This window comes from Trachypithecus francoisi, unplaced genomic scaffold (genome assembly GCF_009764315.1).
Source record: "Trachypithecus francoisi isolate TF-2019V2 unplaced genomic scaffold, Tfra_2.0 Lachesis_group14, whole genome shotgun sequence".
Taxonomy (NCBI): Eukaryota; Metazoa; Chordata; class Mammalia; order Primates; family Cercopithecidae; genus Trachypithecus; species Trachypithecus francoisi.
In genome coordinates, this window is record NW_022681459.1 from 39590243 (window position 1) to 39830570 (window position 240328).

At 48.3% G+C, this 240328-nt stretch overlaps 6 protein-coding genes and 1 long non-coding RNA gene across 15 annotated transcripts; 4 read left to right on the top strand and 3 right to left on the bottom strand.

The window, feature by feature from the left end:
* Window positions 1-8380: 8380 nt before the first annotated feature.
* Window positions 8381-8912, bottom strand: LOC117096655 (NADH dehydrogenase [ubiquinone] 1 alpha subcomplex subunit 2-like). Its single transcript, XM_033234106.1, has one exon. The coding sequence runs from the start codon at window positions 8905-8907 to the stop codon at window positions 8608-8610; it is 300 nt and encodes a 99-aa protein (XP_033089997.1). The 5' UTR covers window positions 8908-8912; the 3' UTR covers window positions 8381-8607.
* A 1815-nt stretch (window positions 8913-10727) lies between these two features.
* TMEM191C (transmembrane protein 191C) lies at window positions 10728-13428 on the top strand. 4 transcript variants are annotated; one of them, XM_033234079.1, is made up of 10 exons: window positions 10730-11123; window positions 11404-11527; window positions 11662-11712; window positions 11863-11940; window positions 12284-12340; window positions 12438-12521; window positions 12624-12688; window positions 12768-12840; window positions 12987-13027; window positions 13110-13428. In XM_033234079.1, exons 1-10 carry the CDS (start codon window positions 10828-10830, stop codon window positions 13312-13314), a joined length of 1074 nt encoding a protein of 357 aa, XP_033089970.1. In that variant the 5' UTR covers window positions 10730-10827; the 3' UTR covers window positions 13315-13428. The 4 variants fall into 4 exon arrangements, with proteins under 4 accessions (XP_033089967.1, XP_033089970.1, XP_033089971.1 ...); XM_033234080.1 differs by having other exon boundaries at window positions 10732-11123; window positions 12438-12497; XM_033234075.1 differs by having other exon boundaries at window positions 10733-11123; window positions 12438-12688.
* A 2522-nt stretch (window positions 13429-15950) lies between these two features.
* On the bottom strand, window positions 15951-16973 carry LOC117096634 (40S ribosomal protein SA-like). The gene has a single exon (XM_033234094.1). It carries the CDS (start codon window positions 16900-16902, stop codon window positions 16024-16026), a length of 879 nt encoding a protein of 292 aa, XP_033089985.1. The 5' UTR covers window positions 16903-16973; the 3' UTR covers window positions 15951-16023.
* A 1158-nt stretch (window positions 16974-18131) lies between these two features.
* PI4KA (phosphatidylinositol 4-kinase alpha) lies at window positions 18132-168508 on the bottom strand. Of its 5 annotated transcripts, XM_033234040.1 has the most exons (55): window positions 168248-168505; window positions 146843-146959; window positions 142459-142552; window positions 138557-138645; window positions 134470-134542; window positions 133561-133820; window positions 132392-132458; window positions 126725-126873; window positions 124309-124374; window positions 120672-120768; window positions 118249-118440; window positions 117590-117690; window positions 116167-116296; window positions 114224-114356; window positions 111900-111995; window positions 111325-111508; window positions 110827-110930; window positions 108412-108580; window positions 105469-105519; window positions 76920-77028; window positions 76436-76572; window positions 76153-76286; window positions 72295-72377; window positions 67229-67299; window positions 67024-67148; window positions 65775-65856; window positions 65395-65478; window positions 64018-64107; window positions 61675-61794; window positions 58361-58453; window positions 55312-55468; window positions 54612-54739; window positions 46709-46867; window positions 46310-46461; window positions 46003-46110; window positions 45241-45368; window positions 42775-42894; window positions 42515-42594; window positions 42196-42389; window positions 39713-39803; window positions 39141-39308; window positions 38405-38458; window positions 32590-32710; window positions 30089-30218; window positions 29121-29191; window positions 26348-26420; window positions 26180-26250; window positions 23399-23508; window positions 22821-22925; window positions 22614-22739; window positions 21786-21906; window positions 21139-21298; window positions 20354-20443; window positions 19748-19831; window positions 18132-18545 (listed from the first exon to the last, which is right to left on the bottom strand). In XM_033234040.1, exons 1-55 carry the CDS (start codon window positions 168491-168493, stop codon window positions 18494-18496), a joined length of 6399 nt encoding a protein of 2132 aa, XP_033089931.1. In that variant the 5' UTR covers window positions 168494-168505; the 3' UTR covers window positions 18132-18493. The 5 variants fall into 5 exon arrangements, 1 of the variants encoding a protein (XP_033089931.1); XR_004442559.1 differs by lacking the exon at window positions 21786-21906 and having other exon boundaries at window positions 168248-168506; XR_004442558.1 differs by lacking the exons at window positions 18132-18545; window positions 19748-19831; window positions 20354-20443 and adding an exon at window positions 20450-20987 and having other exon boundaries at window positions 21031-21298; window positions 168248-168506.
* SERPIND1 (serpin family D member 1) lies at window positions 84806-100160 on the top strand. 2 transcript variants are annotated; one of them, XM_033234064.1, is made up of 5 exons: window positions 84806-85072; window positions 90502-91406; window positions 95783-96056; window positions 98463-98607; window positions 99319-100160. In XM_033234064.1, exons 2-5 carry the CDS (start codon window positions 90518-90520, stop codon window positions 99508-99510), a joined length of 1500 nt encoding a protein of 499 aa, XP_033089955.1. In that variant the 5' UTR covers window positions 84806-85072; window positions 90502-90517; the 3' UTR covers window positions 99511-100160. The 2 variants fall into 2 exon arrangements, with proteins under 2 accessions (XP_033089955.1, XP_033089957.1); XM_033234066.1 differs by lacking the exon at window positions 84806-85072 and adding an exon at window positions 90106-90236 and having other exon boundaries at window positions 99319-100142.
* Window positions 168509-168673: 165 nt separating the features above from the next.
* On the top strand, window positions 168674-199191 carry SNAP29 (synaptosome associated protein 29). Its single transcript, XM_033234096.1, has 5 exons — window positions 168674-169036; window positions 181095-181291; window positions 192250-192335; window positions 194625-194723; window positions 198894-199191. Exons 1-5 carry the CDS (start codon window positions 168800-168802, stop codon window positions 199049-199051), a joined length of 777 nt encoding a protein of 258 aa, XP_033089987.1. The 5' UTR covers window positions 168674-168799; the 3' UTR covers window positions 199052-199191.
* LOC117096660 lies at window positions 181298-190763 on the top strand. The gene is made up of 3 exons (XR_004442572.1): window positions 181298-181540; window positions 183964-183967; window positions 190714-190763. It is a non-coding gene; the product is annotated as an uncharacterized LOC117096660 (long non-coding RNA).
* Window positions 199192-240328: the final 41137 nt, after the last annotated feature.

Here is a 240328-nt window from a genome sequence, read left to right on the forward strand (position 1 = left end):
CAAGCCACCTCAGATGGGTTCAGAGGCTATTCAACCTCTGAGTAGACTGGGTGCAGTGGGTCACGCCTGTAATTCCAGCACTTTGGGAGGCTGAGGAGAGCAGATCACCTGAGGTCTGGCCAACATGGTGAAAACTCGTCTCTACTAAAAATATAAAAATTAGCCGGGCTTGGTGGTAGGCACCGGTAGTCCCAGCTACTCGGGAGGCTGAGGCAGGAGAATGACTTGAACCCAGGAGTCGGAGGTTGCAGTGAGCCTAGATTGCACTATTGCATTTCAGCCTGGGTGACAAGAGTGAAACTTCATCTCAAAAAAAAAAACACAAAAATTTTTAGTAAAGACAGGGTTTCACTGTGTTGCCTAAGCTGGTCTCAGACTAAGTTTTGCCGTGTTGCCCAGACTGGTCTTGAACTCCTGAGCTCAAGAGATGCACTCGCCTCAGCCTCCCAAAGTGCTGGGATTACAGGTGTGAGCCACCGTGCCGGCCACCAAATGACATTTTCAAAAAGGCCTTTTCATAATAGTAACAGGAAACAAGTGACATAGGCATGGCCTTGATAAATGTGCCAAAAGCCCATTTGAAAACAACACATTTGTAGGAGACCTGAGGCAAGACTTGTGGGATTGGACGGGAATGCTCTGTTCCTGGGACCAGTACCTGATGATGGAGGGTGTTCATTCTTTCCTTTTAAATTTTTATTTTAATATTTTATTTTTGAAGATGGGGTCTTGTTATGTTGCCCCAGCTGGTCTGGAACTCCTGGGCTCAAGTGAGCCTCCCACTTTGACCTCCCAAAGTGCTGGGATTACAGGTGTGAGCCATTGTTCCCAGCCCATTCTTCCCTTTTAATATATACGCTTCATATACAGGCTCTTTTTTGCAACTCCTATCACATCCCAACAATGTATTTGGGAGAATTTGGCAAGACAGTTCTATAGTTTATCTGAAAGAGAAGCAGCAGATCCTAAATGACCTTCCCCAGGCCCAGCACTGGTGGATAGCACCTTCCTAACCTTCAGTGTGAATCCAAGGCTGGTGGTGGAGCTTCAGGACACCTGCACCCTTGTGTCCCTCCTCTATGTAAATGGAAGGCTTCAGTGCCAGCTTCTTTGGGTTGTAGGGATTGAACACACAGAAGTTGTGTGCACAGTAAGGTGGGGGCTGAAATGCAGCAGCTCCTCTCCCCATGTTCTGTCCCCACCCCACCTCTCCCCCACCTCACCTTTGACAGCTAGGGGACCTATTATAACACGAGATGTCAAGAATAGCTCATGTAAAGCCACCCCACCCCAGTCACCTGGTTGCTGCATAGTGTCACATTCATAGGAGTACAATTTAGTCACTAGTAATCCTTTGTGAGTAATATGAACGTCCAGTAATTCTTTGCTGCATAACAGGCCTTGTGCTCGAAAGTCTGCAGACCTTGCCTGGGTGCTCTTGCCCAGCTGTGGTCATCCCAGGGCTGGCTGGTGGCTGGGGGTTTGCCGGCATGCCTGCTGGTTGGTGCTGCTGCCAGTCCCAGCTATTCGGGAGGCTGAGGTACGGGGACTGCTTGGTCCCAGGAGGTTAAGGCTGCAGTGAGCCATGATTGTGCTACTGCACTCTGGCCTGGGCAACCAAGCAAGACTCTGTCTCAGGGGAAAGAAAAAAAAAAAAAAATGTAAGAGGGGCTAGAAAGACTCTGAGGTCCAGGCTCTGGAGGCACACAAAGTATTTTCTGCATCATCCTGTTTGTCAGAGCAATTTGACCCAAGGTTGAGCCTAGATTCCTGAGCTGGGGAAACAGGCTCCACCTACTGGTGGTGAAAACTGCAGACAATCTGTGGTCATTTTGAGTCCACTATAAGTAACCAAAATACCTTCAGTCTTGCTTGCATTTCTCAACATTAGTGAAAGGGGACCCAGTGCTTGGTTATAGCAGGCTTCCGAAACTCTCCTTCTGACCTGCAGTGTTTGTTTGCAGAACGTCCTCTCCTGGTGCACAGCATTCATGTCCCTTGTCCTCATTCCTGGTGGGTGCTCCCGCCGCCTCCTTTCTGATCCCATCCTCCTCCTTGTCCTACCAACCCCCTGTACTCACCCTGTGTATTTAGTTTATATAAATGTTAATGCCTGGCCAGGGATGGTGGCTCACACCTGTAATCCTAGCACTTTGGGAGACTGAGGCGGGCGGATCACCTGACGTCAGGAGTTCGAGACCAGCCTGGCCAACATGGTGAAACCCCGTTTCTACTAAAAATACAAAAAAAATAGCTGGGCGTGGTGGCGAGCACCTGTAATTCCAACTACTTGGGAGACTGAGGCAGGAGAATTGCTTGAACCCTGGAGGTGGAGGTTGCGGTGAGCTGAGATAGTGCCATTGCACTCCAGCCTGGGCGACAAGAGTGAAACTGTCCCAAAAAATATATATAAATAGGCTGGGCACGGTGGCTCAAGCCTGTAATCCCAGCACTTTGGGAGGCCGAGATGGGTGGATCTCGAGGTCAGGAGATCGAGACCATTCTGGCTAACACGGTGAAACCCTGTCTCTAATAAAAAATACAAAAAACTAGCTGGGCGAGTTGGCGGGCGCCTGTCGTCCCAGCTACTCGGCAGGCTGAGGCAGGAGAATGGTGGGAACCTGGGAGGCGGAGCTTGCAGTGAGCTGAGATCCGGCCACTGCACTCTAGCCTGGGCGACTGAGCGAGACGCCATCTCAAAAAAATATATATACACACACACACACACACACACACACACACATATATAAAATAAATGTTAACATCTGTAGTCCCAGTGCTTTGGGAGGTTAAGGCAGGAGGATTGTGCTGAGCACAGGAGGTCAAGGCTGCAGTGAGCTTGGATGGCGCCACTGCTCCCCAACCTGGCAACAGAGTGAGACTTGATCTCAAAAAAAAAAAAAAAAAAAAAACAACAACAACAAAAAAAACGCGGGCACGGTGGCTTATGCCTGTAATTCCAACTCTTTGCGAGATCAAAGCAGGTGGATCACCTGAGGTCGGGAGATTGAGACCAGCCTGGCCAACATGGTAAAACCCTCTCTCTACTAAAAATACAAAATTAGCTGGGTGTGGTGGTGGGCGCCTGTAGTCCCAGGTACTTGGGAGGCTGAGGCAGGAGAATCGCTTGAACCCAGGAGGTGGAGGTTACAGTGAGCCAAGATCACGCAACTGCACTCCAGCCTGGGCAACAGAGCGAGACTCTGAAAAAAAAAAAAAAACATGGAGTAAACCTCATTTTCTATTTCTCACTGTCAACATTATTTTTAGGGCTTGCTGTTGATTTTAGGAGATCCCAGCTTATTTTAAGTGGTCTACGGGACTCCTTGGTTTTCATCTGTCTCATTTCTTTTTTTTTTTCCCTGCCACATTTCACTTCTCAATTCCCTAGGAATGAGTGAGGTGTTTAGGCTTCACTCACGGAGCCTAAACTATCCACTTGGGATGAAACATGGGTGACAGAATAAGAAAAGATCTTAGCAATCTTTAGAATCAGTTGATTATTAATTAGAATACACAGGTACCAGGTGTGGTGGCACATGCCTGTAATCCCAGCATTTTGGGAGGCCAAGGTGGGTGGATCACTTGAGCCCAGGAGTTCGAGACCAGCCTGGTCAACATAATGAGACCTCATTTCTACAAAAAAAAAATCAGCCATGCTGTAGTCCCAGCTACTGGGGGAGCTGAGTGGGAGGATTCCTTGGGCCCAGGATTTCAAGACCGCAGTGAGCTAGGTCAGCCTGGGTGACATAGCAAGATCCCGTCTAACAAAAAATTAAAATTGAAAAATACGGGCCAGGTGATTTGTAATCCCAGTACTTTGGGAGGCTGAGGCAGGTGGATCATTTGAAGTCAGGAGTTTGAGACCAGCCTGACCAACATAATGAAACCCTATCTCTACTGAAAATACAAAAATTAGCCAGAAGTGGTGGCGGGCATCTGTAGTCCCAACTACTTGGGAGGCTGAGGCTGAGGCAGGAGAATCGCTTGAACCACCATGCCCGGTCTAATTTTTTTGTTTGTTTGCTTTTTTTTTTTTTTTTTTTTTTGAGACGGAGTCTTGCTCTGTCGCCCGGTCTGGAGTGCAGTGGCCGGATCTCAGCTCACTGCAAGCTCCGCCTCCCGGGTTCACGCCATTCTCCTGCCTCAGCCTCCCGAGTAGCTGGGACCACAGGCGCCCGCCACCTCGCCCGGCTAGTTTTTTGTATTTTTAGTAGAGACGGGGTTTCACCGTGTTAGCCAGGATGGTCTCGATCTCCTGACCTCGTGATCCGCCCGTCTCGGCCTCCCAAAGTGCTGGGATTACAGGCTTGAGCCACCGCGCCCGGCCTGTTTGCTTTTTTAAGCAGAGACAGTGTTTCGCCATGTTGGCCAGGCTGATCTTGAACACCTGACCTCAAGTGATCCACCCGTCTCAGCCTCCCAAAGTGCTGGGATTATAGGCATGAGTCACCGCGCCCGATCTGAAGACATTTTTTAGTGGTTGATTGAGTTGGGGTCTCACTGTTGCCCAGGCTGGAGTGTAGTGGCATTATAGCTCACTGCAGCCTTAAACTCCTGGGCCCAAGAGATCCTCCCAGCTCAGTCTTCTGAGTATCTAGGACTACAGGTACACACTGCCACACCCAACTCATTTTAAATTTTTTTTTTTTTTTTTTTTGAGATGGAGTCTTGCTCTGTCACCCAGGCTGGAGTGCAGTGGTGTGATCTCGGCTCATTGCAAGCTCCACCTCCTGGATTCACGCCATTCTCCAACCCACCACCACGCCTGGCTAATTTTTTCTATTTTTAGTAGAGACCAGGTTTCACCGTGTTAGCCAGGATGGTCTCGATCTTCTGACTGCGTGATCCACCCGCCTCGGCCTCCCAAATTGCTGGGATTACAGGTGTGAGCCACCACGCCCAGCCTAAATTTTTTTTGTAGAGACAGGGTCTTGCTATATTGCCCAGGCTGGTCTGGAACGCCTGGCTTCAAACAGTCCTGCTGCCTCAGCTTCCTAAAGCGCTTGGGATTACAGGCGTGAGCCACTGCACCCTGCCTGAGTGAAGACCTTTGATGCCCAATCACAGTAAGCGTCCATTACCTCTGCCAGAGCAGCCAAAAGCTAGATGTTGGTTGACATCACATACAAGCAATGATCCAGATTCAGGGCCCCCGGCACACTGCTAATGGCACTGTTTTTTTTTTTGAGACGGAGTCTCGCTCTGTCACCCAGGCTGGAGTGCAGTGGCCAGATCTCAGCTCACTGCAAGCTCTGCCTCCCGGGTTTATGCCATTCTCCTGCCGCAGCCTCCCGAGTAGCTGGGACTACAGGCGCCCGCCACCTTGCCTGGCTAGGTTTTTGTATTTTTTTTAGTAGAGACGGGGTTTTACCATGTTAGCCAGGATGGTCTCGATCTCCTGACCTCGTGATCCACCCGTCTCGGCCTCCCAAAGTGCTGGGATTACAGGCTTGAGCCACCGCGCCCGGCCTAATGGCACTGTTAATGGGCCATCTGGGGGAGCACTTGGTGCAAATGGTGACCAAGTATGGTCACCTCCATGACCTGCAATCCACTGTGGGGTAAGTGCCATGGTAAAGTTTCTTACATGTTCACAGAGACAAACTTACAAGAGCAAAGCATTGGCTGGGCGCGGTGGCTCAAGCCTATAATCCCAGCACTTTGGGAGGCCGAGATGGGCGGATCACGAGGTCAGGAGTTCGAGACCATCCTGGCTAACATGGTGAAACCCCGTCTCTACTAAAAAATACAAAAAGCTAGCCAGGCGAGGTGGCTGGCGCCTGTAGTCCCAGCTACTCGGGAGGCTGAGGCAGGAGAATGGCGTAAACCCGGGAGGCGGAGCTTGCAGTGAGCTGAGATCCGGCCACTGCACTCCAGCCTGGGCGACAGAGCAAGACTCTGTCTCCAAAAAAAAAAAAAAAAAAGAGCAAAGCATTAAGAAGTTTAAGAGGCCAATGCAGGAGGATCACTTGAATTTTGAGACCATCCTGTGCAACAAATGAGACTCTATCCCTATAAAAAAAAAATAATTTTTTGTTTTGTGTTTTTGAGATGGAATCTCGCTCTGTCTCCCAGGCTGGAGTGCAATGGCGTGATCTCGGCTCACTGCAACCTCCGCCACCTCCTTGAATTCCTGACCTTGTTCAAGTGATTCTTCTGCCTCAGCCTCCCTAGTAGCTGGGATTACAGGCACCCACCACCCCACCCGGCTAATTTTTGTATTTTTAGTAGAGACGGGGTTTTGCCATGTTGGCCAGGCTGGTCTCAAACTCCTGACCTCAGGTGATCCACCCGCCTTGGCCTCCCAAAGTGCTGGGATTACAGGTGTGTGCCACCACACCTGGCCAATTTTTAAAAATTTTATTATTTTAGAAATGGGGTCTTACTATATTTCTCAGGCTGGACTTGAACTCTGGACCTCAAAAGATCCTTCTGCTTTAACCTCCTGAGTCGCTAGGACTTAAGGCATGCACCACTGCACTCGGCAACATCTAATTTTATTTCTCCTCTTATCACGAGCCAGTTTTTTCAGCACAAGTTGTCATGTGGTCATGGGGGTGGCTACCTCAAATCCTCCTTGCCCCGTAGTTTAGTCTTGGTTCTGTTCCCATGTGCTGTAGGTTGCCTTAGGAACCAGCATAAGTCCTAGTTCTTGCCCAATAGAGGTGGGGGTTCCCAGCTCTCTAAAGAGACACACAAGATATAGCATACTGACTTGCTCTTTTAGGTCCCTCATGGTTACAAGGTGGCTAGAGCAGTTCCAGCCAGTAGGCAAGAAAGACAATGTTGCTCCCATGTGTCCTTTTGCAGAAACTCAAACCTCTCAGAAGCCCGCAGCCAACTTTCCCTAGTGTTTCAGAGGCAGAATTCTCCAAGGGAAGTGAGACATCCATGGTTGGTTTAGACCAGTCTTGCTTTACACCTGGGGAGAGGATGGGCCTGGCTCCCCAGGAGAACAAATTTAGGGGCTTGTATCAGCAAGAAGGGAGAGAGAGAGAGCAGTTTTAAGAGGTTGCTAGGTGGCCAGGTGCGGTGGCTTCTGCCTGTAATGGGAGGCTGAGGCGAGTGGATCACTTGAGGTCAGGAGTTCAAGACCAGCCTGACCAAGGTGAAACCCCATCTGTACTAAAAATACAAAAGTTAGCTGGGCGTGGTGGCGGGTGCCTGTAATCCCAGCTACTCGGGAGGCTGAGACAGGAGAATCGCTTGAACCTGGGAGGTGGAGGTTGCAGTGAGTCAAGATCATGTCACTGCACTCCAGTCTGGGTGACACAGCAAGACTGCATTAAAAATAATAATAATAAGGTTGGTAGGCAACCTACTGTGTGTGCAGATTCTTTAAGCTTTCCTACTAGATTTTTTTTGAGACGGAGTTTTGCTCTGTTGCCCAGGCTGGAATGCGATGGCGCGATCTTGGCTCACTGCAACCTCCGCCTCCCCGGTTCAAGTGATTCTCCTGCCTCAGCCTCCAGAGTAGCTGGGATTACAGGCACTTGCCACCATGCCCAGGTAATCTTGTATTTTTAGTAGAGATGGGGTTTCATCATGTTGGTCAGGCTGGTCTTGAATTCCTGACCTTGTGATCCACCCCCCTTGGCCTCCCAAAGTGCTGAGATTACAGGCATGAGCCACCGTGCCCAGCCTCTTCTACTACTTATTTTTATTTTTATTTTTTTGAGATGGAGGCTCACCCTGTTGCCCAGGCTGGAGTGCAGTGGCGCAATAGCTCACTGCAACCTCCACCTCCTGGTTTTATGTGATTCTCCTGCCTCCTCCCAAGTAGCTGGGATTACAGGCCACCATGCCCAGCTAATTTTTTGTATTTTTAGTAGAGATGGGGTTTCACCATGTTGGCCAGGCTGGTCTCGAACTCCAGATCTCAGGTGATCCACCCACCTTGGCCTCCCAAAGTGCTGGGATTACAGACGTGAGCCACAGCGCTCGGCCTCTACTACTACTATTTTTTTGTTTTTGAGACAGAGCCTCGCTCTGTCACCAGGCTGGAGTGCAGTGGTGCAATCTCAGCTCACTGTAACCTCTGCCTCCCAAGTAGCTGGGACTACAGGCATGCACCACCATATCCGGCTAAATTTTTTTTTTTTGTATTTTAGTAGAGGTGGGGTTTCACCATGTAGGCCAGGATGGTCTTGATCTCTTGACCTCGTGATCCACCCGCCTCGCCTCCCAAAGTACTGGGATTACAGGCGTGAGCCACCATGCCCAGCCGTTTACTACTACTTCTTAAAGGGTGAGATGCGGGAAGATCGCTTGAGCTCTGAAGTTTGCGGCTGCGGTAAGCTTTTGATGGTGCCACTGCACTCCAACCAGGGTTACAACAGGACCCTGATTCTAAAAAGAAAAAAAAAAGCATACACTATTTTTTTTTTTTTGAGACAGAATAAAGTTTTATTTTTATATTAAGCTACTTTGCCTCAGTGGTTACATAGTAAGGGGTAGAGGGGTAGATGAGGACAAGAACACCCTGAGAAAGTATTTTACAGCACAAGCTTTATGAGGAATAGGAGAACACATTTTTTTCACATTATACTAAGTCCAGCAGAGCCCAGGCTCTGGGGCTGTTGCTCTTAATCCTCATTGGAGGCTTCAGGCTTTACCACTTAGCACGTTCTCCAGGGCTCTGGTTACCTGATCAGCACTGAAGTTGTTCAAAGGGACATTCTTCTCTTGGCCAAATGCGTAGCGGGCCCAGAGCTTGGGCTGCACATCGGAGAATTCGCGGATTAGGATGGGTAGGTCGGGATTCGCCTTCTTTAGCTCCACGTAGCGTTTCTCAATGAAGTCCCTGACGCCCTGGCTGCCGGGCGAGCGCTGACATAAGTGGATGCGAATCTCACGCAGGCCCAGCTTTGCCCGGATTCCTCGACTCGCTGCGGCCGCCGCCATCTTGGCCGCATACACTATTAATACTTCCTCCTTACTATAATGTTTACTGTGACCTTTATCAGACTAGAGAGTCCTTTTATCTCTCCCTTTTTTTTTGAGACGGAGTCTCGCTTTGTCGCCCAGGCTGGAGTGCAGTGGCCAGATCTCGGCTCACTGCAAGCTCCGCCTCTCGGGTTTACACCATTCTCCTGCGTCAGCCTCCCGAGTAGCTGGGACTACAGGCGCCCGCCACCTCGCCCGGCTAGTTTTTTGTATTTTTTAGTAGAGACCGTGTTAGCCAGGATGGTCTCGATTTCCTGACCTCGTGATCCGCCCGTCTCGGCCTCCCAAAGTGCTGGGATTACAGGATTGAGGCACCGCGCCCGGCCTATCTCTCCCTTTTGTAAGAGCTTTTAGAATTATCAAGATGGTTGGGTGAGGTGGCTCAGGCCTGTAATCCCAGCACTATGGGAGGTGGGTGGATCATGAGGTCAGGAGTTCAAGACCAGCCTGGCCAAGGTGGTGAAACCCTGTCTCGACTAAAAATACAAAAAAATTAGCCGGGCGTGGTGGTGAGTGCCTGTAATCCCAGCTACTCTGGAGGCTTGGGCAGAGAATTGCTTGAACCCGGGAGGCAGAGGTTGCAGTGAGCTGAGATTGTGTCACTGCACCCCAGCCTGGGTGACAGAGTGAGACTCCGTCTCAGAAAAAAAAAAAAAAAATTATCAATAGACGGTGCCCCTCATCTTCATGTTTCTGCATCTATTGAAGTGCACCATTGAGATCGTGGAGTTCTTCCCTGTTTGTCCAAATGGTGAACAACACTGATTTTCTGATGTTGAACAATCCCTGGAATAAACTCTGCTTGGTTTCCATGGATTTCTGTTTCCCTTTAGATTTTGTTAGTAATTTATTTTGGATTTTTGCATCCAAGTTCATAATTGTACTCGACAAATAAAGGCAGATTTTAAAAGGACAAGTTGGGAGGCTAAGGCGGAAGGATCACTTGGGCCTGGGAGATTGAGGCTGCAGTGAGCCTTGATTGTGCCACTGTACTCCAGCCTGGTGACAGCAAGACCTTGTCTCTAAAATAATAATAAATAAAAGGACGAATTTACTTACAGTCTCACCAAGCAATGAAAGAGCTTATCTTCCTCTTGTTTCCTTTGCGGATCTTGCTCATGTATTTTATCTTAGTTACTTTAGCATAAATGCTAAATCAAATTCTTTTTCACTAGACATCATCATAGCTCTAGGCATGCCACATAATAAATACCGAAACGTATGAATCATTAAAATTGTTTCCTTTTTTTTGTGGCTACTGTAACCACTTCAGCGAACCATTTAATCCATAGTGGGTTTAAATTATTTTTTCTCGGCTGGGGGCGGTGGCTCATGCCTGTAGCCCTTTGGGAGGCCGAGGCGGGTGGATCAGGAGGTCAGGAGATCGAGACCATCCTGGCTAACACAGTGAAACCCCATCCCTACTAAAAAATACAAAAAAAGTAGCCGGGCAAGGTGGCGGGCGCCTGTAGTCCCAGCTACTCGGGAGGCTGAGGCAGGAGAATGGCGTGAATCCGGGAGGCAGAGCTTGCAGTGAGCCGAGATCGCGCCACTGCACTCCAGCCTGGGAGACAGAGCGAGACTCTGTCTCAAAACAAGAAAAAATATTTTTTCTCCTTCCTGGGATAAATTTCCCAGGAAAGGGATAATTGGGTCAAAAGATAGGAACATATTTATGGGTTCTTTTCTACAAGAGATCGATCAGTTTCCGAGTGCCATCTGCAATGTGGGGGAACCAATCTTCAACTTGCCTGCATTTGGTCTTAGTATTTTATTAATTTTTTATTGATCCAATTACGGCTCTTTGACACAATTTTTATCAGTGATGGACTAAGTGTGATCCGGCCTGACCTGTCTCCCGCCGGTGTGAGAAGAGGCATGTGTCAGGTTGCGCTCGGGCTCCCCCTGCCGCCCGTTGTGATCCAGCCCGCTAGGCGCTCCCTGCCGCTCATTGTGACGCCCGCCAGTCGCAGGCTGGGTCCCCTAGGCGGGCGGCGTTTAGGTACGGTCTCCACAGCCATGGCCGCGACGCAGGAGCTGCTGCTGCAGTTGCAGAAGGATAACCGAGATGGTCGCCAGCGGAAGCAGGAGCTAGAGAAGCTGATGCGCGGGCTCGAGGCCGAGAGCGAGAGCCTCAACCGGCGCCTGCAGGACCTGAGCGAGCGGGAGCGAAGGTGCGCGGGGAACGCCGCTCTACCTGGCGGGCGCGCGAGGGTCCGTCCCGCAGGCAGCGCCGCGAGGGGCTTCGCATAATACCAGGCCGATCCGCCCGGGCCCGCACCTCTGCTCTAGGCCCTTGGGTAACGGGCGATCCACCCAGGGGACCTAGGTGGGGGACTCGGTCAGGACTTCCCCGTCCCCAATCATGAGCCTGTGGCTGGTCCTTCCCGGTGACTGCGGGATCCTGAGCGACCCAGTCAGCCTTGTAGCGCCAACCTCAGTTTCCCTCTGCAGCCTGCTGCGGAGGCGAAGCCAGGCAGCACAGCCTCTGCAAGGGGAGGCGCGCGAGGAGGCGCGGGAGCGCGCGGAGCGGGTGCGCAGAAGGCTGGAGGAGGCGGAGCGCCACAAGGAGGACTTGGTGAGGAAGAGTCCTGGAATGGGGCTGGATCCACGGTGGAGTGGGGCAGGGCGGGCGGAAGGGGGCGGGATCCGGGGGTGGGGTGAGGCAGGACCGGCGGGGAGGCCGGCACCGCCCCAGGACCCTGTCCGCAGGAGCAGTACAACAGGCAGCTGCAGGAGCAGTGGGAGGAGCTGTCGAGTCAGGTACGTGCCGGAGATGGGAGGGCCTGTCTCTTGGTTCCTCTCGGAAGTCCTGCTCTGGTCCCCGCCCTTGTTGCCTCTCCGTCCCTGTCACCCTTGACACCCGTTCCTCCAGAAGTCGGTAAACCCCGCCCTTACAAGCCCCGCCCCTAGCTCTTCTACTACGGAGGGGAACAGCAGAGCCAGAAGAGCGCGGAGCAGCAACTCGCAGCCCAATTGGTGACGCTGCAGGTGCTTGAGCGGGACCCTGAGGTCTTTGGTAGAGGCGGAGCAGCAGCATGAGCCGGGCCATGACCACCTGGGGTGTGGCTTACGGCAGGCCCTGACGGCGTGGTCTGGGCGGGGATGTGGGCGGAGCATAACCGCATGGGGGCGGGGCCCTGAGGGCTACAATGGGCGGAGCGCGGAGGGGGCGGGGCCATTACTCACTGGGGCATTGCTTACGACGGGTCTTGAGGACGTGGGCAGGGTCATGGTCGCCTGGGGGTGGGCGCTGAGGGCCACGGGCGGGGCCCGGAGGGGCAGCGGGGTGTCGGCCTGCGGACCTCCTGACATTCCCTGGGTCCTTCTCAAGAATGAACTGGAGCTGGCGGAGACCAAGTGCGCCTTGCAGGAAGAGAAACTGCAGCAGGTGAGGGCAGAAGTGGATTCTGTTGGAGGGTCGGCTTTCGAGTGTGGGTGGGGAAGGGCGTGTCTCCCCGGAGTCTAACCCAGGTGTCCACACCCAGGGCGCGCTGCAGACAGCTGAGACCTGGGCCATATTCCAGGAGCAGACCGTAGTCCTGCAGGTGCGGCCCCACCCGGACGCCAAGGTGCCTCCCGCCTCTCCTCCCCCAGACCTGGGGCGGCAGGTCTCCCAAGCCGCCGCCAGGACGCCTCCCCGAGGCCTCAGTCTGCACTCTCACCCGCTCCAGGAGGTGCAGGTGAAGGTGATGGAGGCTGCGGAGGAGTTGGACGCCTGGCAGAGTGGCCAGGAACCGTAAGGGAGTTGGGCCTGCGGGCGCGGCGGGGCACTGTGGGGCGGGGCCAGGCTCCCACCTGCATGCCTGTCCCCGTAGGTGTGACGGACAGCTTCGCGGAGTGCAGTACAGCACCGAGTCGCTCATGGAGGAGATGGCCAGGGCGGACCGAGTGAGCGCCTGCACGGGTCCGGGCGGGGCGGGCTGGAGCGGGACACCCCTCCCCATCCCGGCGCCGGGCCGCCTCCCCCTCCTCCTGGAAACCCGGCCGGCGCCGCGGGCGTGGAGGTAGCTGGATGAGGCCCCCTCTCTCCGCAGGAGATGAGGCTGTTCGGCGGCCGGTGCGCGCTGGCCATCAGGTGAGCAGGGCGATGGGCGCGACCGCGGTCCCCCAGGTGCCCGCCCGAGTCGCCGCCCACCTGTCTGCCTTTCGCCCCGCAGGCGGTGCGTGCTGGGCGCGCTGCAGGTGCTGCTGACGCTGCCGCTCCTCTTCCTGGGGCTGTCGCTGCTCTGGACGGTGCTGTTGGACCCCGGCACCATCTCCGCGTGGCTCCGGAGCCTCACCTCGGAGACCACGCTGCGCCGCCTGCGCTACACACTCTCCCCTTTGCTGGAGCTGCGCGCTAATGGGCTGCTGCCCACCTAAGTACAGCGTCCCGCGCCTGGCTCCAGGTGGACTCCAGGGCACCTGGCTTTATTTCTGGTGCACTCCTCTCCTGAGAGTGTAGACCAAGGTCGCCTAATAAACTCAAGGGATGAAGCTCGTGGGTTCGTCATCTGTCTCCCATGTCCTGTAGGAGCTTGGTTTTTTAGCCTCCAAAGATGCCTTCCTTTCTTACAGCTCATGGATTTAGATCCACTCCCCAGTATTATAAACAGCATTTTTAGTTTTTCAGGATATATAATTTGCCATATTGCCAGAAACTTCTACATAGCATTTGACACTTTTTTGCCAATTTGACAAGCTGCCTTTTTCAAGTATTGTGATTTGAAATTATTTCTACTATATTTGAATTTATTTCTACCATTTGTAACATGTTGATCCTGGGTTTTTTTTGTTTTGTTTTGTTTTTTTTTTTTTTGAGGCAGAGTCTCGCTCTGTCGCCCGGACTGGAGTGCAGTGGCCGGATCTCAGCTCACTGCAAGCTCCGCCTCCCGGGTTTACGCCATTCTCCTGCCTCAGCCTCCCGAGTAGCTGGGACTACAGGCGCCCGCCACCTCACCCGGCTAGTTTTTGTATTTTTAGTAGAGACGGGGTTCACCGTGTTAGCCAGGATGGTCTCGATCTCCTGACCTCGTGATCCGCCCGTCTCGGCCTCCCAAAGTGCTGGGATTACAGGCTTGAGCCACCGCGCCCGGCTTTTTTTTTTTTTTTTTTTGAGACGGAGTCTGGCTCTGTCGCCTAGGCTGGAGTGCAGTGGCCGGATCTCAGCTCACTGCAATCTCCGCCTCCCAGATTTACGCCATTCTCCTGCCTCAGCCTCCCGAGTAGCTGGGACTACAGGCGCCTGCCACCTCGCCCGGCTAGTTTTGTTTTTGTATTTTTTAGTAGAGACGGGGTTTCACCGTGTTAGCCAGGATGGTCTTGATCTCCTTACCTTGTGATCCCCCCGTCTCGGCCTCCCAAAGTGCTGGGATTACAGGCTTGAGCCACCGCGCCCGGCCAATCCTGGTTTTTCAATGCTCCCCTTTCCTTCTGTTTATTTGGGAAGTCACACTCTGTATTGTGGTATTCTTACTACTTGAGCTCTCAGCTCATCGCTGTCATCTTCCCCTAAACTGCCTTAAAGCATCTTAATGCTGGTCTTTTCCCTCTGATCACATGTGCTACTTTTTTTTTTTTCTTTTGAGACAAAAGTCTCGCTCTGTTGCCTAGGCTGGAGTGCAGTGGCACCATCTCGGCTCACTGCAAGCTCTGCTTCCTGGGTTCACACCATTCTCCTGTCTCAGCCTCCCAAGTAGCTGGGACTACAGGCGCCCGCCACCACACCCAGCTAATTTTTTGTATTTTTAGTAAAGACGGAGTTTCACTGTGTTAGCCAAGATGGTCTCGATCTCCTGACCTCGTGATCCACCCACCTCGGCCTCCACAAAGTGCTGGATTACAGGCATAAGCCACCGTGCCTGGCCAACATTTTTTCCAGATACCTTACTGTTATTGATTCCTAATTTCCACTGTGGCCAGATAACACACTTTGCGTGATTTTAATTCTGTCTTATTTACTGAGACTTTTGTGGCCCAGCACAAAGCTTGTAATGAACATTGAGAAGAAAGCACTGTTGCTGTTGACAGTGATTTTTTTTTTTTGAGACGGAGGCTTGCTCTGTCGCCAGACTGGAGTACAGTGGTGTGCAATCTCAGCTCACTCCAACCTCCGCCTCCTGGGTTCAAGTGATTCTCCTGCCTCAGCCTCCCAAGTAGCTGGGACTACAGGTGCATGCTGCCATGCCCAGCTAATTTTTGCTTTTACCATGTTGGCCAGGATGGTCTCAACCTCTTGACTTCATGATCCACCCAGCTTGGCCTCCCACAATGTTGGGATTATAGGCGTTAGCCACTGCGCCAGGCTGACAGTGTTTTACAAATACTCAGCAGGTCCAGGTGGGTGACAGGCTTGTTCAGGGCTCCTGTGTTTACTTCCTTGTTGGTAGCTCATCAATTGCTTATTGTGAAATGCTCCATAAACACCCATACACATGATGATTATGGATGGCCAGTCTTTTTTCCATAGATCTATGTCTTCATATGTAAAGTGCTTTGGTTATAATCAGCACATAACTGGGTCTCACTTCTTCATGTTTATAATCTCTTGACTTTTAAATTGGGGTGGTAAGTCTATTATGTTCTCCTTTCCTGCCTTCTTTTGGATTAATATCTTTTAAAAGTCCTTTTAACTTATACATTGACTCATATTTTTTATTGAGATAGTCTCACTCTGTCACCCAGACTGGAGTGCAATGGCGTGATCTTGGCTCACTGCAACCTTCACCTCCCGGGCTCAAGAGATCCTCCCTCCTCAGCTTCCTTAGTAGCTGGGACCTGGGACTACAGGCCTGTGCCACCATGCCAGGATAACTGTTGTATTTTTTGTAGAGATGGGGTCTTGCCATGTTGCTCAGGCTGGTCTCAAACTGCTGGATTCCAGCAGTCCACTCACCTCAGCCTCCCAAAGTGCTGGGATTACACGTGAGCCACTGTGCCCAGCCTATATTTTTATTTGTACAGCTCGGGACTCAACTGTGCTTCCTAAAGCTGAATATTTGTGTTTTTCTTTTCTTTTCTTTTTTTAGAAACTGATGTTTATTTTCCATCAACCATTTTTCCATGTTGCTTAAGAGCCCGTGCAAGAACAGCTTAAGACCATTCAGTGGTTGCTCCTACCCATTCAGTGGCCTGAGCAGTGGGAGCTGCAGACCAGTCTTCCGTGGCAGGCTGAGCACTCCAGTCTTCAGTAGGGAACTGCTGAATAGGCACAGAGGGCACCTGTACACCTTCAGACCAGTCTGCAACCTCAGGCTGAGTAGCAGTGAACTCAGGAGCTGGAGCAGTTCTTTCACCCTGAAATTCCTCCTTGGTCACTGCCTTTTCAGCAGCAGCCTGCTCTTCTTTTTCAATCTCTTCAGGATCTCTGTAGAAGTAGAGATCAGGCATGACCTCCCACGGGTGTTCACGGGAAATAGTGCCACGCATGCGCAGAACTTCCCGAGCCAGCATCCACCACATCAGACCCACTGAGTGAGCTCCCTTGTTGTTGCATGGGATGGCAATGTCCACATAGTGCAGAGGAGAATCTGTGTTACACAGGGCAATGGTAGGGAGGTTAACATAAGATGCCTCCGTAAGAGGCTGGTGGTCAGCCCTGGGGTCAGTAACCACAAGAAGCCGTGGCTCCCGGAAGGCTGCCTGGATCTGGTTAGTGAAGGTCCCAGGAGTGAAGCGGCCAGCAATTGGAGTGGCTCCAGTGGCAGCAGCAAACTTCAGCACGGCCCTCTGGCCAGTATTCCTGGAGGATATAACACTGACATCAGCAGGGTTTTCAATGGCACGGGCTGCCAGCAGAAGCTTCTCCCAGGTCCTCTTCAGATTTATGATGTAGATGCCATCACTTTTCCTTTTATAGATGTACTGTTCCATCTGGAAGTCAAGATTGGTGCCACCTAAGTGGGTTCCTGCTGCAAGGAACTTAAGGACATCTTCCTCCTTCATTTGCAGGACATCAAGGGCTCCGGACATTGTTAAAAGTTTCCCTTTAAGTTACGACAGGAATCCAGAACGCCGTATGGACCCCTCTGTAGGTAGCGCGGAAAAGCATATTTGTGTTTTTCAACTCTGGAAATCCCATTAGAAGTTGACTGGAGCCGGGCACGGTGGCTCCAATCCCAGCACTTTGGGAGGCCGAGTCGGGCAGATCACCTGAAGCCAGTTCAAGATCAGCCTGGCCAACATGACGAAACCCCTTCTCCACTAAAAGTATAAAAATTAGCTGGGTGTGGTGGTGTGCAGCTGAAATCCCAGCTACTTAGGAGGCTGAGGTAGGAGACTTGCTTGAACCTGGGAGACAGATTGCAGTGAGCAGAGATCGCACCATGCACTCCACCTGGGCGACAGTGAGACTCTTGTCTTAAAAAAAAAAAAAAAAAAAGTTGATTGGAGCTTTCATTCAACTCTTTTTTTTTGAACCTGTTACCCAGGCTGGAGTGCAGTGGTACGATCACAGCTCACTGGAGTCTTGCTCTTGGGCTCAAGTGATCTCACCCTCCTGAGTAGCTGGGACTACAGGCATTCACCACCACGTGGCTAATTAAAAATTTTTTTTTTGTAGAGACAGGGTCTTGCCATGTTGCTTATGCTGGTCTTGAACTCCTGGGCTCAAGCAATCCTCCCGCTTTGGCCTGCCGAAATGCTGGGATTAGGAGCCACCCCACTTGGCTTTCCTTTCCTTTCCTTCACACTCCATTTTTGGTCATTTCACTGTTCTGATCACTGATTTTCTCTCTTACCTGCTGTTGAGCTGATCTTTTGGAGCTTCTCATTTGTTTCAGGTCTTCAGAAAGACCTATCTGCTTCAGATGTAGGGCCTTGGTAGGTGGGAGTAGATGCTTGTTGGGTCTAGTCACACAAAGATTTTGGAGTTCCAGAGCACAGCACTTGAAAATGAGTAAGAGGGAAAGACTAGAGCAGTGGGAGGGTGATGCGGAGAGCCACAGACAGGCCCCCATGGCAGCCCTGAGGGAGACAGCTTTGGAGCGGGCAGAGAGCACTCAGGAAAAACACAGCGCGCGCTTTGGTGCACCTACGCCGTGGTGAGATTGTGGGACTCTCATGCTTGTTAAGCCACAACCCGTGCTCCTGGGCCCCAGCCTATGAGTGCAGGCAACCCTGGGCCCCCCTCTCTAGGGGCATATCCAGGAACTGCCCCTTGGCTGAAGGTGGACTTAGGACTTGACACAAAACCTCACAGATTCCAACACAGCACTATTTTGGGTTTTTATTTTGTTGATGTTGGTTAAATCTTGTATCTTTTTTTTATACACAAGAAAATACTTCATGTACCTATGAAATAAGACAGGTAGGGAATATGTCCAGTGCAAACAGAGGACTCACACCTGTGCATAGACAGCACCATCCAATGATTGTCACTGCAGTCCATCGCGTTACCAAGGCTGCGCCACCCACGTGCTGCCCCAGGAGGTGCTGCCAGGCTCTTCCGGCCACAGGTCTGTCCTCCACTGCATGTGGCGGCAGGGTGGGGAGGTCACAGGGCTCCATGATTGTGGGGCAGCTTCAAGGGCCCATGGGGTGGAGGGCCTTGGAGGTCCCCTCCTCAGTAGGGGATGTCATTCTGATAGTACTGGATCATGTCGTAGGTCCGGCTCCTGAAAGGCCAAGGAAGAGTGAAGGGAGATGTGAGGAGCCAGCAGGGTCTGGGGGTCCCTCCCCAGCAGGGAGCCCTCACTGTCCAATCAGCCCCTCATGGCTGCCCAGCACCTGAAGGCACAAATGTCTCAGGTGTGCCCTCCCCCACCCAGTGACCACATCTCCTGCTCCAAGCCGGGGGCCTCCAAGGCCACCTCGTGCTCCTCAGCCAAACCGCTTCCATCTGTGGGAGCCACTGCTCTGCCACCTGGGCCTCGGGCCCCTTGGCTCGTCCTGGCCAGATGCCGCCAAGGGGTCGGTATGCTCTCCCCGCACCTCTGGAGGCCCTTCCCGCCCCGCCCCAGCCCTCTTGAAGTCCTGGCCGCCCGGTCTCTCTGCTTCCTCTCAGCAAGAGCTCCTTCCGTGCCGTCTCCACACTGCCCTTGTTAGGGCGCTGGACCCGGGCGCCACCTGGAGGCAGGTCTCAGCTTCCTCTCACACTCCTCCGGCAGGCAGTTCCCCACGCAGATGGCCACGCTTGGGCCCCTCCTTCTAGTCTGGATGTGGCCTGTCCCATGGCATAGCCTTGGGCCCCCCCATGCCCCTCAGGGCCTTACTAACCCCACATGTGTAAGTGCTGCCCCCTTCGGGGATGGCTCACCTGCTGGAATCGCCATCCTCCCTTTGTTCAGGCTGGACCCCTCAAAGCCGCCTCTGATTCCCACAGCAGGGAACCTGTCAGCCCGGTGCTCCGCCTTTGGACCCTGAGCCAGCCCTCTCCAGGGCCCTCTGCACCCATCTCCTCCCACCACAGTAGTGACCAGCAGCCCGGCTTGCACCTCCAGTCACTGCCCACAAAGCAGCCTGAGGCAGGCACAGGGAAGGAGTGGGGTCTGACTCCTCAGCCCTCCTGGGAGGAGCGAGGCCTGACACCACATTCAGTTCTACTACTCCTGGCCTTGTGCCTCCACTGCTCCCTTGGCCTCACAAGCCCTGGCCAGGTGGGCCCAGCCTCTGGCCTCTGCCAAGTGTTCCCCTCAGCACACCACAGCCCCCTAAACCAGTGCCCCACTGCTCCTCAAGAGCTCCTGTCAAGGCTTGGGTCTTCACGAGAGTATGGCTCGGGGACAGCAGAATCCTCATCTCCTGGTGCAGGAAACGCCCTGCAGGTGCCCAGGGGCCACTGAGGTAGGGGATGAAGGCAGGAGGGTGGGGGACTCACCTGTTGCTGAGGAAGCAGCTCTGGATGACCTTCATGATGAAATTTGCAGCCTCGCGCTCGGTCATGTTGGGGCTAAACCTGTGCCTGGGGGAGAGGCTGTGTCAGGGCTGCCATGGGTAGGGCCGTGCTGGCTCCCTGGCCCAGAGGGTCTTCCATGGGGAGGGACTTCAGCTGAGAGGCATGCCCTGGAAATGTACCTCTGGGGCCCACATGTTGGAAGATGGGGTGCTGTGAAGGCCATGCCTGGCTTACTGTGGGTCCTGTCCTCTTCCCAGCATAACCTGAGTGCTCCCATGGCATTAAGGGACTAAGCATTGGGGAGCTAAGCTACTGCAGCCCTAGACCTTAGAGTCAAGGTGGGGTGGGCTTAGCATCCGTGACATAATAGAGGCCCCTGGGTGGGTCCTTGGTGTGGCTGGCACAAGCAGGGGCCTCTCACAGGCGTGGTCTAGGGACAGAGCGTCACCCAGGAACCCTGTCTGCTCTGAGGTTCCAAGGAGATGACAACCACACTGACAATTACACAAAAGGTTCCTATCTTGGATGGAGCCTCAGCTAATGGACAACTGTCCCCCAGATGGCCTGTGTGTCCACCAAGGAACCTACTTCAAGAGCTTGATCGTCTGGCCGCGAAAACAGGGCAGGCCCGTGTCCAACATGAGAGTGACCAGGGAGACGACCGCATCCATGTAGGGCCTAGGGAGAGATAGGAGGGAGCGGTGGGCGGAGGCCAGCCTAGGTGGTGGCCCTTCCTGTAGTCCTGCGGCCTGGCTGATGCCAACAGCCTCAGGTGTGGGCTCCTGCCACCCACCTCCCCTGCCACATCTCCATCTCCAAGGCAACTTTCAATCTGCTGCACTTGGTAACCCGCACCGCCCAGGCAAGGACTACCCACGCGCACTCTGGACAGGCTGAGTGTCCTGCCCTGTCCCCCACATCAGGCTGCCCGCCATGGCTTCTGCACCTGGGTGGGACGCAGACACTCTGACCTGACTTTCCCTGCAGGGCAATGCGGACGAACCCAGGTTGGATTGTGGCCTTGGCCAAGTGACCTTTATATGAAACTGGGACGAAGCCCATCTCTGGCATGTAGCCTGTGAGGTGGCAGGTGCTCAGGCTTTGGTGACAGGGTGGATGGGATGCCCAGAAAGGGGGAGCCCATGGCTGAAGGCGTGGGCAGGATCCTGGGGAAGGTGGCTGGAATGAGATGCCCAGAGCAAGAATTTACTGGCACAGGTGGGCAGACAGAGGTGACCAAAGGACAGGCATAGGTCAGCAGGTGGCTGCTAGCAACTACCTCACTCTCTGGAACCTGATTCCCTTCTAAAGGGGACCTCAGAATGTTCCACACACCCCCTCTGCCTCCACCCTGGCCCCTCACCCAGGCTCACCGCACAGCCAGATAGCCACGGACACACATCTCCATGAACCACTTGAAGGGCGTGGCCTCCATCTTGCCTCCCATGATCATCACCATCTCATCCGTCAGCTTAATGTCGGGTTCCCAGCCAAGATTGCCACCGGGCGAGCTTTCAAACATGAAGCCAAAGTCTGCAAAACCCCAAAGAGCTGCCTGTGACGGGGCTAGGAGCCAGGGCGGGCAGGGACAAGTGGTCTGTTTTGAGGAGGAGAAAAGGACTGCAACAGCAGCATCCCCTCCACCCCCAAGAGGCAGGTTGTGTTTTCTTGGGGACAGTGATGGGGTGGGTGGTGGAGCAGCAGGCAGAGGAAGAGAAGGGAGAAAGTGGAGGCAGGAGTGAGCCAGGCTGGGACACTGAACTTGGATAAGCCCCACTCCGCCTAGCTCCAGCTTCTGACTCAGAGCAATGGCTGCTCTCGCCCCAGCTCCTTGGAGCCGGGGCCAGGCACCCTCCACAGCAGAACAGCTTGGTGGCTGACAGTTCAGACCTCAGAACTGGACCCTGACACTCCTGGCAGGGTGGTCCTGGGCATGCTTCCCTCTGTGGGGTGGGGATCCCTAGCCTCTCCTGGGTGCCAGGGGTGAAGGGAGAGGAGGGTGGCACTGTGGCTGGCTGACCAATGTGGATGATATGGCCCTTCTTGTCCAGCATAATGTTGCCGTTGTGTCTGTCCTTGATCTGCAGCAGGAACAGCAGGAGGCTGTAGGCGGCCATGCTTCGGATGAAGTTGTAGCGGGCCTGTGCAGAGAGCGCCCTGGGCTCACAGAGGCCCTGGGGCCTGTGGGCACTCTCCCTTGTCCCACACCCAGGATCCCTGGGCCTGTGGGCACTCTCCCTGGCTCTGTGACCCCACTGTGGAGGCAGAGCCCGAATCGGCAAGCCAGTCTTCGGCAGCAGGAGTGACAGGGGCTGTCTGTGGATGTGGGGGTGTAGGTGCTTCCTCCCACACCCAGAACTTAACTTTCTTCTGAGGAGTCCAGCCCAGCTCTACATTCTTTTGACTCCCAAAGTGGCTTACAGATGCTCTGGTGTTTTTTTTTTTTTAAATGGAGTCTCGCTCTGTCACCAGGCTGGAGTGCAGTGGGGCAATCTTGGCTCACTGTAATCTCTGCCTCCTGGGTTCAAGCGATTCTCCTGCTTCAGCCTCCCAAGTAGCTGGGACTACAGGTGCCCACCACCATGCCCAGCTAATTTTTTTAGTTTTTAGTAGAGATGGGGTTTCACCATCTTGGCCAGGATAGTTTTGATCTCTTGACCTCATGATCCGCCTGCCTTGGCCTCCCAAAGTACTGGGATTACAGGCATGAGCCACCACACACGGCCCAGGTGCCCACGTTTTAACCCTTAACAAAGGATGACTGAGGAGAGCACGGTGTGAGTGGAGGCTGGGATGGAGTGGAGCGCACACGCACCCGCCCACCCCAGGCTGTGGCTGCCCTGGCTACCTGCTGGAAGGCCAGGGTGGATTCGTCCCCGTACTGGCGTGTGAAGTAGTCGTACATGCCGAAGTCTGTCTGGCGGCCCAGCTGGTCCCGGGAGGTGCAGTCAGGGATGCACTCAATCACCCCGCACTAGGGAGGAAAGGCCAGTTTTGAGCCCGCCGGGTGCGAGCTGCCCAGGGCTGTCCTACTGGCTCCACTCAGGGAACTTACCCCAGGGGCAGTGGCCACCACGCGGTAGGGAAAAACAAAGAGGTCCAGGCCGACCAGCTGGAAGATGTTCTTGAAGAGGTCGATGATCTGCAGGGCCAGCATGTCCTGGGAAGCCGGGACGTGCGGGATGCGATCAGCTGGCCACGCACCCCAGCAGCTCTTCTGGCTCATGCAGGGCAGAAGCCAAGCACCCAGAGATGGAGTGAGGTGGGGAGGCCACAGCTGAGCAAGTCTGGAAGGCCTTGCTTTCTGACCATCAGGGGCTGGACTCAGGCTGCTGGGACCACCAGGTCCTGGGCTGAGCATGAGGCTGAGCTGTCTGGTGGGGTGTGTGAGATAGGGCACCCAACCCCTGGGCAGTTCCCTCAGGTGGGCACTGGGGGAGACAGTGGGAGAAGGGCTGGAAGGAGAGGCCTCTGGGTTTTGCAGAAGCCCTAATTTACCCCATGGCACCTGAACCATATAAGAGGTGGCAAAGATTCACATTGCTGCATATGAGATTGGACTCTGGTGGGCCTGGAGCCTTGGAGAGCAGCAAGCCCAGCCCCTAAGCCTAACCCAGGCCTGACCCTGCTTACCTGCCGGCAGTCGTCCCCTACTTTGAAGATGGCTGCCTGCCAGGAGATCTTTTGGCCGTCAGCCTCCTGTGCGCTGCACTCATCCTCGGAGTCTGAGCGGCACCGCAGACCTGCCCACAGGGAGAGAGGCCGTTGTTAGTCTGTAGGCAGTGAGAAGCCCTCTGAGGGGGCCAGGGGTAAGTCCTCTCCCATGCCTGAAAGAAACCCCAGCAATCTTGGGGATCACTTCTTCAAAGCTCCAGGGAGGCCAAGAAGGAGCCCAACAGTGTAGGTGGCAAGCCACCCAGGTGCCGAAGCAAGAGACTGAGGGCACGAGCTGTTCCAGTATATTATATAAAATAAGTTATATAGATATAAATCATAGATACAATTATATATATCATTAATCATTAATTTGTAGCAATTACTCTTTATTCCAGTATTATAATAATCTTTGCTCTACAATTATAACCTCGGAGAAACCAGGCCATACAGTGATAGGAGCTGAAGGGGCACGGTGAGAAGTGACCAGAAGACAAGAGTATGAGCCTTCTGCTATGCCCGACAGGGCCACTAGAGGGCTCCTTGGTCTAGTGGTAACGTCAGCATCTGGGAAGGCGCCCGTTACCTAGCAGACCGTGGTCTAGCAGTAGAAAAAGCACCCCTTACTTAGCAGACCGGGAATGGGAGTCTCCCTTTCCCCAGGGGAGTTAGAGAAGACTCTGCTGCACCACCTCTTGTGGAGGGCCCGACATCAGTCAGGCTCACCCACAGTTATCCGGAGGCCTAACCGTCTCCCTGTGATGCTGTGCTTCAGCGGTCACGCTCCTGGTCCGCCTTCATGTTCCACCCTGTACACCTGGCTCCGCCCTCTAGATAGCAGTAGGAAAATTAGTGAAAGTATGTTTTTTTTTTTTTGAGACGGAGTCTCGCTCTGTCGCCCAGGCTGGAGTGCAGTGGCCGGATCTCAGCTCACTGCAAGCTCCGCCTCCCGGGTTTACGCCATTCTCCTGCCTCAGGATCCCGAGTAGCTGGGACTACAGGCGCCCGCCACCTCGCCCGGCTAGGTTTTGTATTTTTTTAGTAGAGACGGGGTTTCACCATTTTGGCCAGGATGGTCTCGATCTCCTGACCTCGTGATCCGCCTGTCTCGGCCTCCCAAAGTGCTGGGATTACAGGCTTGAGCCACCGCGCCCGGCCAGTGAAAGTATTAAAGTCTTTTATCTTTCTGAAAAGAGCATAGAAGAAATAATGACGTAAGCTGTCCTCTCTGTCTCCACCTCGGTTACCTAACAGGGAAGGGCCCCCTGTCTGGTGGGCACGTGACTCATGCGACCTTATCAATCATTGGAGATGACTCACAATTTTTTTTTTTTTTTTTGAGACGGAGTCTTGCTCTGTCGCCCGGGCTGGAGTGCAGTGGCCAGATCTCAGCTCACTGCAAGCTCCGCCTCCCGGGTTTACGCCATTCTCCTGCCTCAGCCTCCCGAGTAGCTGGGACTGCAGGCGCCAGCCACCTCGCCCGGCTAGCTTTTTGTATTTTTTAGTAGAGATGGGGTTTCACCGTGTTAGCCAGGATGGTCTCGAACTCCTGACCTCATGATCCACCCGTCTCAGCCTCCCAAAGTGCTGGGATTACAGGCTTGAGCCACCGCGCCCGGCCGACTCACACTCTTTACCCTGCCCCTTTTGCCTTGTATACAATAAATAACAACGCAGCCTGGCGCGCCACTACCGGTCTCCACGTCTTGGTAGTAGTGGTCCCCCGGGTCCAGCTGTCTTTTATCTTTGTCTTATGTCTTTATTTCTATGATCTCTCGTTTCCGCACATGGGGAGAAAAACCCACCGACCCTGTGGGGTTGGTCCCTACACAACAGGGCTCAAGGAAAGCCTTGGAATAGCAAGTGGAATCCAGTGTCGGAGTCTAAGAACATTTAGGCTTAAATGGAACTAAAAACAGAGCCCCATTTCATCTGCAGTGAAGACCCAGGTATGCCTGGGTCAGTGTTGGGTGCTGTGAGCTCGGGGGCAGGAGGAATGTGTCTGTACACTGGGGTTCTGGGAGGGCTCAGGGCCAGTGTGCGGACATGGCCATGGGAGGCAGGTCCCTGCAAGGGGTGGTGGCCCCCTCTGCACAGCTGGCCACACTGTCTGTACTGGATTGAAGAGTGTCTCCCTAAAATTCATGTTCACCCCAAACCTTAGAATGTGTCCTTATTTGGAAACAGGGTCTTTGCAGATGTAATTAGGTTAAGACAAGGTCACAGTGGATTAGGATGGGCCCTAACCCAATGACTGACGTCCTTCAAGGGAGATCATCATGTGAAGAGGGAGGCAGAGATGGAAGTGGAGCATCTGCAGGCCAAAGTGTGCCCAGGACTGCCAGCACCACCACCAGAAACCGAGGAGGCAAGGCGGGACCTGCCCAGAGCCTTCAGAGGGGGCACGGCCCTGATGACACTGCGATGGTGGACTCCAGCCTCCAGAACTGATTGTCTGCACAGCAGCCCTCAGAAACTAACACCCCACAATGGCCCTGGGCCCCTCAGCCTCAGGCAGGAGCCTGCTGGAGTATGCCAGCTGACTCACGGCAGACAGACCTCTAGGGGTGGCACACCTGTCACTGCACTTGAGCTCCATGCCATCCCCCAATGAGGGGTCTGACTTGAGTGAGGGCAGACAGATGGACAGACATCATCTTTTATGGAGAGCTGGTACTAAATTAAACACATGCTGAAAGAAACTGGCATTAGCAAGGAAAAGCACTGAGCTCCCAAACAAAACCAGGGATCTTTACTGACCTTCTTTTTCAAGTTCGCTAACTCCACATCGCTTCACCTTGAACTTGGCCAGATATGGGGCTTTTGCAGCACTGAAAACAAAAAGAATGTGGCACCCATGACGTAGCTGAGAAAAACTGCATACGAGGATGTTGTGGAAGCGGGGGATGGGCAGGGCGAGGCACCCACCTCTGCATCGGGGTCCCAGACTTGTAGTCGATGTCCAGCACGATGGCCTCGGGGTTGCTGGGCAGGTAGCAGCCTGTGCAGGGACAGAGGCAGTCACAGGGAGTGCATGAGTCACCAAGGTAAGGCCAGTGTCAGTTTCCAACACGGATGTTAGGTGCGAGTCCACCCTGCAGGCACACCCCACCCCTGTGGAGGGGCCTCTGGTCCTTGTCCAGGGCACCACTAACTTATTATTCTGCGGCCGCTAAGGGTCTGTCCTCCCTGACTCTTCGACTCTTCCAGCCATTGACCAAAGGAGTCTGCACCTCCCGGGACACGCTCTTGCTGGAGGAGCACTGAGCCCCATCCTCACGGATGCAGCTCTACTGCTTCTGGGGGTGCGTGTGAAGCCTGTCCTGCCTCCACCTGCCTGAGCAACCCTCCGAACAGCCCTCCATTCTTGGAGTCCCCCTTTTTTTTTGGATAGTCTTGCTCTGTCACCCAGGCTGGAGTGCAGTGGTATGATCTTGGCTCACTGCAACCTCTGCCTCCTGGGTTCAAGCGATTCTCCTGCCTCAGCCTTCCGAGTAGCTGGGATTACAGGCGCCCACCACCGTGTCCAGCTAATTTTTGTACTTTTTTTTTTTTTGAGACGGAGTCTTGCTCTGCCACCCAGGCTGGAGTGCAGTGGCCGGATCTCAGCTCACTGCAAGCTCCGCCTCCCGGGTTTATGCCATTCTCCTGCCTCAGCCTCCCGAGTAGCTGGGACTACAGGCGCCCGCCACCTCGCCCGGCTAGTTTTTTGTATTTTTAAGTAGAGACAGGGTTTCACCGTATTAGCCAGGATGGTCTCGATCTCCTGACCTCGTGATCCGCCCGTCTCGGCCTCCCAAAGTGCTGGGATTACAGGCTTGAGCCACCGCGCCCGGCCGAACATTGTTTCTTTATGCTTATTTTGTATCTTTGTGAGTTCAAGCTTCTTCAGCTCAGGGTCCATGCCTTACTCATCTTTTTAACAGCCACAATACCTAATGTCATGCCTTTTCTTTTCTTGTTTTTGTTTTTTTGAGACAGAGTCTCATTCTGTCACCCAGGCTGGAGTGCAGTGGCGCAATCTTGGCTCACTGCAAGCTCCCAGGTTCACACCATTCTCCTGCCTCAGCCTCCCAAGTAGCGGGGACTACAGGTGCCCATCACCACGCCCCGCTAGTTTTTTGTATTATTAGTAGAGATGGGTTTCACCGTGTTAGCCAGGATGGTCTCAATCTCCTGACCTCATGATCCACCTGCCTTGGCCTCCCAAAGTGTTAGGATTACAGGCGTGAGCCACCGCGCCCAGCCCAGGTTCCCCTTTCTCAGTGAGTGCTCAGTAAATGTGTGAAGTAAGAGGACAAAGGAAAGGCCGTTTCTGGCCAAGGAACTGGCAGTCCCTAAAGGGAACATGTGCTCCTTGAGCCCTGAGAGGTGGGCTTTGAGGGGAGCCAAGCTTGGCCTTGCTGTGGGGTACAGGGAGAGGGGGGCACGCCATCTCCTCCTCTTCCTCACCCGCCCTTCTGCCTGCTCCAGGCCGTGGCTCACACTCAGGCCCCTCTGTGCTCTCCTGCTAGAGCCCGGCTGGCTTCCCTGACCTCTGGGGCAAGACTCAGCCAACACAATCTAGAGCCAGGGGCTGGGGACTTCTGTGTATGCCCCTTGCAGTACGATGCTTCCAGCTCTTTTTGCCCCTCCCCAGCAGTTGTGGCCTTCCCGGTGCGGGAACAGAGGCCCTGCACGCAAGTCCTGCCCTCTCTGAGAAGCCGAGCTGTCGTGTGAGCTCAACACAATGTGTTGGGAAGAAATGGTTAAACTGGGGCCCTGCAGGGCACTCCACAGCTGAGACCAGCCGCTGTGAACCTCTGTACAGGGTCCTGGCCAGAGTTTGGAAGACAAGTTTGTGCCAATAGTTAGAAATGGAGAGAGAGACAGGGCGCAGTGGCTCATGCCTGTAATCCCAGCACTTTGAGAGGCCGAGTCGGGCAGATCACAAGGTCAGGAGATCGAGACCATCCTGACTTAACATGGTGAAACCCCGTCTCTTCTAGAAATACAAAAAAATTAGCTGGGCGTGGTGGCACATGCCTGTAGTCTCCGCTACTCGGGAGGCTGAGGCAGGAGAATGGCGTGAACCCGGGAGGCGGAGCTTGCAGTGAGCCGAGACCTCACCACTCTGCACTCCAGTCTGGGCGAGACTCAGACTGGAGCGAGACTCCATCTCAAAAATAAATAAATAAATAAGTAAAAATAAAATGGAGAGAGAGCTGCCCAGTGAAGTCTGGATTTCCATCTTCTCTTGAAAAGCTCAGCCTTAACCACACTGGGCTTGAATTCCCACGTGGCCACGGCTACAGACACCCAGGAGCGGTTTCCTATGGGAGGCGGGGGGGTGCTGATGGGTCCCAGCACACGAGCTGTCCCACACTGGCCCCGCCTGTGTGACCTGCTCCTGTAATGCTGGGGCCCAGGAACCCTCTTCTAGAGTAACAGCTACTGAGGTCAGTGTCAGCCTCCAGAAAAACAGCAGGCAGCAAGGAAGATGAAGGGCACCCACGGACGAGCAGCTCCCGCTCACTAAGGGCTGATTCTGGGGAGCGGCTGGGGTCTTGGGGCACCAGGCACCGTGGGCCCAAGCAGGTGTGGGGCTGGCCAAGCTGCTGTGTCCACACCCTGCAGTGCCTGGAGAGGGCAGCAGCCTTCACGCCCCGTGGCCCACCCGCAGGAAGAGGTTGAGCCGAGCCTCCAGAAGCCACCTGCTCACCCGGCTGCACCTTCACTTCAGACAGGGCCGACAGACAAGCCTTCTTTCTCTCGTCGCCTTTAGGGTAGGGCCTGAGAAACAGGAAAGAAATGCTTGCTTTGTCTCCTGGAGGAACTGGCTGCTGGGGGACAGCCCAGGGCCCCTCCTGCCTGGATTACCCTCTCTGTCCCTCTCTTCCCAGCTCTAGCTGCTCCCAGGGCAGCCAGGCACCACTGGCAGCGATTCTTGCCTTGCATTCCTCGTGGAGAATCCCCACCAGCCCCCAAGGGGCGGTTTTCTGGCAGGCTCTGCCCCTGCTGTGTAGGGGTGTGTATGGCTGGGGGTGGTGGGGGTAACGCCTGCCACCTGCTGCCACCCAGGAAACGCTAGATCCGGTCCTTTATCTTGTGGGTTAGAAGCTGCCAGCATTTGCTCTTCTTAGCACCCAGCCCAGAAAAGGGTCTCAAACTGACCAAGGTCAGAGCAGTGTAAGCACTGGAGACAGCCCGGCTAGCATGCCCAGCATTGATGACTCCAGGGCAAAGCCAACAACATCCAAGGATGGTGTCAGGTCCACACGAATGGAAGGTCCAGGAAAACGATGACAGGAGCTGCAAAGGCAGTCTGGTGTTCCTGACACCATGAGGATCGATCCTTCAGAGTGTGAAGAGGGCAAGGTGGCCTCAAATTGTGGAGCTATGTGCTAAATTCTACAAACCTTAGGAACGAAACTAAGCTGTATTTCCTGAAACTGGCATGGCCATGCATTCTGCCATGCCTTCAAGAGCCTTGACTCACCCCAAGCAGTGCTTCCCCACCCACTCTGGCTGTCCATCAGAACCAGCAGTGGCCCTGTTGCTAGAGACTACTCTCATTCATCTGGTTGGGGCCAGGCATGGGCATTTTTAAAGCTTCCCAGGCATTTCTGTTAAGCTGCAGGGACTGGAACAAGACATCCCAGAAGGCGGTTTCTGAAGCACTGCACTTACTTGATGATAGCCGACACATTGGTGATCTTGTTAAAGAAATCAAACTCCCGCTGGTAAAAGTCCTTCGCTGGGCCCGACAAGGAGCCTGTGATCTCCTCTACTAACTGCTCTAGGAGGTCGCCGATGTCAGCTGCCAAGGAAACAGAGGCTGAGTCTCTGTGGCTGCAGAAGAGGCCCCTCAGGAATATCAGCGCTGTTTCCCAGCCCCCAGACTGGCAGTGCCCACTGTGTGCTCTGCAGGCGTGGTGAGACCATAACACCTGCCATGCGCCCCTTCTGCTGTGTTGACACAGCTGATGCTGGTGGGAAAAGCTGCTGGTGCCTAAGCAGAGCTCAAGGCAGGGGCCAAGCGCACAAGTGGGCGTGGAATCCTCACTGCTACACATGCAGTAAGAAAAAAGCCCGTATCATTTATGAATGTCACAGGTGAAGCAATGAGAATTAATTTTTATTAAACTCTACCCTGAATACATGTTTTTTTTTTGTTATTGTTAAACAGAGGCACACACTGGGCGGGGCTCTATTAAATAGTGCCTCTCACTACTCAAATCCCAGGCTGAATTTAAATTCCTGGGCTCAAGAGATCTTCCTGTCTCAGCCACATGAGTTGCTGGGACTACAGCTAGTAGGTGGGACTACAGGTACACATCACCACACCTGGCTTTTAAAGCATCCTTTGTGATGAAATGGGATGTGCATCTAAGGCAGGCGCTGTCCTAAGAAGCACTTGCAGCTTGTCTGATTTTGGAGCCTGGACTAACTTTTTTCACAGACCTTGGTTTTTACTTGAAAAAATGACTGACAGAAAACATATAGTTATTCAGACTGAGGGATGTGGCAGGTGTTTTCCTGAAAATGAACAAAAAACGAATCTTCCACTCAAAGGAACTGAAACATTTTTTGGAAAACTTGGACCTGCCACTGTGAGCTCAACAGCTTCCCTTAAAAACCCTTTCTGATAAGAGTGGCAGCATGTGAACAAATGATTTTTCCACATTGTATAAAGAAATACATCAACCTTTGAAAGATATGCATAACTCACTGGCTTATATTTTATAAATGCCCACTGTTTGATGTCATAAAAGCTTTCATGGGTCCAGGTGCGAGGCAGACCAATGGACTTGAACAAAACACAGCATGAGAAGTTTACTGCCAAATTTAAGATGCCACACTGCAATTAACCTTTTTTTTTTGGCGATCCTCCTGCCTTGGCCCAAAAGTGTTGGGATCCCCAAAGTGTTGGGATTACAAGCATGAGCCACTGTGCCCAACCTGCAATTGGCTGAGCTACAAAAAATTAAAAATTAGCCAGTCGTGGTGGCATGCACCTATAGTCTCAGCTACTTGGGAGGATGAGGCAGGAGGATCGCTTAAGTCCCGGTGGTTAAGGCTGCAGTGAGCCGTGATTACACCAGTGCACTCCTGCCTGGGAGAGGGAGCCTGCCTCTAAAAAAAGAAAACAAAAACTACCACTTGTCAAGTGTGGTGCAGTATCAAAAAGGATCTCCACAATGACCTGAAAGATTACTAACATACAACTTCCTTTTTCAAGTACATTCACTTCAACTGAAACAACGCTGCAGTAGATCAACTGCAGAAGTGGAATGAAAATGAGAATCCAGCCATCTCCTACAAGGCAATGCCACTCTTTTGGCTCATTTTTGAGTTTTTTGGGGAAAAGTTATTTTCCCAAAAAGATGTTATTTATGTTAACATGTAATGAATGAGCTTACATTTTCTGAAATTCTGTGTTAATTTTTTTTTTGAGACGGAGTCTTGCTCTGTCGCCCGGGCTGGAGTGCAGTGGCCGGTTCTCAGCTCACTGCAAGCTCTGCCTCCCGGGTTTATGCCATTCTCCTGCCTCAGCCTCTGAGTAGCTGGGACTACAGGCGCCCGCCACCTCGCCCGGCTAGTTTTTTGTATTTTTCAGTAGAGACGGGGGTTTCACCGTGTTAGCCAGGATGGTCTCGATCTCCTGACCTCGTGATCCGCCCGTCTCGGCCTCCCAAAGTGCTGGGATTACAGGCTTGAGCCACCGCGCCCGGCCTTTCTGTGTTAATTTCTAATCCTCGTTAACACTGACAGCTAATGCTCACATGAACCAGTGCTCTTTGAGGACCTCAATACTCATTTCTGATAGTGCAAGGGTCCCGAGGGTGTGCTATTTGGGAACCGCTGCCCTGGGCTGGTGGCCCCTTCCTCACACAGTCACAGTTGTGTTGATCATGGAGACTCTGCAGAAGCAGCCATTGGAGCAGAAGGGTCTCACTCGCACTTGGGAGTGCAGGCTGGCATTGGACAGAAGGTTAGCAAAGGCGACATGAAGGAAGGGTCCTGCTCCCATGTGTGCTGAAAGGTGAGAAGTGCCCTAGCAAAGGGTAGGAGTGGAGGGGTCGGTGAGCTGTGGCAGTGCAGGTTGGGGAGAGGCCTGTGGGCTGTAGAAGGTGCTTGGCAGTGCACTCAAGACAGAAGTGATGCCCATTGGAGGACAAAATACTCACGGTCTTTCTGGTGGCCTTCTTCGTCCAGATAAATGTTAGTCTTCATGTTCCAGATGAACTGGTGCGCCAGAAGCTGGGATTTAGATGCTGCCCACAGAATATACTCCCGCACATAGCCCATCTGCAGGAGAGCAAGGTCCCTGTCAGCCAGGCTCGGAGGGCCCTCTCCACGAGGAAGGCCTTGTCAGTAGCTGCTGACTCCCGGCATTTGGGAGGCCAGGCAAGAGTGAGGCCCAGTGGTTCTAGTGGTGTGGCCAAGCTCTCCAGGATTGGTGGTGAGTCCAGCCAGTGGCCAGGTCAAGTTCCAGCCAGCTGGTGGCTGGGACCTGAGGGGCATGGGTGCAAAACGGGCTTCAGTCAACCTTTGTCTCCTCTGTGTCTTCCCATGGGTTTGAGAAGCACAACTCTCAAACCAATTTCTGGGGTTGTCAAGTACGAGAAAAAGCAGGCTGGGTACTAAAAACTCACTTGTCAGCTGGTTGTTTAGAACAATGTTCCAAAGTGACAGACAGGTTCCAGAAACATGCAGATACACCTCCTTCACAAGTTGACACATTGATATGATTAGGCTTTGTGTCCCCACCCAAATCTCATCTTGAATTGTAATCCTCAGGTGTTGAGGAAGAGACCTGGTGGGAGGTGATTGGATCAGGGGGGCGGTTCCCCCATGCTGATCTCATGACAGTGAGTGAGTTCTCAGAAGATCTGATGGTCTTATAAATGTTTGACAGTTCCTCCTACATACACACTTTCTTTTGCTTGCTGCCAGGTAAGATGGACCTCTTCCCTTTCTACCATGATTCTGTTTCCTGAGGCCTCCCTAGCCATGTGGAACTGTGAGTCAATTAAGCCTCCTTTCTTTATAAATAAACCAGTCTCGGGAAGTTCTTTTTTTTTTTTTTTTTTTTTTTTTGAGACGGAGTCTCGCTCTGTCGCCCAGGCTGGAGTGCAGTGGCCGGATCTCAGCTCACTGCAAGCTCCGCCTCCCGGGTTTACGCCATTCTCCTGCCTCAGCCCCCCGAGTAGCTGGGACTACAGGCGCCCGCCTCGTCGCCCGGCTAGTTTTTTGTATTTTTAAGTAGAGACAGGGTTTCACCGTATTAGCCAGGATGGTCTCGATCTCCTGACCTCGTGATCCGCCCGTCTCAGCCTCCCAAAGTGCTGGGATTACAGGCTTGAGCCACCGCGGCCGGCCGGGAAGTTCTTTTTATTGAGACATAGTCTCACTCTGTCACCCAGGCTGGAGTGCAGTGGCGCCATCTCAGCTCACTGCAACCTCTATCTCCCAGGTTCAAGCGATTCTCCTGCCTCAGCCTCCTGAGTAGCTGGGATTACATACGCACGCCACCATGTCTGGCTAATTTTTGTATTTTTAGTAGAGACAGGGCTTCGCCATGTTGGTCAGGCTGGTCTTGAACTCCTCACTTCAAGTGATCACCCACCTTGGCCTCCCAAAGTGCGGGAATTACAGGCGTGAGCCACTGCACTCGGCCAGGAAGTTCTTTATAGCAGTGTGAAAATGGACTAATATACACATCTATGGTCACCAACCTAAGGATCTCTCCTCCTCTTCCTTCTTGGTCATTTTCCGCCACTCACAGTAGTAACTCCAGTTTTTCTTTCTTTTTTTGAGACGGAGTCTCGTTCTGTCGCCCTGGAGTGCAGTGGCACGATCTTAGCTCACTGCAAGCTCCACCTCCCGGGTTCACGCCATTCTCCTGCCTCAGCCTCCCCAGTAGCTGGGGCTACAGGCGCCCGCCACCACGCCCGGCTAATTTTTTTGTTTTTTTAGTAGAGACGGGGTTTCACCATGTTCGCCAGGATGGTCTCGAACTCCTGACCTCATGATCTGCCCGCCTTGGCCTCCCAAAGTGCTGGGATTACAGGCGTGAGCCACCGCGCCCGGTCCAGTTTTTCTTTTTAATTAAAAATTTGTTTTTGTTTGTTCCTAGAGCCGTAAGTTTCAAAACTCCAGTTTTAATTCCATGCCCTAGGTTTAAAAAGGTGAGCTGGCCTTTCTGGGTAGCCTCCTAGAGTCTATGGACACTGATCTGGTGAAGTATCCCTTGGATGGACATTTGTGATCTGGGTGAGGGGAGGTGGTCTTACCACAGAGGCAGAAGTCCTCGCTTTGGGTTTCCCAATTCTAACCCAGAAAATAGATCTAAAGATAAACTATGAATGTTCAATGTGTAGTGCTTTTTAAATATGTTTGTTTTATGATTATGTAAACAATGACAGAGTTCCAAAGTCAAAATTATTAAATAGGGTACATATCTGTTACTTCCATCCTGATCTCTCCCTCTTTGGCCATTTTTATTAACTTTTGATTTACTGTTCCCTTTTTTTTGTTTGTTTTTGTTTTTTTTTTGAGACGGAGTTTTTTTTTTTTTTTTGTGAGATGGAGTCTCTCTCTGTTGCCCAGGCTAGAGTGCAGTGGCGCATCTCAGGTCGCTGCAAGCTCTGCCTCCTGGGTTCACGCCATTCTCCTGCCTCAGTCTCCCGAGCAGCTGGGACTACAGGCGCCTGCCACCACACCCGGCTAATTTTTTTTTTTTGTATTTTTAGTAGAGATGGGGTTTCACCACGTTAGCCAGGATGGTCTCCATATCCTGACCTCGTGATCCTCCCGCCTCGGCCTCCCAAAGTGCTGGGATTACAGGCGTGAGCCACGGCGCCTGGCCTACTGCTCTTTTTCAAAAAAAGTATAAACAAATATGTATATACATTTGTATTGCCACAAGTGATATAAATTTTTTTAAACTTAAAAAAACCTCCAGGCCAGGCATGGTGGCGCACACCTGTAATCCCAGCACTTTGGGAGGCCGAGGTAGGTGGATCACCTGAGGTCAGGAGTTTGAGACCAGCCTGACCAACATGGTAAAACCTCATGTCTACTAAATACAGAAAACAGGCTGGGTGTGGGGGCTCATGCCCGTAATCCCAGCACTTTGGAAGGCCAAGGCAGGTGGATCACCTGAGGTTAGGAGTTCAAGACCAGCCTGGCAAACATGGTGAAACCCTGTCTCTAATAAAAATACAAAAATTAGCCAGGTGTGGTAATGCACGCCTGTAATCCCAGCTACTTGGGAGGCTAGGGCAGAAAAATCACTTGAACCTGGGAGGTGGGGGTTGCAGTGAGCCGAGATTGTGCCATTGCACTCCAGACTAGGCAACAGACTCTGTCTCAATAAATAAATAAATAATAACAATTATTACTATTTTGAGACCGAGTGTCACTCTGTAGCCCAGGCTGGAGAGCAGTGGCGCAATCTTGGCTTACTGCAAGCTCCACCTCCCAGGTTCATGCCATTCTCCTGCCTTAGCCTTCTTTGATAGCTAGGACTACAGGCACTCACCATCATGCCCAGCTAATATTTTCTATTTTTAGTAGAGACGGGGTTTCACCCTGTTAGCTAGGATGGTCTCGATCTCCTGACCTCATGATCCACCCGCCTCAGCCTCCTAAAGTGCTGGGATTACAGGAGTGAGCCACCGTGCCTATTAATTAAAAAAATTAACCGGGTGTGGTGGCACATGCCTGTAATCCCAGCTACTTGGGAGGCTGAGGTGGGAGAATTGCTTGAACCCAGGAGGTGGAGGTTACAGTGAGCTGAGATCACGCCATTGCACTCCAGCCTGGGCAACAAGAGTGAAACTCTGTCTAAAAAAAATATATACATATATATATACCGGCTGAGTGTAGTGGCTCATGCCTGTAATCCCAGCACTATAGGAGGCCACGGCGGGTGAATTACCTGAGGTCAGGAGTTTGAGACCAGCATGGCCAACATGGTGAAACGCCATCTCTACTAAAAATACAAAAAATAAGCCAGGCATGGTGGCATGCACCTTCAATCCCAGCTACTTGGGAGGCTAAGGCAGGAGAACTGCTTGAATCTGGAAGGCAGAGGCTGCAATGAGCCGAGAGTGCCACTGCACTCCAACCTGGGCAACAGAGCGAGACTGTCTCAAAAAAAAAAAAATTCCCTAAAAACGGATAGCAAGAAAGAAACCAGGGAAACTCGCTGAGTCCTGAGTTGGTACAACCACACACAGAAGAATTGTTTCAGGCAGCCTTTCTCTGGTAGCCACCACCAAGAGTTCACATGGAGGCCCTGGGCACTGGCTTATGCTAGGCCTGTATGGAAGCAGAAAGCCAAGCAGTCAAGGGAAAATAATGTGGGAAGGGAGCCAGGGGGAAGGAAACAGGTCCCTGAAGAGAAGGTGCCTCATGACAATCCTGTAAGTTGCCACCAGTGTGAAGGCTCCAGCTTGGTGAGTGTGGCTCCACACATATCACCGCTCAGAGGTGCAGAGAGCATGGCACCACCTAGTGAGGGCAGCGAATGATTTCACAGGACTCAGTCTTTCAACAGAGGCTGGCTGCTGTTCTAGAAGCACTTTGGTCTATAGACTCTAGGGCTAGCCCCTGGGACACCCAGTCATGGCACTCAGCCAGCCCACAGGTGGGCCACAGTGGTGAGGGCTCAGCCAGGACACATGGAGTCTGCTGCCCAATTCAGTCAGGGAAACAAGGCCAGTTCTGGGGTTGGGGAAGAGGGCAGACAAGTTGCACTCAGACACAGAGTGCAGTGGGCGGGCTGGCACTAGGGCACAGGAGGCTCAGGCTCCTGGCTGTGGTCACTCTCATGGATATTTTCTGTGCCACGACCTGTGCTGAGTACTTTATGTCCACAGACACTGTTATGGGCTGAATTGTGTCCCTTCAAATTCATATGTTATAAGAGCTCAGAATGGTACTGTATTTGGAGATAGGTACTTTATAGAGGTGATTAAGGTAACATGAGGTCAACAGGGTGGGTCCTAATCTAGTATGATGGGTGTTCTTATAAGGGGAGATTAGGACACAGACACACAAAAGGATGACCCTGTAAGGATTCAGAGAGAAGACGGCTATCAATAAGCCAGGGAGATGGGCATGGTGGCTCAGACCTATAATGGTGGCTCAGACACTTTTGGAGGTGGAGGTGGGCAGATTGCCTGAGCTCAGGAGTTTGAGACCAGCCTGGGAAAACAGCGAAACTCCATCTCTACAAAAAATACAAAAATTAGCTGGGTATGGTGGCGCACACCTGACATCCCAGTTACTTGGGAGGGGTAGCAGGTGAGGTGCTGAGGTGGGAGGATGGCTAGAGCCCGGGAGGTTGAAGCTGCAGTGAGCTGAGATCATGCCACTGCACTCTAGTCTGAGTGACACAGCGAGACCCTGTCTCTTAAAAAAAAAAAAAAAAAGCCAGGGAGACAGGCCTCAGAAGGAAGCAACCCTGCTCACACCTTGACCTCGGACTTCTGGCCTCCAGAATTCATAGTTTGTTTGTTTGTTTGTTTTCTTTTTGGCCTCCACAATGCTGAGAATAGACATTTCTGTCATTTAAGCTGCCAAGTCTGTGGTGTTTCACTACGCAGCCCTGGTAGACTAATGCATACGTCACCTCGTTAATCTTCCTCACCACTTCCGGCTGAAGAGAGCAGGATTCAGGGATTTGAGGTGACCCCACCAACAACAGGGAAGCCTGGCCAGGCTGGCAACAGCCCCAGAACCGGCTCACTCCGCAGAGCATGCTTGGGCCTCAGGGTGAGGCAGTGGGTGAACATGGCTTCCCCTGGCACGGCACTGGGTATCAAAGGACAATCACAGAGGCTCAGGTAGGGGGAGCAAGGGGACTGCTGGGGAGCCCTGTCCCTGGGGAGGCTCTGAGGAGCCTGTGAGGGCCGGGGATAGACCGCGCACAGGCTGGGTGTAGAGCACACTCTGCAAGTGAAGAGGACGGCCATGCAGGTGCAAGCTTACCTTGTCGTACCTGAGGGCCTGCACGATCTGGGGGATGTAGAAGAGGATGGCGTCCTGTGGAGGAGGAGCAGAGTTGGCCATGACTTCTGAGAGCAGAGCCACCCAACCCTATGGCCCAGGTCCTGCCTCTGCTTCTGCTCTGCCCACAGCAGGGCTGAGAACTGGGGAAAGCCCAGAGGATGGTGGGCAAAATGACTGATGGCTCAGAACACAGGAATGGAGGAAACAGGTAAAAGGAGCAAGGTTCCTGCTCTACAGTGGGTGGGAGGGCCTCACGCTCCTCACTGGGGAGCCTGCCTCAGGGAAAAGGTCTGCTGTGGGTCAGACTCTAGAATATTCCAGAGGCCTTTCTCCACCATCATCATAGCTATCTCGTGGGCTCCCTGGGCTCCCATAAGGAGTGAGGGACCCTCCATGGGCGAGGTCACTGTGGGGTTCCAAGACAAAACTGCACTGCCATGTGGGTTGTGTACAGCTGCCGTGCCACCTCATAATCAAACTCAACTGTGTGTCTTTAACTCAAACACCTCACTCAGGTTAAAAAACAAATGTAACTAGAGAACACGTGTGAATTAGAACTAAATCCATCTTCTACAACTACTTGAACAAAAACAGGGAAAGGAACAGTACGTAATGGGGCAACCTCATGGCCAGTGGTGGGGCCTGTGCCTCTCTCCAGGTAAGACCCCAACCAACAGTCCCACCAGAGGCCAGCTCAGCAGGGTCCTGGGCTCACCGGAGGGAAGGACCGCAGGACTTTCACCCCGTACTGCGCTGTGAGAGGGTGCGGCGGGTACATGCTGGAGAAGTAGGAGAGGCCTGTGGGTGGGTCCGTGGGTGCCCAGCACAGCACATGGCTGAGCTCCGGAGCGTCGGCGTCGATGGTATGCCAGGTGACCAGGAACTGCAGAGGCGGCAGGGAGATGCTGTGGCTTGGGCAGTCCCGGGACCTCTCGAGATACCTGACCCACTAGCCACACCACAAGGATGGTCATGAGAAGTGATGTTTCTAAGCATCTGTAACCATGTGGAAGATGCTTCTGATGTGTTATGGAAAACAGCGTAACTGCAATTAGGGTGAAGTGCATTACATTTTTTTCTACTGTAAACAAATAAATGCTACAGACAAGGAATAGACAACACAGGAAATCAGAAAAATCATGAATAGTACTGAAGTTGCCACGTGGCTATTTTTGTCTCATTTCCAGTTTCAGGCATTTTTGTCTCATTTCTGGTTTTGTCTCATTTCTAATTTCAGTGCTGTTTTGTGCAGTTTGAACTCAGGCCCTGGCACATGGGCTACACTACCTTGATTGCTTCAGGCACGTCACTAACGGCTCCTGGGTCCAACCGAACGAGACGGGTCACTTCGTTCCCGATGGCTTCTGTGTTCTTAAACCTACAGGGCACAGAGGGTATGGGTGGTGCTGCCTCGCCAGGGAACCCGCACTCTCCCACACACTGGAGGGAGGGAAGCCAGAGGGAAACGCTGAACTGGAGGGATTCATATCAATACCAAGTGACGGCTTGGGTACAAACAAATAGAAAGAATGAAGACCTGCTATTTGATAGCACAACTGGAAGACTACAGCCAATAATAACTGTACATTGAAAAATAACTTTAAAAGAGTGTAGGCCAGGTGCCGTGGCTCATGGCTGTAATCCCAGCACTTTGGGAGTCCGAGGCGGGCGAATCACAAGGTCAGGAGATCGAGACCATCCTGGCTAACACAGTGAAACCCCACCTCTACTAAAAATACAAAAAATTAGCCGGGTGTGGTGGAGGGCGCCTATAGTCTCAGCTACTCGGGCTGAGGCAGGAGAATGGTGTGAACCCGGGAGGCGGAGCTTGCAGTGAGCTGAGATCACACCACTGCACTCCAGCCTGGGCGACACAGCGAGACTCCGTCTCAAAAAAATAAAAAGGAGTGTAACTGGATTGTTTGTAACTCCAAGGATAAATGCTTGAGGGGATGGATACCCCGTTCTCCGAGATGTGCTTATTTCACATTGCGTGCCTGCATGAAAACATCCCATGCACCTCATAAATACAGACATCTACTACATTTGCACAGAAATTTTTAAAAAAGTTCAAATAAAAAAATGGTTAGCCAGGTGACGGCTAAATGTTCTATTATGCCACTAACTAGTAGGTCTGAACATTAGTGTTTTTTTTGAGATGGAGTCTCGCTCTGTCGCCCAGGCTGGAGTGCAGTGGCGCAATCTCGGCTCACTGCAAGCTCTGCCTCCCAGGTTCACACCATTCTCCCGCCTCAGCCTCCCGAGTAACTGGGACCACAGGCGCCCGCCACCGTGCCCGGCTAATTTTTTGTATTTTTAGTAGAGACGGGGTTTCACCGTGTTAGTCAGGATGGTCTCGATCTCCTGACCTTGTGATCCACCCACCTCGGCCTCCCAAAGTGCTGGGATTACAAGCGTGAGCCACCGCGCCCGGCCAGTGTTTTTTTTTTTTTTTTTTTTTTTTTTTTTTTTTTTTAAAGCATTATTATCCGCTGTGATGAAATGCTGGAACTTTCTTAAAGAAACACGAATTTTCCTACACTTACTGTTCAAAAGGCTTCCTTTCACCATCCCTGTCCTAAAACTCCTGCCTCTTATTCCTTTTCCTACCATATCTTCCCCTGACTCTCCACAGCTACCCATCCAGCGAGTCAGTGTCTCAGTCCACAGTCCAGGGGCCACAAGGCACCTGGCCCATGAAGGGGCAGCTACTAGTTTCCAGGTGTTCCCACCTCGGGCTAATGCAAGGCAGATGCCCCACGAGCACTGTGCTTTGAGGCAATGCAGAGCTGCTCTGCGATCCTACTCCAGGGGATCAAAGTAGGGCTGGAGGGAGGATGCAGTACATTGGCAGGTCTGGGCTCACAACAGAGAATCACCCACCCTGGATACATTCATGGGAGGCTGTGGACCATCTGGTGGAATTCTCTCTTTTTTTTTTTTGAGACAGAGTCTCGCTCTGTTACCCAGGCTGGAGTGCAGTGGCGCGATCTCAGCTCACTGCAAGCTCCACCTCCTGGGTTCACACCATTCTCCTGCCTCTGCCTCTGCCTCTGGAGTAGCTGGGACTACAGGTGACCGCCACCGCGCCTGGCTAATTTGTTTTGTATTTTTAGTAGAGACGGGGTTTCACCGTGTTAGCCAGGATGGTCTTCATCTCCTGACCTCGTGATCCACCTGCCTCAGCCTCCCAAAGTGCTGGGATTACAGGCTTGAGCCACTGTGCCCGGCCCCATCTGGTGGGATTCTAAACAGGGACTCTGCAGTCCCTCTCAGCCACCATCGGTCTGAGGTTCTGTCCCCGTAAGAGCTGCCACAGGCAGTTCACAGGAATGTGGCTGCTGTCTGCAGCATGTGCCTCCTCCGAGTACTCTGCCACTGAAAGGTAACATCCAGGAACAAACCCAAACCCTCCCCAAGGCGGTTCCGGCAGCCGCCTGTCAGGAGTGACAGCTTCCACATGCTTCCTATCCAGCATGAATCAGATCTTGGCTCTGAATTCACCCTGCTGCTACCTCCCTAGGCTCCAGGTGCAGCAGCACCCCAGGCAGGCGTCGGAAAAGATCACAAGGGTTGCTGGGTTATTTCTGCACAGAAGAGCTGGGGGAGTGTCCTGGCACTCGAGGATCAAAGTAGCCTGCTAGACTACTTCCTGACTGTCCTTGAGAGGGGCTGCAGAGTGCTCCCCAGCATTCATGACCCAGCTGGCAGGCGCCCTATACTGGGCCTCTGGTGAGGCCTGTGTCAGGCCGTGGTGCCTGGGGGCCCACCTGGCAGGCAGCTGCACAGCCAGGTAGGGAGAGATGCTCCAGGCCAGGTTCACGTTGTCCTTCCACTGCTTCTCACTCAGGCTGATGTACTTAGATCTCCAGTTGGCCACGCTGTTCTCTCCGGCCTGGTCTAGCTCCAGTTCTGGGGCTGACAGTGGGTTGTACCATGTGATGAGCCGCTCGATCTCAGTGGCCTGGCAAGATAAAATATAAGGCCTGACATGCAAGCCTTCTGTGAGTGACCACACACTGCCCCGGCCACCAGGTGTTGTACGGGCAGGTGGTGGGCAGCAGGCACAGCTGCACCTGTGGGCCTCACCAGCAGGGACAGCAGCAGCGTCCTTCGCTTCATGTAGTATTTGTGTAGCTGGGAGCCCCGGTTGGTTTTCTTAGACATGCCTAGGAGGAAAGACAAAGCACAGGTGTAGTCCTCAGATGCCACCTGCCTGCCCTGAGTTTCTAAACCTAGAGGAAGCTTGCAGTGCTCTGTTCTGTTGTCTGAGCAAGTATCCATCAAGTAGCTCGCAACCAGAATGGTAACTTGTATGTGATGGCCCCAGGAGCATGCCTCCCACTGACCTGACTTCTTGGAGATGGTGGACATGCCACTGGACAGGGGGTAGGTATTGATCCAGCCTTGGGTGGCTTGTTGCCGAGAGCCAACAGTTATGTCCAGGTTGCTCCGGGTGTCCTGATTATCTGAGGGCAAACATATTGTTGATTCTACAGTGAGGTGGCTCAAGAAAAGGTATCACAAAAAGTAAACTAAGATTCACCAGAGATAAGGCAATCAGTGGTACAGTGGGCAGGAGTCCTGGAATCGACTGCAGGAACAAATCTGTATGGATGGTGAGTTTTCCAAAAGCGTGAGTAATTCTTTAACTATTCTAGATGGAATGTTTAAACATTTTAATTGTATTTCTTCTATCCTTTTCAAATACTTTTTATTTAATTAGTTAATTAATTAATTTTTGAGATAGAGTTTTGCTCCTGTCACCCAGGGTGGAGTGCAAGACACAATCTCAGCTCCCTGCAACCTCTGCCTCCTGGGTTTAAGCGATTCTCCTGCCTCAGTCTCTCGAGTAGCTGGGATTACAGGTGCCTGCCACCACACCCAGCCAATTTTTGTATCTTTAATAGAGACGTGGTTTCGCCAAGTTGGCCAGCTGGTCTTGAACTCCTGACCTCAGGTGATCCACCCGCTTCAGCCTCCCAAAGTGTGGGATTACAGGCATGAGCCACCGTGCCCGGTCTATTTTTCATTTTTGAGAGGGAGTCTTGCTTTGTTGTAGTGCAATGGCGTAATCTCGGCTCACTGCTACCTCTACCTCCTGGGTTCAAGCTATTCTCCTGCCTCAGCCTCCCGAGTAGCTGGGACTACAAGCGCCCACCACCAGGCCTGGCTAATTTTTGTATTTTTAGTAGAGATGGGGTTTCACCATATTGGCCAGGCTGGTCTCAAACTCCTGACCTCAGGTGATTCACCTGCCTTGGCCTCCCAAAGTGCTGGGATTACAGGCGTGAGCCACCGTGCCTGGCCTTCTTCTATCCTTTAAAATATTATAGGCTGGGCACAGTGGCTCATGTCTGTAATCCCAGCACTTTGGGAGGCTAAGGCAGGTGGATCGCTAGAGGCCAGGAGATCGAGACCAGTCTGGACAACAAGGCAAGACTCCTATCTGAACAACAACAACAATAATAAAAATTAGCTGGGGGAGCTGGCGTGTATCTGTAGTCCTAGCTGCTTGTGAAGCTGAGGTGGGAGAATCACTTGCACCCAGGAGTCTGAGGCTGCAGTGAGCTATGATTACACTATTGCATTCCAGCCCGGGTGACAGAATAAGACTCCATTTCTAAAAAAAGTAGAAAATAGAATAAAACAAGTATAATTTTCTTGATAAAGGATGGCAATTACCTGATCACCGGTAATGTACAGTTCTTTAGTACGGTGATAAGTTGAGGGCCTGTGGGGGCAGACTGTAAGGACTGTTTGCCCTCTTCTAAGTGGAGCCAGACAGCTGCCTTAGAAGATCACTGCATCTGCTTCTTTCCTTCCTTTTCCTGCTAGTCAGGTTGTCAGCTGTGGGTATGCTAAAGAAAACCCTATTGGCCAGGCACGGTGGCTCACACCTGTAATCCCAGCACTTTGGGAGGCTGAGGTGGGTGGATCATGAGGTCAGGAGTTTGAGACCAGCCTGGCCAATATGGTGAAACATCGTCTCTACTAAAAAATAAAAAAATTAGCCAGGCATGGTGGTGCGCACCCGTAGTTCCAGCTACTCAGGAGGCTGAAGCAGAAGAATCGCTTGAACCCAGGAGGCAGAGGTTGCAGTGAGCCGAGATCGCGCTACTGCACTCCAGCCTGGGCGACAGAGTAAGACTCTGTCTCTCAAAAAAAAAAAAAGAAAAAAGAAAACCCTCTCTCTTGTCTCTCAGTCTGTGCTTAGTAATCAGCTAGGTACTGAGAGAACAAGGGCATGGCCTCCTTGGAGCTGTTTGCTGCTTGTTTGTGTGGCATGTTTCCCTTAAGCATTCCCTTCCCTGGAATACTGTGCCCCGTCCACCCTGCATGCCTGTGCAGCCTTTCAGACTGAGATCAACTGTCATCTCTTCCAGAAAACCATCTCTGACTCCCCACTCTGGAGGGGCCAAGTGTCTATCCCAAGGAGTGCTCCCACAGTCCCCCCATATTGAAATCACCTGTCCATTTGACTGCCTCCTACCAGACGACAACAGACCACACCCCAGTCATGTGGGTGCACTAGCCTCAGCCCAATCCTGGGCCGTCAGCTGCCCAGAGGGGTATGTGAACGCAGCCGACTGCTCAGAGGGGTGTGTGAATGCAGCTGGTGCCAGCGCAGGAAAGTGCAGAGAGTGGAGTCTGCTCAGGGGCCTTGGGCCTCCAATGACCATGCAACACAGCCAAGGCCAGGGCTCAGGGGGCTCTAACTGCTCCGTCCCTACCTCTGGGACCCTCAGGGCTGCCCACGTTGCACCCCTGTCCTGCCTGCCTCCACCATGAGCGGCTGCACTGCTGAGGGTTACCTGGGGGAACAAGCTGGCTGGCGGTCAGGTACTTCTTATCTGAGAACATGGCGGTCCAAAATTTAATCATGATGCTTATGTCTTCACGCAGCCGCTTCTCTCCTTGAGTAGGGAACTTTGGGGGACAGCTTCAAACAATCATAAGAGGACAAGGGCTGAGTGTCTGGAGTCGGGGACTAGAGGCCAGTCACACAAAGCAGTGAGAGGTGATGTACACAGTTTCTTAATGACAAAGAGTCAGCCCAAAGCCCATCATTAGCAAGGATGATCTGGCCCATTCCCATGGGAAGGTGTGGTGGCTCGGGAGCCCTCTTATGCCCTCCTCCCTCACTGCCCACAGCAGCCCCTACAGCTTTCCACTGAAGCTGCGCTTGTGGCAGATCAGGGCAACGAAGCTGCACTCATACAACAGCACAGTCTATGCGTGCAGAGCACCAGGCAGTGGGTGTTTGCAATTCTTTCTGCACAAGCCTTCACATTAACAGGGAAATCAAATGGACGCACTTAATCTCCTAAATCAGTAGAACTGAGGGAAAATTTGCCTACATCTCGCTGGGAGGCTAACTCTCAGTACACGGGACACATGCACAGGGCTGAGGGTATTTAAAACCAGGGAGCCAGGGCTACTGAAGGAGGAGGTTGGTGAGCACAACTGGGCAACTGTGTACTCCTGTGAGTGACTTCCTGGGGGTCTGGGGCAGTAGAGCACTTCCAGGGGCTGGGCCATCCCTGGACGCTGCACAGCACATCTTGAGGGAGTACCTGAAGTAGTCAAAGGCGGTGGAGTAGATCTTCTCGCGAAGCACATTGCGGATGGTTGCATTTGGAACCACGTCAGCATGCAGGAGGGACAGCCCCAGGGTCAGCAGCCTGTGAGGGAGTCCAGCACCCAGTCAGAGCAGGAGCCTGGCCTGCGGCCAAGTTCACCCTCTGGACTCTCTTCCCTGCCCTTCCAGGAGCAGCTCACTGAAATGTGTTCCCTGTCTACGGAAGTACCGTGACACACAGATGCCCCACAACACACTGTACACACCAGGGGCCCTGTGCTCCCCAGGAAGAGGGCTCTCACTTGAAGCGGGGCCCGATGGCCGCCACATGCCGGTTCATGCTCCCCTTGGCCCCGCCGATGTTCAGGGACATGGAGCGCTGCAGCAGGCTGGAGAAGATCTCCACTTGGTCAGAGCTGCAGTACTTGGCGATCTCAAACCGCTGCACCAGGAACTGAGTGAGAAGAGGAAGACACTGTGGTGGTGGGGCTGTGCTGGGCTAACCCTGGGACCGGCAGAGACAGCTGAGGAAGGGCTCTGGGCTGACTGGCCGGGCTTGCCAGAGGCTGGAACAGTCAGCCCCTGAGGTCCCAGCGTCTGAAAACCTGCAGGCCTCGGGTTCGGCTACCCCCACCCCAAGACCAGTCCTGGCCCCCCCAGGTGGAGCACCCCAGAGCCTTGGTGGGGGAACAGGCACGTACGTCGATCCAGATGTAGTGGGGGGTCACTTCGGGAGGACAGGGTTTGGGCTGACTCGCTTCCGAGGCGGCCAGGGGATCTGCTTCCTTTATCTCAGCAGAAAACAGGCCAAACTTCTGCTCCACCGTCATGTGCCAGGCCCCTGCCATCTCCCGCATGAACTACAGGTACAGAAGGAATATTAGCTCCTCTGTGAAACACAAAAAGGGGCTACTGTCATGTTTTCTCTAATTTAAAAAAACGAACATATGCTCACTGAGTAAGATTTAGAAACTGAGAAAAGTATGAAGAAAAAAACGGAGATCGTCTATAGTCCCACATCCCAGGGTCATCCGTGTCAGTGCTTGGTTTATTTTCTCCAGCCTCTTGAGGCTGCATTCTGTTCAACCCAGTTCACGGTGTGGACGTTGCAGGGTGTGAGATGGCAGCACCCAGGATGTGCCTGATGCCCTGACAGGCACTGGGTAGCTGACTTTTCTCGATAACCCCGAGAACCCTCTGTAGCTGTGAGTGGGAAGACCCCTGTATGGGCTGCTGAGCTGGCAAGGGCAGAGGGTTCTGGATCCAGAGCCTGGCTCCTCCTCTCCACCCCACACAGACCCTACCCGATGCCTTCATCCCACTAACCAGATCAGGAACAGCCCATGGAGCTGAGGAGAGCCTGCAGCCACCATGGCCAGGCCTGGGAGCCCAAGCTCAGGCTGCTCCCACGGCCCAGTCATGCTCAGCCAGGTCCCCATTCCTTGGGGAGGCATGAGGGGTGCCCAGAGGAAGCAGCATAGTGCCAGGGAGACACCTAGGTGCTGGAGAGAGTAAGACGTGCGGCTCACATGTGGAAAGCCCCCACAATTTCTGGATGTTTTCATAAGGAGACCAAGAAACAGCATTTGGCGTCTGGCCATAGAGGATTTCTATCCCTCTGTTGTCCAGCAACACCAACTCCTGCAAGGGCTCCAGGCACCTGTGCAGAGGTGGCAACAAGGCCCAGTGAGCAGAACACACACCGCAGCTCCTCTCCAGTACCCATCCCCTCCCTTCTTCCTCATGAGGTGGATCAGGGTGGCCACGTGGCCAGTCACGGAGCTCTCAGCCAGGCTCCCTGCTGGCTGGGGCGGCCACTGTTCTCCCCGGCCACTCTAACGAGCCAGGGAGAGCGAACTGGGCGGGGCCCTGGGAATGCATGCCAGGATGAGCTTCATAAGGTCAAGGCAGCTGGCCTCTGCCTTTTGCACTCTGCTCTTGTCTCCCTTCCTGCTGGGAGGCACAGAAGCCATCTGGAGGCCTTGAGGGTAGAGACAAAGGCCATATAAGCCCAGGACGGCCAGGAGCCGACAGGAGCCTGGGGCGGGGCTGCACTACTCTGTCTGCTGCATCCCTCTAAGCTGCCCGTGGCATGAGGACTCCTGGGGGACGAGACACTAGAACCACTAGAACCTGCTTTCTGTTTCCTGCAGACCGATGTAGTGTTATGGAAGCAGACAAGGGAGCAAAAAATGTATTTGTATTTGGGGGGAACCCCAGAACTGCCAGGGACAAGAAGCCATGGCAGAGCCACACTCCCAGTTATTTGTTAAACAACTACATCCTGGTGGCCGCCTCTGTGCCAGGGCCTCGTGGGCTCTGGGCGTGGTGCCGCAAATGAAGACAAACATGACCACACAGTCTATGGTGGGGACCACAGACAATAAGAAATAAGCTACACACACTGAGAATCACTAAGAAACAGCAGTGCGAGTCAGCGTGTGACAGACCCGGTGGCCAGGGAGAGCCCTGGCAAGGAGGGGACATCTGAGATGAGCCCTGGAGGAGATGCAGGAGTGAGGCACAAGGCACGGCTGTCTGAGAAGAGGGCATGTATGACACGGCCTATGGTGGGAGCAGCACAGGAGGGCAGCTTCAAAAGTGAAGCTGATGGGATGTGTGGAGAATCATCCGTGGGAAGTGCAGGCAGGACCCCAGCATGGCCACAGCACAGCAAGCGAGGGGAGGAGAGGGGATGGAAGTTGGGTGGGAAGGGGGCTTGCAGGTCACAGAAACAAGCCTGCCTTTGAGTCTGTAGGGGGGCTCTGATTCCCCCCTGGCTTGCGCCAGCTGCATGTGGAGAAGGGGAAGATGCCTGGGGGTGGGGAGCAGGAGGCCAGGCCAGGGGGAAGCAGCTGGGATGCTGGGACTTGTCAGATCCTGGATAAATCTCAAAAGGTGAAACTGATGGGATGTGCTGAGAGTCATCTGTGGGATGTGCACAAGAGGAAGTCAAAGATGTCTGAGCAGAGGGAAGGATCTCGCTGGCATCTACAGTGAAGGGAAGGACCATGCTGGCATCTACAGCGAAGGAAGGACCATGCTGGCATCTACAGCGAAGGAAGGGGCCATGCTGGCATCTACAGTGAAGGGAGGGACCTCGCTGGCATCTACAGTGAAGGGAAGGGCCATGCTGGCATCTACAGCAAAGGGAGGGACCTCGCTGGCATCTACAGTGAAGAGAAGAACCACTCTGGCATCTACAGTGATGGCAGATGGGCGACCAGTGCAGGGGTGTCTGGAGCTGAGGTTGGACCCATTAGTTGGGGCTGCTAATCAGTTCACCACGTGGGCTGTGGGCCAAGCCACTGAAGGGATGCCCCTGGACTAGGGGAGACTGGGCTGGGTAAGTAGTGGAGCTGGCCAGACTGCCCAGGCAGGGAGGAGGAGCCTTGGGGCATGCCAGTGCTGAGAAGGCCTGAGCTCAAGAAGGTCCCTTTATTCTGGAGGATGACAGGGCTACAAAAATTACAAAGGCCTTAAGTCCCTGGGAAGGACTGTTAGGCTCCCACAACAGTTGCTTTCAAGTCCCAGTGCTCTGAAGGAGGCTGTGAGCAGCTTTCCCTGAGCTGATCTGTCCTCCTGCCACCTGGGACCTGCTAGTGATATCTGTACTCCATCTGCCCTGCCGCAGGGGTCCCTGGAGGCTCATTCAACCCACTGCTATCTGAGGACCAGACAGGGAGGCCAGAGGTTCAAGGGCACCTAGACTAAGGAAGTGGAGAGGAGAGGAACGGATCCGGGCTCCAGAGCCCCAGGCACAATGTGAGGGCTGACACGTGATCAGGAGCACCCCCACTGCCCTGTGAAATGGGAACAGCTGCAGCCCCTACTCTCTGAGACAGAGTCTCGCTCTGTCGACCAGGCTGGAGTGCAGTGGTGCAATCTCAGCTCATTGCAAGCTCCACCTCCCGGGTTCACACCATTCTCCTGCCTCAGCCTCCCAAGTAGCTGGGACTACAGGCGCCCACCACCTCCCCAGCTAATTTTTTGTATTTTTAGTAGAGACGGGGTTTCACCATGTTAGCCAAGATGGTCTGGATCTCCTGACCTCGTGATCTGCCTGCCTTGGCCTCCCAAAGTTCTGAGATTACAGGCGTGAGCCACTGCACCCAGCCTAATTTTATAGTTTTTAGTAGACATGGGTTTCTCCATTTTGGTCAGGCTGATCTCGAACTCCCGACCTCAGGTGATCGACTTGCCTCGGCCTCCCAAAGTGCTGGGATTACAGGCGTGAGCCATCGCGCCGGGCCAAGCAGCCTCTACTCTTAAGGCCCGGCAAGATCTCAGGCTGAAGCAGCATGTGTAAAGGAATCCTGACCACAGCAGCACTGTGTCCTGACAGTCACAATTTGTGGTGAAACCAAGGCTTCCAGAAGACCCTGAGAGGAGGGCACACATGTCCTCTCCTGGGAAGTGGAGAGTCCCACCAAGAGATAGTGTGTAGGCAGGTGTGTGCAGGCAGGTGGGTGCCCTGGGCCCACACAAGAGTGAGTGTGGCTAAGACTTCCCAGGATCAGGCCCCTCCTGAGCCCAGAGGAGGACAGTCACAGGGTGTGGGGGAAACTGTACCGTAAGCACAGACCCCAAGGCCTGGGCTAGATGGACAAGAGAGTGATATACATATAATGTCCTGCTCAAGCTCGGCACATGGCAGGACCAGAACACGTTATCAGTTACTACCTAGTGCAGCCCACATCCATTTATTTTGGGTCACGAATTTTAAGTACCATACAAGAATCACGAACCTTTCCCCTCTCAGTGAAATTAAGATCCCAGACCCCTGTAAGGAGGTCAGGCTCCCCACTGTCCCCACACTGAGATGCAAACAGCAAGTGTGACATCTCTTTATCTCTTTGGGAATGTAAGAAAAGACATCAATGATTCAGTGATTGCCTCTGAAGTTGGGCGATTCTAATTTCCCTCATTACACTCAAACCTTTCACCTTTTCCATGATGAGTGGACATTGCTTTTATAGTAGAAAAAAAATTTAAAAAGCCCCCACCCTGGGCACTATGGGGACTGGACAGGTCAGGTCCTTGTGGTGGCAGAGACAGGGACTGAGGACCTGAATGGCCAGTGCCAGGTGTGAGTGTGAGTGGGTGGAGAAACCTGACACAGGCGAAGGGACCTGAGGCCAGCTGAGCCACTGGAGATGGCAGGGGCAGGAAGTGAAAGCTGGACTCCAAAAGACCCCAAACGAAACAGTAATTTGGTTTGTATAAAAATCCCTTTAAGACACCTTTCCCAATTTTGCTTAAATTGAAAAAAAAAAAAAAAGGAAGTGGGGTAAAAAGCAGGAAGAATCCACACTTCCTGTCAAGACCAGCTACTGAGTGGGAGGAGGAGCCACCAGACATAAGAAAGACACTTCAGCTAGGCCTGTTGGAACACACCTCTAGTCCCAGCTACTGGGTCGGGAGGCTGAGGCAGGAGGATCACTTGAGCTCAGGAATTTGAGGTCAGCCTAGGCAACATAGTGAGACTATGTCTTCAAAAAAAAAAAGAAAGAAAGAAAGAAAAAATAAAAAAATAAAAAAAAAATAAAGACCTCCTTCTCTATGGGAAAATATACAGCAGTCTTCCTCAACTGTCAGCTTTATTTAAATGTACAACATCCAGTATAGAAACAAAAACTTTCAAACAGTGAAGAAAAAAGATCAAAAGAAACGGACCCATAGATGATTCAAATACAAGAACAGACCAGATAAGGATACAAAAATAATTACAATAAATATGCTCAAAGATTTATAAGAAATAATGGAAAGAATGGGTGAAGGTAAGAGAATCTCAGCAGAAAATGCAAACTATAAAAAATAATTAAATGACTGGGCGTTGTGGCTCATGCCTGTAATCCCAGCACTTTGGGAGGCTGGGGCAGGTGGATCACCTGAGATCACAAGTCCAAGACCAGCCTGGCCAACATGGTGAAACCCTGTCTCTACAAAAACACAAAAATTAGCCAGGCATGATGGCGGGTGCCTGTAACCCCAGCTACTAAGAAGGCTGAGGTGGAAGAATCGTTTGAACCCAGGAGGCGGAGGTTGCAGTGAGCTGAGATTGCGCCACTGTACTCCAGCCTGGGAGACAGAGTGAGACCCCATCTCAAAAAAAAAAAAAAAAAAAAAAAGAATTAACTAGAAATCCTAGATCTGGAATGTTTCCTTTTCTTATTTTTAAATTAAATTAATATTTATTTATTTTTTGTTGTTTTCTAGATCTGAGAATTGTATCTGAAATAAAAATACACAAGATGGCTTTATAGCAGAATGAATAAAGCAGAAGAAAAGAATAGTGAACTGGTATATAGGTAAAAAAAAAAACAAACAAACCAAATGAAAGAGAAAAATCCTGAAAAACTGAAAAAGACTACAGAGAACATCAATGACCTATGGGACAATACCAAGTCACTAATATATGTGTACCTGGAATCCCAAAAGGAGAAGAGAGAGAGAATGAGGTAAAAAAAAAAATTAAAAAAATATTGACCTTAGGAGCCTAGGAAGTAAATAGGAAGTTTAAAAAAAACAAAAAAAAAAAGGCCGGGCGCAGTGGCTCACGCCTGTAATCCCAGCACTCTGGGAGGCCGAGGTGGGTGGATCACAAGGTCAGGAGATCGAGACCATCCTGGCTAACACGGTGAAACCCCGTCTCTACTAAAAACATAAAAAATTAGCCAGGCGTGGTGGCGGGCACCTGTAGTCCCAGCTACTCGAGAGGCTGAGGCAGGAGAATGGCGTGAATCCGGGAGGTGGAGCTTGCAGCAAGGTGAGCCGAGATAGCGCCACTGTACTCCAGCCTGGGCGAAAGAGCGAGACTCCATCTCAAAAAAAAAAAAAGAAAAAAGGAAAAGAAAAAGAAATGACAAATAAATATTGACCTAAAGACTTCCAAGTTTGATGAAAATCCTAAATCCCTAAAATTAAGAAGCTCAATGAATTCCAACAGGATAAATACAATGAAAATCACACATAGTCAAACTACTAAAAATGAAAGATAAAGAGAAACATCCAACAAGTAGCCAAAAGAAAAACTATAACATATACAGTCATCCCTTGGTATCCTCAGGGGAACTGGTTCCAAGATGTGGAACCCACGGATAAGGAGGGCTGGCTGTACTGAGAAACAAAAAGACTGTTGACTTCTCTCCAGAAACAATGCAAGACAATAGAAAGGTATATCTGAAATGCTAAAAACAATAAAATAAAAAACTATCAACCTAGAATCCTGGGCCTAGAAAAAATAATACACATGCATCAAAAATGAAGGTGAACTAAGATGAGAGAATTTATTTCCAGCAGACCTGCATTACTGGAAATGTTAAAGAAAATTACTTGTGCAGAGGAGATCACAGGAAGACTGGAAAAGTGTGAGTGATGAAAAACATTTGGATAAATTTATAAAGTTGTAACGAAACCTCTTCTTAATTTCTTTGAAAGACTTTTGACTTTTTTTGAACAAAAACAACATTGTAAGGTCTAATGCATATGGCAGTAAAATATGAAAACAGGACGCAGGGAATTGGAGGGAGAAATTGGGTGTCATAATGGCAGTGGGTGTCTACAGTGGCAATGGTATACAGCTGTCTCTGCAGAATCCTCTCCCCGGCAAGAACTATAACTGCTGTGGCTGCTCCAGCTGTCATTTACCGACAGCTCACTAGGATGCAGGTGTTCTTGTTATGATGCCCACCACGTAGGTGAGGAGCCCTGCCCAGGAGTCAGAGCCCTACAGGCTGAAGTGTGACTTCCACAGGCCCTTCTGCACATATTTGATGGGAGCAGGCTGATCAGGCTGAGAACCCAGCACCCCCCTGACTTCACAGGTGTCCCCTGACTAGATAACCTCCCCCAGGTGCCCACTGGACCAAAATGTTTCCTAAGAACGCTGAATGATGTGATGGACACAAACCCCACGAGGTTATAAAATATCAGGCAAATGTGAGGTATTATCATTACTGCCACCGCCACCAGCCTGGAAAAATTTTAATTCCGTTTTTGGAAATAGTCCAACTTTCCTGAGGAAACAAGAAAATCAAAATCCCCCTTTCTGACCACTCATTTCAACTGATCCCAAGAAACACAGAAAGAAAACATGTAAATTCCCTGTTACCCTGACAGTTAATAGGATCTTTGAAAAATAAAATTGTTCTTAAGCATTTATCTAATCAGCTGAAAGGTAAGTATAAACTTCCTTGTGGGCCCCCTGCAGTAGCAACTCCAGAAGTACAGATGCAGGGAAAAGGGGCTGATCCCGATTAGGTCAAGAAAAACGTTCCTGTGGACAAACACAACTGCTCCCAATCAGATTCAAAGTTAACAGGTGTTCAAGAAGCTGGCTCTTCCAATTTCAGTAGGGAAATGGCTCCCCCTACCGAGGTTTTGGGAGATAACGGCTTCTAGGCACCAATGGGATGCTGTTAACATAAGTTCTATTTTCCGTGACTGTCACATATAATAATAGAATCTATAAGGAGACTGAGGCTTGAGAAGATGAGGGGCTTGCCCAGTGTCTCCATGCTTGGTGGTGGCGGCACCAGGGAAGGCTCTTCCCATCTCTTATCCCATCCCATCCTCAGTGCCACCCCAAGGTCAGGGTCCTACCGGCACTTCTACTCCATCCTTGCCGGCCAGCAGCCATTCCCAGCAGGCCAGGGCTGTCTCCATGCCATGCTCGTTGAACATCCGGAGGGGACCCCAGCACAGATGATGAAGGAGCTGCGGGTCACAATCTGGAACCGAACACACCTCAGTCAGAGGCCTCCAACAATGGCTGAACCCCAAAACAGCTTCCATAGGCCAACAAGAGTTGACCAGCTGGGGCCAACGATGGCCTTTTATTGACTTTCCACTCATGAGAGATAACTCCTCTACTGAGGGAGCTCCTGCTCTTTCTCCTGCCAGGACTCCAGCTGACTATGGGTCATGAAGGCCAGCATTCATTTAGAAATGAGCCCAGAGGCCAGGCGTGGTGGCTCAAGCCTGTAATCCCAGCACTTTGGGAGGCCGAGATGGGCGGATCACGAGGTCAGGAGATCGAGACCATCCTGGCTAACACGGTGAAACCCCGTCTCTACTAAAAAAAAAATACAAAAAAACTAGTTGAGGGAGGTGGCGGGCGCCTGTAGTCCCAGCTACTCGGGAGGCTGAGGCAGGAGAATGGCGTAAACCCGGGAGGCGGAGCTTGCAGTGAGCTGAGATCCGGCCACTGCACTCCAGCCTGGGCAACAGAGTGAGACTCCATCTCAAAAAAAAAAAAAAAAAAGAAATGAGCCCAGAATTCCATGGTGCTTCCATGAGTTACCTTTGCTGCTAATGAGCATTGCGGTCAGCTTGAACATGGCCTGCGTGTAGTGCTGAGGATGACTGCGGTCTAACGCTGAATGTAGATCCTGGACCATCATTTTGTTCAGGTCAGACATCTGGCCTGTGGTGCCTGAGAACCGAATCATTCCATACACCTGCAAAAACATTCTCATCAGCAACTAAGCATATAAGCCAGGCAACGTGGGTGAGGTCCTGGAAGCCACCAGATCACACTTGTGGTGGCAATGGTGGGTGCCTCACTGCCCCAAAGTGGAGCTCATGCATGCAGACAGACAGGCTCATTCCAATGATGCTACTACTGATCACAGCTTTCTTCTGAAAGAATAGCTCCTCTAGAAATGCAAGTTGGCAGTGCCACCACTGCAGATGTTCCCCGGGGGTGGGAACCTCGTCCCTCATCTTTGTACCCAGCAGTGAGCCCGGGGTCTGACCCACGGTGGGACTGCATGAATGTGAACTGGATAAATACATTTCCTCAGACTCATTAATGACTCAAACAACAAGATCAGCCTCCTTGTTAATATTATTATTTTTTGAGAGAGGGAGCCTCGCTCTGATGCCCAGGCTAGAGTGCAGTGGCATGGTCTCGACTCACTGCAACCTCCGCCTCCTGGGTTCAAGTGATCCTCTCACCTCAGCCTCCCAAGCAGCTGGATTATAGGCATGCACCATCATGCCTGGCTAATTTTTGTATTTTAGTAGAGACACGGTTTCACCATGTTGGCCAGGCTGGTCTCGAACTCCTGACCTCAAGTAATCCGCCCGCCTTGGCCTCCCAAAGTGCTGGGATTACAGGCGTGAACAGCCATGCCCAGCCCTTCTTACTATTATTAATAATTTTTTCTTTGAGACAGAGTCTTGCTCTGTTGCCCAGGCTGGAGTACAGTGGTACGATCATAGTTCACTGCATCCTCGAACTCCTGGGCATAGGTGATCCTCCTGTCTCGGCTTCCCAAAGTGCTAGGATTACTGGCGTGAGGCACTGTGCTTGGCTAATCTACCTATTTTTAAAGTCAAATATAACTTTTTTTTCCAGAGAAAAGAACATACAAGTGACAAAGTGCTCAGAGGGAGTGAACCCCCACTCAGACCAGGCCACTGATGGACTTTCAGAGTCGCCAGGGAGCTTAGAAATGGTATAGACTAGGCCAGGTGCTGTGGCTCATGCCTGCAATCCCAGCAGTTTGGGAGGCTGAGGCGGGCAGACCACGAGGTCAGGAGATTGAGACTAGCCTGGCTAACACATTGAAACCTCATCTCCACTAAATATACAAAAATTTAGCCAGGCATGGTGGTGGGTGCCTATAGTCCCAGCTACTTGGGAGGCTGAGGCAGGAGAATGACATGAACCTGGGAGGCGGAGCTTGCAGTGAGCTGAGATCACACCACTGCACTCCAGCCTGGGCGACAGTGTGAGACTCCATCTCAAAAACAAAAACAAAAACAAAAACAAAAACAAACAAACAAACGAAAAAGAAATGGTGTAGACTAGCTTCTGAGTTTATGGAGCAGGAAATGGAGGACCAGAGATGTGATGCCACTGGTCACGCTGGAATAAACTGTGGCATGGTGGGTGAAAGCCCATGATGTGGAGTTGGAAGATGTGGTTCCAGACCACACTCCACTTGTGTGACTCTGGCAAGTTACTTAATCTTGGGAACCTCCGTTTATTTATAAAACTGGAATAATAACACATACATCTTACCAAGTACCCAAGAGCCTATGGCATGTAAATGTTTGTTACTGCTTTAAAAAAAAGCCAGAAAAATTAAAAAGCTTCATTCAGTGTAGCCAGAGTGTACACAGAGTTACCCTTTTGTGGAAAAAATAAGTAACTGTCATAATCACTCTGGAATGTGCCAAGGATTGTAGGTGGCAAGCCACCCAGGTGCCGAGGCAAGAGACCGAGGGCACGAGCTGTTCCAGTATAATAAAATATGTAAAATAAGAATAGTTATACTAAATATAGATCATAGATATGATTATATATGAATATCATTAATCATTACTTTGTAGCAATTACTCTTTATTCCAATATTATAATAATCCTCACTCTACAATTGTAACCTAGGAGAAACCAGGCCATACAGTGATAGGAGCTGAAGGGACACAGTGAGAAGTGACCAGAAGAGAAGAGTGTGAGCCTTCTGCTATGCCCGACAGGGCCACTAGAGGGCTCCTTGGTCTGGGGTAACGCCAACGCCTGTTGCCAAGCAGACCGTGGTCTAGCGGTAGCGTCAGTGCCTAGAAAAACACCCGCTACTTAGCAGACCCAGAAAGGGAGTCCCCCCTTCCCCGGGGGAGTTTAGAGAAGACTCTACTCCTCCACCTCTTGTGGAAGGCCTGACATCAGTCAGGCCCAACCACAGTCATCTGGAGGTCTAACCGTTTCCCTGTGATGCTGTGCTTCAGCGGTCATGCTCCTAGTCTGCCTTCATGTTCCATCCCGTACACCTGGCTCTGCCTTCTAGACAGCAGTAGCAAAATTAGCGAAAGTACTAAAAGTCTCAGATATGCAGAAATAATGGCATAAGCTGTCTCTCTCTTTCTCCCTCTCTCTCTCTGCCTTGGTTGTCAGGCAGGGAAGGGCCTCCTGTCCAATGGACATGTGACCCACGTGACCTTACCTATCACTGGAGATGGCACACACTCCTTACCGTGCCCCTTTGTCTTGTATCCAATAAATAACAGCACAGCCTGGCATTCGGGCCACTACCGGTCTCTGTGTGTTGGTGGTAGTGGTCCCCTGGGCCCAGCTGCCTTTTCTTTTATTTGTTTGTCTTGTGTCTTTATTGCTACAATTTCTTGTCTCCACACATGGGGAGAAAAACCCACTGACCCTGTGGGGCTGGACCCTGCAAAGGATCCTCCTAAAATGTAAAATGTACCCTTTAATCCTCCTAAAATGTGTGAATTCCACATCACCCAGACCCTCTGTTCATTTTCCACTAGAAAGCAGTCAACAGCATCAAAACAAGAGGACACTTTAAAGGACCTAGGATGGAAGGACAAGAGAAGAGAAGTACCTCGCCTGCGTAGCGGTTACGCAAATTCAGGGACGCCATGAAGTTGGAGTAGTCTTTCTTCACACAGGCCGGGCGCTCGGTTAGCTGAGTTGCCTACAGACAAATAACAATTATTTTAGACTATGGTAACATTATCCTTTTCTCATGTTTACCATGGCTAAGCCTAAACCCAATTAAGAAGTCACATTCGGATCTGGGGGTTACTATTAATAAAAATCTTCACTGCTGGCAAGTTAATAAAGCAAAATATTTTAGAATACCTAACAGTTTGATATGTTCCATAAGAAATTTAAAAAAAATTTTACAGAAGAAATGTCTCTGAAAGGCAGTTTCTGCTACTGGTAGGCCTTTGCAAGAGAAAGAATCACTAGACTGTGAGAGTAATTGTCACCTGCAATGGAAACGCCATGAAAGCATTCACAGCCGTCTCCTTGAGAGTTGTGTGGGCAGCTTACAAATGTCACTTACAGACTATAAAGGGCTGAAGGGGAGAGCAAAGGCCAGCAGGCTCTTAAACATCTGCTGGCTGCTCCTCAGTCTAATGGGAAGAGACAGAACAGGGTACACCTTGAATACAAAGGCAACCCACAGAATGGGAGAAAAATATTTGAAAACTACCACCCACCCCCTCCACCCCTCCAGCCACTCTCTGCTTCAGCCTCAGCCTCCTAGCCCCAGGGCCTCAGTGACCCAGCTTCCTAACCCACACCTTTCAGTTCCTGTTCATCCACGGTCACTGCAGAGTACAGCGTGCATTGAAAAGGACCTCCTTTTGCATTTCCCTTTAGCATTAGTACTAATGGGGAAAGTGAGCTTCTCAAATGTTTTGAGTTTAGAGGGATTTTTTTTGAGGGGATATGGTGTGGAGAAAGAGGACCAGGAGAAGAAAATATAGATGTTGGGGAACATCAAAATGCAAACAAGGACAAAAATACGTGATTTTTCTCATGAAATTATTAAACTGGTTTATTTAAAAAAAAAAAATAGATCATGTAAAACTGCTTTACATTTTCTGGAAACAATGTGGTCTTTGGCACCAAGCCGGACTGAGTTAGAACTTGGCTCTGATACTGATCAGCTGTGAGACCCTGGGAAGTCAATGACTCTGAGCCTCAATGTGCTCATCTGTAAAGTGGGCGTAAGAGTGGCCCTCTCACAATGTTGATAGAGGTTCGACGTAATGACACACACAACATCCTGGCATGGCAAACAGCACCTGGTGAGCATTGCAGGCCAGCTCCCTCCCTTCCACCATCACTCCTCACTGCCCAATGAACCAGGCAAGAGAACAGCAGGTGATTGCCAAGAGCTGCTGCAGGAGTGCCCTGCCCTGCAGAGGAGTGCTGACTCAGTTCTTTGGTCCTAACGGCCTGAAATCATACTTCTGAAACTGCCCTCCAGAGATCACTCTTCCCCCCCGAATGCTGTGTGAGGGGCGATGTCAGTCAGGGGTGGTGGAAGCTGCCCTCTCCCTGTGCTTTCCAGGGGCAGGGTACCCTAGGATTTCGAGCACAACCCTTTCCTGTTTAGCAACAGGAAGGGAAAACCTGACAGAGCAGTAGGGTGATTCCAGTTAACAGTCATCGTTTGTACATTTCAAAATAGCCAGTAGGGGCCCAGGCACAGTGGTTGACGCCTGTAATCCCAGCACTTTGGGAGGCTGAGGCAGGCCGATCACTCGAGGTCAGAAGTTCAAGACCAGCCTGGCCAACATGGTGAGACCCCATCTCTACTAAAAACACAAAAATTAGCTGGACATGGTGGTGCACACCTGTAGTCCCAGCTACTCGGGAGGCTGAGGCAGGAGAATTGCTTGAATCAGGGAGGTGGAGGTTGCAGTGAGCTGAGATGGTGCCACCTGCACTCCAGCCTGGGCGACAGAGCGAGACTCTGTCTTGGAAAAAAATAAAAATAAAATAAAATAAATGCACACCATTCTCCTGCCCAGCTGGGACTACAGGTGCCCGCCACCACGCCCAGCTAATTTTTTATATTTTTAGTAAAGATGAGGTTTCACCGTGTTGGCCAGGCTGGTCTCGATCTCCTGACCTCGTGATCTGCCTGCCTTGGGATTACAGGCATGAGCCACCGTGCCCGGCCCCAGAATTAATGTTTAAAAATTTAAAAAAATAAGTTAGAGAAAACCTAACATATCGAATTTTCTGGGGAAAAAGAACAAAATCCTTTAGGCAAAACAGATTTTTCACAAATCAGCTGGTTAGAGTCTAGAAGAGGCTTACAAATGGGAACACATATTCTATTTTATGTAATAAAGTTTTGCCCCTACTACTCCCAAAAAGGAAAAGGCTTATGACTGTCATAAACACTTACAGTCAATGAGTTCCACCTCTGGCCTCTGTGGTCACCCAGTGGCAGAGACACCCAGGTCAGCGCACTGATAACTGGTGCCCCATCAGAGTAGGAGGCCTGGGGCGGGTGACCCTGCAGGTGCAGGCTGGACCCAGCTCAACCATGTTTGCTAGGCTGGTGTCTTTAGAGATAGTGCAGTGACCTCGAGGGAAGTGTCCTGACAGCAAAATGAGGCGAGAAGACACCAGCCTTCTCTGGCACAGCCTCAGGCCCCAGAAAGGCCAGAGGGTACTCAGGCCCCTCTCTCCTGCTGGTATCCTAGGGGACGCCTGTCACCCTTCCTCCTGGGTGCTCAGCCTCTGCACCTCCACATATCCCATCCCACACTCCATTCGGAGACAGCTGGGAAGAATACAAGGCCAGGCTCTAGATTCAGATTAACCAACAGAATCTCTGTGACCAGCCCCAGTCACATGGCCAGGTGGAACTGCCTGCTCTAATCCTATTTAACTCTAAGTTCTAATTTAACTCAGAAAGTATTGCTGCGTGAACCCTTTGTCCTCTAATCTCTAGCAGAACAAGAAGCTGAAGGTATTCATGTGCAGTTCAGCACCTGCAGAAAACAGAACTGTTCAGGAGTCCAGTACATGCTCCAGATAAGCGCAACTGTGGCATCGCACTGCCGGTGTCCAGCAGAGCTCTGTTTCCATCCTCTCGGATGGGGACATTCAAATCAAAAACTGATCATTGACATATCAAGCACTGATCCCCATAAACCCATAAATTAAAAAAAAAAAGCACAATAAGGAAACACTCATTTCAATGGCCACCTCTTCTTTGGGCTAGGGTGAGGCTTGCACGACTACCATTGTCAACAGACATCCACAGCACCCTGCATGTACTCGGTGCATGTCATGAAAAGTGACAGCTGAGCTCTAGGCCTTCCCCTGCACTGTGGCTCCTATGGTCTAAGGGTCACCGCTCTCCAGAAGGCTTGCACATACCCCAAGAGTTGTGTTCTGCTTGTTGTAGCCAGCAAAGTGAAGGATGCTCTCAGTGGCCATGGCCAGTCCCGTGTGCTGGGACAGTCCCGACACCCAGTTCTGATGTTTGTTCAGATATTCCTGAAATAGGAAAAACACACGAGGTTTCAGTTATTTTTTAGAGGCAGGGTCTTCTCGCTCTGTCACCCAGGCTGGAGTGTGGTGGCATGATCATGGCTCATGGTAGCCTCGACCTCTTAGGCTCAAGCTATCCTCCCACCTCAGCTTCCCAAGTAGCTGGGACACACCAACAAGCTTGGCTAATTTTGTAATTTTTTGTGGAGACGATGTCTCACTATATTGCTCAGGGTGGTCTTGAATTCCTGGGCTCAAGCGATCCTCCCGTCTAAGCATCCCAAAACGTCAGGATTACCAGTATGAGCCACTGTGCCTGGCCTTGCTATTTCATTTAAAGGGGAAAACAAAACTTTATAAATTAAGGTGTGGGCTAATGGACCAAACACTGGGTTTCTGTCCTGGGTCTGCCCCTCCCTAACTAAATGTGGGACTGTCAGTAAGTCAAAGCCCCTCTCTGATCAGCTATTGCTCATCTGATGGAGGACAAGGCCAATTCCCCAAGTGGCAGTCATGCAGTCACTGCGGTGTTGCACCATCAATGGGGGAGGGCCATTTATTCTTTCAGCACATCCTTGCTGAGCATCTGCTGTGGTAAATAAGGCAAATAAGCCACAAAGCCTTGGCCTTGTAGTCAACAGACAGGTAGTGTGGTGTGGAGCCTCGGTTCTCCTACTGCAGTATCCTGGCAGCCTGGCCTGGGTGAGCTGGACAGCAGGAACGAAGAACAACACCTGTGTCCACCTGGCCACCCAGTGGGAGAAGGGTGCTGGGCAATGGGATACCTGGCAGAGCCCAGAGGTGTGAGGGAGGCTGCCTGCTCTAGGGACCACAGGGGGCTCAGCACTGCAGGAGTACCAAGGACAAGGGTCTTGAGGGTGGGGGCAAGCCTGAGCCAGATGCAGGCCAGGCGGGAAAGGCCTCCAGGACCACGCAAAGGTGTTTATAGGTGTGAACCAACTAATTCCCTTAAGAAGAATGTACAGGAGCATGTACATGCAGAATTGTCTCAATGGTTTTGGGGGACTCCTGGAGCCCCAGAAACCCATCCTTGGACACCATGGTGATGAAGAGTGACTAATGATCAAGTTTAAAAGGGAAGCACACTGATCAGCTATCCTATTAAAAGTAGACTACTTTGGTGGGTGGAGGAAAGAGCAGATTTGGGGAAGGCTGAGGCTGGGCATGGAGGGTGGGGAGTAAGCGCACTGCAAGGGACATGAAAGGGCAGGCCAGGGGCACACCAAGGGCACACCTGGTGGAAAAATCAAGACCGCTTCAAGCCTTTTCATTTTCCATTCCCTTCTTAGGCCAGACCTGCCTGAGACAGTAAAAAACCTCTATCAGCTGCTTTTTTTGTACACTTAAACTTTCTAGGCGTCAGAGGGGGCCTCCCCTTTTCAGATGACAGACAGCCTTGCGACCTGAGGCCCTTTTGCTGTAAATGAACAAAGGGAAATCATTTCTTGCCACTGCGCTTCCACACAGCTCCCAGGGCTCTTGGAGCTGGCTGCTCTATCCTTCCTGGATTTCACAACCAGAAACACTTTTGAACTCGTTTCATCTTTAAAGTGCTGCCAAGGTCAACCTCATGAGCAGCACCTCTCAGCACAACCACTCTCTGCTAACACAGATTCCTTCTAGAGGTATTTTTCTCATCTTTGATCCCTTTTAAGGCAATTATTTCCTCTCACACCCTGTGGCATTACATGGTTTACCTCGTGGTCATCTGAGTTTCCAAGCCAGTGTTTTTGTCTGAAAGACTCCCATGCACCTCCATATGCAGCTTATGTGGAGCTTTACTGGGACACAAGTACCAAACTCTGCCTCTGCTCCACCAGCCTTGGTCAGGCCCCCGTGCCTTTAGGCATAGGTGCCGGCAATGCACTTGGCCCTTAGAGATGCTGCCATCTGGCAGCCTCCCACATCCACCACACAAGCCCGTGCTCTCTTGTGAGCAGCTCCCAAGTCCTGCCACAGTCCTGCCACCTCACCTGGTATGAGCCGTCAGATGCCCTCCTTGTGCCCTGGCCAGCACTCACCCCACAGGCGCTCCTAACACAGAGCAGCCTCTGAGGCATCTATTATTCTCAGGCCCTAGACTGATGTTTTCGGTCTCCGTTCACACTAGTGTTATTTGGATTTTGAGTTATCCATGTCTCTGAAAAGCTTTTTGGGGAGCTTGAAGGAGCTTATGGAGATTGCAGTTTGATGGTTTCAAGAAAGTACCTGCAGGTGGGACTTGGTGACGGTAGGTGCCCACTTCATGGCCTCCTGCAGGATCATCCCACAGCGTGCAGCGAAGTCCTTCACAATGCTCTGGAAGAGGGTGAAGTTGCTTCTCAACAACCCAAAGTCGTTTCATCTGAGCTGCTGTAGTGACTGTCATGGGCTGAACTGTGTCTCTCCAAATCCCTATGCTGCGCCTTAACTGGTACCAGTACCTCAGAGCAGAACTCATTTGGAGACAGGGCTTTAAAGAGGTGATTCAATTAAAAGGCCAATAGGGTAGGTCCTGATCCAATCTGGACAGTATCCTTCCTTACATGTGTGGAGGGGAAATCTGGACCCACAGAAATACTGGAGCAGCGAGAAGGGTGTGCACAGAGGGAAGAACACGTAAGGACATAGGGAGAAGCCTGCCATTCACAAGCTAAGGAGAGGTCTCTGCAGAAACCAGTTCTGCTGACACGTTGATTTTACACTTCGGCCCTCAGAACTGTAAGACAATAAATGTCTGTCCTTTAAAGCTGCCCAGTCCATTGTCTTTTGCTACAGCAACCCAAGAGACTAGCACAGTCACTAAGTTTGAACCTCAGGGCGCCTGGGGCCAGGAAGCCCACACACACTGTGGTGTGTAATTACGGCACAAGGTTTGTGGCAGAATCTACATGAGTAACATGTCACAGAGCCACTGTGCAACTTGTGTCCTGGGTCTGGGACTGGACGGAAAGGCAGGCTCTGGGTGGCAAAATTCTCTTCGGTGCCACACCACTCTGTGGGAAACTCGCCATTGACAGCTGGTCTGGAAGGGAGGTCCAGAGGTAGGATATGACTCAGCCCAGGCTGAAGGAGCTGTGAGCTGAGTTTCAGTCTTGCCACAGTAAGGGCTCTGAGACCAAGTTGGGGAGAGGAGAGACCCAGTACATCCTCCTCTTTTGGAGTGATTTATTCTGCCAGTTTCCCCATGGGATAGCACAAGTCAAAGGCATATTCCCCTATTACCACAATAATAAAATGTCAGTGCACCTCAGAGAAGTGAAGTCCACCTGAAAATCATGCTTGTGCGATGCAGACTTGAGGCTATAAACTGGCTGGTAGCTGAAGACCTCTTTGGCAGCTAAACCGAGAACACAGCTGAGTCAACGTGGTTGAGGTGGGAGAGCTGGACTTGGAAGACAGAGCAACCTGGGGGCAGCCAGCTCCCCTTGCACACGATGGGGCCTGGCAATGGCTTGGTCTCCTCACTGGGGGATGGGGCCAGTACCACCCACACCTCAAATTGCTGGGGACTGGGTGAGCTCAGGCAGGATGACCACCTCGTGGACATATTCAGGGAACTGTGGTAAAGATGCCCCTTAATGCAGGGGATCGTGTCAGGCCTACCTCACGGGCTTCGTATGTGTCAGGAACCGTGATCCGGTAGGGGGCGTCAGGGATGTCATAGTAAGGCTGGTCCTTGTGAATATCCTGCAAGTACAGCGAGACTCCGTCTTGCAAACTGCCTTCCCCAAGTTGCCACTAGCAAGCACATGGGCCACCCCTTCCCATCAACTGTCTGTCTGTGACAGGCCTCCATACTTGATGCAACTTACTGCAAAACACCAGGTGGATTTGGGCCCCCTCACCCCCAACTCGACACCTGTAGCATTAATTAGGTTCAGGCTTATTGTCAGAGAAGCAAGCCACACACAGGGCGGACAGGGCCGGCGGGGTGGTGGTAGTGCTGGTAGTGTTTGGGCCCTAGGTTTCCTGGGGACACTCACAGCGCTCAGGGATAGTGACAGGGTCTGCAGGATGTCCAGCATGGTCTTCAGCACAGTCCCGCTCCAGAGCAAGTGGGGAAACCTGCACCAAGAGCCCGCTCTCAGGACCAAGAGCCAAACCTCCAAGGAAGGTCTGCTTCTAGGAACTCCCTCAGCTGCCAGTCAGAGCCCATACCTGCTGCAGGCCAGCTGAAGTGGGAGGTCGGGAGGCCTTTGCAGCAGGATGCCTTGCCTCCTCAGGCTCACTGCAGCAAGGTGAGCAGTGCCTGGTCAGAAAGGTTCCCCAGGCCGCTGCCAGACCCACTTCTTAAGGCCAGACATGTCCCAAGTGACCTGCTATAAACCTGACACCAACTGCCTTGGTTATGCACTGGCCAGGACACCCCTCACTTCCCAAAGCAATCCTCTTAGTTTCTGACCAGGGTTCTCCATTATTTCTCACATAATGGAGAAAACAGCAGTATCTATCTGACACCCTGGGGTAAGACAGGCCATGGGCTCTGATGGCCCCAGGGCTGAAGGAGAGGTGTCTCTGCACAGCTGTGACCCACCAGTGGCCCACTGCTCAGGAGGCGCAGCTCAGACACACACCACGTGTGTGCTGGACTCATTCTCGTGACCCCTGGCTGGTTCCTGACTACCCTTGATGGTGCCGCTGCCTGGACCAGGCACACAGCATCTGCAACAGGCTCCAGAACCGCTGGACACCTCTGGGGAGCCGCAGGCAGCCTCCGTGTGGGTGTTTTGCTGCCTCTGGCCTTCTCACCTTGGAGAAGCTGGCCCAGCCCACCTCTGAGAGTTCTCATCAGTGTGGGGACATGTCCCAAGAGGGTCTGTTTTGGCTCCCAGCACAAAGAGTGTATAGCAGAGAAGGGTCTGTGTGGGCTTTTGTTCCTGAGAAGCCCAAAGATACTGATTCTACCAGGGGACCTCAGGCTGGGCCCTAGGCTAGAAGATGGTGCACCAGGTCTTACCAGGGTGGGTGGGATTGAGAGACACAGTGATGTGGCACCCAGCAAACGTGCTGTAAGTAACATTAATAGCTCAGAATGAACAGAAGTTTCTGGACCAAAATTCAGACACTGCAGCAAACTCACTGACATTGGAGGGAGGCTGCATCGCCTTAAGAGTTTTCATTCTGACTCCATTTTTTCCTAGGCTAACAATACAAGGATGATTTTTCCCGGCATTTGAAATCACAGAAGTATATAAACATACACACAAAACATTAGCAGGAAAATGAGCTTACTTATCCACCAGACCAGACAGATACTTGTCTGCCACCCTCCTTATCCTCTTGTGAATGTGGTTAAAGTTCACCAACAGGAACTGAGCGTGCCGCTCCAGCTCCTCCTCGTTCTCCTTGGTCTTGGCCTAGAGATGCAAAAGAAACAGGTACAGCAGTGCCCCAGGTGCCTCCAGCAGACAGACGCATTCCTGCAGGAGAGGCTTACTTTATCTGCCATCATGTTCAGGAAGGCATCGAATACTTTGTCTGCAACTGCAATCACACACTGCATCATCCCTGAAACAAGAAGGTTTCCACGGATAAGGTGCAGCAACAGAGAGAGAATACTAGCAACTTTCAATCATTTTCTTTTGAAATGATTTCAGACTTAAAGAGTGGCGAAGACAGCACAGAGCTCCCATATACCCTTCACCCAGCTTCCCTGGATTTTAACATTTGTAGTAACCAGGCTGATGTGTCAAAACTGAGTCAGATATTGATATAATCCTATTACCTAAACTTCAGACTTCGTCTGGATTTTCCAAGCCTCCCACACATGCCCCTCTTCTGTTTCAGCATCCAACCCAGGACACCAGATGGCATTTAATCTCTGTGTCTCCTACTCCCCTCCAATATGTGGTGACTCCTCAGTCTGTCAATGTCTTTTGTGACTCTGACACTTTTGAAGAACAGTTATTTTGTTGAAAGTCCCCTAATTTAGGTTTGTCTGATGCTTGCCCACCATTAGACTAGGATTACAGGATTTGGGGGAGAACTCCATAGAGTGGATGTGCTCTTTTTTTTTTGAGATCGAGTCTCACTGTGTTGCCCAGGCTGGAGTGTGGTGGCACGATTTTGGCTCACTGCAAGCTCCACCTCCTGGGTTCACACCATTCTCCTGCCTCAGTCTCCCGAGTAGCTGGGACTACAGGCGCCTGTCACCATGCCTGGCTAATTTTTTGTATTTTTAGTAGAGACAGAGTTTCACCATGTTGGCCAAGATGGTCTTGATCTTCTGACCTCGTGATCCGCCCGCCTTGGCCTCTCCAAGTGCTGAGATTACAGGCGTGAGCCACCGCACCTAGCCCGGATGTGCTCTTTCTGCATCACGTAAGGGGTATGTGGTAACAGTATCTCTTATTACTGGTGAAGCTAACCTTGACCACTTGGTTTGAGTTACCATTTTTCTCTTTTTCTATTTTTTTTGAGACACAGTCTCACTTTGTTGCTCAGGCTGGAGTGCAATGGTAAGATCATAGCTCAGCTACAACCTTGAACTCCCAGGCTCAAGGGATCCTCCCACCTCAGCCTCCTTGGTAGCTGGGATTATAGATCTACAACACCATGCCCAGCTAATTTTTAAATTTTTGTAGAGACTGGGGGTCTCACTGTAGCCCAGGCTGGTCTCGAACTCCTGGGTCAAGCAATCCTTCCACCTCAGCCTCCCAAGGTGCTAGGATTACAGGTGTGAGCCACCATGCCCGGTCCCCTTTCTCCATTCTTTAGAAGCAAGTCACTAAGGACAGCCCACACTCAGAGCCAAGGAATTAAGTGTTACCTCCTGAAAGAAATTTGTGGATGAGAATTACAGCCACCATAGCAACTGATATTTTGAGGAAGATACTTTGAAGTTATGCAGAGATCATGTTTCTCTTTAAGATTTTGCCCATTCATTTTGGCATCCATGAGTGAATTCTGCCTGCAGTAGTTACTATGGTTGTCACAAGAATTTTCTATTTTCCTCATTTTTTCTACTTTTTAAAAAATGTTGGCCAGGCATGGTGGCTTACGCCCGTAATCCCAGCACTCTGAGAGGCCAAGACGGGTGAATCATGAGGTCAGGAGTTGGAGACCAGCCTGGTCAACATGGTGAAACCCCATCTCTACTAAAAATACAAAAATTAGCCAGGCATGGTAGCGCGCCACTGTAATCCCTACTTGGGAGGCTGAGGCAGGAAAAGCGCCTGACCCTGAGAGGCAGAGGTTGCAGTGAGCCGAGATTGTGCCACTGCACTCCAGCCTGGGTGACAGAGGGAGACTCCGTCTCAAAACAAAACAAAACAAAATTTATTTTTTAGGGACAGGGTATCGCTTTGTTGCCTAGGCTGGTCTTGAACTCTTGGGCTCAAGTGCTCCTCCTGCCTTGGCTTCCCAAAATGCTAGGATTACAGGCATGAGCCACCGTGCCCAGCCCCTTCTATTTTTATTAATAGTAATTGGAATTCTGTAAGGAAAGTTCAGCCTTTTTCCCCATTTTTAATTTATTCGATAGTCTAATCATTACAGAACTGTGGATTTTTATTTGTTGGGTTATAATCCAATACTATTTATTCTGTTCAAATCATTCCAGCTTTGGCCACTGGGAGTTCTTTCAGGCTGGCTCCTGTGTCATTTGGACAGGCCCCATGTCTTCTCTTTTCCTCTTTCTTGGTGTATCCTTACTTTCTGGTGCAACAGGGTGCCCCAGGCTCATTCTGTACAGGCTCCCTAGAATCAACCATTTATCCATGGAGCCCTGGTTCCTTTTATTGGAGAATACTAATTAGAAACCAAGATCTGAGCACTGGATATGCTCACTGTTACAGAGGTGCCAAGTAGGCTGTAAAAGGCAACAGAATGGGCCGGGGACAGTGGCTCACGCCTGTAATCCCAGCACTTTGGGAGGCTGAGGTGGGTGGATCAGAGGCCAGCAGTTCGAGACCAGCCTGGCCAACAAGGTGAAACCCCGTCTCTAGTAAAAACACAAAAATTAGCTGGGTGTGGTGGTGCACACCTGTAATTCCAGCTACTTGGGAGGCTGAGGCACGAGAATCACTTGAGCCTGGGAGGTGGAGGTTGCAGTGAGCTGAGATTGTGCCACTGCACTCTAGGCTGGGAGACAGAGCAAGACACTGTCTCAAAAAAAAAAAAGAAAAAGAAAGAAACGAAAATAAAAAGCAACAGAACACAGTGATCATCACACTGCAGATGAAGAACTGTAATAAAATGCCAATTCACATTCCATCATGCTGTTTCTCTATCCAATATTTTTAATTTGCATGACTACATGCCAGGTCTGCCCTCTGCCTCCAGGCAGAGAGACAAGGCAGGTGCTATCAGCTTTGCACCTCATGCCCAGCATGGAGCCTGAGACATAAAGAGGCCTTTCATAGCTATTTTTTATGAGGGTAAGCGGGACCTCAGCAATCTGAAAAGTTGTCAGTGTGACCTGGACAGATGCTCAAGAGTAGTGAGAGGCTGCTTTCTTTTTTTTTTTCTTCTGAGACAGAGTCTCGCTTTGTCGCCCAGGCTGGAGTGCAGTGGTACGTTCTTGGCTCACTACAAGCTCTGCTTCCCAGGTTCACGCCATTCTCCTACCTCAGCCTCCTAAGTAGCTGGGACTACAGGTGCCCGCCACTACGCCCAGCTAATTTTTTGTATTTTTAGTAGAGAGGGGGTTTCACCATGTTAGCCAGGACGTTCTGGATCTCCTGACCTTGTGATCTGCCCGCCTCGGCCTCCCGAAGTGCTGGGATTACAGGTGTGAGCCACCGCGCCCTGCCAATTTTTTTATTTTTAGTAGAGACGGGGTCTCATCATGTTGGCCAGGCTGGTCTCGAACTCCTGACCTCAGGTGATCCACCCACCTCGGCCTCCCAAAGGGCTGGGATTATAGCCATGAGCCACTGTGCCCAGCCTGATTTTTCAACAAAAGAAAAAATGGTACAAGTAGTTATCAGAAATAATTTCTCCATAGGGAAGAACAAGTTGATAGATTCACCAACCTAACAACAGCTTCCAGTGTGGAAAGGACTACACACTGCTAGTTGCACTTTCATTAATACTAAATTTGTCAATCTCAAGAATTTATCAATAAGCATGCCTCAAAGAATTTATTCATACAGTTAATCAAAATTTGTGGATTCTCCCCAATTCTCTTGCACACTTAAACATAATTTCACCATAATTACAAAAATAATCAAATTATTATTATTATTATTTTTTTGAGACGGAGTCTTGCTCTGTCGCCCGGGCTGGAGTGCAGTGGCCGGATCTCAGCTCACTGCAAGCTCCGCCTCCCGGGTTTACGCCATTCTCCTGCCTCAGCCTCCCGAGTAGCTGGGACTACAGGCGCCAGCCACCTCGCCCAGCTAGCTTTTTGTATTTTTCAGTAGAGACGAGGTTTCACCGTGTTAGCCAGGATGGTCTCAAACTCCTGACCTCGTGATCCGCCTGTCTCGGCCTCCCAAAATGCTGGGATTACAGGCTTGAGCCACCGCGCCCGGCCAATAATCAAATTATTCTAAGCATTTAATTAAAACTCAGGTCTAACATTTCAGTATCTTTTAAATTTTTGATTTTAAACACCTTATAAATCAGACTTCTTAATGCCTTTACACTAAAACTGGCCAAAAAGTGCTTCTATGCAGCATTTAACTTTTTCCTTTGTTGTCTCTATTTTACTATCTTTTTATTGGCTAAATACATTTTTATAAAACTACTTAATATTAGCCTTTTGTAATTTTAAAAATTTTAGGTATAATTTGCATATAATAAAATCCACAGCTCTTATGTGTTCAATTCCATGACTTAACAACTGTATACACTCATGCGACCACTACCCAAACAATCTAGAGGACACTTCCATCAATCCAGACGGTCTCCTTGTACTCTTCCCAGTTTCCATCTCTCTTTTTTATTCTTATCTTAGCTTTGTCTTCATGGGGTTTTGGTAATTGTAACATTTTTATGCCTTCCTAGTTTCCACCATTTCTCTGTCTTCCTAGGAGTTGGTTTTCTGGGCTAGGGCTGTTAACAGCTGAGGCCCTCTGTGCACTCAGGGTCTGATGACAAGTTGCATCTGGAATGGGGTGGCATGATCATAGCTCACTCTTAACCTTGAACTCCTGGGCTCAAACAATCCTCCCACTCAGCCTCCCGAGTAACTTGGGACTACAGGCACGAGCTACTGTGTTCCCTGCTTCTGACGTTAAAAAACCATGACTGCTCTCTGGCAACAGCAAGATGCTGCAGGTCCATCAGTGACCATCCGAGAAGCCCTGGTCCCTCTAGATGAGTGCTGGAGCACACTTGAGCATAGACAGTGGGCTAGAATGACCATCCTTCTTTTCGGGGCCCTAGTGGCAGAACCATTAAGGTGTACATTTAAGGCTGTATGTTTTATACTTATCTTTCTAATGTAGTATGTAACTTCATAAAACATTTTCTACATGTAGACAGAAAAGAAGTAGTACTCCTTTTTATCCTATTAAAGCTCAATTCATCATGAAAGCACCATAATAATGAGCTTACCAGATTTGTCTTTCTGAATAGCTTTATCCTCAAAGTAGCAGAACATTACCTGGAAGCGATCAGGATCTGTTGAACGCAGTACCCTAAGAAGAAAACAGCTTTCAATAAATTTTGAAAAATCCAGGCTCTCCCTATCACAGATTTGACGCTGCCCATAAGTGGTAAGGCTGTGAAGAACATTTGCCCTCTGCCATTCATAAGGGCGCACACTGACGTGGACTTTCTGGAGGGTGACGTGCACCATCTATTATACATTCCCATATTTTTCACTCCAGCAGCCCCACCATTAGGATCTATCTTAAGGGTTACATGAATAAGGATTCTCCTAACAGCACTGACTGCATTATCCAAAATGGAAAGACTCTGAATGTCCATCAATAGAAGACTGGGCAGATAAGCCAAAGTGCACCCATTCGATGACACATCATGCAGCCACCATACAAGAGGCAGCTCTCTACATGTGCTGTTACAAAAAAATGTCCGAGACATATATTAACAGAAAAAAGCAAGCTGCAGGGAACACATGTCCAGCATGATCCCACTGACAGGTTTCCTAAAGGCCTGTCTGTGCATATGTATGTTAGGCTACGCATGCTCGCCTATGCACAGAAAATTTCTAGAGGGAAATTAAGAGGTCATTAACAGTAGGATAGTAGAAACGAGGTATTCACATCTACAAAGGTGACACCTGTATTTTTTCATCTTTAGCATCTTCTGTACTATTCCAGTGTTTCCTCTTCTTTGTTTTATGCACCCTGTACATTTTTCTTTTATGGTAAAAAATATCTTTAACCTCAGGGGGAAAAGGAGAAAAAGGAAAAAGCACATGCACTTGTCCCATGGGTGCTATGAAGGGCTGTTCAGAGTTTCAGGGGCTCCACTAAGGCAGCAGCGGCTTGGCAGGCCACGTCTTTTGGCCTCTGCACCAGCCTGTCAAGAGTTAAGCCTCAGGAGGGCAGGCCAGGTGGCTTTCAGCACACACATTCGAGTGTGCACGCGCACACACCTTTAACTTGATTTCCCAAATTCTCCACTTCGTGGTTTTAAAGTTCTCTCAATACCCAGTGGCTGGTAACCTGAGCCAGGTTCCTGAATAAAGGCTTTGAGGTTGCCACTCTATGCTAATAGAGTGCCCTCAAGGGCCTGGCAGGCAGCCGGAGGTGGAAGGTGGGCTCACAGGAGCTGCTATGGGCTGCCTCTTAGAGTCTTCCTCTGCCAGTTAAGAGCCTGTCCTGAGAACCTGAGAAAACTACTCAGGGGCATACTTGTGGGAAAGGCAGAGGTAGCTTTGCCTTCAAACCACATGAGGTTGCGAGGGTCTGGAGATACCTCTTCTAGCCATGCATGCTGGGATGAAAGCCATGTTTTTGCTCTGTTTGGGTTTGGCTTGTTTTGTTTTGGCTGTTTTTTCTTTGAAAATATATTGTTCAGAAAAAAGACTACAAGCAGCTATACTAACAGGCTATAGGGGATGATGGTGAGGTCAGTGGTTTTTTTCTCTCTCTACTTATTTTGCAAGATTTTGCATAAAACATTTTTTGCATAAATAATGTTTTTCTGAGACAGTGTCTTTTGCCTAGGCTGGAGTGCAGTGGTTTGATCACAGCTCACTGCAGCCTCAACATCCTAGGCTTAAGCAACCCTCTTGCCTCAGCCTCCTGAGTAGCTGGGACTACAGGCATGTTCCACCACAACGGTTTTTTTTTTTTTTTTTTTTTTGGGTAGAGACAAGTTCTTGCTCTATTGCACAAGCTCAAAACTTCCAGGCTCAAGTGATCCTCCCACCTCCCAAAGTGCTGGGATTATAGGCAAGAGCCACTGCCTAGCCATTTGTTTTTTTGAGAGAGTCTCACTCTGTCGCCCAGGCTGCAGTGCAGTGGTGCCATCTCGGCTCACTGCAACCTCCGCCTCCTGGGTCAGGCAATTCTCCTGCTTCAGCCTCCTGAGTAGCTGAGATTACAGGCATGTGCCACCACGCCCAGCTAATTTTTATATTTTTAGTAGAGATGGGGTTTCACCATGTTGGTCAGACCGGTCTCGAACTCCTGACCTCATGATCTGCCTGCCTCGGCCTCCCAAAGTGCTGGGATTACAGGTATGAGTCACTGCGACCGGCCGCACCTAGCCATTTTTGTGTAATGTTCTTTTTTTTTTGAGATGGAGTCTCGGTCTGTCACCCAGGCTGGAGGGCTGTGGTGCGATCTTGGCTCACTGTTAAGCTCTACCTCACCTCCCGGGTTCAGGCCATTCTCCTGCCTCAGCCTCCCGAGTAGCTCGGACTACAGGCGCCCGCCACCATGACCAGCTAATTTTTTGTATTTTTAGTAGAGACGGGGTTTCACCGTATTAGCCAGGATGGTCTTGATCTCCTGACGTGTGATCCGCCCGCCTCTGCCTCCCAAAGTGTTAGGATTACAGGCGTGAGCCACCGCGCCTGGCTGCATGTGCAATTTTCTTATATTACTTTTATAACTGAAAAAAAAGGACACATTCTTCTTTTGAGATGGAGTTTTGCTCTGTTGCCCAGGCTTGAGTGCAGTGACACGATCCTGGCTCACTGCAACCTCTGCCTCCCGGGTTCAAGTGATTCTCTTATCTCACTTGAGGCAAGTGAGGCAAGTGAGTGGCTGGGATTATAGGCGTCCACCACCATGTCTAGCTAATTTTTGTATCTTTAGTAGAGATGGGGTTTTACCATGTTGGCCAGGCTGGTCTTGAAACTGACCTCAGGTGATCCACTCGCCTTGGCCTCCCAAAAGTGCTGGGGTTACAGGTGTGAGCCACCATGTCCGGCCAAAATAAAAGACACTTATAATGAAAAAAGAACAAAGTCAAAACTCCCTTGGCTCTGTGGGACTTGGGGAGAATGGGTTTCCATATTTGGCTCTGTGTGGAGCCCTGGGCTGCTGAGGGCAGGGAGGAGGAGACTGAACAGGAGGGTGGGGTGCATTCCGAAGCAACCAAAGCACCCTGCCTTCCTTTTATGTATTGAGCTTTCAAGGACTATTTTACCAGAGGGTTGGTGGCAACAAAGAAAGGCTAAAATAGTGTTTTCCAAATAGCCTTTCTTTAAGGAACACTTTCTTTTTCAAATCATTTGTGAAAGGAATTATTCTATGACTTATCTGCACTCTCCCATGACTTAAGCTGAGTGTAATTTGACATTTTCTTAATGACAGGAATCATCATTTTGTAGACAATGTACTCAGTTGCTATCCCAGGGTGCCTGAGGCCTCAGCACAGTGGGTCTATATAACACTGCCTACCTCACAGGCATGTCGGGAGTGGTAAACATGGGTAATGCAGCACAGTACCTGGTACAGCACAGGCACTCAATCCACGTTTACTTCTGAGGTCAACATGGTAACAGCTGTAGCTCCAAAGAGTTACTACTGCTGTTAGGACTGCTGTGGCCACAGGTGTGTCCTGAGCATTGGGCCACATGCAGGATTGTTTTGGAGCCGGCCCCACCTCATGTTGCATTTGCTGTCTGTACTCAACCGTGGTTCTGGGCAGCTCCGTGAGTGTCCTAGACACGCACTCAGTGAGGCTGGGTCCTCAGAAGGGCCTCGCTCAGCCTGTGGGCTGAGTTCACAACACTGACTGCGACTGCCCAGAAGCCTGTTTCCTATTAGAGAGGGGATGATGCGGAGCTTAGATACTGGGAGGTGTTACCAGACATGGTACTTGGTGGTCATGAAGGAGGGGCATACGAGAAAAGTAGAAGGTGTTTTTGCTTGGTTTTTCAGAACGTTTGCACGTCTTGGGAGGAGCTGAAAAAAGTATCATGCTTACGAGGGCACAGAAATGAAAACCCTGCTCAAATGTGGATGTGCATGGTGGTGAAGGTACGTGTACCTCATGTACTCTAGCCGGTACACAGAGAGGAGGTAGGTGGACATGGCGAAGTCCAGCTTGTTGATGAGTGCGGACACTTCGGGAGGGGGGTCCAGCAGGTTGATGATGGTGCTGCGGAGCTCACTCAGCTCAGCCTGGAGGGAGAGAAACATCCGAGGGCTCAGGGGGCACCTCCCAGGACAAACAGGTCCCAGTGGCTGGCAACATGTGTTAATAATGGCAATGAAAGGATCTGCCCTAATTTGCCCAGAGAGCATAGTAAAAATGAGATGTGAATCCTTACAGGGGTGACCGTGTCGTTCTTCATGGCTGAGTTATACTGGAGGACAGACCGTAGTGGCTCCTTGCTGGGAAAGGTGAGCAGGGGGGACTTGGTGGCTATTTCACAGACCCCCTCGTACCACTCTTCCGGCCAGAGTCCTGCAATAAAGTGAACACAAATGAGGAAATCACCTTGGTCAGAAAGCACAGCAGTGAGGTCGACTGACAATTTCTATAGTCATGGGTCCTTTGAGACAATTATCCCAAAAACTAGGCACAGAAATGAGTCTATTACCTAACTTGGACAGACTTTTCCTAAGGTGTGTGGCATTCTCAGCACCCTAAACTACATGTGGGGACAGTAACACTTGCTAATACTTGCAGGAAGAAGCAGCTGCATGTGGACTCATTTAAACATGCTCACATTCGTAATTACATGGGCTCTGACCTCACCTTTATCTTCAGTCTGCACTCCATCTTCCCCGGGAGAGAGATTATCCCCCTACCTGAGCCCTCCACAGCGAATCCCATCAGAACAGAATATAGCCAGAAGTCCCGGAAGAGCTTCTGTAACCGAGGCTTAGCTTCTTTGATGGGTGGCAGTCGTCGGGTGAGCTGATGTGCCAAGAAGAGAGGGAGAAAGGAGGTTATTTGCTCAGGAAACCCTAATCCCTGTAGGTGTAAAAGTAACCACAGATTCATTCTCCAAAAGCATTCTCAGAGACTCAGACTGGGTAGGAAAAGGCACACTGAGCAGTGATAATTTTGCCAATAAGCATTGTCCATCCATTCATGTACTGAGTCCCTAGTGTGCACCAGGTGCTGTGCCAGGGAGGTAAAAGCCCTGTTCCTGCACTTGAAGGACTTTCTGTCTAGTTTAGAGGCAGGTGAGCAACAGTTACAGTGGGGTGGAGTTCCCAGAGAAGGTGTCACGGGTCTCAGAGCTAACATTAGAGGAAAGCTTAGCCAGGAGCGAAGAGAAGGCAGCCTGTTCAGCCACAGGAGCATTAGGTCCTAAGCCTGGCACTGTGGAGGGCAACAAATGCATAGGAAAGGCAAACAACGGATGCGAGCCAGAGCTGGGAGGAAGGGATGCTGCTGGGGAGGCAGGGAGGAGAGCACAAGAACTCTCATGGGCCAGGCAGCACAAATTTTCCAAACAGCAATCTCGGGCAGAATTCCCATGTGTGTAACAGGTAAAGCAGAGTTGCTCAGGTGCAGGTGAGGGGCTGTTGTCCCTGTTTCTGCTCCAGATGCTGGTGGGAAGCAGGGAGAGACTCATCAGTGATATAAACGGTTCAACTTGGCCAGGCGCAGTGGTTCACGCCTGTAATCCCAGCACTTTGGGAGGCTGAGGTGGGCAGATCACCTGAGGTCAGGAGTTCAAGACCAGCCTGGCAAACATGGTGAAACCTCATCTCTACTAAAAATACAAAAAATTAGCTGGGCATGGTGGCAGGCACCTGTAATCCCAGCTACTCGGGAGGCTGAGGCAGGAGAATTGCTTGAACCCAGGAGGCAGAGATTGCAGTGAGCCAAGATTGTGCCATTGCACTCCAGCCTGGGCAACAAGGGCAAAACTCCCTCTCAAAAACACCAAAAGGTTTAACTTGTGCATGATACCCAGCTGGACAGGCTGATCCTTACAGACCCCCCAGTGGACGTTGAGCTTCCATCAGTGATGTTGAGTCTGTGGTAAGCGAGGGCTTTGCTACCCCCAAACACTTATAAGCACCCAGTATGGTTCAGGCACTGGGCCAGGAACAGAGAGGTGGGAGAGATGAAGACATCATTTCTTGAAGCAAGGAGGGTACAACGGGATGGGCTGTGACACATCACACACAGCAGGCAGGACTGTAAACCGTCACAACACTTCTTTGAAAACAATTTGGTAATATGCATCAGAAATTCTCAATACCCCCACGCATATTTCACCCAACATCTCATCCCTGAGAAATCTATCCAAAAAAATTTAAAAAGGTGATTTAGGAACAAAAATGTTGTAACAGCAAAATAAATAGAAACACACTAAATGTCCACCTAAAAGGGGCATTTAAATAAGTAACAGTATATTAAAAGTGTAATAAGTTGGCCAGGCGCAGTGGCTCATGCCTGTAATCCCAGCACTTTGGGAGGCTGAGGTGGGCAGATCACGAAGTCAGGAGATTGAGACCATCCTGGCTAACATGGTGAAACCCCGTCTCTACTACAAAAACACAAAAAAATTAGCCGGGCATGGTGGCGGGTGCCTATAGTCCCAGCTACCCAGAGGCTGAGGCAGGAGAATGGCGTGAACCCGGGAGGTGGAGTTTGCAGTGAGCCAAGATGGTGCCACTGCACTCTAGCCTGGGCAACAGAGTGAGACTCCGTCTCAGAAAAAAAAAAGTATAATTAATTATTTTTGAGACAGGGTCTCACTCTGTTACCCAGGCTGGAGTGCAGTGGCACAATCACAGATCACTGCAGCATTGACCTCGATCTCCCAGGCTCAAGTGATCCTCCCACCTCAGCCTTTCCAGTAGCAGGGAGGACAGGTGTGCTCCACCATGTCCAGCTAATTATTATTTTATTTATACTTTTTGAGATGGAGTCTTGCTCTGTCGCCCAGGCTGCAGTGCTGAGGTACAATCTTGGCTCACTGCAACCTTTGCCTCCCAGGTTAAAGCAATTCTCCTGCCTCAGCCTCCCGAGTAGCTGGGACTATGGGTGTGCACCACTATGCTCAGCTAATTTTTGTATTTTTAGTAGAGACGGGGTTTCACCATGTTGGCCAGGCTGGTCTCAAACTCCTGACCTCAAGTGATCTGCCCACCTCAACCTCCCGAAGTCCTGGGATTACAGGTGTGAGCCACTGCACCTGGCCTAATTATTATTATTATTTTTCCAATTCTAAACTTTTAATTTAAAAGTAAACTTTAATGTTGAAAATGCAAACTTGGGGAAGGGAGAAAGATCACACACAAGGCTGCCAATTCACACTTGGAGGGTTGCACAGCAGCTGGGCAAAGGTGCTCCTCACTTCCCAGACAGTGCAGTGACCAGGTAGAGGTGCTACTTACTCAATTCCCAGATGGGGTAGCAGCCAATGCCCGGCTTAATTATTATTATTTCTCTTTTCATGCAAACAGACACCTTACTGATTTTTTACATTTTTTTGTAGAGAAAGGCTCTCACTATGTTGCCCAGGCTGGTATTAAACTCCTAGGTTCAAGAGATCCTCTGGCATTGGCCTCCCCAAGCATTGGGATTACAGGCAGGAGCCACTGTGCTCAGCCAAGAATCATATTTTCGAAGACTATTTGGTGACACATGTAGAAATCACAATATGTCAAGTGAAAAAAAAGCAAAATGCATAAATAATATGATATAGATTTTTAAAAATCTAAACATATATGCATAGAACAAAGATGGGAAAAAGCAGCCACATATTATTTCTGGGTTGCTAGGGATTTCACTTTTCTACTTTAATGTCTGTATTTCCTGGAGCTCTTTCATGAACTTGTTCCTTTTACAATCAAAGGGAGGGTGCAGGTGCCGGTCAAGGGCTTGGCAACCTGTGTGGAAGAAGGTTCCACACCTCTGCTTGAGAGCCACCAGGGCACTGTGTCCTTGGGAAGAGTGGGCCAAGACCTGGGGGTGCACAGTGGGCTCTGGATAGGTGCTGAGGAGGTGGGGAGCTTTGGAGAGTGCTGTGTGGAGGGTAACAGTAGACGGACGCGACAGAGGGCAGGAAATCTAGAGCCGCACACGATGTGGCCACAAAAGGACAGTTGACAAGGGGCTTCCAGTTCAGCTAGCGGCCAAGGATGGTGAGAGTAAGAATACGCAACTGTGGGACTGACTGGCTCTGAAGTGATCGGCCTCCCTGGATAAGCGATGGTGGAGATATGAAGGGGTTTCCAGACTGCAATTCAAGGCCTATGTGGCTAACAGGTTCTGGCACCTTCTAAAGAGAATTAGACTTTGGTGGTTATGGAAAGGGTCAAGCTTCTAGAATGCTTCCCTCTCAATGAGAACAGCAGCTCCACGTGGCTGGGAAGCTCAAAGTGATTTTGACACTGAAAAGAGGAAGTGGACTCTATCTTTGATTTGGGATCCTACTCCTGACCCTGGGAACTTCTTGGCTCCCTCCTGAGGACTCCAGCTTAAAAGTGGCCCTATAGGTTCTCCCTGCTCTCTGACTTCTCCGGGCCTGCTGGCCACTGTCTTGGCTGAGACTGCTCTAGTCTCCAGAAACGAGACCTACTCGCTCCTAAAGAGTATCAAGGTCAGGCCAGGCGTGGTGGCTCACACCTGTAATCCCAGCACTTTGGGAGGCTGAGACAGGCAGATCACGAGGTCAGAAGATCGAGATCAGCCTGGCTAACACGGTAAAATCCATCTCTACTAAAAATACAAAAAATTAGCCGGGTGTGGTGGCACATGCCTGTGGTCCCAGGTACTCGGGAGGCTGAAGCAGGAGAACAGCTTGAAACCAGGAGGCTGAGGTTGCAGTGAGCCAAGACAGCGCCACTGCACTGCAGTCTGGGCAACAGAGTGAGACTTTGTTTCAAAATAGATAAATAAATAAATAAATAAATAAAGGTCAGGGGAGAAGTGGAAAGACGGAAATAGATAAAGGATTCTAAAGAGCGATAACAGCCAAATGCAATGCATGAAACCCTGACCAGATAAAAATTAAAAAGCCATAAAATACATGTTTGAAGTCATGGAGTAATCTGAGTTGGACTAGACATGTGATATATGTGAGGCCTGTGATCTTCCCAGGAGTGATGGTAGCACAGCACAGGGCAGAGACCCTTCGATAGAAGAAACACTGGTGCTAGTGCCCAGGGCAGAAGTGAGTGATGTCTTCTCACCTTCAAACACTCCAGGAAAATAGCCCCCAACACATGGAATTAAGTGGATATGGCAAAATATTAACTATTCTACCTAGGTTGTGGGTGTATGGATATTTAGTATTCAATTATTCCGATTTCTCTGTGTACGTATATGTATTTTTTTAGAGACAGGGTCTCACTCTGTCGACCAGGCTGGAGTACAGAGGTACAATCATAGCTCACTGTACATGCTCAAGTGATCCTTCTGCCTCAGACTCCTGAGCAGTTGGGACTATAGGTGTGTAGCATCATAGCCTAGTTAATGCTTTTTTGTTTTTTGAGATGGGTTTTGCTAGCTGGGCACAGTGGCTCATGCCTGTAATCCTAGCACTTTGAGAGGCCAAGGTGGGCAGATCATCTGAGGTCAGGAGTTCAAGACCAGCCTGGGCAACATGGTAAAACCCTGTCTCTACTAAAAATACAAAAATTAGCCAGGCATGGTGGCAGGTGCCTGTAATCCTAGCTACTTGGGAGGCTGAGGCAGGAGAATCACTTGAACCCAGGAGGCAGAGGTTGCAGCACGCTGAGATTGAGCCACTGCACTCCAGCCTGGGCAACAGAGCAAAAACTCTGTCTCAAAAAAAAAAAAAAAAAAAGAGAGAGAGATGGGTTTTGCTATGTTGCCCAAGCTAGTCACGTGTACACACACACACACACACACACACACACACGACAGGGCAAAAGTTCCAAAATTTTAAACCTGGTAAATCTGGGTAAGGGTATATAGGAGTTGTTCTACTACAGTCTTTTTTCAACTTTTTTGAAAGTTTGAAGTTATTTCAAAATAAAAAGTTTTCCGAATTTTAGTGATCCTCCTGCCTCAGCCTCCCAAACTGCTGGGATGACGGGCATGAGCCACTGTGCCTGGCCCCTCTGTATATTTTTAAAATTTCATGTTAAAAGATGGACAAGGCTGGATGAGGTGGTTCACACCTGTCTTCCCAGCTCTTTGGGAGGCCAAGGTGGGAAGACTGCTTGAGGCCAGGTGTTCAAGACCAACTTGGCCAACATAGTGAGACCCCACTTTTTTCTAACTAAAAAAAATTTTTTCAAGTTGGAAAAAATATCTACCCATGAGACAAGCCTTGAAACTGCAAAAGAACAATGGAGTATGTGTGACAGGAGGTACTACTCTACAGTGGGGGCTAAAGCCATATACAAGCTGTTACCACCAAATGGGAAATGACTGAAAAATGTCAATGTCAAGAGGGATTGAAATCAAATTTTTTCAATAGTGGGTTACATGATCAGAAATCTAGATAGGAAGGAAACATACTGGCTTTATGTATTTATTTAGATAGAGTCTCACTCTCACCCAGGCTGGAGTGCAGTGGCACGAACTCGGCTCGCTGTAACCTTCGTCTCTCAGGTTCAAGCGATTCTCCTGCCTCAGCCTCCTGAGTAGTTGGGACTACAGGCGTGTGCCACCACATCCGGCTAATTTTTGTATTTTTAGTAGGGACGGGGTTTCACCATGTTGGTCAGGCTGGTCTTAAACTTCTGCCTCAAGTGATCCACCCGCCTTGGCCTCTCAAAGTGCTGGGATTACAGGTGTGAGCCATCACACCTGGCCGGTACTGGCTTTAAAAATAGCAAAAGTAATACATACACATAGAAAAAGGTCAAAGAAGTACATAGCATGAAAACGAATGCTGTGTCCCTTCCCAGACCATTTCTGTGAATAAATATGTAACACCATGAAACGATGAGGACTAACATTTCCTGAATGCCAGGCACCACTCTACATGCTTTCCACACATTCACTATCTCATTTCATTTTCACAACAACCTCATGCAGTAGATGTAACTGTCACCCTCATTTCAGAGAGCAGAACACTGAGAGCTGGAGGCCAAGGGGCAACTTCAGCCAGGGTGGCTGGTGACGCCTCAGTGAAACCAAGAGCGAACAGTGACAGCAGCGGCCACCTGCTGGTCTGCAGGGAAGGTGCCCTTGGCAGAAAGAATAGCAAGTGCCAGGGCTGTGCTGGAGCCAGGCTTGGCATGTGTGAGAACAAGATAGAGATTGAGGGAGGTGGCCCCTGGAGGCGTGTGGGCTCAGGCAGCAGTCTCTGCCTACGGTGCCATGCTGAAGACTCAGTATTGTGTGTGACAGATGAAGGCTCTAAGAAGATAGCTCTGACCAAAGCTAGAATGCAAAACCAGACTCAAACACAACCACTGGTCTGTGTCCTGAACACAATGGACCTTTACACCCTGGAATTTCTCAAACAGAGCAATGCACAGACACCCCCATGGCCCCTTGCACACCCGCAGATTCTCCTAGGAGTCACATTCTCCCTTCAGATAGACTCTGGGTGCCGACACTCCCAAACACGCTCTCGAGGAGCAGTCTCTGTGATAAGCTGATCTTCCAGACAATCGAGAATATTCTTAAAACTTTTTAGATCATAAAATTTAAAACACAAATTAAAAAACAAATTATCATAAGGCTGGGCACAGTGGCTCATGCCTGTAATCCCAGCACTTTGCAAGGCCGAGGCGGGAGGATCACTTGAGCCCCAGAATTCAAGACTAGCCCGGGCAACACAGGGAGACCCTGTCTCTACAAAAAAGTCAAAAAGTTAGCCACACATGGTGGTATGCACCTGTATTCCCAGCTACTTGCGGGGCTGAGGTGAGGAGGATTGCTTGAGCTCAGGAGGTTGAGGCTGCAGTGAGCCAAGATCATGCCACTGTACTCCGGCCTGGGTGACAGAGTGAGACCCTGTCTCAAAAAACACATAGGGCCAGGCATGGTGGCTCACGCCTATAATCCCAGCACTCTGGGAGGCCGAGGCGGGCAGATCACTTCAGTCCAGGAGTTCAAGACCAGCCTGGCCAACATGGTGAAACCCCCGTCTTCACTACAAATACAAAAAATTAGTTGGTTGTGGTGGTGCGTGCCTATAATCTCAGCTACTTGGGAGGCTGAGGCAGGAGAATCATTTGAACTTGGGAGACAGAGGTTGCAGTGAGCTGAGATCGCACTACTGTACTCCGGCGTGGGCAGCAGCGCAAAAGTATCTAAAAAAAAAAAAACCCAAAAACAGAATCACAAAATGTATCACAGCCTCAGAGATCCCCACGAATGCCTAAGTGGCCCTGAGTTTGGGAAGCACTACTCAATAATAGTCCTATCTGTCCCACAACAGACAGTAGTACTGGGCTGCACCTACTGGCAACAAACACAGCAACCCTTGACTGGAGAAAGGTCCATGCCACGGTCTCCTTATTCCGTAAGCCACTCATTTTGTCCTCTCTCTTCCACTTTTCACTAAGGAACAAGCTCTTGGAAGGATGGAGATACCAGCCTAGTGGCTGAGCCAGCCACATCAACCCCGGAGAGCAGGTGGAGGGCAGATGCTGTGATCATCCCAGAAGAGAAGACACAGTTGGAGGCAGATGCATGGTCTCTACTTTCAGCTACCCTCAATGCAGCCTGGTCCTCAAAGGCCAGAAGAGCCCCTTGTTTATGTGATGACCTCAGGAAGGGCTGCTCCTGCACCAAGGCTATGAGTGCATGCTAACACAGTAACCGTCATATACTCAAAATCTCAGCTGTAAGAACTGGAGATGAGGAGCTGCAAGCCACTCTGCAGTTAACAAAGGCACAGCTGAGGGGGTTTGTGCTGACCAAGCTAGTTGCCTGGTGTTTGGATTGGGACATATTTACTTTGGAAAATATGCAGCAACAGCCCAGCACCAAAGTTCACATTGAAACCCCACTGATGACCTTGGCTGCTTTCATCTCGGAAGCGCCACTTCTCAGAAGCACAGAGGTAAGTTGGGTTTCTAATATCTCTGCTGATCATAAATTATTTGTGGTATTCAAAGATAGGCAACTGGTTCATTTTTCTAGCAAACTAAGAATTCAGAAGCTTTCTACACCTTTTAGAAGTGGGAAATGGTTTCATTTTTCAATCTGCCTGTTATAAAACTGTGTCAGTTGCATTGTTGGGAGAGTTGACAAAATTAGAATAGGAACTATGGAACAGAAGAAAGTATTGTACTTTTATTAATCAAACTGGGTAACTGTCCTGTGATTATGTATGAGAATATACTTGCTTTTAGGTATTTTCCGTGAAGTATTAGTATTAAAGGTTAGAGGGACCGGGAGCAGTGGCTCACACCTATAATCCCAGCACTTTGGGAGGCAGAGGCAGGCGGATCACGAGGTTTGGAGTTCAAGACCAGCCTGACCAACCTGGTGAAGCCAAGTCTCTACGAAAAATACAAAAATTAGCTGGGCGTGGTGGCGCGTGCCTATAATCCCAGCTACTCAGGAGGCTGAGGCAGGAGAATCGCTTGAACCCAGGAAGCAGAGGTTGTAGTGAGCAGAGATCGTGCCCCTGCACTCCAGCCTGGACGACAGAGTGAGACGCCATCAAAAAAAAAAAAAAAAAAAAGGTTAGAGGAACAAGATATAGGAGACCTACTCTCAAATGGTCCAGAAGAAAAAATGCATACGTTCATGCATGTGAGTACACACGTACACAGACGCGCGCGCGCACACACACACGCACACACACACACAAAATGACAGGGCAAAGGTTCCAAAACTTTAAACCTGGTAAATCTGGGTAAGGGTATATAGGAGTTGTTCTACTACACTATTCTTTCAACTTTTTTGAAAGTTTTAAGTTATTTCAAAACAAAAAGTTTTCCAAACTTTAGGCAGTTACTTCTCTCCCATTCTGCCTGCTCTGTTGGGCCTGGAGACCATACGTCAGGACGGACGATGGTTTATCAAGTGTTACACTCTGATGCGTGACTGAAAAGGCCAACCTAGCTCTGGCAATTAGCAAGAAAGCACAATATGAAGTTCCCAGGAAAAAAAAAAAGAAAAGAAAAGAAAGAAAAACTTTTGAATGATTTATCTTTAAAATATATTGTTGCTCTTCAAATAGTCATCTGGATTTAATCACAACCTAGTGACAGTTTTTAAACGTCTTCTACATTTGTTATACTAAATAGCAAAACAATAGGAAGATTTACCTTCAGATCTTTAATTTCAATCCATAAAAGATATTGGACATATTTTCTCCTTCCTCTGGTAAGGGAATGATGAAAACTATTTTTGGCTTTTCATCAGACAATGTGGGAACAGGGTATAAGAAGTTTCCAAGGCCGGGCGCGGTGGCTCATGCCTGTAATCCCAGCACTTTGGGAGGCCGAGACGGGCGGATCACGAGGTCAGGAGATCGAGACAATCCTGACTAACCCGGTGAAACCCCGTCTCTACTAAAAAATACAAAAAACTAGCCGGGCGAGGTGGCGGGCGCCTGTAATCCCAGCTACTCGGGAGGCTGAGGCAGGAGAATGGCGTAAACCCGGGACGCGGAGCTTGCAGTGAGCTGAGATCTGGCCACTGCACTCCAGCCTGAGCGACAGAGCGAGACTCCGTCTCAAAAAAAAAAAAAAAAAAAAAGAAGTTTCCAAATATAACTTCTGAATACCAGGATAAAACATGAATGTCTTTACTCTGCCACTCTATCGGGCCTCAGATGCATTTTCCTGAATATGTTTATTTCTTTAAGTTAGTTTTTGTTTTCTTCTTTAACCTTATTTTTATCTGAGACAAAAACTTTTTCCCCCTTTGTTCCTTCTTCTTCTGGCTTTCTTTTTTAAAATAGAGATGAGGTCTTGCTATGTTGCTCCAGCTGGTCTTGAACTCCCGGGCTCAAGCGATCCTCCTACCTTGGCCTCCCAAGGTGCTAAGATTACAGGCATGAGCCCCTATGCCTGGTCTTCTTCTTCTGGATCTTAGCCAGGCGGCCAAGAAGTGATAAGAGGAGGACACTTGAAGTGTAGCTGGGCAAGAAGCCTTCTACCAGCTGCTTACTTTCTTTGTTCCTGACTTTTTAAAGTGTATTGCTATTGATACCGATGCCTGATTCCATTCAGAAACTGGACCCAGTTCTATTTGCAGCTACATACATACATTAGAAATCATTTCTAGAGGCCGGGCATGGTAACTCATGCCTGTAATTCCAGCACTTTGGGAGGCCGAGGCAGGCAAATTGCCTGAGCTCAGGAGTTTGAGACCTGTCTGGGCAACATGGTAAAACCCCATCTCAATCAAAAATACAAAAAATTAACTGGGCATGGTGGCATACACCTGTGGTCCCAGCTACCTGAAAGGCTGAAGTGGGAGGGTCTCCGGAATCTGAGAGGAACAGGCTGCAGTGAACCAATATTGTGCCACTGTGCTCCAGCCTGGGTGACTGAGTGAGACCCCATCATCTCAAAATAAAAAGAAATCGTTTCTAGAAACTGTTTTCCTGTGTGTAAACTAGCGGCACTGTAGCCTCAGGCAGGTGCTGAGATGGGGACCTGGAAAAGGCAACAGGCATTTTCAGTCAGAAACAATGTGACTTTCCTGCTCCAAAATGTGCAATTCAAAAGTGTTTCTCAGTTGTGACTAAAACAAACTTTGAGTTTACTATTTCAACAGTATTATAAAGGGAAGACCCAAGGAAGGGGACTGACACTGGGAAAACAGCTAGGAAGCTGCTCTACACGGCCAGGGAGTCTGGAAGCATTCTGGTACTCCAGGGTGAACAAGGCAGAGTGCTTGATGTGGGCTAGAGGCTCAACCAACTTGGTTCGAATCTAGCCACTGCCACTTATTCGTGACAGTGACGAAAGGCTCAGTCTCCTGATATGTAAAATGCTGGGAGGATGAAGCTGAGTTACACAAAGCGCCTTATACAGCGTGTCAGGCATCCAACAGAGGCCATTATCAACATCAACCACACTGACAGCATTTCAAGCAGAGTATCCGAACAGTTACCCCATCTTCAGGCCTAATGAGTTCAAATATTTGCCTAACAAGAGCAGACAGTAACTCTTACCTGGCCTCAACTGGCAGCAGATATTTTGGCCCTCAAATATCTACCTAATAGGAAATGGTCATAGACACAAAATAAGCTTAACAAAAGGCAGTGTTTTGTTTTGTTTTGTTTTGTTGATATAAGGACTCACTCTATCCTCCAGGTTGGAGTGCAGTGGTGTGATCATAGCTCACTGCCTTGACCTCCCAGGCTCAAGTGATCCTCCTACCTCAGCCTCCGAAGTAGATGGGACCACAGGCGTGTGCCATCACACCAGGCTAATTATTTTTCTTTTCTTTTTTTTTTTTTTTTTTGAGATGGAGTTTTGCTCTTTTTGCCCAGGCTGGAGTGCAATGGTGCGATCTCGGCTCACTGCAACCTCCGCCTCCCGAGTTCAAGCGGTTCTCCTGCCTCAGCCTCCTGAGTAGCTGGGATTACAGGCATGCGCCACCGCACCTGGCTAATTTTTTTGTATTTTTTAGTAGAGACAGGGTTTATCCATGTTGGCCAGGCTGGTCTCGAACTCCCAACCCTCAGGTGATCTGCCCGCCTCAGCCTCCCAAAGTGCTGGGATTACAGGCGTGAGCCACCGCGCCTGGCCTAATTATTTAATTTTTCATGGAGACGAGGACTTGCTACATTGCCCACGCTGGTCTAGAGCTCCTGGGCTCAAGTGATCTTCCTGCCTTGGCCTCCCAAAGTGTTGGGATTATAGGCGTAAGCCACAGCGCCTGGCTGGCAGTTCTTTCTGGGGTGATTAGAAGTTGGGACCACATATTACCTGTCTGAGTCAGCATTATAAACACTTATGGCCACTGTCCTGGCAAAACATGGAAGCATCAAAGCTCATCTACCCAGAGTGCGGTTAACAACCAGGAAGTAAGCAAGAGAAAGACAAAGGATTTGGCAGCCAAAACAGATTTGATAGGCCAAGTCAGATCCTCCTCTGAACCAGTCAGGGAGGAAAGCAGGATTACCATAATGCCTCCGTGCTAAAAGCTTATCTTGTTTACTTAAATAAAGGGAGTGCCCCTCAGGTCTTGAGTAAGAGCTTGCTGACATCACCCTCACACAGACCTTATCTCTTGTTTCTAACCCTGTGTTAGAAGCAGTAACACAGAAGATTTAGTTGCTCCTGACAGCAGTGGCAGCCATTGTCTAAGAGATACAAAGGAGAAAAAAGTATACCTATAGCAAGTGATACCACCTCTGGGGCTGCCACCATATCATCTCACTACACCCTGAGGCGGTCCCAGCACCAGACAAGCTCCACATCTTATGCAAATTAAACAACCCCAGGTCAGGTGTGGTAGCTTATGCCTGTAATCGCAGCACTTTGGGAGGCTGAGGTGGGTGGATCACCTGAAGTCAGGAGTTTGAGACCAGCCTGGTCAACATGGCAAAACTCTACTAAACAAAATACAAAAATTAACCATGCGTGGTGGCGGGCCCCTGTAGTCCCAGCTACTCGGGAGGCTGAGGCATGAGAATTGCTTGAGTCCAGGAGGCCGAAGTTGCAGTAAGCTGAGATCATGCCACTGCACTCCAGCCTGGGTGACAGAGCGAGACTCCATTTCAAAAAATAACAACAACAAAAAAAGCCAAATACAACAAAACAAAAAAACACAACATATTAAACAACCCCAAAGATTACACAAATTTCAAGTATCTTTAGAGTATCTGTTTTCAGAAAGCCTGGCCCATGGACATTTTTCAACAGCATCTCCATTGCAAAGGTAGAATAGTGTGAGTCACACAGGCATGTGTGAGTCCCTCTAAAGCACATCCCTGCTGGGTGCTCTCCAGTCACCAGCCCTGGGTGCCCCACTCAAACCCAGCTCTTGGTGAAGTTTCCCTGACTCTCTGGGCACTCCCACTCCTACCACACAGGGTAGACCACACCCCTTTCCGTATCCCCCTTTTGCTCTGGCAGCATTATTTTCAGAGTCTTTGCTTTACTGCATGTCTGAACCATCTGTCCCCTGACTGGTCCACGAGCCCCTGGTGGGAACTTTGTCTCTGGTCCCTAAACACTGTCTGGCGGTGGTGGACAAGGTGTCTGGAGAAAAAGAAACTCCTCCCCGGGATGCCTGAGCTCCTAGGATGCTAGGTTAGTTTTGCAAACCTTTAAAGAAGGGATTTTCATCAAGGGGCCCATGGATCCTTCAGTGAGGTTTATGAGTCCCACATCAAAGGTTGGGTGCCTGTTTATCTACATCAGATTCTCTTAAAGTCCACGATCCTAAAACAGTTAAGAACTAATGCTGTGAGGGCCTCCTCCTGGGTCAAAGCCACAGGGAACCTGCCATGTGGATGCTGCAGCGGGGTGTGGATCAGCCAGGCCGCCTTTCACTGTGTTCTGTCTTCCCTCCCAGCTTTAGCTCTGCCAAAATGAAACACTCGTTCCACCCACTTCTCATTTTCCTCATCGTAACATCTGTGTGGGGTGGCAGCAAAGGTCCACTGGATCAGCTTGAGAAAGGAGGGGAAACTGCTCAGTCTGCAGATCCCCAGTGGGAGCAGTTAAATAACAATAACCTGAGCATGCCTCTTCTCCCTGCCGACTTCCACAAGGAAAACACCGTCACCAACGACTGGATTCCAGAGGGGGAGGAGGACGACGACTATCTGGACCTGGAGAAGATACTCAGTGAAGACGACGACTACATCGACATCATTGACAGTCTGTCAGTTTCCCCGACAGACTCTGATGCAAGTGCTGGGAATATCCTCCAGCTTTTTCACGGCAAGAGCCGGATCCAGCGCCTTAACATCCTCAACGCCAAGTTCGCTTTCAACCTCTACCGAGTGCTGAAAGACCAGGTCAACACTTTTGATAACATCTTCATAGCACCTGTTGGCATTTCTACTGCGATGGGTATGATTTCCTTAGGTCTGAAGGGAGAGACCCATGAACAAGTGCACTCGATTTTCCATTTTAAAGACTTTGTTAATGCCAGCAGCAAGTATGAAATCATGACCATTCATAATCTCTTCCGTAAGCTGACTCATCGCCTCTTCAGGAGGAATTTTGGGTACACACTGCGGTCAGTCAATGACCTTTATATTCAGAAGCAGTTTCCAATCCTGCCTGACTTCAAAACTAAAGTAAGAGAGTATTACTTTGCTGAGGCCCAGGTGGCTGACTTCTCAGACCCTGCATTCATATCAAAAACCAACAACCACATCATGAAGCTCACCAAGGGCCTCATAAAAGATGCTCTGGAAAACATAGACCCTGCTACCCAGATGATGATTCTCAACTGCATCTACTTCAAAGGTAAGAAGCACCTTTACAGTTCTCAGAGCACACCCACAACATACTCTTTTTGTATGTGGGTAGATTGAATGCCCACATACGGTAGCTATAATTTATCCAGGAAAACAAAACACAAGATTGACTCTGGAACAGGGACAGGGAAGGCCAAGCTGAAGTTGACAGTAGCATCTGACACTTACTGAGCCCTAACTCTGTGCTTTAACAGAGACTTGTGAGATCATCACTGTTATAGCATCCCCATTTTACAGAGGAAACCACCAAAGCATGAAGTAAAAGCATGGGCCGGGAGCGGTGGCTCACGCCTGTAATCCCAGCACTTTGGGAGGCCGAGGTGGGAAGATCACTTGAGGTCAGGAGTTCGAGATCAGCCTGACCAACATGGTGAAACCCCATCTCCACTAAAAATACAAAAATTAGCCGGGCGTGGTGGTGGGTACCTGTACTCCCAGCTATTTGGGAGGCTGAGGCAGAAGAATCACTTGAACCTGGAAGGCAGAGATTGCAGTGAGCTGAGACTGTGCCATTGCCTAGACAAGAGAGAGAGAGAGAGACTCCATCTCAAAAAAAAAAAAAGGAAGTAAAATGATGATCCAAGGGCATCCAGTTATTAAGGGGCAGAGCCAAAGCTGAACCCAGGCAGGCCATCACTAGCAATCTGTTAAACTGGAAGAAATAATACCAAAACTGTTTTAGCATATGGCCAGCCTGGATTTGAGTTTTCTCTTTTCCTTTCCCAATTATCAATAAGAGGAAATATACACAAAAGGCTAAAGAAATGCACCTGTGAACTATTCAGCTTAAACAGCTGACATTGACATCTACAAGTGCTTTTCAGGATACTTTTGAACTACTGGGCAGGTGGGATGGAGAAATAAATTACTATTTCCCCAGCAACTGTTCTGGGCTGAGCACAAGGGCAGTTTTTTTTTTTTTGAGATGGAGTCTCGCTCTGTCACATGGGCTGGAGTGCAGTGGTGCGATCTCGGCTCACTGCAAACTCTGGGGCCTCCAGGGTTCATGCCATTCTCCTGCCTCAGCCTCCCGAGTAGCTGGGACTACAGGCCCAGCTAATTTTTGTATTTTTAGTAGAGACAAAGTTTCACCGTGTCAGCCAGCATGGTCTCGATCTCCTGACCTCGTGATCCACCTGCCACAGCCTCCCAAAGCGCTGGGATTATAGGTGTGAGCCACTGTGCCCGGCCTCACAAGGGCACTTTTTAAGGAGGTCACCCCACACCCATAGGACCCCTGGAATCCTATGAATAAATGAGCATGGATTTGTGAAATCCAAACCTCTCTTTTCAAATACCCTCACCTGGACCAGACCAGAGGAAACCTCTACTTTACTCTCTAAGCTGAGAGTGCAGAAGGGGAGACACGAGGAATGGTTTGGCTTCAGGACTAATTGCGGGGACACACAACCACTTCTCTTTGCCACCAAGGACTACCAGGTACCCGCAAAGGGCAGTCCCTGAAGACTTGGAGGCCAATGCTTTCCGCCAGTTAGCCCCTGTGGTTTTATAGCAGCCCAGGCGAAGGAAGGAGACCCCGCCCAGCTGCTGGCTTCTGTTCACGGAAAGGGGGCCAGAGCCCCTCCTGATCCGTCAACACACCTGCTCTGTGCTTTGGTTGAGGTCCCTGCAGCTCTACAAGGCAGGTATTCTGCTGGATAGACCAAGCAGGGCCGCTCTAACACCCAGGTTTCCACCCCAAGGGAAGGCACAATGCTGGCCTCCTGTGGGTGGAATCAAAGGCTGAGTTTTAACAGGCTTGTGGCAGACACACACACAGAGACCACATGTACACGATGAACACACATATCCTTTTCGTTACTGGTTATCAGTACAAGTTTTGGAATTGAGCAAACAAGAGCCTAAGCCCTGGTTTCACCACTTCTCGTTTGTGTGACCTCAGACAAGTCATTCAACATCTCTATGACTCAGTTTCCTTATCTTTATCAGAGAGATAACACCTACTCTGACAGGGCCAAGGGAAGAACCATAAGAGATGGTGATGCAACAGAGTGACACATGGCAAGAGCTCAGCGAATTCGAGGGAATGAAACTGTAGATCACAATACTAGTACAATATGTTAAACATATATGATATTGTTAGTGACATTTATTTTACTTCTACTAGCAAATAACCAATGTTTAGGACTGACTTCAGAACAGGCTGGCAAAAGCCTTTTTGGTAGCATCAAAGTCCTCCGTCCTACTGGTCTGTTTACTCCCCCAAGTACACCAAAGAGCCTCTGCACTAGCCCTGGCTGAGGGTTCAGGGACAGGTAGAGAAGTACAGCAGCGAACCATCTCTGCCTGCATGGAGGTGGAGAAATGACCAGGCATGGTCAGTTGACATTCTCCTAAACACAGTAACCCGTGTCACACCACAGTGTAAACACACATGCAAGCGCTTCTGCTTCCTTTCCCCATCATATGAAAATAGTCACTTAATGTTGGGAATCACAAGGGATCAAATGCTAGGACTACCCAATCATTCAAGGATGCTTCTCAAAGGGGAAGAGTGTCTAGAATTGTAATTTTAATTTCACTTAATTTCATATGAAATCATCTCCATTACTAATTTTGTTCTAATTTTGAATGTGATAATCACTTTGTAAAGCACAATAAACAGAGGTACGCTCTAGGGAGGAAGTCAGAAGGAAAGAATCCCAGGAGACGTGGGACAGCTCCATCCAAACTGTAAAGGGCCGTGATTCCCAACAGAGCAACTGTGTCCCCAAGGTCTGAAGACACTTGTGGTTGTCACAACCTGGGGGGCTGGAGTAAGCATTACTGGTATCTAGAAGGAGGAGGCTGGGGATGTTGCTAAACACCCTACCATGCACAGGGCAGCCCGCATCACCACCGACTATTATCTGGCCCAAACGTCAAAAATGGTGAGGTTGAGAAACCCTGGGTGAGGCAGACTCAGGGAGAAGGGAATTGAGCTTCACTCACAGGCAGGCAGGAGTTGTCTGGTACTTCAACCTCCAAGACACCTCCTGCTCATTTCATCCTGGCTGCTCTACCCACCAGCTAGAAACCTTGAACAAGTTACTTCACTTCTTTGTGCCTGTTTCCTCAATGGGGATAACAAAAAGCACACAACTTGCATGTCGCTAGGAGCAGAAATGCGATAATACAAGAAAGGTGCTGAGAAGAATGCCTGGCACATGGCCAGTTCTCAACTACTAGTCACCCATCACTATTAGTTACTCACATCTTAGAGCTAAAATAGACATGGGCTTATTCCTGGATACACAGCACTGTCCCCATATCTACAGTGGTGATCCTAAGGGCAACACATGGCATCACCCAAATGTCTTGTTAGTCACTACAGAATCACAGTGTGAGGGATGAAGGCCATCAAGACAGAGCTGAGGCTGGCAGGGTGGCTCATGCCTATAATCCCAGTGCTTTGGGAGGCTGAAGCCGGAGGATTGCATGAGGCCAAGGGTTTGAGACCAGCCTAGGTAACACAGCAAGACCCCATCTACAAAAAAAAAAAAAAAAAAAAGGCAGAAAGAAAAAACAGCCAGGCGTGGCACGTGCTTGTCCAAGCTACTGGGGAGGGAGGCTGAGGTGGGAGGATACCTTGAGCCTAGGAGTGTGAGGCTGCAATAAGGTATGATGGCATCACTGCACTCCAGCCTGCATGACACAGCGAGACCTGGTCTCAAAAAACACAATAATAATAATAATAATAGGCTGGGCGCGGTGGCTCAAGCCTGTAATCCCAGCACTTTGGGAGGCTGAGACGGGCGGATCACGAGGTCAGGAGATCGAGACCATCCTGGCTAACACGGTGAAACCCCGTCTCTACTAAAAAATACAAAAAAAACTAGCCGGACGAGGTGGCGGGCGCCTGTAGTCCCAGCTACTCGGGAGGCTGAGGCAGGAGAATGGCGGGAACCCGGGAGGCGGAGCTTGCAGTGAGCTGAGATCTGGCCACTGCACTCCAGCCTGGGCGACAGAGCAAGACTCCGTCTCAAAAAAAAAATAAAATAATAATAATAATAAAAATAATAATAAAAGCTGAAAAGAGCCCAAAGTTACTCATTTGACAGATCTGACAGATGAAGAAATAGAAGCACAGCAAGTTAGGTGTCTTACCGTGGTCAAACAATTAGTTCATATCAGACCCATTATAATCCAGAAACCATTCGGTCCAGGTAACCTCTTATTTAACCTCTCTTGTTAGAAGTGCAAATTTCAGCCCAAACCAGACCTCAGGAATCAAGAGCCTGTGGGGTCGGCTCTGCAGGCTATCTGAACGAGGCCTCCAGGGGAAGCAGATTCATTCTCAAGGGTGAGAATGAAGGTTCCCTAAAGGAACCGTCTCATAACAGCCTCTTCCTGTGGCCTTTACAGGATCCTGGGTGAATAAATTCCCAGTGGAAATGACACACAACCACAACTTCCGGCTGAATGAGAGAGAGGTGGTCAAGGTTTCCATGATGCAGACCAAGGGAAACTTCCTCGCAGCAAATGACCAGGAGCTGGACTGCGACGTCCTCCAGCTGGAATACGTGGGGGGCATCAGTATGCTAATTGTGGTCCCACACAAGTTGTCTGGGATGAAGATCCTCGAAGCACAACTGACACCCCAGGTGGTGGAGAGATGGCAAAAAAGCATGACAAACAGGTACTTCATGCTGTGTGTTTGTTCTTTTGATCTCCCAGATGCTGGGGGTGTCTGTGAATACTGGAAAATTGATTATTTTTTTAAAAGGGGAGAATTATGTACAAGTACCCAAGAATTTCCATGCAGGGCCACTCTGTTAATTCAGCTCCAATTTGCTGCTTGACATGAGAGATGATTAGAGAGCATTCATAAGGGACACATCCGCCCTCCAGGGGCCAGTTTCAGAAGTTAGGGGCAGGTGACTTAGAGACAGCTTGGAAACAATCCCAGTTCTGCTATGTACTTGCTTTGTGGCTTTGAGTCCCAGTTTCATCATTCCTAAGATGGGGATAATTCCATTACTTTCCAGGGTTGCTGTGATAAAATAACAGAATCAGCAATGCTGAGCGCCCCTCCCAGTACCTGGAACCTAGGAGGCACTCAAAAAAGACTGGTTCAACTCTTCCCTGCCCAGGAAATTCCAAGGTCCTCTTAGCGTACTGAGGACACATCATTTATGATTTCGTCTATTATTATTCATTACTCTGTAGTTAAAACTGCAGCTGTTAAGTACTTATTTTTTTTTTTTTTGAGATGGAGTCTCGCTCTGTTGCCTAGGCTGGAGTGCAGTGGCCGGATCTCAGCTCACTGTAAGCTCCGCCTCCCGGGTTTACGCCATTCTCCTACCTCAGCCTCCCGAGTAGCTGGGACTACAGGCACCCACCACCTCACCCAGCTAGGTTTTTTGTATTTTTTTTTGTAGAGAAGGGTTTCACCGTGTTAGCCAGGATGGTCTCGATCTCCTGACCTCGTAATCCGCCTGTCTCGGCCTCCCAAAGTGCTGGGATTAGAGGCTTGAGCCACCGCGCCCGGCCTGTTAAGTACTTATTGAGATTATTATGGGGTCATAGCAGAACGAATCGAGAGGTCTTATTTCTGTTTTACTGGATACTGGCTAGGGCCATATGAAGAAGTGATTCTGGTTTGAGCCTCCGTACAGGACAAGAATACAAACATATGCAACCAAACTGAGAAAAGTGGGCTCTTAGAGGAAGGTATTTGCCTGGGCAGCCAGTCATCATGCTCTATGAATTTTTCCTTAACAACGTCCCTTCTGTAGCTGCCTCCCTCCATTCCTCCCTGCAGCCCGGCAGCTCTTGAGAAAAGGACTGCATTTTTTTTTTTTTTTTTGGAACAGGGTCTTGTTCTGTCACCCAAGCTAGAGTACAGTGGCATCATCATGGCTCATGCAGCCTCAACCTCCTGAACTTACATGATCCTCTCACCTCAGCCTCCTGAACAGTTAAGACTACAGGCGTGCACCTTCATGCCCAGCTAATTAATTTTTTTTTTTTTTTTTTTGTAGAGATGAGGTCTCGCTGTGTTGCCCAGGCTGGTCTTGAACTCCTGGCCTCAAGCAGTCCTCCTGTCTTGGCCTTCCAAAGTGCTGGGATTAACAGGCGTGAGCCGCCGTGCCTGGCCTCATTTGACTTAATTGAGATCCTACTTGGTGCCAGGTATGAGCTAGGTACAAGAGTAAAGAAGATCAAGCCTTCCTGCCTATCCAGCTGGGATTGCAGCTTAAATCTCTTTATCCCTTGCAAAGTGCCAGACTGACTCCACAGGCACTACTGTTGCTATCCACCCCCTTAGGGATTCAATAAGTTGAGGCAAAGACTGAGAATGTTCAGCATTGTCTAGTATATACGGGAAAGATTCTTTTTAAAAGTACACTACCGGCCGGGCGCGGTGGCTCAAGCCTGTAATCCCAGCACTTTGGGAGGCCGAGACGGGCGGATCACGAGGTCAGGAGATTGAGACCATCCTAGCTAACACGGTGAAACCCCGTCTCTACTAAAAAATACAAAAAACTAGCCGGGCGAGGTGGCGGGCGCCTGTAGTCCCAGCTACTCGGGAGGCTGAGGCAGGAGAATGGCGTGAACCCGGGAGGCAGAGCTTGCAGTGAGCTGAGATCCGGCCACTGCACTCCAGCCTGGGCGACAGAGCGAGACTCCGTCTCAAAAAAAAAAAAAAAGTACACTACCAGATATTCAACTCTTTGATTAACAAACAAACAAAAAAACCAAATGCCTAAAATTGGGGAACTAAACCAGAGAATTATTTTAGATGCCTTTTTAAACCACAAACCAGGAAAAGTTCTGCTGCTAACCTTGAAGATAGGAAACAAACCACACAGTCTCAAGGAAATAACCATGCAACAGAAAACAAGCCTCAGTTTTCAGTAGTGGAATTACAATGGAATGCGCTTCCTAAAATCCTCAACTGACAGTCCCGGAATATAAATTTTAATAAGTGCTATATCAATTCTGTGATAAATGTAACCCATGGCCCTTTAAAGGGAAAATCATGATTCTTTTGTAACTTGTGGTTCAATAAAATTGGGCCCCCCTTTCCTTTTCTGTGTAGAACTCGAGAAGTGCTTCTGCCGAAATTCAAGCTGGAGAAGAACTACAATCTAGTGGAGTCCCTGAAGTCGATGGGGATCACGACACTGTTTGACAAAAACGGCAACATGGCAGGCATCTCAGACCAAAGGATCGCCATCGACCTGGTAACCACTCCCTTGTCCAACCCTTTGCCCCGTCCCCAGGGTCTGTCTCAGCACAGTCCCACTTCCACTTGCCCTTCCTACCCACTCCCCAATCTGACGTCCCAGCTTGGGGTGCTGAGTCTGCTCTTTGGCCTGGCTGGGGTACACAGAAGCCTAGCTTCGTGGAGCCAGCTGGAGAGCACGGCACCTGGCAGACACTTAGTGGGAAGGGAGGTCCCAAGAGCAGCCATGGGGTGAGCACCACTCCCACTGACACCAGAGACAGGGAAGACATGTGTTCCAGTCTGGGAAATAGCTACCCCTGGCCGAATCATGAAAGAGCCATTAAACACCACACTACACACATACTTAAACCAATCAGGCGCTCAGTCCAAACAGTGCAGCAGACCCAGTTCCCTGTCCCGGGGAAGTGCACAGCAGTGTGGAGAGCTGGAGCTGGGGTGGCTATCCTGCACCAGCCCCCACGACCCTCAGACCACAGGCACTGCCAAGAGGGAACATGACCCTAGAGTTACACCACCCGGCCTCTAAGTGCAATGGCTGCTCTTGACAGGTGGTGACAGATATTTTCAAGGGTGACTCTGACCAGCTGTGATTTCCACCTTACATGTTGTCTTTGGATCCTTTCCCTGAATGATATGAGATTGTGCTGGGCACTCTAGCCCTCTGTGTGCTGACCTCTAGAATCTGATAACTTTCCTTTCTAAACAGTTCAAGCACCAAGGCACGATCACAGTGAACGAGGAAGGCACCCAAGCCACCGCTGTGACCACGGTGGGGTTCATGCCGCTGTCCACCCAAGTCCGCTTCACTGTCGACCGCCCCTTTCTTTTCCTCATCTACGAGCACCGCACCAGCTGTCTGCTCTTCATGGGAAGAGTGGCCAACCCCAGCAGGTCCTAGAAGTGGAGGTCTGGGTGTCTGAAGTGTCTTGGGGACACCCTCATTTTGTTTCCATTCCAACAATGAGAACAGAGATGTTCTGGCATCACTTCCGTAGTTTATGCTACCAATCTGAATTCGAGGCCCATATGAGAGGAGCTTAGAAACAACCAAGAAGAGAGGCTTATTGGAATCAATTCTGCACAATAGCCCATGCTATAAGCTCACAGAAGTCACTGTAACTGTGGTGTGTCTGCTGTTACCTAGAGGGTCTCACCTCTCCCCTTCAGCAAACCTGAGCAGTGCATCCTAAGCACCTCCTGCTCCAGTGACCCCGTCCTTGCACACCTGGCTGTGTCACTCAAGCCCTTCTCCAACAAGCCCCTCATCTGAACATCAAGCACAGAAATGAGTGGTGTGACTAATTCCTTACCTCTCCCAAGGAGGGTACACAACTAGTACCATTCTTGATGTCCAGGGAAGAAGCCACCTCAAGACATACGAGGGGTGCCCTGGGCTAATGTTAGGGCTTAATTTTCTCAAAGCCTGACCTTTCAAATCCATGCTGAATGCCATCAGTCCCTCCTGCTGTTGCCTCCCTGTGACCTGCAGGACAGTGTGTGCCATGTCTCCCATACTAGAGATAAATAAATGTAGCTACATTTATTGTGCATCTGTTACAATTCTCTATTTTTTGAAGCTCAAATATCAAAAGCCAAATCCAAATTCCTGGACAACCTCAGGAATGATAAAGGCTGACAGGAAGTCACTTGAGCACCACCATGTGCCACAGCAGGGCATGTTCTCAGGACAGGACAGGTGTGTGCCTGGTCCTGGGGAGGGCCTGCGCTCCCCAGAACTGCGGAGTGCTAAGCGGCACACAAGCCCCAGGGCTCCCACAGTCTCTGCCAGGCTGCTGCAGCTTTTGTCCCTCACACCTGGTCCTGCAGTGGGTCTGGTTTGACAGAGCAGGTGTCACCTGAGGAATATGTTTCTGGATCCTTCAATCCCTGGGTAAGACAAGTGAAATCCACAGAGGCTGCTCAGGATGCAAGAGTGCCAGTGCTCTTTCAGTGAGGGGACGACTAACAGTCACAGGTGCTGCATGTGCAGGTGTCTAATGGTAACCCCCACAGCCTGGCAGACGAAGAAGACAAGGGTTGGAAGAGTTCTGAAACCTGTCCAAGATGCTGAAGTAGTGGGGCTGGGTTCAAGTGTAGGTTGGCTGGACTCCAGGGACCACACAAGGGACTCCTGTCACAGGCTTCTGATCCCATGAGACCAACACCAGTAAGAAGAGCCGCAAAAGGGAGTAGGGACAGAAGAAGAACATCATTGCCCCGTGTAGGTGTGCCTGTGGGTTATCTCGTAGAGTTTCCTTACCCTCAATCCCTAGGGGGCTGGCACTGTTACCCCTTCTTTTCACAGCAGAAGCAGCAATTTCAGCTCACAGAAGGGAAGGCATCTGCCTGAGGCCTGAATCCACACCCAGGCAGGGGGAGCCCTGCTTTCCCCTGCTCCCTTCCTGACTTCCCACACCAGGCTCTGCCTCCTTACTCTGCTGAGAGCTGACAGTGAAGGGGCTAGGTGAATTGCCCCAGGCCATCCTCTAGGTCTCCTGGTGAGCCCTGATGCTGCGGATGGCCCACTCCTTCAATTCATTCTCCAATCTGCTTCACCACTCTTCTTTTCTGGTGCTTATCCTGTATTTCTCATCTTGCTGCAGCTTCCTTTTGGCTCCTCTCATTTCTAAGAGTAATGATCTCAAAAAACCCTTGTAGTCCTTTGCCATGTCCGTCCCATACCCAGAAAGGCAGTGGTCACTTCTGCTCACCCAGCGCCATCTCTGCTCCAGCCGGTGTGGAGTCCTCCACACTCTTGAGCATCCAGAAGACCCCCGTCTCAATGTCTTTTGTTCATGTACACCCACTCAGAATCTCTCAGATCCCCTCTTACAGAAACTAGCCCATCTGTTACTCAAAGCAGCAGAGTATTCATTCAGAGCACAGTCTCTGAGCCAGGCTGCCTGGTTGGAATCCTGGCTCTGATATCTAGTAGCTATGAAACTCTAGTAGCAGGTTCTGTGCCTCAGTATCCTCATCTGTAAAATGGGGAGACCAGCAGCACTTACCTTGAGGGATTGCTGTGAGGATTAATCAAATTAATGTCTGGAAAGCATTTATTTATTTATTTATTTATTTTTTGAGACAGAGTCTCGCTCTGTTGCCCAGGCTGGAGTGCAATGGCACAATCCTGGCTCACTGCAACCTTCGCCTCCTGGGTTCAAGCAATTCTCCTGCCTGAGCCTCCTGAGTAGCTGGGACTACAGGCATGCGCCACCACGCCTGGCTAATTTTTATATTTTTAGCAGAGACGGGGTTTCACCATATTGGACAGGCTGGTCTCGAACTCCTGACCTCAGGTGATCTGCCCACCTCGGCCTCCCAAAGTGTTGGGATTACAGGTGTGAGCCACCATGCCTGGCCTGGAAAGCATTTAGATCACTGTTCGGTGTTTAGCAAGAACTAGGAAAGGGTGTAACGTTACTCTCAATCTAAGAGAGTACGTAAGCCAGGCCTTCCTAACTGGGGAGCCTTGGGTAGATTGCGTCCATTTAACTTCCTGAAGTTACGTGTAAAATCTTGAGAATAATACAGATTTCCACGGACAGAGAGTGCACAGTTTTCAAAAAGGTTCTCTGTGACCTAAAACATGTTAATCCACACACACCTGGTTTTGCAGGCACTGAGAAAATAAGTAACCCTTCCAAGGCCACAAAAATGACCAGTGACACAAGTAAACTTGCTCTCAGCGAAATACATGAATGTTTTTCCAGAAGGAGGTGCATCTTATTAAATCACTATTATATGACTGTGGAACAACTAGGTCTCTAAGCATTAGATACCATTCAAAACGTTTAACAAGCTAAATAACAACTGAAGTAATCTAATCAATGACATCTCTGAAGAAATATTATTCACAAAGTTGCAATACAAAGATCACCAAACCTAGCCAGGAAGGAGCCTCAGAGATTGTACAACGCAGCTTCCAAGCAACTCCCTCAAAGTCACTGAGAACAGCTGCATTAGGGCCAAAACCCAGGCTTCCTGCCCCAAATCCACTGGTACTTCCATTCAACAGAGTAATCTGAGACACTGTGCCATCAAAGGTCCAAAATAGAGTATATCTTTCTTTTAAAAAGTAAAATAAGTAGGCCAGGCATGGTGGCTCACATCTGTAATCCCAGCACTTTGGGAGGCTGAGGCGGGTGGATCACTGGAAACCAGGGGTTTGAGACCAGCCTGGTGAACATGGCAAAAAACCGATTTCTACTAAAAATACAAAAACTAGCCGTGCATGGTGGCGCACACCTGTAATTCCAGCTGCTTGGAAGGCTGAGGCAGGATAATCGCTTGAACTCAGGAGATGGAGACCGCAGTGAGCCAAGATCGCGCCACTGCACTCCAGCCTGGGTGACAGAGTGAGACACTGCCTCACAAAACACAAACAAACAAAAAACAAAAACACACAAACAACAACAACAACAAACCACCTCCGGAAATTAGTTTATTCCAGAAGGTTCAAGGGGTAACCATAAAGTAAATGCAAGAACCCATGATCTCTGTGCTCTTTGTTGAGCAATAAAATCAAATATTTGTTTCCTCCTCCATAATATAACCATTAACTTTCACTAAAAATACACTTATTCTACTCATGTAAAAGGTCACATCAGGGGAGTATTTAAGTGAGCATGTGCTAAGCTACCACAGATAACAGTTCTGCCTGTACCACCCACCCCAGCAGCCTGGAGAGGCACAGGCTTACACACAGTCTCACATGCAGGACTAGGAGTGCAACTTGGAACCCTGTGACCCTCAAATTTGTGTAATTTCAACCAACCTCACTACTCACTGCTTCCCTAAAGTGCAAAGTGCCTGACAGATTTCCACTATGCATATATTAAGCTCTAAATGACAACTGCTCAACATATTTGAAAGCTCACAAGAATACAGGTCATCAAACTCTGAAGGTCAAAGATCCTGGAACTCACTGATTTTAGTGCTGCCCCAAGCATCCTCCCAGTCTGCCTAAAACTTGCTCTCCTGCAGAGCCTGCTGCCAAAGAGTGCCTTGGGCTTCATGCCCCTTACTTTTCCTTCCAGGTCAGACAAAAGGCCCACATACAACAGCACTTTAAACACACAAGCATACACTAGTCAACATTAACTATACAGTGGGAAAATTTCTGTTTTGAAAAATCAACCAATGGGGCCAGGCATGGTGGTTCACACCTGTAATCCCAGCACTATGGGAGGCTGAAGTGGGCAGATCATTTGAGCTCAGAAGTTGGAGACCAGCCTGGGTGACATGGAAAACCCCATCCCTACAAAAAAATAGAAAAAGTAGCTGAGAATGGTGATGTGCACCCGTAGTCCCAGCTACTTGGAAGGCTGAGGTGGGAAGATTGCTTGAGCTGCAGAGGTCCAGGCTGCAGTGAGCTGATATTGTACCACTGCACTCCGATCTAGATGCCAGAGTGAGACCCTGTCTCAAAAAAAAAAAAAAAAAAAAAATCAACCAATGGGGGCATCCACGAAAAATACCATGGCAGGCCGGGCGCGGCAGCTCACACCTGTAATCCCAGTACTTTGGGAGGCCAAGGTGGGTGGATCACTTGAGGCCAGGAGTTCAAGACCAGCCTGGCCAACACGGTGAAACCCCGTCTCTACTAAAAATACAAAAATTAGCCATGTGTGGTGGGGCGTGCCTGTAGTCCCAGCTACTTGGGAGACTAAGGCATGACAATTGCTTGAACCCGGGAGGTGGAGACTGCAGTTAGCCGAGGTCGCACCACTGCATTCCAGCCTGGGTGACAGAGTGAGAATCTGTCTCAAAAATAAAAAATAAAATACAATATAATAAAAAATAAAAACAAATAAATAGCATGCGACATGTAACATTTTACTACTAAAGATAAATAATGGCAGACCAGTCAGTTACTATTTTTCATCTACCTCGGCCAGCCAAAACTGGACACCTAGAAGTCCCCAGGCTGGGAATAATGATGAACACTCAGATGGTGTGAGCAGAACCACTTCACTGAGACCAGGAGAAGTGCCTCTCTGTGCCTGCAATGCCACCTGTCTGCCTGACCTCCACGTCCCTAGGCTGCCCTAGCAGTTCTGCCACTAGGCCCAATCCTCTGGTGTACAAGTTGAAGGGGACACATGTAAGTGCTCAAGACTTGAACTACTAGGGGGTGAGGAGGAGGGGAGGCACTGTAAGGCAGACACAAGGGATGTCCTAGAAGGTCAATTAAATGGAAGGGAGAGAATATGGAATGAAAATAAATACTAGAACATAGGTGTTGGGCTTAGGACTTGCAGCTAGGAGTGACGAAGAAAGGGAAAAACAACTTCTACAAGTCATCTGGGAAGCAGCAGACCCAGGCTGGGACAGGACAGGATGGAAACAGGCTCTCCAACATGATGGTGCCGCACAGGAGGCAGGGACTGTGCCCGCCATGCCAACAACGCCCCTTGAAGGAGACTGGGGCCACAGCTCCGAGGCCTGAGCACCAACAAGAGGCTTCCAGGCCTGCACTTGCAGGAAGGATCTAAGGAAGGGATGGAAGCAGGGAGCTGGCCCACCATCAGTCATGAGGGCATGAGACACAGGATGAAAGTGGAGTCAGATTTAGGACCTAGGAGCCACACAGCAGGGAACCAAAGCAAGTGCCCTTGTCAATTGGTTGAGGGGGTTCGGGCAGGGCATGGAGAAAGGGAGTGAAGAGTGTGTCACGGTGGACACACCTACAGGGCTGTCATGGAAGAGCTGGTGATGGCTGAAGCAGTCACATCTAGAGGCACAGGGGCCTCAACACTGCACCTTTCTAAGGAATTTATTGTGTGTCACCAGGCAAGATTCAAAGCATGAACACAGTATCTGCAGTTTCATCATTCAATTAATGAATACTCACCACAGCTATTACAGGAATGAGTACTCCCAAGTTCCCTGCGCTGCTAGAAGCCTAGAAAAGAACAGAATTTTTGTCATTAAAGAGTATGTGTTTATTTAAAAAAAAAACACACACACACAAGATACAACATAGTGTTATGTAAACCTGGAATGTCTTAATCTAAGAGAAATGATGAGAGGTATGCAGAGAGAGGCATAGAGATGCTCATCCAGCATAATTTTAACAGCAAAAAATGAAAACAAACGTGAAAAATAAACCATAGTTACATAAATGATTACATAAATCATGGCATTTCTGTATAATTAGATATGACACAGCTATTTAAAATACAACTTTCTGAAAAGCATTTAGTCACCATGGAAAGAGCCCATAGCACATGCCAAATGAAAAAAAAATCAAGATTTAAAACTATGCTATGATTCAATCCCAATTATGTAATAAATACATACGCATAAAAAAGCTAGGAAGAAATCTGTCAAAGTGTTAGTAATGATTATGGCATCTGAGTCAAGGAATAAGTGCTTTTTACTTTACTATTTATAGTCTTCTGTATCTTTTCTAAAATAAACATACATTCTTTCCAAGTTAGGGAAATTTGGGGGGTTACTTAACAATAAAAGATAAGACTCCCTGGCTAGACACACAAATGTAGCTAATCTTCAGTATACAGTGATTAGTAAAAATTCTATAAGCACTGGCCTAAGCCGACTTGATTTATGCTCTTAATCTATAATAATGACAGCAGCTGAAGACCCTGAGCATCCACCGCAGCCAGGCACGTGCTGAGTGCTTCACATGCACCAACTTTTGGGAGGATTCATGGGAGGTCTCAGTAGCTTGCCAAGGCCACACAGCACTTCAGTGGTGGGGAGAGAATGCCAAGCTATAAATATATACACCTACTATGTACCCACAGAAATTTTTTTGAAAATTTACAAAGAATGCCAAGCTGGTTTCCCTGGGCTGGGGGCCACAAGGGTGCCTTGCCTGGTCCCCTCTGGGAAACTGATAGCCTAAGGGCTGCGTGATGATGGAGAACAACCCACAGATCTTAGTTTAATTTATAATTACAGCTCTTTGTCCTCCACAAGGTGAGGCACTGAGGTCCAATTTCCAGGGGAGAGCAGGCTCCTAAAACACCCCTCAGACAGGTTATAGCCTCTGCTTTCTCAGGTGCGCAGCACCACCTTGTATCATCAGCACCCTCCTCTTACCCTGATGCCTAAGGTCCCGCTAGACATGCAGGACACGCTTCTCTCCTGTGCACTGAGGTGGTCCGAGCTGTGTACCCTGCTGGGAGACTTGGGAAGTTATTCAGCCACATCACTGTCGGAGGGCCTGGCATAGCAAGGCCAAATTAGGGACAAGAGTCTTAGGATCTCTGCTTGCACCAGCCACTCCCTCTTGGCTGAGACTTTCACAGGGGGACTCCTCCATGCAACTGTCATCTCAGATGTCACTCTTCAGAGAGGCCTTCTCAACCAGCCCAATCTAAAGTGCCCCTCACTACACTGCCCTGTTTCACTCTCCCACTAAGCCCCACAGGCAGAGAGGACCCTGTCTTGTCTCGTTCACTTCTGTAACACCCTCATCTAGAGCAAGGGTTGGTAAACTATGGCTCATGGACCAAATCCAACCCAATGCCTGTTCCTGCAAATACAATTTTATAGGAGCACAGTCACACCTGTTCATTCACAAACAGGTGACTATAGAATAGTTGAGTTGAGCAATTACAGAAGAGGCTGTATGGCCTGCAAAGTGTAAAATATTTATACTCTGGCCCTTTAAAGAAAAAGTGGGCTGACCCCTGACCTAGGACAATAGCTGGCACAGAGTAGGTAAACAATAGCTGTCTGGGGGATGGGGAGGGAAGGGAGAGGAAATGACAAAACAGGGTGGAAGCAGAGATATGGTTGTGGGATATAATGGGGTTTTTCTTTAAATAATCTGATCAATCTTTTATTTTTTAATTTATAGTACCCCACACTTTTTATTCTTTTTCTTTTTGCCTTTATTAAATGCCTAAACACGCCTCAGTACCAAGCGTTATCAATACCAACTCACATTCCTTTCCTTATAAAAAAAAAAAAAAACCACTTTCTAGCTCATTACAAACACCCTCTTCCCTTTTCTCTCCACTTTCTTTTACATACCCACCCTATTTTAAAAAACCAAATGTTTAGCCAACCAAAATTAGTTTAAACTATACGACCCAACCCCAGCCAATAAAAAAATACAAAAACAAACTTGCGTCAAAAATAAAAATTCTCATGCTCTTTATTCAAATATACTCTCCTAACAACTAGCCAAAAAGATACCCTCTACACAAAAATAACACTGCTTTACTAAACATCTTTTGTTCAAATATTCAATTTCCTCAACATTTTAAGCATTATTCCTAATGCCCATGTGACATGCTACTGGGGAATTATGGAAGAAGAGGCCTCACCTGCCTCGGCCCCACCATAAATGTATTTGGGCATTCAAGACAGGACATTTGTTTGTCTCAGTGGAACTGTCTTCCTTGGGTGGCCTGAGATTAGGTGAACTCTGGCCCTTCTCATGTTGCCGCTGTGTTCTGATGATGGGCCCTTAAAGTCTTCCTAGGCCCAGCTACCACCCCGGGCTTCATGAAGAAGGCAAGGAGAGAGAGAGGGGCCCATGGGGAGCTGAGGCTAGACTGTTGTCATATCACCACCCCGGGATGGGGAAGGCAGCTACCACGAGCTGGATATAACTCAGTGAGAAAGCTGCCCTCTCCCCGATCCCTGCCAGCATCCTTGAGAAAGAATCCCACCCCTTCTTACTTGCATTCTACCAGGCACATTTAAATCACTCAACAAAGAAAGTGCCATATTCCAACCAAGATGGTGCCTGGAGACTAAGCCTTGGCTAGCAGGGATGGGACACTGATGGGGAAGGCACAGCCATCCTCCTTCCTACCTTCAGGGCAGGGCCCTTCTCGCTTGCCCTCTCGCTGGCTCGCTTCCCCTCCAGCCCCAGCTGCACAAACAACTCCAGCAGGTTCATAAGCAGCTCATCCACCAGGTGCTCGTCTTGGATGTTGGCCGCGATGTTGGCCAGGGCATTAATCACTGCCAGGGAGCAATGCCTGAAGAAGGAGTAAAATAACAGCCACTGTCAGGCCCTCAACCATCCCCAAGGGACGGCACTGCAGGGGTGAGGTGAGCTGAGCGGGCCAGACCCAGCCTGCCTTATCACACTCCTCCCAGTGTCTGTAAACCAAAGGAATCTCAAGTGGAGAAGAACACGTCATCTTTGTGAAAAACAGCCCGTAAAAGAAACTCAACTGCTGCAGAAATGACTGTAACCCTTTCTCCTGAGATGTAGTAAGGACCTCCAGGAGACTAAGTTCCAGGCATCTGCAACACTGGGGACCTGTGAGGGTCTCAGGACACTTCCCTCAGGGCTGAAAACGAAAGGGTCCATGCCCAGGCATTCCAGGTTGGATCCTGCTTTCCCCCTACAAATCACCAAGACCCTTAATGCATCATTTACCACCCACAGAACTTTCACTTCATGACCAGCTTCTCCCTCACGCTGCCTCCACCTTGGAGCTGATGTCAGCATTTTTTCACATCGAATGCTCAGGAAGTGTTCCAGGGTCCTGCCTCAGGATCCTGGCTGGCCCCATGTAAACGCTGGATGTGAAGCTGACATTGCCCCTTTGGCCAAAAACCTGAACCATCGAAGCCAACCAGGCTTCTGTGGCCCTGGAGACTGCCAGACTGTCACATCCAAGCGGCACGACCCTAGGTAAGTCTCTTAAGTCTTTGAGCCTCAATTTCTTCCTAAGTAAAACAAGGATAATAATTCCTCTTCGTAGGATCATGGGAAGAGTGAAACACCATGTGAAGCACTGAGCATGTCATCTGCCCCACTAAGAAATCCCAGAGCAACAGCAGCCACAGCAAAAGGCACTGTAGTTAGGTAATACCTGGTAGGTCAAGGGCAAACAAAGGGCAGTAAATGCTTCTGCTGGTGAGGAAGAGGACAAATCATTTTTGGTGGCAATATGAGAAAAGGCTTTATGGAAGGAGAGGCAAGCCAAGCCAGAACTGAAGAAATGGAAAGATGAAGACTGGCAGGTGCTACCGACTCACGGTAAGGCGTGGCAGAACACCTAGGAGGCGTGGGAGCAAAGGCAACCGGGGAGGCAGCTGGGGAGGCCCCTGGAGAAAGGGCCCAGCAGTCACACAGGCACAAGGAAGCAACGTGTTAGCTAGAGTGCAGGTTCCACGGCAGAGAATGGGACAGAGGAAGAAGGAAAGGAGAGCCTGACCCCGTCCCCAATCCAGTCTTCAGGCTGTTCTAGTAGCCTGGGCTCATGACGGTGGCAGTAAGAAGGCAATGAAGTAGTATCGATGTGAGAGACAGCTCTATTGATTGAGAACTTTAATGTATGCAGTCTCATTCCCAACTGCAGGCAGGTTCTCATTTGGCAGATGAGGAAATTGAGGCACAGAGAGGTTCAGCATTTTCTGAAGTCATGTAGCCACATGGCATCACTCCACAGCTGCACTCCCACCCACTAAACTGACGTGGAGAGAACCTCAGAGGAAGGCCTGGACTTCACAGTCAGAAGGGAGGAGCCTGGAGGTCAAGAAAAGTAATGCCTGCAAAAGGGCTCTCTTCTTCCCTTCCCAGCCTCCTGTCCTCATCTGACTTCACCTCTCCCCTTCCCTCTCTTCCAAACATGGATGAACATGTCCCTATCCTTAAGGCACTCCTAGAGGAAGGTAAGGAATAGCCAAGAAGCATCTCTCAGTCTGTCAGGGAAAACTGGTCAGACTTTATACAAGTATCAAAAGTTCAAAGACATTTAACACCTACTTCCTTGGACCCAAAATCCTACTTCTCTGAATCTAACCCACAGAAAGCATCAAAGATGCTCAGAGATATGTAGCTGTTAGGCTGTCAATGCTGCATTTATTAGTGGGAAAACTGGAAGACAACCTAACATCCAAACTAGAGACTGGCTGGTTAAATTTCGGTTCACCTACAGGATGGGACGCTCCGCAACCTCTAAAGGCAACCTGTGCAGGATCATTCATGGTGTGGCTGATGTGCTGCCCCATAAAAAAGCAGGTTAGCTGCATGTGCAGCATGGGCCCGATCAGAAGGAGAGGCAGGAGCTGAGATCTCGTGCACTAAGATGCTCGATGGTCACCTCTGCAGGGGGCACATTGGGTTTTCATTTCCCCCCTTATGTGTGCATTGATCTGTAGCATATAGTGTTCTTGTAAGAAGAGTTTATTTAAGAGACAAATTCACAAACCTCACATTGTCAAAGTTAAATACTGTCATGATAAAAAAGTGACAATGAAGTCCAGTTACCTGTAGCCGTGGTCCTTGTAATCTTTGGTGGCTGAGTATACAACGGAGCTGGCCTTCACACTGATCTGCTGGAAGAGGTTCCACACTTCCTGATAGATGTATTGCTGGGAGAGAGCGAGGGGCACTGTCACCATGCAGGATGCCCTCATGAGGCCCCTCCTGTCATCACCCAGAGAGAAAGCTCTGGAATCATGGGGCACAACAGCCCAAAGATCATCCATTTCTAAAGCTTTAATCAAACCTCAAATTAAAAGCTAAAAGGAACTTGGCTTAGATTCAAATATTGTTATAATACACTGACAGGAAATTAAACCTCTTTTTCCATAGCACTCATGGCACTTTACATTATTCTTACTACTCAGTGTTAAAACAGTTGTCAGCATTTAGCTCATCTGCAAGGTATATTTAATCGGTATTTGCACATCCCTTACAGTCAAGAGTTCAATGTAGCTTGTAATGTAACAGGGTTAGTGGTGTCCCAACTCTGGCCTCCCTTACATTTCCGGTGATAACCAGGCAGCCCAGCTGGTCAATAATCAGCACATCAAGAGGGGAGGGGGGTTGGCAGAATTTCTGCTGCAGGATCTGCAGAATGGGCTCCATGACCTTCGGGGTGTCCCTCAAGGCCACTGCGATGTGTCCCAAGGCTCGGATTGTGTGGTCGGGAATCAAGTGAGCGTCCCTACAGAAGGAAGAAGAAGCGCCCTAGCAACAGTCCTCCAGCATGTAGTAGTGAAACAGTACCCAGAGACTACGATCTAGACCTTAATTTCCTAACAATCTTGATGAAGTGTTCATCTGAAACTGACAGTCCAGGATTTTAACCACCAGCAGAAAGGCAAGCCCCAGGTACTAAGCTGGATGACAAAGATCTTTCTCGACTTCCACACAGTGGTCCAGGAAGTACGTTCCAAGGTGGACTTCACCTTAAATCTTGTGACAACCCTGAAGCATGCCTATGCTCTGAGGCAAGGAGATAAGGACAGACGCATCCGTACGCACAATGCCAGGTGCCCCACACAAGCCTGCTGAGAACAATGGGTTGTCTCTGAGAGACAGGAATGGGGGCGTACTTGTCGCTCTCCTGAGAGATGTAGAGCCGGTTGGACAGGCTGGCCAAGAATGCCTCCACGATCACTGGGTCCACCGTCAATCCAGCCTTCAGGCACCTGAGCAGCAAGAAAACTCATGTGGCATTGAGGCATCAAAACAAGATAGGTTTTTTGTTTTTTAATTTTTCCTTCCTTAGGCCTACAGAGTTTAAAGAACTGCTCAAATTTTCTTCCCCCAAAATTGGAGGTCATAACACAGAATGAATTCAAAGAATTACTCCAGATTTTGCCCACTTGATAAATATCTCAGTCAGAAACAATAATTTCATTATTTTGCCCAGAACAGTTTCCTTTGGAATATCATGCTCACCCTAATTCCAATTTCAATCCCCTGTACTGTTCCTTAAGGTCACAGAGACTGATTGAAAAGACAAATGGTCCCAAGAGAGCAGAGGAAACATCACAATTACATACTAAGGTTTTCATGGTAAGGAGAAACATTTATGTTATAGGGAAAAGGGGAAAAATTTAAAGCCCCTAAAAATATAAAATCTTGTAAGATGTACTAGCTCTCCACATCTGTTTGGCTCCTGGGCCAGAGTTTAGAGAACAGTTTGAGTCTGACAGACAAGCTGCCATCCTGATTTAGCTTCAAGGGCAAGGAACCAGAATCCAGGCAAAGAGGCATTTGCATGGAATCAGACTGTATTTGGCTCCCAAGCTGGAAGAACAAGAGTCCACAGTGCAGGAGTCTGGGCAGCAAGGGGTACCTGATCATATTTAAAAACCTCACATTTATATTAAATATTCCACAGAAAACAAGGTAAAGAAAATATGATACGTTACTCTGGATGGTGAGCTAATGGGTAATCCTTGTCTTTTTACTTTTCTATACATTACAATTTTTCTCTAGTAAGAATTTCTTAGCCAAGTGCGGTGGCTCATGCCTGTAATCTCAGCACTTTGGGAGGCAGAGGCGGGCAGATCACGAGGTCAAGAGATTGAGACCATCCTGGCTAACATGGTGAAACCCCATCTCTACAAAAAAAAAAAACACACACACACAAAAATACAAAAACAATTAGCCAGGCGTGCTGGCGGGCACCTGTAGTCCCAGCTACTCAGGAGGCTGAGGCAAGAGAATGGCATGAACCCGGGAGGTGGAGCTTGCAGGCAGTGAGTCGAGACCAGGTCACTGCACTCCAGCCTGGGTGACAAAGTAAGACTCCGTGTTTTTTTTTTTTTTTTTTTTTTTTTAAAAAGGAAGAATTTCTTACTACATTTTTTGAGACAGAGTTTCACTCTTGCTGCCTAGGCTGGAGTGCAATGGCATGATTTCAGCTCACCTCTGCCTCCCGGGTTCAAGTGATTGTCCTGCCTCAGCCTCCCAAGCAGCTAGAATCACAGGCATGCACCACCATGTCCGGCTAATTTTTTGTATTTTTAGTAGAGACAGGGTTTCACCATATTGGCCAGGCTGGTCTTGAACTCCTGACCTCATGATCCACCTGCCTTGGCCTCCCAAGTAGCTGGGATTACAGGTGTGAGCCATTGCGCCAGGCCCCTTATTATGTTTATGATCAGGAAAAGAAAAGAAGTAAAATATGAAACAATTCCTCTTTACAGATCAAGTGTAGGCTTAAAATAATTAGAAACAAGCTTTAAAAAAGTATAAATGCAGCCAGGTGTGGTGGCTTATGCCTGTAATCCCAGCACTTTGGGAGGCTGAGGCAGGCGGATCACGAGGTCACGAGTTCGAGACCAGTCTGACCAACATAGTTAAATCCTGTCTCTACTAAAAATACAAAAAATTAGCCAGGCATGGTGGTGTGCACCTGTAATCCCAGCTACTTGGGAGGCTGAGGCAGGAGAATTGCTGCAGCAGAGACTGCAGTGAGCTGAGATCACGCCACTGCATTCCCACCCCAGGGAACAGTGCGAGACTCTGTATCAAAAAAAAGAAATGTAAAAATGGTCTGGGTGCGGTGGCTCACACCTGTAATCCCAGCACTTTGGGAGACCAAGGCAGGTGGATTACCTGAGGTCAGGAGTTCGAGACCAGCCTGGCCAACATGGTGAACTCCCATCTCTACTAAAAATACAAAAATTAGCTGTGCGTGGTGGTGGATGCCTGTAATCCCAGCTACTCAGGGGAGGCTGAGACAGGAAAATCACTTGAACCTAGGAGGCAGAGGTAGCAGTGAGCCGAGATTGTGCCACTGCATTCTAGTCTGGGCAACAGGGAGAGACTCAATCTCAAAAAAAAAAGTATAAATGTCTCTTATTTTGTAATAACTCGCTCTCTGGAGCACTGCTGTCTACTCGCCACTTGCCCGGCTTCCCACCTGCAGATGTTGTCAATAGCGATGTCTCGGAGCTGCTCGTACATGGAGGGCTGGCTCTTCTTACCCGATATGACGTTCAGGGTTGACTCGGAATGTTCATTGGTCACACTGATTTTTATATCATTGCCAGCAACTGAAAGTAAAAAATTCAAATATATAGCTGGTTAAGCCTATCATTTACCAGCACCTTCTTTGTAATTCAAAAACCAAGATGATATGCTGATTATTTATAAAAGCAAAATGATCACTCTAAAAACATCTGACCCAAATATTTCAGAAACAGAAGAGTCTAAGACCAACAGGAAATAGTATGTTTAAATCAAAAGGAAGAATACTCAGGTTACAAAGTGATAAATATAGAAAACCAGCAATTTCTCAATAAACTGTTCAAAAGTACTGATGACCAACCACCAAAGGCACCCCTGAGGGCAAGCGAGACATGGCCCAGGGGTTGGAGTTATCTCACTAACGTGGACAAAGCCTGGAAGGGTCGGGGACGCTTGGGAGAGCAGGGACCTTAGAGCCTGAGAGAACCTTCCCCGCTATGAGGTCCAGGAAAGTCTTGTTTTTTGTTTGTTTGTTTTTGAGATAGGGTCTTGCTCTGTCACCCAGGCTGGAGTGCAGCGGCGCTATCACAGCTCACTGCATCCTCAACCTCCTGGGCTCAAGGCATCCTACAGCTTCAGCCTCCCGAGTAGCTAGGACTACAGATGAGCACCATCATGCCTGGTTAAATCTTTGAACTGCTCTGAGTTTAAGTCTTCATCTGAAGGGAAAGATAAAAACAGCTGAGACAGGAGAATTGCTGAGGCAGAGGTTGCAGTGAGCTGAGATCGCGCCATTGCGTTCCCACCCCAGGCAACAGTGCAAGACTCTGTTAAAAAAAAAAGAAAAAATGTGGCCGGGCGCGGTGGCTCAAGCCTGTAATCCCAGCACTTTGGGAGGTCGAGACGGGCGGATCACGAGGTCAGGAGATCGAGACCATCCTGGCTAATACGGTGAAACCCCGTCTCTACTAAAAAAATACAAAAAACTAGCCGGGTGCGGTGGCGGGCGCCTGTAGTCCCAGCTACTCCGCAGGCTGAGGCAGGAGAATGGCGGGAACTCGGGAGGCGGAGCTTGCAGTGAGCTGAGATCTGGCCACTGCACTCAGCCTGGGCGACAGAGCGAGACTCCGTCTCAAAAAAAAAGAAAAAATGTATACACAGTCTGGGTGCAGTGGCTCACGCCTGTAATCCCAGCACTTTGGGAGGCTGAGGCAGGTAGATCACAAGGTTAGGAGATTGAGACTATCCTGGCTAACATGGTGAAACCCAGTCTCTACTAAAAATACACAAAAAACTAGCCGGGCGAGGTGGCGGGCGCCTGTAGTCCCAGCTACTCGGGAGGCTGAGGCAGAAGAATGGCGTGAACCTGGGAGGCAGAGCTTGCAGTGAGCCGAGATCGCGCCACTGCACTCCAGCCTGGGCGACTGAGCAAGATTCTGTCTCAGAAAAAAAAAAAACCAAAAAAAAACGGCCACTTTCATGAGACTGTGGGTAATAGGGTGATACTACATCAGAGCCAGTAGCACACAGTAGGTGTTTAATTAATTAATGTTAATTACTGTTTCATCATACGTGGAAACATCATAATCCATTCTTGCACGGGTAGCAGGGACTGGGCCCCTGGCCAAGTGTTTGGGGCACACAGGATTTGCATTTCAGACTTCCACAGTGAGAGATGTCGAAAAGAAAACAGGACTTGAAGGGGCTTTTGGTGGTAACGTGAATACAGGATGAGAGAAGACCAGGGAGGAAAGGCCTGGAGCTTCGAGGGGACGCAGAGGGAAAGACAGAAGGAAAGGTGTGGCGAAGGAATGTGCCCAGGTACAGTCATGAAACCTGTGTGGGGCTCACACAGTCCCTTTCTCAGGGCCTGAAGGGCACACGGTCTGTTATTACCTGTGTGGTACTGACTGTGGTACTTGTAGAGCTTCACCAGAACTGGAGACGGGATGACCAGGAAGTCTCGCAAGGACGGTGTCACAGAGTGTACCACCACCGGGAACCTCTCGCACAGGCGGCCCAAACCCTGCAACACACCATCAACCTGTCACATGTCCCCTGGTGTGGGACCATCTGAGTAGGCCCTGAGCAGGGAGATGCTCAACCCTTCAGTACCCAAGTTTGACCCAAAACTTCCAAGGTCAGAGCTCCCACAGGCCACCTGCCCAGGACATAAAAAGACAGGGAAGGGATGGTGCTGGTTCTCCTCCGCCTATAGGGGACATCAACTACTGTTTTTTTGTTTTGATTTTGAGACGGGGTCTTGCTCTGTCACCTAGGCTGGAGTGCAGTGGCACGATCACAGCTCATTGCAGCCTTGACTTACTGGACTTAAGCAATGCTCCCACCTCAGCCTCCTGAGTAGTTGGGACTATAGGCACACACCATCATCCCTAACATTCTAATTTTTTAAATTTTTTGTAGAGATGGGGTCTCACTACGTTGCCCAGGCTGGTCTTGGGCTCAAGCGGCCCTCCTACCTCTGCCTCCCAAAGTATTGGGATTACAGGCGTGAGCCACCGTACCTGGCCACAGGATATAGATTGTTAAAGTGTGCTCATCTCTTTGGGAAGCAAACTAAAGAAGAAAGGGGCAAAATGGAATTTTTTTTTTTTTTTTTTGAGACAGAGTCTGGCTCTGTCGCCCAGGCTGGAGTGCAGTGGCCGGATCTCAGCTCACTGCAAGCTCCGCCCCCCGGGTTTACGCCATTCTCCTGCCTCAGCCTCCCGAGTAGATGGGACTACAGGCGCCCGCCACCTTGCCCGGCTAGTTTTTTTGTATTTTTTAGTAGAGACGGGGTTTCACTGTGTTAGCCAGGATGGTCTTGATCTCCTGACCTCATGATCCGCCCGTCTCGGCCTCCCAAAGTGCTGGGATTACAGGCTTGAGCCACCGCGCCCGGCCCGGAATTTTTAAACAATGGCAGGTGTGGAGTTAGTGCGATTGTGACAAGGTAAGAGTCTCGGCAGAGCAGAGCTAGCACTGTGGGTGTCAGAGGACGTCCCCTTGCGTGGCCCCATGGCACATGTCAACAGTCCTTCCCCAATAGACCTTGGGAATGGCCCCACAGCCTCACAACAAATGAGAACTGAAGCTAGCTGCACCCAGATGCCACTTGCAGAAAGCCCTGGTATTCTGTAGGGGGCAGCCCACACTTAGTGATGAACTGTGCACAGCAGGCACTGGTTAACACTTCTAAAGACAGAATCCACATGGTCTCCACTGCTGGTGTGCCCAACATAGCCTGAATAGCAACAGCGTGACCAGAGGGAAGCCCTACAGATGGGATTTGAGCCTCTCTGGGTTCAGGGAGACTGACCTGCAGACAGCAGATCAGCAGGGGCAAGTGAGCAATGATGACTTTGCTGGACGTCTTGGACTGCAGCTTCTCAGATAGCTTGATGCAAAGGTTTTCTGCACCTTAATTCAAAACCAGAAGCGGAGATGAGTGATCAGCACAGGCCAGTCTTTCTAACACACTTACCCAACAAGTAAGCATAGAATTTAATAAAATCCCAGCAACATACTTTAGGCAGGGCTTATTCATACTGAGAGGTCACACAGTGTGTGACTCTCTCTCCTCCACTGGCCCTAAGCCCCCTCGTCCCCGCAATGGTCCATTCCACAGGAAAACTTCCCATTTTACTCCTCCCCTAGAAAAACACTTCACCTGAAGGCACTGAGCTTCCATGTCACCACAGAAAAACCTAAAGAACCAGCGAGATGCAGCAGAGAGCACACACGGGCCCTGAGGCCACGGGCATCCCCATCCTCCCAGGTCCAGCAGGACAGGACACCAGATGTACAGAGCACAGCAGGGGCTGATGCTTCACTCTGCACGTGCCCAGGAGGTCTACTGCAACTGCCCCTGCTAGTAACAGAGCCAAGCATTCTAGAAGTCGTTTGGGGAAACCTGTGGGAAGAAAGCCTCTGGGGCACGCCTGGAGCTCACATGAGAGGCAAGGCAGTCTGTCTCACCCTGCTCGTCCTTCACGGCCCACACCATGAGGTCCACACAAGCCGCATTAGCCTGGCAGCGCAATTTGAGGGGGCTCAGCTCATTGTGGATCCGGTCTGCGTCATGTAGAATCTTCTGGAGCTCCCCCTGGCTTGTGTTGAACTGCTCCAGCACAAAATCATGGATCTCCTTCACAAAAGAGGTCGAGAGGTCTGCAGGAAAAGAGTGTGGCATCACAGCTAGGAACAAAACTACAGTAGAACACAGGCAATGCTGGCAGCAGCTACAGTCTTCCCCTTTTAACAAAAACCCCAGAAAAGTAGCATTTGCTACTGGCCACTGTGGGTCCAAGAATGCCCACTGGAAAGAAGTTGGATAGAAGTGCACAGCTGTCCTCCACATGCACATAACCTGGCAGTCAGAGGAAATGATAATTTCCCGGGGACATTACAGCCATGCTTTGTTTTAAGCAGTCAATGTACTAAAACTTGAATACATGAAACATATAAATTGGGAAGTACCGTCCCTGGAACTACTTCCACTGACAATATGAGATACTTCTGTGATTTTTTTTTTCTTTTAAGAGAAAAGTTGTCAGGGCCAGGTGCGGTGGCTCACACCTGTAATCCCAGCACTTTGGGAGGCCGAGACGGGCGGATCACGAGGTCAGGAGATCGAGACCATCCTGGCTAACACGGTGAAACCCCGTCTCTACTAAAAAATACAAAACACTAGCCGGGCGAGGTGGCGGGCGCCTGTAGTCCCAGCTACTCGGGAGGCTGAGGCAGGAGAATGGCATGAACCTGGGAGGCGGAGCTTGCAGTGAGCCGAGATGGCGCCACTGCACGCCAGCCTGGGCGACACAGCGAGACTCCATCTCAAAAAAAAAAAAAAAAAAAAGAAAAAGAAAAGGGTTGTCAGAGAAGGGGAAAAATTGGTTGCAGCCTTGAGAAGAGAATTATCTGGATCTTCAGAGCACTCACCCTGAGTTTGAGAGACTTTTCAAACTCTCATCCCCAGGGCGTGGAAATTCAGGAGAGCCACGATGATGCCCACAAGTCGCCCCAGCCAAGGCAGCCAGCGACACACAGCATGAGTGGGGAGGGCAGGGGCAATCCCTGATGCCCCTTCTTAGGGAGTCTCAACCCTTGCTGTGGCCCCAGATGACTCAGCTTTCGAGGAATGTTCAGAATCAGATTAGGAAAGTGGTTACTAAATTTTGGTATATCTTCCTGATAAAATATTACGTGCTCATCAAAACTTATGCTTACAAAGAACACTCAACAGTGTGAGGGGAGAGCATAGGAAAAACATTTTGTAAAATGCGTAAAAGATTGTTTCCTAACTTCTGGGAAAGAAAAAATCATGAACGAGGGACTAGAAGAAAATGCTAAATTGTTGTGTGTGCATGTTAACTATTAAGCTATTGTCTCCAGTTGGGTGCAGTGGCTAACACCTGTAATTCCAGCACTTTGGGAGACCAAGGGGGGGGGGGGGGTGGATCATTTGAGGCCAGGAGTTCAAGACCAGCCTGGCCAACCTGGTGAAACCCCATCTCTACTAAAAATACAAAAATTAGGCAGACATGGTGGCACACACCTGTAATCTCAGCTACTTGGGAGGCTAAGGCACGAGAGAATAGCTTGAGCCCGGGAGGCAGAAGTTGCAGTGACCCCAGATCATGCTAATGCACTCCAGCCTGGGTGACAGAGCAAGATACCGTCTATTTAAAAAAAAAAAAAAAAAAAAAAAAGCTAGTATCTCTATGTTGAGAGATTACATGTATTACAAGTGCTTCATTTTCTTTTTTTTAATTTTTTTGAGATGGAGTCTCACTCTGTCACACAGGCTAGAGTGCAGTGGCACGATCTGGGCTTAGTGCAACCTCCACCTCCCGAGTTCAAGCAATCCTCCTGCCTCAGCCTCCTGTGTAGCTGGGATTACAGGTGCATGCCACCGCGCCTGGCTAACTTTTTTTGTTATTTTTAGTAGAGACAGGGTTTCACCCTGTTTGGCAAGGCTGGTTTCGAACTCCTGACCTCAAGTGATCCGCCCATCTTAGCCTCCCAAAGTGTTGGGATTACAGGCGTAAGCCACCACGCCCGGCCTCTTTTTTTATTTTCTAAAATATCTAAATGGTATGTAAAACTATATCTGTGCTTAGTGTGCTTAGGACAATATAACATGCACATTTTAGAAAAACACCTTAGGAAATAAACTCAGCAAAGGAGCCGTCACTGATGGTACCAGGGTTGCAGGATCATGGAAAGATTTTTTAAATTTGCTTTTTTCCCAAAATTCCAGTAACATAACCACATTGCTCATATGTGTTTTTAAGTGGCCCCAGCAGAAAGTGAGTACCAGTCTGCAACCACTAGCATGTGACAGTGGCCTGGGAGTCAGTCTTGCTGTACTCACAAACACACGGGCAAACTGTCCTCACCCTTCATGTAGTACAGAGTGTCGCGCAGCATCTTGAACATGGTCAGGTAGAGGGGGTCACTGAAGGAAGTGTAGTAGAGATCAGCACTGGGGTTGGCCTGCAGGGAAGGCAGACACACATGACTACAGAACAGAAACTCCCTTCTGCCCACCCTTTGCCTTCACAGCAAGGCCCTGCGGAATGGTGATTCATGACTTAGCATTCTAAATGAAGTAACTGTTTATCACGACTCATCACTTGGACACTTTACTGTCTTCATCCTCATAAGCATCGGATCAAGGAAAACAGGAGGCTCATGCAGTCCAGAGATGCCTGCGGGGGAGCAGCCATCTGCACCCTAGTAGGAACCTCCTTGCTGTGGCTGAAGCTCGCCATCTTTGGCCATCATTGGCCCAAACAGGGACATGGGAAGTGGTGAAGGAGGAAGACTAACGAAGGCCACCAGAGTAAGGGATCCACACTGTCCATCATCCCAAGGATAGACATTACAGCCAGGACACCTTCAGATACAATTCATGTTTTGTAATTAAAACGCATTTTAAATTATTCTTTAGGAATCTATTTGAAATGCAGCACTATTCTTCTTCTGAAAAAAAAAAAAAATTCGCACAACGTCTAATGAGTTAAGAAAGATAATAGTCCAGTCTGGGGGCAGTGGCTCATGCCTGCAATCCCAGCACTTGGGGAGGCCAAGGCGGGTGGATCACCTGAGGTCAGGAGTTTGAGATCAGCCTGACCAACATGGAGAAACCCTGTCTCTACTAAAAATACAAAACTAGTCAGGCGTGGTGGCGCATGCCTGTAATCCCAGCTACTTGGGAGGCTGAGGCAGGAGAATCGCTTGAACCTGAGAAGCAGAGGTTGCAGTGAGCCGAGATGGTGCCATTGCACTCCAGCCTGGGCAACAAGAGCAAAACTCCATCTCAAAAAAAAAAAAAAAAAAAAAGGCTGGGTGCAGTGGCTCTCACCTGTAATCCCAGCACTTTGGGAGGCCAAGGCGGGTGGACCACGAAATCAGGAGTTCAAGACCAGCCTGTCCAACATGGTGACACCCCGACCAGCCTGTCCAACATGGTGACACTCCATCTCTACTAAAAATACAAAAAATTAGCCAGGCATGGTGGCTACCCAGCTGGTAATCCCAGCTATCAAGGAGGCTGAGGCAGAAGAATTGCTTGAATTTGGGAGGCAGAGGTTGCAGTGAGCCAAGATCACGTCACCACACTCCACCCTGGGTGACAGAGCGAGACTCTGTCTCAAAAAATAAAAAAAAAAAAGACAACAGTCCTTAACTTCTATACATTCCCAGTTGAGTAGGATGGAAAATTATGGTTTATTATAACTCTTGTTTTTTTTCTTTTTTTTTTTTTTCAGAGATAGGGTCTCACTCTGTACCCCAGGCTGGAGTGCAATGGTATGATCACAGCTCACTGCAGCCTTGAACTCCTGGGCTCAAGTGATCCTCCTGCCTCAGCCTCCTGAGAAGCAGGGACTACAGGCATGTACCACCATGCCCAACTAATATTATAATTCTTGACAAGTGTAAAAGTGCTCTGCAAATATAGCAAATCTTTAAGGGGCCAGAAGCTGGCCAGTGGGACGGGACATGCAGTGTAAGGTTGACAGAGGGTGAGTGAGCAAGTGGAGAAAAGAAGAATCATGTGGAGAGTGTGAGAGTCATGCCAGTTCCCAGGAGGGCACTGACAGGAAGAGCTGGGGTTGATAGCACTGCAATGATGGCTTTACAGACAACGTCTGGTGGTCTTCACAGGGCATAAATGGAAAAACGAGACTGCAAGAGGTTAAAGCAGTTCAGGGCTTTGACTCTGGGAGTCCAGACAACACGAGTGTTAAGCTTTGGAGCCTTGGAGACCAATCATCCAAAGCCCACAGCCGGGCTCCATCACTCACGAGCTACGTAAATAAAGTTCCTTAGCTAAGACTCCGTTTCCCCATGTGTAAACTGGGGATTGTTGTGAGATTCAAGGAGTGAGTGAGTAGAGTTCTGGTACGTAATAAGCATGTAATAATTGGTAGTGATTATTACACTGGTTATGGATAATGATTAGTATATTGCAGACTCTAGGTCAAGATTACAAGAAACTGTTTTTTAAGCTAAGAAACCATTTCTTAAAATGGATGTTTATGCTAAAGTACAAATTACAAAACAAAAAATACCAGAAACTGCCCTGGTTCAATGAGGAGGAGGGTCCCAGAGGAGAAGTGCAGGCCCAATAAGTCTCCAGTTGTCTAACTGCCCAGCCCAGCTCTCGCCCTGGTCCTCCTAATCTTTCCTCAATCACAAATGATCACACACTGATGATGGAAAACAAAAGGCCTCTAAGACCACAAGTTCAGTCTACAGTGAGCGAGTGAGAGAGCTAAAGCTCAGGCCAATGGGCAGAACGACAACCTGCAAAAGAGTTGAAAACAAGGTAGGAACTGCCCAGATGCAACTTGGGGAGTTAACAAGAACTCTGTTACTTAATCAAGAACCAACCCAGACCAAACCACAGCCAGCACATCCATCTCACATCTGCGACAGCTTGCTAGCAGGGGTGCGAAGCAGGAAGAGACATGTCTACAGCACATGAAGGGCCCTGGTAGTTCCTTCCCTGCTTCATACCTGAGCCCCAGGTACAGTGGTATCAGGCACTGTGCGTCTTATAATCAGGTAAGAGAAGGAACACCAGGCTTAAACAAGGAATCTGGGTCCGGGACATACCAATGGCAATAATTAGCCTGGCAAATGACAACCTGTCTGCATCCTAACCCTCAAGAGGGGCCTGACCCAAATGTTCCCTGAGATTCTGAGACCTCTCAGCACCAATGTAATGATTTCATAAATAATGCTGTAGGCCTTGATTCCAAATACATTAAAGACAAAAGTTCCAGCCAGGCATGGTGGCTCACACCTGTAATCCCAGCACCTTGGGAGGCAGAGGTGGGCGGATCACGAGGTCAGGAGACCAAGACCATTCTGGATAACATGGTAAAACCAACCTCTACTAAAAAAACCAAAAAATTTAGCTGGGCGTGGCAGCGGGCACCTGCAGTCCCAGCTACTTGGGAGGCTGAGGCAGGAGAATGGTGTGAACCTGGGAGGCAGAGCTTGCAGTGAGCCCAGATCGCGCCACTGTACTCCAGCCTGGGCAACAGAGTGAGACTGTCTCAAAAAAAAAAGTTACCTAGTTACACACTCCTTACACTTAAAAACCAGGGCTTGCATATGCCTAGAAAATGCAGCTGAGCCCAGAGGAGCAGCTTTGTAAGCACCAAAGGAGCAACGAAGATAAAAGAGTAGGAGAGACCCAGGCCAGACTCCCAGCTCCCACAATAACTACGTGATGTGGGCATGTTGGTGAGTTCTCCCTGAAACTCTATCTTCTGTCTGTGAAATGGAGATGTTGGCTGCCAGTCAGAGGCACCAAGAGGTGATGATTTTAAAAGAGCATGCAACAGTACCCAGCACAGACCAAGCCCTCAGTGGCAGGTGGATTGTTACCACATAAACAAGGGAAGTGAAAACACTGCAAAACTCCTTCCACTCTAGCCCCCGTTCAAACTCTTCCTGCTTTCTCTACGCACATGTTTAAGTCAGGCTGATCTCATGGTAATGCCCTCAGAAGCAACATACCTCCATCACACTGGCTACAATGGCATCCAAGGATTTGAGAACAGGCTCCTCAACGATCTTCTTCACCTACCAAGGAAACAGAACCTTATGAAGCAACTGACATACACAGAGACAGGAATGCTAGCTCCTTCTACCAAAAACCCATGACAAACTCACATGGTGAAAAATGTGATGCAGATAAAGGCCAATAAATACAAATTATGGCTATGTATTAAACTATATGCACAAAATGCCTTTAATTCTGAAGTCACTTGGGACTGCTTTCCTACCTTAGATAGCAATGACATAAAAACAAAGGAAAAAAGCCAAACTTCCTCAAATTTGTTGACATGAGATTTCCATTTCCAGGATGTACAGACCTCAGGCCTTGCCGCCATTTCACCCACTCGTGGTTAACAAGCACAGTTGAGTGACATCCTCCTGCAATCCCCTCCCAGACATCAAGGACACCCTCACAGCCAGTCCTTGGAGCTGATGGCACCTCCCTCCTCCCCAGGCCAGATACACTGGCTCTTCTACAACTGCTTAGGTACTCAAACTAGAGCTCACATTTTAAATTTTCAATAGAAGCAATTATTTTCACCTGTTCTCTGTACAGCATTTAGTGTAGGAATGAACTGTTCTGTCAACTTCAGAAACACCAAAAAAAAAAAAAAAAAAAAAACTGCCCATATCCACAACTGTAGTATTTGATGAAGGTCATTTCCAAACTGTACAGATAATGATAAACATGCTAGGAAAAGAAATGAAAAACCACCTAAAAGAAAACCTAGGCCGGGCGTGGTGGCTCACACCTGTAATCCCAGCACTTTGGGAGGCCAAGGTGGGCGATTAATGAGGTCAGGAAATCGAGACCATCCTGGCTAACACAGTGAAACCCCGTCTCTACTAAAAATACAAAAAATTAGCCAGGCGTGGTGGCAGGCGCCTGGAGTCCCAGCTACTCGGGAGGCTGAGGCAGGAGAAGGGCATGAACCCGAGAGGCGGAGCTTGCAGCGAGCCGAGATCGTGCCACTGCACTCCAGCCTAGGCGACAGGGCGAGGCTCCATCTCAAAAAAAAAGAAAACCTAAACTTGAAAAAAGTTAAAATATACTGCAAAAAATAACACCCCAAGAAAGGATGTGAAACAGTCAGTCTTCAGTTAGAATTTCTGACATGGTACTGGGAACAGCCATCTGTGAAGGTCATGGCTCTACCAGGCCACCATTCTGTCTGGGGCACTGACACTGAGAAGCAGTTTGGGGTTAGTTTTCCTTCTTGACAGCAACTTCAAAAACATCCTAGCCTATTTAGCAATTCATTATGGCTCCATCCTCATTAATTATTACCTATGTTGTAATGTCTTCTTACATCTTCAGCCTAAAGCCATTCTCTGAGGGATTTCTATTCACACTCCACATAGCAGGGAGGTAGACACTCTTCAGTACTTGCTCCATGCTATCCAAATTGTTGTCATTGTTCTCATGTTGGCTAGGCTAGTCTTCTAACTCCTGACCAGCAAGTCCAATCTTGAGAGTCTGGCCTTGATGACATCATCACCCAATACCCATTCAAATCTGTCTTGAACCATCCTAGCTTGATTGTAACAACTTCAGGGCCCCTGGATCTTTATTTTTCAATTTTTTGGGGGATGGAGTCTCATCACTCTGTTGCCCAGGCTGGAGTGCAGTGGTGCAATCTCGGCTCACTGCAACCTACACCTCCAAAGTTTAAGTGATCCTCCTAACTCTGCCTCCTGAGTAGCTGGAATTACAGGGATCTGTCACCATGTGCAGATAAAGTTTTGTGTTTTCTAGTAGAGATGGGATTTCACCACGTCGGCTAGGCTAGTCTTCTAACTCCTGACCTCAAGTGATCCACCCACTTTGGCCTCCCAAACTTGAGATTACAGGCATGAGCCATGGCATCCAACCGGGGTCCCTGAATCTGACCAAAGCTCTGGCCGTTTAAGGATTCCAACAATGGCACTGGTGTTTTCTCTGGTATCACCCTAAAGGTCATCCAAAGGTACACAAATATGAAAAAGTCAGGTTTTGTATTAACCCAAAGAGCCACCCCTTAGAGGAAGTCAAGCCCAGGAAAAGCACTGGGCTTGGAGTCAGAATCCCTGGACTGGATGCAGCCCAGCTGCCGGCCTACATATCCATGATGTGTTTGACACCGATTTCCTGACCTCCAAATGGGGATGCATGGGTGCCTCCCCAACATGGTTGCTCAAGGATTAAATGAGAAACTAGGGCACAATGATTCATGAATGTTACTCTACTTCCTTCATTAATCTGCAAGTTTATGACTATTAAATGGTACTCTGAAACACTGGTACTCTGAGTTTTTCTTTTAAAAATACAAGCTTTCACCACTAGCAATTTTACTGACATATCCATAGTCTGTTCATCCATCAGTTCTTTGCTTACCAAGTTTAAGAGTTCCCGAAGCATTTCCAATGGAATGTTAAACTCCTTATATGTGACGCCGTTGAAAAGGGGAGAGACGGAGAAACTGGAGCTGATGGTTGAAAAGTAGTACTCAGGCTCTAGGGCAGTCCCATCGGGCAAGCAGGAGGCTGGTGGGAGATCAAGCTGGAAACTCAGCCATGGTCACGGGCAACTAGGATACTTCCTCAAGCTGACTCCTCCAATAACCAACAAAGGTGCAGATTTTGCTTTTATTTATATCCCAATTCTCTGCGTGTTTTTAAATTAACAACTAAAGGGTAGATTGCAAATCCTTGGGGACTGATGCCCCTCACCTGTGTCTTTCAGGCAAAGACTCAGATATGATGGTCCTAATATTTCCATCTTAGACAATATAACTTAATACGTGGGAAGTGAAAAAATAATTATACCTTTTTTATTTTTTTTATTTTTATTTTTTTTGAGACGGAGTCTCGCTCTGTTGCCCAGGCTGGAGTGCAGTAGTGCGATCTCAGTTCACTGCAACCTCTGCCTCCCAGGTTCAAGCAATTCTCCTGCCTCAGCCTTCCAAGTAGCTGGAATAACAGATGCCCGTCACCACACCCAGGTAATTTTTTGTATTTTTAGTACAGACAGTGTTTCGCCATGTTGACCAGGCTGGTCTCAAACTCCTGACCTCAAGTGATCCACCTGTCTCAGCCTCCCAAAGTGCTGGGATTACAAGCGTGAGCCACCATGCCCAGCCGAATTATACCTTTTTAAAGGTGAAGAGATATGAAAGCTTGAGGTCTACAGGGCCTGAGATATTTTCTCACCAAAATTAGAATAAAAAACGCACACTACTAGAACTTTCAAAATCAGAGCAACTAAGTGAAATACACCTGTCACTAAAAGACAACTACTGTACGATCCCACTTATTTGAGGAACTCAAATCATACATAGAACGGTAGCTGTCGGCCGGGCGCGGTGGCTCAAGCCTGTAATCCCAGCACTTTGGGAGGCCAAGACGGGCGGATCACGAGGTCAGGAGATCGAGACCATCCTGGTGAACATGGTGAAACCCTGTCTCTACTAAAAAAACATAAAAAACTAGCCGGGCAAGGTGGCGAGTGCCTGTAGTCCCAGCTACTCGGAAGGCTGAGGCAGGAGAATGGCGTAAACCCGGGAGGCGGAGCTTGCAGGGAGCTGAGATCCGGTCACTGCACTCCAGCCTGGGCGACAGAGCGAGACTCCGACTCAAAAAAACAAAACAAAACAAAACAAAAAACAGTAGCTGTCAGGAACTGGGGGGAAGGGAAATGGGGAATTATTATTTAATGTATAGTTTCAGTTTCACAAGATGAAAAGAGTTTTTGAGATGAACTGTGGTGATAGTTGCACAATATTATAAATGTATTCAATACCACTGAACTATACATTTAAAAATAATTAAGGCCAAGCATGGCGGCTCATGCCTGTAATCCCAGAACTTTCAAAGGCTGAGGTGGGAGGATTGCATGAGTCCAGGAATTCAAGACCAGCCTGGGCAATATAGAGAAATCCTGTCTCTACAAAAAAAACGAAAATTAGCCGGATACGGCAGTGTGTGCCTATAGTCCCAGCTACTCAGGAAGCTGGGGCAGGAGGGGTGCTTGAGCCTGGGAGGTTGAGGCTACAGTGGAGCTATGAATTTGTCACCGCACTCCAGTCTGGGTAACAGAGTAAAATCCTCTCTTAAAAAAAAAAAAAATGAGTTAGCAAATTTTATGTTATGTGTATTTTACCACAATAAAAAAATTGAAGGAAAAAAATCAACAAAAATAGTCATTCAGTCATTTGACGTTTAATAAATACGAACCCAGGCCCAATGCAGTGGCTCACACATGTAATCCCAGCACTTTGGGAGGCTGAGTTGGGAAGATTGCCTCAGCTCAGGAGTTTAAGAACAGCCTGGGCAACATGACGAGACCCTGTCTCTATATAAATAAAATTTTTAAAAATTAAAATAAAAATATAATAAATAGGAACCCAAAAGCTTATAATTGTTTGAAAATCAATTATTTAAAAACTATAATAGAAAACTATGAGGCTGGGCACGGTGGCTCATGCCTGTAATCCCAGCACTTTGGGAGGCCGAGGTGGGCAGATCACAAGGTCAAGAGATCAAGATCATCCTGGCCAACATAGTGAAATGCCGTCCCTACTAAAAATACAAAAATTAGCTGGGTGTGGTGGCACATGCTTGTAATCCCAGCTACTCGGGAGGCTGAGGAAGGAGAATCGCTTAAATCTGGGAGGCAGAGGTTGCAGTGAGCCAAGATGGCGCCACTGCACTCCAGCTTGGTGACAGAGGGAGACTCCATCTCAAAAAAAACTATGATTGAAAAACAGATGAATTTGTAACATTTTCATAAGACAGACAATATCAATTCATAAAGAAGTAAATACTAAATGTTATGACTTTTTCAAGCACTAGAGAACAGACTCAAAGAGTTGAGTTTAGCCCCAGTTGTGTCAAAGCTGGTGTCTAATAGCTGGCAGCGCACTGCCAATCTGTCTAAAGATGGACGCAAATCAGCAACTTACAGCAGAAAGGATGGGCAACAATACCACTGGGAGCCGAGACGCCAAGAGGCCAACATAAGAAATGGCCACGGAAAGAGGGAACAATTGAGGAAAGAAGGGAGGGAGAAAACAGCCAGATTAAAAAGGGTAGGTAAGGAAGAAGGGAAGGTTGTGATTATCGGGCACTTCTCAGAAAGACACCATGAAATAAGGGCTAAGTCCTGTGTGGCTGAACCCCACAGAGGGCACAGATGATGGCAAAAGACAGGGGCTGCAGGAACTAGGGACCTAACATTTGGGATTTATGGAGGGGGTGTCACTGAAACTAGTTTTGATTTTGTTTTTTTTCCTGTGAGACAAGAGTCTCACTCTGTTGCCCAGGCTGGAGTGCAGTGTCATCATGTCGGCTCACTGCAACCTGCGTCTTCCAGGTTCAAGCGACTCTCAAGGCTATCTCCCGAGCAGCTGGGATTATAGGTGTGTGCCACCGCGCCCGGCTAATTTTTCTATTTTTAGTAGAGACGGGGTTTCACCATGTTGGTCAGGCTGGTCTCGAACTCCTAGCCTCAAGTGATCCGCCTGTCCCAAAGTGCTGGGATTACAGGCATTAGCCACTGTGCCCAGCCTGAAAGTTTTTAAGCAGGAAAATAAGTGATCAAATTTGTGCTATTAAAAATAATTCTTATCGCTGGGCGCAGTGGCTCAAGCCTGTAATCCCAGCACTTTGGGGACTGAGGCAGGCGGATCATGAGGTCAGGAGATGGAGACCATCCTGGCTAACATGGTGAAACCCCATGTCTACTAAAAATACAAAAAAATTAGCCGGGCGTAGGTGGTGCATGCCTGTAACAGTCCCAGCTACTTGGGAGGCTGAGGCAGGGGAATGACATAAAACCTGGGAGACAGAGCTTGCAGTGAGCCAAGACCATGCCACTGCACTCCAGCCTGGGAGACAGAGTGACATTCCGTCTCAAATAAAAAAAAAAAAAAAAAAAATTATTTATTTATTTATTTATTTTTTTTTTTTTTAAGGGTCTCAGTATGTTACCCAGGCTGGTCTCAAACTCCTGGGCTCAAGCAATCCTCCCACCTGGGCCTCCCAAAGTGCTGGAACTACAGGCGTGAGCCACCTCTCCTGGCCTAAAAATAATTATTAAAAACTAAATTCTTACAGCAGTTTGGAAGAGGGCCTGGGAAGGGAGACAGAAGGACCGGCTGTAAGAAAAGTCTGAGTATGTGGTGTTACATACCTTAAGTCCCAGCTACTTGAAAGGCCAAGGCCACAGGATGGCTATGACTGTACCCCTGCACTCCAGCCTGGGTGTCAGAGCAAGATCCCAACTCAAAAAAAAAAAAGTCCAAGCAAAACAGGAAGTCTGAGAGGAAACTCGGAAGGCACAGTGTCTGCTGCTGTCTGTCCTACAGTGAGACGCTTCAGAGAGCAGGGCTCGCTTGCCTGGTCATCACCACAGGCAAAGTGGGCGGCAGCCAGGTCTGATGGAGAGATGCGTGGGGATCTCACAGTCAGCCACACTACTGTGCTCCTATGCCACTTACTGGATGTGCTCAAACTGGGGCAGCTGTCAAGGAGAGGAGCCCTCACCACAGAGGGTGGACGACGAGCTGTTTACCAGGAAAAGGGAAGCCTCCAAGAGTACATCATGGCCATCCTAAAATGCCCCAAAGGCAGACAGGTGGCAGTGAGATTTTCAGAGCCTGGAGGAATACATTCTACACTTAAACAAGGAGTTGTCTCTAAGAGGTACAACTCTGAGTGGCTGAAATTAGCCCATATATTCTAACATATATATTGAATGTAACCTGTTACATTCTCACAAATCTAAGAGATGGAAAGCTTCCTACATTTATCTAAGCCCAGATATTCCCTTTTTCCTTCAAAATTCCCCTCACATCTCTCAGAATTGTCTTGAGACATGCTCTTTTAGCAAACAGCATCATTCAAAAATGGAGAGACTATACTGAAGCATGGAATTCTGCCTTCCCCATTTCCTATCCCTTAATCTGGGTCTTACTTCCATCAAGGATAAGGTAGAAGTAATTTTAACATGTGTCTGACATGGCACAGGGTAGTCACATGAATCCAATTTAGTAAATTATGTAAAAGTACTTTGTGAACAGCAGAGCTCTATAAAAAGTAGTAATAGGCTGGGTGTGGTGGTTCACACCTGCAATCCTAGCACTTTGAGAGACTGAGGCAGGCTTGAGCCCAGGAGTTCTGGACCAGCCTGGGCAACATGACAAAACCCCATCTCTACAAAAAATGCACAAGTTAGTGGGCATTGTGGAGGGTGCCTGTAGTCTTAGCTACTTGGGAGGCTGAGGTAGGAGGATTACTTGAGTCCAGGAGGTTGAAGCTGCGGTGAGCCGTGATGGTGCCGCTGCACTCCAGCTAGGGAGGCAGAGTGAGACTCTGTCTCAAAAAAAAAAAAAAAAAGTAGTAATAGTAGTATTACTACATTCTTCAATATTATCTACATACTTAATGTCATTTAAAAAAAATGTCCAGCCAGGTGTGGCGGCTCATGCATGTAATCCTAGCACTCTGGAAGGCCGAAATGGGTGGATCACTTGAGGTAACAAGTTCGAGACCAGCCTGGCCAACATGGTGAAACCCTGTCTCTACTAAAAATACAAAAATTAGCTGAGCATGGTGGTGTGTGCCTATAGTCCCAGCTACTTGGGAGGCTGAGGCAAAAGAATTGCTTGAACCCAGGAGACAGGACCTGCAGTGAGCCGAGATTACACCATTGCACTCCAGCCTGGACAACAGAGCCAGACACCATCTTAGAAAAAGAAAAGAAATATCCACCATTAGCACTTCCACCTGAAAAGGAAATTTTACAGGTTAAAGTGCAAGAATTCTGATGGCAGGTATGTAGGGGTAAGCTATTTTCTGTACTTTTCTCTATATATAAAATATTTGAAAATTAAATTCTAGAAAACTTAAATGAAAACAGAAAATAAATGCTTTCTAAAAGCTTGGCACTCTAGGTCCATCCATGACAACAGAGTTAGTATCAGCATCTTTAATATCACAAGAAGTCACTGTCAGCCTGTTCTCCAAGTACTAGGTCAATATTCTTGGGAGAGGTAAAGCCCACCTTCAAAGTAGTGAAAGGCGGATCCTCCAGGGGAACTGGGAGGGGGCATGCCACGTTCAGGGCTGACCTGAAACACACAACCACAGTTACAGATCAGAAAAGACCAGTGAGACCTCTGGCAGATTTGTCTTAGACTTCAAGCCCTGGTTGAAGCTCATTTCCTTCCTAAAGCCCAACACAGCTACAGCATTCTCTACTACATACTGTATCACTAAATTCTTCGTGTTTAGCCATATATTTGACACTTGATTACTGAGTTCAATTGTCCTCAGTGTTTTGTGTTTTTGCCTTTTCTCCATGAGTCAATTATATACTTCTTAAGGGCACCAACTGTCTTCCAGGCAAAATAGAATTTGGCACCCAACTGCTATGAAACACATACTTTACGACTATGAAATCACTTATAAATCTTATGTTGGGGACTAGCCTCAACACCACCCATAGGGTATTTGAAGTTTGGTGGCGACAAAGGAATGAGAAGAGACAAGTTAAGAGTTTTATTAAAGGTGGCAGCCAGGGGGCCAGAGCAAATCAGAGGCTGCAAAGGCCTAGAGTTTTGTTTTTTACACTATTTATTGAGTACAATCACTTAGATTTAAGAAGCAGATGTTTAGGGTGACACGGTGAAAGGGAGGTAGTGTGTCATATGTGTCATCTACAGTAGTGGCAGTTTAAATGAATTTTTTTATGTTTAAACAGTATATTTTTAACTTATTGGAGAGTAGTTAAGTGCGAGCATGCTTAACTAGGAGTCTGTATGTTTGGCCATATTTTAATGTTTTAATAATTTTAATGTATTAAATTAAACATTTAATAAAACATTAAAGGAGTGTTTTGTTTTTTTTTTAACACAGTGTTTACGGATAACAGAGTAGGTCCTGCTCAGAGTATGGGAACATAATGGCGATAAGAAGGCTTTTTTTTTAAAGGCCTTTTGTGGCTTTTTACACCTTATTGTTTTATATTTTTACGGCCAGTTTATACAGGCTCTCTATAAGCCTTTCCCCCAACATCTTAAGAGGGACAAGACAAGTCTGTATTAAAGAGAATTCTAGTGAAACATTTCACATTACTTAAGTTTACTCCAACTACAAAGAAGAGGGATTTTCTTTGCAGGGGAGCTTAACAGGGTCTTCTCCTCTGCTCTTTCCCCAGTAGCCCAGGCCCACCTGAGAGATGCTGGACACACTGCTGGTTTTCCTCTTCAGGGTACCCTCCTGACAGACAGTCAGCAGATTGCTGGGGAGGATGGAGCGGAAGTCATTAAAGGAACGCCTTCGAACACCTTCAAGCTCTTCTGGGACACGGAGGGAATGAGGAGGGATTTTTGGAAAGAGCTTTGAGAGGAGAGACTCTTCCATGTTGCTGTAACGCCCAAATGCTCGCGAGATTCCTATCAGGCATGGGATAGCATACTTGCAAAGGTATTCTAGAAGATCAAGTGAAAACGTTACAATATGAGAAAGTATCCTGACAGAGTCATATAGTAAGTACTAACTTGTAACATTGACTAAGATTTCACAATTCACCCACTAATAACTGTGAAGGTTCAAAATAAGCCACAATAATGAGGTCAACCGCAAGGGCTGGCCAGTGATATCTTCAAACTGTCATTAATAACTTCAGACTATGTCTTCAACACACCCAGCTGCTCTCTTTAGAAGGTCTTCATCTATTCATGGCACATCCAAATCAGTAACATAGCTAGGTCATATTATCAAGTACCTTGACTCTAGTTAATACATTTATTCCTCTTAGAAGCATATCAGTAGCTTTACAATACAGAAAAAATGACCTTTGGAAGTCAACTAATCTACCCACAGATGTTACAAGTGAAGAAACTGGGGCCCATAAGGGTGAAGTTACTTGTCCAAGGTGACCCAGCATCTACGTAGCAGAGCAATGCGCATGACCCCACGTGGTCTCTGAGGATACTTACACACAACAAATCAAACTAAAATAGGAAGGTTTTCTCCCGTCATATACATTAGGTACCCAACTACAGAAAAGACTGGAGAAAAGCAAGGCAAAGAGTAACCATAAAACCATTTTAAGAAAAACGTTAAGGATACTTGTACCTTTGTCTTGAATCTCCAAGGCCTGGCACATCCCCAAGAGGACATGCAAAACCTGCAAAAGCGCTTCTAAAATCTGCAATAGTCAAGGAAACAAGAAAACAAACAAACATAAACAAAATTAGGTAAATATCACAAAACTAAGTCAAAATTAGAAGGCACTTCAGACATTATCTTAACCAGCCCCATATCTGATACATCCCTCCACAACGACCGTGCCAAGTGGCCAACCAGCTGACTTTCCAGGGACAAAACCCTCACTCTCTGGGCTGGTTCAGAGTTCCTCCCAACACTGGGCCAATGTTGTCCTCCTGGGGCTTGTACCTACCAGCCCTTGGGGCTACTTTTTCCTCTATTAATATATTATGTAAACAGGTGCTAGGTCCCTAAATCTCTTTTCATGGGTAAACGCCCTAGTGCTTTTCAACCGTATTCTTCATGATCACAAATCCTTTAAAATGCTAATTGCCAGCTTCTGATTTTAAGGTAGTCCAGTTTTCTGTCTGGAAGTGTAGTGCTCAGAATAAAATACATTAACATCTGGGATGCTGGAACTCACCCAGCATACTCACCAAACTCATCATAGATTCTACACTTCTATGTATGTGACATTAGCTTTTCTGCAGCCACTTCACACTGCTATCTCAATGAGCTTATACGAATTTTTAATTTTTTAAATTTTTTTGAGATGAAGTTTCGCTCTTGTCGCCCAGGCTGGAGTGCAGTGGCATGATCTTGGCTCACTGCAACCTCCACCTCCCAGGTTCAAGCGATTCTCCTGACTAGTCTCCTGAGTAGCTGGGATTACAGGCGCACGCCACCATGACTGGCTAATTTTTTGTATTTTTAGTACAGATGGGGTTTTACCGTATTAGCCGGGCTGGTCTCAAACTCCTGACCTCAGGTGATCCACCTACCTCAGCCTCCCAAGTGCTGGGATACAGGCGTGAGCCACCACACCCAGCCCATAATTTTTTAAGTTAAGAATTGTTTTTTGTCCTGGTAGGGTGGCTCATGTCTAAAATCCCAGCTCTTTGGGAGGCTGAAGCGAGTGGATTAGTTGAACTCAAGAGTTCAAGACCAGCCTGGGCAAAGTATCGAAACCCTGTCTCTACAAAATATACAAAAATTAGCCAGGTGTGGTGGTGCGTGCCTGTGGTCTCAAATACTCAGGAGGCTGAGGTGTGAGGGTCACTTGAGACCGGAGGGCTGAGGATGGAGTGAGCCAAGATCAGTGCAGGGGTTCAATCAGAGTTTGAAGCTCACTGGTAGCCTCAAACTCCTGGACTCAAGCAATCCTCCTGCCTCAGCCTCTTGAATAGCTGGGATTACAGGCATGAGTCACTATGCCCAGCTAATTTTTATTTTTATTTTTGTAGGGATGGGTTTCGCTATGTTGCCCAAGCTGGTCTCAAACTCCTGGGCTCAAGTGATCCTCCTCCCTCAGCCTCCCAGAACTGGGGATTACTGGTGTGAGCCACCATGCATAACAACGAGCTTATAAATGAGGAAGATACCTTAGTCTTTTTTCACACCTGCTTCTCCTAAACTATGTAATCTCTACCAACGTAGTTGGTATTTTTTATCTTTCATCTATCCCTACAAAAACTCATGGTATTAGCTTTAGCTCATTGTACAAATCTGTGATTCCCAGCTTTGTGTGTTCTACAAATGAAATCAACTTGCTTTCCCGATCTTCAATTCACAGCACTAGCTTGTTTTGCTCCAATGATAGGAGGGTCTTGCTGGGCCGATACCTCACTGATCACCCTTTGGGACAGTCCTTCAGGCAGTTCTGCAAACCCTCCAAACCATTTGGCCCTCAGCCCATATAATTGGTCCAGGATGGCAGGAAAAGTGCTTGTCCAAGGCCTTTATGAAGATCCACTAGACTGCAACAACTTCATTTCTCTCAACCACTCTTCTTAGAAAACCCAGGCAGGCCGGGCGCGGTGGCTCAAGCCTGTAATCCCAGCACTTTGGGAGGCCGAGACGGGCGGATCACGAGGTCAGGAGATCGAGACCATCCTGGCTAATACGGTGAAACCCCGTCTCTACTAAAAATACAAAAACTAGCCGGGCGAGGTGGCGGGCGCCTGTAGCCCCAGCTACTTGGGAGGCTGAGGCAGGAGAATGGCGGAAACCCAGGAGGCGGAGCTTGCAGTGAGCTGAGATCTGGCCACTGCACTCCAGTCCGGGCGACAGAGCGAGACTCCGCCTCAAAAAAAAAAAAAAAAAAAAAAGAAAACCCAGGCAAAGAAAAAATGAAGTTGGTGTGACATGACTTGTTCATAACCAAGTCAAATCTCTTACATTTTCCTAATATTAAACAATGCTGAATAATCTATGAAAGCTTGAAAAGCAATACTTTTTCCATTTTATTTATTTATTTTATTTTATTTATTTATTTATTTTGAGACCAAGTCTCATTCTGTTGCGCAGGCTGGAGTGCAGTGGGCATGATCTCAGCTCGCTGCAACCTCTGCCTCCCGGGTTCAAGTGATTCTCATGCCTCAGCCTCCTGAGCAGCTGGGATTACAGGCTCCTGCCACCACACCTGGCTAATTTTTGCATTTTTAGTAGAGACGGGGTTTCTCCCTGTTGGCCAGGCTAGTCTCAAACTCCTAACCTCAGGTGATCCACCTGCCTCAGCATCCCAAAGTGCTGGGATTACAGGCCTGAGCCACCACACCCAGCCACATTTTCCACTAGTGTTGACCTCTTTATTCTGATAAATTATATTCACAGAAAAGCCTTTAATGTTCAACTTTTAAATAAAAACACATAATTCTAACATATTTAATTATATATTTAGCCAACCTATAAATAAATGAAGAATCTAAGTTAGTCAAAATACATCACTAACTGGGAACATTTAGAATGCAGACAAGCACCTAGGCACTGCTTGGAAGAACCTAGAATAGCAGCATACAAAAACTAACTTTCTAAGCAATAAATCTAAGAAGAAGTTGTATGATTATATTCTTTGCTTAAAGAAGAGGAAAGTATGGCCGGGGGCGGTGGCTCAAGCCTGTAATCCCAGCACTTTGGGAGGCCGAGACGGGTGGATCACGAGGTCAGGAGATCGAGACCATCCTGGCTAACATGGTGAAACCCTGTCTCTACTAAAAATACAAAAACTAGCCGGGCAAGGTGGCGGGCGCCTGTAGTCCCAGCTACTCGGGAGGCTGAGGCAGGAGAATGGCGTAAACCCGGGAGGCGGAGCTTGCAGTGAGCTGAGATCCGGCCACTGCACCACTCCAGCCCGGGCGACAGAGCGAGACTCCGCCTCAAAAAAAAAAAAAAGAAGAGGAAAGTATGAAATACATGTTTGTAACATTTCTATCAAAATTAACAAAATCTAAAGAAAGTCTGTGCCCTTAAAGATAAAAGCTTCAGCTACCTAGAAGACTCTCTTCTAGCTGGGTACACTGGCTCACACCTATAATCCCAGCACTCTGGGAGGTCAAGGTAGGAGGATCGCTTGAGGCCCGGAGTTCAAGACCAGCCTGGGCAACATGGCCAAATCTCGTCTCTACAAAAAATACGAAACAAATTAGCCGGCATGATGGTGCACACCTATAGTCTCAGCTACTTGGGAGTCTGAGGAGGGAGGCTGGCTTGAGGAAGAAGGTGGAGGTTGCAGTGAGACAAGGTCACGCCACTGCACTCCAGCCTGGAAGACAGAGCAAGACTCTGTCTCAAAAAAACAAAAGAAAAGAAAATGATCTTCTATGAATGACTTCAATCCCCAACAAAGAGCAAGAAAAATTAGCTGCCTCTGCCTTTTTCTGCTGCCTACCTTACACGACTTTCTGAAAAGCTGAAAGGGACAGTGCTGCTCATGTCTCTGCAGCGCCTGCCCTTCATTAGAAAAAAGAAAAAGAAAAAAAAGAAAAGTTGAATAAGACTCATGAGATCCTAAAGAGTACTGAAAGACCTAAACATGTCTTAGGTCTGCTATGAACAGGATGAAACAGATAAATTACAAAAAGCAATCTGGTCACATTTCACATTTTTAAAATCTTTTCATCACTTTGCGACTCTATTCAATCTAATAGAAATGCACACCAAATCAACACACACTTACCTCATCCCTGAGTGAAGGATCCCTATATGCTACATCAGACAGTAGAGTTACCAAGCAGAAGCTGAAGCTCTCTGCAACTGGGAGGGCACCTGGAAGATGTAAAAACAGTAATCAGATAACCAGGAACCAGATACTGGGTCACACCTCTGGCCATCCAACTCAGTATGTTTCCTCTCACCATGACCTGCCAAGGGACCAGTTTACAGCAGCTCCCCTCCTTGAGACAAATCTCAAAAGAAGAGCTATGGGCCCAATGAGTTTGCTGAGAAACACCCTTACCTTTCTTTTACATAAATGTTTTGGTTCAATAAACTTAAATGTTTCCTGAGCCAATAGCTAGTGTGAGATAACAGAGCCTCTCAACATGACAGATTCAACTTTTTATTCCCTAAGTAAATGTGAGAAATCACAAAAAAATTAAAAAATAATAAAAAAATTAAAAACAAAAACAAAAACAAAAAACACTTGGCTGGGCGAAGTAGCTCACGCCTATAATCCCAGCACTTCTGGGGGGCCAAGGCAGACAGATCACCTGAGGTCAGGAGTTCGAGACCAGCCTGGCCAACCTGGTGAAACCCCATCTCTACTAAAAATACAAAAATCAGCTGGGTGTGGTGGCGCACACCTGTAATCCCAGCCACTTGAGAGGCTGAGGCAGGAGAATCGCTTGAAGCCAGGAGGAGGAGGTTGCAGTGAGCTGAGATCACACCACTGTACTCCAGCCTGGGTGACAGAATGAGTCGCCATCTCAAAAAAAAAAAAATTAATCAATTTTGAATATTGAATATTGAATTAAGGACAAAAGAGTATCCATTATTTAATGGATATATTCATAGTACATGACAGAAGACTTACATTTCTACTCCAACACCTAAAATTTTAAAGTGCAGCTCTAGGCTATTCTCAAACTTGAAAGTGCCCATGCCCAGCCTAAAATTTGACTTTTTAGTAATGATACTCTATTTAATTTGTAGTCTATCAAATTGCAGGACAGACTGGGTGCGGTGGCTCACGCCTATAGTGCTAGCACTTTAGGAGGCCAAGGAAGGCAGATCACTTGAGGCCAGGAGTTCAAGACCAGCCCAGCCAACATGGCAAAATTCTGTTTCTACCGAAGATATAAAAATTAGCCAGGCATGGTGGTGCACGCCTGTAATCCCAGGTACTTGGGAGGCTGAGGCACGAGAATCGCTTGAACCCAGGAGGTGAAGGTTGCAGTGAACCGAGGTCAGGCCACTGCACTCCAGCTTGGAGTGCAGACAGAGTGAGACTCTGTCTCAAAACACAAAAAACAAACAAAATCCTAACAAATTGCAGGATACATGCATAATTTGGGATCTGTCAGTTTTAGGCATGTTACCAGAAATGATGAAAACCCAAAGGTCAAGAGGAATACAGGCACAAACAGAATGTTTTTTAATTTTTATTTCGGGTTCAGGGGTACATGTGCAGTTTTGTTATACAGGTAAACTGCATGTTACGGGGATTTGGTGTACAGATTATTTCATCATCCCCGTAGTAAGTATAGTACCCAAAAAGTAGTTTTCCCATCCTCACCCTCCTCCTACTCTCCACTCTTTTTTTTTTTTTTTTTTGAGACAAAGTCTGGCTCTGTTGCCCAGGCTGGAGTGCAGTGGCCGGATCTCAGCTCACTGCAAGCTCCGCCTCCCGGGTTTATGCCATTCTCCTGCCTCAGCCTCCCGAGTAGCTGGAACTACAGGCAACCGCCACCTCACCTGGCTAGTTTTTTGTATTTTTTAGTAGAAACGGGGTTTTACTATGTTAGCCAGGATGGTCTCAATCTCCTGACCTCGTGATCCGCCCATCTCGGCCTCCCAAAGTGCTGGGATTACAGGCTTGAGCCACCACGCCCGGCCTCTCCACTCTTAAGTAGGCCCCAGTATCTGCTGTTCCCTTCTGTGTTCATATGTACTCGATGTTTAGATCCCACTTATAAGTGAGAACATGCAGCGTTTGGTTTCCTGTTCCTGTGCTAATTCTCCCATAATGGTCTCCAGCTCCATCCATGTTGCTGCAAAAGACATGATCTTGGCCAGGCACAGTGGCCTCACACTTGTAATCCCGGCACTTTGGGAGGCTGAGGCAGGCAAATCACTTGAGGCCAGGAGTTCGAGACCAGTCAAGCCAACATGGCAAACCCCATCTCCACTATAAATCTTAAAAATTAGCTGGGCGTAGTGGCACATGCCTATAATCCCAGCTACTTGGGAGGCTGAGACACAAGAACCACTTGAACCTGGGAGGCGGAGGTTGCAGTGAGCAGAGATCACACCACTGTACTCCAGGCTGGGTGACAGAGCGAGACTCTGTCTCAAAAAAAGATAAAATAAAAAATAAAAGGACATGATCTTGTTCTTTTTTTATGGCTACACAGTACTCCATGGTACACATACCACATTTTCTTATCTAGTCTTCCATTGATGGGCATTTAGGTTGATTCCTTATCTTTGTTATTGTGAATATTGCTGTAATAAACATACTTATGTATGTATTTTTACAGCAGGATGATTTACATTCCTTTGAGTATGTACCCAAAAATGAGATTGCTGGGTCAAATGGTAATTCCAAAGAACTTAAATGGTAATTAAGTTCTTTTAGAAATTGTCAAACTGCATTCCACAATGGCTGAACTAATTTATATTCACACCAGCAGTGTACAAGTGTTCCCTTTTCTCCACAACCTCACCAGCATCTGTTATTTCTTGACTTTCTAATAACAGCCATTCTGACTGGTGTGAGATGGTATCTCATTGCAATTTTGATTTGCATTTCTCTGATTATTAGCATCAGATGATGAGCATATTTTTCATATATTTGTTGGCCACTTGTATGTCTTCTTTTGAAAAGTGTCTATTTGTCCTTTGCTCACCTTTTAATGGGGTTGTTTTTTGCTTGTAAATTTAAGTTCCTCATAGATTCTGGACATTAGACCTTTGCATAGTTTGCAAATATTCTCTTTCATTCTTTTTTCTTTTTTTCGAGATGGAGTCTCGCTCTGTTGTTGCCCAGGCTGGAGTACAGTGGCATGTCTTGGCTCACTGCAACCTCCACCTCCCGGGTTCAAACGATTCTTCTGCCTCAGCCTTCCAAGTAGCTGGGACTATAGGCACACACCATCACGTCCGGCTAATTTTTTGTATTTTTTAGTAGAGATGGAGTTTCACCATATTGGCCAGGCTGGCCTTGAACTCCTGACCTCGTGATCCACCTGCCTCGGCCTCCCGAAGCACTGGGATTACAGGCATGAGCCACCGTGCCCGGCTGACCCAGACTAGTCTTAAACTCCTGAGCTCAAACGATCTGCCCATTTCGGCCTCCCAAAGTGCTAGAATTACAGGAGTGACCCACCATACCAGCCAATTTATTCCGTTTCTAAAGGTGCAAAGTTTAACTGCAACTTAGAAACAAAGTGATGAAACCATTTACAGTGAACATTGCTACTGCGTCCCCAACCTCCATCTCACCCTTTTTGAGCAGCAGTAGTATAATCTGGAAAACTGACCTCACTCCAGGAGTGAGCCTATAAATTCTAAGGGTAACAGTGACTGATTTGGGGATGGGCAGGTGACCCAATTCTGGCCAATGAGACATGAGAAAAGGTTCTTGAAGGTCTCAACAAGAATGAGCAAGAATGCTTAGTCTCAGAAGAATGCAAGGGAAAGCTGGCCTGCCCAGGCCCACCTTCTCCCCAACTCATCTATGGGCTGTGGCCAACACATGGATGTAAGCTCAGCCCACAATGCTGCAGGCAGTTAGTTGTTTCACAGCCAGAAGTGAGACAAGACGCATCTGATGTATCAGTATGAATAAACACCTGATCCTACAGACACTGAATATGTATATTTTCTTTTATATTCAGGGAAAACATTATATACTATTACCTCTGCCTTTCCGAGCTGTGCTTTCTTCTACCCAATACACTTTTGGAAGACCTTTGAGAAGTCGCAGAAGGTAAGGAACCACACAATCTTTGTGCTAAAAAATAAGAAGAAGAAGAATAAATTAGATTTAATAAAATAAGTGATTGGTAGCTTTTTAGCCCAGATTAAGCCCAAAGCAAAGCATATCCACATCCTAATCATCTCAGAGATTCTCCAAGGATAATGTAAAGGGCACGTAAATTTACATGGCATCACTCCATTCCTGTTTTCACACTGCAGAGTCCAGAGGCTGTCCCATCAACCTATACCACAGGAGCCTAAGGAAGGGTTCACACCTGCCTTCTGGGGCAGAGGGTCCAGCCTGCTCAGGCCTCCTCTGGGGGTTGGGCATCTCCAGAAGGTACATGTGTGTATGCACTCAAAGCTGTCTTCAGTGAGAATGGTTTAGACCCCAAAAATCCTACCAAGAGCCCCGGAATAAGATCCTAGGGATGGAGAGAAGCTCATACTGTGGGCATCTCAACTGGGTGATGCTTTTTTCTGTTCATGTCCCTTGTCCATTTTCCTTGCTTTTTTTTTTTTTTAATTTTCTACTTCATGTTTCCTCTTGCTCTTCTCAAGTTGAGCATCAGACTTTATAGCCAACATTAGCCCAGTGAAAAATTTTACTTTCCTCTAATTTCTGAACTAGCCAATCAACACCAATATACAGCTTCATAATCTTCCATCATTGGCTTTTGGAGCTATTTCCCTAATTACAGCTGTTCCAGTTAAGGATTAGATGTGCTCCAGAGAAGAAGTGTGCTCTAGAGAAGAGGGGTACTATTTGATGTTTTGAAATGCTGACAAACTACATGGTAGTTTTAAAAACATGGCTGCAGCCAGGCACAGTGGCTCAAACCCGTAATCCTAGCACTTTGGGAGACCCAGGCAGGTGGATCACTTGAGCCCAGGAATTCAAGACCCGGCTGGCCAACATGGCAAAATCATGTCTCTACTAAAAATACAAGTATTAGCTTGGTGCAGGGGCACATGCCTGTAGTCCCAGCTACTCGGGAGGCTGAGGTGGGAGGATTGCTTGAGCATGGGAGGTGAAGGCTTCAGTAAGTCAAGATTGTGCCACTGCACTCCATCCTGGGCGAGAGTGAAATCTGGTCTCAAAAAAAATTAAAATATAAAAACATGGCAGACAGTGGCCGGGCATGGTGGCTAACGCCTGTAATCCCAGCACTTTGGGAGGCTGAAGTGGGCAAATCACGAAGTCAGGAGATCGAGACCATCCTGGCTAACACGGTGAAACCCCGTCTCTACTGAAAACACAAAAAATTAGCCAGGCATGGTCGTGGGCACGTGCGCCTGTAGTCCCAGCTACTGGGGAGGCTGAGGCATGAGAATGGCGTAAGTAAACAGGGGAGGCAGAGCTTGCAGTGAGCCTAGATGGCGCCACTGCACTCCAGCCTGGGCGACAGAGCGAGACTCTGTCTCAAAAAAACAAAACAAAACAAAATAAAACATGGCAGAAGGCACGCAGCTTCCATCTGGCTCTTTTTTAGGACATTTGTCCTGGAACCTAGACACTATACTGTGATAAGACCCATGAATGAGACTTCAGGTGATTCCAGCCCCCAGCTTTTGAGCCACCCAACTGACGCTAAATGGAGTCAATTGAGCCCTGTCTAAATTGCAGATTCATGAATCAAACAAAACAATGTATTAAGCACTAAGTTTGGGGGGAGCTTGTTATACCATGATAGATAACCAAAAACAAAGAACTTTATCAAAAACAAAACAGTTTTTTCTCTAGACCATAAAAAGGAACTGGCTAAGACACCTGTCGAGGATCCTAGTGTACTGAAAGGAACAAAACTCCATAAGGCCTGAACCACATGGCCTCCTGCAGAGGAAGTGGCTCCAGGTGGCTCTTTTCTATATAAACTGTGATGACATTAGCAGCATAGGGTGAGTAAAACCACCTCAGCTCCTCTGGCCACAGCTGCTACCATGGCAGCCCACTGCTGGGACCGGAAGGAGGTTAATGCAGAGCCCATCTTAGAGGGAAGCAAGGAATATAAGCACCAGGTAAACCAAGGTGGTCCCTAGGGCTTTCTCAGGGGGCTGGCAAAGCATGCTAGGCTTCTCTCCTAGTATATATGAGGTCGGTGGGCTGCCCTGACATACAGGCAAACTCTATGGTCCAAGGGACAATCTCACATGCCACCTGGGACCCTGCTAGTCCTTACTCAGAACCTGAATGACACCAAAAGTAACTTGTGCTCATCTATTCGTTGTCATCTTAAGTCTAATACAAGTACAATACTTTCAGGACTTACAAGTAAATCTATAAAGAAATGTGTTTGTCAAAGATATTATCAAGTAATCCACATGTGAACAACAATAGTTTCTTATAAATTTTTTTAAATTCTTTTTTGCCCTTTATAATTCATTTTATATTTATGTAGGATACGGTAAACAGAAAAAGTAAAAATAGTTTTCTTTCTTTTCACATTTATAAATAAACAGGCAGGCTGGGTACGGTGGCACATGCCCGTAATCCCAGCACTTTGGGAGGCCTAGGCATGAGGATCACTTGAGACTATGGTTGGAGATCAACCTGGGCAACATAGCAAGACCCTCATTTCTACAGAAAATTTAAAAATCATACCCAGGACTATAAACCCAGCTGCTCAGGAGGCTGAGATGGGAGACTCCCTTGAGCCCAGGAGTTCAAGGCTGCATTAAATAATGACTGTGCCACTGCACTCCAGCCTAGGCGATAGAGTGACACTCTGTTTCTAAGAATAAATATACAAATACACAGCAGAAGAAAAACCAAAATGCAGCTTATGTATCTAATTTTGGTTTTTAATGTAAACTTAATCAGGTAACCTATTTAATTACTAAAATACTGCTCTATAATTAAAATTCTTATTTTTTTCAAATGTATAAATACTGTCAAAATATTAACACTTATTAGAGCAAAATTTCCAGGAGATGGAAGCAACCTTTTCTAGATAAATATTCAAATGTCTAACATCTTTATTTACCTAACACAGCATAATCAACTTGGAATTTAGAAATAGTATCTAGTAATGATAAAAATAAATAGATAAATAAATAAAAGATTCAATATCCAATGATCAATCATTTGTTTCAATTAGCTTTGATAAATATGAAAATATAGTCTCAAAAAACAAACAAACAGGCTGGGCGCGGTGGCTCAAGCCTGTAATCCCAGCACTTTGGGAGGCCAAGACGGGCAGATCACGAGGTCAGGAGATCAAGACCATCCTGGCTAACACAGTGAAACCCTGTCTCTACGAAAAAGCACAAAAAACTAGCCGGGCGAGGTGGCGGGCGCCTGTAGTCCCAGCTAATGTAGTCCCAGCCACTCAGGAGGCTGAGGCAGGAGAATGGCGTAAACCCGGAAGGCGGAGCTTGCAGTGAGCTGAGATCCGGCCACTGCACTCCAGCCTGGGCGACAGAGCCAGACTCCGTCTCAAAAACAAACAAACAAACAAAAAATACACACACAAAACAGTCACACTATTTTTTCGTTGGAGCTACAGGGCTAGTTTTTAAGTCCCTATTCAAAGGTACATTGAGACCAGGCATGATGGCTGACACGTGGTGCATGCCTGTAATCCTAACACTTTGGGAGGCAGAGGCAGGCAGATCACCTGAGGTCAAGAGCTTGAGACCAGCCTGCCGAACATGGAGAAACCCCGTCTCTACTAAAAATACAAAAAAATGAGCCGGGAGTGGTGGCTGGCACCCGTAATCCCAGCTACTCAGGAGGCTGAGGCAGGAGAATCACTTGAACCCTGGAGGCGGAGGTTGCAGTGAGCCAAGACTGCACCACTGCACTCCAGCCTGGGCAACAGAGCGAGACTCCATCTCAAAGAAAAAAAAAGAAGATACAATGATACATACTCTAAAAGTTTATATACATAATCACAATTTTGAAAAAGATGATATCAAAATTACCTAAAATGATTTTGTCCTTTCGGAAGGAGAAATACAGTACCCCTGCATTTGAATGATGAGCATTTTACCTGAGCTTGAAAACCAAACCTACCCTGGAAGGCACACAATTACTTCTCAAAGCATTTTGACTTACTCTGTGGCACATAATAATAAACAAACAAAAACCACTTTTTTTACAACATAATATATACACTCAATTCCAAAAAACTCAAATTTTCTAAGAAGGTTTACATTTGGAAGTCTCATTCCCACCTTGTCCTACCCTCCCCACTAACCACTTTGATTAGGTTCAAATGTATTCTTCTAGTAATGTTTTAGGTAAATATAAGCAGATACAAACTTAAATGCTCACTACACCCCCATTTACAATGAAGAAACTTTTAATTTCATGAAGACTTACCTGAAGATCAGATTCAATCAGAAAAATGCCCAATGCAATCACTGCATCTCTCCGTCTTTCATCTAACTGGAAGATCCCATGGAAATCCACTGGACACATGCAAAGAAGCTTTTGGACCTAGAAAATAAGACCCCCCAAAAACAGCTCCAGAAAACAGAAAACCACATTCAAAGCAAAGCAAGCTGAGTACAGTGTCACATGCCTGTAGTCCCAGCTATTTAGGAGGCTGAGGTGGGAGGATAACTTGAGTTGGGAGTTTCAGACTAGCCTGGCCAACATAGTGAGACTCTATCTCTTAAATAAATATAAATAAAAAATAGGCCAGGTGCAGTAGCTCACACCTGTAATCCCAACCCTTTGGGAGGCCAAGACAGGTGGATCACCTGAGGTCAGGAGCTCGAGACCAGCCTGGCCAACATGGTGAAACCCCGTCTCTACTAAAAATACAAAAATTAGCCAGGCGTGGTGGCATGCGCCTGTCGTCCCAGCTACTCGGGAGGCTGAGGCAGAAGACTCACTTGAACCCAGGAGACAGAGGTTGCAGTGAGCCAAGATCGTGCCACTGCACTCCAGCCTGGGTGACACAGCAAGACTCTGTCTCAAAAACAAACAAACAAAAAACAAACAAACAAACAAAAACATTACCATAAACCCCAAAGAGTCCATGTAACCAATAAGTCATAATTTTTTTTTTAGTTAAAAGATCACGGCCGGGCGCGGTGGCTCAAGCCTGTAATCCCAGCACTTTGGGAGGCCGAGACGGGCGGATCACGAGGTCAGGAGATCGAGACCATCCTGGCTAACACAGTGAAACCCCGTCTCTACTAAAAATACAAAAACTAGCCGGGCGAGGTGGCAGGCGCCTGTAGTCCCAGCTACTGGGGAGGCTGAGGCAGGAGAATGGCGTAAACCCGGGAGGCGGAGCTTGCAGTGAGCTGAGATCCGGCCACTGCACTCCAGCCTGGGCGACAGAGCGAGACTCCGTCTCAAAAAAAAAAAAAAAAAAAAAAAAAGATCACAGGACATTTCCAGCTGCTGAAACGATTGTACACATGCCCCTCAAAACACATAAACTCTGAGTAATATGAGCTAAGGGTTAAAACTATATATACTCAGAGCGGGTAAGACACAATGGCTAAAGTTTGCATTTTGGTATTAGGACAGTCTAAGTGGGTGTTCCACCTCCTGACCACAAACAGCTTACCTAAACCAACCTGCAGTAACAATGCCTCACTGACTCTTTTAAAAAACCAAATGTGTAAATGGTGCTGGGAAAATTGGCTAGCCATAAGTAGAAAGCTGAAACTGGATCCTTTCCTTACCCCTTATACGAAAATTAATTCAAGATGGATTAGAGACTTAAATGTTAGACCTAATACCATAAAAACCCTAGAAGAAAACCTAGGTAATACCATTCAGGACATAGGCATGGGCAAGGACTTCATGTCTAAAACACCAAGAGCAACAGCAGCAAAAGCCAAAATTGACAAATGGGATCTAATTAAACTAAAGAGCTTCTGCACAGCAAAAGAAACTACCATCAGAGTGAACAGGCAACCTACAGAATGGGAGAAAATTTTTGCAATCTACTCATCTGACAAAGGGCTAATATCCAGAGTCTACAAAGACCTTAAACAAATTTACAAGAAAAAAACAAACAACCCCATCAAAAAGTGGGCAAAGGATATGAACAGACATTTCTCAAAAGAAGACATTCATACAGCCAACAGACACATGAAAAAATGCTCATCATCACTGGCCATCAGAGAAATGCAAATCAAAATCACAATGAGATACCATCTCACGCCAGTTAGAATGGCAATCATTAAAAAGTCAGGAAACAACAGGTGCTAGAGAGGATGTGGAGAAACAGGAACACTTTTACACCGTTGGTGGGACTGTAAACTAGGTTCAACCATTATGGAAAACAGTATGGCGATTCCTCAAGGATCTAGAACTAGATGTACCATATGACCCAGCCATCCCATTACTGGGTATATACCCAAAGGATCATAAATCATGCTGCTATAAAGACACATGCACATGTATGTTTATTGCGGCACTATTCACAATAGCAAAGACTTGGAATCAACCCAAATGTCCATCAGTGACAGACTGGATTAAGAAAATGTGGCACATATACACCATGGAATACTATGCAGCCATAAAAAAGGATGAGTTTGTGTCCTTTATAGGGACATGGATGCAGCTGGAAACCATCATTCTTAGCAAACTATCACAAGAACAGAAAACCAGACACTGCATGTTCTCACTCATAGGTGGGAACTGAACAATGAGATCACTTGGACTCGGGAAGGGGAACATCACACACTGGGGCCTATCATGGGGAGGGGGGAGGGGGGAGGGATTGCATTGGGAGTTATATCTGATGTAAATGATGAGTTGATGGGTGCTGACGAGTTGATGGGTGCAGCATACCAACACGGCACAAGTATACATACGTAACAAACCTGCACGTTATGCACATGTACCCTAGAACTTAAAGTATAATAATAATTTAAAACAAACAAACAAACAAATGTGGCCGGGCACGGTGGCTCACACCTGTAATTCCAGCATTTTGGGAGGCCGAGGCGGGCAGATTATGAAGTCAGAAGTTTGAGACCAGCCTGGCCAATATGGTGAAACCCCGTCTCTAGTAAATACAAAAAGTAGCCAGGCATGGTGGTGAGCACCTGTAATCCCAACTACTCGGGAGGCTGAGGCAGGAGAATTGCCTGAACCCAGAAGGCGGAGGTTGCAGTGAGCTGAGATAGCACCACTGCACTCTCCAGCCTGGGCGACAGAAGGAGACTCTGTCTCAAAAAACAACAACAACAACAAAAATGGCCAGGTACGGTGGCTCAAGCCTGTAATCCCAGCACTTTGGGAGGCTGAGACGGGCGGATCACGAGGTCAGGAGATCAAGACCATCCTGGTGAACATGGTGAAACCCCGTCTCTACCAAAAAAATACAAAAAACTAGCCAGGCGAGGTGGCGGGCGCCTGTAGTCCCAGCTACTCGGGAGGCTGAGGCAGGAGAATGGCATAAACCCGGGAGGCGGAGCTTGCAGTGAGCTGAGATCCGGCCACTGCACTCCAGCCTGGGTGACAGAGCCAGACTCTGTCTCGAAAAAAAAAAAATAAATCAAATGTGTGAATCAGCTGGGACTGAGCACAGCACATATTAAGTGCTCAATAAACATTATCTATTGTTACTGCATATGCTATAATAGTGGCCAGTGGAAGGCAAAAGCAGGCAATGAGATTCAAAGAATGCTGACTAATGAGTCAACACTGAAGCAGAGGGAAGAAGTGGCCCTATTAAAGCCTATGTACTTTGCTCTGCCCTGTGCAATACTTTATCAATACCCTGCACTAAAACACAGAAGAGGCCGGGCACGGTGGCTCAAGCCTGTAATCCCAGCACTTTGGGAGGCCGAGACGGGCGGATCACAAGGTCAGGAGATCGAGACCATCCTGGCTAATACGGTGAAACCCTGTCTCTACTTAAAAAATACAAAAAACTAGCCGGGCGACGAGGCGGGCGCCTGTAGTCCCAGCTACTCGGGAGGCTGAGGCAGGAGAATGGCGTAAACCGGGAGGCGGAGCTTGCAGTGAGCTGAGATCCGGCCACTGCACTCCAGCCTGGGTGGCAGAGCAAGACTCCGTCTCAAAAAAAAAAAAAAAAAAAAAACACAGAAGATACACTCCACTACAAACCTGGCAGATGAAACTAACGTGCTAGAAGACAGCACAGAGACTTGAAAACTCGTCAAAATTGGCATAACATCATTATTTCTCCAACAATAGTGCCTGAAAGACAGCTTTTGATAATGTGATCAGGGAGGACCTCTCTAAGATGGTTCCTCAAATTGGGATCTGACCAAGGAAGCCAGGACAGGAAAGGCTGCTTCTGCAGCAGCACAGTGGAAAAGATGAAGCAAGGAGGCCCAGGAGTTCAGGCCCAGGCAGAGAAGGTCCCCAGAGGGCCCCACAGGCCAGGTCAGAAGCCTGAATTGTACCCTAATAACAAATACATGGAGGCCTTAGGGCATCAAGTTTAGAACTGAAATCTAGAAGAATCCCTCTGGCTGATGCACAGAAAATGGATTTTGGAGGACAAGAGTGAAAACAGAGAGACAGGTAAGGAGATCCCTGCAGTAGCCGAGGCAAAGATGGTAGCATGGTAGCAATCGACAAGTACAGACAGAAACAGATCAGTTCAGGATATGTTTTGGAGGAAGAGTTAACAGGGCTTGATGATGGACAGGATATGGAAGCAAGGGAAAGATTACTTTAGCTGCCTCTTTACCACACTAGAAAGTATCCAGGCTAGGTGCATGGCTCATGCCTGTAATCCCAGCACTTTGGAAGGCTGAGGCAGGAGGATCACTTGAGCCCAGCAGTTTGAGACCAGCCTGGGCAACATAGTAAGACCCTGTCTCTACAAAACAATGACAAAATTAATCAGCTATTGTCAGAGGTGTATGAACCAGAGCCACTCCATCCTGAATAGGGGCTGAGTAAAATGAGGCTGAGACCTACTGGGCTACATTCCCAGACAGTTCAGGCGTTCTAAGTCACAGGGTGAGACAGGAGGTCAGCACAAGATACAAGTCATAAAGACCTTGCTGACAAAACAGGCTGCAGTAAAGAAGCCTGCTAAAACCACCAAAACCAAGACGACTGGTCTTGAACTCCTGATCTCAGGTGATCCACCTACCTCGGCCTCCCAGAGTGCTGAGATTACAGGCATGAGCCACCGTGCGCAGCCACCAAGGCTTTCTTTTTCACATAAAGCATAAGAATGGATTTCCTCTCTCAGGCCAGGTGCTCTGGGTTGGGCTCTAACAATATCCCAGGATCAGAATACAGCATCATCAATACAGTTTAGCTATACTGCCAGGGCAGGTGTCACCCTACCAGTAGAAAGAACTGAAGGCAGCATTTTTTACCATCCTCCATTCCTCTAGACTGCCAGGGCCTCCTCTCCTTCAAATGCCCAGAGGGACTCTGGGGTACTCTGACTTCAGACCTTCTTCCCCTATCTCCATCCAACTAAAAACATTTAAATAGAAATCATCTGTGACCATTCAGAAATTACTCTAAAAGCTAGGCACAGCTTTAAATGTGAAGCAAAGATACCAAAAAGAACAACTAACTCAGAGACCCATGTAATGATTCCATGATTTATGCACTACACTGGCATGGTAGGCAGAATAATGGCACCTCAAAGATGTCCACACCCTCAATCCCCCGGAATCTGTGAATATGTTACTTTACATGGCAAAAGAGACTTTCCAGATGTAATTAAATTAAGAACCTTGAAAAGGAGGTATTATCCTGGATTATTTAGATAGGCCTAGGGCAATCACAAAGGTCATTAAAAGGAGAAAAGATAGGCAGAAGAAGGGGTCAGAGTGATGTGAGATAGGGGCTTGGCCAACCATTGCTCCCTTTGAAGATGAAGGAAGGGGCCAGGAATCAAGGAATGTGGGCAGCTCTAGGAGCTGTAAAAGGCTTGGAAACGATGGCTGGGTACAGTGGCTCATACCTGTAATCCCAGCACTTCGGGAGGCCGAAGTGGGCAGATCACCTGAGGTTAGGAGTTCAAGACCAGCCTGGCCAACACGGTGAAATCCCATCTCTACTAAAAATACAAAAATTAGCCGGGCATGGTGGCAAGCCCCATGGCAGGCACCTGTAGTCCCAGCTACTCAGAAGGCTGACGTAGGAGAACTGCTTGAACCCAGGAGGTAGAAGTTGCAGTGAGCTGAGATTGTGCCACTGCACTCCAGCCTGGGCAACAGAGCAAGACTCCATCTCAAAATATATATTTTTTTTAAAAAATGAAAAAGGTTTGGAAATGAGTTCTCCGCTACGGTCTCTAGAAAGATATACAGCCCTGCCATCACCTTGATTTTAGTCCAGTGAAACATAGGTTGGGTTTCTATCTACAGAACTGTAAAATTATAAATGTATGTTATTCTAACAACAAGTCTGTGGCAATTTATTTACAGTAGTAATAGGAAACTAATGTAATTGGTCACAGGTAATTAAACAAAACTCAAAGCATGTTGGACTGCCTATAAAGAAAAGTATCAAACTGAGTAATCAGATTACAGGCAAGAGGTGGGGCACAGTGGCTCACACCTGTAATCCCAGCACTTTGGGAGGTCGAGGCACGCGGATCACATGAGGCCAGGAGTTCGAAACGATCCTGGCCAAAATGGCAAAACTCCGTATCTATTAAAAATACAAAAATTAGCTGGGTGTGGTGGCCAGGGCCTACCCAGCTACTCGGGAGGCTGAGGCACAAGAATTGCTTGAACCCGGGATCCAAAGATAACAGTGAGACGAGATCGCGCCACTGCACTCCAGGCTGGGCCACAGAGCAAGACTCTGTCTCAAAAAAAAAAAAAAAAAAAAAATTACAGACAATATTTATTTCCTTCTTTATTCTTTTCTGTATTTCCCATAATTCTATAAAAAATATTGATAACTTTAAAATCAGAAAAAAATACAGCCAGGCATGGTGGCCGACGCCTTTAATCCCAGCAGTTTGGGAGGCTGAGGCGGGAGGGTTGCTTGAGCCCAGGAGGTCAAGACCAGGCTGTGCAACATGGCGAGACCCTGTCTCTACAAAAAATTTAAAAATTAGCCAGGCGTGGTGGCATGCCCCTGTAGTCCTAGATGCTCAGGAGGCCAAGGAGGGAAGATTGCTAGAGGACTGCATGAGCCCAGGAGGTTGAGGCTGCAGTGAACTGTGATCACACTACCGCACTCCAGCTTGGGTGACAAAGCAAGACCCTATCTCCAAACAAAAAAAGAAAAAGAAAAGAAATACAGAATATACACAAGTTCAGGTGCTCCACTGATATGCTTACCTGAACTGCAGGCTTGAGGATCACTGACAACTCCCAAACATATGAAGAAGTGTAGGTATAGGGCCAGGAGAGGTTGCACAGATGCAACCAGTAAATGTCCACTTTCAGGCAGGCCATGTGTTATTCTATCCCTGTTTTACAGGTTAGGCAACTAGGTTCAGATAAGTTAAGTGCATCTGAGGCAATAGGCTCCTAACCAGAACTTCCTTCTTATTTTGTCTCTTCCTACTCCAATATTTCCACTTCTGGTTCATATACTTTCAATGGTTCCCCATTGCCCAATGAACCCTCAGTGCACACTCCCAGTCCCAAAACTTCTCTCATAAACCCAGGCCGCTATGTATCAATTCTCATTTCTCCCTGCCTGGCCTTTTCCATGGTTTTGACCCATCTGAAACATTTTGTCCAACCTGTTGTATCTCCCCTATAAAAATTCAACCTATCCTTCCAAGATCCATCTCAACTGTCTCACGCCTCTCAAACATTTTCCAGACCTCAGCAACTTGACATAATATCTCCCATTATACTTCTCAATAGCTCACACAGAACTCCGTACTTCTCAAGATAATTACCATCCTGACATCTCAGAGTTACTTGTATACTTATCCTCTTACTGCAGAGAGGCCTATGACCTCCTCATCACTCCACTGCACCCTGCACATTTCAGAACTTTAACAACTACTTAGTGCAACTAAAGTGACCAAGGTCACAGCATTTGATAAGGTGAGGAGGAAAGAAAAGAGGTAAGGGCTACTAGAAAGCAGGGTTTAACTACACTGTGATACTTGTCATATAGTCAGTACTAGGCACAGTGCTGGCATGCAGTTGACACTGAACAAGTTTCTGCTGCCTCACTGAATGAATGGAGGGATAGATAGAAAAACTCTCAAATGAAGTAACATATAATGTACAGTCACTCCCTCACGAGTGTTACAATCCAGCAGAAGTTACAAAACTAATAAAAATGACACAACTAGCAAATAACACAAGTCAGAAACTAAATGACTGAGGGCCCTGAAAGCCTGGTGCAAAGTACTCTTGGAAATTGGGACTCTTATGAGAAAGACATTTGAAGACTTGAACCTGGGTCCTATAGAAATCGTCACACCCAGTTCTGGTGGGTACCATTCTCCAAATAATGACAGCTAACACATATTGAGCATTTATTGTGTGTTCATCTATATTATCTTATTTAATCCTCACAACAGCTCATTAGGTAGCTATTAGTAATCATCCTCCTTTTACATATGATGAAATAGACACAGAGAGGTCAAAGTCCTAAGGCAAGATAAAGCATTAACCCTATAGTCTTTGAAAAAAATGAAAAGAAAAATAACATCAAATGGCTTTTCAGAATCAGAATTTTACAATAAACTAGCAAGTTGTTTTCAGGGTCTTAGGGGGAGTAGGTCATTATAAAAAGTCATTAAGCTCAAAATCTGACCACGATGGCCAGGGTTTTTCCCATTTACAAAAAGAATCCAGACGGGTTCTACCCATCACTTTCTTTTTTTTTTTTTTTTTGAGACGGAGTCTCGCTCTGTCACCCAAGCTGGAGTGCACTGGCCAGATCTCAGCTCACTACAAGCTCCGCCTCCCGGGTTCACACCATTCTCCTGCCTCAGCCTCCCGAGTAGCTGGGACTACAGGCGCCCGCCACCTCGCCTGGCTAGTTTTTTTGTATTTTTTAGTAGAGACGGGGTTTCACCATGTTAGCCAGGATGGTCTTGATCTCCTGACCTTGTGATCCGCCCGCCTCGGCCTCCCAAAGTGCTGGGATTACAGGCTTGAGCCACCGCGCCCGGCCTACCCATCACTTTCAAAAGGTTGTTAAGCCAATGGACCACAGGGAGGCAACAGATATGACTGACTTAGACTCTGGTAAGAACTATTGGCAATACTTTAACCCAAGGATATTAAAAGACAGATATCTCAAAGATGTGAATTTTGACTGCCAAGGTAAGGAAATGCTCAACCAAGGAGAAAATAAGATTCTTTGTAAGACTTGATGATTGGGCAGAAAATTGCAAATGAGAATCAACCATAACAGAGGGTATCTGTAAGGTATTTAGGTCAAAATAAAGCTACAATAATAGCATTATAAAAGTTGAATAATTAAATGATTTTTTTAAAAGAGTACTACTTGTTATTTAAAACCTCTGGGAACAGTCTTTCTGGAGAAAACAAAATTCCCTGAGAATGAAAGACTAAGATTTAAGTATTAATGGTATATTTTTCTGTTAAGACCATTTGTAATTGTGTTTCTCAAATGTACTGTCCCCTCAGACAAAAAATATTGAACATAAGTTGACATTTTCAAAGCGACTCAGAGCTATCATGATAAACAAAGGTGACTGTGACATGATGATACACATGGACCTACAAATGTAAATGGAATAGCCCCTGCTCCTACAAGCACCCTGGATCAGACTTTCATTAGAGATGCTCTTTTGAGCTGAGTGCGGTGGGAAGTGCCTGTAATCCCAGCTGCTTGGGAAGCTGAAGTGGGAGTACTGCTTGAGCCTAGGAGTCTGAGGCTGCAGTAAGCTATGATCGTGCCACTGCACTCCAGCTTGGGCAACAGAGCAGAATCCTGTCTCCAAAAATACAAAATAAAAAAGATGCTCTTTGGTCATCTTTGGACAGATTAATGGCCTTCTAACAAACAAATTCAGCAAGGTTACAGGATACAAGATTAAGATAGGAAAATCAGCCGGGCGCAGTGGCTCACGCCTGTAATCCCACCACTTTGGGAGGTCTAGGCGGTTGGATCACGAGGTCAGGAGATCAAGACCATCCTGGCTAAAACGGTGAAACCCCGTCTCTACTAAAAATACAAAAAAATTAGCTGGGCATGGTGGTGGGCGCCTGTAGTTCCAGCTACTCGGGAGGCTGAGGCAGGAGAATGGTGTGAACCCAGGAGGCAAAGGTTGCAGTGAGCCGAGATAACACCACTGCACTCTAGCCTGGGTGATAGAATGAGATTCTGTCTCAAAACAAACAAAAAAATACGAAAATCAATTGTATTTCTACAAAGCAACAATGAGCAAATTAAGAAAACTATTCCACAGTTAATTTTATGTTATATGAACTTTATCTCAATTATTTAAAAAAAAGAAAGAAAGAAAAACACTAACACAGGAACAGAAAACCAAATACTACACATTCTCAATTATAAGTGGGAGCTGAGGCCGAGCGCAGTGGCTCATGCCTGTAATCCCAGCACTTTGGGAGGCCGAGGCAGGCGGATCACGAGGTCAGAAGTTCGAGACCAGCCTGGCCAACATGGTGAAACCCTGTCTCTACTAAAAAAATACAAAATTAGCCAGGCACGGTGGCACACGCCTGTAGTCCCAGCTACTCGGGAAGCTGAGGCAGGAGAATGGCTTGAACCCAGGAGGCGGAGCTTGCAGTGAGCCGAGATCACGCCACTGTACCTCCAATCTCAGTGATAGAGCGAGACTCTGTCTCATAAATAAATAAATAAATAAGTGGGAGCTGAATGATGAGAACACGTGAACACACAGTGGAGGGAACAACGCACGCTGGGGCCTGTGAGGTGGAGGAGGGAGAGTATCAGGAAGAATAGCTGTTAGGCACAGTGGCTCACGCCTGTAATCCCAGAACTTTGGGAGGCCAAGACAGGTGGATCACCTGAGGTCAGGAGATCGAGACCATCCTGGCTAACACGGTGAAACCCCATCTCTACCAAAAATAAAAATAAAAAAATTAGTGAGGCGTGGTGGCAGGCGCCTGTAGTCCCAGCTACTCGGAAGGCTGAGGCAGGAGAATGGCGTGAACCCGGGAGGCGGAACTTGCAGTGAGTCGAGATCGCGCTACTGCACTCCGGCCTGGGTGACCGAGCAAGACTCCATCTCAAAAAAAAAAAAAAAAAAATTAGCCAGGCGTGGTGGCGTGTGTCTATAGACCCAGCTAATCAGGAGGCTGAGGCAGGAGAATTGCTAGAACCTGGGAGGCAGAGGTTGCAGTGAACTGAGATCACCCCAATGCATTTCAGCCTAGGCAACAGTGCAGGCTCAAAAAAAAAAAAAAAAAAAAAAAAAAAAAGAAGGGGTGGGGGGGGCCAGGCACGGTGGCTCACGCCTGTAATCCCAGCACTTTGGGAAGCTGTGGCAGGTGGATCATGAGGTCAGTAGTTCGAGACCAGCCTGACCAACATGATGAAACCCCGTCTCTACTAAAAATACAAAAAAATTAGCTGGGTGTAGTGTCGCACACCTGTAATCCCAGCTACCCAGGAGGCTGAGGCAGGGGAATCACTTTAACAGAGGAGGCGGAGGTTGCAGTGAGCCAAGATCACGCCACTGCACTCCAGAATGGGCAACAGAGCAAGACTCCATCTCAAAGAAAAAAAAAGTAATAGCTAATGGATGCTGGGCTTGATACATAAGTGATGAGATGATCTGTGCAGCAAACCACCATGGCACACATTTAACAAACCTGCACATCCTGAACATGAACCTAAAATAAAAGTTGAAGAAAAATGAATAAATAAAAATCTAAAAAGGAAAACAACTGTAATAATCCCAGCACTTTGGGAGGCTGAGGCAGGAGGATCGCTTGAGCCCAGGAGTTTGAGACCAGTCTGGGCAACATAGTGAGACTCTGTCTACAAAAAATTTTAGAAATTAGCCAGGAGGCTGGGTGCAGTGGCTCACACCTATAATCTCAACACTTTGGGAGGCTGAAGTGGGTGGATCGCTTGAGCCCACGAGTTCAAAGACCAGCCTGGGGTACATGATGAAACCCGAGACCAACCTGGAGTACATGGTGAAATCCAGTTTCTACAAAATCTAGCCAGGCCATGGTGGCTTGTGCCTGTAGTCCCAGCTACTTCAGAGGCTGAGGTGGGAGGACTGCTTAAGCCTGGGAGGTCCAGGCTATAGTAAGCTGTGATAATACCACTGCATACCACTGCTCTCCAGCCTGAGTGATAGTGAGACCCTGTTTCAAAAAAAAAAAAAAAAAAAGTAGAGCAATTTCATTTAAAATAGCATCAAAAAAAGTAACTTATGAATAAAAACAAAAGAAGTGCAAAACTAAGAAACATTGCTGAAAGTAAAGAAAACCTAAATAAATGGAAAGGCATCCCACGTTCATAGATCAAAACAGTTACCATTGTTTAGATGGCAATATAGGCCGAGCACAGTGGCTCACACCTATAATCCCAGCACTTTGGGTGGCCAAGGTGGGTGGATCACCTGAGGTCAAGAGTTCAAGACCAGCCTGGCCAACAAGGCAAAACCCTGTCTCTACTAAAAATACAAAAATTAGCCGGGCATGGTTGTGCACACCTGTAGTCCCAGCTACCTGGGAGGCAGAGGCAGGAGAAATGCTTGAACCCGGGAGGTGGAGGTTGCAGTGAGCTGAGATTGTGCCACTGCACTCCAGCCTGGGTGACTGAGAGAGACTCCATCTTAAAAAAAAAAAAAAAAGGACAATACAGCAATACAGTCCAAACTGACCTACAGATTCAACACCATCCCTACCAAAACTCTAGGTGAGTTCTTTGCAGAAACTAACAAGCTAACCCTAAAATTCCCATGGTAATTCCAGGGACCCAGAATAGCAAAAACAATCTTGAAAAGGAAGAACAAAGGTGAAGGACTCATTCTTCCCAATTTCAAAACTTGCTACAAAGGTAAAGTAATCAAAACAGTACACGAGCCAGCATCAGGAAAGACATATAGACCAAATAAACCCTCACACTTACAGTCAACTGATTTCTGACAAGGGTTCCAGGACCCCTCAATGGAAAAAAGAATAGTCTTTTCACGAAATCGTGCTGAGACAAGTGGATATTCACATGCAAAAGAAAGTGGACTCCCATCTCATATCAAATAAAAACTTAACTCAAAATGGATCAAAAACTCAAATGTAAGAGCTAAACTACAAAACTGCTAACAAAAAACACAGGTGTAAGTCTTTGTGATCTTGGAATTAGACAATGGTTTCTTAGATACAACACCAAAAGCACAAGGGACAAAAGAAAAAAAAAAATGACAAAATGGACATCATGGAAATTTAAAATTTTTGTGCTTCAAAGAACACCATGAAGAAAGTGAAAAAGCCCACAGAATGGGAGAAAATATTTGCAAATCATATATCTTATTAAGACACTTGTATCTAAAATACATAAAGAACTATTACAACTTAATAAAAAAAAACTACAATTTAAAAATGGACAAAGGATCTGAATAGATATATCTCCAAAGGAGATCTACAAATACCCAAAAAGAGTGGCTGTTCTAGGATAGAATAGGCTGGCTCAGCATCATTAACCATCAGGCAAATACATATCCACAACAGAATAATAAGATCCCACTTCACATCCACTAGGAGGGCTATAATTGGAAAGACAGACAAACCAGAGTGTTGGTGACAATGTACAGAAAACAAGCTTTCTGGCCGGGCGCGGTGGCTCAAGCCTGTAATCCCAGCACTTTGGGAGGCCGAGACGGGCGGATCACGAGGTCAGGAGTTTGAGACCATCCTGGCTAACACGGTGAAACCCCGTCTCTACTGAAAAATACAAAAAGCTAGCCGGGCGAGGTGGCTGGCGCCTGTAGTCCCAGCTACTCGGGAGGCTGAGGCAGGAGAATGGCGTAAACCCGGGAGGCGGAGCTTGCAGTGAGCTGAGATCCGGCCACTGCACTCCAGCCTGGGCGACAGAGCAAGACTTCGTCTCAAAAAAAAAAAAAAAAAAGAAAACAAGCTTTCTGTACACTGTTGGTGGGAATGTAAATGATGTAGTAACTTTGGAAAACAGTCCGGACTTCCTCCAAAGGTTCAACCTAGCGTTACTGTATGGTCCAGCAATTCCATATCTAGTTAAAGACCCAAGACAAATGAAAATACGTCAACAGGGCTGGGCGCGGTGGCTCAAGCCTGTAATCCCAGCACTTTGGGAGGCCGAGACGGGCGGATCACGAGGTCAGGAGATCGAGACCATCCTGGCTAATACGGTGAAACCCGGTCTCTACTAAAGAATACAAAAAAAACTAGCCGGGCGAGGTGGCGGGTGCCTGTAGTCCCAGCTACTCGGGAGGCTGAGGCAGGAGAATGGCGTAAACCCGGGGGGCGGAGCTTGCAGTGAGCTGAGATCTGGCCACTGCACTCCAGCCTGGGCGACAGAGCAAGACTCTGTCTCAAAAAAAAAAAAAAAGAAAAAGAAAAAAGAAAATACGTCTACAGAAACACTTGTACATGAATTTCCATAGCAGCATTATTTATAATAGTCAAAATGTAGAAACAATCCAAACATCCACCTACTAATGAATGGATAAAATGTGGTATATGCATATAAACATTATGCAGTAATAAAAATAAAGTAATGAGATGCTACAACACGGATGAACCTTGAAAATATGCCAAGTAAAAGAAACCAGTCACAAAGAACCACATCTTTATTTCTATAAAATGTTCAGAATAAATCCACAGAGACAGAAAGTAAACTAGTGGTTGCCTAGGGATGGGGCGTAGGGCTGGAGGGTAACAGCAAGATTTCTTTTGAGGGCAAAGAAAATGACCTAAAAATGATCATGGTGATGGATGGACAACTCTGTGAATACACTAAAAATGATGAATTGTACATTTTAAATGGGTAAGTTTTATGGTATGTGAATTATATCTCAAGAAAGCACTATTGAAACACCTAGCCTCAGAAGGATCAAATTAAACGACAGCAACTACCTACCAGAACAAAGCCCAACATTCCCTAAAGGAAGACAACAAAAATCTAAACGCTCAGGCCAGGTACAGTGGCTTGCCTGTTAACACCAGCACTTTGGGAGGCCGAGGCGGGTGAATCACTTGAGGCCAGGAGTTCAAGACTAGCCTGAAACCCCGTCTCTACTAAAATACAAAAAATTAGCTGACTGTGGTGGTACACACTGAAGGAGTCCCAATAGGTCCCTGGGACTATAAATACTCATTAAAAATGTTTTAAATTTTGGCTGGGTACAGTGACTCATGCCTATAATCTCAGCACTTTGAGAGGCTGAGGTGAGTGGATCACTTGAGCCCACGGTTTCAGATAAGCCTGGGCTCTTAAGATAGTGAGACCCCATCTCTAAAAAAATTATTTTTTTTACTTAGCCAGGTATGATGTGCACACCTGTAGTCCCAACTACTTGGGAGGCTGAGGCAGTAGGATCCCTCAAACCCAGGATTTCAAGGTGGTAGTAAGTTACGATGAGTGAAAAAGCAAAACTATATCAAAAAAAATGTAATTTTAATTTTTAAAAATGTCTAGGCCAGGCACAGTGGCTCATGCCTATAATCCCAGTACTTTGCGAGGTCGAAGTGGACAGACAGTTTGAGTTCCGGAATTTGAGACCAGCTTGAGCAACACAGTGAGACCCTACCTCTATTTTTTTTTAATGTCTATTTATCCACTCCTCTAATGCCAGTGCCTAGCACAGTGCCTGCAACACAGCAAACCCCCAAAGATTTATCATATGAATGGATGGTGCCATCTGTAGCTTTTATAATAGCATAGCCTTGGTTATCTTTTTTTTGAATTGGAGTCTTGCTCTGTTGCCCAGGCTGGAGTGCAGTGGCGCAATCTCGGCTCACCGCACCACCTCCCGGCTTCAAGCAATTCTCCTGCCTTAGCCTCCCAAGTAGCTGGGATTACAGGCCCATACCACCATGCCCTTCTAATTTTTGTATTTTTAGTAGAGACAGCGTTGCGCCATGTTGGCCAGGCTGGTCTCAAACTCCTGACCTCAGGTGATCTGCCTGCCTCGGCTTCCGAAAGTGCTGAGATTACAGGCATGAGCCACTGTGCCTGGCCAGCTGCCTTGGCTATCCTGAATCCAGGCTCCCAGACCAGCTTGAAACACAGAAAAACATTCAGGAAAAGAGAATGGCTTCTGCAGCAGAGACAGAGCCTCTCAGGACTCAATAAACAAACGCAAGTGAGACCTGAGAATTTCTGCCTTAACCATGTATTTGTCAGTTTACCACACAAATGAAAGTAGTGTTCTGGCCGACTTGGCAATGTTCATGAAAGGCCAAGTATTTCTCCAGTATGCCAACATATACAACAGAAGCAAATACAAAAATAGAAATATAAATAAGCAATCAGGAAGATAAAATGCATAAATTTCAGCAACAGACGTCAATGATGGAAATAGTTGCTGGTGAGAAAGATTAGAGGCAACCACATCTCCAATGAGTGCAAACTGCAAACACAGACAGCAGAAAAGAGAATCTGCAGTAAGGAGTAAGAAATAGAACATTTCTGCCCCCTGGGGAGGCAAACAGCTGGTGACGCAGGAGGGCACTGAGGGAAGGCTACGTGAAGACAGAGGGAGAAAGGGACCTCAGAAGAAATCAACATTGCTGACACCTTCATCTTGAACTTCTAGCTTCCAGAATGAGGAGGAAATACATCTGTGTTGTTTAAGCCAGTCTGTGGTACTCTGTTATGGCAGTCTAGCAAACTAACAGTTAATATGGTATGGTTACAAGTAAAGAATTTTTCTTCTTCCAATTTCTTCTTAAAATATTTTAGAGTTGACCTAATAATAATGATTCTGGCAACATGTATGCCCTCCGCTGACCCTCATTCTCTCTCTCCTCTCACTCTACAGATGGCTGTTCTTAACATAGCCTCGCAAAGGAAAGGGAAAGAGGATGGGAAATTCTCAGCTTCCTGATGCTGAAAAAATGCCAACACCATGATTTTTACTCCATGGCAGACCACTCTAAAGTACACACTGAATAACCGTGAACTCCAGAAAGCCCACTACCCTAAGCACCAAGCCACACATTCATTCTTCCAACTACAGATTAGAATTAACTCATCTTATGGAGCACATATGTCCACCAAGAAGGGTTCAGCCTGTTCCTAAAGCCACAGTGCCATTTAAACATCAGATCAGGCTGGGTGCAGCAGCTCACGCCTATAATCCCAGCACTTTGGGTGGCCAAGGCAAGAGAATCACTTGAGCCCAGAAATTTGAGACCAGCCTGGGCAAAATGGTGAGACCCCGTCTCTATTTTCTTTCAAAAATCAGATCAATAGTTAGCTACGACGCCTCAGGATTCTGGCATTCTAACTGAAGAAAACAAAGAGAACATTTTAGGACATGGAAAAAGGGCCCTGATCAAAGCCTCCTAAGGGTGGGGAGAGGAACAAAAGCTCTGCCCATGACTCTTGGTATCCCAGGATCGAGGGTCCACTGGTTTAACACAGGCCTACAAAGGAGAGACAGAAAACAGGCCACTGAACTTCCCTGATGCAAAGGAAGATTAGCCAGGCAGAGCCAGGAGGAAGCTTGGTAGGGGTGGCTCAGCAACATTCTGAAGACAGGTGAGAACCAGGAAGGCAGAACGAGACTAGCGGGCAGATAGAAATCAGGAAGGAGGAGTCTGGAAGCCAACTGTATATGGAGATCCCAATGTTGAAAAGCCTCACTTTCTTTCTTGTCTATTTTTTTCTTCTTATCTTTCTCCCGGAGGGAGAGGGGCTGAGCACTGGGTAGGACTTGGTTCAACGGGCTTCACAGAGAGAGTGTCCTCTGAGATGGGTTCCAATCCTGGGGGTGGGACCCCAGTCTAAAGCATAGCCTAGCAGGAAAAGCTCAAAGCTCAGACATGGATCAGAACGGATGCTCAAGGGTCCTGGCTTTGGCTATGGGAACATGGCAGGAGTCTAGTCATCAGACCTGAAATATGAGAGTAGACGGGATCTTGGTCAGGTTGGGGTAGCTCATGCCTATAATCCCAGCACTTTGGGAGGCAAAGGCAGGAGGATCCCTTAAGCCCTGGAGTTTGAGACCAGCTTGGGCAAGATGGTGAGACCCCCATCTCTATTTAAAAAAAAAAAAAAAAAAAGTAGATGGGATTTCATTGGTTTATTAAAGGAAAGGGGAAAAAAAAGAGTAGATGGCAGACTTGTAGCAAGGTTGACTTGCTGCTTTTCACCTGAGCAACCAAATTAACACTGCTTCTGATTTAACTGGTCTAGTCGAAAGTAATTTTTTTTTTTTTTTGAGACGGAGTCTCCCTTTGTCACCCAAGCCAGAATGCAGTGGTGAGATCTCAGCTCACTGCAACCTCCACCTCCTGGGTTCAAGCAATTCCCTGGCCTCAGCCTCCCAAATAGTTGGGATTACAGATGCCCGCCACCATGCCCGGCTAATTTTTGTATTTTTAGTAGAGACAGGGTTTCATCATGTTGGCCAGGCTGGTCTCGAATTCCTGACCTCAAGCGATCAGACTGCCTTAGCCTCCCAAAGTGCTGGGATTATGGGCGTGAGTCACTGTGCCCAGCATAAGGTAATTTTTTTTTAAAGTAAAGTCCACAGAGCAGTAATAGGCTTGGTTTCACAGACTGGGATTAGAGTAAGCGACTAGAGTAAGTAAACACAACTGTGCATGTAGAGAGACAAAGGTAGGGAAGGTTATGTCATTAATGTACCTCAAGTGTCACTAAAACCATGTCAGGGCTGCCTGAGTTACCAATGTCTGAGCTGAGATGTAAGGTCTGGTTCTGCAAACTTAGCCTTCCCCAGGTCAACTTCATCTAGATCAAGCCCCACACAGTCCTCCAATCTCTCAGGAAGAAAGAAAAGAAAAAAAAAATAGAAGCAAAGAGAAGGGGAAGAGGGAAGAGAGAAGGGAGGGGATTGGGTTTTAACACACATCTCCCCCCGTTAAGTCTCCATCTTTATTATTTCAGGTGCGCCCTCTAAAATTCCTTTACTCTTAAGAACAAGAAACTTTTCCTTGGGAATGCTAAAGGCTTTTTGTGAATTGCTTTAAAATAGAGGAATGTAGTAAGACACATATTATAGGACTATATATTAACAATGATCCCTAGCATAATCAAGTTGCAAGATCTTAGATGAGGATAAGAGGAATTCACATATACTTAATGGGTTCAGCCACTGACAGAAGCCTCCTCTATGAAATAAGTTGCTTCAGGGGTCCCCTAGACTGCCCACATGTATATAGCTGTATTCATGGCTACATTTTTCACAGTGAATGGATATCAGCAACGGGAAAAGACCTCAAGTGTCACTAAAAGCACGTCAGGGCTGCTTATAGAAACCCATGCACAGGCTTCCTTCTGTTCTCTCCCTCCTCTGAGGATATACATCAAGCTTGCTCCTTGCTACAGTAGCAAAAAATTCAATACATGCATGCAAAGTTTGTGCCCAGTAAAGTCCATTAGAGAATCAGCACCCTAAATTTTTAATTTAGGCACAAGCCTAGCAATCAGATTGCCAGAAGGAAATCAGGTACAACAAAAAAGTGATTGGTAAATGTTGCCAATGAGACTGAAGTACTTCCTAAAGTAAGAGGCATTAGGGAGCTGCCAACCTGCGGCTATGGCTGTGTTCCTTGCAAAATATAATTTTTTTTTTTTTTGAGATGGCGCTTCGCTCTTGTTGCCCAGGCTGGAGTGCAATGGCGCAATCTTGGCTCACTGCAACCTCCGCCTCTCAGGTTCAAGCGATTCTCCTGCCTCAGCCCCCCAAGCAGCTGGGATTACAGGCATGCACCACCACGCCCAGCTAATTTTGTAGTTTTAGTAGAGACAGGGTTTCACCATGTTGGCCAGGCTGGTCTCGAACTCCAGCCTCAAGTGATTTGCCTGTCTTGGCCTCCCAAAGTGCTGGGATTACAGGCATGAGCCACCACGCCGGACCATAAAATATAATCTTGACAACTGAAGCAGTTACTACTACAAAGCTAAGAATGTTGCAATTACACAACGTTCTCATGACTGGTGAACATGGCTGAAGAAGGCAAACTGAGCTCAAGGTGCTGTTTTCTAAGTTACTGAATGGAAAGTGTGCTACCACTGCTGGAGCTGCAGGACCAGCTTCTCAAAGATCATCCAATTTCCTGCATTCTCTTCTCTCTTCTCCCAGAATCCAGCAATCAGACATAAGATATACTTGTTGGCTCTCCTGCTAAGAAGCGAACTAGCTAGCATGAGTTTGATTTAGTGAAACACCACTATGCTCCATTAGTCAGACTATCTAATAACAGTGATCATACATTAGATACCCACATGCCTTTCTGTTGATCTTCACAATGCTTCTACGAAGTACTACCTTGTATTGACAGAAGATAGCAAAGTATCAGAGAAGGGAACTGACCTGTCTAGAGTCACACTAGTGCAAGAAAGTGATACAGGATTTAAATCCAGAGGTCCTATTTTCCAAACTCATGTCCTTTCCATTGCATTGCACTCCCTCTTTAGCTAGAAGTCAGGTTAGCATCAATTTGCCAGGACCTCCTCACCCTGAAGGTGCGTGATAAAATCAAATATGAGAACCGACAAGGCCAAGGACCAGGTCACTCTGCCAAAAGTGCCTAAAATAGCCTTTCAGCTTCACCCATCAGCAGAGAGCCACAAAACCACTCCCAAATGCAGCAGGCTGCTCTCTGGGCACCACTGTCTTATCTTGTCGGAAAACATCTTCTTTCCATCTGCCAAAAAGTTGAGTGGGAAAATAATTCCATCCTTTCGGGGCTAAACATTGTGCTGAGTCTCATCACACACTGATGGGCAAACAAAGTTGACATTTACTGCTCACCCACTCTGTGCCCAGCCCCGTGAAGACGCTTTATGCTAGAACTCATTTAATTCTCAAGAACAACCTCCAACCTCATCTTACAGGTAACGATACAGAAGCTCTAAAAGTTGAAGTAATTTACCCAAGAAGACACGGTAAGTGCCAGCGCAGGGAACAAATTTAGGTTTAACTCTAAAACCTGTCTCCTTCCAGATCTCAAGGCACACCACTGAGTTGCCTTTCACCTTTCTCTCAAGATGAGGATTGCTCCGGCACGACTTCACCTTTCTCTTCTGAAGCAATCCCGAGTTCACTTCTCTGCCCACTGACAGTTCACTCTGCCTTTCCTGCCACTGTCCCTTCTGCAAATGCACAATCTTTTGCCCAATCTAACGCCCCCAGCCTCGTAGAACAACACTGCGCAGTTGGTTTACAGTGAGAAAGCACTTTCAACACAGTGTTTCGTCTTCAAGCCACCGCAGTCCGGTGAAGCCGGCAAAGCAGATAAAAGCATCCCCATTTTACGAGAAAGGCATCTTCCCAAGGTCGCGGAATAAAAAGCAGCTGAAATCGGAAGCAAAGCCCCAGGTCTTGACCCCTGATCCTCGGCTCATCCCACTGCTCCTCACTGACACCGCGATCCAGTCTCCACCCCTGCGATGTCACAAGATGCTCCCGAGGCCAGCAGCTCACGTCCCCCCACCCCCATCCCACGACCTCCCACCTGCAGCGGCCCTGCAGGCCCCGCCGACCCCTCCCCCACGGTCCCTCTCTCTTCACCAGCCCCTCCCTCTGGGGCCTCCTTCCTCAGCTATCCTCCGCTCAGACGCCCACTCCCGCACAGGCTGCCTGCGAGCCCAGCCTCGGCCTCCCACAGACCCTCGTCCTGCCTCCACGCTTCGCCACCCTAGCCCCTCCTCCTGTCAGCCCGCGGCCGAGCCCGCCGACATTACCTTCTCCAAGGATGCTGGTCTCTGCACCGCCAGGGAGCGGGCCAGTGACAGGACCGTGTTGAAATAGAAACCCCGCGAGGCGCAGGAGCCTGAGCCGGAGCCGCCGCCGCCGCCGCCGCCGCCGCCGGCGCCTCCGCCTCCGCGGGCCGGGGCCGCCGCCATCACCTCACGCGCCGCGGCGCTCCCCGCCGGCTCCCCGTTCCCGGCCAGCGAGCGCCCGACCTCAGGGCGCAGGCGTAGGCGCATCCGGCTTTCCCGCCACGTGACCTCTTAGTTACCGACCCTAGATAGGGCGTGGATGCGGGGCGGGCCCACCGCAGCAGGGGAGAGAGGGAATGGACAGTAGGCTGTAGTTGCGCGAGCCGGACGTGGGCCCCCCCTCCAGCCGACCTGCGCGATGGTCGGCTCCGAGGGCGGGGCCACGTGCGCGCGACGCGCGGAAGGAGTTCGCGCGACGATCGCGGGGTCGGAGGGCGGGGCGAGGCCCTGGACGGTGGCGGCGGCGGTGGTGCTCCTCCGTCTCTTTCTCAGACCGAGAGCCGCTCCGGCATCATGTCAGCTTACCCTAAAAGCTACAATCCGTTCGACGACGACGGGGAGGACGAAGGCGCCCGGACGGCCCCTTGGAGGGACGCCCGGGACCTCCCCGATGAGCGCGACGCGCCAGCGGACAGGCAGCAGTACTTGCGGCAGGAGGTGCTCCGCAGGGCTGAGGCCACGGCCGCCAGCACCAGCAGGTCCCTGGCCCTCATGTACGAGTCCGAGAAGGTTGGGGTCGCCTCTTCCGAGGTGAGCCTGGGGCAGGGCTGGTGTGGACCCGCCGGTCTCTGCGTTATCAAACGGAGACGAGAAATGTTTTGCTCACAATCTTGAGAATTCTCAAGTTGCCTAGCATAGATTCTTGCACCTTAGTGACTCGTTGGTGGTAACAATCTGTTAACTATGTGAAGGTGCATCTGGGGTACTTGAAGACAGCAGTTTACCCCAGAAATCTTCCTTAGCTGTTAGTCTAGTTGATTTTTTTTCTTACGCCTAGCTCACGGGGAAACGCCAGATTATTTTCTGTGCAGGTGAGTAAAAATTCCGAACAGCAGGTCCTGGGTTAGGGAAATGGAGAGTCTGTTTTTTCGACATTATTTCCTGTGCAAAAGTCTGGCGCGGGGTTTCGGCCATTCTTTCCGGAGTGAGCCAGAAGGAGAGGACTATGTGCCTGCAAGTATCAGGTGGTACCCTGAAGCATCAGGGCAAGTGGTCCACCAGTTCTTTCCGCGTCATCAAGCACATCTCCACCTAACCAATAGAGATATTGAAGTCCTGTCCGCCTAGACAGCTGCCGAGTTGACCAAAGTCTGAGTTTGGTTGAGTCCAGGGCCTTACCTTTGCTTCCCAAATCCTAGACACACAGTGTGTGGGTTAAGAGTCTATTGCTCCAACTCACCTTCATCACTTCTTCTCATCTTTAGATTTCACAGAGTAGTACCTTCAATAACAATTATTCTGGCCAAGCGCGGTGACTCACGCCTGTAATTTACCCAGCACTTTGGGAGGCCGAGGTAGTCGGATCATCTGCGCTCAGGAGTTCGAGACCCGCCTGGGCAACGTGGCGAAACCCTGTCTTCACTAAAATTTAAAAAAATTAGCTGGGTGTGGCAGCGCACCTGTAGTCGCAGCTACTCAGAAGGCTGAGGTAGGAGAATCGCTTGTAACCGGGAGGCGGAGATTGCAATGAGCTGAGATGTACTGCTGCACTCCAGCCTCGGCAACAGACCGAGATCCTGGAGGGTCGTCTTTTTTTTTTTTTGAGATGGAATCTCGCTCTGTCGCCCATGCTGGAGTGCAGTGGCACAATCTCGGTTCACTGCAACTTCTGCCTCCCGGTTTCAAACGATTCTGCCTCAGCCTCCCGAGTAGCTGGGACTACAGGCACGCACCGCCACACCCGGCTAATTTTTTTTTGTATTTTTAGTGGAGACAGGGTTTTGCCATATTGGCCAGACTGGTCTCGAATTCCTGACCTCAGGCGGTCCGCCCGCCTTGGCCTCACAAAGTGCTGGGATTACAGGCATGAGCAACCGTGCCTGGTCGAGAATTATTCTTTATTGTACACCACATTCTCTCTTCAGCCTACTAATGAAACAGTTTTGTCTGGACAGAGTAAAAAAAAGGTTTAAAAAAATGTAATAAGCTGGGTGCGGTTGCACTTCTGCAGTCCCAACAATTTGTGAGGCCAAGGTAGGCAGATCACTTGAGCACAGGAGTTCGAGACCAGCAAGCAAAACTCCCTCTCTACAAAATTTTAAAAATTAGCCATGCATGGCGGCATGCGCATGTGAGTGCAGCTACTCAGGAGGCCGAGGCAGGAGGATCGCTTGAACCCACTATGTCAAGGCTGCAGTGACCCATGTTCATACCACTGCACTCCAGCTTGGGCGACAGAGCCACACCCTGTCATTTCCCCTTGCTATTTTCTTGGGTTACTTTCCTTCCCCACCTCTCTCTGTTCATGTATCTCTCATTGATCCACCTCCCTGTGTTTTTGTTTTTGTTTTTTTTTGAGACAGATTCTCGCTCTGTCACCAGACTGGCGTGCAGTGACACCAACTTGGCTCACTACAGCCTCCGCCTCCTAGGTTCAAGTGATTCTCCTGCCTCAGCCTCTTGAGTAGCTGGGACTATAGGCGTGCACCACCACGCCCGGCAAATTTTGATATTAATAGAGATGGAGATTCACCATGTTGGCCAGAATGGTCTCGATCTCTTGACCTTATGATACACACACCTTGGCGTCCCAAAGTCCTGGGATTATAGGCGTGAGCCTATAATCCTGCGCCTGGCCCACCTCCCTGTGTTTAACTGTTGGTTTTTTTGTTTTGTTTGAGATGAAGTCTCACTCTGTCACCCAGGCTGGAGTGCAATGGCGTGATCTCGGCTTGCTGCAACCTCCACCTCCCCAGTTCAAGTGATTCTCCTGCCTCAGCCTCCTGAGTAGCTAGGATTACAGGCACCTGCTACCACACTTGGCTAATTTTTGTTTTTGTTTTTGGTGGTTTTTGTTTTTGAGACAAAGTCTTGCTCTGTCTCCCAGGCTAGAGTGCAGTGGCGTGATCTCAGCTCACTGCTACCTCCGCCTCCCAGGTCAAGCGATTCTCCTGCCTCAGCCTCCCGAGTAGCTGGGATTACAAGCACCCACCGCCATGCCCAGCTAATTTTTCTATTTTTATTAGAGATGGGGTTTCGCCATGTTGGCCAGGCTGGTCTCAAACTCCTGACCTTAGGTGATCTGCCCTCCTCAGCCTCCCAAAGTGCTGGGATTACAGATGTGAGCACCGTGCCCGGTCCTAACCTTGTTGAGGAGGTTTTGCTTGTAGTTCTTACATCTCATACCTACTGGATTCCTATGTTCCATTCTAAATAGCAAGTCTCGACTTAGATTTGGGAGGATTGCCTGAGATTTTAGAGCCCTGGTGAATGGGTCACATGATTGAGGATCTCAAGCACAAGGAAGTCAACTAACAACTATTTGAGGAGACATCTTTGTAAATTGAGAACAAATAAAGTAGGAAATCAGAATGATTCAAAGTAGGGCATTGTGGCAGAGGATAAACTTGAATCTAGCTTTTAAGGCTGAGGTTTACACAAGAGGAGTGAGAATAAGGGATGTTCTTAGGGAAGACAGGTGAATGTGCAAACATACTGGCCCAGCAACAGAGCTCCTGGGTCCAGAGAAGGGATGCGATAGACTGGGTGTGTTAGAGGACAGGAGATGGAGGAGGTAGCTTAGGAGCCCTTCAAGGTCATAGGGAAAGTTCTGGTCTCATAACGCAGGAGAGGCAAAAATATAGGTGTGAGTTTGATATAGATTATGATGACATGCCCCATGCTGCCCCCAAAGGTCTTTCTATGCAGTTGGGACTATGAGAGCAGAGGCAGAGTGGCACTTCAGGCATATAAGGCTTGGCCAGGCATTGCTGTGAGAGGTACAGTGTGGTCATGACTGGGCAGGTGACAGGTGCTCTTGTCAGTGAGACAACACGTTGGAATTTTCCAGGATTGGATCAGTTCTCAATTATGAGAAGTCCTGGGAGTCCGGAATGACCTTACATCCCCACCCCACCCAGTGTTCTCCAATTTGTCTTTGTTTTTTGTCTTTTGTTTTGGGGAAGGTTTTTTGAGATGGGGTCTCACTCTGTCAACCAGGCTAGAGTCCTGTGGTGCATTCTTGGCTCACTGCAGCCTCTGCCTCCAGGTTCAAGTGATCCTCCTGCCTCAGCCTCCCAAGTAGCTGGGACCACAGGTGCACGCCACTACACTCAACTAATTTTTGGTGTTTTTGTTGGCGAGGGGGTTTTGCCATGTTGCCCAGGCTAGTCTCAAATTCCTGAGCTCAAATGATCTGCACACCGCAGCCTCCTAGTGCTGGATTACAGGCCTCCAAGCTGTCTGGCCTCCAGGCTGTCTTTGAATCACTCTAATCACTCTTTCATTCCCTTTGGGGTTGGGATGGGGACAGGGGAGTATGAGCTCTTTCAGCCCTCAGTGCACAGTGTGGCTTCCAGCACATTCCAGTGTACCCTGCTAACCACCCAACTTAGACGGGTGCCTCCTGGTTACCCAGCACTGTGAAACATGTCAACACATGACAGATTTATGTCAAAGATGAGGACTTTACAAATAATATTAGATTGGGAAGATCATAATTCAGTCCCAGCTTGGCAGGAAAATGGCTTAATTAAGTCACTTCTAGCAAAGAGAACTGCCCTTCTCCTACTGTGAAACCTGACAAGGTCTGATTCTCACAAAGGCTCAGGTCACAGGCTGTGACCACAGAGGAACAGAGGAGAAGCAGTGGGAGCAGGGCAGGTTTCCCCAGGCCGACCTCATAGGTGCTTTATAGAACTACAGGGAGGCTTGTAAGCCACTCATCTCTTTCCCTGTTTGGTAAGCATGATTTCTTCTTTTCTTTTCCTAGGGTTTAATTTTTATGAAGAGATATTCCAATCACATGATTAAAAATTCAAAACATACAAAAGGGTGTAGTCTTCTCCCACTTCCCTCCCTATTCTCCCTCTGCCCCTAAGGCAGCCAGTCACTTTCCCTCTTTCATGTTTTGGGGAGATAATGCTGTGGATAAAGATGGGTTTTTTTTTTTTTTTTTAAGTGAAGTATTCTATACATTCTGGTCTGCATGTGCTTAATAGAATGGAGGTTGTTCCACACTAATATGTAATGAGCTGGGCTTTCTTTATGGCTATGTTGTATTCCATTGAACAAATGATTTCTATTTATGCGGCCTGTCCTCTAATTATGAGCATTGAGGTTGTTTACACCTTTTGGTGAGTCTGTTTGCATCCTACTTGGGCATGGTTTTTTTTTTTTTTTTGAGACAGAGTCTCGCTCTGTTGCCCAGGCTGGAGTGCAGTGGCCGGATCTCAGCTCACTGCAAGCTCCGCCTCCGGGTTCACACCATTCTCCTGCCTCAGCCTCCGGAGTAGCTGGGACTACAGGTGCCCGCCACCTCGCCTGGCTAGTTTTTTTGTATTTTTTAGTAGAGACAGGGAACATGGTTTTTGTACACCCTTTCACCACTCCCAACAGAGGAGACCCACCTGCCCAGGACACTCCACTTCCCCTCTTGTAGCTAAACTTACTCCACTGAGGTTTTCTGGGGCCCAAGATCTCGCTTCAGGGGAGTCCAGCAACAAACATTAGACCAGGGTTGGAACGGCTGGCACAGTAACATCAATGGAAAGGGACAGAGTTTGAGAGTTCAAGCATGATGCACTCAGCAGCCACCGCCAGCACATCCTCCACACCGTCTCATGCAGGGGCCCACCCATCTCTGTGTCTTTCCAGCACACAACAGTCACCCACACTGGGCATTCAGTTCAGAGGTGGGAGAGAGGAGGACACCCCTCCTAGCCCAGGAGCAGAGGCCTTCAAGGTGTCCCAGGAACTTAAAGTAGATACATTGTCAAAAGGTGGTATCCTCATCCTCAGCAATGCTGGTCTTGGAGCAGCCCACTCCAAATTAAGGGCTGTACAGACCAGAGTCAGCCCCCTGAGGCAGCCTGTGGTGATGCTGATGCAGTCAGAGTTCTTAGCAAAAGCTGATGGATGGGGACCGGCAGCTGCTAGATTAAGTAATTCCTCAAATTTGTAAATGTCAGCTGTGGAAGAGGAGCAGTCTCTTTCTTGCTCAACTTTCTACCCCCACACTTCTCAACACAATGTCCTTAAGCGTCATTGGCGCTCCCGAAATAGTTGCCAAATGAATAAGTGACCTGGGGAAGGAAAGGAAGGAGGGAGGGAACAGAAGATTGCCTGAAAAAGGAGGAGAGAGTGGGGTGAAAAGAATGCATTGAGCTGTGTGCCTTGGTTGCAATGCCTGTCCCATGACCAGAAAATGCATCCCAACGCATGGCGGGCTGTGTCTAGCAGGTGGGAGGGAGTCTGGTAGAGAAATGGCATTGGACCACATATTCACCACTAGATCTGTTCGGGATTTATTCTTAATTAATTTTTAGTAAACTATCAATGATTGAATTTGACCATTGATGGCCGGGTATGGTGGCTCACACCTGTAATCCTAGCACATGGGGAGGCTGAGGCAGGTGGATCCCTTGAACCCAGGAATTCAAGATCAGCCTGGGGAACGTAGTAGAACCCTGGCTTTACAAAAAATACAAAAAAATTAGCTGGGCGTGGTAGCGCACACCTCTAGTTCCAGCTGCTCAAGAGGCTGAGGTAAGAGGATCTCTTGAACTGGGGAGGTCAAGGCTGCAGTGAGCTGAGATCATACCACCGTATTCCAGCCTGGGTAACAAAGTGAGACCCTGTCTCAAAGGAAAAAAAAGAATTAGACCATTGATCCTAGGCCAACTTGCTGGCTTGTTGGCTGTAACAGGATGCCTTCTGAGGATGGGCTGGTGGTTGGAGTGTCTGGCTGCTCCTTCCTGGGCGTATCCACTCACAGGCGTATCCACTCACTTGCCACATTGTCCCAAGGAACCTTGCTTTGCTGACCAGGAAACATGCTGTGACAAGCTGAGCGGCCATCTGCTATATAACTTTCTGCCTCCGAGGTGTTCTCAGAGTGAAAAGTGTTGTAGGGAGGTGTTTGGGGGTTCCCAAGACCACCCTCAACTTCCGTGATTCACTGGAAGGCTCCACAGAACTGTTATACTTATGGTGGTTTCTTACGATGAAAGGATACAGATTAAAACCATCAAATGAAAAAAGTGCATAGGGCAGCGTCCAGGGGAAACCAGGCACAAGCTTCCAGTTGTCCTGTCCCCATGGAGTCATGGGACAACACTTCTCTAAGCAGTATGTGACAACACACACAGAGTATTGTCAACCAAGGACCCTCACTTAAGCTTGGGTGTCCAGAGGTTTTTGGGGGTCTGTAACATAGATATGGCTGAGTATAGTCTCCAACCCCACCAGAGGTCAAGCTGATAACGTGTAGCCCAAGGCCACTATCGTATATTACGTTGTTCGCATAGTCTGTCTGACCTGGCCTAAGCTTAGGCTCACTTAAACAAGGACACTCTTATCAGGCAGGGTATTCCAAAAACAAGAAACCAGGCTAGGGCCAGACTTGTCTTTGGAATGTGGAGTGTATGGACAACCTAGAGCTGCTGAGCGAGCCTTTTACTCAGCCCCAGGTCAGCCTGCACACAGGTGGTGAGGGGCACCAGCACTAACACCTTTGCCCTTAGTGGTTTTTCCTCACCCTGAGACCCAATTTGTCTCTGAATCCACCCCATACTGTGGCTGCCACAGTCAGAGCCCCAGGTTTGAGCATGCGCCATGGGTGCTTACGTATTCCTGCCAGGGCTTGTGCCTGTGCACACTCCCTTGGGAAAGGAGAGACGAAACAAAGGTAAATTTCAGATTTCTAGATTCAGCTCGCTGACTCCAGATTGGCCTCCATCTACTTAGGATGAACCTTACTTATCAGAACCTGAGTTTCCGAGCTCAGTGTGAGAAACACAGTGTTGATGCCCTTCCCTAGAAACCTGGGGAGGACTCGGTCACGGAAGCCCACCTGATGTTATAAGATGTGTTGGCTGTGAATTGCAGTTGGGATCTGGTGATCACTGCTGCCCTTTGAAGGCCTTAGCAACATCCTGTGGGTGTTCCCTGCCGAGTCCTCTGGGTAGCCCCGCTCACTCCCCACACAGTTCCTCCGCCCTTGCACGAGCTGCACCCTCTGCCTGGTGCCCTTGCCCCACCCCAACTCTTTGTTGTGGTTTGTTTTTAAGAAAACTAAGTCCGAATGGACAGGACCCCCAACTTTCTGACTGCTTAACTTCTCAGTCTCTCCTCCAGCCTCAACAGGGAGCCTCTCTGACCCCCACCTTAAGCTGGACAAAGAGTCCACGGGGAAAGGTGACTCTGTGTATATGTGTTTGTGTGCATGCGTGCAATAGCTTTATTTTCTGCCTCCCCCACAAGACTGTAAGCTCAGTGAAGCAAGGACTCATCTGCCTTCCTTGGATTCCCAGCATTGCAATGCTGTCAACAAATGAAAAACAGATTGAACCTCACTCATCTTGCTCTCTGTCAGACTGTAAACACCATCAGGACAGAGGCTTGGGATTGCTTCATGGACAAAGAGAGAACTCTTGTTGGGGTTCAAGGGAGTAAGAAGAGCGTCACCTGTAATGCTTAGTAGTCCCTGAAACAAGGAAGCGCTTTGCATGTGCGTCCTTTACGCTGAGGGCACCTGTGGAGCTCACTTCCCTCGCAGCCACTCAAGTCCCTTCAGGGACCTCATTCTCCCAGAGGAAGGTGGAGAAGATGTGCCGTGGCTCTGTGGAGGGGGGTGTGGACATGCCTCAGGACCCGGAGCGGTTGAGGCCTGTCTTGGTGATGGCTGGGGCACAGGTGCCTGCCCAGCGTGTCCTTGCAGACTGTCGGTGCTCTCTTTTTTTTTTTTTTTTTTTTTTTTGAGACGGAGTCTCGCTCTGTCGCCCCAGCTGGAGTGCAGTGGCCGGATCTCAGCTCACTGCAAGCTCCGCCTCCCGGGTTCACGCCATTCTCCTGCCTCAGCTTCCCGAGTAGCTGGGACTACAGGCGCCCGCCACCTCGCCCGGCTAGTTTTTTGTACTTTTTAGTAGAGACGGGGTTTCACCGTGTTAGCCAGGATGGTCTCGATCTCCTGACCTTGTGATCCGCCCGCCTCGGCCTCCCAAAGTGCTGGGATTAGAGGCTTGAGCCACCCCACCCGGCCTGTCAGTGTTCTCTTTTCTGGTATTTTGGTGTTTGCTCTGCCAAACCCTTCTTCCTCGTTGGTTGGAACTAGGTCACAAGCACATTAAGTCTGGTCATTTCCTCTGCCTTCTGGGGGTGGATTTTAGCAGAAGAAACACCTCCTCCCTTGCTGGCCTGGTGACCTCCGGTGAACACTAGCTTCCAGCAAACAGAAACTTCCAGAGGCCAGAGCAGCACTCACTCACCTGGTCTTCCAGCCTCACATGCAAGACATGCCACCCTCACAGACTTCTCTGTGCTTCCATCTAAACATCTAAATCAGCTGTCTGGTTTCCTTAACAGTAGCACAGACTCTGGGAGTTTGAGAGAATGTGTCGCTTGTGAATAGGAGAAAATAAGTCCATACTGGGGAAGGTAGCTCTCCAAACTGAGATGAGGAAGTCAGGGTGGGAGGGTGAGTGGTCATGGGTTGGCCCTGATGGGAGGAGCTCCCCAAAAGGGAAACTGAGGACCCCCCTGCTAAGGTGACAGCAGAGTCTTGGCCACCCCTTCATTCCCCAGCCCCCAACCTGGCTGCTGTGAGTCTTTCATCTACAGATTATTCTGTCTTCTGCAGCCTGCAAAGCTAGCTGGAACTGGACTGTTAGAAAAACATGTAGATGTTGGAGAAAATCTCTTTAATTCTAATGTGTAGCTCTGCCTTATTCCAGAAAAGACCACAGTATGGACATGAAGATGATAAACTTGAGGTGATGGAAGAAGCAGAAACACCAGATATATTAGCAGCTCTTTTTGCTTTTGAAAACTAGCCCTTGCAAGATTTGCTTGACATACTGAGTGACGCAGTCCAGAAAACATTTTTCTTTTTAGTTAAAAAAGGCTGATGGTTTTTTCAGACATGTCTTGTGAACTGGCGAAAAACGTAAATGTTGAAAGCTGTAAAATTCAGCAGTTCTAAGTTTATTTCCAGCAAGAGTTAAACAAAGTTTAATGGTAAATTCAACCAGTGTTTTAGCTTTTTGTCTATACATTATGTTTTTAAATTTCACCCATTAAGCAAGGACTTAGGTTACACATTGATTCCTTAAGGACTTTAAGGAAGCCACAACCATTTATTTATAGTTGCATTTTGCTCTTCTAATTACAGTTGCATTTTACTCTTCAGCGTTTAAAGCTTTTTTTTTTTTTTTTTTTTTTTTAACTTTGTTTTTAGGCATCAAGAGAGAATATATCTAAAAAACATTTGCGGCCGGGCGCGGTGACTCACACCTGTAATCCCAGCACTTTGGGAGGCCGAGGCGGGCAGATCACAAGGTCAGGAGATCGAGACCGTCCTGGCCAACACAGTGAAACCCCATCTCTACTAAAAAGAAATACAAAAAATTAGCCGGGCGTGTTGGCGGGCGCCTGTAGTCCCAGCTATTCGAGAGACTGAGGCAGGAGAATGGTGTGAACCCAGGAGGCGGAGCTTTCAGTGAGCCGAGATTGCACCACTGCACTCCACCCTGGGTGACAGAGCGAGACTCGGTCTCAAAAAAAAAAAAAAAAAAAGTATTTGCATAGTTAGTGTAATTGCTAAGCCATAGGGTGATGCGTGGATAACAGATTCAGAGGAAGGCAGCTGAGGGCAGAGGCTGCCTGACAGAGTAGGAAAAAGGAGCTTGAGAGCCTTCTGGCTGGAAAGGCAGCTCAACAGATGGGCCGCAGCTGTAGATCAGTTCTGAACCAGGGACTGAAGCAAGTTTGTTTTGTTTTTTTTTGTTTTTTTTTTGAGACGGAGTCTCGCTCTGTCGCCCAGGCTGGAGTGCAGTGGCCGGATCTCAGCTCACTGCAAGCTCCGCCTCCCAGGTTTACGCCATTCTCCTGCCTCAGCCTCCCGAGTAGCTGGGACTACAGGCGCCTGCCACCTCGCCTGGCTAGTGTTTTGTATTTTTTAGTAGAGACGGGGTTTCACCGTGTTAGCCAGGATGGTCTCGATCTCCTGACCTCGTGATCCGCCCGTCTCGGCCTCCCAAAGTGCTGGGATTACAGGCTTGAGCCACCGCGCCCGGCCGCAAGTTTGTCATAAATAAAGGAAAGTGGTAGTGTTGATGTTGTGGTGGATATATATCCACAACCAGAACCTTCAGCTCTGGAGGGACCATCAGGCTGCCACCGTGGCCACAGAGCATCACTCACGTCTCCACTGGGCAGATTTGCAGAGACTTATCTGTGAACAGAGCAAGTCCCTGCCTCCTGGAGCTCGTATGCTGTGAAGAAAAGAGAGGCTGGGTGCGGTGGCTCATACCTGTAATCCCAGCACTTTGGGAGGCCGAGGCAGGTGAATCACCTGATGTCAGGAGTTCGAGACCACTGGGCCAACATGGTAAAACCCTGTCTCTACCAAAAATACAAAAAATTAGCTACGCGTGGTGGCGGTGCCTGGAATCCCAGCTACTCTGGAGACTGAGGCAGGAGAATCGCCTGAACACAGGAGGCAGAGGTTGCAGTGAGCTAATATCATGCCACTGCACTCTAGCCTGGATGACAGAGTGAGACTCCATCTCAAAACAGAAAAGGATGTGGAGAAGAGGGTTTGTGGTTGGAAGGGAGGAGTTCTCCTTTAGGGAAGATGTCTGGGAAGGCCTCTCTAAGAGAGTGGCCTTTGAGAGGAGACCCTAATTGGATGAGGGATGAGAGGCTGAGCCATGTAAGTATCCGGATGGAAAACATTACAGGCAGAGACAGTGGTGTGTACAAAGGCCCTGGGACAGGGTCACCCATGTTAACAGGTTTTAAAACTGGAATTGCAGATGGGCTAGAGTCAGACGTTAATAGGACCAGAAGAGACACTGGTCCCTGAAATAGAATTTGAGGATTTGACCATGGCCAGGAGGCTCAGGTGGCCCAGTGGGAACTCCTAAAGTGGGGACTTCATAAAGGAAGAATATAAGAACCAAAGTCCAGGGGGCAGTGCCAGGCCCAAGCCTGTGAGGGTTCCCAGAATTGGTGGGCTAGAGAGAATCTGCTTCCAGTTCGCGCCCTAGACTCTGAACCTCACAGGCGCATTGCCATCCATCTTACCCGCTCCCCCCAGCATCGAGATGGAGTCTTGCTGTGTTGCCCAGGCTGGAGTGCTGTGGCACAATCTCGGCTCACTGCAACCTCCGCCTCCCAGGTTGAAGTGATTCTCCTGCCTCAGCCTCCCGAGTGGCTGGGATTATAGGCACCCACCACCACAGCTGGCTACTTTTTGTATTTTTAGTAGACAGGGGTTTCACCGTGTTGGCCAGGCTGGGCTTGAACTCCTGACCTCATGATCTGCCCACCTCAGCCTCCCAAAGTGCTGGGATTATGGGCGTGAGCCACTGCGCCAGGCCTCTGCTATCCATCTTAACGTGGTGCCGTGAACCAGCCTCTCAGGAAAAGGGTCTCATGAACAAATGAGGAAAGCAAGCAGAGGTAGGGCAGGGAGGGAGAGGCAAAGGAACGTGTTGTTGGAAAGGGTAGTGTGCCCCTCACAGATCATAGTACCCGTCTCCAGATGTGCCCACTGAGAGTTTATGAAGTGGCTGCTCCATGTGGTCCTTGACTGCCCTAGGGGAGAGTCACAGAAAGCTATAATACCACCGCTTCTCGGTTTCCCCAGGAGCTCGTCCGTCAGCGAGGAGTCCTGGAGCGCACAGAGAAGATGGTGGACAAGATGGACCAAGATTTGAAGATCAGCCAGAAACACATCAATAGCATTAAGAGCGTGTTTGGGGGGCTCGTCAATTACTTCAAATCCAAACCAGCAGAGACCCCACCTGAACAGAATGGCACCCTCGCCTCCCAGCCCAACAGCAGGTGAGTGTGTCTTCTACCATCTGGGTATAAAGGAGCAGAAGTGGGGATTAGTGCAAATGACCAATACTTTCAGTCCACGTCAGTGTCTTGAAGGGATCCAGCAACTCTTTAAGTTACTCATCAGGATATTTGTCCTCAAACATTGTGAAACCAGGAACTGTTCTTCCCTGTTCCCATGTTCACTTGATTGACATGTAATCTGTCAACTGCTTCTCCAATAATTGTGACCCCACTACTTTGAAAGAGAGGGTGTTCACCTCAGCGTAATCAGTACAAATGTGATTCACTTCACATAATTTTTCCTTTAAAAAGTCTTTAGGGCTGGGTGCAGTGGCTCACACCTGTAATCCCGAAACTTTGGGTTGCCAAAGTGAGTGGATTACTTAAGTCCAGGAGTTCAAGACCAGTCTGGGCAACATAGTGGGACCCCAGTCTTTACAAAAATTACCCAAGCGTTGTGGTGCGCACCTGTAGTCGCAGCTCCTCAGGAGGCTAAGGTAAGAGGATCACATGAGGCCTGGAGGTCAAGGCTGCAGTGAGCTGTAATGGTGCTACTTCACTCCAACCTGAGCTACAGAGCGAGGCCCTGTCTTTAAAAAAAAAAAAAAAGAATCTTTATGTCTAAATCTGTCATATCTAATCCAATTCACCCATTGATTTTCATTTTAAAATTACAAGGCTGAGCTCAGTGGCCTATCTGTAAAATCCCATACTTTCAGAGGCTGAGGTGGGAGGACTGTTTGAGACCAGCCTAGACAGCATAGCAAAGACTCGTCTCTATAAAAACTAAAGAAAAAAAAAATTAGCCAGACATGATGGCATGTGCCTATAGTCCCAGCTACAGGGGAAACTGCAGTGGAAGGATTGCTTTAGCCTAGGTGTTAGAGACTAGAGTAAGCTATGATGGTGCCAGTGCACTACAGCCTCAGTGACAGAGTCTCCCTGTCTCTAAAAAAAAATAATTAATTAAAATTTTAAAGATAGAAGTTGCTTTCCACAGGTTTTGGCTCGAAATATAAAATCATACATGAGATTGGGGGCTGAGCGCAGTGGCTCATGCCTGTAATCCCAGCACTTTGGGACGCCGAGGGAGGCACATCACAAGGTCAGGAAATCGAGACCATCCTGGCTAACATGATGAAACCCCATCTTTACTAAAAATACAAAAAATTAGCTGGGCGTGGTGGTGGTTGCCTGTAGTCCCAGCTACTCGGGAGGCTGAGGCAGGAGAATGGCATGAACCCAGGAAGCGGAGCTTGCAGTGAGCTGAGATTGCGCCACTGCACCCCAGCCTAGGTGACAGAGCGAGACTCCGTCTCAAAAAAAAAAAAAAAAAAAATCATACATGAGATTTTGGTAGACTTCAGTGTTACATGTTCCAGGATAAAGGAATGGAATTTCTGCTAAAATAGGTAACTACTGTTTGTATTTCAGACCATTGTGTCTGTTTTTATTATTAAAAACAGCATAGCCATATTACAGACAATCTATACGTACCACAACACAAAAACAGAAAATTTCATTTTTCCCCTTATTCAGTAATTTTATAGTTGTAACCATAGTATTCTTTTGGTTTGATAGCCTTTTTCTTCCATTTAACCCAGAAAAAATGTTTGATATTATAACTCGGGTTCCATAACCATCTCTCTCTCTCTCTGTTTTGTTTATTTTTTGTTTTACTTATTTTTTTTTTTTTTGACACAGAGTTTCGCCCTTCTTGCCCAGGCTGGAATGCAAAGGCGCAATCTTGGCTCACCGCAACCTCTGCCTCCCAGGTTCAAGCAATTCTCCTGCCTCAGCCTCCCAAGTAGCTGGGATTACAGGTGCCCACACCATGCCTGACTAATTCTTTTTTTTTGAGATGGAGTCTTGTTCTGTCACCCAGGCTGGAGTGCGGTGGTGTGATCTTGGCTCACTGCAAGCTCCACCTCCCAGGTTCACGCCATTCTCCTGCCTCAGCCTCCCGAGTAGCTGGGACTACAGGCGCCCACCACCACACCCAGCTAATTTTTTTGTATTTTAGTAGAGACGGGGTTTCACCGTGTTACCCAGGATGGTCTTGATCTCCTGACCTCGTGATCTGCCCACTTCGGCCTCCCAAAGTGCTGGGATTACAGGCGTGAGCCACCGTGCCCAGCCTAATTTTTGTATTTTTAGTAGATACGGGGTTTCACCATGTTGGCCAGTCTGATCTCAAACTCCTGACCTCAGGTGATCCACCTGCCTCAGCCTCCTAAAGTGCTGGTATTACTGGTGTGAGCCACCGTGCCCAGCTTTTTTTTTTTTTTTTTTTTTTTTGAGACAGAGTCTCACTCTGTTGCCCAGGCTGGAATGCAGTGGCACCATCTCAGCTCACTGAAACCTCCATTTCCCAGGTTCAAGCAATTCTCTTGCCTCAGCCTCCCGAGTAGCTGGGATTACAGGCATGTGCCACCATGCCCGGCTAATTTTTGTATTTTTAGGAGAGACGGGGTTTCTCCATGTTGGCCAGGCTAGTCTCGAACTCTTGACCTCCGATGATCCGCCCGCCTCAGCCTTCCAAAGTGCTGGGATTATGGTCGTAAGCCACCACATCTAGCCTCTCTTTTTGTTTTAATTCTGTAATGTGGAACTTTTCTTTTTCATTTTATTTATTTATTTTTTAAGAGATGAGGTCTTGCTATGTTGGCCAGGTTGGTCTTGAACTCCTGGCCTCAAGCAGCCCTCCCACCTCGGTCTCCGAAAGTGCTAGGATCACAGGCATGAGCCACCACACCTAACTGCAGAGCAATTTTTTTTAACACATTACTAAGGTACAGTAAAATGCATGCATCTTAAGTGGAGAGCCAGTAACTGTGAACCTGTGTACACTAGTGTGGCCACCACCCAGAACAAGATGTAGGGTGTGGTAGGGAAGAAATTAGATAACTACTTCAAACTCAGAGTGGGGCTGGGGAGAATCCAATGTAGGTAACAAAGCTGGCGGTGATAGCAGAAAGAACAGGCACAGGCAGGTGAAGCCATCAGACTTACGGAGAGGTTCAGGCATGGTGGCTCATGCCTGTAATCCCAGCAGTTTGAGAGACTGAGGCAGGCGGATCACTTGATCCCAGCCTGAGCAACATGACAAAACCCCGTCTTTACAGGAAAACACAAAAATGAAGTTGGGCATGGTGGTTCAGGCCTATAATCCCAGCACTTTGGGAGGCCGAGGTGGGTGGATCATTTGAGCTCAGGAGTGTGAGACCAGCCTGGCCAACATGGTGAAACCCTGTCTCTCCTAAAAATACAAAAATTAGCCAGGCGTGGCAGTGCGTGCCTGTAGTCCCAGCTACTTGGGAGGCTGAGGCAGGAGAATCCCTTAAGCCTGGGAGGCAGAGGTTGTAGTGAGCAGAGACTGCGCCACTGCACCTCAGCCTGAGTAGCAGTGAGACTCTGTCTCAAACACACACACACACACAAACACACGAAAATTAGCCGGACGTGGTGGTATGTGGCTGTGGTCCCAGCTACTGAGGCAGCTGAGGTGGACCCGACCTTTTGGCATAGGTAGGAGGATCACCTGAACCCAGGGAGGTTGAGGCTGCAGTGAGCCATGATTGTACCAGTGTACTCCAGCCTAGGTGACAGAGTGAGACCCCGTCTCAAAAAAAAAAAAAAAACTGCAGAAAGGACCTTGCAGAGTTGGCCCTGGGAACCTGCAGGCCTCAGTGAGTGCCCTGGGGAGGCACTAGCTAAGGTTGTGAGGGTTGGTTTGTTTTTTTTGGCTCAGCCATAATCACCATTCTGGGTTCTCCAGCTCAACCCTAATTTTAAACATCTGCCATTTTCCTCCAATTCTAGTTGTTGCTTGTTTTTGTTGTTGTTGTTGTTGTTGTTATTGTTTTTCCAATATACATCAGAAAGATGTTTTATATCCTAATCTTTGGCCACATTTAATTGCCGTAGGAGAAGGTAGGATGTTCATTTGTTTTGGTCTAAGACATCCTCCGTGTACAAACTCAGGAGCAGAGTGAGCCCTTGGAGGAGTGGGAAGCTGGCAGGTTTGTGACTAGCACCCTTTCACACCCTTCCACATCCTACATACCTCTTCACAAAGGTTGCTTCTGGGGCTCTTGGAGGCCCCTACATCCCTGAACGTAGCTATGAAAGCCATGGAAGTCCTGTGGCTCCAGGGGCAGTTTTCTTTTTTTGGAGCATCTTGAAAACTCAAGGGCTTCCCAACAAAGGCTTCCATCAGTGAGGCAGCCATGGTTATTTCAGTGAGGTGGGCTTTGTCTCTTGGGAAGCCCTGTTTGTCCTTGCTGACAGCTTTCCAAGCCGCTTATTCTCATTTCCACTTAAAGCTCATAAGTTCCTATCAAGGTCCCCAAAGTCATGTACCCTGCCTGGCCTGCCCCTAGATTAGCCCCAGTCAGTTGTAGCATTCTTGCCATCTCTTAGTAAATTCAAGAAAGCAAAACCCACGCTCTGCAGTTCTGTGGGAGCAGAAGTTGCAGGAATGCAGTCTGTCTGTTGGAAGATATGAGGGAGGCAGACAGTCCACAGGGATGCAGTGGGAACCCAGAGGAGAGGGTGGTTGGCCCTGGGGACAGAGGAAGGCTGCACAAAGGACCTGACTTTGCAGAAGGTGAAGGTTTTGAAGGAACCCACCAGTTGAAGGAGGGGCTTGGTGCAGACACATGGCAGACAAAGCACAGGGGAAGCCAGTATGAAGGAAGTTGTTGGCCATTTCTTTTTTTTTTTTTTTTTTGAGACGGAGTCTCGCTCTGCCGCCCAGGCTGGAGTGCTGTGGCCAGATCTCAGCTCACTGCAAGCTCCGCCTCCCGGGTTCACGCCATTCTCCTGCCTCAGCCTCCCGAGTAGCTGGGACTACAGGCGCCCGCCACCTCGCCCGGCTAATTTTTTTGTATTTTTTAGTAGAGACGGGGTTTCACCGTGTTAGCCAGGATGGTCTCGATCTCCTGACCTCGTGATCCACCCGTCTCGGCCTCCCAAAGTGCTGGGATTACAGGCTTGAGCCACCGCGCCCGGCCAGAAGTTGTTGGCCATTTCAAGGGCCCAGCAGGGCCAGGCACGGTGGCTCACGCCTGTTATCCCAACATTTTAGAAGACTGAGGCGGGATGATCACTTGGGGCCAGGAGTTCGAGACCAGCCTGGGCAACATAGCAAGATCCTGTCTCCACAAACGTAAAAATTTTTTAAAGCTGGGCATGGTGATACACGCCTGTAGTCGTATCTACATGGACAACAAAAAAGAAAAACGAAAAGGGGCCAAGCGCCATGGCTCACGCCTGTAATCCCAGCACTTTGAGAAGCCAAGGTGGGTGGATTATGAGGTCAGGAGATCGAGGCCATCCTGGCTAACACGGTGAAACCCTGTCTCTACTAAAAATACAAGAAATTAGCCAGGCGTGGTGGTGGGTGCCTGTAGTCCCAGCTGCTCGGGAGGCTGAGGCAGGAGAATGGCATGAACCTGGGAGGTGGAGGTTGCAGTGAGCCGAGATCACACCACTGCGTTCTAGCCTGGGCAACAGAGGGAGACTCCATCTCAAAAAAGAAAAAAAAAAATGCAGTAAATTGTGAGTAAAATTTCTGTGATCCTATCAAAACCTTTAATCCATAAATGCAGGAATACTGTCACTTAAAATCTTTTTTTTTTTTTTTTTTTTGAGACAGTGTCTCTGTCACCCAGGCTGGAGTGCAGTGGTACAATCTGCTCACTGTCTCCTCCACCTCCCAGGCTCCAGCAACCCTCCCACCTCTGCTTCCCAAGTAGCTGGGACTATAGGCGTGGGCCACCAAGTACGGCTAATTTTCATATATTTTGTAGAAACAAGGTCTCACTATGTCTCCCAGGTTGATCTCGACCTCCTAGGCTCAACTGATTCTCCCACCTCAGCCTCCCAAAGTGCTTGCATTGCAGGCATGAGCCTCCGTGCCTGGCCCACTTAAAAGCTTTTTTTTTTTTTTTTTTGAGACAGAGTCTCGTTCTATCACCCAGGAGCGCATTGGCACAGTCTCAGCTTACTGCAAGCTCCGCCTCCTGGGTTCACGCCATTCTCCTGCCTCAGCCTCCTGAGTAGCTGGGACTACAGGCGCCCGCCACCATGCCTGGCTAAATTTCTTTTGTATTTTTAGTAGAGATCGGGTTTCACCATGTTAACCAGGAGGGTCTCAATCTCCTAACCGCGTGATTCGCCCACCTCGGCCTCAAAAACTTTTAAAATAAATTTCTCCTGATCAAACTTATATTCAGTCATGCATTTCCTGTGTACATCATTATCACACAAACCCTTCGGCCTTCTCTGAAGTTTCATCTCTTGGGAAGCCCTATTTGTCCTTGATGACAGCTTTCCAAGCTGCTTGTTCTCATTTCACTTACAGCTCATGCATTCCTGTCACAGATGCACCCCTAATTTGAAATTCTCTAACTTATTGAAGACTTGGTTTCTGACCAGGAATCACCGTCTCTTAAACCTACTTATCACTTCTCTCACTCTCTCTGGTAAATGGCTTTCTTGGCCGGGCACGGTGGCTAACACCTATAATCCCGGCACTTTGGGAGGTTGAGGTGGGTGGATCACAAATCAGGCAATTGAGACCAGGGTGGCCAACATGGTGAAACCCTGTCTCTACTAAAAATAACAAAAATCAGGCCTGGCGCAGTGACTTACACCTGTAATCCCAGCACTTTGGGAGGCCAAGGAGGGTGGCTCCCCTGAGGTTGGGAGTTCGAGACCAGCCTGACCAACATGGAGAAACCCTGTCTCTACTAAAAATACAAAATGAGCCAAGCAAGGTGGCGCATGCCTGTAATATCAGCTACTTGGGAGGCTGAGGCAGGAGAATTACTTGAACTTGGGAGACAGAGGTTGCAGTGAGCCGAGATTGCACCATTGTACTCCAGCCTGGGCAACAAGAGCGAAACTCCATCTAAAAAACAAAATTAGCCAGGCGTAGTGGCACTCACCTATAATCCCAGCTACTCAGGAGGCTGAGGCAAGAGAACTGCTTAAACCCGGGAGGTGGAGGTTGTAGTGAGCTGAGATTGTGCCACTGCACTCCAGCCTGGGAGACAGAGCAAGACTCCGTCTCGAAAAAAAAAAAAAAGAAATTGGTTTTTTTGTGGGGGAGCCATTTTTTCACAAAGAAACCATGTTTTCCTCATTTATGTATTACCAGTACGTATGTGATGGCACATGGAAAGAATAAAGCCAGCGTTGAGATGTGCAGGCTGAGAGGTGGCCAGGCAGAGTCAGAAGCCAAGCATCTCATCCTACACCCAGCCTGGCAATGCACAGCCCACAGTGGTGCTTAGAGGAACCAGTTTTGTGTTCTAGACTTTCAGTCACAGCTTCCATGGGGTGAAATTCTGGAGTGTTCTCTCCAGAACTCTCGTGAATTCTTCCATTCACGAGGCTTTGCTGCATTCTACCCATAACTGGAGCCCTGGACCTGCAAAATCCTTAGTTTGCAGGAGTCTGGATTTGCTCTTGCAAGTTAGAAGTCATTAAAGACTTTAACTGAAGAGGTGCTTGCCAGTATTGCTTTAGAAAGATGCCCAGCACCCATGGGGAGTAAGGATTGGAAGGGAGGGGATTGAATTGAGAAGCACTGCCATAATCCTTGTTAAAGGTAAAGAAAGGCAAGGCAGGCCAGGCGTGGTGGCTCAAACCTGTAATCCCAGCACTTTGGGAGACCGAGGCGGGCAGATCACAAGGTCAGGAAATCGAGACCATCCTGGCTAATACGGTGAAATCCCATCTCTACTAAAGATACAAAAAATTAGCCGGGCGTGCCTGTAGTCCCAGCTACTCGGGAGGCTGAGGCAAGAGAATGGCATGAACCCGGGAGGCGGAGCTTGCAGTCAGCCAAGATTGCACCGCTGCACTCCAGCCTGGGTGACAGAGCAAGACTCAGTCTCAAAAAAAAAAAAAAAAAGAGAGAGAGAGAAAGGCAAGGCAGAAGGAGAGACTGGGTTTCTGGGCTACCTAGAGTTTAGGAGATCAAGAGGGCATTTGTTTTGCCTGGATTGCTGGGAGTAGCACTGTGTAGGAGGAGGGCAAAAATTGCGAGTAACCCTGGTTCCCAGATTGGCTGGCAAAGTAGTCAGGCTGCTGTTGAGATACAGAAGAGCAGCCTGTTGAGGAGGCACAGCTCCCAGCTGGAGGCACCTGCCACACCTTAGGGGGCTCAGCAGAATGTCGGGGATCAGCAGGGCATCAGGCCTAGTCTAAATGACTTTGAGTTGCAAGAGCTGTCCCTGTCTACAGCCAGAGTCAGCAAACTAGGCCACGGAGCAAAATCAAAGATATAGGGACTTACATGATGAGAAAAAAACATATTTTCACCACTTTTTAGTGACAGAATTTAAAATATAAAAACAGTGGCCGGGCACAGTGGCTCACGCCTGTAATCACAGCACTTTGGGAGGCTTAGGCGGGTGAATCACGAGGTCAGGAGATCGAGACCATCCTGGCTAACACAGTGAAACCCCGTCTCCCCTAAAAATACAAACTATTAGCCGGGCATGGTGGCGGGCGCCTGTAGTCCCGGCTACTTGGGAGGCTGAGGCAGGAGAATGGTGTGAACCTGGGAGACGGAGCTTGCAGTGAGCCAAGATGGCGCCACTGCACTCCAGCCTGGGCTATAGAGCGAGACTCCGTCTCAAAACAGAAAAAAAAAAGGTAATAGGCTGGACACAGTGGCTCATGCCTCATGCCTGTAATCCTGGCACTTTTGGAAGCTGAGGCCAGAGAATCACTTGAGCAGGCACCTGTAATCCCAGCTACTCAGGAGGCTGAGGCAGAAGAATAGCTTGAACCTGGGAGGTGGAGATTGCAATGAGTCGAGATCACACTACTGCACTCCAGCCTGGGCAACAGAGCAAGACTCTGTCTCAAAAATAAAAAATAAAAAAAAAATTAAATAATTGGCCAGGCACAGTGGCTTATGCCTGTAACCCCAGAACTTAGGGAGGCTGAGGCAGGCGGATCACCTGAGGTTCGTAACCAGCCTGGTCAACATGTTGAAACCTTGTCTCTACTAAAAATACAAAAAATAGCCAGGCGTGGTGGTGGGGGCCTGTAATCCCAGCTACTCGGGACCCTAAGGCAGGAGAATCACTTGAACCTTGGAGACAGAGACTGCAGTGAGCTGAGACTGCGCCATTGCACTCCAGCCTAGGTGACAGAGCGAGACTCTGTCTCAAAAAATTTCAGAAAAAAAAAAAAAAGGCAGGGTGGTGAGTGCCTGTGGTCTCAGCTACCCGGGAGGCTGAGGTGGGAGAATCAGGAGCCTAGGAGTTAGAATCTTCAGTGTTGCCGGGCGTGGTAGCTTGCGCCTGTAATCCCAGCACTTTGGGAGGCCGAGGCGGGCGGATCACAAGGTCAGGAGATCGAGACCATGGTGAAACCCCGTCTCTACTAAAAATACAAAGGCCGGGCGCGGTGGCTCAAGCCTGTAATCCCAGCACTTTGGGAGGCCGAGACGGGCGGATCACGAGGTCAGGAGATCGAGACCATCCTGGCTAACATGGTGAAACCCTGTCTCTACTAAAAAAAAATACAAAAAACTAGCCGGGCGACGTGGCAGGCGCCTGTAGTCCCAGCTACTCGGGAGGCTGAGGCAGGAGAATGGCGTAAACCCGGGAGGCGGAGCTTGCAGTGAGCTGAGACCCGGCCACTGCACTCCAGCCTGGGCAGCAGAGCGAGACTCCGTCTCAAAAAAAAAAAAAAAAAAAAAAAATACAAAAAAAATTAGCCGGGTGTGGTGGTGGGCGCCTGTAGTCCCAGCTACTCAGGAGGCTGAGGCAGGAGAATGGCGTGAACCTGGGAGGCGGAGCTTGCAGTGAGCCGAGATCGCGCCACTGCACTCCAGCCTGGGCGACAGAGTGAGACTCTGTCTCAAAAAAAAAGAATCTTCAGTGTTTGCGCCATTGTACTCCAAACTTGGTGAGAGAGAGAGACCCTATCTCAAACAACAACAAAAACAGTAATAGTTGAATACAGTATTTTGGTAATGTAAGTGCACTAATGAGAAGAATGAAACTCTTGAGGTTCTAAGTTTGTCATCTGAGGTGCAGACGGTCATCTCTAAGGCCACTTTTTGCTCATGAAATTTTGTTGTGTGTATTTTACCACAATAAAAATAACTTGGGGCCGGGCGCAGTGGCTCAGGCCTGTAATCCCAACACTTTGGGAGGCTGAGGTGGGTGGATCACTTGAGATCAGGAGTTCAAGACCAGCCTGGCCAACATGGTGAAACCCCGTCTCTACTGAAAATACAGAAATTAGCTGGGCGTGGTGGCACGTGCCTATAACTGTAATATCCCAGCTACTCAGGAGACTAAGGCAGGAGAATCACTTGAACCCGAGAGGCAGGTTGCAGTGAGCAGAGATCACGCCACTGCATTCCAGCCTGGGTGACAAAGCAAGACTCCATCTCAAAAAAAAAAAAAAACGGGGAAACAATACAAAAACAGGAGGTGAGCCAGATGTGGTGGCAGGTCATTGTTTGCTAACTGTGGTCTAAAGTACCGGTTTAGTTGTTCCATGTGCTTTCCGTCTGCCTGGTCCTAGGAATCCTGGTTTCCCTGAGAGAGGGCCAGCTAACTCAATGCTACACTGCTTTTTTTTTTTTTTCTTGGTAAAGACAAGGTCTCGTGTTGTTCAGATCTCACACTCTTGGGCTTAGGCAATTCTCCCACCTCAGTTTCTCAAAATGCTGGGATTACAGGCATGAGTCACCACACCTGGCTTAGCTGCCACACTTCTGAGGCAGGGATCCTTGTAAGCTTATTGCTTGGCCAGCTGTGCTCCTAGGAGAAGCTGTTGAAATCCCTACTTTGGTCAGAAGGAGTTTGGTACAGAAGAAGCATTTGATTTTTGGCATACAGGCATTATGTGAAAATACTGATAACATTGTCATAGGGATTTTTCCTTTTTAATAGTTTTTTGTAAACTTTTATCCAAAGATTGAAAGAAGCCATAAGTACAAGTAAAGAACAGGAAGCAAAGTACCAGGCCAGCCACCCAAACCTTAGAAAGCTGGATGATACAGGTAAGTGGATACCTGTGTGCACAGCCCCATTTGAATTCTGGGGGGAGACCTCTGGGTTTGGCATTGGTCCTTAGGGGGCAGTAGCAACCTCTCGGGGGAGGTGGGCAGGGGCCCCAGCTGCCAGCGTCACCCATGCTAGCCAAAGGGCCTTACGGACCTGGCATGCTCTTGGGGAGCTGGGGGTGTGCCTTATGGTAGGGCTCCTCCTCCCTCCCTCCATGGAGAGGAGAATAAGGAAGTGAGGGCCTGCATTCCATTGAAAATGAGCTTGCCTAGCCTGGCGCAATAATACACGCCTGTAATCCCAGCACTTTGGGAGGCCAAGCCAGGTGAATCACCTGAGGTCAGGAGTTTGCGACCAGCCTAACGTGGTGAAACCCTGTCTGTACTAAACACAAAAAAATTAGCCAAGTGTGGTGGCATATGCCTCTAATCCAAGCTACCTGGGAGGCTGAGACAGGAGAATCACTTATACCTGGGAGGCAGAGGTTGCAGTGAGCTGAGATCACGCCACTGCACTATAGCCTGGGCAACAAGAGTGAAACTCTGTCTCAAAAAAGACAATAAGCCTGCCCATCATCGGTTTCTGCTTGTGTCACTCTCAGTTGTTCCAGCAGTAAAAAGGCAACTGCAGAAAAAACCCTTGGTAAATAGCTGTCCACGTCCTAATCCCCAGACCCCGTGAGTCTGTTAGGTTATATGGCAAAGGCGGAATTACAGTTGCAGATGGAGTTACAATTGCTAATCAGCAAGATGGGGAGATTATCCTGGGTTGTCCAGTTGGGTCCAGTGTCATCACAAAGGTCCCTTTTAAGTGGAAAGAGAAGCAGAAGAGAGAGTGGCAGACTCAGAGATCTGAAGATGTTGCTGGCCTTGAAGATGGAGAAAGGAGCCCACCTGCCAAGGTACACAAGTCAACTCTAGAAACTGCAAAAGGTGAGGAATTAGATTCTTCCCAAGAGCTCCAGAAGGAGTGCAACCCTGAGGACACCCCGACTCAGCCCAGTGAGACCCATGTTGGACTTCTGACCTCCAGAACCGTAAGACAAGTTTGTGGTCATTTGTCACAGCATCAGTGAGGGGCTAATACAGCCTCCAGCCCAAGCAGGAGTAGCAGCAGCCACATGGACAAGGTGTGCAAGACAGTGAGTGTTGGTCAAATCATTCCACTTCTATCAAGTGATAGGCCCAGAAATATCCCTTATCTGGAAAGGAATTTAGGGCTCCTGGGGCCTCCTCTATAGGCCCCCCAACAGCCAGGGTACATTGAAATTGGTGCTAGAAACCAAAGGCTTAAACTGTGCTGCCTTCAAGAAAACGATACACCATGGAAGCTCTGGAACCCACCATGGTTGTGGTTGATGCAGCTGGGGAGACCAGATGGAGGAAGAGCGGGGAGCAGGAGAGACTGACATCATCAGCACAGTTCAGTCTGGAAAGGCAAGTGGAGGAAGTGAGTGTAAATTGAAAGGCAAGGCCTGGGAAAATCAGCCTTATCACAACCTGGAGAAGTGGCACAAGACACTGCACCCAAGACACAATTTTAAGGAATTAAAGAGTTTCCAATTGTGTCGTATATATTAAAAGACTGGAAAAAAAAAATCGGCACAGTTTGCAGAATGGTTTCAGTTGGTTGGTGCTGGAGGAAATATGCTAACTCTAGAAAGTGATGTTTCCCTAAAGGGGATAAACTGGGATGACAGGGCTTTTCTGTGTGTATTTAGAAACTGAAGTTCATTCAAGCCAAGAAAGATAATTTTAAAAAAGAAGAAACTAGGGTTCAAGGAAGATTTCTTGTGGCAAATGTGCATTATTTAACATTTCTTTTTTTTTCTTATTTGTTTCAAGTGAAAATATAGTGTAGAGATAAATTTCGGAAAGAAACAAAATTACCCATAATTCCATTTATGTAACATAACAATTTGTATTTTTAGACTTTGTCCACAGACTGTGTAGTTTTGCATTATTGCAGTTCCACTGTGTATTGTCACTTGTGTGACTCGTGTCTTTCCTGAGCTTGTGCACCAGGGTCTGAGTAGGTGACCCTTAGTTTGAGGGTCTTTGATCTCCCAAGGACTGAGGGAAAGTGGGAACCATCCCCTACCCTGTGGAAGCGTCTCTCCTGGCCCATGAACCTGCACTGTGCTCCTCCCTCATCCTTCTGGATAGCCTCAGAACCAACCTTTCATTCCTTCCACCCATTTTCCAGATGAAATTGTTTTGGGTGTGTGAAGCAGCATTTGAACAATGTCAATTAACCACTCTCCTGGTGTTTCCTTCTAAACTTAGATCCTGTCCCCAGAGGGGCTGGTTCTGCTGTGAGTACCGATGCTTACCCAAAGAACCCACACCTTCGAGCCTATCACCAGAAGATCGACAGCAACCTAGGTAAGACTGAGCGCCACACCAGCTTCTGTAAGCTTCTGTTCCTTCAGGCAGCTCACATCAAGCATAGCCCCTACATGAGGACCCTCCAGCTTCAGCTCCCTCCCCACACATCGCATCCCACACCAAGCCGGGTCCATCTTGCCACCTCACTGTCTCTGGAATCTCTCCACTTCTCACCATTTCCTACTTCCAGCCCAACGAGCCCTCCCCATCTCTCACTTTCATGAACAGCACGAGGGACCCAGGAGTCCCTGAGAGGCAATAAAGTGGAGCCTGGACGTGACTGCTCACTCCATCCTTCCCACCTGGCCACTCAGAGCCCTGTTTTCCTCCTTGTGAAACGGGCTGCCTCTGAGAACAGTGGGAAGGTTACCTGAGCCAGAAAGTGCCTGGGATGGAATTAGCCCTCGTGTTACAATTGGCACTTTGGCCACACAGCCTCCAGCATGATGTTTCAAAACAGAAGGGTGTGCAGGGGGCCAGGCACAGTGGCTCACGCCTGTAATCCCAGCATTTTGGGAGGCCAAGGCAGGTGGATCACCTGAGGTCAGGAGTTCAAGACCAGCCTGACCAACATGGTGAAACCCTGTCTCTACTAAAAATACAAAAATTAGCTGAGCGTGGTGGCTGGCGCCTGTAGTCCCAGCTACTCAGGAGGCTGAGGCAGGAGAATCACTTGAACCCGAGAGGCGTAGGTTGCAGTGAGCCAAGAGAGCACCATTGCAGTCCAACCTGGGCAACAAGAGTGAAACTCCATCTAAAAAAAAAAAAAAAAAGAAGAAGAAGAAATGAGGGGTATATTCTTCCAGAACTCTCTCATGGAACCCCACACACTCACAGTGCAGTCCAGGCTCTCTTTGCCCGCCCTGGTCCCTTCTGCTCTCATCACCTGCAGGCTCATGTGGGATTTCTGATGTGAGTTCTTTCTGCCTCATGGCCCCTATCTGCCTGGATGAGCTCCCCCAACTCTCTGCAGGCTGGCTCCTTCTCTTTCTGTCAGTCTTGCATTAGTGTGGTCTCCTCTCCCTGTCTCTCGGGACCCTTGTGTTTCCAGGGGGCTGCCCTGGCCGTTTGTGATTGTGTATCTGCTGGTTTGCCTGCTGTATTCCCAATCAGAATGTAGATTCCAGGACAGCATGGAGTGTTTCCATTTTGTCACTACTTTGTTCTTGGGGCCCAGCAGGCAAGCACTTAGTGGTTTTGTTTTGTTTTGTTTTGTTTTGTTTTGAGACGGCATTCACTTTTGTTGCCCAGGCTGCAGTGCAGTGGCGCAATCTCCGTTCACCGCAACCTCAGCCTCCTGAGTTCAAGCGATTCTCCTGCCTCAGCCTTCCGAGTAGCTGGGATTACAGGAATGCACCACCATGCCCGGCTAATTTTGTGTTTTTAGTAGAGATGAGGTTTCTCCTTGTTAGTCAGGCTGGTCTCAAACTCCCGCCTGCCTCGGCCTCCCAAAGTGCTGGGATTACAGGCGTGAGCCACCGCGCCCAGCCAGTGATTATTTTTTGAACGGAAAAGTCAGTTACTTGAAGTTCAAGTAGGTGTTGGCCTGTGGGCAGTTCTGTGAGTTTATTCTAAGTAGTGTCTCAGATTTGCTGCCTCCTCTTACGCTACTCCGTGAACAGAAATCTCCCCCGTGGTGACCTGGGTCACCCTCTCAGTCTCCCAGCCCCTGTTAGGAGCTGGCAAAGTGGAGAGAGCAAATAATAAAATCCTCCCCTGCTGTAAAGGTATCTAGTGGGAGGCAAAACTGAAACCCATGAAGATGCACATGGAGTGTCTGTGCACACATTTGCTCCTGCTTGCTGTCTGGGAAGCCCCTGACAGCTGCCACCTCCTTCTATGCCCAGAACTCTGTCCTTCAGAGCCAGACTTCTCTAAGGCAGAAGGTGTGTCTACCCAGATCTAACCACTCCAGAGAAACCCAGAGAGGCGTAAAAGCCCTTTGTCCTTCACCAGGAGAAAGGGAGTGGTTAGGGCTAGTGGTATGGTTGGTGCCTGCTGGCAGGAAGTGGGAGAAGGGACTCTGAGGAAAGATACTGAATTCAAAGAGGCAGGAAGAAGCGCTGAGTACTGCCCACCACTAGGGGTGCTGAGGGTGCACAGTTGGCACTGTGGACTTGCAGCTGGGCAGGTCCCGGTAGGACACAGTCTAAAGTAGGAGGTGGGCCCTGGCAGAAGGGCGGGTGGCTGGTTCAGAGCTCAGCCCTCCGGCCCTGCTGACACAGTTCAGGCCAGGCCACTCTGGTGGGGCAGGGGATGTTGCCTTTGTTCACACTCTTCCCATCTTAACACACGCTCCCTGCTATTTCAGGAACTCAGGCAAGCTCTCTGGACTCCAGTGCCCTGGCCTGGTGGCTTTACATTATCACACATTTTATCTCAGCCTCTCTGTTTGCTTATCCTTTGCTGCCCTGGCTGCCAGGGAGCTTCCTCCTGAGGCCTGAGGCAACCACAGAGTCTACTGTCCATGGAGCACGAGGCCATGAGTTTCAGTAAGCTTAAGAAGCAAAGAGCTGAATACTATCTTTTTTTAAAATTTTTAAATTATACTGTTTTTCTCTTTCTTTTCTTTTCTTTTTTTTTTTAGAGATGGAGTCTCACTTTGTTGCCCAGGCTGGTCTCACAACTCCTAGACTCAAATGATCCTCCCACCTTGGCCTCCCAGAGTGCTGGGATTACAAGCATGAGCCACTGTGCCTGACCTGAAGACAATATTTTTATTTATTTATTTATTTATTTATTTTAATTTCTTTTTTTTTTTTTTAATTTTTTTCTGAGAGTTTTACTCTATCACCCAGGCTGGAGTGTAGTGGCGCGATCTCAGCTTACTGTAGCCTCTGCCTCCTGGGTTCAAGTGATTCTCATGCCTCAGCCTCCCGAGTAGCTGGGATTACAGGTGTGTGCTACCACGCTTGGCTAATTTTTGTATTTTTAGTAGAGACGGGGTTTCACCATGTTAGCCAGGATGGTCTTGATCTCCTGACCTCAAGTGATCCACCCACCTTGGCCTCCCAAAGTGCTGGGATTACAGGCATGAGCCACCACACTCAGCCTGTCTTTTTATTTTATTTTTTGAGATGGAGTCTTGCTCTATTGCCCAGGTTAGAGTGCAGTGCATTGATCTCAGCTTACTGCAACCTCCTCCTCTCAGGTTCAAGTGATTCTCCTGCCTCAGCCCCCCAAGTAGCAGGGAATACAAGCATGCACCACCACATCCGGCTAATTTTTGTATTTTTTAGTAGAGACAGGGTTTCACCATGTTGGCCAGGCGGGCCTCAAACTCCCGACCTCACACGATCCACCTGCCTCGGCCTTTCAGAGTGCTGGGATTACAGTACACTTTGTAATCCCACACTTTGTGAATACAAGATCACTCACAAAGGTGTGAGCCACTGTGCCCGGCCAAGAGTACCTTTTTAAAAAAACTGATTTTGGCCAGGTGCAATGGCTCATGCCTGTAATCCTAGCACTTTGGGAGGCCAAGGCGGACGGATCACAAGGTAAGTAGTTCGAGACCAGCCTGGCCAATATGGTAAAACCCCGTCTCTACTAAAAATACAAAATAAATTAGACGGGTGTGGTGGCGCACGCCTGTAGTTCCAGCTACTTGGGAGGCTGAAGCAGAAGAGTCGCTTAACCCGGGAGGCGGAGGTTGCAGTGAGCCAAGATCATGGCACTACACTCCAGCCCGGGCGATAGAGCAAGACTCTGTCTCACAAAAAAAAAAAAAAAAATGATTTTGCTTAGATTTGTGGTACCAGTGCTAAGCATTTGTGTATCCTGATCCTTTTTCTCTTAGTGTTTTGTATTTAATCTTGCAAGTAAGAAGGCTTACACAGCACTACCTCTTCTTCTCCCTCCCCTCTGGCTCTTTCCTGGCTGCTGTTCTCAGTAAAAAGGCAGAAAGCAGCCCTGGACATATCTCCCTACCCCCGGCGTGCACAAAGACACACACACACACACACACACACTCACAAACCTAGGAAAGAGGCTTTACTCTTCACCGTGACAGAATCAGTTAAGACTCATCTCAGCAGTGGGTGCAGCCCCACCAGGCAACACAGATCCCTCAGCCTGTCTCTCCCCCTTACCCACACCATCAGGAAGCATTTGCAGGTGCGGTGACTGTGTTTGCTCATGCCTGCATGTCATTTCCTCCTCGCACAGATGAGCTGTCCATGGGACTGGGCCGTCTGAAGGACATAGCCCTGGGGATGCAGACGGAAATTGAGGAGCAAGATGACATTCTTGACCGGCTGACAACCAAAGTGGACAAGTTAGATGTCAACATAAAAAGCACAGAAAGAAAAGTTCGACAACTCTGAAGACAGACGGATTTTTACTCTATTGTGATGAAAAGATTTAAAAGAGCTTTTTTTGAACTTCCAAGAAATTTCATTTACTATTTTAGTATGTAAATTAATGTGTGTTTGCAAATGATATAATAGAGTAGGTCTTAAGACGTTTTTGCCATTATAAGGAAGTGTTTGTCCCACATTTTCCTAGGGTTAACACCTCACCAAGTTCTTCCAGCAAAATGCTTATTAGAGTTTTTGTCTGAGCACAGCAGCCTGGCCCTGCATATCTTGGGCATTTGCTTACCATGCTGGAATAAGAAGAGCTGCATTTCTCACTTTAGTGAGCATGTGGACAGATGTGGACAGAATTTTCAGTCTTGCAGCCACGAGCCTCTATTTCTCATTCCCAAGCCTTCCCATGAGTCAGAGCGTTAAGGAGATGTGTGAGCCAGTCGTTTGGTGGAGGAGGGTCCTTCCCACACCTTTGTTTAGGAGTCATCATTCACACACACACCCACATTCACACACACACCTCCTCACACACTGAACACATTATCTGCGATTCATCCTCTAGGAAAGGATCAGTGTTAGAATGGGAAATGGAGTGTGCCATGTTGCTCTTTTGTTTTCTGATGTCCCCGCTTTCCTCCAGCCCCCCATCCTTGGCATGTATTTTAGTAGGTGGGCTTCACACCAGCACTGCTCACTGTGACTCCTGGAAGTGTGCAGGGAGCCCCTCTTCCCCACATGCTCTCATCTGGAACTCTCCATCTGTGACTGGGAACAGGTCTTCCACTGGCTCGAGGCTGCCAGGCTGACTGACAGAGCGCCCAGTAGAGTTTGTGGGAATGGAGTATTACACAGATGTGGCTGTGCAATGGTCTTCCTCCATCCCTCTGGGAATCACCATTAGGCAGGCCTCAGGAGGACAAAATGTTTATTTGGAACCTGGGTTCTCCTGACCTGACTAGCATTCCCCCCGACTCTTCGTTACCTTGCACTTTTTGCAAGGTAACGAATCATCCCTTATTTCTCTGCCACCCGGTTTTAGGACTGGAATTCTACAAATGATGCTGACTTTGTATAGAAAAATTTAGCCAAGAGGGGAAAAAAGCCCAGATACCATTTTAACTGGCTTGGCTAGTTTTCTCCTTTCATTTTACAAAAGAAATCATGTAGAAGTGTCAATTAAAACTGATTTATTTATGCTGGTACATCCAACAAAATAGTTGGAGCCACAAGGCCCTTGCCTTTTTAAAAAACAAAATATTTTGAAGATGGTGAAAGTGATTTTAATAATGAGATAGGTCACTTAAAATAACAGTGCCTTTGACCTTAAAACATGGCAGTGGCCCATGTGACCTTTGCCATTTCCCAATACTTCCCTTTACAGTCTGCAGCCTATAAACAGTGGTGTCTCAAAGCAAAGCAAACCTCTGTAAGTGCTGCCACAGTGCATTAGTTTTTATGTAGCACTTTGTTTATAAAAATTCCCATCCCTTGGCCGGACACGGTGGCTCAAGCCTGTAATCCCAGCACTTTGGGAGGCCGAGACAGGCGGATCACGAGGTCAGGAGATCGAGACCATCCTGGCTAACACAGTGAAACCCCGTCTCTACTAAAAAATACAAAAAAAAAAAACTAGCCGGGCGAGGTGGCGGGCGCCTGTAGTCCCAGCTACTCAGGAGGCAGAGGCAGGAGAATGGCAGGAACCCGGGAGGCAGAGCTTGCAGTGAGCTGAGATCCGGCCACTGCACTCCAGCCTGGGCAACAAAGCCAGACTCCGTCTCAAAAAAAAAAAAAAATTAAATTAAAAATAAAAATTCCCATCACATAATGCATGACCTTCCTAAAAATATCCACAGCCTCCATAGGCAAGCAGAGCTTTCTTTTTTTTTTTTTTTTTTTAGTCAGACTTTATCTTTATTTTATTATTTTTTTTTAATTTTTTTTTTTTATTATACTTTAAGTTCTAGGGTACATGTGCATAACGTGCAGGTTGTTACATATGTATACTTGTGCCATGTTGGTGTGCTGCACCCATCAACTCATCAGCACCCATCAATTCATCATTTATATCAGGTATAACTCCCAATGCAATCCCTCCCCCCTTCCCCCTCCCCATGATAGGCCCTGGTGTGTGATGTTCCCCTTCCCGAGTCCAAGTGATCTCATTGTTCAGAAGCAGAGCTTTCTGTGCTACACACTGGTTAGATTCCAGCCACCTCAGGGATTCTGATCCATGTCATTAATGACTATCCCAGGGTGTGACAATCTGATTAAAGCTTATCAAACTAAACATTTGTTTATTAGATGAGCTCGGCATTATTATTCTAACTGGTAAAAGGGAAATTTTAAACATAACACTCAACCCAAACAAAATACTTCGTGAGGCTTTCAGCAAAAGGGCTGCTTAAAAGCATGAACCCGGGATGCAGAGCAGCTTTTGTGCACAGTTCCACTTACTGTAATTGTTTCCGGTTCTTTCCTATGACACCTTCCATGTATGTCATAACTGTTGATCACCATCAGGCATAGACTCGTGGAGATTAGTCATTATACCTCAGACCTAAGCTAATTATTTAAAATAAATACATGTAAAGGCCACTGCCAGACATTCTCGGGAGCCTTCCACTTGCATAATGAGTTTAGTGACTCAACTGACTTGAAGCACAGTAACATCTTATTTTATGCCCCTTCCCTGTCTTTTGCTGGACTGATGAAGCCAGTCACCCGCCCTTCTGTTTTTTTTTTTTTTTTTTTGGAGATAGAGTCTCACTCTGTCACCCAGGCTGGAGTGCAATAGCAAAATCTCAGCTCACTGCAACCTCCATCTCCCAGGTTCAAGCAACTCTCCTGCCTCAGCCTCCCTTTTTTTTTTTTTTTTTTACCCCAAGTATATGGAAGGAGAGTTGCCGTTTCTGGAAATTTGTCTTCCTCTGACATATCGGAGGGCCTTGTTTTGTCCTGTTCTTGTTCTGTGTCCTGTGCTGAGGGACTGTCCTTAAGCTACAGGACAGCCAGCTGGTCCTTTCTGCCACTTCCTCACTCCCATGCCCAGGAAGGCCTGGTTGCTGATGCTACTTTATAAATGAGTTGCTTGCATTCTCACAGAGAATGAAGGAAGACCTAACATGGCTCCAGAATCTTTTCACATGATGATTGGGGTCAACAAAAAAATGCTACCCTCTAGACTAGACACATTTCATGGAAACAAGCAAAGGTGCCAGGGCTGGGCTGACTGTGGGATGAGATTTGGTACTGCAGACATTTCGATTTCCACAGTTGAGCTGGAAACAAACTGCTTTCGAAAAGTGGCTTTTCTAACTTAAGGTGAGTTATAAGTTAAATGTGCTACTAACTTAAAAAATAGTGCACTCTCTGGCCGGGCGCGGTGGCTCACGCCTGTAATCCCAGAACTTTGGAAGGCCAAGGCGGGCGGATCACAAGATCAGGAGATCAAGACTATCCTGGCTAACATGGTGAAACCCCATCTCTACTAAAAATACAAAAAATTAGCCAGGCGTGGTGACAGGCGCTTGTAGTCCCAGCTACTTGGGAGACTGAGGCAGGAGAATGGCGTGAACTTGGGAGGCAAAGCTTGCAGTAAGCCGAGGCGACAGAGCAAGACTCCGTCTCAAAAAAAAAAAAGTTCACTCTCCTTCGAGAAAGTTTTCTAACATCTAGTAATTTGTAACTTAGAAGTGGAGTTGCCTTGTGGATGTCTTTTTGCATTCTGTAGGAAAGGAAACCTGAATTTAATTCAGGTTGCAAGAAATAAAAATGTCAGTGCATTTAAATTTCTCTTTCTCTAACCTCTTTTTGTGAATATGTAATTTTAAGTGTATATATACTATACCAATTTAGTAATATAATCTTATACTTTGCCCATATAGGCCTTTTCTGCAGATTATTTTATTTTATTTTATTTTATTTTTTTGGAGATAGAGTCTCACTCTGTCACCCAGGCTGGAGTGCAATAGCAAAATCTCAGCTCACTGCAACCTCCATCTCCCAGGTTCAAGCAACTCTCCTGCCTCAGCCTCTCAAGTAGCTGGGATTACAGGTGTGTGCCACCATGCCCAGCTAATTTTTTTATTTTTTTAGTACAGACAGGATTTCACTGTGCTGGCCAGGCTGGTCTCAAACTCCTGACCTCATGATCTGCCCACCTCAGCCTCCCAAAATGCTGGGATTATTGGTGTTACCTGCAGAATTTTAAAGTTACAAATGTAACTTTTAGCTTTTTAGGTCTGATGAATGCAGTGTCAGTACAAAAAGATGAGCTAGGGCCGGGGCATGGTGGCTCATGCCAATAATCCCAGTGCTTTGGGAGGCCAAGGCAGGAGAATCTACTGAGGCCAGGAGTTTGAGACCAGTCTGAACAACATAGTGAGACCCCATCTGTACAAAAATTTTTTAAAAATAGCTGGGCCTCTAGTCCCAGCTACTTTGGAGGCTAAGATGGGAGAATTGCTTGAGCTCAGGAATTGGAGGCTGCAGTGAGCTATGATCATGCCACTGCACTCCAGCCTGGGCAACAGAGGGAGACCCCATCTCTAAAAAATAATAAACAAGGCCAGGCACGGTGGCTCACGCCTATTAATCCCAGCACTTTGGGAGGCCGAGGTGGGCGGATCACAAGGTCAGGAGATCGAGACCATCCTGGCTAACACAGTGAAACCCTGTCTCTACTAAAAATACAAAAAAAAAAATTAGCCGGGCGTGGTGGGGGCACCTGTAGTCCCAGCTACTTGGGAGGCTGAGGCAGGAGAATGGCGTGAACCTGGGAGGCAGAGGTTTCAGTGAGCCAAGATCATGCCACTGCACTCCAGCCTGGGTGACAGAGCAAGACTCCGTCTCCAAATATATATATAAATAATAATACTAAACAAAATGATGAGCTAAGTTCGAGACCAGCCTGGCCAACACAGTGAAACGCTGTCTCTCATTAAAAGTACAAAAATAGGCCGGGCGCGGTGGCTCAAGCCTGTAATCCCAGCACTTTGGAGGCCGAGACGGGTGGATCACGAGGTCAGGAGATCGAGACCATCCTGGCTAACACGGTGAAACCCCATCTCTTTTTTTTTTTTTTTTTTTTTTGAGGCTGAGTCTTGCTCTGTCGCCCAGGCTGGAGTGCAGTGGCCAGATCTCAGCTCACGGCAAGCTCCGCCTCCCGGGTTCCCGCCATTCTCCTGCCTCAGCCTCCCGAGTAGCTGGGACTACAGGCGCCCGCCACCTCGCCGGGCTAGTTTTTTGTATTTTTAGTAGAGACGGGGTTTCACTGTGTTCGCCAGGATGGTCTCGATCTCCTGACCTTGTGATCCGCCCGTCTCGGCCTCCCAAAGTGCTGGGATTACAGGCTTGAGCCACCGCGCCCGGCCAACCCCATCTCTACTAAAAATACAAAAAACTAGCCGGGCGAGGTGGCGGGCGCCTGTAGTCCCAGCTACTCCGGAGGCTGAGACAGGAGAATGGCGTAAACCCGGGAGGCGGAGCTTGCAGTGAGCTGAGATCCGGCCATTGCACTCCAGCCTGGGTGGCAGAGCAAGACTCCGTCTCAAAAAAAAAAAAAAAAAAAAAAGTACAAAAATAGGCCGGGCGTGGTGGCTCAAGCCTGTAATCCCAGCACTTTGGGAGGCCGAGACGGGCGGATCACGAGGTCAGGAGATCGAGACCATCCTGGCTAACACAGTGAAACCCCGTCTCTACTAAAAAAATACAAAAAAACTAGCCGGGCGAGGTGGCGGGCGCCTGTAGTCCCAGCTACTCGGGAGGCTGAGGCAGGAGAATGGCATAAACCCGGGAGGTGGAGCTTGCAGTGAGCTGAGATCCGGCCACTGCACTCCAGCCTGGGTGACAGAGCGAGACTCCGTCTCAAAAAGAAAAAAATTTTAAAAAATTAAAAAAATACAAAAATAATTAGCCAGGCCTGGTGGCATGTGCCTATAGTCCCAGCTACTCAGGAGACTGAGGCATGAAAATCACTTGAACCTGGGAGGCAGAGGTTGCAGTGAGCCGAGATCATACCACTGTACTCCAGCCTGGGTGACAGAGTGAAATTCCATATCAAAAAAAAAAAAAAAAATTGATGAGCTAGTCATTAAAAGTACAATTATGCGGGGATGGGATGGGGTCTTTAGTTCGAAGTCTGTTTCAGAACAGCACTTTTCCTCCATGCCTTCAACTCAACAAATGACCATATCCCATCAAATAAAATGTGAAGTTGTTTTTTAAACAAATTTTGTCTCCTATGTAGTTATTTCTTAGTGGAGGGGATCTTCCTCGTTGAGTCTTCATGTATTTGGTCTTCGATGCCACATTTAGCCCTATGAACTACCTTCTATCCTAAAACCCTCTCATCAGTTTTCCAGTCTGTCTCCTACCTCCCTACCTGCTCTGCAGGACTGTCTAGACCAGGGCTCAGCAAATTTCTGTAAAGGGCCGCAGAGTCAGTGGTTTAGGCTTACAGGCCAAACCATCTCCATCTCTGTTGCAACTGCTCAGCTCTGCCATTGTTGCATAAAAGCAGCCAAAGGTCCAGGCGCAGTGGCTCACGCCTGTAATCCCAGCACTTTGGAAGGCCGAGATGGGCAGATCACTTGAGGTCAGGAGTTTGAGAACAGCCTGGACAACATGGGGAAACCCTCTCTCTACTAAAAATGCGGAAATTAGCCAATCATGGTGGAGTGCACCTGTAATACCAACTACTCGGGAGGCTGAGGCAGGAGAATCACTTGAACCTAGGAAGCAGAGGTTGCAGTGAGCCGAGATTGCATTCCTGCACTCCAGCCTGGGTGACAGAGTGAGTCTCAAAAAATAAAGAATGAAAGCAGCCAAAGACAATACATAAATAAGTGAGTGCGTGAGAGTGGCTGTGTTCCAAAGACTGAAATTTGAATTTCACATAATTCACGTGATAAAATGCTATGGATATTGTTTGTTTGTTTCTGAGACAGCATCTTTTTTTTTTTTTTTTTTTTTTTTTTTTTGAGACGGAGTCTCGCGCTGTCACCCAGGCTGGAGTGCTGTGGCCGGATCTCAGCTCACTGCAAGCTCCGCCTCCCGGGTTCACGCCATTCTGCTGCCTCAGCCTCCCGAGTAGCTGGGACTACAGGCGCCGCCACCTCGCCCGGCTAGTTTTTTGTAGTTTTTAGTAGAGACGGGGTTTCACCGTGTTAGTCAGGATGGTCTCGATCTCCTGACCTCGTGATCCGCCCGTCTCGGCCTCCCAAAGTGCTGGGATTACAGGCTTGAGCCACCGCGCCCGGCCTGAGACAGCATCTTATTGTAGAATCAAAAGGTCTGAAAAGCATCTTTAGGTTAGGCTAGGCCATTTTGGATTTTTTTTTTTTTTTTTTTTTGTGATGGAGTCTCACTCTGTCTTCCAGGCTGGAGTGCATTGGCACAACCTCAGCTCACTGCAACCTCTGCCGCCCCGATTCAAGCAATTCTCCTGCCTCAGCCTCCCGAGTAGCTGAGATTACAGGCGCCCACCACCACACCCGGCTAATTTTTTGTAACTTTAGTAGAGACAGGGTTTCACCATGTTGGCCAGGCTGATCTCAAACTCCTGCCCTCGTGATCCACCCACCTCAGCCTCCCAAAGGTGAGGTGTGAGCCACCGAGCCCGGCCCATCTTGGAAATTTTTATCTGTCAGTGGGCTAGCTACCCGTGTCCCAAAAGCCACTCTGGTTTTAGTGGAATATCATCTTTATTTATTTTTTATTATTATTTTTTTGAGACAGAATCTTGCTTTGTCGCCCAGGCTGGAGTGCAATGGTGCAATCTTGGCTCACTGCAACCTCCGCCTCCCGGGTTCAAGTGATTCTCCTGCCTCAGCCTCCTGAGTAGCTGGGATTACAGGCACGTGCTACCAGGCCTGACTAAGTTTTTGTATTTTTAGTAGAGATGGGGTTTCACCCTGTTAGCCAGGATGATCTCAATCGCCTGACCTCGTGATCTGCCTGCCTCAGCCTCCTAAAGTGCTGGGATTACAAACATGAGCCACTGCACCTGGCCGAATATCATCTTTAAGTATCATCATTATAAATAAGGAATGATGAGGATTTGAACCCAGACAGTGGACTTTTCTGGGGAGACAAAGAAGCGGACATTACAGGCCAGACGCAGTGACTCACGCCTATAATCCCAGCACTTTCGGAGGCTGAGGTGGGTGGATCACCTGAGGTCAGGAGTTTGAGACCAGCCTGGCCAACATTGTGAAACCTCATCTCTCCTAAAAATACAAAAACTAACCGGGCGTGGTGGCAGGCATCTGTAATCCCAGCTACTCGAGAGGCTGAAGCAGGAGAATCTCTTTTTTTTTTTTTTTTTTTGAGACGGAGTCTCGCTCTGTCGCCCAGGCTAGAGTGCAGTAGCCGGATCTCAGCTCACTGCAAGCTCCGCCTCCCGGGTTTACACCATTCTCCTGCCTCAGCCTCCCGAGTAGCTGGGACTACAGGCACCTGCCACCACGTCCGGCTAGTTTTTTGTATTTTTTAGTAGAGACGGGGTTTCACCATGTTAGCCAGGATGGTCTTGATCTCCTGACCTCGTGATCCGCCCGTCTCAGCCTCCCAAAGTGCTGGGATTACAGGCTTGAGCCACCACGCTCGACCTATAGAAGAATCTCTTGAACCTGGGAGGCAGAGGTTGCAGTGAGCCAAGATCGCACCACTGCACTCCAGCCTGGGTGACAGAGCGAGACTCCATCTCAAAAAAAAAAAAAGAAAGAAAGAAAAAAGAAGGGGACATTACAGAAGAAGAAGCATAAGTGAAAAAAATCAAGGTGGCTCACATTTGGCATCTGCAAGTAGGGAACTGGCATTATGGGTTGTGGGTGGGAGATTTCATGAAAGGTAAGCAGGACCCAATCTAAGAGGCCTTATGAGCCACACTGAGCAGTCAGAACATTGCACTTCGACGACAGGGAGGTACTGATGGAGTCTAAGCAAGTGAGTGATGTGACAATATTGAGATTTTGAAAGATCATAAAGATGCATCACAGCACTATTTATAAAAGCAAATAATGGCTGGGTGTAGTGGCTCATGCCTGTAATCCCAGCACTCTGGGAAGCCGAGGCAGGCGGATCTGAGGTCAGGAATTTGAGACCAGCCTGGTCAACATGGCAAAACCCTGTCTGCACTAAAAATACAAAAATTGGCCAGGTGTGGAGGAAGGCACCTGTAATCCCAGCTACTTGGGAAGCCGAGGCAGGAGAATCGCTTGAAACCAGGAAGCAAAGGTTGCAGTGAGCCAAGATCATACCACGGCACTCTAGCCTGGGTGACAGAGCAAGACTCTGTCTCAAAATAAATAAATATAAATAAATAAAAGCAAATAATAAGCCTAGCAACAACCCGATTAGGAAGATGATGGAGTCAATTATGCTCACCCATAGCTGCAACAGACAACTGTATCTATGAAAAGTCTCCAAAGACAATGCTTTCAAGATTAACATAAAACTGATTATATGATATGGTCCCAATTTTGTGGAAAAGCAAACCAATACATGAATTTCAAAAAAAAAAAAATCACCCTTGTATCAGTGAGGACAAGCTGGAAATAGAGTAAGGAAAAGACTTTGATCATGGTCCAAGCAAGAACTGAAGAGGGGCCCAAACTAGAGTGGTGGCAGGACAGAAAGGGAGAGATGGGCAGACTCCAGAGCATTGGGTAGGACAGGCTTTAGTGACCGATTCACCAATGTGGGATGATGTAGAGGGAGGAAGTGAAGACAGCACTCAGGCTTCTGGCCAAAGGAATTAGTAGACAGTATTTTATTTCACAAAAGGAATACAAAAACAGGCCAGGCGTGGTGGCTCACGCCTGTAATCCCAGCACTTTGGGAGGCCAAGATCAATGGGTGGGTGAATCACATGAAGCCAGGAGCTTGAGACCAGCCTGGGCAATATGGTGAAACCCTGTCTCTAATAAAAATACAAAAATTACCCAGGCGTGGTGGTGAGCACCTGTAGTCCCAGCTTCTTGGGAGGCTGAGGCACTAGCATTGCTTGAGCCCAGGAGGTGGAGGTTGCAGTGAGCTGAGATTGCACCACCGCACCCCAGCCTGGGCAACAGAGCAAGACTCTGTCTCAAAAAAAAAAAAAAAAAAAAAACCATGGCCGGGCACGGCAGCTTACACCTGTAATCCCAGCACTTTGGGAGGCAGAGGCAGGAGGACTGCTTGAGTCCACGAGTTTGAGACCATCCTGGGCAACATGTTGAGACCCTGTCTTTATAAATAATCAAAAATTAGCCAGGCGTTGTGGTGCATACCTGTGGTCCCAGCTACTAGAGAGGCTGAGACAGGAGAACTGCTTGAGCCCAGGAAGTAAAGACTGCAGTGAGCCATGACCATGCCACTTGGGCAACAGAGTGTAACCCTGTCTCAAAAAAAAAAAAAAAAGCACAAGCAAGTTTGGGGTTGGGGCATTGATGAACTAGGTACTGGACAGGTTGAGTTTGAAGACCTTTGGGACATCCAGTTGGATCCCAGGTGCTGCACCAAAAGCTATGCAGAAAACAGATCAGAATCCCTGCCCTCATGGAATGGACAGAGAAGACACTGAACAAGACAAGTAGAAAATTAATAGGCCGGGCCAGGTGTGGTGGTTCAGGCCTGTAATCCCAGCACTTTGGGAGGCCGAGGCAGGTGGATCACCAGAGGTCAGGAGTTCAAGACCAGCCTGACCAACAAGGTGAAACCCCCATCTCTACTAAATATGCAAAAATTAGCTGGGTGTGGTGGTGCGTGCCTATAATCCCAGCTACTCGAGAGGCTGAGACAGGAGAATCACTTGAACCCAGGAGGCAGAGGTTGTACTGAGCTGGGATCATGCCGTTGCACTCTGACCTGGACAAGAGTGAAACTCCATCTCAAAAAAAAAAAAGGAAAGAAAACAGGTTGGGCGCTGTGGCTCACGTCTGTCATCCCAGCACTTTGGGAGGCTGAGGTGGGCAGATTACCTGAGGTCAGGAGTTTGAGACTAGCCAGGCCAACATGGTGAAACCCCCTCTCTACTAAAAAATACAAAAATTACAAAACAATAAAAAAAATTCAAAAACTAGGCTGGGCGTAGTGGCTCACGCCTGTAATGCCAGCACTTTGGGAGGTCGAGGTGGGTGGATCACCTAAGGTGAGGAGTTTGAGACCAATTTGGCCAACGTGGCGAAATCCTGTCTCCACTGCAAATACAAAAATTAACTGGGTGTGCTGGTGGGTGCCTGTAATCCCAGCTACTCCAGGGGCTGAGGCAGGAGAATCACTTGGACCCAGGTGGCAGAGATTGCAGTGAGCCAAGATTGCCCCATTTCACTCTAGCCTGTGTGAAAAAGCGAAACTCTGTCTCAAAATAAATAAATAAAAATAAAAATAAAAAATACAAAAATTAGCTGGGCATGGTAGTGGGTGCCTTTTAATTCCAGCTACTTAGGAGGCTGAAGCAGGAGAATCGCTTGAACCTGAGAAGCAGAGGTTGAAGTGACTGGGATTGAGCCATTGCACTCCAGCCTGGGTGACAAGAGCAAAACTCCCTCTCAAAAAAAAAAAGAAAAGAAAAGAAAAAAAGAAAAGAAAATTAATAGAATATTAAACGGTGAAGTATTTGCATATAACCAATGTACATCCTCCTGTGTACTTTTTGTTGTTTGTTTTGTCTTGATTTTGAGACAGAGTCTCACTCTGTCACCCAGGCTAGAGTGCAGTGGCTCGATTTTGGCTCACTGCCACCTCAGCCTCACAGGCTCAAGCAATTCGTGTGCCTCAGCCTCCTGAGCAGTTGGGATTATGGGCATGCCACGCCTGGCTTTTTTTTTTTTTTTCTGCAACAGAGTCTTGCTCTGTCACCCAGGCTGGTGTGCAATAGCACAATCTCAGCTCACTACAACCTCCGCCTCCCAGGTTTAAGCAATTCCCCCGCCTCAGCCTCCCAAATAGCTGGGATTATAGGCACCCGCCACCACGCTCAGCTAATTTTTTGTATTTTTAGTAGAGACGGGGTTTCAACATGTTGGCCAGGCTGGTCTCGAACCCCTGACCTCAGGTGATCTGCCCGCCTCAGCCTCCCAAAGTACTGGGATTAAGGCATGAGCCACTGCACCCAGCCATATATATATATTTTGAGATAGTGTCTCACTCTGCTACCCAGGCTGGAGTGCACTAGTGGGATCACGGCTCACTGCAGCCTCAACCTCTCAGGCGTAAGTGATCCTCCCACCTCAGCCTTCTAAGTACCTGGAATTATAGACATGTGTCACCACACCCAGCGGATTTTTGTATTTTTTGTAAAGATGGGGTTGGCCAGGCTGCTCTGAAATTCCTGAGCTCAAGTGATCAGCCCACCTTGGCTTCCCAAAGTACTGGGATTATAGGCGTGAACCACTGCGCCCAGTCTAGAAATTTTATTTTCTCACAGTTCTAGAGGAACCACAGTGTTGGTTCCTTCTGAGAGTGGTGAGGGAAAGATCTGTTCTGGGTCTCTCCCTGGCTTGTACAGGGCAGTCTTCTCCCTGTATCTTGATATCATCTTAAAGACACCAGTTATACTGGATTAGGGCCCACCCCAAAGACCTTACTTTCAGTGATTACCTTTGTTAAGACCCTATCTCCAAATAAGGTCACGTTCTGAGGTACTGGGGATTAGAACATCCACATATTAATTTGGCAGGGGAGTCAGGGGAACACAATTCAACCCAGAACCTATGCAGGTAAGTTTTAGCTGGAAGGAGCTGACATCTGTTGGCCTTTATTTTCTTTGCTTTGCTTTTTTTTTTTTTTTTTTTTTTTTTGGTGAGATGGAGTCTCACTCTGTTGCCCAGGCTAGAATGCAGTGGCGCAGTCTCAGCTCACTGCAAGCTCCGCCTCCTGGGTTCACGCCATTCTCCTGCCTCAGCCTCCCGAGTGGCTGGAACAACCGGCACCCGCCACCACGCCCGGCTAATTTTTTTGTATTTGTAATAGAGACGGGGTTTCAAGTGTTAGCCAGGAGGGTCTCGATCGCCTGACCTTGTGATCCACCCGCCTCGCCTCCCAAAGTGCTGGGATTACAGACATGAGCCACCGCACCCCGCCTGGCCTTTATTTTCTTTGTGATGCTGAAATTGGATGGAGCAGAGATACAAGATTGGAGAGTTAAATCACCAAGGATAGGGCTGTTGTAGACCCAGCTAAGACAGGGCACTCAGAAGGACCCTGGTCTTTAACACATTTCATGGATTTAAAGAAATAGAGTAGCAGGGTTTCTAGCCCTAGAGTCACCAGTCAGCTTCACAGCTGCTTAGCAGCAGGTAGTACAGGATCCCACCATACTGCTGAAGTTTAAGAGCAAGACTCCCGAACCAGGCTCTCTGTCTTGCACCTATAATCCCAGGTACTCAGGAGGCTAAAGCAAGATCACTTGAGGCCAGGAGTCTGGGACCAGTGTGGGTAACATAGCAAGACCTGCCTCCCTACACTTTAAGAAAAATAATTTTTTTTTTTTTTTTTTTTTTTTTTTTGGAGATGGAGTTTCATTCTTTTCACCCAGCCTGGAGTGCAATGGCACAATCTTGGCTCACTGCAACTCCGCGTCCCAGGTTCAAGCGATTCTCCTGCCTCAGCCTCCAGAGTAGCTGGGATTACAGGCGCATGCCACCACACCCTGCAATTTTTTTTTTTTTTTAGACCAGGTCTCACTGTGTTGTGCAAGCTGATCTTGAACTCCTGGGCTCAAACCATCCTCCGACCTCTGCCTTTCAAAGTGCTGGGATTACAGGTGTGAGCCACTGCACCCAGCGAGGACTTGACCATAGACTGAAAGCAAGAGAGTGAGGCAAGCCATTTATAAGTAGGAAAGAAACTGCTTGCTCGACCCCTGCCAATGCTGAAGGAAGCACAGCAACACACTAAAGAAGATACAAACCTTGGAGACCAAGAGCACCTCTAGGTCATTTAGAAATTAAATCAAGCCGGGCGTGGTGGCTCACATCTGTAATCCCAGCACTTTGGGAGGCTGAGGCAGGCGGATCACAAGGTCAAGAGATCGAGACCATCCTGGCCAATATGGTGAAACCCCGTCTCTACTAAAAATACAAAAATTAGTTGGGTGTGGTAGCGCATGCCTGTAGTCCCAGCTACTCGGGAGGCTGAGGCAGAAGAATCGATTAAACCCGGGAGATGGAGGTTGCAGTGAGCTGAGATCGTGCCACTGCACTCCAGACTGGCAACAGAGAGAGACTCCGTCTCAAAAAAAAAAAAAAAGAAAGAAAGAAATTAAATCAAGGTGAGGTGCAGTGGGGCTGGGAGGTCAAGTCAGGCAGATCACCTGAGGTCGGGAGTTTGAGACCAGCCTGACCAACATGGAGAAACCTATCTCTACTAAATATACAAAATTAGCAAGGCATGGTGGTACACGCCTGTAATCCCAGCTACTCAGGAGGCTAAGGTGGGAGAATCGCTTGAACCCAGGAGGCAGAGTTTGCAGTGAGCTGAGATCATGTCACTGCACTCCAGCCTGGGTGACACAGCAAGACTCTGTCTCAAAAAAAAAAAAAAAAAAAGGGCCAGGCACAGTGGCTCATGCCTGTAATCCCAGCACTTTGGGAGGCCGAGGCTGGTGGATCACAAGGTCAGGAGATCGAGACCATCCTGGCTAACATGGTGAAACCCCATCTCTACTAAACAAAATATAAAAAATTAGCCGGGCATGGTGGCGGGCACCTGTAGTCCCACCTACTCGGGAGGCTGAGGCAGGGGAATGGCGTGAACCCAGGTGGAACTTGCAGTGAGCCGAGATCATCCCACTACACTCCAGCCTGGGCAACAGAGCAAGACTCCGTCTCAAAAAAAAAAAAAAATGAAATGAAATGAAAACAGATGGGTGGAGTGCCTCATGTCTATAAATCCCAGCACCTTGGAAGGCCAAGACAGGAGGATTACTTGAGCCCACGAGTTTTTTTGTTTGTTTTTGAGACAGAGTTTCACACTTGTTGCCCAGGCTGGAGTGCAATGGTGCAATCTCAGCTCACCGCAACCTCTGCCTCCTAGGTTCAAGCGATTCTCCCGCCTTTGCCTCCTGAGTAGCTGGGATTACAGGCATGCACCACCACATCCGGCTAATTTTGTATTTTTAGTAGAGACAGGGTTTCTCCATGTTGGTCAAGCTGGTCTCGAACTCCTGACCTCAGGTGATCTGCCCGCCTCGGCCTCCCAAAGTGTTGGGATTACAGGTGTGAGCCACTGTGCCCGGCAAGCCCAGGAGTTTGCAACTAGCCTGAGCAACACAATGAGACCCTGTCTCCACACACACACACACACAAAATAAGAATAAAAATAATTAGCTGGGCGTGATGGTCTGCACCTGTAGTCTCAGCTACCTGGGAGGCTAAGGCGGGAGGATTGCTTTGAGCCCAGGAGGTTGAGGCTGCAGTGAGGTATAATCACGCGACTGCACTCCCGGGCAACAGAGTGAGATCTCATCTCAAAAAAAAAAGGCCGGTGTGGTGGCTCATGCCTGTAATTCTAGCACTTTAGGAGGGCAAGGCAGGAGGCTCGCTTGAATCCAGGAATTCAAGACCAGCCTGGGCAACATTGAGAGACCAAGTTCTGTTGTGGGTTGATTTGGCTTTTTTTTTTTTCTTTTTTAAAATGTGGTTTGTTTCAAGTTTCCCTTCTTGTTAGATAGGCTATCTATCAAGATAGGCTAATACTGATCATGTCATTTCACCACTTAAAACTTCTGTTGGGGCTGGGCGCAGTGGCTCACACCTGTAATCCCAGCACTTTGGGAGGCCGAGGCAGGCAGATCACATGAGGTCAGGAGTTTGAGACCAGCCTGACCAACATAGTGAAACTCCATCTCTACTAAATATACAAAAATTAGCCAGGCGTGGTGATGCATGCCTGTAATCCTAGCTACTCGGGAGGCTAAGATAAAATAATCACTTGAACCCAGGAGGTGGAGGTTGTAGCGAGCCGAGATTATGCCATTGCACTCCAGCCTGGGCAATAAGAGCGAAACTCCATCTCAAAAAAAAAAACTTCAGTTGGGGGCCAGGCGCAGTGGCTCACGCCTATAATCCCAGCACTTTGGGAGGCTGAGGTGGGTGAATCACTTGAGGTCAGGAATTTGAGACCAGCCTGGCCAACATGGTGAGAGACCCCTTCTGTCTCACAAAAATTGAGAGACAATTTTTGTACTTGTAAAAGTACAAAAATTAGCCAGGCAGGGTGGCAGGCGCCTGTAATCTCAGCTACTCAGGAGGCTGAGCCAGGAGGATTGCTTGAGTCTAGGAGGTGGAAGTTGCAGTGAGCCCAGATCACACCACTGCACTCCAGCCTGGGTGACAGAATAAGACCCTGTCTCAAAAACAAACAAAAAAATCCCATTTCTGTTGGCTCCTATTAGGGTGTCATTTAGGGAAGCCAGTTGGCCAGCTTAGGCAGCACATGACACAGTCTTCACTGATGGCCCTGAGTGTGGCCCTGGGTTCACAGGACAAGAGGTGGCTAGTGTCTTACAGGTACTAACCAAAATCATGATAAATCTTAAAATCTGAAGACCATTATTACTCATTTACAATAAGAAAGATAACTGACCAGAATGTAAGTTTTCTGATGGGAGCCCAGAGCATTGTGCCTGGCACAGAGTAGGCATTTAAGAAGTTTTTGTAGAATGGATAGTAAGAAAAGGAAGGGAGAGAAGAGGGGGTGGGGAAGCAGCAAGTCAAAGGGGAAAAAGCTTATTCTCTTTCTGTAGGAAGGCTACTTGAGGAGCCAAGTTAAAATCAGATTGAATAGTGCTTATTCCTCCACTAGACTAAGTACCACCAAGCAGGACCATATCACATTCACCTTTGCATCCCCAAGTCTAGCTCCTGGGAGATGCTTAATACAGGTGTGCTAAGCCTATCTGTCCCTTAAATGTTCATTATCTCAGGATCTTACAAAGGCCTTCTTTTCCTGAAATTCAGCAAGGAGGAGTTTTAGTCCGCATGTATCTAATTACCCAAAGAAATCTTTCCCTCTGCTTGACGGCAAAGCCACAGTCTTTTTTTTTTTTTTTTTTTTTGAGACAGAGTCTCAGGATGTCGGCTCACTGCAAGCTCCACCTCCCAGGTTCATGCCATTCTCCTGCCTCAGCCTCTCAAGTAGTGGTGACTACAGGCGCCCGCCACCGCGCCCAGCTAATTTTTTGTATTTTTAGTAGAGACGGGGTTTCACCTTGTTAGCCAGGATGGTCTTGATCTCCTGACCTCATGATCCGCCTGCCTCGGCCTCCCAAAGTGCTGGGATTACAGGCATGAGCCACTGTGCCTGGCAATTTTTGTATTTTTAGTAGAGAAGGGGTTTCACCATATTGGCCAGGCTGGTCTCAAACTCCTGACCTGAGGTGATCCACCTGTCTTGGCCTCTCAAAGTGCTGGGATTACAAGCACGAGCTGCCATGCCTAGCAGAAAGCCAGAGTCTTGTATGCGCTCAGTCAATCACAGGTGGTCCCATTCTTGCTGGTCCTTGCCTTAGGAATGGCTATGTGCCCTGATGGGATGGGATATGAGGGGAGAGCTCCCAGGTTTCTGGAGGAAGTGCTCTTTGCCCTTAAAAAGGGACGCCAAGGGCTGGCCTTGGTGGCTCATACTTGTAAGCCCAGTGTACTGGGAGGCCAAGGTGGGAGGATCATTTGAGGCCAGGAGTTTGAGACCAGCCTGAGCAACATAGTGAGAGACCTCATCTCTGCAAAAAAGAAAAAAATAAAAGGGGACACAAGGCCAGGCATGGTGGCACATAACTGTGGTCCCAGCTACTTGGGAGGTTGAGGCAGGAGGATTACTGGAGCCCAGGAGGTTGAGGCTGCAGTGAATGATGATCATGCCACTGCACTCCAGTGTGGGTAACATGATGACACTCTGTCTCTAAAAAAAGGACACAAGGAAATGACTGTCCTTCTCCCACTGGGCATTGGCATAACTGAATGTGAGCCTGGGATAACCAGCTAGAGGATGAGGACAAAACCTGAAAGAAATTAGAACAGAAAAAAGTCACAGAGAAGCAGACCCACGGCCTGGACATCCTGCATCTTGAACTGCCTGCTACAGAGCTCATGTTACGAAAAATAATAAACGCCCTTGCGCCTGGCTCAAACTATTTTGAATAGGGCTTCCTGATATTGCATCCAAAGCATGCTAATACAGCTTGTTAGTTAAGATGATTACATCATGAATCCATGGCGAGTAAACTTTTGTAAGAGCATTGAGTCACTCTGGTGTTGCAAGTATAGACGGATCTGATTGCCTAATTCCAGGAGGGTTAGGCCCTGACCTCAGTCATGACTACTTTCTGAATAGGCTTGACACCAGGAATTGAGTGGGAGGAATCTGGGTGACCTAGGAGCTTAAACAAAAATAAAATTTCGCCGGGCGCGGTGGCTCAAGCCTGTAATCCCAGCACTTTGGGAGGCCGAGACGGGCGGATCACGAGGTCAGGAGATCGAGACCATCCTGGCTAATACGGTGAAACCCTGTCTCTACTTAAAAATACAAAAACTAGCCGGCGACGAGGCGGGCGCCTGTAGTCCCAGCTACTCGGGAGGCTGAGGCAGGAGAATGGCGTAAACCGGGAGGCGGAGCTTGCAGTGAGCTGAGATCAGGCCACTGCACTCCAGCCTGGGTGGCAGAGCAAGACTCCGTCTCAAAAAAAAAAAACAAAAAAAAAACAAAAAAAACAAAAAAAAACAAAAATAAAATTTCAATTTTAGAAAAAAAGATGTCCCAAGAATCTGCTCCATGATGGGCAGGAGGTAAAAAAGTGGAAACAGGTACCTGAGCAGGAAAAACTATGTTCATGATTTTATACTAGCTCTTGAGGTTTTAGTCTTGTTAGAAAAGTGGATTTAGGATTAAAGTCTTCTGTCCATACACAATCTACAGCATTAAAAGATTTTACCCTCTCAGATTGGTAGAAGCCTTGGTCACAGCTACTCGAGAGGCTGAGGTGGGAGGATCACTTGAGACTGAAAGTTGGAGGTTACAGTGAGCCAAGATCAAGCTACTGCACTTCAGCCTGAGTGACAGAGTGAGACCCTCATCTCAATTAAAAAAAAAAAAAAAATTCTTACCCTATCAAAGATTAGAGTTCAGTGAAGATCAATTATAAATACTTCCTCCTTCAAATAGAGATGATGATAACAGGCACTGATGCAATACTCTTAGTAAGCATTGACTCTTGGTTGTTTTTAGTCAAAGATTTCTAATTCCGGCTCTATTACTGAAGGACCATCTGGCCACCCATTATGGTACATGGGTTATATAACACGAATGCTATGGTTATTGACTGAAAGCCATTTTATAATGAGATACCCTATTGCTATTACCTAAAAGCCAGTCTCAGCTATAGAATGAATTATCGCTTGGTCAGTCACTGTGGTCCTCCTAATCATGGAGGGAAAAGATGTTTCTCTCAGAAAATCTAAACTGAGTAGAAAGCCCCAGGAGGTGCAAGCCTGGTTGCACATTAGAATTGGCTAGAAGTTTTAAAAAATACTGATGATAGATAGCCCTTGAACATATGAAAAGATTCTTCACCTCACTCCTAATAAGAGCAATGCAAAATAAAACTACTCTGAACATTTTTTTCACCTATCAGATTGGCAAGAATCTAAAAGTTGGACATATAATTTTATAATATCCAGTTCTCCTCTACTTCTGAGAATATGGACTGTACAATTTCCTGCACCCTCTGAATTTAGGCTTAGCATGTGACTCATCTGGCCCATAAAATGTGAGCAGAATTAACGTATTTTCCTCTGGGCTGAAGGATTTAATAGCTGGTGCTATTAAACAAACTATGGGGATTCTCCAGTTCTTTTTTTTTTTTTTTTTCTGAGACGGAGTCTTGCTCTGCCGCCCAGGTTGGAGTGCAGTGGCCGGATCTCAGCTCACTGCAAGCTCCGCCTCCCGGTTTTACGCCATTCTCCTGCCTCAGCCTCCCGAGTAGCTGGGACTACAGGCGCCCCGCTCGATGCCCGGCTAGTTTTTTGTATTTTTTTAGTAGAGACGGGGTTTCACCGTATTAGCCAGATGGTTCTCGATCTCCTGACCTCATGATCCGCCCGTCTCGGCCTCCCAAGTGCTGGGATTACAGGCTTGAGCCACCGCGCCCCGCCGATTCTCCAGTTCTGTTCCCCATTCAGCTACTGAGGGAGAAGGTGAAGTGTTCCATTTGGTGTAGCCTCAGGTTGGTGGACTTCCACCAGCCTGGATCTGAGCCGCTGCGTGGAGGAACATTGCCCTGTGTTAGAAATAGTTAAGCCACTGCTGCATAAGCCCAGCCCATTCTGACAACACGCTGTTGATGAAACTGTGAGTAAACAGGTATTCTCCTATATTGCTGCAATAGTACAAAATGCTGTAAGTTTCACTGAGGGCAATTGGACCATAGCTATAGATGCACATTTATCATTTAATCTGTCATTTAACTCCACTTCTGGAAATTCTTCCTACAGAAATGCCTGCATACATATGAAATGATTTTATACAAAGTTATACATTATGGCATTGTTTGTAAATAATGTTTGGAAATAAATAAGTATGGAGATTGGTTAAATAAACTATGGTCTATCTTCACAATGGAATAGTATCAAATATAAAAACAAACAAATAAGGAAACTCTCGAAATGATGATATGGAAATTATTCCAGGTATATTGTTAGATTTTTTAAAAAGCAAGATGCAGGCCGGACGCAGTGGTTCACGCCTGTAATGCCAGCACTTTGGGAGGCCAAGATGGGTGGATCACCAGGTCAGGAGATCGAGACCATCCTGGCTAACATAGTGAAACCCCGTCTCTACTAAAAATACAAAAAATTAGCCAGGCATGGTGACGGGTGCCTGTAGTCCCAGCTACTCAGGAGGCTGAGGCAGGAGAATGGCGTGAACCCGGGAGGCTGAGCTTGCAGTGAGCCAAGATTGCGCCACTGCACTCCAGCGTGGCCGGCCGATAGAGCGAGACTCCGTCTCAAAAAAAGAAAAAAGAAAAAAAAAAAAAAAAAGCAAGATGCAGAAGAGTAGGTATGTTTCCTTTAGTGTAAGAAAGGGGGAAAATAAAAATATTTTTACTTACATAAACATTTGTGTGATACACAAGAGATGAATAGAAGTGGCTAACTAGGGTCCTCCAAGTTGGATGGGATGGGAGCAGGACTTCTCAATAAATACCATTTGTATCACTTTATATTTGAACCATATTAATACATTACTTTTTATATATATATATATATAGTACTTAGGTCTCCCTGCAGGCCAAATAAGTAAATGAGTCTTCTGGGATTAGGACTGGGCTTTTTGTTGTTGTTGTTTTTAATGCTATGCAGGTGATCAAATGTTTAGTCAGCACTGAAAATTGGTGTTTTAAGCTCCAATCTCAGACGAAACAGGGTATCAGAGAGGCAGTTTTTGTGTTGTGGGTATGGGTAGTATTTGGCCTTTGCTCTGTGTTCTAAAACCTAACTCTGATGGCTCAAGTCACCCTTCTGGTTGGAATACTACAACGAGATGAGGGAGCTCCATCTGGCACAGTTGTTGACAGTGCTGTGGGATATGCCTGGATCATGTGCCAAGCTATCTGGAACTGAATACTCTGAACTAGAGAATTGGGCCAGACACAGAGATGAAGTAAGGTGCAAACCAATACTGAATTTATCAGGGCTGTGTGGTTATAATCAGGGGCCTTTTTTGGGAGAAGACATCTATTGGAAGTTGTGGTAGTAGGTTGGGCACAGTGGCTCACGCCTGTAGTCCCAGCACTTTGGGAGGCCGAGGCGGGCAGATCATGAGGTCAGGAGATCGAGACCATCCTGGCTAACAAGGTGAAACCCCATCTCCACTAAAAATACAAAAATTAGCTGGGCGTGGTGGCGGGTGCCTGTAGTCCCAACTACTTGGAGGCTGAGGCAGGAGAATGGCGTGAACCTGGGAGGGGGAGCTTTCAGTGAGCCAAGATTGCATCGCTGCACTCCAGCCTGGGCAACAGAGCAAGACTCCAACTCAAAATAATAATAATAATAATAATAATAATAAACAATTTGTGGTAGTGACCCTAAAAAAGTTCTGGGTCACACTGGGAGCAACACAAAAGGCACACATTCAATACAGAAGATTTTTGACCTAAAGTCAGCAAACAACGGCCCATGGGCCAAATCTTGCCCATCAACTCTATCTTTATGACTTGCGGGCAAAGAGTGTTTTTGTTTTGTTTTGTTTTTGAGACGGAGTTTCGCTCTTGTTGCCCAGGCTGGAGTGCAATGGCACGATCTTGGCTCACAACCTCTGGCCTCCCGAGTTCAAGCAATTCTCCTGCTTCCGCCTCCCAAGTAGCTGGGATTACAGGCATGTGCCACCATGCCTGGCTACTTTTGTATTTTTAGTAGAGACAGGGTTCCTCCATGTTGATCAAGCTGGTCTCAAACTCCTGACCTCAGGTGATCCACCAGCCTCAGCCTCAGCCTCCCAAAGTGTTGGATGTGAGCCACCACGGCCAGCCAAGAGTGGTTTTTACATCTTTAAATGGTTGGGGGAAAAGTCAAAAGAATATCTCAGGATACATGAAGATTATGTGAAATTCAAATTTCAGGGCCCATAAATAAAGTTTTACTGGAATAAAGCTATACCTAAACCTATTGGGACAAAGTCACATATAGTGTGGCTGCTTTCCCACCACAATGGCAGAGTTGAGTAGTTGTGGCAGACACGTACCTGGCACTCTCATCCCTTTATGCTGCTGCTCAGTGCACTACAAGTTGGAGTGCTGCAATTATAACTCAGCAGTATTTTGGCCAGGCGCGGTGGCACACGCCTGTAATACCAGCACTTTGGGAGGCTGAGGCAGGCAGATCACCAGGTCAAGAGTTCGAGACCAGCCTGACCAACATGGTGAAACCCCGTCTCTACTAAAAATACAAATAACTAGCCAGGTGTGGTGGCAGGTGCCTGTAGTCCCAGCTACTCAGGAGGCTGAGGTAGGGGAATTGCTTGAACCTGGGAGGTGGAGGTTGCAGTGAGCCGAGATCATGCCACTGCACTGTAGCCTGGGCGACAGAGCAAGACGCCTTCTCAGAAAAAAAAAAAAAAAAAATTGCCAATGCACATTCTTGTATCAAAAGAAGAAAAGTAGAATTTTCTTTTTTTTTTTTTTTTTTTTTTTTTTTTGAGACGGAGTCTCGCTCTGCCGCCCAGGCTGGAGTGCAGTGGCCGGGTCTCAGCTCACTGCAAGCTCCGCCTCCTGGGTTTACGCCATTCTCCTGCCTCAGCCTCCCAAGCAGCTGGGACTACAGGCGCCCGCCATGTCGCCCGGCTAGTTTTTTGTATTTTTTAGTAGAGACGGGGTTTCACCATGTTAGCCAGGATGGTCTCGATCTCCTGACCTCGTGATCCGCCCGTCTCGGCCTCCCAAAGTGCTGGTATTACAGGCTTGAGCCACCGCGCCCGACCGGCGAATTTTCTTTTTTTGAGACAGGGTCTTGCTCTGTTTCCCGGGCTGGAGTGCAGTGGTGTTGATCACAGCTAACTGCAGCCTTGACCTCCTTGGCTAAAGCAATTCTCCCACCTCAGCCTCCTGAGTAGCTTGGGCCACTACGCACAGCTAATTTTTTAAAAATTTTTTGTGGAGATGGGGTCTTGCTATGTTACCCAGGGTAGTCTCAAACTCCCGGCCTCAAGTGATCCTCCTGCCCCAGTCTCCCAAAGTGCTGGGATTATAGGTATCAGCCACTGCACCAGGCTAGAAAAGTAGACTTTGAATGTCACACTTTTAAGGCAAAGTATAGATTATTTTGTTACTGTACACAATTGCACGGTCGGGCGCAGTGGCTCACACCTATAATCTCAGCACTTTGGGAGGCCAGGCAGGCGGATCACTTGAAGTCAGGAGTTTGAGACCAGCTGCCTGGCCAACATGGTGAAACCCCATCTTTACTAAAAATACAAAAATTAGCTGGGTGTGGTGGTACATGCCTACAATCCCAACTACTTGGGAGGCTGAGGCAGAAGAATCACTTGAACCCAGGAGATGGAGTTTGTAGTAAGCTGAGATTGCACCACTGCACTCCAGCCTGGGTGACAGAGTAAGACTCTGTCTCAAAAAAAAAAAAAAAAAAAGCATACAATTGCAGAGTATTGTTTATTATGCAGTGACACTGTATCTGTGCTAAAATAATAAAATGTAGGTTAACTTAGACTAAGCAGTCATCAAAGTATTACCAATTTATAGGAAAGTAACAGTCAGAAAAATTGGAACATTTTGGCTGGGCACTGCAGCTCATGCCTGTAATCCCAGCACTTTGGGAGGCTGAGGCAGGAGAATTGCTCGAGCCCAGGAATTTGAGACCATCCTGGATAACACAGCAAGACCTCATCACTACCAAAAAAAAAAAAAAAAGTTGGCTGGGAGTGGTGGCGTGTGCCTGTGCTCCCAGCTGCTTGGGAAGCTGAGCTGGGATGACTGCCTGAGCCCAGGAGGTCGTGGCTGCAGTGAGCTGTGATCATGCCACTGCATTCCAGCCTGGGTGACAAAGCGAAACCCTGTTTCAGATAAAAAAAAAAAAAAAAAAAAAGGAAAGCAAGAAAGATAGAAAGAAAGAAAGAAAAAACTAGGAAAAAAAATTTTTTTTTTGAGGCGGAGTCTCGCTCTGTCGCCCAGACTGGAGTGCAGTGGCGCAATCTCGGCTCACTGCAAGCTCCACCTCCCGGGTTCACGCCATTCTCCTGCCTCAGCCTCCCAAGTAGCTGGGACTACAGGCGCCCGACACCTCGCCCGGCTAGTTTTTTGTATTTTTAGTAGAGACGGGGTTTCACTATGTTAGCCAGGATGGTCTCGATCTCCTGACCTCGTGATCCGCCCGTCTCGGCCTCCCAAAGTGCTGGGATTACAGGCTTGAGCCACCGCGCCCGGCCAAAACTAGGAAAATTTAAAATGGAACATCTTATCAGAATTTCTGCACAAAAATGAAAAATGAGGCTGGGTGTGGTAGCTCATGCTTATAATCCCAACACTTTGGGAGGCCAAGGTGGGAGGATCACTTGAGCCCAGGAGTTTGAGACCAGACTGGGCAACAGAGCAAGACCTGCCTGTACAAAAAAAAAAATTTTTTTTTTGAGATGGAGTCTCGCTCAGTCGCCCAGGCTGGAGTGCAGTGGCGCGATCTTGGCTCACTGCAAGCTCCCCCTTCTGGGTTCACGCCATTCTCCTGCCTCAGCCTCCCGAGTAGCTGGGACTACAGGCGCCCACCACCTCGCCCAGCTAATTTGTTTTTTATTTTTAGTAGGGACGGGGTTTTACTATGTTAGCCAGAATGGTCTCGATCTCCTGACCTCGTGCTCCACCTGCCTTGGATCCCAAAGTGCTGTGATTACAGGTGTGAGCCACCACGCCCAGCCCACAATTTTTTTTTAAATTAGGCAGGTGTGGTGGCACACACCTATAGTACCAGCTACTTGGGAGGCTGAGGTGGGAGAATCACTTGAGCCCTGGAGATAGAGGCCACAGTGAGCTGTGATCATGGCACTGCACTCTAACTTGGGTGCCAGAGTGAAACTCTGTCTCAAAAAAAGAAAAGAAAAAATGAAAATGAAACTGCAAAAGTAAATTTCCAAGGGGTTTATGTGTTAGCCAAAGAAAGCTGCTTACTGGTGGTGAATTCATTAAATTGTGTTTGTAGTAGCAGAAAAAAAGTGTCCAGAGAAAAATGATTTTGAAGGCCGGGCGCGGTGGCTCAAGCCTGTAATCCCAGCACTTTGGGAGGCCGAGACGGGCGGATCACGAGGTCAGGAGATCGAGACCATCCTGGCTAACACGGTGAAACCCTGTCTCTACTAAAAATACAAAAAATTAGCCGGGCGAGGTGGCGGGCACCTGTAGTCCCAGCTACTCGGGAGGCTGAGGCAGGAGAATGGCGGGAACCCGGGAGGCGGAGCTTGCAGTGAGCTGAGATGCGGCCACTGCACTCCAGCCCCGGCGACAGAGCGAGACTCTGTCTCAAAAAAAAAAAAAAAAAAAAAAAAAAATGATTTTGAATGATTTTCCTTGATTATCGACAACTTGATAGATGTTACCTTTAGTGCTCAATTGCTGTTGTTATTTGAGGTATCAATTCTGAGTATAAAATCACTGACGAATACATCTCTCTTGAATAGTGTGCATGGAATAACCATAGGCAATATTCTGAAAAGTTGGCCGGGCACGGTGGCTCACACCCGTAATCCTAACACTTTGGGAGGCCAAGGATAGCGGACAGCTCGAGCCCAGGAGTTCGAGACCAGCCTGGGCAACACAGTGGGCCCTCATCTCTAGTAGACTTGACCTCTGCCAGGCGCGATGGCTCATGCCTGTAATACAGCACTTTTGGAGGCTGAGGCAGGCAGATCACCTGAGGTTGGGAGTTCAAGACCAGCCTGGCCAACATGGAGAAATGCTGTCTCTACTAAAAATACAAAAAGTAGCTGGACGTATTGGCACACACCTGTCATTCCAGCTGCTCAGGAGGCTGAGGCACGAGAGTCGCTTGCACCTGGGAGGCAGAGGTTGTGGTGAGCCAAGATCACACCACTGCACTCCAGCCTGGGTGACAAGAGTGAGACTCTGTCTCAAAAATAAATAGGCTGGGCCGGGCGCGGTGGCTCAAGCCTGTAATCCCAGCACTTGGGAGGCCGAGACGGGCGGATCACGAGGTCAGGAGATCGAGACCATCCTGGCTAACATGGTGAAACCCGTCTCTACTAAAAATACAAAAAATTAGCCGGGCGAGGTGGCGGGCGCCTGTAGTCCCAGCTACTCGGGAGGCTGAGGCAGGAGAATGGCGGGAACCGGGAGGCGGAGCTTGCAGTGAGCTGAGATGCGGCCACTGCACTCCAGCCCCGGCGACAGAGCGAGACTCTGTCTCAAAAAAAAAAAAAAAAAAAAAAAAAAAAATGATTTTGAATGATTTTCCTTGATTATCGACAACTTGATAGATGTTACCTTTAGTGCTCAATTGCTGTGTTTATTTGAGGTATCAATTCTGAGTATAAAATCACTGACGAATACATCTCTCTTGAATAGTGTGCATGGAATAACCATAGGCAATATTCTGAAAAGTTGGCCGGGCACGGTGGCTCACACCCGTAATCCTAACACTTTGGGAGGCCAAGGATAGCGGACAGCTCGAGCCCAGGAGTTCGAGACCAGCCTGGGCAACACAGTGGGCCCTCATCTCTAGTAGACTTGACCTCTGCCAGGCGCGATGGCTCATGCCTGTAATCCAGCACTTTTGGAGGCTGAGGCAGGCAGATCACCTGAGGTTGGGAGTTCAAGACCAGCCTGGCCAACATGGAGAAATGCTGTCTCTACTAAAAATACAAAAAGTAGCTGGACGTATTGGCACACACCTGTCATTCCAGCTGCTCAGGAGGCTGAGGCACGAGAGTCGCTTGCACCTGGGAGGCAGAGGTTGTGGTGAGCCAAGATCACACCACTGCACTCCAGCCTGGGTGACAAGAGTGAGACTCTGTCTCAAAAATAAATAGGCTGGACGCAGTGGCTCACGCCTGTAATCCCAGCACTTTGGGAGGCTGAGGCAGGTGGATCACCTGAGGTCAGGAGTTCAAGACCAGCCTGCCCAACATGGTGAAACCCTGTATCTACAAAAATACAAAAATTAGCCGGGCATGGTGACGGGTGCCTGTAGTCCCAGCTACTCAGGAGGCTGAGGCAGAAGAATGGCGTGAACCCGGGAGGCTGAGCTTGCAGTGAGCCAAGATTGCGCCACTGCACTCCAGCCTGGGCGACAGAGCGAGACTCCATCTCAAACAAACAAGCAAACAACAACAACAAAATAAATAAAGACTTGACCTCAGATCAGACGTGGCGACCCGCTGAATTTAAGCATATTAGTCAGCGGAGGAAAAGAAACTAACCAGGATTCCCTCAGTAACGGCGAGTGAACAGGGAAGAGCCCAGCACCAAATCCCTGCCTTGCAGAGTTTTTACATATATACATATATATATATGTGCACTCTATATATATTTATTTTTTTAAGTTGAGAAAACAATAATTCAGTACAACCCAAAGTGGAATCTGCTAAGATGTGTAATAAGTGATGGTGGTAATCATGTATGAAGCAGAAAAAGGCTTAGTTGAGCAAATTTATAAAGTCCTGGAAAAAAATAAGGTGTTTAGAGCCTATGATTATTTATTGCATTATTGATCTAAAACTAATCCATGAAAAACAAAATATATTTTTCAAGACAGAGTCTCACTTGGTCACCCAGGCAGAAGTGCAGTGGTGTAATCTCAGTTCACTGCAACCTCCGCCTCCCAGGTTCAAGTGATTCTCCTGCCTCAGTCCCCTGAGTAGCTGGGACTACAGGTACACGCCACCACACCTGGCTAATTTTTGTATTTTTAGTAGAGATAGGGTTTCACCACACTGGTCTCAAACTCCTGATCTTAGGTGATCTGCCAGCCTTGGCCTCCCAAAGTGCTGGGATTACAGACGTAAGCCACTGAGCCTGGCTCCTCAAAATATTTCAATCTACCATGTGTTATTGAACTAGAAGTGTTAACAGGGAATTTCATTTGCTCTCATGTTTAACCATCACAAAACATAACTTTTTGTCAGAAACAGAAGCTAAATATCCTGACTCGTCCTATCATATATATTTCAATGACTTAGCAATGATTAGGTTTTATTAATTTTTTTAAGCTCAGGGCCAAGATTGAAATTATTCAAAACAGACAAAAATCATTCTAAACCATTATTACTGAATAATTAATAGCTTTGGGGGTTAGCTTTTGCTACAAACTTAGTAATGTTTCTTTTATTCTGTTTTTTTTTTTTTTTGAGACCGAGTCTTGCTCTCTCGCCTAGGCTGGAGTGCAGTGGTGCTATCTTGGCTCACTGCAACCTCCGCCTCCCGGGTTCAAGTGATTCTCCTGCCTCCTAGCTGGGACTACAGGCATGCGCCATCACGCCTGGCTAATCTTTTGTATTTTTAGTAGAGACTGGATTTCACCATGTTAGCCAGGATGTTCTCGATCTCCTGACCTCGTGATCTGCCCGCCTCAGCCTCCCAAAGTGCTGGGATTACAGGAGTGAGCCACCACACCAGGCCTGACGTTTCTTAATGAATTAAACCTAAGGCGGGTCGCGGTGGCTCATGCCTGTAATCTCAACACTTTGGAAGGCCAAGGTGGGCGGATCACCAGGTCAGGAGATCGAGACCATCCTGGCTAACATGGTGAAACCCAGTCTCTACTAAAAATACAAAAATTAGCTGGGCGTGGTGGCGGATGCCTATAGTCCCAGCTACTTGGGAGGCTGAGGCAGGAGAATGGCATGAACTCGGGAGGTGGAGCTTGCAGTGAGCCAAGATGGTGCCACTGTACTCTAGCCTGGGCGACAGAGCAAGACCTCATCTCAAAAAAAAAAAAAAAAAGACTTAAACTTAAAATTACAGGGCAAAAAAGTGCTTATACACAAAATACACACTGTAGCAAAGTCAATGATAATTAACATCGTTTTAAATCACAACTAATGTTAAGGCCAGGCGTGGTGGCTCACACCTGTATTCCCAGCACTTTGGGAGGCTGAGGCAGGTGGATCACTTGAGGCCAGGAGTTCAAGACTAGTCTGGACAACACAGCGAAACTCTGTCTCTACTAAAAAATACAAAAATTTGCGAGATGCAGTGGCATGTGCCTGTAATCCCAGCTACTTGGAAGGCTGAGACACAAGAATTACATGAGTCTGGGAGGTAAAGGTTGTAGTGAGCTGAGATTGTGCCACTGCACTCCAGTCTGGGCAACAGGGCAAGACTTTGTCTCAAAAAAAAAAAAAAAAAAAAAAAGAAGAAGAAGAAGAAAAGAAAACAAGTAATGTTAAGCTGCTTTATTTTGTTTTGTTTTGAGACAGGGTCTCCCTCTGTCGCCCAGGCCAGAGTGCAGTAGCACAATCGTAGTTCACTGCAGCCTTGAACTCCTGGGCCCAAGCAATCCTCCTATCTCATCCTCCCAAGTAGCTATGATCACAGGCACACACAACCAAGCTAGGCTAATTTTTAATTTTTTTTTTTTTTTTTTTTGAGACCAGTCTCACTCTGTCACCCAGGCTGGAGTGAAGTGGCGCGATCTCAGCTCACCGCAACCTCCGCCTCCCAGGTTCAAGCGATTCCTGTGCCTCAGCCTCTCGAGTAGCTGGGATTATAGGCGGGTGTCACCACACCTGGATAATTTTTGTATTTTTAGTAGAGATGGGGTTTTACCATGTTTGTCAGGCTGGTATCGAACTTCTGGCCTCAAGTAATCTACCTGCCAAGGCCTCCCAAAGTGTTGGGATTATAGGCGTGAGCCATCACGCCTGGCCAATTTTTAAATTTTTTTTGTAGAGACAGGGTTTCACTATGTTGCCCAAGCTGGTCTTGAACTCCTGGCTCAAATGATCCTCTTGCCTTGGCCTCTCAAAGTACTGGGATTACAAGTATGAGCCACTGTGCCCAGCCTTAAGTGCTTTAAATACTTCTTGTGCTGTCAAAAGGTAAAACAGGAAGCACGATCTCTATTCCTTTTTTTTTTTTTTTTTTTTTGAGACAGAGTCTGGGTCTGTCGCCCAGGCTGGAGTGCAGTGGCCAAATCTCAGCTCACTGCAAGCTCCGCCTCCCGGGTTTACGCCATTCTCTCGCCTCAGCCTCCCGAGTAGCTGGGACTACAGGCGCCCGCCATCTCGCCCGGCTAATTTTTTTTGTATTTTTTCAGTAGAGACGGGGTTTCACCGTGTTAGCCAGGATGGTCTCGATCTCCTGACCTCGTGATCCACCCGTCTCGGCCTCCCAAAGTGCTGGGATTACAGGCTTGAGCCACCGCGCCCGGCCACGATCTCTATTCCTACACAAATTTGCAGCAGAGACATCTCAGCTCAAACTACAGTTGCAGAGGCAATTTCTAGATCTTGATGCCAAGTGTAATGGAATTTCACATATTTCTTTTTTCTTTCTTTTTTTTTTTTTTTTTGAGACGGAGTCTTGCTCTGCTGCCCAGGCTGGAGTGCTGTGGCCGGATCTCAGCTCACTGCATGCTCTGCCTCCGGGGTTCACGCCATTCTCCTGCCTCAGCCTCCCGAGTAGTTGGGACTACAGGCGACCGCCACCTCGCCCGGCTAATTTTTTGTATTTTTTAGTAGAGACGGGGTTTCACCGTGTTAGCCAGGATGGTCTTGATCTCCTGACCTCGTGATCCGCCCATCTCGGCCTCCCAAAGTGCTGGGATTACAGGCTTGAGCCACCGCGCCCGGCCTGAATTTCACATATTTCAAAACCCATTTAATTGTGAGATTGAGTAGCTTCTACCTAACCTTCAACTGAAGGTGGTTACTCTGCAATAACAGGCAAATACCAAGAGAAGAATCTAATAGAATTCTATAAATGCCTTCCAACAATGAATATACTCAATTAAAATCATATGCTCATGGACTGGCATCAGTATTGCCAGTGCTATCTAGGTGAAAGACATTATCTTTTTTTTTAGGGTTTTTTTTTTTTTTTGACTCATCACTATATAAATGAAGAAAAGACATTTTCAAAGATGAAGTATGTAAAATTTCATTATAGATCAGCATTAACAGCTCAGCATTTAGGGCCAGACATGGTGACTCATGCCTGTAATCCCAGCACTCTGGGAGGCTGAGGTGGGCGGATTGCTTGAGTCCAGGAGTGAAGGGGTGGCCTGCCCCTCCACACTTGTGGGTGTTTCTCGTTAGGTGGAAACGAAAGACTTGAGAAAAGGAATAAAACACAGAGACAAAGTGTAGAGAAAGAAAAGCGGGGCCAGGGGACCGGCGCTCAGCTTACAGAGGACCCACGCCGGCACCGGCCTCTGAGTTCCCTTAGTATTTATTGACAATTATCTTTACCATCAAAAGATAAGGGAGTGACTGGACAATAGGACTATGGTTGGGAGGAAATCAGCAGTAAGACATATGAACAAAAATCCCTGTGACATGAATAAGTTTAAAGGAAAATGCTGTGCCTTGAGATGCATATGCGAACATCTCCATAAACCTTTTAGCAGTATTGCTCCAGCAAGCCCCACCTTATTCCTAAAGGTGGTTTTCTCCTTGCTCAGTAAACAGAACGCACAATGGGTGTTACCCGGAGATGTTCCATTGCCCAGGGAGGGGCAGGAGACAAATGTTTTTCTCTTTCTTGAGATTTAAGAGAATGTTGATGACCTTTAACCATAAGCAGCCTTTAGGCACTTGTTTAATAAGGCACATTCTGCACCGCCCAAAATCCTTTTAACCTAAGTCACCTTTGCACATGTCTCTTGCAAGGACAAAGTTGAAGGTAAGGTCACAGATTAACAGCATCTCAAATACAGAACTAAATGGAGTTTTTTATGTCTACTTCCTTCTATATAGACATGGTAACCAACTGATCTCTCGTTCTTTTCCCCACACAGGAGTTTGAGATAGCCTGGGCAACATAGCAAGACCCTGTCTCTATAAAAAAGTTAAAAATTGGCCTGGCATGGTGGTGCACGTCTATAGTCCCAATTACTTGGGAGGCTAAGGAGGGAGGATCGCTTGAGCCCAGGAGATTGAAGCTGCAGTGAGCCAAGATCGCGCCATTACCATTTCATACCAGCCTGGGTGACAGAGTCAGAACCTGACACAAAAAACAAACAAACAAACAAACAAACGTTTTTCCTATGCTCTCCCCTCACACTGGTGAATGAGAAACACCTGAGCCCAGATGGTCTGTCTACAGTGAGCCAAGATCTCACCACTGCACTCCAGCCTGGGCGACCAGGGTGAGACTCTGTCTCAAAAAAATAAAAAAAGCTCAGCATTAAATAGTGTACACTAACTTTGAACCCCAATTAAGCAGAATGTTATTCCAAACAAATGAATCCCATTCTTCTCATTACTATACATAGATTACAAAAAAAAAATTATACTCAATTGCTCTTATACTTTAATGTATAAAAAATTTGCAGCAAGGCCGGGCGCGGTGGCTCAAGCCTGTAATCCCAGCACTTTGGGAGGCCGAGACAGGCAAATCACCAGGTCAGGAGATCGAGACCATCCTGGCTAACACGGTGAAACTCCGTCTCTACTAAAAAATACAAAAACTAGCCGGGCGTGGTGGCGGGCGCCTGTAGTCCCAGCTACTCGGGAGGCTGAGGCAGGAGAACGGCGTGAACCCGGGAGGCGGAGCTTGCAGTGAGCTGAGATCCGGCCACTGTACTCCAGCCTGGGTGACAGCGAGACTCCATCTCAAAAAAAAAAAAAAAAAAAATTTGCAGCAAAATATTTTTCTTGTTATACATTGACTTACATAAATTTCCTTGATTTGCCACTTGGTCCACAAAGCTTTACATATTTACTATCTGGCCCTTTATAGTAAAAGTTTGCTGACCCCGGTGCAAAAAGTTGCATAGAACTGGTTTATTTGAGATAAGGGTGAGAGAGAATCAGTGTTCCCTAGTGGAAGGATCATCCTGCTCAGATCTTTACAAATGACATGCCAAAGGTTCTGAAATCCAGGGACAAGAGAATTTGCCTTTCAGTTCAGAAGTAGCTAAGTGACAAGAAAGTGGACATACCACTTTTAAGGACAAAAATACATGAGAAAATGGAAAGGGGAATATGACTGCACTTTATAACACTTGGACAAAGAAGCAGGCCATGCTTTCTATGGCAGTCAACAGAATTTCCAGGTATGGAGCTTAGCCTAGATCAGGAATATAACCCATGAAGGAAGTGATTACTAATTTGATATTATGATAAGGATATGAACATTATTATTTTTGTTTTGGGTTTCTTTTTGAGACAGAGTTTCACTCTTGTTGCCCAGGATAGAGTGCAATGGCACAATCTTGGGTCCCTGCAACCTCCGCCTCATAGGTTGAAGCGATTCTCCTGTCTCAGCCTCCTGAGTAGCTGGGATTACAGGTGCCTGCCACCAGGTCCAGCTTTTTTTTTGTATTTTTAGTAGAGATCGTGTTTCACTATGTTGGCCAGGCTGGTCTCGAGCTCCTGACCTCAGGGGATCCCCTGCCTCAGCCTCCCAAAGTACTGGGATTACAGGAGTGAGCCACTGTGCCCAGCCGAACATTATTATTCCTATTATCTGAGATAGGGTCTGGCTCTGTCACCCAGGATGGCGTGCAGGGGCGTGATCTTGGCTCACAGCAACCTCCGCCTCCCAGGCTTAAGTCATCCTCCCACCTCCACCTCCTGAGTAGCTGGTACTACAGGTGCATGCCACCACATCCAGCTAATTTTTGTATTTTTGGTGGACATGGGGTTTCACCATGTTGCCCAGACTGGTCTTGAACTCCTGAGCTCCAGCAATCCACCCTCCTTGGCTTCCCAAAGTGCTTGGATTATAGGAGTGAGCTACCGCACCTGGCCATGTCTCGCTCTGTCGCCCAGGCTGGAGTGCAGCGGCGTGATCTCAGCTCGCTGCAACCTCTGCTTCCCAGGTTCAAGTGATTCTCCTGCTTCAGCCTCCCAAGTAGCTAGGACTACAGGCACTCGCCACCAGTGCTGGCTAATTTTTTTTTTTTTTTTTTTTTGAGACAGAGTCTTGCTCTGTTGCCCAGGCTGGAGTGCAGTGGCGCAATCTCGGCTCACTGCAAGCTCCACCTCCCAGGTTCACACCATTCTCCTGCCTCAGACTCCCAAGTAGCTGGGACTACAGGCGCCCCTCACCATGCCTGGCTACATTTTTTTATTTTTTATTTTTTTTATTTTTAGTAGAGACAGGGTTTCACCATGTTAGCCAGGATGGTTTTGATCTGACCTTGGGATCTGCCCGCCTCGGCCTCCCACAATGCTGGGATTACAGGCATGAGCCACTGCGCCTGGCCTTTTTTTTTTGAGACAGAGTCTTGCTCCATCACCCAGGATGGAGTGCAGTGGTGCTATCTGGCCTCACTGCAACCTCTGTCTCCCATGCTCAAGCGATTCTCCTGCCTCAGCCTCCCAAGTAGCTGGGATTACAGGCACCCGCCACCACACCTGGCTAATTTTTGTATTTTTAGTAGAGACGGGCTTTCACCACGTTGGCCAGGCTGGTCTTGAACTCCTGACCTCATGATCCACCCGCCTCGGCCTCCCAAAGTTTTGGGATTACAAGTGTGAGCCACCATGCCAGTCTAGCTGCTGCTTCTTTTTTTTTTTTTTTTTTTTTGAGACAGAGTCTCGCTCTGTCACTCAGGATGGAGTGCGGTGGCGGGATCTTGGCTCACTGCAACCTCCGCCTCTCAGGTTCAAGCGATTCTCCAGACTCAGCCTCCCTAGTAGCTGGGATTACAGGTGTGTGCTACCACACCCAACTAATTTTTGTTATTTTCAGTAAAATGGGTTTGCCATGTTGGCCAGGCTGGTCTTGAACTCCTGACCCCAGGTGATCCACCCTTCTTGGCCTCCCAAAGTGCTGGGATTACAGGTGTGAGCCACCAGGCCTGGCCATGAACATTATTTTGTAAGTATAACAGTAGCAAAGTAGTAGAAAAGAAAAAAGAAAATCCTCAATGAGATTTTTTCTTTTAGGGAAATAAACTTAGAAATATATGTAAAACATGGAACAGTGGCTGAGAACTAATGAGAGAAAATTTCTTGCACAGGAGGCAAAGAACTCAATGATTTAGGTTAGTAAATGCAGTACAAATGGAAGAGATTGACCAGTCCTTGTGTAGAGAGCATTGGAGGACTGCTGAGATGCTCTGAGTCACCACAGTAAACATATCATGTAATTGTGCATCTACATTTTCACACTTCTTCTACCCTTAGTATCATTGCTGAAAAAGAGAAGGGCAGGAAGACGGGACAAAAGGTTGTTCTGGTGCCTTCAGTAAGGCAGCAATCTAGGGAGACTGCCAGACCCTGACCATCACCCAAAGGGTTGAGCCTGCCCAGACAGGAAGAACAAAGAGCCAATAGCGGGTCCCAAAATTGTGGCCTCTCTGCAGTATCAGGGCTAGGAAGTAAAGAATCCAGACAAGTTGCTCAAAAATATTTGTCATTTTGAATCTATATTGTAATTATCTTTTTTTTTTTTTTTTTTTGTTGAGACGGAGTCTCGCTCTGTCGCCCAGGCTGGAGTGCAGTGGCCAGATCTCAGCTCACTGCAAGCTCCGCCTCCCGGGTTTACGCCATTCTCTCACCTCAGCCTCCCGAGTAGCTGGGACTACAGGCGCCCGCCATCTCGCCCGGCTAATTTTTTGTATTTTTTTCAGTAGAGACGGGGTTTCACCGTGTTAGCCAGGATGGTCTCGATCTCCTGACCTCGTGATCCGCCCGTCTCGGCCTCCCAAAGTGCTGGGATTACAGGCTTGAGCCACTGCGCCCGGCCTCTTTTTTTTTTTTTAAGAGACACAGTTTCACTGTGTCACCCAGGCTGGAATACAGTGGCATGATCCGGGGCTCACTGCAGCTTCAACCTCCTAGGCTCAAGCACTCCACCTGCCTCAGACTTCCAAAGTGTTGTGTTTACAGGCATGAACCACCACACGTGGCAACCGTAGTTATTACTTTTTGATACGGAGTCTTACTCTGTCACTAAGGATGGAGTGCAGTGGTGCGATCTTGGCTCACTGCAACCTCTGCCTCCTGGGCTCAAGTGATTCTCCTGCCTCAGCCTCCCCAGTAGCTGGGACTACATGCATGTGCCACCATGCCCAGTCTTTAGTAGAGATGGTGTTTCACCATGTTGGCCAGGCTGGTTTTGAACTCTTGACCTCAGCTGATCTGCCTGACTCAGCCTCCCAAAGTGTTGGGATTACAGGCGTGAGCCACCACAGCTGGCCCTGCGATTGTAATTATTTTAGAAGATAGGAGTTTAAGTATAATAACATCTAGAAACCCTGGGAATATGCAAGCTAAGGAAGAATCACAAATCTATATGTTACAGCTTTTTTAATGGTTTCTTTCTGTTTCTCTACTCATTGCTGTTTTGTTATCTCAGCATTTAGGAACTTTTTTTGGAATATTTTTGACAGGGTCGGTCTCGCTCTGTTGTCTAGGCTGAGGTGCAGTGGCACAATCAAGGCTTACCACAGCCTTGATCTCCTGGGCTCAGGTGATCCCCTCACCTCAGCCTCCTTAGTAGCTGGGACTTCAACACCTGGGCTCAGTGATCTATCCGCCTTGGCCTCCCAAAGTGCTGGGATTACAGGCATGAGCCACCATGCCCAGCCTGGAAAGTTTATTTTATGCTTGTCTTAACTGTGCTAAGGAAAAATAAAGGAAAGTATCTTTTACAAAAATGTTATTATGACAAATTCCAAAGATATATAAAAGTGTTATAGAATATAATTAACCTTACCCTCACATCATGCCACCTGGTTTCAATAATTATCAGTCACACATGGCCATTCTTGTTTCACTTTAACCCACACCTTATTCCCCTCTGGAGTATTTAGAAACAAAATGAGAGATATTTGTTGTTGTTGTTTTTTTTTTTGAGACGATGTGTCACTCTGTCACCCAAGCTGGAGTGCAGTGGCATGATCTCGGCTCACTGCAACCTCCGCCTCCCAGGTTCAAGCAATTCTCCTGTCTCAGCCTCCTGAGTAGCTGGGACTACAGGTGAGCACCACCATGCCTGGCTAATTTTGGTATTTTTAGTAGAGACAGGGTTTCACTATGTTGGCCAGGCTGGTCTTGAACTCCTGACCTCAAGTGATCTGCCGGCCTCAGCCTTGCAAAGTGCTGGGATTACAGGTGTAAACCACAGCGCCCGACCTTCTTTTTCTTTTTTCTAAAAAGAGTGTTTATGTAAGGAAAATAGAGAGCAGAGAGTTTATTTTTAAAATGTTTTTACATTGGCTGGGTGTGGTGGCTCACGCCTGTAATCCCAGCACTTTGGGAGGCCAAGGCGGGCAGATCATGAGGTCAGGAGTTCGAGACCAGCCTGGCCAATATGGTGACACTCCATCTTTCCTAAAAAATACAAAAATTAGCCAGCCGTGGTGGCACACACCTGTAGTCCCAGCTACTCAGGAGGCTGAGGCAGGAAGAATTGGTTGAACCAGGGAGGCGGAGATTGCAGTGAGCCGAGATCACGCCACTGCACTCCAGCCTGGGTAACAGAGTGAGACTCCGTCTTGAATAAAAGAATGTTTTTACTTTTTTTTTTTTAAACAGAGATGGGGTTTTGCAATGTTGGCCAGGCTGGTCTCTAACTCCTGGCCTCAAAGTATCCACCTGCTTCACCTTCCCAAAATGCTGGGATTACAGGTGTGAGCCACTGCACCTGGCGAAGAGCAGATAGTTTATATAGACAGATAGTACACCCTGAAAAGATGAGGCAAAGAGGGAGGCTGAAAAGGGAGTGAGTCAGCAGCTAATGTTCAATTTTCATTTTTCTCTGGCTTCCTCCCATCTTTATCCATCTACATTCAAAAACCATATATTAAGTATGTATTGGCTGGGCGTGGTGGCTCACGCCTGTAATCCCAGCACTTTGGGAGGCCAAGGCGGGCAGATCACGAGGTCAGGAGTTGGAGACCAGCCTGGCTAACATGGTGAAACCCCGTCTCTACTAAAAATACAAAAATTAGTCAGGCATGATGGCACGTGCCTGTAATCCCAACTACTCAGGAGGCTGAAGCAGGAGAATCACTTGAACCTGGGAGGCAGAGGTTGCCCTGAGCCAAGATCGCACCACTACACTCCGGCCTGGGTGGCAGAGTAAGACCCCGTCTCAAAAAAAAAATAGTATGTATTATGTGCTAGGTACTGGGAATAGAAAAAATAATATACAGCAGCCTGCCCTCAAGATGCTCAGATTGGGATGAGAAAAATATTTATAAACAGTTACAATAGAATGTGATAAAAATTAATTTAGGCTGTGACCACAGTGTATACATAGTAATCAGAGAGTATGGTCAGTTTTGGTTCTGCTTTCAGAATATGTGCTTGGAGTCACCAGAGATGTGACCCCTAAATGCTTAATGATGATTATTAGCCTACTAAAGGAAAAACTACAGAGAGGTGAAGGAGGCTCTACACTTAGAGGGCAGAGAGCGGGTTGCTGTGGTTCACATCTGTAATCCCAGCTACTTTGGAGGCTGAGGCAGGAGGGCTACTTAAGCCTGGGAATTTGAGACCAGAGTCAGCAACAGAGAGATCTGTCTTTAAAAACAAAACAAGGCTGGGTGCGGTGGCTCACGCCTGTAATCTCAGCACTTTGGGAGGCCGAGGCAGGCGGATCACAAGGTCAGGAGATCAAGACTGATTTGTTTTTCTAAGACCACCAGAGCGAGCACAAAAGAACTAGCGAGTAGGCAAGGCTAAAAACAAAACTGCAAATTTATTCTTTGGTCATCTAGCTCCAGCCTAGATGGAAAAGTTGATGATGAAAAACCCGGAAGTGCGCCATCCTGCCTCCGATCGTCCAAACAAAGACCATCCTGGCTAACATGATGAAACTCCGTCTCTACTAAAAATACAAAAAATAAGCCGGGCGTGGTGGCGGGCACCTGTAGTCCCAGCTACTCGGGAAGCTGAGGCAGGAGAATGGCGTGAACCTGGGAGGTGGAGCTTGTGGTGAGTGGAGATTGTACCACTGCACTCCAGCCTGGGCAACACAGCGAGACTCCGTCTCAATAAATAAATAAATAAATACAAAACCCAAAAAGCCTAATTCAGTCAAAGCATGGGTGGAAGTCAGATTAAGAAGGTTGAGCAGCTGGGCGGGTGGCTCTCGCCTGTAATCCCAACACTTTGGGAAGCCAAGCTGGGAGGATCACTTGAGCCCAGTAGTTCCAGACTAGCCTGGGCAATACAGTGAGACCTCATCTCTACAAAAAATTAAACAATTTTAAAAGTCACCACTGGGATTACAGGTAGTGGCTCACGCCTGTAATCCCAGCACTTTGGGAGGCTGAGGTGGGTGGATAATGACATCAGGATTTCAAGACCAGCCTGGCCAACATGGTGAAACCCTGTCTCTACCAAAAATACAAAAATTAGCTGGGCATAGTAGTGCGTGCCTGTAATACCACCCACTAGGCAGGCTGAGGCAGGAGAATTGCTTGAACCTGGACCCAGGAGGCAGAGGTTGCACTGAGCCGAGATTGCGCCACTGCACTCCTCCAGCCTGGGCTACAGAGCGAGAGTCGGTCTCAAAACAAAACAAAACAAAACAAAACAAAAACAGAAAAAACGCTGGGCAAGGAGCAGGTGATTATTAAGTGGTAAATCTGACAGTGAAAAGCAGTTAGAAAATGAAGTGGAGATTTTTCTCTCCTCCCTCACCCACCGAGGGTATGCTCAGGGTTTTAGGCTATAAAAGTACAGGCCCAGGGAACGAGTGAATAATAATAATGGAAGACTTATATGATGATTATGTGCCAGGTACTATTCTAAGCACTTTGCAATATATTAGCTTATTTCGTACATAGCTGGGCAGGGCGGCTCACATCTTGGCTAAGGGGGAGGATTGTTTGAGCTCAGGAGTCTGAGACGAGCCTGGGCAACATAGTGAGATTTTGTCTCTATTAAATATCAAAAAAAATTAGCTGGGCATGGCAGCAAGAGCCTGTAGTCCCAGCTACTCGGAAGGCTGAGGTGGGAGGATCCCTTGAGATGCAGAAATCAAGGCTGCAGTGAGCCATGATAGTTCCACTGCACTCCAACCTGGGTGACAGGAGAGCCTGTCTCAAAAACAAAATAAAACAAACAGGTCGGGCACGGTGGCTCACGCCTGTAATCCTAGCACTTGGGGAAGCTGAGGCAAGCAGATCACCTGAGGGCAGGAGTTTGAGATCAGCCTGGCCAACATGGTGAAACCCCGTCTCTACTAAAAATACAAAAATTAGGAGGGCATGGCGGCGGATGGCTGTAATCCCAACTACTCGGGAGGCTGAGGCAGGAGAATCGCCTGAACCCGGCAGGCAGAGGTTGCAGTGAGCCAAGATCGCGCCCTTGCGCTCCAACCTGAGGACAGAGCGAGACTCCGTCTCAAAATAAATAAATACATACATACATACATACAAAGAAAGAAAACAACAAAAACAAATAGGGATTAATAAATAGGGAGAAGCAGGCATAATCCGGGGCAGGCGAAGCCTCGGGGCCACGCCCGAGAGGCGTTTGCATTTTACCTTCAACAGTTCAAAGCCCTGGATGGCCAGGTTACCCAATTGTGGACTTCCTTGACTACTTAATTGAGTCAATCTAACCCTCACCTTATCTCTCCTCTCTCTCCATTTAGCGGGTCACGTAGCCACTAGGGCTTCCTTAGCCTATCAAGCCACCTGGGGACTGAGTCATTCAGTCACCTATCTG

What these genes read in the sequence shown, in the direction of transcription:
- SNAP29 (XM_033234096.1), top strand. Translation starts at nt 168,800, where the DNA reads ATGTCAGCTTACCCTAAAAGCTACAATCCGTTCGACGACGACGGGGAG. An exon ending in TTGGGGTCGCCTCTTCCGAG is followed by an intron (nt 169,037 to 181,094) that starts GTGAGCCTGGGG and finishes CGGTTTCCCCAG; the next exon opens with GAGCTCGTCCGTCAGCGAGG. An exon ending in GCCTCCCAGCCCAACAGCAG is followed by an intron (nt 181,292 to 192,249) that starts GTGAGTGTGTCT and finishes TTTTATCCAAAG; the next exon opens with ATTGAAAGAAGCCATAAGTA.
- PI4KA (XM_033234040.1), bottom strand. Translation starts at nt 168,493, where the DNA reads ATGCGCCTACGCCTGCGCCCTGAGGTCGGGCGCTCGCTGGCCGGGAAC. An exon ending in ATCCTTCACTCAGGGATGAG is followed by an intron (nt 134,543 to 138,556) that starts GTAAGTGTGTGT and finishes TGACTATTGCAG; the next exon opens with ATTTTAGAAGCGCTTTTGCA. An exon ending in TGAACATGATGGCAGATAAA is followed by an intron (nt 67,149 to 67,228) that starts GTAAGCCTCTCC and finishes TTGCATCTCTAG; the next exon opens with GCCAAGACCAAGGAGAACGA.
- TMEM191C (XM_033234075.1), top strand. Translation starts at nt 10,828, where the DNA reads ATGTGTCAGGTTGCGCTCGGGCTCCCCCTGCCGCCCGTTGTGATCCAG. An exon ending in AGCGCCACAAGGAGGACTTG is followed by an intron (nt 11,528 to 11,661) that starts GTGAGGAAGAGT and finishes CCCTGTCCGCAG; the next exon opens with GAGCAGTACAACAGGCAGCT. An exon ending in CGGTGCGCGCTGGCCATCAG is followed by an intron (nt 13,028 to 13,109) that starts GTGAGCAGGGCG and finishes TTCGCCCCGCAG; the next exon opens with GCGGTGCGTGCTGGGCGCGC.
- LOC117096634 (XM_033234094.1), bottom strand. Translation starts at nt 16,902, where the DNA reads ATGTCCGGAGCCCTTGATGTCCTGCAAATGAAGGAGGAAGATGTCCTT.
- LOC117096655 (XM_033234106.1), bottom strand. Translation starts at nt 8,907, where the DNA reads ATGGCGGCGGCCGCAGCGAGTCGAGGAATCCGGGCAAAGCTGGGCCTG.
- SERPIND1 (XM_033234064.1), top strand. Translation starts at nt 90,518, where the DNA reads ATGAAACACTCGTTCCACCCACTTCTCATTTTCCTCATCGTAACATCT. An exon ending in CAACTGCATCTACTTCAAAG is followed by an intron (nt 91,407 to 95,782) that starts GTAAGAAGCACC and finishes TGGCCTTTACAG; the next exon opens with GATCCTGGGTGAATAAATTC. An exon ending in AAAGGATCGCCATCGACCTG is followed by an intron (nt 98,608 to 99,318) that starts GTAACCACTCCC and finishes CTTTCTAAACAG; the next exon opens with TTCAAGCACCAAGGCACGAT.